General features: G+C 37.0%; 2 protein-coding genes and 1 long non-coding RNA gene across 14 annotated transcripts; 2 read left to right on the forward strand and 1 right to left on the reverse strand.

Moving 5' to 3' along the window:
• Window positions 1–23,596: 23,596 nt before the first annotated feature.
• On the reverse strand, window positions 23,597–127,793 carry MFAP5 (microfibril associated protein 5). Of its 6 annotated transcripts, none has more exons than XM_056799277.1 (11): window positions 127,663–127,793; window positions 45,681–45,764; window positions 44,998–45,057; window positions 43,953–43,988; window positions 36,288–36,323; window positions 35,887–35,922; window positions 35,326–35,361; window positions 34,527–34,556; window positions 29,121–29,208; window positions 28,520–28,593; window positions 23,597–26,045 (listed from the first exon to the last, which is right to left on the reverse strand). In XM_056799277.1, the coding sequence occupies exons 2-11, from the start codon at window positions 45,745–45,747 to the stop codon at window positions 25,933–25,935; spliced, it is 576 nt and encodes a 191-aa protein (XP_056655255.1). In that variant the 5' UTR covers window positions 45,748–45,764; window positions 127,663–127,793; the 3' UTR covers window positions 23,597–25,932. The 6 variants fall into 6 exon arrangements, with proteins under 6 accessions (XP_056655255.1, XP_056655253.1, XP_056655254.1 ...); XM_056799275.1 differs by lacking the exon at window positions 127,663–127,793 and adding an exon at window positions 84,898–85,234; XM_056799276.1 differs by lacking the exons at window positions 35,887–35,922; window positions 127,663–127,793 and adding an exon at window positions 84,898–85,459.
• A 361-nt stretch (window positions 127,794–128,154) lies between these two features.
• Window positions 128,155–219,074, forward strand: RIMKLB (ribosomal modification protein rimK like family member B). Of its 5 annotated transcripts, none has more exons than XM_007503625.3 (6): window positions 128,155–128,420; window positions 140,940–141,167; window positions 197,118–197,348; window positions 202,513–202,599; window positions 207,512–207,715; window positions 214,806–219,074. In XM_007503625.3, exons 2-6 carry the CDS (start codon window positions 140,993–140,995, stop codon window positions 215,267–215,269), a joined length of 1,161 nt encoding a protein of 386 aa, XP_007503687.1. In that variant the 5' UTR covers window positions 128,155–128,420; window positions 140,940–140,992; the 3' UTR covers window positions 215,270–219,074. The 5 variants fall into 5 exon arrangements, with proteins under 5 accessions (XP_007503687.1, XP_007503689.1, XP_007503688.1 ...); XM_007503627.3 differs by lacking the exon at window positions 128,155–128,420 and adding an exon at window positions 128,475–128,593; XM_007503626.3 differs by lacking the exon at window positions 128,155–128,420 and adding an exon at window positions 137,303–137,960.
• Window positions 219,075–219,586: 512 nt separating this feature from the next.
• Window positions 219,587–235,962, forward strand: LOC107650091 (uncharacterized). Of its 3 annotated transcripts, none has more exons than XR_001624849.2 (3): window positions 219,587–220,025; window positions 222,290–222,460; window positions 235,783–235,962. It is a non-coding gene; the product is annotated as an uncharacterized LOC107650091 (long non-coding RNA). The 3 variants fall into 3 exon arrangements; XR_001624850.2 differs by lacking the exon at window positions 219,587–220,025 and adding an exon at window positions 220,032–220,959; XR_001624851.2 differs by lacking the exon at window positions 219,587–220,025 and adding an exon at window positions 220,032–220,902.
• The last annotated feature ends 52,396 nt before the right edge of the window (window positions 235,963–288,358 follow it).

Genomic DNA, 288,358 nt, shown 5'->3' on the forward strand with positions numbered 1-288,358 from the left:
CTTTGTGGAAGAAAAATAAAAATAAGACATGGTGACAAAGGTGAAGCAGTCAAAGACAAAGGAATAATAAGAAAGAAACTAAAATGGAATGCTCACAAGCTTCTCCTTGTCATTGCTATTGAGTCTATCCCTTATTCTACAAACATTGAACTTGCTATGGCAAGAAATAATCAGAGGTGCCTGCTTAACAACAAGACACCAAACAGAAAAGATCTAGCTTTTCCCCCAATACCAAGTCTATATCTCATTCTCTGAGAAGGATGAGTCAAATACCAGGTTCAGATTTTCTGAATCTTCCTCCTCATAAAAGCCCTACTATGTGCAAGATGCATACTATTTGGGAGATATTATATTTTTTGTATTCTTTGGTATATAGGTAGCTTCATAACGCACAGAGAGGTAAATATGGACTTTAAACATTAGCTGCACAACTTTAGGCGAGTCACTCAGTTGTTGTTTGCCTCAGTTTCCTCATCTGTTAAACAGGGAAATCTGCACTTGCCCTGTAGCTTTTAATCTTAGAAGAGTTTCCTAGGGTAACATTGCCTGGGTCATACAGCCAGTATGTGTCAGAGGTAGGATGTAAGCCAAAGCCTTCCAAAATCAAGGTCTACTCTCTATTCAATAACATTTCTACATAACAATAACAAAATCCAAGAGGAAATAATAGAAAGGGAAATACCATTCCAAATCACTACTAAATGCATAAAAAATATTTGGGGCTTAATCTACTAAAGCATGCAAAGTACTTATGTTAAATCAATTATAAAGCTTTACTTAAGAACAAAAATAACTTAAATAGCTGGAGGAATACTTGGTGTTCACGCCAAAGTTAATTTACAGTTTTAATGGTATGCTAATCAAATTATCAAATGGAAATTTTAAATAATTTGATAAAATGACATAATATATTTGGGGAAACAAAAGATCTAGAATACCAAGGTAAATAATGAAAAAATATGGTTAAGTGAATAAGATTTTCACATCCCAAATTATACTTTCCAAATTTCTTCCCTTCCTCTCTCTCTTCTTCCAGTGTGGTATAAAAAGGAATTCTTTATTCTTTTTTTTTTTTTAATTTAAAGGGGGGACCTGGAGGTCCTCTTACCATAGAGATATGTAGGGATTAACCAGCTCACAATGAAAGGAAGTAGAAAGCAGAGAGACAGGAAGTGAGGTAAAAAGGGGATATATAAGGGGCCAGTAGCAGTTGGATGTGGGGGATAGGGGGGAGTCAGTTGTTGACAGTGTGAAGATTGGATTTAGCTATCTCCTGATTGTAACAATGAAGATACTCTCTTTAACAAAATCAGGAATGTCTACACCCATACTTAAGGATTAAGTATCTAGGAGGATGGTCTTTGATAGACATGTGCAGAAACAGCTGACAGACCCCAGGGCTGTCCTAAGTCAAGCGTAAGCTATCATTGGTACAGAGGAGACGCAGTAGAGTGATGTAAAACCATCTATATAGGGCGTGTCACTTCCTCTCTTCAGTCTTTTTCCCCGGAGAGGTGTCTCTGGCTGGTCATTTCCTTTGAGCAGGCCTGGGCGCCAGTTGGATCCTGGAACTCAAACCTGGAGGAGCTCCCTCAGACAGCTTCCTTGAGACGGTCATGTACGTGGTAGGTGATAAGACTGACTCCCTTTACCCTTGGCTCTCAGGGGAGGCCCCTTGGCCAAGGCCTTGAACTCCTGCCTGGCTCAGCCTGAGCTGGAGCAGTTTAAATTAACGCTTTTCCTCTCTCTCTTCTCTTTAATTCCTTCTCACTATATTAATTAAAATCACCATAAATTTCTAGCTGACTTGGATATTTTATTTGGGATATCCCATGGAGACCAATAACTAATTTAGATTTTAAGTCACAATGCTAAAATTATCCTTTACAACAGTTAGGTGCTGGCAGTTGAGGGGAAGTTGGCTGCTTGGAGTGGTTGACATTTAGTTGCTAAAGCCTTCTCAGTAAACTCAGGCTCACCTTTTATATTCCAGCAACTAAATACCAACCACCAACCCAACATACTCCCAGCAGCCAACTTTCCCACAGCTGTCCCTTTAATATCCCCTTCTTACCTCACTTCCTGTCTCTCTAGTTTCTATTTCCTGGCACTGTGGGTTGGTTAATCCCTACACATCTCTGTGGTAAGAGGACCTCCAGGTCTTCCATTAAATTAAAGAAATTAAAGAATTCCTTTTTATAGTGGCAAGGGATATGACACAAGTCATACATGTTTCCATATTCATGTGAAAGAAGACACATATCACACATATAAGAAAATACTCATGAAGGAAAAAAAGTAAAAATGGTATGCTTTAATTTGCATTCAGACTATTATTTCCTTTTATGGTGATGGATAGACTTTTTCATCATAAGACACTTGGAGTAGTCTTGGATCCTTGCATTGCTGATTATAAAATTCATCATTATTCAATATTGATGTTTCTGTATACAGTGTTCTTCTAGTTCTGCTCACTTCATCCTACATCAATTCATACAATTCCTTCCAAATTGCTTTCCAGAATGATTGTATCATCAGTTCACAGCTCCACCAACAGCATATTAGCATCACTGTTTTCCATATCTCCTCTTACATTTATCATTTTTCTTTTTTGTCATATTAACCAAGTTGAGAGGTCTGCAGTGTTTCCTCAGAGTTGTTTAAACTTACGTCTTTAATCAATACTGATTTAGAGCATTTTTTCCTTATGACTATAAATAGTTTTAATTTCTCCACCTGAGAACTACCTGTTAATAACTTTTGATCAGCTAAATCAGTTAAATAAGTACTTGGGGTTTTTATCTACTGTTTGTTTTTTACTACATTAAAAAAATTATTAACCTCCATTTTCTTGAGGTTTGAGTCAAATTTTCACCCTCTGTACCCCCTCTCTGAGTTGGCAAGCAATCTAATGTAGATTTTTAAATATAAATTGTACATGTGTAATAGTGTGAAACGTTTATTCATATTATTTCACTTCACATCATCCTTTCATGAAAGAGAACTCAAAAGAAAAATAAGTGAAGAAATAAAGTAAAATTTAGTATTGTCTCAGTTTGCATTCAGATTCTGTCAGTAATTTTTCTGTAGGCAGATGGCATTTTTCATCAGGATTTTCTTGGATCACTGTAGGGATAGCTAAGTTGTTCATAAATGTTCATCTTATAATATTGTTGTTACTGTGTACAGTGTTCTCCTGGTTCTGCTCATTTCATTTTGCATCAATTCATGTAAGTCTTTCCAGACCTTTCTTAAATTACCCTTTGCCTCCTTTCTTATAGCACAGTAGAATTATATTACAATCATAACCACAATTTGTTTAGCCATTCCCCCAATTGATGAGCATCTCCTCAGTTTCCAATTCTTTGCCACCACAAAAAGAGCTACCATGAATATTCTTGCACAAACATGACCTTCCCCCTTTTTTTAATCTCTTTAGGATACAGATCAAGTAGTGGTATTGCTGCATCAAAAGGTATACAGAGTTTTAAACTCTTTGGGCATAGTTCTTAATTGCTCTCCAGATTTGTTAGATCAATTCATAATTCCACCAGCAGTACATGAGTGTCCAAATTTTGCCATATACCCTCCAACATTTATTATTTTATTTTTCTATCATATTGGAAAATCTGATAGGTGTACGGTGGTATTTCAGAGTGGTTTTAATTTGTATTTTCTAATCAATAGTAATTTAGAACTTTTTTGTATAACCACAGACAGCTATGATTTCCTCAGCTGAAAACTACATATTCATATCCTCTGACCATTTATTGAGAAGTTATTTATATCTTTATAAGGCCTTTATCAGAGATAAAAATTATAAAAAGTTTTTTCCCAACTTTCTTCTTTTCTTCTAATCTTGGTTGCATTGGTTTTATTTGTGCAAAAACTTTTTAGTTTAATATAATCAAAGTTTTCCATTTTCCATCCTATAATCCTCTCTATCTCTTGTTCAGTCATAAATTCTTCCCTTCTCTATAGATTTGAGAGGTGGATTATTCTTTGTTCCTCTAATATGCTAATGGTAGTATCCTTTGTGTCTAAGTCATGTATCCATTTTGACCTTATCTTGGTAAAGAGTATGAGATATATACCCAGTTTCTGCCATGCCTTTTTCCAGTTTTCCCAGTGATTTCTTGACCCAAAAGCTTAGATTTGTGGTTTTATCAAATGCTAAATAACTATGGTCATTCACCTCTATGTATTGGGTGTATGGGGTGTTCAGGGAGGGGTAGTATCTCTGTCAAGGAGGGCTTGTCGTGCCCTCCTAGGGCAGCTCTCCAGCCTCTGACCCCCACCTGACACCCAGCTCTCACTTGTGGCTCCCAGTAGCTGCTAGCATGTGGCAGCGGCCACACCCCGGTCAACAGCTTCGACAGGCCGGCTAAACCTTGTGAGGGTAGCCATCGGGTCGTCGACCCCTGGTGAACCAGGGCTTTGCTCACCCAGCATGTGAAGACTGCTTCAGCTAAACAGACGGAAGAAACCAATAAGAAGGTTCAACGGCTGAGAGGGCGACACAGCAAAGCACTGTGGAGTGCTTAGGGCATGTTGGAGCACAAAAGACAACACAGCCATCCAATGCAGCTGAGGAAGTCTCCAGGTGTAATGACCTTTCATGCCACTGGACCCAGGCTTCCAACGCCGAGAGAGTGGGACTGTCTCTGTGCATCGACTTTTCCATTTAAATCTCCTTCATGCACAAGTGTCTTTGTGCACACTTATCTATCATAGATGAAAATGCACAAAGACAATCGTCATCCTCAGTTACCGAGAGACTACTACTATATACTATTATGTATCTAATCTACTCTATTGTTCTACAATTCTATTTCACATGTTTTTCATTGATTCCCTTGATGATCTTGATTTTTTGTTCCTTCATATGAAATTTTCTAGTTATATAAAATATTTCTGAGGAGTTCAATTGATATGACACTGAATAAGTAGATTAATTTAGGTAGGATTATCATTTTTATTATTTTGGCTTGACCAAACCATGAGCAATTAATATTTTTCCAATTATTTAGATCTGACTTTATTTTTTTTAAACCCTTACCTTCTGTCTTGGCCAATACTGCATAGACTGTGAAGAGTGGCAAGGGCTAGGCAATGGGGGTTAAGTGACTTGCCCAGGGTCACACAGCTGGGAAGTGTCTGAGGCTAGATATGAACCCAGGACCTCCCATTTCTAGGTCTGGTTCTCAATCCACTGAGCTACCCAGTTGTCCCCGTGACTTTATTTTTGTGAAAAGTGCTTTGTAATTGTGTTCATATAATTCCTGGATTTGTCTTGGCACGTAGACACCCAAGTATTTTATATTATCTATAATTACTTTAAGTGGAATTTCTTTTTTCTGTCTCTTGTTACTGGATTTTGTTGATAATAAAAAGAAATGCTGGTGATTTATACAGATTTATATCTGCAACTTTGCTCAAGTTGTTAATTATTTCAACTAGTTTTTAGTTGACTAGTACTTTCTAAGTATATCATCATACTATCAACAAAGAGTGAGAGTTTTGTTTTTTCATTGTCTATTCTAATTCCTTTACTTTATTTTTCTTCTCTTTTTGCTTTAGCTAGATTTTCTAGTACAATATTTAATAATACTGGTGATAATGGGCATCCTTGCTTCACCTCTGATCTCTGATTGGGAAGGCATTTAATTTATCCCCATTACAGATAATGCTTGCTGATGGTTTTATATTACCATTAATTCCTATGTTCTCTAGTGTTTTTAATAGGAATAGGTGTTGTATTTTGTCAAAAGCTTTTTTTCCATCTATTGAGATAATTATACGATTTCTGTTGGTTTTGTTACTGATGGATTCAAGTATCTGATAGTTTTACTAATATTTTTTAAACCAGCATTTCTAGTCATAGTGTATAATCTTCATGATGTATTGCTGTAATCTCTTTGCTAGTATTTTATTTAAAATTTTTGCATCAATATTCATTAGCAAGATTGGTCTATAGTTTTCTTTACTTTTTGTTCTTCCTAATTTAAGTATTGATACAATATTTGTATTGTAAAAAGACTTTCGTAGAATGCCTTCTTCAGCTATTCTTCTAAATAGTTTGTATTGCATTGGGATTAATTGTTTTCTCGATATTTGGTAGAATTCATGGAGAAGATTTTAAAGCATTTCTGATGAAAAGACTAGTCTGAGTAGAAACTTTGAGATACAAATACAACTTTCCAGAAAAATCTAGAAAGGTAAACTTAGAGAAATAAGAAAGAGTCTAATGATTTGTGCAACATTCTAATAGAAGAAGATGAAACAAGGGCTCGTTCATAATTTTAATGTCTTCAAAGAGGACTTAGAGAGTTAAAGAAGAAATCAGAAGACCTAGGAGAAGAAATGAATTGGTTTTGTTTAGAGTTTGGAGAGGTAAAAGAAGGGAGGTTAAAAACAATACATTAGTATCGAACAGAGCACCAGAAAAAGGAGATGAAATTTGCAATTTCTCATAACTAGTGCATGAAAAGAAGCATAAGTATACCTGTGTGTGTATGCAGGAAGAGATACAAGAGTGAGCAACAGGCGAACTTTGCTTTTATTTGATGTAGAAATAGGTAAGGAAGATTGAAAACACATACAATTTGGTGTAAAAAATACATAAACAGCAGCATAATAAACAGGAAAAGGGAGAGAAATCATCACAAACTAAACAAACGTATTGATTCTGAAGAGGGAATAAGAAAGGTTAGGGACATATGAGGATAGAAAAAAAAGATTACCAACCATATCTCTAGAGGACCTTTGATGAAGAGCGTTACCTGCCTCCTAACAAAGAAAATACAATTTGAAAAGACATATTTTTGGACATGACCACTGAGTGAATTTAATTTGATTGACTGTACTTATTTGTTATAAGAAGAGAACAAAAGGAAAAAAGCAAGAGGAAGCACAGATATATTTAACAATTTGAAAAGTATTTTGAAAAAAGAAAAAAATAAGTTGAAGAATTTGTTACACTTTTTTTAAAAAAAGCAAATGCAATGAAATGGAGATTCGCAATTCTCTTTTTGTATTCTGTGAATGAAAAATCTCTTTTTTGGTGTTCAAGTTCCAAATAATTTTGTATTGTTTCATAGAAAACTCATTTTTTAATCCCTAAGATGTTGATTAAGGAAAAGAAATAAAGATAGATGTGAGTCATTTCCCCCACAAGGGATTTAATGTTTGGGTAATAAAGCAAGTAAGGAGAAATGAATATACCTTGAAACCTTTAGACTTCTTATGAAAGTTTTAAAACTAGGGCTTTGGAGAGCTAGGTGGCACAATGGATAGAACACAGACCTGGAGGAGTTGGAAGGATTTGGATTTCAAATCTGGCCTCAGATACTTCCTGCCTGTGTGACCCTAGGCAAGTCACTTAATCCTGTTTACCTAGCCCTTGCCCTTCTGTGTTAGAGTTGTTACTAAGATAGAAAGTAAGAGTTTTTAAGGATGACATCATAATAGATAACAGCTAATTTTTTTACAAGGTGCCCCATGAGATTTAGTGCAGTTTTTAGCTGTTAAAGTTTGAAATGCACTGAGACTTTTGGAACTCTCTTTTATTATTTTAAGCCTTGCAAAATCCTTTACATACATTATTTCATTTGATCCTCACCACAGCATTTGAACAGAAGTATTACAAATATCTTTATTTCCATTTTACAGATGCAAAAATAAAAATGAAGGTTAGAGAAGTTAAGTGATTTACCCATGGAAGTAGCAGCTAGTAAGTGCTAAAAGCAAAATTTAAACCCAAGTCTCTATTGACTCCAAGGACATGATCTTTTTCACATCATATTGCATCCCTAGACTCACAGAGGACAATAATAGAGAAGTTAACAGTTTACAATTTACAAATGTTGTTAGAACTTATGTTTACTCTTTTGCTTCCCTTCCTGCTTAATTTTTGTCTTCTCCCTCTGAATCTTGTTATTAACTAAGTTTTGAGTTCATAGCTATAAAACTGGTTTGTGGGCAAGGTTGCTATTTCCCACCCTTTGAAATTCTATTTCTAAAGCTCTCATTATGGTGTGAGTCTAGGGAATAAGCAAGGAATCTTCTTCCTGTGCCTAACACTTAATTGTCTTCAGATCTTACCATCAATTAATTAACTAAGAACTTAGAAAGTTCATCTTGTTCTTAGACACTAAGTAAGAAAGGACTCCTTTATCTGGACTTCAAAGATGCCTTTCCTCTTGGATTTCTTTCTCATCCTAGTTATTCTTTAAAAACTAACTTGCCTTCTTTACACTACTTTAAGATCCCTATTCTGGGTGGACTTCTTTCTTTTAGCCCTTACCTTCTGTCTTAGTGTCATTTCTAAGACAAAAAAAAAAGTGTCAAGAGCTATGCAATTAGGGATAGGAGATTTGCCCAGGGTCGCATAGCAAGGAAGTATCTGAGGCCATATTTGAACCTAGGTCCTCTTGACTCCAGACCTGGCACTCTATCCACTAGGCTACGTAGCTACCCTCTAAATCAGGGGTCTCCAAACTACAGCCCCCTGAGGCCATTTATCTGGTCCCCACCGGACTTCCGGAAGGGGCACCTCTTTCATTGGTGGTCAGTGAGAGGAGCACAGGATGCATTCAGAACAAGATGCTGTGCAAAGGATTATGTGGCTACACAATGGAAGACGTCAGCACGGTGAGCAGTGATCTGGGGGAAGGGATTCCGCACTGTGTATACTGCTGCCCAGTATAGTGGTGGCAGTGATGGACCTGTGCAAGGTGTGACAAGCCCATCACAGCCAGCACTGCAGCCTCTGCTATCCTAGATAGCAGTATACAGTGTCAAAGGCCCAGCACTGCCTCCAGTACTGTATATAGGCATCAGATAGCAGTGATCTGGCCTGTGACATCAGCAACCACCTTTGGCAGCACTTATGTCTGTGACCAGACTTTTTCCAAAATGAAACATCTGAAATCTAGATCTAGACTAACTGATGCACACTTGCATCACTTGTTACAGCTAAGCAGTGACAAATATGGAACCGGACATTGACCATCTCATTAGCCAAAAGCAGGCCCATAGTTCCTATTGACATACTGGTCAGTTTGTTGAGTTAAATTTACTTGTTCTTTATTTTAAATATTGCATTTGTTCCCATTTTTTTTTAATAAGATATGTGCAGTGGGTGTAGGGATTTGTTCACAGGTTTTTTTTGTTTTGTTTTTTTAGTTTGGCCCTCCAACGGTCTGAGGGACAGTGAACTGGCCCCCTGTGTAAAAATTTTGGGGACCCCTGCTCTAAATGGTACTTCTGAGGTACACTTTCAGAGGTGGATCTTTCATTTTGTTACTTTAGTCCTTGATAGACAAATTGTCTCTCAGTTTTGCCACTCTGACTGGAGCTTAGTAGGGGGTAGTGATGCCAGGACCCTTTGAGTTTGGGCTTCCTGAACCAGAATCACAGAATTTTTTAATTGGAAGGGACTTCAATGGCCATCTACTCCAATTCATGGTACTCCAGCAAAAGGTAAGCATTCACCTTGTGGTCAGAAGTGGTATAAGGATACTCTGAAGATATTTCTGAAGAACTTTAATACTGACTTCCATTCTAAATTTTCTAACGGACTATTTGTGCTGGATATGTGGTATATATGTCTTCTGAACTTGAGAGAGGTAATGAGAGAGACCTGATCAGTCCCAGCCAAATACATCATACTCTGACTCCAATAGGTAATTGGTCTTCTTTGCAAACAGAGGATGAACAACTCCAACACATACCTGATAAAGTATCCCTTCTATAACATACTCAAAAAGTAGTCTCCAGTCCTTGCTTCCAAAGAGAGGGCAAGCCCATTTCTCTTTTCCAGAGTTCTGATTGTCAAGAAATTTTTTTCTAACACCAAATTTTCCTCATTTCAACTGTGACCAAGTTTCTGCTTATAGGTCTTCCCTCTGAAGTTAAACAGGAAAAAAATATAATCCCTACATGACAGCCATTTAAATACTTAAAGGCAGGTACTGGATCTCTCTTCTCTATTTTTACTCTTCTTTTTTCCAATCTATATATCTATCTCAGTTCGGTTAAACTGGTCTTCATATGACATGAACTCAAGCCATTTACGATGCTATGTTTTCCTACCTCTGGACATTCTCTAAGTTCTCTTTCCAAAAATGAGGGACCAAGAACTGAACACAATGTTCCAGATATAGTAAACCAAGATAAAAACTATCACTTCCCAACTTGTGCACACTATTTCTCTTTTAATGGCTGCTTTCCCAATTGCTCATACTCCCAGATGAGCCCACTCCTCTTAGTCATTCTCCCTGTTTGGAGTGAATCCTGATGATTTCACATTGCTGAAATGAAAAAATTACAGTAACAAAAATCTCAGGTATGTAGCACTTCTAGACAATGGGACTTAGTAACATGTTGTATTAGAAAGATCGCTAGATTTTGAATCAGAAGACTTTTGAATCCTGTCTTTGCTAATTATTCCTTTTGTGATCTTGGGTAAATTCCTTAGCCTCTCTATTCCTCAGCTTCCCCATTTCTAAAATGATTGTGTTGGAGTATAGGATCTCTAATGATTCTTTGACCTCTAAATACTATTTATGAAACATGGGCTAATATAGCATGCCTTTTGAAACAATCATGATTTTTAGCATGTAATTCTCAGTCATATAAATATCAGATATTATTTTTATTAATAATAATATTATTACTCTTTTACCCTTCTACCATTTCTAGAACCTGGGAGGGGAAGGGAGGGGAGGAGGAAATGCTGGCCAAGATATCAATGTTTTTCTCTGTAATCTCTTCCAGATCATGGGAATTGAGAGAAAGTGATGGAGCCTCCCACAAGGAATTAAAGAACTTGTTTCTCGAAGTTTAATACTTCCGAGGAGAAATGGGCAGCAGAGAGACTATAGCAGCAGACACTCCAAATAATCATGAAGAGGGACTTCCGGGTAAACATGGCTGCAATCTAGATGCCACACGCTTCCTCTCCCCGGCACCGAACGAAATTGACTGCATCAAAGGAGCATAAAAATCACCTTTGGAGGAACAGAAGGACTCCCCAGCACCCCACAGAGGCAAAAGTATGTGGGGTTTGAACATTTCCACACTATAATAATAAGGAGGAAAAGCTTGCACAGAAATGTGAACTGAGCCACCCTTCCCCCCCCAACTCCCCCACCAAACCAGAGTGAGCTACTGGAGTGCTTACTGGGACAGCGAGTGAGTGAGGAACGTCTGTGTCTGGGGGGGGGGGGGGGGCACTCCAGGGTCCTTGGGATCTGGGGACTGCCAGAAAACAACGTCTCAGGGTGGTTTTACGGGAGAATCCTGTGCTGAGCACAGGGGTCCCACGGAGCTGTACTCAGGGCGGTTGCGCTGAATATCTGGGCGGAGCTGAACACCTGGGCAGTTGGGCTGTGATCAGGGGCCCCATGCTCTAAGAAACCTCAGAGGTGGGGAAGAACTAGTCTGAGGCAACCTAAATACACAGAAAACCCACCCATATCACCCAGACCCCAGACCAAAAAGGAAAGCGGAATAAAACCACCAAAGGGATGGCTCACATGGCCCAAAATCAAGCCTCCAGGAAGAAAGGGAAAAAGATGACTATTGAAAACTTTTATGGTGGGAGTACCCAAGGAAAAGAAGAGAATGAGGATGAAATAAAAAAAAAATCAGAACATGCCTCCCAAAATGGAAACTATCAACAAGCTCTGGAAGATCTCAAACTGGAGCTTACCCAAAAGATGGAAACCTTCTGGAAAGAAAAATGGAAGAAAGAGATCAGCCTTCTGATAGATAAGACTGCTCAATTGGAAAAAGAGCTGGAAGCATCCAATAGAAGGGCAGACAAAGCTGAAAAGCAAAACCAGTTCCTAACGACCAGAATTAAGCAACTAGAAGAAAATGAGATCATAAAACAGCAAGAATCAATAAAGCAAAGCCAAAAAAGTAATGAATTAGAAGAAAACATAAAATATCTCACTGAAAAGGTCACAGACTTGGAAAACAGAGGAAGAAGAGACAGCCTCCGAATTATTGGTCTCCCAGAAAAACCAGAGAAAAACAATAACCTCGATGTTATTCTACAGGAGATTATAGAAGAAAATTGCCCACACGTTCTGGAGCAATGGGGCAAAATAGAAATAGAAAGGGTTCATAGAACACCCTCTATACTAAATCCCCAAAAGACAACCCCCAGGAATGTAATTGCCAAATTCAAGAGCTTCCAAGAAAAGGAGAAAATCCTACAAGAATCCAAGAAGAGGAGCTTCAGATATGGGGGGGCTCCCATAAGGATCACACATGACTTAGCGGCTAACACACTAAGAGACCGCAAAGAATGGAACACGATATTTAGAAAGGCAAGAGAGCTGGGTCTCCAACCAAGAATCAACTACCCAGCAAAACTGACTATATACTTCCAGGGGAAAGTATGGGCATTCAACAAAATAGAAGATTTCCAAGCATTTGCTAAGAAAAGACCAGAACGTAGTGGAAAATTTGATATCCAAGCACAGAAAGCAAGAGAAACATGAAAAGGTAACTATGAAAGAAAGGGAAAAGGAGATAAATCTTATCTTTTTCTTTAAGTCAAACTCTCTTCTATAAGGACTACATTCACATCAAATTATATATATTGATATGTGGATAAAATGTTTTGTGTAACTCTCAAAAATTGTATGCATCATAAGAGTAGTTAGAAGAAACATACATAGGGAAAGATTGGGGCATTAAGAAGATTTGGTGAAAGTGGGGGCAAAGAAAGGAAAAGGGAGGGGGGGAACCATCAATAATACTAAGATTTACTTCAAGAAATGGGGGGGGGGGGCTTAATAGAATAATCTTTCCCATATAAAGATACACATGGGAAGGGGAGGGGAAGAACTCTCATATGAGAAGGAGAGGAAGAGAGCGTGAAGTGGAATTACTTAAACCTTATTCTCAGTGAAATCAAATCTGAAAGGGAAGAACATCTAGATCCAGTGGGATCCTGAATTCTATCTTATCCAACAGGGTAAGAAAGAAAGGATAATTAAGGAGGGGGTGGGGAGAGGGAGTATAAAAAGGGAGGGAAGGAGAGGGGGGAGGGGAAGGGAGCATAAAAAGGGAGGGGCTAGGAAGGGAAGCATATCAAGGGAGGGGACTAGGTGACCTAAAGCAAATCACTGGTTCAAAAGGAGATAGCTAAAGAAGAAAGGTCAGAACTAGGGGAAGGTATCAAAATGCCAGCGAATCCACAAATGACAATCATAACTTTGAATGTGAATGGGATGAACTCACCCATAAAACATAGACAAATAGCAGATTGGATTAGAACCCAAAACCCTACCATTTGTTGTCTTCAAGAAACACATATGAGGCGGGTTGACACTCACAAGGTTAGAATTAAAGGTTGGAGTAAGACCTTTTGGGCCTCAACAGATAGAAAGAAAGCAGGAGTTGCAATCATGATATCTGACAAAGCCAAAGCAAAAACAGACCTGATCAAAAGGGATAGGGAAGGTAAATATATTCTGTTAAAAGGGAGTATAGACAATGAGAAAATATCACTAATCAACATGTATGCACCAAATGGTATAGCATCCAAATTTTTAATGGAGAAACTAGGAGAATTGAAGGAGGAAATAGACAGTAAAACCATATTAGTGGGTGACTTGAACCAACCACTATCAAATTTAGATAAATCAAACCAAAAAATAAAAAAGAAAGAGGTAAAAGAGGTGAATGAAATCTTAGAAAAATTAGAGTTAATAGACATATGCAGAAAAATAAATAGGGACAAAAAGGAATACACCTCCTTTTCAGCACCACATGGCACATTCACAAAAATAGATCATACACTAGGTCACAGAATCATAGCACTCAAATGCAAAAAAGGAGAAATAATAAATGCAGCCTTTTCAGATCACAAGGCAATAAAAATATTGATTGGTAAGGGTACATGGAGAGCCAAATCAAAAATTAATTGGAAATTAAATAATATGATACTCCAAAATCGGTTAGAGAAGAAATCATAGAAACAATTAATAATTTCGTTGAGGAAAATGACAATGGCGAGACATCCTTTTAAACCTTATGGGATGGAGCCAAGGCAGTACTTAGAGGAAAATTCATATCCCTGAGTGCATATATTAACAAATTAGGGAGGATAGAGATCAAGGAATTGGAAATGCAAATCAAAAAACTTGAGAACGAACAAATTAAAAACCCCCAGAAGAAAACCAAACTAGAGATCCTAAAAATTAAGGGAGAAATTAATAAAATCGAAAGTGATAGAACTATTGAGCTAATAAACAAGACTAGAAGCTGGTTCTTTGAAAAAACAGACAAAATAGACAAAGTACTGGTCAATCTAATTAAAAAAAGGAAAGAAGAAAGGCAAATTAACAGCATCAAGGATAAAAAGGGGGAATCTCACCTCCAATGAAGAGGAAATTAAGGCAATCATTAAAAACTACTTTGCCCAACTATATGGCAATAAATATACCAATCTAGGTGATATGGATGAATATTTACAAAAATATAAATTGCCTAGACTAACAGAAGAAGAAATAGATTTCTTAAATAATCCCATATCAGAAAAAGAAATCTAACAGGCCATCAAAGAGCTTCCTAAGAAAAAATCCCCAGGGCCTGATGGATTCACCAGTGAATTCTATCAAACATTCAAAGAACAGCTAACTCCAATACTATACAAACTATTTGACATAATAAGCAAAGAGGGAGTTCTACCAAATTCCTTTTATGACACAAACATGATATTAATTCCAAAGCCAGGCAGGCCAAAAACAGAGAAAGAAAATTATAGACCAATCTCCCTAATGAATATAGATGCAAAAATCTTAAATAGGATACTAGCAAAAAGACTCCAGCAAGTGATCAGAAGGGTCATTCACCATGATCAAGTAGGATTCATACCAGGGATGCAGGGCTGGTTCAAACCATCCACATAATTGACCACATCAACAAGCAAACCAACAAAAATCACATGATTATTTCAATAGACACAGAAAAAGCCTTTGATAAAATACAACACCCATTCCTATTAAAAACACTGGAAAGCATAGGAATAGAAGGGCCGTTCCTAAAAATAATAAACAGTATATATCTAGAACCATCAACTAATATCATCTGCAATGGGGATAAACTAAATCCATTCCCATTAAGATCAGGAGTGAAACAAGGATGCCCATTATCACCTCTATTACTTGACATTGTATTAGAAACACTAGCAGTAGAAATTAGAGAAGAAAAAGAAATTGAAGGCATTAAAATAGGCAAGGAGGAGACCAAATTATCACTCTTTGCAGATGCCATGATGGTCTACTTAAAGAATCCTAGAAATTCAACCAAAAAGCCAATCGAAATAATCAACAACTTTAGCAAAGTTGCAGGATACAAAATAAACCCACATAAGTCATCAGCATTTCTATATAATTCCAACACAGCTCAGCAGCAAGAACTAGAAAGAGAAATCCCATTCAAAATTACCTTAGACAAAAAAAAATACTTAGGAATCTATCTCCCGAGACAAACACAGGAACTATATGAACACAACTATAAAACACTCTCCACACAACTAAAACTAGACTTGAACAATTGGGAAAACATTAACTGCTCATGAGTAGGATGAGCCAATATAATAAAAATGACCATCCTACCCAAACTCATCTATCTATTTAGTGCCATACCCATGGAACTTCCAAAAAAATTTTTTACTGATTTAGAAAAAACCACAACAAAGTTCATTTGGAAGAACAAAAGATCAAGGATATCCAGTGAAATAATGAAAAAAAAATACAAAGGAAGGGGGCCTTGCAGTCCCAGATCTCAGACTATATTATAAAGCAGTGGTCACCAAAACAATCTGTTACTGGCTAAGAGACAGAAAGGAGGATGAGTGGAATAGACTCGGGATAAGTGACCTCAGCAAGACAGTATATGACAAACCCAAAGATCCCAGCTTTGGGGACAAAAATCCACTATTTCATAAAAACTGCTGGGAAAATTGGAGGACAGTGTAGGAAAGATTAGGTTTAGATAAACACCTCACACCCTACACCAAGATAAATTCAAAATGGGTTAATGACTTAAATATAAAGAAGGAAACTCTAAGAAAATTAGGCGAACACAGAATAGTACACATGTCAGACCTTTGGGAAGGGAAAGACTTCAAAACCAAGCAAGACTTAGAAAGAGTTATAAAATGCAAAATAAATAATCTGGAATACATCAAATTAAAAAGTTTATGTAGAAACAAAACCAATGTAACTAAAATCAGAAGGGAAGCAACAAATTGGGAAACAATCTTCATAAAAACCTCTGACAAAGGTTTAATTACTCAAATTTACAAAGAACTAAATCAATTGTACAAAAAAATCAAGCCATTCTCCAATTGATAAATGGGCAAGGGACATGAACAGGCAGTTCTCAGCCAAAGAAATCAAAACTATTAATAAGCACGTGAAAAAGTGCTCTACATCTCTTATAATCAGAGAAATGCAAATCAAAACAACTCTGAGGTATCACCTCACACCTAGCAGATTGGCTAACATGACAGCTATGGAAAGTAATGAATGCTGGAGGGGATGTGGCAAAGCAGGGACACTAATTCATTGCTGGTGGAGTTGTGAATTGATCCAACCATTCTGGAGGGCAATTTGGAACTATGCCCAAAGGGCACTAAAAGACTGTCTGCCCTTTGATCCAGCTATAGCACTGCTGGGTTTGTACCCCAAAGAGATAATAAGGAAAAAGACTTGTACAAGAATATTCATAGCTGCACTCTTTGTAGTGGCCAAAAATTGGAAAACGAGGGGATGCCCATCAATTGGGGAATGGCTGAACAAATTGTGGTATATGTAGGTGATGGAATACTATTGTGCTAAAAGGAATAATAAAGTAGAGGAATTCCATGGAAACTGGAACAACCTCCAAGAAGTGATGCAGAGCGAAAGGAGCAGAACCAGGAAATCATTGTACACAAAGACTGATACATTGTGGTACAATCGAAGGTAATGGACTTCTCCATTAGTGGCAATGCAATGTCCCTGAACAATCTGCAGGGATCTAAAAAATACTATCCACTTACAGAGGATAAACTGTGGGAGTAAAAACCACAAGGAAAAGCAACTGCCTGACTACAGGGGTGGAGGTGATAGGACTGAGGAGAGACTCTAAATGAACACTCTAATGCAAACACCAACAACATGGAAATGGGTTAGAAACAGGAACACATGTGATAACCAGTGGAATTGTACGTCGGCTATGGGAGAGGGAAAAGGGGGGGGGGGGAGGAAAAGAAAATGATCTTTGTTTCCAGTGAATAATGTTTGGAAATGACCAAATAAAATAATGTTAAAAAAATAATCATGAAGAAAAATTTAACAGAGTATAAATCATCTTCTGACATTAGGAAAATGGGAAACAAAAGCAGGTAGTTGCATTTGGAACTAAACTAAACAGGGCTGGGGTGGGACCCAGAAGCAGGCAATGATCTGGAGTATCAATAATGAATCAATGAGAAATTCATTCCAGTGCTCAGCACAAGGGTTTCCAATCGCCACTTCCTATAATTATGAGATGAGAAAGAGGGGAGAAGTTCTGATTTTATTAGTTATGGTTTTGTCTTGCTTTTGCTTTTGCTTTTGTAAGTTATGAGAGAAAGATCTTGACTGAGAAAGTAAGAGGATCTATTGGAAACTCAAGGAAAGGGGCAGCTAGTTAGCTCAATGGATAGAGAACTAGACCTGGAGATGGGGGTCTGGGGTTCAAATATGGCCTCACACACTTCCTAGTTGGGTGACTCGGCAAGTCACTTAATCCCAATTACCTAGCCCTTATTGTTCTTCTGCCTTGGAACCACTACACAGTTTTGATTGATTCTAAGATGGGAGGTAAAGAGAAAGAAAGAAAGAAAAAAAGAGAGAGAGAGTGAGAGAGAGAGAGAGAGAGAGAGAGAGAGAGAGAGAGAGAGAGAGAGAGAGAAAGAAAGAAAGAAAAAGAAAGATGATAGAAAGAAAGAAAGATGATAGAAAGAAAGGAGAGAGCAACTTAAGGAGAAAAAAATAGAAAAGCCACATATGAATAAGCAGTTTTGAGGAAAATACTCGATTATATTTATTGATAGATATGTGAAAACTGCTCTAAATCACTCATAATTAGAGACATACAAATTTTAAAAACTCTGAAGTATCACTTCATTATCATTAGATTAGCAAAGATGACAAAAAGAGAAAAATGACAAATGCTAAATGAACTGTGGGAAAACAGATATATGAATCCACTGTAGTCAGAGCTATGAATTGGGCCAGCCATGCTAGAAAGCAATTTGGAACTAAACCAAGAGGAAATGATCCATATTGCCATATATATATATATACACATATGTATATATATATACATATCAGGTCTTTTCATGATGGCAAAGAATTGGAAACTAGGTGGGAGATACATTTGGGGAATGGCTAAACAAATCATGGTATATAAACATTATATAATACTATTATGCCTTAAGAAAGGATGAAAGGGATAGTATCAGAAGAAACTGGGAAGACATATGACGTGATGCAGAGTGAAGTGAGCAGAACCAGAAGAATAATTAGTATAATAACAACAATACTGTAAGGACAAACAACTTTGAAAGACTTGGGGGCTCTGATCAATACAATGACCAACCATAATTTTAGAAGAATCATGATGAAACATGCTGCCCATCTCCAAACAGACAGATGATATACTTAAGAGCAGAGATTAAGGCATATACTCTTTTGGACATAACTCATGTGGGGATTTGTTTTGCTTGTTTACATGTTTACAATGGACTTTGTTTTTCTTGCTTTCTTAATGAAGGGAAGGGCAAGATGGAAGAGAAAATTCAGAGCTGCAAATAAGAAAATATTTATTTTTTTAAGCTATTGTGGAAAGTGAGACAGAATCATGGGTGCATTGTTTCAGAAAGAGCCCAGTTGAAATTAAGAGAACAGAAATTTGTAGTAGACCCAGTCAACAAGGTTTTGAAACTTCATCCAACTCCATTTAGTAGCAGATGAGTAGAAATAGAGAAGGTAGATAGATGCCTGCTAGATGGCACAGTGGATAAAGCATCAGGCCTGAAGTCATCTTCCTGAGTTCAAATCTGATCTCAAACACTTACTAACTGTGTGACCCTGAGCAAGTCATTTAACTCTGCCCTAGTTTTCTTGCCTGTAAAATGAGCTGGAGAAGTTCAGGCAAACTATTTGAGTATCTCTGTGAGGATAACTCCAAATGGAGTCACAAAGAGTCAGAGATTACTGATAATGACTGACCAGCAACAGATAGTTGGCCTGATCCCAGTTTAAAGTTGTAAGACATGAGTACACAAAGAAATAAGGGATTTCTGAGTAAATGATAGCAGAGTTGAAGTGGTTCACTAAATCACAAGGCAGGGACTGATATGATCTGACCTGTGTGTTAGGTGATCATAATCAGAGGGTGGAAAAAATGGGTTCCATCCCACCTTCTCCAATCCATCCTTTGGATAACTGTCAAAATGATTTTCCTAAAGTTCTAATCATTTCATTTTCCTACTCCATTAACTCCAGTAGCTCCCTAACAATTCTAGGATCAAATGTCATTTTAATTTGTTATTTTTAGTATAGCAGTACATGCATAAAATTTAAAAATAAATAAATATAAACATATTTTTAAATGCTCAACATTTTTTTAACAAGGGAATTGTATAATCAGAACAAAAATTCAGTGACCACTTCACTAAAGGGAAAAAATTAGGAGATGATAAGTAGGGGTAATGACTTGTTAAAATACTGAGGATGGAAAAATTGTCCCCACCATCTGCAGCCTTCATTTTATTCCCACTCTACTGAAAGAATAAAGGATAGAAGACACACAACTGTATTGAGTGGAGGGACTCACTACAGATTTATTTATCTAATCTTGACTGGTCTTCACTACTTCGGGACAAACCCTTCAATTCATCCCTGCTTGATTCCCTAGTACCAAAAGCATCTTTCTAAAGCTTCTTTCCTTTCCTTTAGTCACCAGCATCTCCCCCAACTTCATGAAGTCTCTTTTCCAATCAAACTGTATTTCTCATTGTTCTCTAAACTCCACAGGCCATCTCCCACTCCCATTCCTTTGTACAAACCATTCCCCATGCCTAGAATGCAATTCCTCTTCATCCATACATTACAGAATCCTTTCATGATTCATCTCAGGTGCCCCTTCCTCTACATAGCCCCATTTTCTTCTACCCTATCATTAATGCTACCTCCTCAAATAGTCCAAGGATTATGTTTATGATCTCTCCCTTACCTCTTTCCCCAATACTCTATATTATTGTTATCTGTATCCCCTAGTATAATGTAAGTTCCTTAACATTAGGAACATTTTTGTCCTTCTATCCCCAATGACTAGCACAGGACCTAGCACATATCTTTAATACATTTTTGTTAAATTTTGTGTTATATCATATATGACAATATAATCTATATGTGTGGATACATAGACAGGGAAAGGGATATATCAAATATATACATAATATATAAATACATAAAATTGCAAATATGGCTAAAAGTTTATAATGAAGTAGAAAAAAAAATCTTTTTTTTTTTTTTTAATGACTGGAGGAGAGGCAATGAAGCCTGGTTTGTCAACAGGAAACTGCGGGCTCTGCATCTCTATTTATATAAACAACGTTTACTTTTTTCCATCTTGGGGCCTACTCAGAAGTTATCATCTGACTATGCTTCTACTGACTTTGCTTGACTGGTTTTAGAGAAGCCTATGGCCACCTGCTCTCTCTGCCCACTTTTACCACAATTGAAACCTCAGTAAGGACTAGTCACTTTCCCCTATTGGCAGGAAAACAAGATGCTGTTGTGAACTGCAGGGAGAATGGTTATCATTGGAACTTGGGCTTATCATCCAAAACTTTATTTTCCCTGGCAATGAAAAATACTGTGAAGATCTAGAAACTTTTACAATATTACTGGTCTCCCTGTGACTTCATATCTCCCTCTGACAATCCCCAATCATGCCAATACGTCTCTGTTTTTTTTTTTTACCATGCCTTTAGCTTTCCTTATTCTTCACAGTTTGAACTCGTTCCATTGATCCCACCCTGTTAGCTCTCAGTTTTCCATAATGCTATCACCCTCCCCTTTGTCATCTTCCCCCCATTCTCACTTTCTCATTCCATGGGGCCAAGGCACTTCTCTCCTTTTCTTCTGATTTTTATTTCCTCAAATTCTGTTTTTTTGGCTGGGCCACAGCCATTCCAGTGAAGAAAGGGGGGTCACAAAGGTAGGAGCAGCTTGTCTGGTCTGTCTAGGTACAGAAAATAAGATTAGAAAACTAATTTTAGCCCTCAGACCCTAGGAGCAAGAGAGTGGGGAGGAGGAGGAACTTGTGGCCAGCATACTCTGCTGCTTGAGGGCATCAAAAGGCAAGCTCAGTGGTGAAGGCAGCTGGAGCTTGTTTATCTGATTCAGATCAAAAGGACTACACTCAGAGCTGTGTACTGGACAGTAGGGGTTTTACAAGATATGGCAACAGGAATTCTCAAAGGCATTCCATTCAGAACTCAGCTGCTTTCAACCAAGATGGGAGACTTCAAGTTTGCATTGCAATGCAGAATGGAGGGGGGTTGGGTTTAGAATAGGAGAATGAGACAGCTGAACTTATATAGGCACAATAGGTGATTTTGGGGAATGATCAAGGATTCTCAGAAAGCAACATTGCTTTCATCTCCCCTCTAAAAAAAAAATCTCTCCCCATTATGCTGATATCTAACATCCCACTACTAAAAATTCATTCGTTTGGCCTCTAAATTGTCTTTTGTTAAAATGTAAATATTCCTGGAGAAATATGGTTTCACCAACTCACACTTTTAACACATTGATGCTAATGAGAATATCAGATCCTTTCTCTGAGTGATAAGAGGGAAAGGAGATGAAAACCTTTAGTCTTAAAGTGGATAGAGCTCTAAGGAGAAATGGAGTCCCAGTAACTGATAGATAAGAATTCATAAAAGAGAAATGAGATAGGAGAAAAGAAGTAATATTTAATCCTTTTCAAAAGTCTGACAAGGATTAAATCTAGAGAACTAAGCAAGGAACTGGAGAGCTTTATAAGGATGAATACATCAATTGAGATTTATTTGCTCCCAAGGAAATCAAGAAGGAGGAGGGAGTGCTGCAGAGGCAGAGGAGATGAGAAATGGAGATAGTACTAAAAACCAGAGTTAAGTTTTTTGTTTTGTTTTTTTAATCTAATCTTAACTGGGTCTTCACTGCTTCAGGACAATCCCTTCAATTCCTCCCTGCTTGATTCCCTAGTACCCAAAGCATCTTTCTAAAGCTTCTTTCCTTTCCTTTAGTCACCAGCATCACTCCTAACTTCATGAAGTCTCTTTTCCAATCAAACTGTATTTCTCACTATTCTCTAAGCTCCACTCAATTCTCTATTCAGCCACCAGTAGTGTTCCTAAAATGCAGGTCCAACTATGTCATGCTCCCTACTCAATAAATTCAAATGACTCCCTATTACTTCCAGAACAAACATAAAATTCTCAGTTTAATATATAAAACCCTTTGTAACCTAACTTCAACACCTCCCCCTCTACTTTCTTTTTTTTTAAAACCCTTTCCTTCCATATTGGAGTCAATACTATGTATTGGCTCCAAGGCAGAAGAGTGGTAAGGGCTAGGCAATGGGGGTTAAGTGACTTGCCCAGGGTCACACAGCTGGGAAGTGTCTGAGGTCAGATTTGAACCTAGGACCTCCCTTCTCTAGGCCTGACTCTCAATCCACTGAGTCACCCAGCTGCCACCCAGCTGCCCCCCCCCACTCTCTATGCTTCTTACACCTTAGAGTCCCATCCTCTTTCCCCAACTTTGCCTTTGATCCAGTGACTCTGATCTCCTGGCTATTCCTCAGACAAGACCTCCATCTCTTGGCTCTAGGAACTTTTCCCTGATGATCCCCTATCATACCTGGAATATTCTCCCTCCTCTACCTCCTAGCTTCCCTGACTTCCTTCAGATCTTAGCTAAAATTCCACCTTCTACAAGAACCCTTTCCCACTCCTTAATTCTAGTACCTTACATCTGTTGTTTATTTCTTATTTATCCTGTATACATAGCTTGTTTGTACATAGTTGTTTGTTGTTATCTTACATTAGAACTTGAGCTCCTTGAGGGCAAGGATTGTCTTTACCTTTGTTTGGATTCCTAGAACTTAACACTGAACCTGGCACATAGTAGGCACTTAATGAATACTTATCAACTAACTGACTGAAATCTTCACCCTGTGAAGTTTAGTGGAGATTATTGGATGGGCCAATAATGAAAAGAAAAGAGGGTCTGATGTGGTCCCGAAAGGGTCAAACGTACAAGAGTAGAAAGATACAGGAGGTAATTGGAGGAGTAATGGCAGAGGTTCAGAAGTGAAAATATGTATCTGGTAGGGAATCATATGGGCCAGGCTAAGGAAAACCATTTAAAATTGGAGAATAGAATCAGATACAACTAAGTTATGGAATCAGAGCACAACAAGGTCTTATATATCAACATAAAGGGGAAAGACAGCAGGAAATAACCAGACAATAGATCACTTTCCAATACAAAGGGAAATGTTTTCTTTTAATAATTTTCTTATCCATTATACATAATGCCAAGATTGAGGCACTTTCCCGAGGGGAATGCCACCTCTCGTCCTCCATACAATAAGAGGTTCAAGTACTAGAAAGGATTCTTAAATGCCTCTCAGAAACTTTGTATCCATAAAGTTCCTGTATAGTGTTTAAAGAATACGGTTTAAATGTATGTCTATATATATGCCTACCTTCAACCTTACAAGCTGAATGGAATTGAGTAAAGGAAAAATAGAACTTCAGGCTCTGTCTAGCATCTCACCAGATAAAATAGTTGTGCAAAATCCCATTAAACTGCCCTTGATAGTTATACTGATTCCCATTCTGCTTTTTTTAAGGGAAAAAGATTTTTAAATGCATTGAAGCATTTAACCCTTAAAGGATGGACATATGTCACAACATGAAAGTGTCTCAGTCTTTGGTGGTCTCCAACAACTTACTGGATGATAGCTCTCTTCCCTAGAAATGAATGAAACCATCTCGTTAGCCAAAAAATTCCTTTAAAAAATAAATTGACCCTTATGATACAGAGTCTGCTCTTTACATAGAGCATTATTTGTCCTAATATAGAGTGAAACAGTTCCCAAATAACAGAAGACAGCTATTTGGGGGGAAGAGGGTGAGCCAGAACAGGGCTGATGTCTAGGCTCCAAGAGAGATTGTTACTAAAATTTCAATCTATAGAATCAAAGAATTGGAAGGAACTTCTAACTCCCTCATTTTGTAAACGACAAAAATGAGTTAGTGATTTGTCTATGATCACAGCTAGGTGTTTGGAGAGACAAAACTAGAAAACAGGTCTTCTAAAATTTAGTTCAGTTCCTTTCCCTATATCACAGTGACTATCCCAAGAAATCTAATATCTATCCAGCAAAATTCAGCTCTAACACCCCTTTTCCAAGCCCAAATACAAATGCTAGTCTATGGAATAGTTGGAGTTTTATGTATCTTGGGAATTAGAGAAGAAAAAGGAAGTAGAATGTCCTGCTGCTAAATCAAAACTCACACCTCTGGCCCAGTGTTACAAATTTAATATGTAAATTATATCCCACTTTGCCCATATCTTACTCCTTGTGCAATACAATGACCTATTTCCTCACTTTTTATAATGAACTATCTTAACACAATAAAAATTGCATTCTTCTCAGGGGGTGTACCTGGTACTTTCTCTGTGGAATTTATCAGTGTCCCAAATGGGAAGCATTGATTTGTATAAAGTCATCAAAATATTCTTCCAAGATTTTCTTTAGGAAACTATTTTTCCACCATAAAACATCAATCTCTACCTTCTTTACTAGAATGAACCTCTTTATTATCTCACTTCAGATCTATTCTTCTGAATTGTACTAACTTCTACTTGTTTCTATTCCAGTATTAATGTTTTGTTTTTCTCTAGGCTAATTGCAGGATTTGATAGGCTGAACATCCCAAATCTTCACCACAAGTTGGAAATCCACATTCCTTCTGTACTTCCTCACAGACTTAGCACAAGTCATGAAAATGGGTCAACAAAGGCAAAGAGCTTGTTTCCTGATCATTAGAAATGGCTCAGCTATCCTAATTAGAGTTCTTTGAATTAATGAGATTCCATGTTATATAAAAAAAAATCAATAAAATAATCACTAAATGCTTGAATGAATGAATGAGTCAATGAATGAGTCAATAAATGCTACCTGATTTTTTCTAGAATTTTCTAGTAGAGAGATCTTTAATCCCTTATTTTGTTTGCTCCTCAGACCTATAACCAAACTTAAGAAAAGTCCTTAAATTTTGTCCTTTATTCTCAGAGGAACTATAGTTCTCTGAGGACCCCAGATGTTGCAAAACACCATCATTCTCCCTACAAAGAAGGTTTAATAGGCAAATGCTAAGACTTTGGCTAGTACAGCAGACAAAAAGAGGACTCAAAAGTGTAAGGAGAGATATATAGATGAAGGAGGGCTAATAGGGGAAACAAAGCTTATAGAGTTCTTTGAAAATGGTATGTTATACAAAAGTCTTTAGCCAAGAATAGTCCCTCCCTATATCTGTCATCTATTTGACACCCCATCTTCCTGGAATCCAGGTCAGCTATATAGTCATTAGGTATCCCTAATACAGTGCTGATACAGATTGGCAGCACCACTTGAAATGCTGAAGAAAGAGTGCAACACTAGCAATCTGGGAAGGAGGCCATGGGAAAGAGCAGAGAAACTATACCAAGATGTCTTGCTATCTCTGGATGAGCTGACCTAGGAAATAAATGGCTCCTTCTCCTCCCCTCTCCCCCTCCCTCCTTTTCTATTCTTCTTTAATGATCACAGGCCATTGGGCCTCTGCAAGTCCACGTCATCACAAAGGGGAAGGCGGAAATAGTTGGAACGTTGGAGACGTCTTGGAGGAAGGCCTGCTATCTGACGGCAAAGTTCATCTGGAAAAGCAAAGAATGAGAGGTTGATAAATATGAGGAATAGAGAGAGACTTGTGTCCAAAAGGGAAAAAAAAGACAACAACAAAAACTCCAGCTTTTACCACCTGGCTCCCAATCATGGGTCTAATAAATGGGCCTTTTTATTCTGGAAACTGAAGGATAGTCAAGCAATCAACAATTATTGATTAAAGTTCTGGCTGTGCAAAAGACTCAAGATAGATACTTGCTTAAAAGAGTCCCCCGAACCAGTGGGAAATGAGACCCAAGAAGTTCCATGCCCCATCTTCAGTCTCTTGCAAGTGGTTTACATAACCCTGAAGGGAACATACAGCAAGTTTCCTTCTGAAAAATTCACTGTCTGGTGCAGAGACTAAGAAGCTAATGAGTCAGAAGAAACCATGTCTGTGGTGCTCACCTTGCCCACAACCACCATACAGAGCTAGACCCAGAGGAGAGGAGAGGTATTTTGCTTCACAGAGTGAATGGTCTTGGGTAAGGATATGCTAGGAAATGTTTAAAAATCAGCTTTTCAGAAATGCCCAACACATATTTCCATTTAATCCACATAATTAACATTTTCTCCATCACTTTCTTAAGTCTATACCATAAACAAAACAAAACAAACAATAAACAAAACAACAAATGAAGCCCTGATTTGAAGCCTTTACCAAGTTCCAAGGGACATGCTCACAATGAAAGTCATACCCTCTGAAATCCTCCAGTCTTTTTAAAATCTCTCTACCCTTCACCCACATCTTTCCACAGAACAAGTGAAAGAGAATGCCAATGTGGAAGCCCAAGACTCCCTTAGGTTCTCTCCTCAGCTCTGTATCTAACTCACTGTGCAGTCGGCTATGGGTTGCATTGTCTGCCTATGCCTCAGTTTCCCTATTTTTTTTAAATAATGACTTTCATTTTAGGTCTTTGACCTAGTTGCTTTTCAGTGATGTCTCCTGACCACAATGACAGATATCCTCTTAATCTGGAACTTCAGTTAATGCTCTTCAAAGGTTAGTGAATCACAGGCAAGCATGGTGTCTACTATAGCACCTTGCACATAATACTTAATAAATATTTGATGAATGAATTAGTATTGTGTACATAGAGCATACTGTCTCAAACAGGGACTAAGGTTCAGGTTCCTGGTACTAGAATCTTTGTGTAGAAGTTTTCAGTCAAGAAATCATGGTCCAAAACAGCATCTCCTCTTTTCCATTCAGTGATCCTAATAGATAAATCCAGATTATGCTAAAATCTTTTCTCCACCATCCATCCATCCATTCCCCAACTGGACAACAAAACAGACAGGACTGAACAACAAAAAATTGGAGATAGTCATACTTGAACTATGTACCTCACTGGGTCATTCTGAGTATTCTGAAAATGTTAAAGCCCTGTAGGAGAAGCAGTGTGGATAGTGGATAGAGAGCTGTTTGGGGAGTCAGGAAAAACTGGCACAAACCAACTATGTGACCCTAAACAAGTTATTTAACTTCTTAGTGCCACAGGCAGCTGTCTAAGTCTCTAAGTTATAGCTAAGTTGTCTATCTGCATGGATGTAGAGTTCCTCAGCTGGATGATATTACAGTTCTGAACTAAAAGAAAGCACTGCATGAATTTTGCATATCCCAAGTATTTGTTCCTTTTCATTCTCTTCTCATTTGAGAAAATGGAAAAAGTAAAATATGTGCCCCAAGGGATAGGCATGGTCATGAATCTGGTATCTAACTATAAAGAGACTGAAGGAGAAAAGAGCAGGAGCAATCAAAACTTTAAGGGGCAGCTGGGTAGCTCAGTAGATTGAGAACCAGGCATAGAGACAGGAGTTCCTGGGTTCAAATCTGGCCTCAGACACTTCCCAGCTGTGTGACCCTGGGCAAGTCACTTAGCCCCCATTGCCTAGCCCTTACCACTCTTCTGCCTTGGAACCAATACAGAATATTATTGATTCCAAGATGGAAGTTAAGGGTTTAAAAAAAAAAAACCAACAAGATTTGCCAGCTTAGTCTAAGAAAGTAGGAGCTCAGTGCCCACTCTTCAGAGGCAAGATCACCAGCAGGAAAGGGAAAAAAGAGAATATCATCCAAAACTCTTGTTTCTCATTTAAGGAACAGGGGGCCTCAGGACAAGAAAGGACAAGTTGGACAAATGCCACTGTTAAAGGAGTCCTTGTGCTCAGGAAATAGGTCTCTGAGGATATATGTATGTATGTATTTAGGATAAATTCCAAGTCCCAAGTTCCCTGAATGAACACTGAGTCATGAGTGATCAAAATTCTCCAAAGTATACTTGAATTCTTTTTGTCATATGAGTTTCTGAAAAAAGGATAACAGAAATGTGAGTCAATATTATTACCTTTGACAGTGTTCTACAGAGGAAATCTATCTCACTGGGTTTTGACAAACCCGTGCTTCCTTTGGTAAGGGCTGAAAATATCTTTATCCCTCTCCTTCAACCCTTGGTCCCTACCTTACCTTTCATAACCTCATGTTCTTTACAGATGAGCCTGGAGCAGATTTCATTATTGATGATATACATCCGGCGAACACTGTCAGCATCCAGAAAAAAAAAAGCAATAAAAGAAAGAGACAAAGACACTGAGTAAGAGGCGAGAACAAGCCCAGACTTAACTTGGAGGGTGTAGTTCCTCCCAAGCCTTAGGTCCCACTCCCACCCAACCCCATTCTCCACATACAACATGCAAGCCTTGGATTTCCCAGAGCTATTCTGCTTCTGTTGCAAATTCCTTCATTAAAAGTCTAACTTGCAAAGTCTAACTGCTCAGGAGCTTCTCCAGATGCCCTCCTTTACCCAGTATTGCATCTTCGACTTCAATCATCCCCCCTAGATAAACCATTTTCACTACCAGAGATCACCGCCATAACCGGGGTGCCTCTTAGTGTCTATTTCTTCCAGGTAAGTGACTCAGTTTTGTCAGCTTCAGAACTAGTTAACCTGAAAGACTGAACTTCAAACATTCTGTTTCCTTAAGGTTTAAAAAAAAAAATCTCTCAGATTCCCAGAGCAGCGAAGATGTTTATACCATTCCAGAAAACTAATTCTGAGCCCCCTTACTTGACGATGCACAGCTGATGGATACACTGTTTCACTGGCCGATGGACTGAGTACAAACGTGTACAGGGAAACTGCTCCTCCCGGCACTCTGCAGAAGGAGACCCCAACACAAAAGAGGGGCTTCAGAAAAGAGGGGTAGTCAAGGGATTAAGTAAACAATTTGGACAGAGGGAAAAATCAGACTAAGCTGTCTGTGCTATATTTTCTTTGGGGATAAAGGAGTGAAATCAGGTTTCCTTTCTCAAATTAAAGTGACTGCAGCTCCTTGGAGGTTCCTTTCCCTATGGATGTCTCAGAATCCCATATTATAGTAGTCCCTGCCTTTTCTTCTAAATTGTGAAAGAGCAAATTAACATTGGGAGAGGGCTCTACTTCATATGCATTCATTCCACTATTAGGCAGGAAGGAAAACATTCTCCATCTCTACTGAGCACAGAGCAAGCAAAAAGCTCATTAAGTTAGCTTAAGAAGCAGGAGTGTGATGACACCCTCAAATATCCTCCAACCTTAGAGACCTGAGAGTTTCTCAGTTGGGAAACTAAATTGTCCAATGGGAAATATTCAAAACTTCATAGAAAATTAGTGAAGGATTGAAAAGTAGGAGGATTTGAAGTTTGGGTTGTTTTTTTTGTTTGTTTTTGTTTTTTTGTTTTTTTGCCTGTGGATCAGGAGCACAGATGTCAATGGAAATACCTAGTCCTAATTGTTATTTGATATTCAACTCTCAAACTGACCAATTACTTACCACTAAGGAAAGCCAATGCTCTAGGGCAAAAGATTCTCACCCAGGGATATGACCTTTTCGGAAGGTAAATAGAATCTTTATTTGATTGTGTTCTGATAAATATTAATAATTTTATGATGCTAAAAATTATGTACCAAATAAAATTGTACTTATTTTTAAATTTTTATGTGCATATAAATGATGGATTCTAGAATATATTTCCTTTTATCTTGAAGAATGAGTATAAAGAAAAGATTTTCTGAAAGAAAAGGAGTAAGAGAACAAAAAGAGGTTGGGAATCTCCACTATAAGAAGATAGGAAAAGGGAATTTCAAGACCATCCAGCTGTTGGCCCTGTTTTTCCCTTAAAATAATCTAAATGTGAATGGAGGGAAGAGGAAAATAAAACAAAAGACAGAAATACCAAAAATTTCAAAATTATAGGATCTCAGACTTGGAAGGGGACTCAAAGTACCTAGATCTAGTCCAATCTCTGTCTAAACAAATATCTCTTCTATATCATACTCAATAAAAATGTGGGTATCCAACTTTTTCTTAAAGACCTACAGTGAGAAGACTACTGCTTCTCCATCTAGCCCATTCCACCTTTCAGTGCTCTAAATGTCAAGAGCATGTTCCTCATATCATCAAGTTAAATTTGTTTCTTTGTCATTTCCACCCATTATCACTAGTTCTGCCCTGTGGAGTTAAACAAAGAAAAAATAATGTGTTTTTTTTTTTTTCTTAATGAAATGAAAGCCTTTCAAATACTTGCTGACAGCTATCATGCAACATATTTTCTTCTCTTCTCTAGGCTAATCATTACCAGTTTCTTCAAATTATTCTCATATATCATAATCCTGAGACCCTTCACCATCCAAATCATCTTCCAAGTGCAGCCTGATCATGATAGACCTCCTTTACCATTGAGATTGAATGATTAATGGCTACTCTTTGAGTATGACCATTCAACCAATCCAAATCCATCTGACTATGTAGACTGTTGTCTACCCAACATCTCTCCATCTTGTCAATGAAAATAGAATGAATGACCTGTCAAATTATTTTTGAGGCTATGTAAACTATATCTACAGAACTATCCTAATCTCTCAAGCTAGCTTATAAATAATGAAAAAATATATCAGTTAGTTGGTGTGGGAAACTACTGACATGGGAATCTGCCTTTAATAATTCCAAGAAGTTAACAAAGACACATAGGAGTGGTGAAGATTTGATATTCAGTGTCAGAGGTGGAATTTGAATTCAAATTTTCCTGACTCCAAGTCTTTCCCTCTATCATGTTATGTTACCTATGTCAGTGAAGCATCCTGACAAAAAAAAAGGAAATGAAATTAATATGACATAACCTACTCTTGAAACATGTTAATTTTTGTGATTACTATTTCCTATCTAGATGTCCTTTAACTATCCCTTTAATTATTAATTTTAGAATTTTTCCCAGAATTGAAGTCAAGATCCCAGACCTTTAAATTCCAGGTTTCATTCTCTTCCCTTTTTTGAAATTTGGACATTTGCCATTTTCCAATCTAGTGGAATAGCCTCCACCTTCTTCAATATTTTCAAAAACTACTGACAGTTTAGCAATAATACTCATCAATTATTCAAAAATACTCTTAAACAGAGTATATCTCTGACTGCACTCAAATTGAAAAAAATAGGTGTCTCCCAATCTCTCACCAATTATTTTTGTCATCTACTCTATGTAAGCAATTCTTTTCTGTCCTTTCCAGTCAAAAAACTTTCTCCTTGTCAGAGAAAACAAAAGCAAAATAATAATTATGCATCTTCTCCCTTCTATCACATTTCATTCATACAAAATAGAAATCTTATTCCTTCTTTAATTATCTTTTCTCTGATGTAGAAAAAAAAGTGTTTCTATCTTTACATTTCCTGAAAGCTTTAGGTCTTTGAGAGCTTTAAAAATTCTAACAATATTTCTTAAAGAATTTTTAATATAATTTTCATTTTTTTAATATTTTTCCATTGTTACATGATTCATGTTCTTTCCTTCTCCTTTTGTCTCCCCCCTCCCCAAGGCTGACAGGCAGTTCCACTAAGTTATACATGTATCATCACTCAAAACCCATTTCCATATTATTCATATTTGTAATAGAGTAATCTTAAAGTAATCTTCCATTACTTTCACTTATTTCCATCTATTGTACATTTTTTAAAATCTAAGTTGGTTAGTGTATTTCTTATGAATTCATATTAATCCTTTAGATAATTCCTACCTTTCCTCCTCATCAAAATTATTTTTCTTTCTGACTCAAGTGTCCTTAAGAACTTCTTGTACACTGTAAAATGACTTTCATTTTAGATTGTAATCCATGGTATACTTTAACCTGTCCCAAAATCTAAGGTTCGTGTCAAAATATGTAGTGTTTTTCTCTCCCTTTTTTTAACCACAAATTCTAAGATGGGGCATGTATACAAGATGTTGTTTGCCTATATTTTAGCATGATACTTTATTCTCCCAGGCAATCCTCATAAACAATATTTAATGGTGTGGGATGGTATAATTACATAGAATTGAAATTGGTTGAATGGCCAAACCATTTTAAGGATTCAATGTCAATGTGGAAGGAGGTCTCCAGTGGACTACTCTTGGAATTTATTTGTCCCTGTGCTTTTCAAACATTATCAATGCCAAGGACAAAGTCATATATTCCATGCCTATCAAATCTGTGACTCAGAGTGATAGTTAACACATCATGTTGCAGATTTTAGGTCCAGAAGGACTTTGGTAGGCTACACATTTAAATTTTTTTAAGATTATTTAATTAATTAATTTAGAATACTATACCATAGTTACATAACTCATGTTCTTTCCCTGCTCTCCTCCCACCAACCTCCCATCAGGCTATTCATTTAAGAGGAATCAAACAGAATCAAGTTTAATGGAATGAATGTAAAATCTTATATCTGGGTTCACAAATATAAGATTTGAATAGTATGAACAGATCATTGTTGGCCAAAGGAGATGTAAGGGTATTAGTGAACTAGAAATTAATTGTAAGTTACCAGTGTGATATGGCAGCCATGAAAGCAAATACAAAATCTGAATAGTTTCCAGGTCAATTCTGTGGTCAACTCTGAGCAGTACATTTTAGAATATGCATTGAGAAGCTAAAAAGCAACTGAAGGAAGATGACTAGAGTATCAAATGTGAAATGAGAACCATTTGAAACAACTGGGAATGTTTAGCCTAAAGAAGAGAAGACTTAGGGGAGGATATGATAGAGGTATCATGAAATATTGGAAAGAACATTGGATTTGGATTCAGGAATAAATGGGTCTGAATACTGCCTCTGTCATCTACCATTTAATCTTCCTGAACCTATTTCCTCATCTCCAAAATGTAGATAATATTCAATCAATAAACATGTATAAAACACCTACTATGTGACAGGCATTGTGTTAAGTATTATAATATCTATAACACTCACCTAGTAAAGTTGTTATGACAAATATTATATACAGATATATAAATATGTATAAAGAGCTTGACAAACCTTAAGGAGCTATATAAATGTCTGTTATTTTTACAAATAAAGTACTTCAAATACTACTGTATGGGAAAAGGATTATTTGTCCTGTTTGACTGCAGAGGGCAGAGCTGGTAGTAGCGGGTGGAAGTTGCAAGAGGCAAATTCAAAACTGATATAAAGAAAAACTCCTCAATAATGAGATATCTCCAAAAGCAGAACAAAATTCTTTAAGGATAAGTGAGTTCTGCTCAGTTGAGCTTTTTAAAACTGGTTGATAATTTGTTTGGGCCACTTCCAAGGAGATTTTTGTGTGTTGTAGGTTAGAGGAGAAGGTCCCAGAGGTCTCTTCCACTTCAGGTTCTAAGACTTCCTTCTTTCCTCCCATTCTCTAAGTTCAATCCATTCCATCTCAGCAATGAGCTCTTCTCCTTTTTTGATGAGAATCAAATCTTAAAGAGAAGCTTCCCTCATTCATTTCTTTACCTTTTGAAGGATTAAATTATTAAAGTAAGTCAAAAAATAGTTACCTGCTCTGCCTTTTGGAGAATGAGAGAACTCCAATAGATGTCTGGATAACTGAAGTCCCCAATTTCTACTCTATCAGACTGTTAAGTCAAGGCTCCTGTTCTCTTTCCTGAACTCCTCATCTATTTCCTCTTTCTATCCAGGTTGTCAGTAGTATATTCCAAGGATAATATCACTACTTCTATAGATCTTCATCTAAATGTTCTCCCTTATATTGGTCTCTCTCACCCAAGGATTTCCCTTTATAAATCTGTTCTCTTATACAATGCTGTTCTGTCTCCACTCTTTTCCTTTATTCTCCTTTCAGAGCCATATTCCCATCATAGATTTCTTGTAATCTATGTAATTATGTAATACTTAATAAAAATAATAATCTATGTAATCAGTAATACTTCTAAAGTCATAGGTGCCTCCTTGACAGCTATGAGGTCTAGCTCATCATGCTCATTATTCCATACTCATTGCATTTGTGTATAAATTCCAGAGGCCTTTGTTTTATTTTCATGTGCCCTACAGGAAGTTGATTAAGGAGAGAACTAAAAACAATGATCTAGAACTTATATCCAAACGTAAGGAGACAAAAAACAAGAACAGCAAAAGAAAGGAAAAAGAGTATGGGGAGAGGCATGCAGGATACAAGCATACCTGCGCTGGCATTTTTGTCACTGGAGTTGGCTAAAAGACAAAATTATAGCAAGTTAGTCCTAGTTTCTGATGTCATCTACTCTGTCCCTGCTATGTGGGTGGGAGTGAGGTTGGAGTTGGGGAGTTTAATGTCATTCATTTTTTTAGTTATCTTTAAAGAGAGCCTATGAAAAATTGGTTTAAAGACAACTCATGTGCCATGGGTCAGAATGAATACCACAGACATGAGATGGAAAAATCTGAATAGATCCTTTCCCTTCCTATCTGGAGGCCTGGGAAATATTATTTGTTGCTTGTATCTTTAAGCAATTAACTAGAAACTTGAACATAGTAAAGCAAAGGTTCTAGTGCCTAGAAAGTCTCTCATCTAAAAATCTGAGTGAGGAGGATAAGAAAAAGGTGGAATCCTGGTAGAACTCTAAATCTTCCCAAGAATATGAAGAAAAAAGTTCCAGGCCAGAGTACCAATAGGAGTACCTGAAAGGGACACCACTGAAGAATTACCAGGCAGTATGCTTGAGAGAGTGCTACTTCTGAGAATAAGCTAAACTTAGCACAATGAGGAAAAACACTACAGAGATTTCTAATCATCCATTTGGGCACTGACTTTCTATATTAACCTTTTTATCAACCAAGCTAGAATGAGATCTTTTTCAAAGGGGAATACCCTTCCACATAGATTGAATGCAGACTATGTATAGTTAGAGAAGGTAGCTATTTTAGCAATAAATACATCTATTTTGATCCCTGTCCCTTCATATTTCTGGGGAATTCCCTTGGTTTCCAAAGCCAAACTTACCCTGATCATCCATGGAAGGCCCAACATCAACAAGAACTGCAAAGAAAAACAAGAATAAGTGTGTTTGAGGAAGGGAGAAAAGGGGATGTGATCTGTAGGACTGGCAGGGTGAAAAGAGGGATGCTAGAGTTAAAGAAATTCTCTGAGAAAATCGGACTAAGTGTAGTAGTCAGGTAGAATCGGTAGAAATTAAACTCACTAAAGAGATAGTCCCACTTACTAATAGAAATGTTCCAAGCAATACATTTTTCAATTTGGCTATCAGGCTTCCTTTTAGTTTACTCTTCCTCATGATAAAGCCTTTCTCTCCTTATCTCTCATTTTGAATTTATGATATTCCATCAACTTCCCTTATCTCAAACAGAAATGTCATAGGAAAATAGATTTAGCCCTAAAAACGATTTTTAATTTGAACCCTTTAATTTTCTAGAGGAAGCACATGAGTCCCAAGAGGCCTATGGTCACACAGGTACTAAGTAATGGGAGTATAAGATTATTCTCAAGATAGAGATAAAACTCTTAGATTCCATATCACCTCTTAGGTACCAGATTAGAACTCACCTGTGTCATCTGTTGGGGGATCATTCACCACCAGATCTGAAATATTCCAAGTCATATTAAAATACAGGGACAGCAGAGGGGAAATTCTAAGAAAGAAGATGGGCAAAAGAAATTTTAAAATGTCTAAAGGGAAGCCCAAAGAATTAAGGAAAAAGAAATAGAATCTTAAGAGCAATTATAAAGTAAAAAGTAAACCCTGGGAATGAATATTTGAGAGGATTGAGAATCGGTATAGAATGGAAAGATGATCAGAACATATCCTCAAATTTAAAGCTTGGATTCATCATCTGACAAAGAAGTTCTGCATGTATTTAGAATAATACCCTCTACTTTCAACTTTTCTTGAGCAGAATTCAGCTATAATTCTACTCCTAGAACAACCTCAGTAGAAAGAAACTTACTAGGATCATCTGTAAATGTCTCTTGAGATGTATCATCTGAAAAAAAAGAAAAAAGAAAAAGAGTTATTTTTTAATTCCTCCAAGTGGTTCCAATATTCTCCATTCCCCACCTCTGTCCTCAATCCTACCCTGAGTCATTTCCCCTGATGACCTAAACTTTGAACTCTACATGTTGTTATTACCATTTCCTCTCTTGAGACTTCAAAAGACAGGAGATCATGAGAACTCATCTAATCTCCCTTATGGAATGGTGAGAATCACTAAGAAATGTTTATAGCATACTTTATGTTTTTCATAAGGGAAAAAAAACAGTTAGGAAAAGTACAAATGTAACTTTTTTCACTTCAACAAGACATTCAACAAACTACTTGCCTACTATGGGGAAAGTTCATGAGGGAGATGAAAAATATCAAATAACTTTAATATAATACAGAAGGAGGCAAGTTCCTCCAAAATTAAAAAGCTACAATGATAATCAAGGCAAAAAGGCAAAAAAAAAAATCAAGTAAGATGAAGACTGAAAATTTGGTGATTAGGAAATCTTTAATTAGGAAAAAATAGGTTGAGAGAAAAGAATGGCATCTGTTCAGTCAATAAACATTTACAAAGCTACTATGTGCTGGGTACTATCTTTAAACACTGGGAAAATAAAAAGAAGCAAAAGATAGTCCCTGCCCTAAAGGAACTCACAGTCTAATGGAGGAGAAAACAAGTAATAAAAAAAGTACAAACAAACTATATAAAGTATAAATAGGAAATAATTAAAGAGATAGAAGGAGCTCGAATTAAGAGGGTTTGGGAAAGGCTTCCTGTGGAAGATGGGATTTTAGTTGAGACTTAAAAGAAACTAGAGAAGCTAGAAGACAGAAAAAAGGAGGGGGGAATATTTCAGGAAGAGGTGACAGACCCAGAAAATGCTTGAAACCAAGATATGGAATGTTCTTGTTCATGGAACATTAAGGAAGTCAGTGTCACTGGATCAAAGTAATAGTGGAGATAAATGTGTAAGAAGACTGATAAGTAGGAGGGGGCTAGATTATAAAGGACCTTGAATGAGAGAAGATCTGGTATTTGATCTTGAATGTGATAGGGATGCAATGGAGTTTATCCAGTTAAGGAGGAGGGAAGCAACATGGTAGACTCAAGTGTGTGGTGATAAGGGCTTGCACCAGAGTGGTGGCAGTGTCAGAAGAAAGAAGGGAACATAATCCAGAGATGTTACAAAGGTAAAATTAACAGGTTTTGGCAACAGTTCAGATATGGAGAGTGAGAGATAACTAGTCAAGAATGACAGCTAGATTGTGAGGCTGAGTGGCTGGGAAGATGGCATTACTTTCTACAGTAATAAGGAAAGTAGGAAGGAGAGGAAGGTTTAGGGAAAACTATACTGAGTTCTGTTTGAACATATTGAGTTTAAGATGTCTCCTGGACATCTAGTTTGAAATGTCTGAAAGATAGGTGTATAGACATGGGATTGAAAGTCAACAGAATTTTAGCCAAGATAAGTAGATTTGAGAATTGTTAGCATCTATCCATGGGACTTATTAGATCACCAAGTAAAGTCAGGTAGAAGAAGAAGAGAAGAGAATCCTTTACAAAACCCTGACTTGACTGCTTTCTAAAATTAAAATAATTTACTCCCAGGCTCCATTATGTCTAACTGAGCTGGATCCTTTTGTCTTTTGTTAGAGGCAAGGTGGAGACTTGTTGTGCAGTAGATAGAGAATGCTGGAGCCAGAGTCAGGAAAACCTGAATTCAAATCTAGCCTCAGACTCTTACTAGCTCTGTGACTTGGGAGAAGTCACTTAACCCTGTTTGCCTTGGTTTCCTTAGCTCTAAAATGAGCTGTAAGAGGAATTGGCAAACTACTTCAGTATCTTTGCCAAGAAAACCCCAAATGAGGTTACATGGAGTCAGACATGTCTGAAACAACTGAGTAACAATAAACTGCAATGATTCAGGAAGCTGGGATGCAGAGGAAGTAATGAAAGTTACTCTCCTTAAGAAACTTGGATTCTATTTGAGAAAACAAGTAAAATATGATTCAAAATATGTACAGAGTAAATAGGATATCATTTAAGGGGATAAGAACTAGCAACTGAGAGGATCAGTTAAAATTTCCTCTGGGAAGTGGCACTTGAGTTGAGTTCTGAAAGAAACTGAGGATTCTTTAAGGCAAAGAAAAAGAGAGACTGCATTCCACGCATAAGGATCAGCCTATGTAAAGGAACAGTGGCCAGAGATAGACTCTTAAATGTGTCTGGAATGTTGAGTATGTGGAGGAGAGTTATTATAATAATCTGGAAAAAAAATAGGCTACACCCAGATGGTTTAGGGTTCTAAATGTCAAAGAGAGGAATCTGTATTTCATCCTAGATGCTAGGGCAATACCAGAGAATCTCAAAAAGAGGAAAAGACCTCAGGAGACGTGTATTTTAGAAATATCAGATAGGCAGTTGTGTGGATGATGAATTGGAGAGGGAGGTTGGAGAGACAAGGAAACTAGTTATGTATGAGACTGTTGCAATGGGCCAAATAAAGTACTTTGAGAAAGTGAATAGGGGGTAGCTATGTGAATGGTGAGGAAGGAATTGTTGCAATTTGTTGTGGAGTTTGTGAAGGGAGAATGATTAGGAAGAATGAAGAGTCAAGGATAACTCTGAGATCTTGATCCTGTGTTACTGGAAAAAGAGTGGTACAATTAATAGATGTAGGAACCTACCTAGAAGTGGATTGAAGGGAAGTCATTCTGTTCTGAACTCCCTGCAGCCATGAGTCTTTACCTTCTCTGTGATCATTTTTAGCTTTGCTATTACATTTAGCTCTCCTTCTACTTTTCACTTCTTTGCTCACAGAATTTTATTCACATCTACACTACTACAGTCTCTGGAAAGGGTGTGTCTGTTATCACTCACCAGCCTTGAATTCCCAAAACAAAACATCCTTCCTTAGCCACTACTCCCCTAATATATGTTGTATACCACTGTTCTCCTGGAAGGTAGGAACTGTTTTATTTTTGTACTGTTTTCCCAGCACTTAACATAGTAATTGGCACAGAGTTCACCTCAAATAAGAACTTTTTTTATCCATTTATTCATTCCACTTAGGAACAGAGGAGAATTTGAGGAGAAAAGTTCTGTTTTGGATATATTGAGGTGAAATTTGGAGAACAAGTACTGTGGGAAATGAAATAGGAAATAGATCATTACAAATATAGAAGAATTGTCAATATATGGTGAAAACCATATAAGTTTATATGCCACAAACTTATAGTAAAAAATGAAATCAGATCAACATTTTAACTTTCCTTAAGGATATTCAGTAGCTCTAGAGTAAGACCAGAAATAAGATACTGAGAGTTAATAAAGGATGGGAGCTCTAGAAGAAAAGAGCTTCTAAAATAATGACTAGTAAATCATTAAAGTGGCAGACTTTAGACTAAAAATTAGAAATATGGGCAAATTAATACAGGGCATGGGGGATGGATTGGTAAAATAGGGATAAGTCAAGAGATGGAGGAAAAGCAGGTTTTATTCAAGTTAGACAATGGGAGACCTAATAAGTATAGGAGATGTGGTAAAAGAAGAATTCTAAAGTCATTTCTTGGAAGTGATGTAGTTAGGGTTGATGATGTCTAAGATTTGCCCATTATGCTATGTAACCAGAATCAGTGACTGGAGTAGAGTACCAATTGTGAGGTCAGGTTATTATAGAGATTGTGAATAAAAATATCAAAGACTCCAAGGCTAATGGCAAGTGGAAATCACATTTGATTTATATTGAGAAAATTGGATTTTTTGATACTGTTTCTCACACTACCCATATAATCTTAGACAAATAATTTAACCTCCCTAAGCCCAGTTCCCTCATCTGTAATATGAAGGGTCTGGACTAGATAGGCTCTGAAGTCTCTTCAAGTTCTAGAACTATATTTCTATGAATATATGAACTGCTAAAACCCTTGAAAAAGATGGAGGTCAGAAACACAAATGGAAAGATGGTTTGACTCTGTAGATACTGATCTGTTTATTAGATTGTGTAATTTGCTCTAAAGTTCTTAAAAAAAAAAAAAAGAAAGATTCTGCTTCTTTGGGAAGTATAAAATGTAGCCATTTCCAAAGACAAAAGAATAGATGCCAATGTTTTAATACCCTTCCACTTTTGAGAATTCTGAATATGGGATTTACATAGTAGATATTCAATAGTAAAAATGCTTTATATATCTGATATCAGATTTTGTTAAATGAAAAATCCTTTTGCTGAGATCCTTGGGGTTTTTTAATATTCAAAATTAGGTTGAATAGAAATTTGAATATTGTGTTTAGATAAGAGTTCAAATCTAGGCAAATCACTTAATTGATTTCTGAGCCTCCTTCTACTCACTTGTAAACTAAGGGAGTTCCACTATATAATCACCTAACCCTAACGAGTTTCAACTCTAAATCCTATAGATCTAAACTTCAATAAGTTTTGGCTAAAGATATTTTTTTTACTGTCTTGGTAGCTGTTGTGAGGGTATTGGTGGTAATGACAGAGAAAGAATACTTCTGTTGCACAAAAATACTTTCCTGCCACAGACTATGGAGCTGTAATTGAAAAAGGAAATAAAAGTACAAATGGGAGTGATCCTAAGATAGTTTCTGTTAGTAAGAGCAGACAAACAAAAAGCCTGTCTGAGATTGAAAGCAATGTTCTCTCTAGCTATGAATTTTTCCTATTTAAAAACTGAAGCAATTTTGTCATCTCACAAACTTATTTAGATCAAATTCTATGCACTTTTCCATCAACATGGGAACACTGAACCCATCTACCACAAGCTATCCATTCCTGCTACTCAAATCTCTTGTGCCACCCTGATTTCTCTGTGTTCATAATCACATTTTAAGTTTTATTATAGTTATTTGTATACACATCTAACCCCTCACTTGTCTATAATGTTTTATCTTTGATTTGTACTTGAGTCCATAACATATGTTACCCACTAGGTGTCAGCAAACTCACACCATTTAACTGCCATTTGCAAGCCCTTTGGCTCCATGCGTTTGCTTCTAGTTCAACTGATCCTAGCCAGATAGGTAGGACAGTTGTGGGAAAAAGAGATGGGAAATACAAATAAAATACTAACGAGGGAGCCAAGATTTTTTTCTCTGACTGTTACTAACACTACAGAAGGAAGTAGACTGAGATCCGATCTAATCTAATTCAATCCAATCCAACTAGGATTTATTTATTAAACCCTTGCTCTATGCAGGATGAGAATATAGACAGAATTGACCAGTCAGTGGTCCAAATCTTGCCTTATACAAAAACCAGCTGGAAGCTCTTTAAGACTCTAAATTATAGATAAACTGTTCATCTGCCCTGAGCAGAGTGTTTCCATACCAGAAGTTCTCCACATCAATGAAAGTATACATTAGTCAAATATATATATATATATATACATATATATATATATGTATATATATATATATAGTACCAAAGCACTGGGGACACAAATATAGAGCAAAAGGAGGTCAAAAATAAACAGACTGAAGTTCATTCTATGTGAATAGCTAATTGTCCAATGAGTTTTAGACCTATTAGGAATATAATAAAAGTTATACACCACTGAGATGTATATGGATTCCATAAAGACATAGTTCACTCATAAAACAGAGGCATGGATTAAATGGAACTCAAAGGTACTCCTAATTCAAACTTTCCAATAGACACAAGTGTGTGGTTTCAGGGAATATCTCCTTATCTTTCAATATATGAGTTTACCTACTTTTTAAAATCAGTTCTCAAAAGGGTCAAGAAAGACAAATAGCTACATGAATACAATGTCCAGATTTTTCAGACCTTCTCTGCCAAAAAACTCATTTTCAGTCTCCAATCTTTTGGATACTTTTTCTCATCATTTTTTAAAATTCTGATACTAATGCTGTGAAGAGCCTACCTTTAAGGAGCACAAACAGAAATTCTTGTTTTTTTTTGTTTCCTTTTTAACATCTGATTTGCTGTTGACTGATTTGTACTCATTAAATAAAGAGAGTCAAAAATCTTCTTTAATATCAACAAAAGGATTCTTGTCCTAATTTTTCTCTGGTCCCCTAGCCTAATTGGTAGATCAGAGAATGAAGAAAGTAAGACATTATAGAATGTTTGAAGTACTTTGGGACATTTGGGCAAGTCACCTGATCCCTCAGTCCTTCAATTTCCTCACTGGTTGGACTAGGTGACTTCTAAGTTCTAAGTTCAACAGTACATCAATGATCTTATTTCATGATTGTGTTGAGTATCCTAAGGGAGGGGAGCAGGCCATAGAGGGGAAAAGGAGAAAGAGTTAACCAGTGTTAGCTTTACCAGTTGTAAAGGAGAGAAATTTACCTTCCAGTGCCATTTTCAGATGCACTACTTTATTGTTAAACCCAAAAGAACTTTTATTTTTGAAAAATTGAAATTCTATTGACATATTTTGGATTTATGTCACCTATTATTTCCCAGTATATCTCAGAGTATTTCCAAATGTATTTCTCCCTCTCAGAAAATTATTTCTTATAATTTAGATTTTTTTAAAAAGAAAAAGAAATTCAATAAAATTAACCAACACATTGAAAATGCTAATATTCCCTACAATGTTCCACACTTATAGTCCCTAACTTCCTCAAAAAGGGAAGGAGATGGAGCAGCTAGATGTCTCAGTGGATAGAGCCAAGCCTAGGGACAGAAAATCCAGAGTTTAAATCTGGCCTTCTGACTCTTCCTTACTTTGTTCCCTGAGGCAAGTCACTTAACCCAATTATCTAGCCCTTACAGCTATTCTACCTTGGAACCCACACTACTAAGTATAGTTGTTAATTGATTTTAAGATGAAAGATAAGAGTTTTAAAGGAAAAAAAAAGGGGGGGAGAGGAGATGCCTCTGAGGAAACTTTCTACTCTATCATTGTAGCTCAATTTCTCTATCTGTTAAATTTATGTAATAACCCAATGGTTTCTGTCCAGAATAGTTGGCCAGTCAGTTTTTCTTGGGAAATCAATCCATCAATTTATTAAGTACTTTGTATATACCAGACACTGTGCTCAGCACTGTAAATACAGGACCAAAGCAAAAAGTAATGCTTTATTTGCAAGGAGTTTACACGCAAAGGGAATGTAAGAAAAATTAATAAGGGCAGGAGGAAAAGAGTCAAGGAGATGTTCCTGAGAAAAGGGTCTTCATATATGAGAAAGAACAAGAGAAGGCAAGATGAGATAACATGAACTAAGGAGTCACTTAACTCTATTTGTCTCAGTTCCTGAAGAAGGAAATAGGAAACCAATGGAATATGAAAGAAAGAAAGAAAGAAAGAAAGAAAGAAAGAAAGAAAGAAAGAAAGAAAGAAAGAAAGAAAGAAAGAAAGAAAGAAAGAAAGAAAGAAAGAAAGAAAGAAAGAAAGAAAGAAAGAAAGAAAGAAAGAAAGAAAGAAAGAAAGAAAATAAAAGAAAACTCCAATGGGATCACAAAGAATGGGACATAACTGAAAAACAACTAAACTGAAAGAGATATTTCGGTCTTTGAGGAATCCTCTCTTCCACTTCTCACCACCAATTTATCTGTTCGCCCATGATACAATCTGTCAAACTCCTATCAACTCACTCTATCATTTCCAAATAGAATCCAGAAAAAGATGAGACATTTACCTCCTCGCTGACCATTGACCCCTAATAGAATCCAATCTGAAGAAAAAAGAAAGGATTTAGATAATTACAACCAACAACATCAAGTTTCTTCCTTCTTAGTGAGATAGCAGGTGATAGTAGGAAGATTATTTCCTAACTATCTGTACTTCTAACCTTCTGATCCTGATTTCCCCAACAGAATCCACTCAAACTTGTCCTGACTTTCTTGACATTCTTTATTAGTGAGTGTTCTAACAATACAGAACTACTTAGGGAATTAATAGAAATCTTTGCATGCAGAAAATTACTCTGCTACTCATGCCTTGCCATCCAATTCATCCTCACTCTTCAGGACTATGGCCCTGCCCTACAATAAAAGATAAGATAACTTCTTGCCCATCTTCACCATTTTCCCCTCCCTTCTCTCACCACTGAAGAATTTACAGCCATAGAAATTCTTCCTTAGTGAACCTCACTTGGCAGAAAAGTCAGGAAACTTGCCCTTGTTTTACAAGTCTGAGGTCCACACCCAGTTGTTCATCTTTACACTGACCTCCTATGAAGAGTTTTTCCTTCTGTGTACATATTATGCATGTGTTCATGCATACTATATATGTATGTGCATGAGCTTCATGAGTATACATGTGTCATTCAGGAAGGTTTGTGTTTTGTATTGTGTACATATATGCTTCTTGCTCTTAAATGGTTTGTTTCTACACATATGCATCTCTGCTTACATGGGTATGTGTTTATGTCATTCTTCCAGCTTTCTTTCCTCCAGTGTACATAAATGGGAGGAGATGATTTTCTTTGGTTTATGGACATTTATTTGTCCTAATAACACTATACACAGCCTTTGGTGGACCTTTTTGCCAGGCTAGGGTCATGCCTATTCACATTCCTGACTTTTCCTACCAGACTTATCCCTTTCTTGCTCATCTAGCAGAAAAGGAACTGATTTTTTTACCAGCCCCTAATAATACTACTCTCCTCACTCCCATCCCACCAAAAGAAGTCCTGAAAATAAGCACTTTAGGGAGAATATGAAAAAAAGAGAATGACTTACCAGAGGGGATGAAGAGTACAATGAGGCACAGCAGAAGCTTGGGTCCCAAAGGCAGCATGTCTGTGGGAGGAGAGAGAAAAAGAGGTGATGGAGTAGAGGGCAATAGGAAAGAGAAAGGAGAGAAGAGAGAAATGAAGCAGATAGTAGCATCTAATTCTGGAACAGAACATTCTGAGGTCCTTTTCTCTTTTGCTGGCTGCTCTCTTCTCAACGATTTCCTACGTTGTCCTTAAACTCCCAGTCTTTCTTTTCTCCTCATATTTCATCTATCTCTTCTGATTCTTCATTCTTGTTTCTCCTGTATCTGTCTTTTGTTTACTCCTCTTTTGTTCTTTTTTATCTTTCCTCTTTTTCTATAAAGAGGGCTTTCAGTAACCCCATCAATCTATACTTGCTCCCACCTATAGCCACTTGCCACATCCTGCAGTTTCCTCCACCCCTTAACATCTGGTTCTCCTTGATTTCTTGTATTTGTCTCCTTTCCTCTGCTTCCCTTGGTGTCTCTTCCTCTCCTGGCCCTTGGATAATAGAACAAAATTTGCCATCCCACAACTTAAAACTTAGTGATCATCACCACCCCCATTCTCTCTCCCTTTTCAGGGCCCCGGACAACTGGACAACTCACTAGGTTCAGTGATCTGTCTTTTCCTACCGTCTCCTTTAGCAGTTGAGTATGTCTTTACCCTTTTTCAGGCAGTCCCCCACTTTGGCTGAGGAATAAGACGAGCAGGGCCACTCCCCAGGAAGCATTCCAAGTTTGGCTGTGTCTGAAAGAATGAAGTGGAGAGAGGGAGGAGAAAGGGAGGAGAGAAAGAAAGAGAGAGAAGCAGGATGGAGTGTCATAATGAGTATGGAATGAGAAAAAGGGAGGGAGGGAAGAGGGGAGTTTATGCTCTCGATGCAAAGGTTAGGACCATAATGATCCTAGAATCCAGAGCACACATGTATCATTCACAGTCTATGGTCCAATCCTTCCTTTTGTCCATGAGGCTGTCTTACTTAGTTACTTCTCCCTCACTCTTTTAAATGATTTGTTCACATTCACTAAATAACATCTATATCTCTCTGTTTAAAAAAAAATCCCCATTTTTCTGCCCTCTTTGTCCCTTCTATCAAACCTCCCCTCTGCCAACATCATTCCTTTCTTCCCTCACCCCTTTTATTTCTATCTTCTTCAGTCTCATAATTCTTTCCTGATTTTAAGCCGTCAGGCTTTTAGAATCTCCCCAGTTCTCTTGCTGAGAATTACCATGCTTCTCTAGGAAATGATTGGCTGACTCAGGCTTAGGCAAAAAGTTGAGAAACAGGCAATCCCAGAAATCTGGCCAAACACCATGATATGGATCTATGGAAAGGCATAGTGATCCTATGTCAGGATCAGTCTTTGTTCCAACTTAAACTAAACATCTTGGACTGTGGAACCCTGTAGGTACAACATCAGGAGCAACCTGGAGATCATGTACATTCTGTCATGTGCTTTATCAAACATACAAACAAAAGTGAGTTGGAGTTGAAATCAAGAAAACCCACAAATACTGCCTCTGGCATTTACTAGCAGGGTGACCCTAAGTAAATTACAATTTCTTTGAGCTTGAATTTCCATTTCTGTATAATGAAGAATCTGATAATGTATCTGTAGTATCAGGGTTTCTATGTCAGTTAAATGAGATGGTGTATGAAAAGTTCTTTACAAATGTTTTTGATAGATAGATAGATAGATAGATAGATAGGGAAGCTGAGGTTTCCACCAGCCAAAATTCAACTTGAGTGCATTCAGGATTTGCTACTCACTGAAAGGCATTATAAAAGCCAGGAATTTAGACTAGAAACACTGGCCTTCTCTCCTTGGTCTGCCTTTCCTTTTGACCTAGATTCATTTGACTCTATTAAGCTAAAGAGGTTCTTGGTAGTGTCAACATAGTTGAACCCTAAGCTAGGTTGTTATCTGTAAAAGAAGGCTTTGATAGCCATCCTGAGACAAATGGAAAGTAATAGCCTGGAAGCATTCTGTATGACTTTTGTTGGCGAGATGTTTTGGCTATAATTAAAGAGCTACCAGTTTGATCTTAGGAGGGTTAGGTTTTAGTCACTCTCCTCTAACAGGCTGAAGCTAAGATTGTTGAGTTGACTTTGAAGAAAGGAGTGCCCTGTAGTCATGTTCCTAGTCAGGAACAGGCAGTCCAGCAAAGTGATGTTTTCAATAGAGTTGACATGCCCAGTGAGCAGAAAACCAAGCAAGCCCAACAGGACAATAGGTATATAGCAAAGATGTTGCATTTAGCAAGGAGAATTGTCCCTCTTTCTGTATTATATACTCATCAAGATAAGCTTCTAGTAAATGATGCCTATTTGTGTGTCAACCTGAAAAATCACAGAACCACCAAAGCAGTTACAAAAAATCATATTTTTAATCAGGACAAAGGAGACAAGGCTATTATGGCTACCACATAGGATCCAAGCTTGGAGATTCTGAAAGGAAAATACCAGGAATGGGAATTTTCCTTCAAACTAGAGAACTTGGAGTCTTATGTATACTTTAGGGAATACAGGAAAGAAATGGCAACTGATTGACTTACCTGGGCAATAGGGGAAAAGGTTTCAGAGCTACCTCAAAGCAATAAGATAAACTTAGAAGATAAAAGGATTCTTAATGCTTTGCTACATCCCCCACTCCTGTCCAAGGTTGTTTCATTTGGGACAGGGTCCAATCTGAGAGTTTCTTGAAAGCAAGTTCCAAATCTGGGGTTCCATAAAACAAAGTTGTCATTTGGGAATGCACACATATTTATGAAGAGAATGTTATATTGTAAATCCTCTTCCTTTGTTATTTGATCAGATGTCCTTGCTTTATATTAATGTGCCAAGGGAAAAAAAGTTACATCTACAGATACTCTTTTGAGTACATATCAGGTATAAGATTACTAGGTGGTGCAATAGATAAAGTATGAGACCTGGAGTCAGGAAGACTCCTCTTCTTTAATTCAAATCTGGCCTCAGACAATTACTAGCTGTGTGACCCTGGGCAAGTCACTTAACTCGGTTTGCCTCAGTTTCCTCATCTGTAAAATGAGTTGGAGAAGATAATGGCAAATCACTCTAGTATCTTTGCCAAGAAAACCCCAAATGGGGTCACAAAGTCAAACACAACTAAAAATGACTAAACAACTGTTTTGAGAGAAGAGTGTCACAGGTAGTATGGATAAATATCACTTGTTTGGTGTGGTATGGATATAGTAGTTTCTTTCTACAAGGAACTTAATCATAACATTGGATTTTTCTTCACTGCATTTCTAGGAGTCTGATGTCTGTATACCCTTATTTTGGCGAAAGTAAACCTAAAGTACAGCAACATTAGTGCCAGGCCTGGAATCAAGAGATCCTGGGTTTAAATCAGACCTCAGATATTTCCTAACTCTGTGACTCTGGACAAGTCACTTGGGCACAATATCTTAGCTTTTCTGTCTTAAAATTGATACTAAGATAGATAATTAAGGATTTTAAAAATATATAGCAATGCTAACCAGAATATTAGTGAGTCTGACAAATGATCTGCAATAGAATTTGCAATAATTTCTTTCTAAAGGGAGAGATCTTAAGGAAAAGTCCAAATTGGTAAATGAAATCATAGGTTGATAATGTAAAATTCCAAAGCTAAAAATTATTTTTTAAAATCTCCTCACTTTTTATAGAGAAATAGCAGACTGAAGACTAATAAATTATGGATTAGAAAAAAAATTAAGAGGGTAACAGTAAGAAAAAGAAAAGAGAAATGGGAAAAACACAGAAAATTAAATAAGTTTGCCTTCTTTCTTTAATGATAAGCACTCTCAACTCAGTGACTGATTTACTGATTTTGGTCAGTCCTCAAGACAAATATGAATAGACATCCTATTTTCTACCAACACCTGATCACTTCTGTCCCTCCCAAACCTCGCCTTTTCTATCCACAGAGAGTGCTCATCGCCTGGAAAACAGATGTGATTCTAGGAATGGAGTTTGGGAAAAAGAGGAAGTAGTGAAGGGGGCAGGTAGGAGAGAATATGAAGGAGAGAAAGCAAACTTAGGATAAGAGATAGTATGGAAAGCCTGCAAGCACTTGTGTTTTCCATGAAGCTCAGACAGATGGAGAGACTGGCTACTTACCAATCAGTTGGCAGGGAGAACAGTGACCTCAACTATGATGACCAAGCCAGAGGCTACAGAAAATTAGGGCCTCCCCAGGCAGTGGGAGTGGGACTTTCTCTTGGGAAGAGGATCTGGGGGTGGGGAGAGGGTGGAGAGAATAGGAACAGAATGTTCAGAGTAAGCACCAGAGAAAGAAAGGAAGGAATGCCTTAGGAGCAAAGGAGAAGTAGTAAATCTGACTGGCATAAGGACATAATCCACAATATACTGCTGGGCATTACAGTTTTTGTCCCACTTGTAAAGAATGTAATGTGTTTCAAAGATTTTTCCTCAAGAAAGCCCACAAGGACCCATGCTCCTTAGAGGCTTCTCTATTTGTTCTCAGAAAAATTCCTTTCTCCTCTTTCATTCCACTTCTAGGACCTCCATAATTTGACCAAGTGCTACTCAACACAAAGGTTTATAAATTATCAGATGCAATTCCCCTTAATTCTAGTGTTTTTCTTATGTTGATTGTCTTCCATTTATTCTGAGTATATCTTATTGTAATATTGTCTGATTATTGTTTTCCCAATTAGTCTTGAAAGCAGGGACTATCTTTGCCTTTCTTCATAGCCCCAGTGTTCAGCACAGTGCTTTGAATGTTGTAGACCCAAAATTAATGCCAGTTGATCCACAGCCTAACTGAATTTTGAGATCTGAAAATGCTTCCTGCCTTTAAAATTTCTCCTTTGAGTTAAAAGGTTTCTCTCTGGTACTGGGGATAGATCTAAAGTACAATTTTTTATTCATACTTCCATTCCAAATGGTTTAGATTTCCTTACAGATTTTGCTAACTAGTACACGGGTGGTAATTCCTCATGGAACTAGTTTGTATTTCATGGGTCAAAATGACTTCCTGTGAATGAATGAGGGACCTTTGGGTCACCCAGAGAAGCTTGGATACTTTTTTTTAAGGACCTCTAAACCCTGAGATGGAAACTGGAGTGAAAAGCATGAGAGAAGGAAGAAAGGGAAGTGGAGAATTTTACTCTTCTGTGATTTTATTCAGCTGTTTATTGGCCTGGAAAGAAGGTCTCTATTAGCTAGCTGAAGGCCTCTGGGCAAAAGTACAAAAACAATTAGTGCAAGCCAATCCAAGCAAATTTAATCCAAGTTCTAAACAAACAAACAAACAAACAAATAAAACCATTTAAAAAAAAGAAGAAAGAGAATTTAGGGAATTTAGTGCAAATTGAAGGGGGAAGAAAATTAAACCAGAACAATGGTCTTGCAGTTGGATTGTAAACTCAGCAGATCAGGTTTCTAAAACAAGCAAGACAAGGTGGACTTACTGGCTAAGATAAGGACATGAACTTGCTACCTAACTGCCTCCTGAGATTTAAGTATTCAGAACAACAGTTGTGCACAAGGGCTTCTGCCATAAATTGTTTGAAAGAAATTCAGGGAGTGCCCATAATGAGACTAGAAAGGACTCACTAAGTTATTTCATCCAATAAACCAAATTGGAGAATCTGGGCCATAAGCTTCCAAATGGTTTGGTATTAGAAGAGAGGCAAAGGAAAAGAAAACCATCTTCAATACAGTAACAAAGAAATTTAGCAACAACAATCTTAGGAGCAAAGAACCTAGTTGTATAGGTCCCAGAGTCAGTGAATATGAAAATGTTATTTGCCATATACAAAAATAATGCCTCTGACACATTATCAGAACAACATGTGCTTTGAGTTATTTTGTGTTGGTGGTGCCAATGGAATTGCCTTGATTAGGTTATAAACAAAACCATGCATTTGTGAAATGGCAGGCCAAGATTTGAGGTGCAATATGTGGCTCATAGAGAATCTACCCAATTTTTTTCCTCCAAAACCAACTGGCTTATGTGGAAAGAAAACTAAAAAATTGAGATTCATCACCATCACATTCTAAAAAATGGAATTAATTGATCATGGGCAAATAAGATGAAGCTCAACAGCAAAATAATACTGTGAAATACAATGATGGTATGCCTAGATCATAAAGGAGGTTAGAAGGAAACAATCAATTATTAAGCACCAACTATGCCAGGTACTGCCAAGGACTTTACACAAATTATCTTATTTGATCCTCACAACAATCTTGGGAAGCAGATGAAATTATGATATCCATCTTATAGTTGAAGAAAGTGAGACAGACAGAGGTTAAGGGACTTGCCCATACTCTCACAAATAGGATATGTTTAAGGACAAATTTGATCTGGTCTTCCTAATGCTAGTAGGATCATCAGTCTTTCCACTATCCCACCTAACTGCCAACCCATCCATGCCTTCTAATCTTATGTAATTCTTGTCAATGTGATTCTAGAAATTCTTTTTTTATTATTTTCTTTCTTTTTTATTATTTTTTCTTTTTCTCTTTTTTTAAACCCTTACCTTCCACCTTAGAATCAATACTGTGCATAGGTTCCAAGGTAGAATAGTGATAAGGGCTAGGCAATGGAGGGGTCCAGGGTCACACAACTGGGAAGTGTCTGAGGTCAAATATGAACCTAGGACCTTCCATCTCTAGGCCTGGCTCTCAATCCACTGACCTACCTAGCTACTCCCTTTTAATTATTATTAATAGCATTTATCTACAAGTGTCCTAGCTTCTGCTCCCATTCTGGCATCATCCAGGAGACAGACATGTTCATACAAATTATGTCTTTCATGTTTCCACCTTTTAGTTCACTCTCTGAAAATACCATATATTTTTCATAGAGAATCTACCCAATATATTGAAGGTCTTCCTCTATAATTTTTAAATTAAATTTTTTTCAATTATCCAATATTTTTCCCCTTCCCCCAGTAGAAAAAGGATAGAAGGGGGCAGCTGGGTAGCTCAGTGGATTGAGAGCCAGGTCTAGAAATGGGAGGTCCTAGGTTCAAATCTGGCCTCAGACACTTCCCAGGTATATGACCCTGGGCAAGTTACTTAACCCCCATTGCCTAGCCCTTACCACTCTTCTGCCTTGGAATCAATACTGTGTATTGATTCCAAGACAGTATTGATTCCAAGACAGAAGGTAAGGGTTTAAAAAAAAGAAAAGAAAAAGAAAATCATATCAAATGCACATGGTTAAGCAAAACAAATTTCCACATTGGCCATATCCAAGAAAAAAAAGTATATCTCAGTCTGCATATTTAGTCCAATATTCTAATTCAGGAGGTAAGTAGAACTTTTGATCATAATTCATCTGACCACATAATTGATCAGGGTCCTTAAGTCTTTCAAAAGAGTTTGCTTTTACAATGTTGTTTTTACAATAAAAATTGTTCTTCTGCATCATTTCACAAGTCTCCCCAGATTTCTCTAAAACTCCTTCTCTCATTATTTCTTATAGCCAATAGTATTCTATTTATTCATATTTAATAATTTATTCAGCCATCCCCCAAATGACAGATAGCCCCTTAATTTCTAGTTCTTTACCACCACAAAAAGAACAACTATAAATATTTTTGTATATGTAAGATCTTTTTTTCTCTTTCTTTCATCTATTTAAGATATGGGCCACTGTGAATTTCAAAACTACTCAACCCTGTTCAAACCATTCTTTAGAGGATGGGATTTGGCTATTTCCTGATCAATAACAATAGAGATACTTGGAATGACAGAATCAGGTCTTGGAAACTACAATCTCCACCCTACTCAAGGTAACAGGATTTAGGAAAGGCTGCAGCAAAGCTCAAGATTTAATTATTTGAGAATGTGGCCTTCAACAGACATGCAAAGGGGACAGACCTCTGGGCGGTCCTGGGTGAAGCTAGAGCCATCATTGGCACAGGTGAGACACAGGAAGTGAGGTAGAGGACAGCTGAGGAGTCTGGGGACTTCCTGTGTGGAGGAAAGGAGGTTGTTGGAGCCCAGTGCTTGCAGGGGAGGCCCTCAGACTGTTTCTCCATTTTGGTCACTTGAGTGATAGGGACTGATCTCTTTTCTTTGCCTCAACTATCCAAGGCCTTGGGCCTTTGGCCCAGCCTAAGCAGAGTGGGTATTTAAGCCCTATTCCCTTCTCTCCCCTTTCTCTCTCTCTCTCTCTCTCTCTCTCTCTCTCTCTCTCTCTCTCTCTCTCTCTCTCTCTCTCTCTCTCTCTCTCTCTCTTTAATACCTTTCTTCCTACTGTTGGTAATTAAAAACTCCATAAAAGGTTAACTGCTGACTTGAGTTTTCATTTAGGAATTACATAGCTGAATTCCTTGGCGACCTTAAATTAATATATATCAGTCTTTTAAAGTGATTTCCATATCACACCACCTAATAGTGACATTGCTAGATAAAAAACACTTTAGTGATTTTATGGGCATAGTTCCCAATTGCTTTCCAGAATAACTACCAAATCATAGCTCCAACAACAACAGTATATCAATGTGTCTGTTTTCCTACTTCTTCTCCAACATTGGTCATTTTCCCTTTTTATCAATTTGCCATTCTGATGCATGTAAAATGGAACCTTAAAGTTGATTTAACTTTGTGTTTCTCTAATTATTAGTAATTTGGTACATTTTTATATATAGTTATTGAGAGCTTGGATATCTTCTCTTGAGAATTACCTATTTACAACCTTTGACCATTTATCAATTGAGAAAAGTCTATTATTCTTATACATTTAAATCAATTTCTCATATATTTTGGAAACTGAAGAAAATTAAAATTGAATTATATTATTTATTAGTAATATTTCTATGTGAAATCATTCAATTTCTCAAGTTCTTTGACCTCCCAAGGTCAAACTAAAAAAAGACTGCTTTCTAAAGCTAAAATAATTTACTCCCAGACTTCATTGTATCTAACTGGGCTGGATCCTTTTGTCTTTTGTTAAAGGCAGGGTGGAGACTTGTTCTCTCTTTATCTATAAATAAGAATAACTTCCCCAAGTAATTTGTAAACTGGGAATTACTAGGTAAACCTTCACCCTTCTGAAGAGAAGCCTGCCCTACTTCTCTATAATAAAGTAATGTGGGAAGAGTTGAGAGTTCTAAGTCTATCTCCTCTTTCAAAATATCCACCAGCTGGGACTACCAGGGGAGGTCCAAAGAACTAACTGTCCGGCCAATCTGAAAGAGAACACACCTTCCTAATAAAAAGAGAATCAGGGCTTAGGGAGTGTCTTTCATAAAAGAAGCAGACACAAAGGACCCATATTTTATTAATAGATTACATGACCCTGTTATTAAATAATATAATTCTAGGGGGAAATGGCCTCCTATTATTTATTGGTTAAAATGTCAGGCACTATGGCACTATAAAAACAAAACTTTTAAAAAAGAACTGTTTTCCTCATATTGAATTTGTTTGTACAAAAACTTTTTAATTTTATCTAATTAAAACTATACACTCCATCTTCTGCCATCCTTTTTCTTGAACCCTTCCCCTACCTATAGATCTAAAAGGTAATACCTCCCTTGTTCCTCTGAATTGTACCAACCTGATAGACATACAGAGATTTGTTGCCTTTCCAGGGCATGTATCCAAGAGAAGGCAGAGGGAATCTTCCAGGACTTGTAAAAGTGAGTAACTACAACTCAAAAGTAATATGATAGAAATCATGCCCAAACAAGGGGTTCTTAACCTGATGTCCATGAACCCCAAGGTCATGAATAGATTTAAGGGTGTTTACAAACATAAGGGAATAATTTTTCACTAGTCTTTGGTTCCTTTCATAATCCTGTAAGTGTTTTTGTTTTGTTTTGTTTTGTTTTGTTTTATGCATTTAAAAACATTATTCTGAGACAAGGTCCATCAAATTCACCAGACTGCCAAAGGCAACTATGACACAAAAAAGGCTAAGAACCCCAGGTCTAAACAAATATCTTATGCCAATTAACCAAAAGTGGATACTTAACCTGAATATTAAAGATTAAATTAATAGTTAGAAAAGAACCAAATGAGATACTTTTCATTTTGGTAAAGGAGTGCATTCTTAATAAACCAAGAGAAAAAGAAAATTATAAAAGATAAAAATAAGTTATTTATATGAAACTAAAAAACTTTTGCATGAACAAAATTAACTCAACTATGATAAAAGGGAAAGTGATTGATTAGGAAAATCTTTGATTCAATTTTTTAAATGAGGATCTGATTTCCAAGATCTATAGGAAACTAACAAAAATTTGTAAGATCAAAAGCCATTCCTCAATAGATCAGATAGATATACTAGAACAAACTGTTCTTGAAAGAATTGAATACTATTATCAAACATGAAAAAATGTTTCAGATCACTAAGAAGTAAAAATTTAAACAATCTACAACGAATACCAGCAAATTAGTAGAGATGACAAAGTTGAGAATAATCAGTATTGAAGAGATTATGTCAATAAAGGTACACTAATTCATTTTTTGATGGAGCTATAAATTTGTTCCAAACATTCTAGAAAGAATATGCAATTTTCCAAAGAAAGTGTCTAAAATATCTATACTTAAGACACAGAGATTCTACTGTTAGGCATATTGAGGTCAATGACAAAAGGCCCCTCAAACACCAAAAATTTATAGTAGCACTCTTTGAAATAGCAAAGAACTAAAAACAAAGTGCCCACTGATGAAAGAATGACTAAATAAATTGTGGTACATGAATGTAATTGAACATAATATGCTATAAGAAATTAGAATATCAAAAGTATGGTAAATGAAGTAGAACCAGGAAAATAATAGATGAGACTACAACAATATATATAGAAAAAATAATAAAAACTCAATGATGCAAAATTATTAATAATAAGCTTGGTCCCAAACAAAAGATATGAGAAGGTACTTCTGAATTCCTTTGGAGACTCTGGGTATGGAATACTATGTATGATTTCAGACTTTTTCTATATTTGGGTTAGTTTTGCTAAACAATTTTTTTCCTTTTTTATTCTCTGATTATGAGATAGCTCTCTGCAAGTAGGAAAAATAAGTACTACATAGAGAAATGTAGGTCACATAAAAACAAAAGATATCAACATAAATTTATTTAATATTGAAAGGTACTAATAGCTGAATAATCAAAAAAAAACAGATCAGAAGCCTATCACAAAGACCTGATATAATAATGAAAGGAGACTTCAATAACTCAACATCTCCTAGAGCTCTCTCTGCCAAAAGCTAAATGAATAGTTTCTTGATTTACCATAGTGACAATTTCATACTTAAAATGCTAGAGGAACCAAAATGGGAAGCTGGTGAAATAAGAGAAATTGGACTGAATATGGATTCATGCAAACTTCAGGTTCATTCCTGCCTTGATTTCTGCTATGACACCCTGGGCAAGTCATTTAACATTTCTGCATTTTAGTAAAATAAGAGAATTGGATTTCAAGAATTTGAAGATCTCTTCCAGGTTTAAATCTACAATCTTATGATTCTAAAGAGAAATATTATTATGGATTTAATTTTCATTAACAGGAAGGAACTAATTGTATTAAAAATGTTAGGAGGATTTAAATATGGCCTTAGACATTTCCTACCTGCATGACCCTTGACAAGTCACTTAATCCCTGTTATGATTAAATTCTCTGGAGAGTATATCTTAATTTATAATTATTTATTAAGCAATAAAAAGCAGGCCTGAGAAAGAAAAGGCAACAGCCATCTATGACCAGCCATTCCCTTATCTTCCTTCCCAAGCAGGCCAGACTTTGGGCATTCAGGAGCTCTTTCAGCCAGCCCTAAAATGGATTTCACCTAGCAGCCTCCCTCCTCCACACCCCAGGAAGCTGAGCCAACTCCCAGCCAGACTTTGAGGATGCAGTCACTCTCTTAGCCACCTTCCCTGTCCATTATTCAAAGGTAAAAAAAAAAATCCTACTTCCTTCCCCCACTCCAATTTATGCTCCTTGTAACTTCCCTTTCCCAAGTCCCTCCTGATATGGAGACTGACTTCAATCAAGACACAAGTCAGGTCTTCCAGATTTCAGGAGTCACTACATGGTCTTTAGAATGACTGTACAACACCTCCTGGCATGGTAGACAAGAAGAGAGAGAACTCTACCCATTGCCTCAGAGAGATACAATTGAAAGGTTCTGTAAATCTAGAGATGTGAACCCTGGAGTTCAATCCCCAGAAGTCCTTGCTCTAGTTCCCAGGATGCCCTCTAATCTCACCTGAGTTCCTACCTGCGTGGGATCAAAATTTCTATTTAACTAGCTGTAAAAGCCTACTGAGCTCTCTTCCTACTTCCACTTACCTTATGATGTCTCTCATGATGTAAGTGAAATTGATTGCGGCACGTGCTTTCTTATTTTTGTATTTCCTTTCATTCTTAATCTTAAATAAACCTCTAAAATATATAATACTTCTAGCAGAGAAACTAATTTTAACCGCTACAGTTTTGGTGTAACCATTTCGGAAACCTAAATACCCTCAATCTTCTGATCCACTGTAACTCAGTTCAGCCTTTAATAGCTAGTGCCTAGTTTGTTTGTTTTTTAAGCCACGTTTCTCCAAGATGCTTTTTTAGAAAATCATCTTGATCAGCTCTGGCCTGCAGCCATCCACTTCGGACTTTCTTGATTCAATATCATTCACCTGCCCATCCTTCCTGCCCAACTGGCTCAGCTCCTGTTCCCAGCATCCAGACCTGTTTGACTCAGATCTCAATCACCTGGTGACCCGCCGACCCCCCCAACACCCCCCCACCCCTGCAAACTCTAGCCTAGAAGCTGACTGCTCATCACCCCAGGCCCAGGACTCATTTCGGTCAGCTGGTAAAAAAATAGGGTAATTTTCCCTTAGGCTACAATTAGCCTCCATGTGGACTGGGGGAGGGGATCACAGGAGGGGAGTAAGAAAGGGAAATAAGGAAGAGACTTTTCCAAACAGGAACTTAAAGCATGGGGTATTTTTTTTAAAGCATTTTATTTGGTCATTTACTAACATTATTCATTGGAAACAAAGATCATTTTCTTTTCCTCCCCCACTCCCACCACTACTCCCATAGTCAACTTGCGATTCCACTGGGTATCACATGTGTCCTTGATTCGAACCCATTTCCATGTTGTTGGTATTTGCATTAGAGTGTTCATTTAGAGTCTCTCCTCAGTCATATCCCTTCAAACCTTATAGTCAAGCAGTTGCTTTTCATCGGTGTTTTTACTCCCACAGTTTATCCTCTGCTTGTGGATAGTGTTTTTTAGATCCCATTGCATTGACACTAATGGAGAAGTCCATCACGTTCGATTGTACCCCAGTGTATCAGTCTCTGTGTACAATGTTTTCCTGGTTCTGCTCCTTTCATTCTGCATGACTTCCTGGAGGTTATTCCAGTCTCCATGGAATTCTTCCACTTTATTATTCCTTTGAGCACAATAGTATTCCATCTCCAACATGTACCACAATTTGTTCAGCCATTCCCCAATTGAAGGGCATCCCCTCATTTTCCAATTTTTGGCCACCACAAAGAGTTCAACTATGAATATTCTTGTACAAATCTTTTTCCTTATTATCTCTTTGGGGTACAAACCCAACAGTGCTATGGCTGGATCAATTGTACAATTGATTTAGCTCTTTGTAAATTTGAGTAATTAAACCTTTGTCAGAGGTTTTTATGAAGATTGTTTCCCAATTTGTTGCTTCCTTTATGATTTTAGTTACATTAGTTTTGTTTGTACAAAAACTTTTTAATTTGATGTAGTCAAAATTATTTATTTTACATTTTGTGACTCTTTCTAAATCTTGCTTGGTTTTAAAATCTTTCCCTTCTCAAAGGTATGACATGTATACTATTCTGTGTTCACCTAATTTACTTACACTTTCCTTCTTTATGTTCAAGTCATTCACCCATTCTGAATTTATCTTGGTGTAGGGTATGAGGTGTTGATCCAAACCTAATCTCTCCCACACTGTCTTCCAATTTTCCCAGCAGTTTTTATCAAATAATGGATTTTTGTCCCAAAAGCTGGGGTCTTTCTGTTTGTCATAAACTGTCTTGCTGAGATCATTTACGACAAGTCTATTCCACTGATCCTCCTTTCTGTCTCTTAGCCAGTACCAAATTTTGATAACCACTGCTTTATAGTATAGTTTGAGCTCTGGGACTGCAAATCCTCCTTCCTTTGCATTTTTTTTCATGATTTCCCTGGATATTCTTGATCTTTTGTCCTTCCAAATTAATTTAGATATGTTTTTTTCTAATTCAGTAAAGAAGTTTTTTGGTAGTTCAATAGGTATGGCACTAAATAAGTAAATTAATTTGGGTAAGATTGTCTTTTTTATTATGTTAGCTCATCCCACCCATGAACAATCAATGTTTTTCCAATTGTTTAGATCTAGTTTTAACTGTGTGGAAAGTGTTTTGTAGTTGTGTTCATATAGTTCCTGTGTTTGTCTTGACAGATAGATTCCTAAGTATTTTATATTGTCTATGGTGATTTTAAATGATATTTCTCTTTCTAATTCTTGCTGCTAAAATGGTTTAGAGATATATAGAAATGCTGATGACTTATGCGAGTTTATTTTGTATCCTGCAACTTTGCTAAAGTTGTTGATTATTTCAAGTAACTTTTTAGTTGATTCTCTAAGATTCTTTAAATATCATCTGCAAAGAGTGATAGCTTGGTCTCCTCATTGCCAATTTTAATACCTTCAATTTCTTTTTCTTCTCTAATTGCTACTGCTAGTGTTTCTAGTACAATGTTAAATAATAGAGGTGATAATGGGCATCCTTCTTTTACTCCTGATCTTATTGGAAGGCTTCTAGTTTATCCCCATTGCAGATGATGTTTGCTGATGGTTTTAGATAGATACTGTTTATTATTATTAGGAAAGGCCCTTCTATTCCTATACTTTCTAGTGTTTTCAATAGGAATGAGTATTGTATTTTGTCAAAGCCTTTTTCTGCATCTATTGAGATAATCATGTGATTTTTGTCAGTTTTCTTGTTAATATGGCCAATTATGTGGATGGTTTTCCTAATATTGAACCATCCTTGCATTCCTGGTATGAATCCTGCCTGGATTCATAGTGGATGACCCTTGTGATGACTTGCTGGAGTCTTTTTGCTAGTATCCTATTTAAGATTTTTGCATCTATATTCATTAGGGAGATTGGTCTATAGTTTTCTTTCTCTGTTTTTGACCTGCCTGGCTTTGGGATCAGTACCATGTTTGTGTCGTAAAATGAATTTGGTAGAACTCCTTCTTGGCTTATTCTTTCAAATAGTTTGTTTAATATTGGGATTAACTGTTCTCTGAATGTTTGATAGAATTCATTTGTGAATCCATCTGGACCTAGGGATTTTTTCTTGGGGAGTTCTTTGATGGCTTATTCAATTTCTTTTTCTGATATGGGGTTGTATAGGTAATTTATTTCTTCCTCTTTTAGTCTAGGCAATTTATAATTTTTTGTAAGTATTCATCCATATCACCTAGATTGCCATATTTGTTGCCATATAATTGGGCACAGTAGTTTTTAATGATTACCTTGATTTCCTCTTCATTAGAGGTGAGGTCTCCTTTTTCATCTTGGATACTGTCAAATTGTTTTATTTCTTTCCTTTTTTTAATTAGACAGACTAGTACTTTGTCTATTTTATTTGTTTTTTCAAAGTAACATCTTCTAGTCTTATTTATTAAATCAATAGTTCTTTGACTTTCAATTTTATTAATTTCTCCTTTGAGTTTTAGGATCTCTAATTTAGTCTTCATCTGAGGATTTTTAATTTGCTCACTTTCTAATTTTTTAATTTGTGTGCCCAATTCATTGACCTCCGCCCTTCTTAATTTGTTAATATATGAACTCAAGGATATAAATTTCCCCCTGAGCACTGCTTTGGCTTCATCCCATAGGTTTTGAAAGGATGTCTCATCATTGTCATTTTCTTCAATGAAGTTATTAATTGTTTCTACAATTTGTTCTTTAACTAACTGGTTTTGGAGAATCGTATTGTTTAATTTCCAATTAATTTTCGATTTACCTCTCCATGTTCCCTTACTAATTATTATTTTCATTGCATTGTGATCTGAGAAAGCTGCATTTATTATTTCTGCTCTTTTGCACTTGTTTGCAATGTTTTTATGCCCTAATACATGGTCAATTTTTGTGAATGTACCATGTGCTGCAGAAAAGAAGGTATATTCCTTTTTGTCCCTATTTATTTTTCTCCACATGTCTACTAACTCTAATTTTTTCAGATTTCATTCACTTCTCTTACCTTGTTCTTATTTATTTTTTGGTTTGGTTTATCTAGTTCTGATAGGGGAAGGTTCAGGTCTCCCACTAGTATAGTTTTTCTCTCTATTTCGTCCTTGAGCTCCTATAGTTTCTCCTTTAGAAATTTGGATGCTATGCCATTTGGTGCATATATGTTGAGTACAGATATTTCCTCACTGTCTATACTGCCTTTTATCAGGATGTAATTACCTTCCCTATCTCTTTTAACTAGATTTATTTTTACTTTGGCTTTGTCAGATATCATGATTGCAACTCCTGCCTTCTTTTTGTCAGTTGATGCCCAATAGATTTGGCTCCACCCTCTTACTTTCACCCTATGTGTATCTACCTTCCTCATGTGTGTTTCTTGTAGACAGCATATGGTAGGGTTTTGGATTTTAATCCACTCTGCTATTTGCTTGCGTTTTATGGGTGAGTTCATTCCATTCACATTCAGAGTTATGATTACTAGGTGTGTATTTCCCAGCATTTTGATTTCTGCTCCTGTTCCTGCCTTTTCTTCTTTCACTATTTCTTTCTAAACCAATGTTTGTTTTTAAACACTCCCCCTTATTCTCACCCTTATTTTACTTCCCTTTCTACCCCCTTCTTATTCCCCCCCTTATTTTCCATGTAATCTTTCTAAAATTAATCCCCTGCCCCCTCCCTCACTTGTACTGCTTCCCTCCCCACCAGTCCTTTTGTTACCCTTCTACTCCCCTATAGGGTGCAAATCTATTCTCTGCCCCCAATGGATTGGATTGTTCTTCCCTCTTTGGGTCAATTTCAAAGCACATAAAAGTTGAGTATTTCCTGTCTCTGATCTCTTTACCCTTCCAGTGTATTGATGTTCTCCCCCCTCCCACCATGAGCTTCTTAGTGACATATAAATTTACCCCTGTTTGTTTCTTTTCCCATTTCTTTTAATAGTAACCTATTTTTAAGCTCTAGATATATATAGGTATATGTGTATATATATATATATATATGTATATATATATATATATATGCGTACTCATGTGTATGTATTTATGCATGCATATATCTATATACCTATTATGTCTTGTCCTTTCATCCTATACAGTTTGTCACTGTTCCCTCTAAGTGTACTTCTTTTTGCTGCCCAGGTAATAACAACAGTTTTTAAGAGTTACCAATGACCTCTTTTCTTATAAGGATACATATCATTTTAACTTATTGAGTCTCAAAAAAATTTTTTTCTTTTGTTTTGTTTTTCTTTTTTCCCTCTTTTTAAAATTACTTTTTGATGATTCTCTTAAGTTCTGTGCTTGGACATCAAATTTTCTGTTCAGGTCTGGTCTTTTCTTTACAAATTCTTTAAATTCTTCTATTTTGTTGAATGTCCATACTTTCCCCTGTAAGAATATAGTCAGTTTTGCTGGGTAATTGATTCTTGGTTGTAGACCTAGTTGCCTTGCTTTCCAGAATATCATATTCCATGCCTTTCTTTTTTTCAGGGTGGATGCAGCCAGATCCTACATTATCCTCACTGTGGTTCTGTGGTATCTGAATGACTTCTTCTTGGCAGCTTATAATATCTTTTCTTTGGTCTGATAGTTCTTGAATTTGGCTATAACATTCCTGGATGTTGTCAGTTGGGGATTAAGTACAGGAGGTAATCTGTTGATTCTTTCAATCTCCACTTTTCCCTCTTGTTCTAGGATATCGGGGAAGTTTTATTTAATAATTTCCTGTAATATAATGTCCAGGCTTTTTCTTTTGTCATGGTCTTCTGGTAGACCAATGATTCTTAAATTGTCTCTCCTTGAACAATTTTCTAAATCCTCTGTTTTGTGAATGAGATAATTCATATTTTCCTCAATTCTTTTCATTCATTTGGTTTTGTTTTATAGTGTCCTGCTGCCTTGTGAGGTCACTTGATTCTAGTTGTTGTATTCTGGTTCTTAAAGACTGGATTTCATCCTTGGCTTTTTGGTTGTCCTTTTCATTTTGGTCTGATTTTCTTTGGAGGTCATCTTTCATCCTCTTTACCTCATCTTTCATCTCCTTTTTCTCATCTTTCATCTTCTTTACCTCATCTTTCATATGCTTTGCCTCATCTTTCCTCTCCTTTGCCTCATTTTCCAGCTGGTTGATTTTGGCTTTCAAGACACTATTTTCTTGTTTTAGTTCAAGTGCCTCTGTTTCCAAATGACTTATCTTAGTTTTTAAGTTCTTTTCCCAATTGTCTTCAGCCTCTCTTAATTGTGTTTTGAATTGCATTTTGAGTTCTTCCAAAGCCTGTATCCAATTGACTGGGATTTATGATTTTTCCTTTGCTGATCCCTCCCACTCTGTTTCATTGCTCTTTGCTCATTACCTGTGCAGAAGCTGTCTATTGTAATTTCTTTCTTCATTTTCTATTGTTTGCTCATGTTTACCCCTTCTTTGCTCCCCGTATTTGTCTGTGTTCTTGCTCCTCTCATTTTTTTTTTTGTTTTTGGGATGTCAGTCTCCCCTCTTGGAGCTTTGTCAGATCTCTTGGTACAGTCTCTAGGGGAGGAATGTTAGATTCCCTGTCCTTTGGAGGCTTTTGATCGAATTAAGTTCAACTGGGTTGGGCTGTATGTGCTCTGAGGCTGAAGACTTCTGGAAGGCTGGGCCGCCCAGGCTCTCTCCAGTTCTCTCCAGCTGCTTCTCCACTGTTCACAAAGTTCCCCAATGCCTTTGCCCACCCTGAGGTTCCTGTCCTGTCAGGACTGAGGAGTCCTGATGGGATTAGGTTCAACTGGATTGGTCTGGATGTGCCCCGAGGCAAAAACCTCCTGGTGAGACTGGAGCCAGATGGAAGGATCCAGCTACGGGCCCTGGTCTCTCCCTGGCTTCTTCCCCACTGTCCACACTGGATGTTCCAAGCCCAGCTCCCCACTGCTCACAAGGCAGACCCTCCAAACCAGCACCTTTGCCCATCCAGAGGTTCCTGCTGCCGCTGGGGGCTCAGCCCTCTGGGTTGGGGGGAGGGGTCCTGGGACCTTCCTTCTGCCTTCCCCTTAGACCCGAGTGTTCTTGGATTCTGGCTTTTGGGGGGGGTGTACCTTTTGATTTGAGTCCAGAAGGAGGGTTTCCCACCTCTGTCCTGTTGTTAAGTTTGAATTTCAGTCCCCTAGGAGCATTCAATTTGTAATTGGTAAGGAAGGGTTTTCAGAGGTCTGAACTTTTGCTGCTTCTAAGCTGCCATTTTGACTCCGCAAGCATGGGGTATTTAAAAGGATATCTTTTAACTATATTAATAATTTCATTTACTTCACATGAGATTCAGGAAAAAAAATTCAGCTCTCTGCAACTCTTTAGCTAACTTTGGGGAGGCATCTGGGTATCTCAGTGGACTGAGAGCCAGGCCTAGAGAAGGGAGGTCCTCAGTTGAAATCTGGCCTCAGATACTTCCCAGCTGTGTGGCCCTGGATGGGTGCCTTAAACCACATTGCTTAACCATTACCAATCTGCCTTCTGACAATAGGCATCTAAATGGATAAAAACCCAAGGAACTTTAAAGAGACTGGAGGTTATATTTTTAAGGCATTTCAGACTCCAGTGAAAATCTCTGTATTCTTTTGCATTTTACTGTTTGTTTTGTTTATGATTAAACTTTGTGATTTTTAAGTTCATATATTACTGTATTCAATGCTATTCTGTTACACTGAATGATTTTAATGTACTGAGTTTTAACTACTGTTATATTCTGTTGCTTTTCCCCTATGACTATACCAAACAAACATTGAATAAGCCCATATAAAAAACAGCTTTTCTATTTTTGACTTTGTAAATTGTCACATAGAGGATAGATGGACTCCATCAGAAAAACTGCTAGAACAAGTTTTGAAAAAATTAATGTACTAAATATCTCAATTCATTATAAGGGTTCTTTAGACATGATTTTTAGAAATTTTCTTAACAATCTCTGGTCATTTTTGCCTGCCCCTAACATGAGGTAAGGCCCATTCTAGCAGCTGAAGTGAAATACAATTTAACCCCCAACTCCCACATTTCTAAAAATGTGAATAGAAGTTGGGCAGTTAATCTCAGGGCATTTGTACCCCTAAAAAGCCTCCAGAAAAGGAGCATCTCTCATTTATACTCTTCAGCTCACTTTACTTCCACCAGAATGATATCTAGATTTCTTGATGATGTTCTAAACCCAAAATAAGTTTTACTTTGTTTAAAATTATGTTTACCAAGGTTGAAAGATTTGCTAAGATTGTAAAAAATTGTGACAAAGGGGGCAGCTGGGTAGCTCAGTGGATTGAGAGCCAGTCCTAGAGACGGGAGGTCCTAGGTTCAAATCTGGCCTCAGCCACTTCCCAGCTGTGTGACCCTGGGCAAGTCACTTGACCCCCATTGCCTAGCCCTTGCCACTCTTCTGCCTTGGAGCCAATACACAGTATTGACTCCAAGACGGAAGGTAAGGGTTTAAAAAAAAAATTGTGACAAATATCCATCAGTTCATAGGCTTTTAAAAAATGCCATACAGCAACTTATGTGAAATATAATAGTGTGTTTGTTTACTACTGTAATTAATTGGGCTATTGAGAATTTGGGGGATATTGACACCTACATATTTGTACTACTGTTCTTTAAAAATGAAAAATGTTACCTTGTTCAATTCATTTGCTCATACTCACAGTGGATCATGGCCAGATATGAAGAGGAAATGGATCTCATTTTTGGTGAGAAAGCCTTGCATTCTATATTTTCTTAGCTGACACAGTGTTTCAATGATTATAAGCTATATTTTTGAATTTTAAAACTCTTGTATTATATTTTTCTTGCATGTGCAATATACTATTTCAATTTTTTTCTCTCCTTTTTATATTTGAAGCATATGTCACCAGTATTAAGGTTTTCTGTAACTTTTTGATTTTGCAGCAATATAAGTTTAAAATACATTTGCTATAATGTCAATGTATGCCCTAAAAGTTTGAGACTATAAAAATGATGCCACTAATTATTTTTTAAAAAATTATGGGACTTTACTTAATAATTCTGTATGATTCCAGGACAAGATATACACCAAAGAGCCATTGCATAGGGCCAAAGATAAACCAATCCAGAATGGATTGATGCACTTCTAAGCCAATACAAAGGTCTTGAGCCTAGTGTGAAGACTCGAGGTTGCTATGTTTAACATTGTTAAGACATAGGCCTTCCTGGTGTCCACACATACTCTGAAAATACTTACAGATGAGTATCCCCAAATTTGGCTCCTACTTGGCTTCTATAATCTGGTCCCTTTTCTGTCTTTCATAGAGTGGTAACTTTCTGTAGTCCTGGCTACTGACTGGGTAAATGCATCATTGCTTAGATCGTTTTAATTGGGCCTAGATTCAAGGACCTGTTATAGATTTATTTATCCTTTACTTAGAATTTTTACACATAAGAATTTGATAGTCTATATTTTCATCTAGAAATTTTCTTTTTTTATTTGGATTTTTGTGATATCTTTTTAATTTCTCTTGCCAATTGATTCATATACCTCATAACTGCATCCCTAAGTGATCCTGTGTTTTTCAATCACCCTTTTAGTGGGGAAATGTAAAAAATATTATTATTTTAAATTCCAAAGTTTAAATTCTTTTTAAGAAGAATTTTAGGTAAAGAAACCTAAACCTCTCCAAATCCAAAAACTGAACTGTTGGAGAAGACACCACAAAGATGCCTTCAGACCATAAGCTGCACAAGAAGATCAAAAATGAACTTTGAGTGTGGTTGATTGAACATTTATTTGTATGTATACTTTCATGTCAAAGGGGGCTTCCCCCTAACTGGCTTTTTGTCAATGCATCTAGCAATTATTGAGTTTGTTCTTTTTTTCCTCTTATCCTCGAATTATTGTAATCTTTAAGTTGATAATGTTTTCGTGATCCTTTGGGGGAAAAAATTTTTTTTCCCAACAAGGATCAAATGGAGGTATGTAAAAATGGAGATTTGAACCCTGGACTTCAATCCCCAGAAGTCCTTGCTCTAGTTCCCAGGATGCCCTCTAATCTCACCTGAGTTCCTACCTGCGTGGGATCAAAATTTCTATTTAACTAGCTGTAAAAGCCTACTGAGCTCTCTTCCTACTTCCACTTACCTTATGATGTCTCTCATGATGTAAGTGAAATTGATTGCGGCACGTGCTTTCTTATTTTTGTATTTCCTTTCATTCTTAATCTTAAATAAACCTCTAAAATATATAATACTTCTAGCAGAGAAACTAATTTTAACTGCTACAGTTCAGAAGTAAGATTTTCTGTTTTAAAATCAAAAAGTATTCTCAGGGTATCAAAAAGGAGCATTGATTATTATTGAATTTATACACCCCAGTTTAGCTTTTTTTTTTGCTTAGCCTTTACTGCTCTTCTGCCTTGGAACCAATACTTAGTATTGATTCTAAGACAAAAGATAAGAAAGAAAAGAAAAGAAAGAAAAGAAAGGAAAGAAAGAAAGAAAGAAAGAAAGAAAGAAAGAAAGAAAGAAAGAAAGAAAGAAAGAAAGAAAGAAAGAAAGAAAGAAAGAAAGAAAGAAAGAAAGAAAGAAAGAAAGAAAGAGAGAGAGAGAGAGAGAGAGAAAGAAAGAAAGAAAGAAAGAAAGAAAGAAAGAAAGAAAGAAGAAAGAAAGAAAGAAAGAAAGAAAGAAAGAAAGAAAGAAAGAAAGAAAGAAAGAAAGAAAGAAAGAAAGAAAGAAAGAAAGAAAGAAAGAAAGAAAGAAAGAAAGGAAGGAAGGAAGGAAGGAAGGAAGGAAGGAAGGAAGGAAGGAAGGAAGGAAGGAAGGAAGGAAGGAAGGAAGGAAGGAAGGAAGGAAGGAAGGAAGGAAGGAAGGAAGGAAGGAAGGAAGGAAGGAAGGAAGGAGGGAGGGAGGGAGGGAGGGAGGGAGGGAGGGAGGGAAGGAAGGAAGGTTTGGAAACATGAAGATAAGTGCCAGAAAAGTCAGGCACAATATGACTCTAAAATTTGAAAGGAGGAGTTAGCTCAAAAGGGATGAGAGAGTGCCCACACACGAATAGTTAAACAATTTTGCTGAAAAGACAAAATGAAAGCCAAGTAAATTGGGATAAATTTAAATAGCCAAATCTTCAATAAAATTTGGGCAAAGCCAAACCACAAGAGAAACCAAAACAGAACCTTCCATGAACCTATCACAAGTCCTGTGTGTGTTAATAAGAATCCTTTGTATGTAGCAGAACCCCAAATATTTTGCAGCCATCTTCAGTATTATTAGAGTTTATTGGGGTCCAGTGACATTCTGGATATGGACAACCTTTAATCACATCAGATGGGATTTAAATAGTATAATATTTTTTCCCAAACAGTGTAATAAATCATTTCCCCCATTATTTTCCTCCATTTGGCTTTAGCTTTACTGAGCACAACATTCTCCAATTAATGAAAATATAATTACTGAAGAAGAAAAGGTGAGTGTAGGTATCAAAGGTAATTCATTAAAATAACTTCAATCAACAGATGTCTTCTTTATTATCCATCTTGTCTAAAGCTTGATATAGTTCATTTAAGGAGGACTAGGGGCCACATTGGTGACAAACTCTTTACAATGTTTCATAGCCAGAAGGATCAATTTGGGTAAGTATTATGGGTTTTAATCAGGCAGCTTAAACTTATACTAGGAAACAAGTGCACTACAGCCATCAGTAAAACTACCACACCATTAGAAAACTTAAGCTGTACTCTTTGGCACTATGCCCAATGCCACTTCTAGGTTCTCCCTCTACTACTAAAACTCTATAACCATTCTTCCCTTTAAGGTTCACTCAATTTATCTACCACCCAATTAAAATTCTGGGTTTTGTTCCCAAACTAGATTTTGTTGCCAACCTAGACAGGAAGTTTCTTCAAAGCAAGAACTGTGTGAGTATCACAGTGGTTCTGGTGGGAAACAGTCAAGTCACCCCAGTCCTAGTCTACATCTTAGTACTGAGGACTCCAGGTGTCCAGAAAACTATGGAGTCTGTGTATAAACCTGACCTGGGAATTATTCAAGAAGTGTTAAAACTATCCAAGAGCTCTTGGGGATAGATCTGCTATTTGTTAATTCAGCTCTCTCTTTTTCTCTCTTTCCTCTTTCTCTTCTTGTACTTCTCTTACCTTCCTGTGACATTAGAAATAAACTGGATACCTGGTCTGTGACTATATACTGGCAATAGCAAATGTAAGGACCATCACACCTTGTTGGCAGATTTCTAAGGAGAAAATGCAATAATCCTTTAAGAATGCTGTTTAAAAAATTGCAATGAATTTAGAGTGCTAAGAAAGTTTAATGAAGTTTCATACTTGAAAATGTCCTCCTAGGTTTCTGGCATCTGATGATAAACTGTCCTAGTAAGCAAGGGATTTACTGCAACTTCAGAATTCAGCAGGAAATAAGGTTTAGTGGGATGGGGTGGGGGAGACATACAAACTCTATCATTTCAACCCTGGCTAGATTGAGGCTACAGAGATAGTCAGACAAGCAAAAAAACAAAAACTTTTTCCAGGTTTGTAGAAATTTCTGGCACTATAGAGACTAAATTTGTAACTGAAACATAATATCTTTATTGTAAATTTCAAATTTATGGTTCGCTGATTTTTTTAAATGCTGAAATATTTTAAAGAAGGAAAATATGAGACTACCACTTTAAGTCTTTGGAATGAAGCTAATTGGAAACAGTGGGCTGTATAATTTGAGGAACTAATGGCCCTTGGGAAAATGGTATTGTGAATGATACCACGTGAGATTATAAATTCAGATTTGATTTGATTGAATTATCTTAAGACAAAATTATAATGTAGTCACATTTAAAATGAGATAATTATGATGTTTGGTCCTCTATAGATATATTAGACTTCAATGAAAAATACACTTAATATTTGGCATTATAGTAATATGAAATTACATGAATAAGAAATAAAAGTGTAAGTAATTTATACTGGTCTTTTGAAAGTGGTTAGTATGGAATGTCAAAGTGATAGAAGTGATTTACTATTTAAAAAAGATTCAGAAATACAGTCAACTAAATCAATGTTATTGGACTGGTAAAAAGTTTTTTGGCAAGTTTTTTGAAGCTCATAACATTATTATGTTCTTTTTAGGTTTCTAGTTTTTCTTGTATTGTGATTTTTGAGAAAATCATTACATAAGAATTGCTGATAATTTGAGAAATGCTATCCAGAGAGTATAATTGTATCATTAGAAAATTAACTCTTTGGGGGCAATTAGGTGACTCAGTAGATAGAAAGCCAAACTTGGAAATGGGAGGTCCTGGTTTCAAATCTGTCCTCAGATACTTCCTAGCTATGTGACCTTGGGCAAGTCATTTGACCCCCATTGCCTACCTGCTCTTCTACCTTAGAACCAATACATAATATTGATTCTAAGACAAAAAATAAGGGCTTTAAAAAAAAGAAAATTAAATCTCCTCTTTGGATAAAGACTGTTGCCCTTATGATTTAAAAAACTGTTAAGAATTTAATTGCAAATTTAATTTAATTGTGCTTTTAAATGACCAATAATATTTACTTTGTGAATATCTGAGAGGTTCTTTAGGAATTTGCCAGATTTTTCAATTCCTTGGAACTTCAGACTTGTCAGTCATAAATCCTATAAATTCTGTTAGAGAAGTTGCTGGAAGAATGTTCTTAAGTTCTAAAATGATGAAGTAGTTTAATGAGAAACTAGGATTTCTCACAGCTGAAGTAAAGAAATTTACAAGTTTATTTTATAAAGAATGATTTTTATCTGGTAGTTTATTTGGCCATTGCTTATGAAAATTATGAAAGTACACTAGGAATAATGTGTTACCCGATTTAGTATTAACAGATCCTAAATTTAAAGATTTAGGATCTTTCTTTAGGAGTTATTATGTAAATTTTTCAGATGTGGATATCTGTCAGCCTCAAAATACAGCCAGTTGAATGAATGGCCTATTAAATTCAGGCAATAAGGAAAAGATGGTGGAGTAGGAAGCTTCCTTGCTTTCTGAAGACTCTCCACAAACAACCAAAAATAACCCCACAGAATAAATACTGAAAGCAGCAAAAACAGGCAGAAGTGAATCAAAAACACCTGGGGGGGGGGGGGGGGGGGAGTTTCTTACTTCCCTAACCTCAATCCCATCTCAGAAGGCCCTGGAGGGCAGAAACTAAATGAACAGCTTGGAATCAATAAAACAGCCCCTGAGGGCAGGACTTTCACTCTCACCTTGTTTGCTGAGCCCAATAACTTACATCCAGAAAGATAACTGCTAGTATCTGTACGTAAAAGGCCCTGGAAGCAGCTGTATTGGTGGCAACCTTGGCTCAGGAGATCCCCACTGGCTGGCAGCTAGGGATTGAAGTGATAGATACCTAAGCGAAAGGACCTCATGTTCACTGCTGACAGGTGAGGGATTTTGAAGACAAAAGGAACATAGAGTGGATGCTGGTTCTATCAGGGGCCATAGCAGTGAGAGAGGAAGAGTGAGGAAGGAGCACACACCAGTGAGTGTGGTTGCTGAGGTATTGGGGCTCTGTCAGCTGTGATCATTCTCAGGAGAGTGGGGTCCCTGGTTGCTGTCACAGGTGATATGGCCTATCTATATAAGGTTGCAGTGGCAGAACTGCCCACAGGCTCTGATTAGAGAACTCAAGGTCAATCAAAGACTGGGTCTTAAGCAGGGAATACATAGAGATTACATCAAATGCTGGATTTTATAAAAAACTGGACTAACTAAATAAGGCCCAGGAAAACACACACACAAAAAATCCTAAAACCTGAGGTAATATATCCAAGCACTATATAACCCTGGGAGTCCAGCAAAAAGCCAATAAAGCCTACTGGCACTAAAATTTAAAGAAAATTTTTTAAATGAGCAACCAAAGGAGAAAGAACCTGACTATTGATAGTGTAAAAAATTAAATTTAAATCTGGATAATAAAAATATTATAATTTAGGAGATTTATTAAATGATCATTATAAATAAAGGAATAAAAGGTCACAAATAAAAAGACCATGTGCCCATGGCTGATCAGCCCATTTAAAATCCCTATGCTTAGCTTACCACCATCACCATGCTCACTTCAAGCCAAAAAAAAAAGAGTGGTCTGCCAATCCACTAGCCTAATATCCCCTGTCTACAGGAAGTATGTAATGACAAGAAGTTAGTGGGCTTCCGGGAGATGTAGTTCTTTTTTCTGGGTAACACATTTTCAATTATACATCCCTCCCTGATGATCAATTTGGGGGGAGAGGAGGCTAATTTCCCCAATTTGATCACTTAACACAATCAACTTTTAAATTAAAGTAATTTGGGGATAAAAAGAAAAGAGAACAAAACCAATGATTGCTAGGTGCACTGACAAAAAGTCAGTTAGGGGGCAGTCCCCTTCAGCATAAGAGTATACATATAAAACAAATGCATTCAACCCCACACAGTTCAAATCACCACATCCCAAAGTTTACTCTGGATCTTCTGGCGCACAGTGTGGTCTGTAGAGGCATCTTCATGGTGCCTTCTCCAAACAGTTCACTTTCTGGATTCAGAGAGGTATCATGTTTCTTAACCTAAAATTACTCTCAAAAAGAATTTAAACTTTGCAATTTTGAATAATAATAATACATTCCCCCTGAAGAGAGTGTTAAAAAAAACACAGGGATCACTTAGGAATGCATGGCTCAGTTATATCAAAAACATCAAAAAAATCCAAATTAAAGAAAAAACATACATTCTCAATGAAATCTGGACTATCAAAGTCTTATGTGTAAAAATTCTAAGTAATGGAAAAATAAACTTATAACAGGTCCTTGAATCAGGGCCCAATTAAAGTAATTTCTATCTAACAAGTCTGTAGGACAAATGCAGTAATATTTCACTTACCCATTTGCAGCCAAGACTACAGGAAGTTGCCATACTATAAGAGAAAAAAAAAAGGATTAGATTTTTGTGTAATAAGGAAGTGTTATTCCCTGGTCTGATTTTACCTTCACTCTCAGGGATAGGGAGAGCCAGGATGATAGCCAAACTTCAGTACTTGTCTATGAGTATTTCACAAAGAGTGTGGATACAAAGCATCCTGCATCTTAACATGTCAAGCACCAGAATCTCAAGTCTCACACTAGGTACGAGTCCTTTTGTATTGGCTTAGAAGTTCATCAATCCTACCTGAATTGGTTTGGTCCCTTTTGACCTTGTGCTCCTTGGCACTGTGCAGATTTTCATCAACCCCATTGGGATTAGTTGGTCTCATTGACCTTGTGCTTCTTTGTACTGTAGAATGGCTCTTTTGTTCCCTTCTCCTGAGATCAGACACAATCATTAATCACAGTTCTATAATATTTATAAATAAATTTCTGGTTTCCATAGTCTAAAGCTTTGGGGTATGTATTAATATTATAAAAATATATATTTTAACTTATATTACTGTAAAATAAAAAAATTAATCTTCTCAATACTGTTAATATGTGCTTTAAATACAAAAAGGAGAGAAAAATTAAACTGAAATAGTATATTGCACATGCAAGCAAAAACAATAATAAAAGAGTTTTAAAAATCAAAAATATATAGCTTACAATCATTGACACACTGCGCCAGCTAAGGAAAGTTAGAATACAAAAGTTTCTCACCAAAAATGAGATCTACTTCCTTTTCAAACTTGGCCATGATCCACTAACAGATTTTTATTAAGAACAGTAGTACAGCATGTAATGTACATTCATGAAGTATCAAAATCTCCAAAGTTATAATAGCCCATTTAATTACAATAGCAAACAAACCCACTATCATTAGAACTCACATGAGTCTGCTATAAGACATTTAAAACTAATGGATACTTGTCAAAATTTTTTCAGGTGTAGCAATGTTTCAACCTTGGCTGACATATTTTTAAAAATCTATTTCTGCCATCATTACAAAAATGTGGCAGAGGAGTCTAGAAAAAAAAACACCTTATGCTATTGATGTTGGGTCTAAAAATGTCACCAAAAATCTAGATCATTCTGGTGGAAGAGTAGAATAAGCAGAAGAGTTACAAATGAGAGATGCTCCCTCTTGGGAGCCATCCAGGAGTACCACTCCCTGGGATCAACTCCCCAGCTCTTTTAGTATGAGACTCTAATGTCTCATCCATTCACATTTTTACAAATGCAGAGGTGGGGATTATAATAGTGCTTCACTTCAGCTACTAAAATGGACTCTTTACCTCTTGTTACAAATAACTCAGAGGTAGGCAAAATGATCAGTCAAAGTTGTTGAAAAAAATCTAAAATTCATGTTTGAAGACCCCTTAAAATCAATTTCAGATATTTAGATCATTAAATTCTTCAAAGGTTGTTAGCCAGATTGAGTCCATCCATCACCTATGTGACAATTAAGAAATGCAAAATGGGAAAAAAACTGTTTATGGGCTTTCAGTAGCCATAGGGGAAAGGTAACAGAATATAACAGTAGTTAAAACACAGTAGATTAAAATGATTCAGTGTAAGAATAGTATTGATCAGATTAATATATGAGCTTAAAATCAACCAAATTAGATCTTAAAGCATACAATCAACAAAATACAATAAGATACAGAGACTTTCATTTTTAAAAAATGGAGTCTGAAAAGGCTTACAATTTCACCTCCAGACTCTTTAAAGTTCCTTTTTCTATCTGTTCAGATTCCTTTTGTCAGAGCTCTTAGATCTCCCATAAAGAGGGAGAACTCCCATAAAGAGGGAGCATAGTGTGAAGGAATCCCAAATTGGATAAATCTTAGAGACTGGGCAGACCCAAATGGCAAAGGGTTGTAATGTAAGGATGATATTAGAAAATAAGTATTGTTTTATTAGTTTAGAGATAACGATGATCAAATCTTTGGCAGCTGTGTTTAAATATTTAAAAGCAAGCATCAAGAAAGCTACTGCAAAGAGTGATCTAATGTTAAAAGTGAACTATCTAGAGACTAAACTAGATAGAATGCAAACTCAATATGAGGAATTACTCAAGGCCATAGGGACAATGGCAGAAACTAAAAAACATCATGCAACTAAATTAGAGGGCGCAATTAAATCAGATAAACCAACTAAATTAAAAACGAAAACTGAAGCACTAGAAAACAAACCAGCTCATATGATCCCTCTAAGGGAGGTACCCATAGTGTCCCCAGAGCATGATATAGTGAATCTCATGTGCCACAGAAAGTTTACTCAAGCTGATATAGACAGTTTTAAGAAAAATATTCCATCATATGAAGAAGAACCCATGGCAGTTGTAAAGTAGTTTAAGCATTTAGTTAAGCTTTACAATCCTTTTTATTTGGACTTTGATATCCTTATGGATGAATTATTAACAAGAAGGGAGAAACAGCAGATTATACAGGACACTAATGATAACCCCCAAATTACCAATTAATCATCTGAGGATCCTGATTGGGAATATAATCTTTTGCAGGGTACAGAGACTTAACTACAGCCAGGGAGGCAATAATTGAAACTATGAGGCAAAATTCCAGACGCCTAGGAACCTGGTCTAAATTTGAGTGCCTAAATCAAGAAGTGGGAGAGACTACCTCCACTTTTCCTCTATAGAATTATTGACTGTGCAGAAAAATGGGTTGGGTTGAATACTTTAACAGATGAACATGTAAATTCCATTCACAGGCAGTTTGCAAAAAAATGCATGCCCTGTGGTCTGAAATTATTTTCAGAGTAACTGTCCAAATTGGTTTGACATGGGTCCTGATGAAATTAGAAGTGATAACTATGTTTTCCAAGATGAGAAAGATAGGCAATCAGAAGAGAAAAACAATATAATTGATAACAACCAAAGAAATCAGAGAGCTTAAACAAAAACTGAAATCCAATGAAGTGCAGGAAAAAACTGTAGCTGTGCTAAGAACTTATAGACAACCCAGAAATGATTACAAGCCCAGACAATACAAACAAACCCCAAGATGTTTTCTTTGTATTAGACCTGGTCATCTCATGAGAGAATGCAGATTTAGGGGACAATACTTTGGACAAACTTCAGAGGAAACTTAGGCAATAGATTTAATCACTTTAATGATTCAGGCAAAATGGATATAGAAATTATGGGTTTAATAATGCATTCCAGTATGGGAGACCAAACTACCCAAATTATTTTGACACTGGATGTTACCATAATTCACAACAAGCCACCGACATGAATATTATGCAAGAATATATCATAGCAGGTGCTTGTCCAAAATATTCCCAAGTAGCTGGTGGGAGTCCCCAAAAACTCGATATGCGAAAAAGTGCAACTTCATTACGAAAGTGTGCCAAAGCTTGTGCAATTAAAAATATACTATAAGGAGGAAATGAACTATAAAGAATGGGCAATGGAATAAAAACTAATGAAAATGACAAGATTTTTAAAACATGGGAAATTAGTACAAGAGAAATCAATGAAGAATTAGAGAATGAGGAACAGGAAAAAGTGTTGTTTTCCTGATCCTTGTGTTAGCTCCTGTGATGCCGGTCCATTCTCCAGAAAATAACACAGAACCCCATGTAATCCTAAAAATAGGAACACAAATTTATGATTGTCTCTTAGACACAGGTGCTCCCAAATCTGTGTTGCAGAAATCCCCTTAGGAGTGCAAAGCAGTGGATTCAATAGAAGTTGTGGGTGAGATAGGTGTCTATTAGATTATGCACTGCATATGATAAAACCTGAAGATTCCATTTACATAAAAACTTTAATAGAACTAGCACAACACAACTATTATGGGTAGGACCATCCCGTGTTATTTTGACAACATCATCAGTTATTCGTTTATTAGAGAAAGAATCATGGCTGCATTGCTCACATGTGAAAAAAGCAGCAGAAGAGATTGCATTAGACAACATGGATGCAGTCAAAAAGATATCAGAAGAAGAAGAATGAAATGGAGAAAGAGATCAAGATCAAGACAAAGGAGAAGACAACATAGAAGAAACATAGATGACAGCAAAAAATATGGTTGAACTGTAACAAAGACATTGAAAAATAACACAGAGAAGAGGAACAAAGACTGATTATGGACATGAACTATAAGATTTTTTGCACCGTTCTAACATTACATACTTTCACTATAGTTGCAAATAAGCACTATATAGTAACAACAAGAAGTCAGAAGACAGTAGCAGAGGAGGTGACTTTAAAGATTTGGTAACTATTCACTACAAAATAAGATACACTTTTAGGATACAGCTCTCACAAACTCTGCAACATCATAACCAGGTGATAAGTATCCTTAGAAAGAAATAAATACAGATAAATCACCTTGGGAAAATAATAATAATTGTACACATTAAAATGATAAGATCTCATCTCACAGGAAGACTTTATGTGTTCCTAGGAGATAAAATCAAGAAAACATACATATCGATCTAAAGAAAATCTTTTAAGTTTTTCTCAGACTATCTTAAGGGGGGGAAGTTTATTTTCCTCCTGCAATATGTAAATAGTTTATATAAAACACATACATAACTGTAGAAATTGTACAGATCTGTATATTTATATAGATGTGTATATAGTTAAATTATTTTAAGGTTTTGATTTTATTAGTTGTAGCCTCTCGCCAGCGAGAAGCCACAAGATAAGAAAGAGAGAAAAAGGATTGTAGTTTAGGATTCCTCAAGGGGCGTGACAGAGCCAAGTTCGAGATAGCAGAAATGAGTCAGAAACCAGGCCATATTGATTCCCATGGAGCCGCAACCATACTCCAACCACTAAACCTCTTTCAAAAAGGCTAATTCCGTCCAGTGATCCAGATTTAACACTACACTGGTCAGAGGATGATATAGCTTAGCTGAGAGAATAAACAGAGTATAATAGGATGAATTAGAGAGTGCTAGGTATTAGCATTGGAAAAGAGAGAAACCTGGCCGAAGGCCAGGCTTCAGGTGAGAGATAGAGAGGAGAGAAAAAGAGAAGAGATAGGGTTAGGCAATCCTGTGAGGTCTCAGGGATCGAGATGGCTGCAAACTCTCCTTTTAATCTCTTTGATATGCAAATGTACTCAATACATATTGATGAGTTACATAGTGTATTGCCATTGGTTAATTGCAAATTACGACAAGGTGAAGGTGGGGTTTTATCCCAGGTGGGTAAGACAAAGGGAAGTAAGTTTTCGCTCCCTAACCTTAGCCATGCTGGGAACAGAGTTCATTGCCATGCGCAGGAATAGCCATGTGCCCACACACAATCCCTGTATCTGGATTATACATGTGGCCTGGACTGCTACATTAGTATAGTAAGTTTATTTTGAGTTTTAATGTGGTTAGTTTTAGTTTTCAGCATTAATGATAGGATAAGGTCTTAGCATAGTAAAAAAGGTTTGTTTAAATTTTTCAAATAGATTTTGTAAAATGAAGTTTGCATGAGTTTTGCATAGTTATTATTTTAGATAGACTTTAGTTTTTGTAAAACATAAGTTAGTTTGAAACTGTATTGTATTTTTTCAAAAGTTTGCATTTTGTATTTTGAATTTCTTTAATTGTATGTTTTGCACTTGCAGGTCTGCAAATATGTCTTCATTGATTATTTGTTTTCATTGAAATTTTCATTTTTTTCATGTATATCCCTAGTACAGGTTAGCATAAATAAAATGTAGCAATAAGAATAGGATAAGGTAATGGTACTGATTCCAAAACCAGACCTGTCAAAAACAGAGAAAGAAAACTATAGACCAATCTCCTTAATGAACATAGTTGCAAAAATCTTAAATAGGATACTAGCAAAAAGACTCCAGTAAGTGATCATGAGGGTTATTCATTATGACCAGGTGGGATTTATACCAGGAATGCAAGAATAGTTCAATATTAGGAAAACCATCCACATAATTGACCATATTAACAAACAAATGAACAAAAATCATATGATTATATCAATAGATGCAGAAAAAGACTTTGACAAAATACAGTACTCATTCCTATTGAAAACACTAGAAAGAATAGGAATAGAAGAGTCTTTCCTAAAAATAATAAACAGTATATATCTAAAACCATTAACAAACATATCTGCAATGGGGATAAACTAGAAGCCTTCCCAATAAGATCAGGAGTGAAACAAGGATGCCCATTATTACTTCTATTATTTAATATTGTACTAGAAACACTAGCAGTAGCAATTAGAGAAGAAAAAGAAATTGAAGGTATTAAAATAGGTAATGAAGAGACCAAGCTATCATTCTTTGCAGATGATATGATGGTGTACTTAAAGAATCTTAGAGAATCAACTAAAAAGCTAGTTGAAATAATCAACAACTTTAGCAAAGTTGCAGGATACAAAATAAACTTTCATAACTCATCAGCATTTCTATATATTTCCAACACATCTCAGCAGCAAGAATTAGAAAGAGAAATTCCATTTAAAATCACCATAGACAATATAAAATACTTAGGAATCTATCTGCCAAGACAAACACAGGAACTATATGAACACAACTGAAAACACTCTTCACACAATTAAAACTAGATCTAAACAATTGGAAAAACATTGATTGCTCATGGGTAGGATGAGCTAAAATAATAAAAATGACAATCCTACCCAAACTAATTTACTTGCAGTACCAGATCTTAAACTGTACTATAAAGCAGAGGTCATCAAAACAATATGGTACTGGCTAAGAGACAGAAAGGAGGACCAGTAGAATAGACTTGGGATAAGTGACCTCAGCAAGACAGTCTACGATAAGCCCAAAGATCCTAGCTTTGGGGACAAAAATCCATTATTTGATAAAAATTTCTGGGGAAATTGGAAGACAATGTGGGAGAGATTGGGTGTGGATCAACATCTCACACCCTACACCAAGATAAACTCAGAATGGGTGAATGATTTTAATATAAAGAAGGAAACTATAAGTAAATTAGGTGAACACAGAAAAGTATGTACGTCAGATCTTTGGGAAACAAAAGATTCTAAGACCAAGCAAGAATTAGAAAAAAATCACAAAATGTAAAATAATTTTGATTACATTAAATTAAAAAGGTTTTGTATAAACAAAGCCAATGCAACTAAAATTAGAAGGGGAGCAACAAATTGGGAAATAATCTTCATAGCAAAAACCTCTGACAAAGGTCTAATTACTCAAATTTATAAAGAATTAAATCAATTATACAAAAAAATCAAGCCATTCCCCAATTGATAAATTGGCAAGGGACATGAATAGGAAATTTTCAGATAAAGAAATCAAAACTATTAATAAGCACATGAAAAAGTGTTCTAAATCTCTTATAATCATAGAGATGCAAATCAAAACAACTCTGAGGTATCACTTCACACTTAGCAGATTGACTAACATGACAGCAAAGGAAAATAATGAATGCTGGAGGGGATTTTGGGACATTAATGCATTGCTGGTGGAGTTGTGAATTGATTCAACCATTCTGGAGGGCAATTTGGAACTATGCCCAAAGGGTGATAAAAGACTGTCTGCCCTTTGATCCAGCCATAGCACTGCTGGGTTTGTACCCCAAAGAGATAATAAGGAAAAAAGACATGGACAAGAATATTCATAGCTGCGCTCTTTGTGGTGGCAAAAAATTGGAAAATGAGGGGATACCCTTCAATTGAGGAATAGCTGAACAAATTGTGGTATATGTTGGTGATGGAATACTATTGCGCTCAAAGGAATAATAAAGTGGAGAAATTCCATGGGGACTGGAACAACCTCCAGGAAGTGATGCAGAGTGAGAGGAGCAGAACCAGGAAAACATTATACACAGAGACTGATACACTGTGGTACAATCGAATGTAATGGACTTCTCCATTAGTGGCAATGCAGTGATCCTGAACAACTAGGAGGAATCTAGGAGAAAAACCACTATCCACATTCAGAGGAAACATTATGGGAGTAAAAACACCAAAGAAAAACAACTGCTTGAATACATGGATCGAAGGGATATGGTTGGGGATGTAGACTAAATGAACATCCTAGTGCAAACATCAACAACATGGAAATAGGTTCTGATCAAAGACACAGTAATAGCCAATGAAATTGTGTGTGGGCTGTGGGAAGGGTGGGTGGAGGGGAGGGGGGGAAATAATGTGATTATTGTAACCAAGGAATAGTGTTCTAAATTGACTAAATAAACTAATTCAAATGGAAAAAAAAAAGAATATTCATAGCTGTGCTCTTTGTGGTGGCAAAAAATTGGAAAATAAGGGGATGCCCTTCAATTGGGGAATGGCTGAACAAATTGTGGTATCTGTTGGTGATGGAATACTATTGTGCTCAAAGGAATGATGAGCTGGAGGAATTCCGTGTGAACTGAAATGACCTCCAGGAATTGATGCAGAGTGAAAGGAGCAGAACCAGGAGAACATTATACACATAGACTGATACACTGTGGTACAATTGAATGTAATGAACTTCTCCATTTGTGGCTATGCAGTCAGTGATCCTGAACAACTCAGAAGGATTTATGAGAAAGAACACTATCCACATTCAGAGGAAAAACTGTGGGACCAGAAACAGAAGAAAAACAAGTGCTTGATTACATGGGTTGAGGGGGATATGATTGAGGGTGTAGACTCCAAATGATCATCCAAGTGCAAACATCAACAACATGAAAACAGGTTTTGATCAAGGACACATGGAAAACCTAGTGGAATTGCACATCACCTATGGGAAGGGGTGGGGGGAGGGGATCAAACAATATGATTCTTATAACCAAGGAATAGTGTTCTAAATTGACTAAATAAATTTTTCGAAAAAATAAAATAAAATAAAAAATTTTCCAACAAAAAAGAATAGGATAAGATAAGCACAAGATTAAGACTATTTAGGAAATATAATAATAGGGTTAGGTATAGCTTTAGAATATATAGAATAGTGAGACTATGGAAGATATTTTTTTTATCTCTCCATATGCTTGAAGGGCGAAATTGTAAGGATGATATGAGAAAATAAGTATTGTTTTATTAGTTTAGAGAGAAGAAGTAAAGTGGCTGGCTTGGAAAGAGAACTGGAGTTTGAAGCAGAGCTGAGAGAGCATGTTGATTTTAGATGTTGACAGTTATAACCGTTTTTCTGTATCAATGACTCTCTCTGGTAGTTGTGGGTTGGTCTCTGGCAGTTGGCAGAGACATGTACTCAGAGACTCTCTCGGGGATAGAGGAGGTAACATCTTTGCCTCTCTCTCTGTCTGTCTGAGGGAATGATGTGAAGGAGCTTGGTGTTTTCCTTTCCCAACTTGGGAAACACTATTGAATATCTATTGTGGTTTTTATAGATTATTTAATTCTGAGAAGACCAAAGAAAAACCTGGTCTTTGGTTTGGACTCTGAGTTTTAACAGACTCAGAGGCCTAACTTGATTCTTGTTGAGACTCAACTAGCTAGACTTTGCTATTTTATAATTTGAAGGCAAAGTTAAGAATTATAAGGATGATAGCAGTAGTTTTTATTTAGATAGTATAAATTTGGGTTAATTAGATCAGATTAGTGTAGCCTATGAATCACAGGAGAAGCAGTTCCTTGCAGAACCAGGGAGTTTATTTGGATGGATTTAGAATCCCTTAGAATTAGAAATCCTTTATTTATCCATATATATTTCAATAAATTTTTTTTATTTTTATAATAAGAGTCTCTTTAGCGTCCTTGTGCCTGGCCCTGAAGGGAAGTTCACATTTGAGCTTCACTTCATCACTGAAGATACTTTTGATTACATATATGAAAATTATCTGAACAATTTTAAGATTTTTCTATCTATATTTATGTAGCTCACCATTATCATTTTTTATTTGTACAACTGGAAGATGAATTTCTCCCCTGAATTTCAAGCAGAATAAGTAAAAGGATCAGTGCACTCATTAAAAAACATCCTAAAGCTGGAAGCTGTTTGAAATAGGTAATGAACTGTTCTTTCAAAGAATGCCCCATGCTTGTAATTTACTTTCTGTTTGGAAGAGTAACTTCCTTCTTCCCTTCCCCTTCCCCCTGAGGTAAAATGCTAGGGAGCATTTTGTTTCCCCAGCCACATGTATAGGGAGTTAGGAGGCTAGTCATTGCCTAAGGAAAATACATCCCAGTTTTTACCAGATGCCTGGAGAGTGACTCCAAGTTTGTGAGTTCCAAAGATACAGCAGCAGCTACCAGCAGCCCAACAGGACCAGCAACAGTGGTCAGGGTTGGGGTCAGGGCAGAGGCAGATTCAGGAGCAGAATTGTTGGGGGTTCAGGGGCCAGGGCCAGGAACAGGAGCAGGAGCAGGAGCAGGCATTATCAGCAACAGCAATACCAGAGGTAGTAGCGAGGATCATGGCTCAGGCAGATGGACCAAGAGACGTGGCTTATCTCTTCTTCGCCAAGAGTCCCCAGGCTAAAAGTTGCCAATTGGGAGAGCAACCAGGCAAAAAGTAGGGAAAGAAAAAGGCAGCAGTTCCAAAGAGAGTTCAGAGTTCTCTCAGAGGTTTCAAGGGTGGGTGGGGGGTGGGTGGGGTAGGGGGTGAAAAACATTGGCAGGATAAAGGTAGCTTTAAAATTTTATCTAGGCTATCTTAAAATTTTGAGAGGTTCTTCTCTGACTAGTGGTTGCCATCAATGTAAAAATTAAAATTAGATCTCAATAATAAAAATATTATATTTTAGGAGATTTATTAAATTACCATTAGAAATAAAGGAATAAAAGGTAACAAATAAAAATACCATGTGCCCATGGCTGATCAGCCCATTTAAAATCCCCGTACTTAGCTTACCACCACCACCATGCTCACATCAAGCCGAAAAAAAGAGAGCAGCCCACCAACCCACTGGCCTAATATCCCCTCTCTACAGGAAGTACAGAATGACAGGGAGTCAATGGACTCCCAGGAGATGTAGTTCTTTTTTTTCTGGGTAACAGGTTTTCAATTATACAATAGTTACTATGAGGACAGAGAAGACCTCAGTTCAAACGCAGAGGATGATGAAGCAAAAATACCTACTTCATAAACAGTAAAGAAATACAATAAATGGTCACAAGCTCAAAAAGAGCTTTTGGAAGTTTTAAAAAGACCTCCAAAATCAAATAAGAGAGGTTGAGGTAAAACTAGGGGGGAAATGAGCAATGCAAGAAAATTATGAAAGATCACCTAACTAGAAAAAGAGATCCAGCAACATATGGAAGAAAATTATCAATTAAGAAGTAAAATTGGACAAGAGGAAACTAATGATTTCCTAAGGCAAAAGAAATAGTAAATCAAAATCAAAAGAATGAAGTAACAGAAGAGAATTTGAAACATCTTTTCACAAAAACAACTGCCCTAGAAAATAGATCAATGAGAGACAACATAAGAATAGTTGGATTCCCAAAAAGTTACCATTAAAAAAAGAGTTTAGATACCACACTCCAAGAAATTATCAAGGAAAATTGCCCAGAAGTTCTAGTCAGAGGTTAAAATAAGAACTAAAAAAATCTACCAATCACCACCCCAAAGAGGCCCAAAGATGAAAAAGCACAGGAATATCATTGCTAAGTTTGTAATTCCCAGGTTAAGGAAAAAATATTACCAGAACAAGATAACAATTTAAATACTTTGAAGTGAAAGAGAGGAATATGCTAGAAGAAGAAGACAAGCAGATCCATCACACTGGGGACCAATTTGAGCTGGGGAAGGACAGGAAGGAGAGAGAGTTCTGAAGACAGAACAGAAGTGAGAGAATCTGGACAGTTGGAGAGGACTTCTTTGTGGGAAACTCACCTGAAAGGTTGACCTGAGCAGATCTCTGAGCCAGTACCATCCTCCTATGACTTCTAACCCATTATCCAGAGAAGACAAGCAGAGTGAATAGGACTTTGCTAAAAGCCATTCACCATAAGAAGATCTCCTCCAAATTCCCTAAAAGTCCTTGAACTTGTTACAATAGCTAGAACAGCTAGAAAGTCAGGACATCTCCACAACTGACCTCAGAGGGTCAAAGCCTGACCCTGTCAGACTTGGGGAGAAGGGGTTCAGTTACTTCTAGGGACCTCCCACTCCCTATTTCTCAGTACCTCATTCCTCAATTCAATTGCCCTACCCTTCAATTGTTCCCTTAGAATAAATAGCTGTTCATAAGATCAAGTGCCTGCTTCTTAGTATCCAAGTAGGGAGACTTGAAGTTTGGGGGGAGGGAAGTTATATTTCTCTCCTCAGAGAGGGAGAAGCTGTCTGTATTATACTTTGTTTCAACAAGTCTCTGAGGGAATAGAAGTTTGTGAGCCTAAAGGCAACCAGAGTGGGGTTTGCCAGGGAGAGGAGAGAGGGAAAACCAATCTATCCCCTTTCTCTCTACCCTTGACTTCATTTTCATCTTCACCTCACTCTGGTCCTGACTCAATAGAGAGAGATACCATACTCTTTCCCTATATTACAGGAGTTACAGTCAGAATAACACAAGACTTAATAGCTACAACATTAAAAGAATGCCAGATATGGAACAGCATTTTGTTGAGCAAATAACTGGGCTTAGAACGAAGAATAGTCTATCCAAGAAAACTGAAAATAATTATAAAAGGTAAAAATAAATATTTAAGTAACTAAAGGAGTGTCGACTATTCCTGGAAAAAAAAATCAAGAATGCTTTAGAAAATTTGATCTACAAGAAACATACAAAGGCAATGATGAAAGGCTAAGCATAAGAGACCTCAAAGGGTCAACATGTTTGACTCTTTTATGGGAAAATGTTCTCTAGAGCCCCTAGGAATGATATAGTTATCTGAGTATTTTGAAGGGGAATGTATCAATGGAAAAGTTGAGGTCAAGGTGAATGCAATGGAATGAGCCAAAATGGGAATGCAGTAGATCAGGACGAGGTAGGGTGGAATGGCTATCTCATATGGAGGAGGAATGAGTGGAGGAACTAACAGGGAGAAGGGAGGAGTGGTGAAGGGCTGGAATTACTAGAACCTGACTCTTAGCAGATCTGGGATAAAGAGAGAACAAAATTCACAATTAGAAGGGTAAAAATATTCTTAATGTACAGAGAAACAGTAGCAAAAAAGGAAGGGTCAAGAGAGGAATTGGAATAGGACAAGGGAGGGATCAAGCAAAGGAAAGCCCTTTAAGGGACTGAAGAACAAAGAGAAAGAATAGATTAAGAGAAAGGAAGGTGAAGGGATAAGAAAAGGGAAGGATACAGAGAATGGAATACATATTAAGAAATAGTGAGAATAGCTGGATGGCTCAATAGATTAAAAGCTAGTCCCAGAGATGGGAGGTCCTGGGTTCAAATCTAGCCTCAGACACTTGCCAGCTGTGTGACCCTGGGTAAGCCACTTTATCACAATTGCTTAGGCCTCACTATTCTACTGCCTTAGAACCGATACCCAATATTGATTCTAAGATGGAAGATAAGGGTTTAAAAAAAATAGTGGGTTACCATGAGAGAATAAAATTGGAACTCAGAATAAAGGGAGGGATTTTTAAATAAATCTCATATCAAGAACTCAAATGGTAAGGGGGATAAGATAGGAATTTTTGGAAAGGCAGATAAGAATAGAAACTAAAAGGTAAGGAAAGGAAAGACAAGGGAGGGACCCTTTGAAAAGTGGACCAATTTGAAACAAGGAGGACAAAGGGAAAGCAAAAGGAAAGGTTTGTTTTCTTTTTAAACATTTAAATTTTAAATTTAAATTTTAAACATTTAAACATTATTTTATTTGGTCAGTTTCAAACATTATTCATTGAATACAAAAATTACTTTCTTTCCCTCCCTCCCCTCCCACCACACTTCCCATAGCCGACAATAGCCAACGCGAAATTCCACTGGGTGTCACATGTGTCCTTGTTCTGAACCCATTTCCATGTTGTTGGTATTTGAGCTAGGATGTTCATTTAGAGTCTCCATCCCCAATCATATCCCCTCGGCACTTGTATTCAAGCAGTTGCCTTTCTTCGGTGTTTCTGTTCTCACAATTTGTCCTCTGCTTGTGGAAAGTGTTTTGTCTCATAGATCCCTGCAGGTTGTTCAGGGGCATTGCATTGACACTAATGGAGAAGTCCATTACATTGGATTGGACCACAGTGTATCAGTATCTGTATACATTATTTTCCTGGTTCTGCTCCTCTCACTCTGCATCACTTCCTGAAGGTTATTCCAGTCCCCATGGAATGCCTCCACTTTATTATTCCTTTGAACACAATCTTATTCTATCACCAACATATACCATAATTTGTTCAGCCATTCTCCAATTGAAGGGCATCCCCTCATTTAAGGAAAGGTTTTTTTAGAAGAGATGAGAATTGAAGAAATAGGAGACAGAAGAAATTGGACATCTGAGGAGGGATACAGCAAAAAGAAAGAGAAGGCCAAATGATAAGGAAAAACAGAATGAAGGGAAATATACAACTAGTAATTATGACATTGAATGTGAATGAGATTAATTTATCCATAAAAGGAAAATGGATAGCAGAATGGCTCAAAAACCCAAACCTGACAATATGCTGTTTACAAGAATCACCCTTAAAAATGAGAGGCACATATTGAATAAAAATAAAGGGGTACAGCAAAATATACTAGCTGATACAAAGAAAGCAAGGGTAGCATTCATGACCTCTGAAAAAGTTGAAATTAAAACAGATATAAACAAAAAAGATAAATAGGAAATCTATATCATGTTAAAAATTGATTACCATAAAAAAGCATTATCAATTTAAAATCTATATGCACCAAGGGTTAAAGCATCCAGATTTTTAAAGGAAAACTTAACTGTTACAAACAGAAATGGATAACAAAACAATAATAGTGGGGTACTTTAATTTCCCCCTAGTCAGAAACAGATAAATCTAACCAAAAAATAAATAAGAAAGAAGTCAAAGAGTTGAATAGAATCTTGGATAAATTAAATATGATAAACATTTGGAGAGAATTAAATAATAAATGGAAACAGTTTACCTTCTCAGTGGTATATTGCACTGTCACCAAAAAAATGACCATTTATTAGTGCACAAAACACTATTGTTACATGTTGAAAAGTATAAATATTTAATGCAACCTTATCAAACCATAACACAATAAAAAATTGTATGTAATAAAGGATCATAGAAACAAAAAGTGAAAACTAATTAGAAACTAAATAACTCAAAGAATGAATGGGTTAAAGAACATATTATTGAAATAATTTCATTAAAGAGAATTATAATAATGAGAAAACATACTAAAACGTCTGGGATACAGTGAAAATAGTTTTTATAGGAATATTTATATCTCTAGATGTTTATGTTAATAAAATAGAGAAAGAAAAGATAAATTGGGAACACAATTAAAAACTAGAAAAAGAATGAATTTAAAATTCCCAACTAAATACCAAATTAGAAATCCTAAAAATTAAATGTGAGATCAATAAAATTAAATGTAAGAAGACCATTGAATTAATAAATCTGGGAGTTAGTTTTATGAAAATACCACCAAAATTGACAAACCATTGGTTAATCTAATTGAAAAGGAGAGACAGAAACCAAATCACTAGCAATAAAGAGGAAAAACATGAATATACCACCAAAGAATATGAAATTATTAGTTGTTTTGCCAGTTATATGAAAACAAATTTAACAATGAAAAGGAAATAGAAGAAAATTATAAAAAATAATATAAAATGCTTAGGCTATGAGGGCAAGAAATAGAATGCCTAAATAAACCTTTTTTAGAAAAAGAAATTGAACAAGCCATAAATTACCTTCCTAATGAAAAAGCATCAAGATCAGATGAATTTACAAGTAAATTCTACCAAACATTTAAGGATTATATAATTCCAAAATTAAACAAATTACTTAAAATAACAGGAAAAGAAGTTTTACCCAACTCCATTTATGAAACAAATATGATACTAATACCTAAACCAGGAAGGGCAAAAAGAGAAAAAGAAAATTATAGATCAATCTCACTAATGAATACAGATGCAAAAATCCTAAATAAATACTAGCTAGGGAGACTACAACAATGGGTCACAAAAATAATACATTTTGACAGAGTGGGATTAATACCAGGAAAGCAGAGATGGCTTAAGAATTATCAACATAATTGACAAATTCATGAACAAAATAATAAAAACCATATGATTATATCAATAGATGCAGAAAATGCCTCTGACAAAATACAACACTCATTCCTGTTAAAATTGCTGGAAAGGGGGGAAGCTGGGTAGCTCAGGAGATTGAGAGCCAGACCTAGAGATGGGAGGTCCTAGGTTCAAATCTGACCTCAGCCACTTCCTAGCTGTGTGACCCTGGGAAAGTCACTTGACCCCCATTGCCTAGCCCTTACCACTCTTCTGCCTTGGAGCCAATACACAGTATTGACTCCAAGATGGAAGGTAACGGTTTAAAAAAAAAATTAAAAAAATTAAATTGCTGGAAAGCATAGGTTAAAGTATATTTGTTCTTAAAATGATAAAAAGTATCTGCCTAAAATCATTAATAAGTCTTATCTATAATAAGGGGAAGTTAGAAGCCTTCCTAATAAAAACAGGAGTGAAATAAGGATGCCTATTATCATGAACATTATTTTATATAGTATTAGAAATGCTGGTAATAGCATAACAGAAGAAAAGGAAATTGAAGAAATCAGAATGGGCAAAGAGGTAATAAAATTATTTCTGTTTGCTGATGACATGACATTCAACTAAAAATTAATTGAGCCTATCAATAACTTTAGCAAAGTAGCAGAATATAAAATAATTTCATATTAATCATCAGCATTTTTATATATTACTGACAAAGTCCTATAGAAGAGATAGAAAGAGATGCTCCATCTAAAGTAACCATAGATAGAATAAAATTTCTGGAACTATACTTGCCAAAACAAACCCAGGCACTACATGGGCATAATTAGAAACCTTTTTGACTCTAATAAAGTCTAAATATTTGGAGAATTATTAATTGTTCATGAATGGGCAGAATTTACATAACTAAAATTACAATCCTACCTAAACTAATCTACATATTTAATGCCATCCCAATTAATTTACCAAAAAAATTATTTTATCAAGTTAGAAAAAATAACAAAATTCATTTGGAAGAATAAAAGTTGAAGAATATCAAAGGAATTAGTTTTTAAAAAAAACGCAAAGGAAGAAAGTCTAGCAATACCAGATTTTAAATTATAAAGCAGTAATTATCAAAACTATCTGGTACTGGCTAAGAAACAAAATCAACAGAACAGAACAGACATAAGGCAAGCAGAAGCAAAAGATTATAATAATCTTGCATTAGAAAAATCATAGATCCAGGTAAAGGTCGTGTAAAAAGACCTGAGGAAGATGATACATCAGTGGAAGATTTAAAGAAAGAAATTGAAATGTTAAAGAGACAATTGAAAAATAAGGGAGAGACTATAGCCCCTTTGAGGGAATTCACAAATAAATCAGTAACTTGCCACTTCTGTGAGAAGAAGGGCCACAAAAATGATGGAATGTAGAACCTTTCTTAAGATGATTGGAAGGAATACGCAGTTTAATAATAGCTTTAGAAATAACTATAGAAATGATGATAATGGTCATAGAAACCAGAACAACTATAATGATGATAATGGTCATAGAAACCAGAATTTTAGAAATTCTAGAAATTATAATGATGATTATGGAAATAACTATAATGAACATAGAAATAAGAACTTTAGAAACCAGAATTACAGAAATAGGAACTGGGAAAATAATGACAATGCTCCAAATGAAGAAAATGATAATGCCCAACAACAAAATATAAGAAATGGAGCTCGTCCAAAAAATAGTCGAGGTGCCCTTCAAGGGGGTGCCCAAGGAATATCCCAAATACAATGATGGTATCTGGGTGGGGGGACTGGGGCACAGAAATCAGAGGATACAACCTTTGATTTTCCGGATCCTGATGTCCTACTACCCGTTGTCCCTATCCACTGCCCTCCCCATACTAATGAACCCCATGTTACCTTAAAGGTGGGTAACACTTATTATGATTGTCTATTAGACACTGGAACTACCAGGTCTGTATTGAAGAGTGTACCAGATTTAAATTGTTATTCCGTTGATTCACAAAGTGTAGTGGGGGTATCAGGAATACCCCAAAGAGTTGAAAAACTTGCCCCTAGAATGGTGTCTGTAGGACCCCTAGAGGTACAATATTCTTTTCTTTTAATCCCTGACTCCCCTTTAAATTTGCTGGGGAGAGACCTTCTATGCAAACTCAGAGCCACAATAACTTGTTCACCAGATGGTTCTTTATCATTGGAAGTACCAGAGGAATCTTTAAATTTACTCCCTGTACTTCTCTCGGAAAACCAGGAGGCAAAAGAGCCTTCCACTTTTGAAATACCTAAGGATATACCAGAGTCTCTTTGGGCCACATCTTCTTCCAATGTAGGCTTACTTAAATCTGCTGTTCCTGTGCAGATAAAAACTAAATCTAGCCCACCTCCTTCCATCCCTCAGTTTCCCCTCTCAAAGGAGGCAATTGAGGGTATTACACCAGTTATTAACTCATTAATAGAACAGGGAATAATAATCCCTTGCAAATCTGAATACAACACGCCCATCCTGCCAGTTAAAAAAACAAAAAGAGGGCCCAATGGCAAGCACATCTATAGATTTGTACAGGATCTGAGGGCAGTGAATAATCATGTTATAAAGAGACACTCCATAGTTTCTAACATAAATACTATTATTTCCTCTATTCCTAGCACAGCTACATACTTTACAGTAGTAGACTTGTGTTCAGCTTTCTTTTCCATACCAATACATGAAAACTCCAGGCATATTTTTGCTTTCACCTGGAAGGGCTCACAATATACCTGGTGTCGGCTGCCACAGGGTTATGTCGAAAGTCCGAGCTTATTTGAGCAAATTTTGAGCCAAGACACAGACAATATAACATTTTAAAATAGCAAATTAATCAAATATGTAGATGATCTACTCTTGGCTTCAACAGATGCAAAAACATGTCAAGAAGATAGCAAACACCTTCTTTTGGAATTGCACAAAAGAGGACATAAAATCTCTAAGGATAAAGTTCAATGGTGTCTCCAAAAAGTAGAATATTTGGGATTCATCTTGACTGCGGGTGCTCGTTATATTTCTCCAAAACGAATTGAGAACATTCAAAAATTGAGTGCTCCTACCACTAAGAAACAGCTGAGAGCAATTTTAGGAGCAACAGGGTTTTGTAGACAATGGATTCCTTGCTATGGGGAAATCACTAAACCCCTTATAGCATTAACAAAGGATTCGGTTCCTGAACCCCTCAAATTAGAGCCTGAACACTTGTCAGCTCTATCAGATCTGAAAAAGGCTATCATGTCTGCCCCTGCTCTAGGCATCCCAGATTACAACAAGCCATTTACTTTATATGTGCATGAGCGAAGAGGAGTAGCCTCTGGTGTGTTAACTCAGACTTTGGGACCTTCTCAGTGCCCAATTGCTTATTATTCTGCCCAACTAGACCCAGTAGCAGCAGGAGCACCACCATGCCTTAGAGGAGTAGCTGCTACAGCCTTACTAGTAACAAAAACTGTTGATTTAGTATTGGGATGTCCATTAACAATAATGTGCCCACATGAGGTAGAAGCATTATTGATAAAACATAGAACACAGGCATTCTCAGATCAGAGAATTACAAGATATGAAATAACCTTATTAAATAGTGAAAACATTACTTTAAAACGTTGTACTACTCTTAACCCTGCCACCTTGCTTCCAGATTTACCAACTTCAGGAGAACCATTATACAATTGTGAAACATTAGTGTCCATGGCAGAAAAGCCTCAAGATAATCTCTTGGACACTCCCTTAGACAATGCAGATCTGATTTTATTTACCGATGGTTCCTCTTTTATGAGCGATGGCATATGTTACACTGGAGCTGCCGTAGTGGAAACTGCATGTTTTTAACACCTACTTCAGGGGGGATTGTATTTTAATTTAAAATCTAAGAATTTTCGAATTTTGAATTTTTTGTTTGAGATTGTATTTTTATAAAAATCCAAGAATTTTGATTTTTTGTTTAAGATTGTACTTTTATAAAAATTCAAGATTTTGATTTGTTTGAGAAAAGATCTTCAAGAAAGAAGCTTGAAACTTTTATAACCAGAGAATGAACTGTTGCAGAAAGATGCCGGAAAACCTACACTTCATCAAAAAGATCAAGAATGAACTTTGAATATGATTGATTGAACTGAACTTTGATTGAACATTTATTGAAAATGCACACATTTATGCCAAAAGAGACTGCCCCTAATTTGGCTTTCTGTCAATGCACCTAGCAAAACATTGGTTTTGCTTTATTTTCTTTTCTATTTCCTCTCTCACTATTCTAATTTCTCTTAGAAAATTGAATGTAGTATATATCTATAGTTAGAAGTGCATTTAGGATTACAAATTGATTATGTTAAATGATCAATGGGGAGACTAGTCTCCCAATGATCATCAGGGGGGATTGTAAACCTTAAAATTTCACAGACTTATGAATGTTAAAAATTTTACTCCACATTGAGGAAACCTCCAATTCCCTACTTGAAATAATTCCCTACCAGATAGTGAGAATTCTACTTAAATGTGAAAACTCCTTGCTATGGGAGGACCTCTATTCCACCCGTACTTAAGAATGCTTTAGGGCAGAAAACTCCTTGCTAAACAATGAAAGTACTTGAAGACCATACTCATAAAGGAAAGGAGTTCTTTGAGCCATGGCTATTTTTGGAATTGATACAATGGGATGCTAAGTGCCTATAAAGGTGGGGCAACTTGTAAACTACTTAGACCTAAAAGGTGAAAACTTACTCAGAGGTTTTCTCTTAATGAAATTAGTCGACACAGCAGCATTTTTTTTTCTGACTTACTAAAGAGATTAATCTACTCACCTGTGAATTCAAAATAGGCTGTCTTTTGGAAAACATCTACAGTGATTGTTAGATGGAAGAACTTAGGGGAGGTGACATAGGAGATTTTGCCCTTAAAAATAACAGCTCAGAGAAGAGCGAGAGATCATTCTGAAACATTCAGATTGAGGAGGACTCATTTTGAGGAAGACTGATTCTGAAACACTCAGATGGAGGAGGGAGCTGGTGAAAGTAGCTGAGATGAAGCTGGCCTGGTGTCACTAGAATCTTTGCTTAGACAGATCTTGTGGTGAGTGTTAAAAAACTGACTGATTTCTCTCTTAAGACTCAGGTCTAGCTGGAACAACCTCCAGGAAGTGATGCAGAGCAAGAGGAGCAGAACCAGGAGAACATTGTACACAGAGACTAATACACTGTGGTATAATCGAACGTAATGGACTTCTCCATTAGTGGCGGTGTAATGTCCCTGAACAACTTGCAGGGATCCAGGAGAAAAAAACACCATTCATAAGCAAAGGATAAACTATGGGAGTGGAAACACCGAGAAAAAGCAACTGCCTGAATACAGAGGTTGAGGGGACATGACAGAGGATAGACTCTAAATGAACACTCTAATGCAAATACTATCAACAAAGCAATGGGTTCAAATCAAGAAAACATCTAATGCCCAGTGGACTTACGCGACGGCTATGGGGGGTGGGGGGGAGGAAAAGAAAATGATCTATGTCTTTAACGAATAATGCTTGGAAATGATCAAATAAAATATATTTAAAAAAAAAAAGACTCAGGTCTAGGCCATATTGGCTTGAGGCCCTTCATACTTATTCCTTTCTTACTCTCTCTCTCTCTTTCTTTGATTACTCATTGTATTATTAATTAAAATTCTCTATAAAACCCAGTTGACTTGGGCATATTCATAATTGGGAATATATTCCCTGGCGACCACTTTATATTTGGTTTAAAACAAGACACTGTAGAAAAACATATTTTGAGCGGTCATAATGCTTTTCCTTGTCTCTCCACTATTTAATCACTACAGTTTAAGACCTCAACCATTTTAAATCTAACAATTATCCTTTTCTTTGCATATGAAAATGCTTGTTTGGACCTATAAAATTAGCATTAAAATTTTAATAAAATACATTCAAGCCATACATTTTAAAAAATATTTATGATCGGTGTTTTTCTTGGTTTTGAGTAAACTTTTATACATTCACTCTATGTGAATGATCATAAAATGTGATTATCTACATTTTTTTAAATACTTACCTTCTGTTTTACAATTGATATAGAGTATTGGTCCTAAGGCAGAAGAGCAGTAAGGGCTAGGCAATTGAGGTTGAGTAATTTGGTCAGAGTCACAGAAGGAAACAGACACTAGTCACAGCCAGGAAGTGTCTGAGTCCAGGTTTGAAACCAGGACCTTCCATCTCCAGGTCTACAACTCTATCCACTAGGCTATTTCATTGCCCCTATTCTTAATTTCTAATGATTACTGTCTATTCCAGCATGATTTGAACAAGAAAAGATGAATAAAGACTTATGTATTTACTGTTAACTGTTATTATAACAGCATAAGCAAAAATAATAATAATAGCTAAGCTGTGGTTAGTAGTATGAGAAAAAATCTCTTTATATTGTAATTAGATATTGCTCTAAGTGTTGATTTCAAGTATGATTGTCTGAATTGTCATTGAACAAATAATCTTACCACTTAAGGAAAATACCAAATGCTGCTCAAAGGGAGTATAGTCTAAAAACTGCTAGAGGTGAGTATCTGTACCTAGAAATGATGAGAGGACAATCTTACAAATGTCATGGTAGGCGCTTATTGACTCAGTTTCCCTATTGTGACATTTTTTTTCTGAATAGAAACTTTCACCACCTGGTTAATTATAAGCCTGGCTATGGCACCCTATGAGTACTGTGGAACTCTGAAGCATGATTAGCTATTCCAAATAAAGACTACTATGACTTACCTAGAATCAAACAGAGTTAAGGATGCTTAACTCAGGTCAGTCTGTGCCCTTAAAGAGAGATCCCTGATATTGTTATAACCATATGCCTTCATTTCTCTTTCATAGAAAATGACAAGGGCAAGTGAACTATAAAGTTTTATATATATTTGAATTTTATTGTTGAAATACTTATCATGCCCGAGTTAATAGGATGTATGAAAGATCTTACCATTTTTAATTTTACTATTCTGAATCTGTGATCATTAAGTTATATACGCACGTATAGGATTAAGTTCCTAAAGTATTTCATTCTTTCTGCATGATTTGGAGAAAATATATCCTCAAAGTGATGAAAAGAAGGACAAAAATAGGATATGACAAAAATCTAAGTTTTAAATTTTAATGGAAGACCCAATATTCACTTTGAGAAAAAGCAACAAGATTACATTATTTTCTCTTAGAACTAAGATATATGTATGTGAGTGTGTGTGTGTGTGTGTGCATAATTGACTTCTAAATGTTTCAGTGACAAAAAGACAAGTATAAAGTTAGCCTCACAAAGTTTGAACTGGTTCTCATCCCATGAACTAGTCATTAGAAAGTCAAATTTAAGTGGAACACTCCTTTACAATTCCCTTGGGAATGAGAATTTCCAAGGGAAAATGTTTCCAGGTATCAGATGACTAAAAAGGACAGCTAAAATCTGAGATAAAATAAACTGATTAAATGTTTAAGTACAGAATCTGTTTGACTAGGTTTGTTTCCTTAAGGGATATATGAGATTATGACTATATGTAGCTAAATTTGTTCCCCTTCTGACACTGATAGAAGCGTAGAATTGAGAATTTTTTTTAAACTTTTTTGTGATATTTGTGGACATATATGCTCTTTCAATGTTTGGGAAATCTCCCTGTATTGTGTAGAACACTTGTATCTTGACACTTGTCTAAATTTCTTGATTTGTCACTCCTGAAGCTTACACAATTTGATACCCCTGATTAAAAGTTTGCCACCAACCTGATCCCAATCACTCCTCAAACGAAATTCTGTCAAGTCATTAGTAAGATTTACAATAGTGAAGGAGATGCCTCCACTGAATCAGGTTATTTTAAATCTTAAATGTCTGCTTCTATAATTGTACTTCTCCTAGTAAAGGAATGCTAGGCTTAAAGTCCAAAAAAGGAAGAAACTGTGGGAAAACTTTATAGTATTGTTTGATCCCAGCCCTGTATAGCTGAGAAACCAAACGTTGCTTAGAAATCAGATTTGTTTAATGCTTAACTCACAGCCTAGGTTATGCTGACCAGAAACCCAATGAGATCTGAAGATTAATGTTAAAAATTTTCTTCCATTATAAACCTCAAGCAACCTGCATGTCTTATCAGAAAACTGCCCCTATGATGGCCAGTCTACTGTTTGTTTGTTCTTTTGTCTGGATTCTATATAATATGTAATTTTTCCGGGGCATCCCCCCTGCTGGACCACAAGTTTCTTCCTAAATTATTTCATACCCACAATATTAGGACCTTCCTGGTATCCCAGCAAGATTCTCTTGTGGAGGAGAGCCTCTCATTTTTTTCTTCCATATTATTTTTCTGGGTGATCTCATCAAGATTAAATTGTCACCAATCTGCTGATCTAATCCATGTTCATATCTACTTATCCAGTCCTAACGTCTCTTTTAACCTCTAGACTCTCACCTTCAGCAGCCAACTAGACATCTAAAACTGGATGCCCTGTACCTATTGTTAGTTACAAGAATACCAAAATCTGAAATAGTTTTTGAAAGAAAATGTATTTGGTCATTTGGTAGAAAGAAAGCTAGAAGACAGGTCCCTCCACAGACTCTGTGAGGTTTATATTATATAGGGTTTCAGAGAAGAGTACTAGCATACTATCTAAGAAAGTAGCAATTAAGCTATTTTATAGAGAAAGCAGTTCCCAAATAAGAATCATTATATCAGTAAGAACAAACATTAAAATGAAAGTTCATTAAGATGTAAGCATAAACATTCAAATTTGGGGAACCCAAAACACAAGCATTGGACAAACCAAGGCCTAGGTCAGATATGGCATTCCCTTCAGATAACTGGCTTCCCTGGGAGTGTCTCAGAGGTCAGTCCATTTCTAGTCACACCAAACTAGGTTCAAACAATATCAATAAGTATATATTTCTGAATAATATATTTCCCTTGACAACATTGTTTTTCAAAGAATCTCCAGAATGACTCTTTACCAAAGTGCAAAAGGAAAGAACCCAAAAGACAGATAATGATTGAGTTGACTATTAATTAGTCTTGCCAGTTTCCCAGGAATCAGAAGACTGAAATGAAGAAAAAGAAAACAAAAAACCTGAGATCCATTTTCATGGAGACCGTAGTCTCTAGCTATTTCATCTTTCATTAACTTCTGTGAACTCAATATAACCCAGCTGTTGCTCCCTCCTTTCCAAAAAATCTGTTTAATCCCTCCCTTTTCTGTAGTCCAGTTGATGTCCCAGTGCTGTCTCTTTGTGGCTTCCCAGATTATAATCTCAATGCTATGGATTTATGTGGTTTCCAAGATTTTAATTTCCTTACCCTGATTAAAGACTCCTTATTTAACTACATTAGTAGCTCTGTATTTTTTTCAAGTTGCCACCCTACAACATGTCCAAAACTGAATTCATTATCTCTTCCCAGAAATCTTCCCTTAGTCCTAACTTCCCTATTAATGTTGAGACAGAAAGATGGCACACAGGAAAGAGCACTGGACCTGAAATCAAGAAGAACTGAGGTCAGATTTGACTTAATAGCTGTATGAAACTGAACAAGTGACTAAACCTATGTCTACCTCAGTTTCCTCAATTATAAAATAGAGATCATACTAAGACCTACCTCCCAGTATTGTTGTGAGAATCAAATGAGATATGGATTATGTATTTAGCACTGTGCTTGGTATATAGTAGTCATTTATTAAATGCTTGTTTTCACTGTCTATCCTCCTTGCTTGAAGCACCCTCACTCATGCTTTGTGCCTCCTGGCATCTGGTTTCCTTCAAATCTCAAGTAAAATTCCAGTTTCTACAAGAAGCTTTATCAGACCTCCCTTAATATGAATGTTTTCCCTGTTAATTATATCCAATGCACCCTGTATATTGTTTGTTGTAAATAGTTGTTTTTCATTTCCTCTTTAGACTTGTTCTTGGAGAATACAGATTGCTATTTTCTGCTTTTCTTTGTATCCCTAATGTTTTAGCACATGTTTAGTAAATGTTTGTTTACTAATAGTGAAGGGAGGAAAGTAAAGGAGCTCATCAGAAGTCTTGTAGGAACTTTTCTATATTCCATATAATGTCTCTCTATTAGAATGTAAGCTAGTTGAGGGCAGGAACCACGTTTTTCTCTTTCTTTATATCCCCAGAACTTAGTGTAGTTCCTCACACATAATAAATGCTCATTTACTGATTGATGTTGACCTCCCAACTGACTATGTTGGTAGTAATATGTGAATCTTATTCCAATCATCCTATAATGCATATAAAGTGTCAGCTTTAGCTTCCTGTGAATGGAAACCTCCTACCCCCTTTTATGATTATAAGAGTATTACCCTTTTTGATTATAACACAAATAATATAGTTTGCTTTATATGACTTATAAGCATTAGCTAAGAAAAATACAGCTTAGGGTGGTATTAAATCTTGCTGACAGGCACTTTTACCTTAAGCCTGTAACCCAAAAATTTCAACCAAGCCTACCATACCTGCTGCATGTAAGCATAAGACAGTCACTTAGGATGTGGAGGGTTGCCTTTGGGGTGCCTGGCTAGGTACAATGACTATGTCAGTCATCCTTAGCTGTCATCTTTAGAAGTAGCTGACTCCTGAACTTAATAGAAATTGTCAGCAAAAACAATCAGACCCTGAACCCTTATTGCAGAGGTCTTGGAAAGTGTGATAGAGATTTTCCATTCAGTTTAATACTTTATTACAAAAGGTCAGACATAATAATAGAAATTAGTTACCACCCATAGTGAGTATTTCTGTACTTTCCAGCTTATTCAGCACTTGTGTCATTAATTAAGACCTGTCCATGTGAAAGATATATGTTCATCCTACTTTAATTTTGGCTGTATTTTCTGTCTTTACTATAACACTATGTCATCAGATTTCTGTGCATAAAAAAGGCTATCTCCTAAGGCTCAGGGGTCTTTGGTCTTGATCTTGACCAGAGTCCAGCTTTATTCTGAGTCCAGCCCTCTCCTAATAAACCTATTTTTTATTGGCTTGGAGACCTTGTTTCTCTTATTAGTGTTTCTCCTAATAAAATTTCACCACATTCCTAATCTTAGACTCATCTCCTATATCCTCTGTAGCAAATCAAAGAGCCTCCTCTTCATCCCATGGCTGTTATTGAATGAGTTAAAGACTATCCATGGATGCTCCAGAAGGTACTTACATCATCACCACTCTCCCAAAAGTAAGGTTCTTTGTATCATCCTCATGAAGAGATACCATCTGAAGCACTCTGGACAAATGCCAAATTACTATTACATAAATATAAGATAATTTACAAAAGAAACCTTTAACAATTGGAAGGGGGTGGGGTGGAAATTAGGGGAAGCTTCACAAAGAAATTGATATCTGACTTGACCTGACTCTTAAAAAAAAGAAAAAGATGTAGAGTTGCAGGTTTACAGAGAAAACTCTCTACCTGTCTGGCTGGCACTGACTCCTGTTGTTATTTAAGCTGAGCACAAAGCACAAGCCCAAGAGTCAACTTGTATCCCCGATGAAGGGTAAGGGTGATGGAGTAAAAGCTGAGTCCTTTAAGTGTCAGTGTTCTCTCCTTTGTTCTATGAATTAAGCTGTAATTGTTCATCTAGCACAAAATTCCTCTTTTTTAGAGGTTTCTAGAGTTACCAAGTTCTGGAAACAGTATCCATTTTGTTTGTCCTATGACTCAGAAGTCCTTCAAATAGGTTTTATATTTGTAAAGTCTACTAGAGTAATTGATAAGCATATTCTAAGACTGGATTCCCTGTGGGTAAAAACAAAGTTCTGAACTCTGGTGGTTGTAATCCACAAAATCTGGAAGATGGTAGATGATCAAACAGTGGGGGTATGAAGAGGAGGAGGAGGGAAATTTCTGCAGTACTAAGAGCTGTGAATTGCTCTCTAACACAGCAGATCATGTCATTCTGCATCAATCTGAGACAGTAGAAAGAGGTCTGGTCTGGTCTGGGAGGCTGAGCTGTGCCAGGGAAAAATAACAACAATGCTATGGCCCTTGAATCTCTGAGGATAACTTGAAATATGTGCTCTGGGACTAGAAGCTAAGAATAGAAAGCTGACTTCAGCAGCCAGACTCAGCTTTATAGAACAAAGCACTCTGATACTCTCTTCAAGAACCAGAGGCTGCAGAAAGGTTTTCCTCTTTCCAACTTCCCCTTATCCCAGGCCTGTCTATTAACAGGCATTCATAGGATTTTTTTTTCACTATTCCATTATAATTTTCCCCCTGATTTTTGTTGCATATAAAAATTAAGTTAGTGCTTTTATCTTAAAACCTTTTCCTTCCTTGCTTCTTCCTTTTTCTGGCACACACTGGGACATTGTTCCTTCCTGATGACACTGAAACACTGGCCATCATTTCCAATATTAGTTGCATTTGTTCATATCCTATTTACTATTTGATTGGGGAGTTGGAATATTCCTTGCTCCCTGTTGCCATTCTACCATCATAATTCAGCAATTTTTCTTACTTGGGGGTTCACAATATTTAAATGTATTACCTAATCCATATGTGTTGGTTATTATTATTTTCTATCAATTCCTATTCCTCAGGGTCTCATTCAGTCTTTCTTTCCACTTAAGTCCTTGCCCTCCTTCTAGAAGACTTCAACATACATATTCTCAGTTCTTCCATCTACTTAGCCCTTTTGAACTATACCTCTTCTCCATCTCATAGAGATCTTGATCTTGCCAGGACTCACAAATACTCCACTTCCTTGTACATGAACTCTGAAACTGCTTCATCTTATATAATCTTTTATCATTCCATCTTTCCATTTGCCTTATGACATCTATTACTATTCTTCTTCCTCACTTTGATCTCTAATCCTTTTACCCCCTCAGTTCTTTCCCAGGTCATTACTCCTGAATCCTGGAGGAGAATATCTTCTCCTCTTTTCACTGTATCAACCCTTAGTGAATCAATTCAACTCTATACTCGAGTCACTTGCCCTTTTTCTTTTTTGCTGATCATACATTGTTAAATACCAATTTTGTATTACTCCCACAATCTGCTTCCTTTACTACCAAATGTGGTTGGAGAAAACTATGAAACTCTGCTAACTGAAACCATGCCAAATTTGTGTTACATCCTCCCTACAGCAGGGCAGTCCTTTTACACTTCCCCAATTGATTTACTCCCTCACTCACGACAGCAGCTATTTGAAATCTTTTAATTTTTCCCAAGACACTCCCTGTCTCCACTCTTTTAGCTAAGGATTTCAACTTGTACTTTAACTGAAAAAAATGAGAATAGTCTGAAAGCTACATTTTTTTTGTCCTCCCTCATTCATATCACTCTGATGTCTTCCTCAGCTATGTCCTTCTTCACCATATCTCACATGAAGAATTGGCCCTTCATATTTACCATTGAATCCTTGGTATTGTTGACTTGAGAAAATACAGAACTACCTAAGTAGGAATCTCTCAAAAGCTTGGGAAAGATTCAGTATTCAGAGGCTAAGGCAATGATGTCAAACCTTTTAGAGACTGTGTGCTGTGCCCCACCATACCTCCACTGAGTGCTGGGCATGCCTGTCCCCTCTTACCCACCATAGGGGAGGGAGGAAATACTCCCATTGGGCTGCTGGGCAGAGGGGAGGGTGAAGTGAGGAATGTCCAGTGAGTGTAGAGATGGAGAGGGAAGTGCCACAAGGGCTCTGCTCCCCACCAGCTCTGCCACCTGTGAACCACCCACCTTACCCCTTGTGCACTCCCATTGAGCTGCTGTGCAGAGAGGCAGGAGATATGAAAAAAATGTCATCAGATTCAGTGGAGAGGGGAAGGGGAAAAGCTCTACCCCAATCCCTCTGCTTTTCTAATAATGAATCCAGGGGGCGGTAGGGGTAGAGCACAGCTTACATGCTACATGCCCACAGAAAGTGCTCTTTGTGGCACCCATGTTATAGGTTCACTATCACTGGGCTAGGGTAATTGAAAAGGTACTTTGGGTTTGGTTGTCTTCTTTAAAGAAGAAGCAATGTGTGGCCCTGGGCAAGTCACTTGACCCCCATTGCCTAGCCCTTACCACTCTTCTGCCTTGGAGCCAATACACTGTATTGACTCCAAGACGGAAGGTAAGGGTTTTTAAAAATAAAAAAAGAAGAAGAAGAAGAAGCAAAACCAATTCATAGTCCATTCAATCATTATCTTTTGAAGTTTGGTTTTTTTTTTGAGGGGGAGACTCTGAGAAGAGTCAATTGGAAGGTTCCTTGAAGACAAGGTTGTCAATTATGTCTTCTTTAGCAGATTTTTGCTTCTAATAACTCCACTCTCCTAATCTTATTCTCTTCCCTATCTAGTTTCCTTTCAAGATACCCACAAATTCCTTCACTTTCAAAAAAAGGTCAAAATGAGCCTGATATTCCAGCAAGCTATTGTCCTACCTAATTTCTCCTTCCCTTTAAAATAAATTTGAGAAATCCATTTGCAACTTTGCCTCACATTAATCCAATTCACCTTCAAGCCAAAACAAAATCCACGAAGTCATTGGTTTTCTTCCAAATGAAGGAGAAACAATACATGTAAATGTATGCCTCTACTTCCTCTTTTCACTGGCTTTCAAAAATCCTCCAAATTCTGGCTTCTGATTTTTTATCATCAATTTTAAATTGATCTTTCCAAAGTTACCAGTGATCTCCTGTCAAATTTTTTTCTTTTCTCAGTCTTCATACTGCTTGACCTGTCTGTAGCTTTTAACACTGTCAATAATTGTCTTCTGAATATTCTTTCCTCTCTAGATTTTTGTGTTATTGCTTTCTCCTTTCTCTCTTCCTTTTTGAACACTTCTTTATAGTCTCCTTTGCTGGGTCTTCATTCAGTTCATTCTGGTATGGGGGAAAAGAGCTTCCCTGGACACCCAAAATATCTAGAGGAATCCCAGGTCAAAGAGAATGTGAAGAATTCACCATTCTTTCACCCCTGTAGTGCTGGCTGAAGGAACCTGCCTTAAACCAACTAAAGGAACAAGAACTGTATGACAAAAGGAGTCTCTGAAAGATACATTCCTTTGCAGCAATGATATGGACCTTCTGTTTGCATGTATCTTCCATTTGCTTCTCAGACATGGATTCATTTCCTGATATGCAATTCACCTTCCTTTGTGATCAAGGACACCTATGCTTTTCACCTCACACCTGTTTATCACTCACCCCACACATACACACACACACTTCCATTTCAGGTTATGTAATCTCTATCCCTGCAAGATATAAAAATACTGGACCCCTTCTCTTCTAGGAGGCAGACTTTAACAGCAAAATGCCTCCTGGGAGGCAGACTTTTACCTGTACCTGCCTCCCAGTCATTCAACTCAACAAATTTCTTTATTTTTAAAGATAGTCATCAGAGCCTAGTCATTCTTGAGAGAGCACCCTTCCCAAACCAGATTAATATTGAGCTCTCCCACAACAATTCCCCCTAACTGTGAATATCCATTAAGAGGGTGTCCTGGATCCTCTTCCCTTCTCTATCTATATTATCTCCCTTTGTGACCTCATCTGCTTTCATAGTTTTTACTATCATCTCTTTATAGATGATTCCTAGAGATATGCATCCAACATTAATCTCTCTCCTGAGCTCCATTCTCACATTAACTTTTTTTTTAATATTTATAGCTATTTTCTATTTTTTTTGGAAGCATAGTAAAAAAATGGTACCCAATGGAAATTCAGTAGTACTTTAGGAAAGTCATACATACAAAAAAAGTTAGATTTTTCTCCCTTTTTAAAATACCACACTACAGGGGCAGCTGGGTGGCTCAGTGGGTTGAGAGCCAGGCCTAGAGATGGGAGGTCCTAGGTTCAAATTTGGCCTCAGACACTTCCTAGCTGTGTAAGCAAGTTACTTCACCCCTAGGGTCAGAAGAAGGGAGTGAATTTGAAACTGTGAGAGGGGAATTTGTTTTAACTTAATCAATCAGAGACTTGGAATTCCCCTTCCTTTTAATTTAATCAATCAGGGACCTGGAGGTCCTTTGAGATATGCAAGAATACATATATACCCACAGTGAAAGGAAGTTGAAACTAAAGAGAGAGGAAATTGATCTCACAAGCACTACCCCCCCACCCCTGTGGTGCCAGGCAAATTAAGGAACTATGATTGGTTCCTGAGGTGTGAAATGGGAGAGCTAATGGGTAGAGAAAACAGTTTATAAAGGCATGACCAAATTGTACAAAAAAATCAAGCCATTCTCCAATTGATAAATGGGAAAGGGAAATGAATAGGCAATTTTCAGTTAAAGAAATCAAAACTATTAATAAGCACATGAAAAAGTGTTCTAAATCTCTTATAATCAGAGAAATGCAAACCAAAACAACTCTGAGGTATCATCTCACACCTAGCAGATTGGTCAACATGACAGCAAAGGAAAGCAATGAATGCTGGAGGGGATGTGACAAAGTAGGGCCATTAATGCATTGCTGGTGGAGTTGTGAATTGATTCAACCATTCTAGAGGGCAATTTGGAACTATGCCCAAAGGGCACTAAAAGACTGTCTTCCCTTTGATCCAGCCATAGCACTGCTGGGTTTGTACCCCAAAGAGATAATAAGGAAAAAGATCTGTACAAAAATATTCATAGCTGCGCTCTTTGTGGTGGCAAAAAACTGGAAAATGAGGGGATGCCCTTCAATTGGGGAATGGCTGAACAAATTGTGGTATATGTTGGTGATGGAATACTATTGCACTCAAAGGAATAATAAAGTGGAGGAATTCCATGGGGACTGGAACAGCCTCCAGGAAGTGATACAGAGTGAGAGGAGCAGAACCAGGAAAACATCATACACAGAGACTGATACACTGTGGTACAATAGAATGCAATGGACTTCTCCTTTAGTGGCAATGTAGTGATCCTGAACAACTAGGAGGAATCTAGGAGAAAAACCGCTATCCACATTCAGAGGAAACACTATGGGAGTAAAAACACTGAAGAAAAAAAACTGCTTGAATACATGGATCTAAGGGATATGGTTGGGGATGTAGACTAAATGAACATCCTAGTGCAAACATCAACAACGTGGAAATAGGTTCTGATCAAAGACACAAGTAATAGCCAATGAAGTTGCGTGTGGGCTGTGAGATGGGTGGGTGGAGGGGAGGGAGGGAGGGAGGGAAATAATGTGATTATTGTAACCAAGGAATAATGTTCTAAATTGACTAAATAAACTAATTCAAATGGAAAAAAAATAAAATAAATTCTATAATTAAAAAACAAATAAATAAAAATAAAGGCATGATCAGAGGTCTAAACACATATTCTTGTGTTGGTGACACTCTTGCTGGAGACACTACTGATAGCTGGTGACTCTTGCTGAAGGGAGATGCTTACTCTGGTGACTCTTCTGAAGAGACTCTCATAGACTTCTGGTTGGAGATTGGACCTAAAGGAGCCTTTGTTGGAGGTGAACTTCATTCCATTAGAATGCAATTATGCAAGATCAGCTGGGTAGCTCAGTGGATTGAGAGCCAGGAGGTCCTTGGTTCAAATCTGGTCTCAGACATTTCCCAGCTGTATGATCCTTGGCAAGTCACATAATCCCATTGCTTAGCCCTTACTGCTTTTCTGCCTTGGATCCAATACATAGTAATGATTCTAAGACAGAAGATAAGGGTTTTTAGAGGGAAAAAAAAAGACAAATTTGCTTTAAAGCCCTCAAATCCCAGATCTTCTCTATAGAAGAGGTCTGCTGAAGTGCCCTCAGGCCTGCAAGGCCCTGAAGCCCAGGTCTAGAAGTCCCCTGAGCCCAGGGGCAGCATAGATGGATCTAGGCTAAGGCAGAAGTGCCCACCATGACCCAGGAGCTACTGCCTGGAGGGAAGTGTGGCCTCAGGAATTCTAGTATGTTGCCCTTATTGCTTCATCAGTGGCTATGCCAGAGGCAGTGGGATGGAAGGATTAGTCTCTGCCTGGATGGCCTGGCTCTAGCTGCCCTCAATCCAGACATTCTGGCACAGGGACATGCTCAGAGCTGGTGAAGGTAGTCAGGCAGCATACCATAACCGCCTTTGACTCCAAAGCCAATCTCAGGACAAAACAGCAAAAGCAAAGAAGTCCCTTGGGAAACATGGAGGCCACCTTGCTAATCAAAAAATGGGGTGGAAAACACAAACCTTCACATTAACTTTCAGAAATCTTTAAAATCCTGGAAGCACCTCAAATTCACGTTATCCAAAACAGAACACTATTTTCCCCCCCAAAACTCGCCAGTCTTTCAAACTTCCTCATTCCTGTCAAGGAAACATCCAATCTCTTAACAGGCTTATGACTTTAATCTTATCTGCCATTCACTTCCTATATCTTTTATCAAATTTTACCATTTTGACCATCATAGTATCTCACATATATGTTCCTTTCTCTCCATTTACAGAGCTGCCACAAAGCTGTAAACTCTAATCATCTTATACCTGGACTATTACAATGACCTTCTGCTTTAAGTGTCACCCCTCCAACCCATCCTCTATTCAACCGCCAGTTATTTTCCTAAAATGAATGTCCAACCATGAACAGGCCTTTGACAACTCCAGTGATTCCCAATTAACTCCTAGATCTAATATAAAATCCTTTGGCATTTAGAGCCCTTCACAACCCCAACCCTATCTACCTTTCCAATCTTCTTACAAGGTTAATCCCTTTGACCTATTCTATAAACCAATAATAGTAAATTTCTTTCTATTCTTCCCACATGACACTCTACCTTCTAACTTTTCTATTCCTAGAATGTTCTCTCTTCACCCAATTTGTCTACTTTCCCTCGTTTCCTTTAAGACAACACAATTACCAAGTTATACAGGATGTTAAGGGAAGACTAGTACCTCAGGTGAGAGTTTTCAGAGCTGCTTTCCTTCTGACAACCTTGTTTCATGAAACTTTAAAGCACCCTGGATTACTCTGATAGGATTAGTAGATTTGTCCTAGATTGAAATATAAACCTTCAAGTATCCATTGATCACCCTAGATAGGATTAGCAGATATAATCAAAGCTTAAGTACCCTTTTTGTCATTTTAGTTTCCCTTTTAGTATCTAGATCTCTCTCAGGTCCTCTTTCCCTAGCCTCCACATAAATCAATCAGTTGTTCTTCCTTTCCTATGCCCCATAAGACCCTAAATTCTTTAGTTAGATGGGAATTCCCATTCTTTTTGTTTTTCCCCCATGACAGTATTCCCCGAGTCTCAGAGATAGGTGTTTCTGTGTGGTGTGAGTGTTGGCTCTGTGTGGTGGCAGGCCATAAGAGCATTGTCTTCCTTGTCCTATTAAAGACTTACTCTTTTATAACTGCTTTGCTGGTTCTGTGTTTTTCCAGATTGACATTCATTTGGTGTTTGCCTATGCCCCAGTTTTCATCCTTCAACTCCAAGAAGCTGTAGTATGTGTAGCAGCCACACCCCTTAAAGGAGTGGCAGAAAAGCTAAACCAGGTTGAGGATAAATAGCACGTCTCAAAACCAGCAATGAGTCGGGGGAGGTCTATGCCCAATATGTGAAAATTTCTTCCAGCAGAAGGAAGAGGAGAACAATTTATTCTTTTTTTTTTTTACATATTGAACTTATATATCTTTTTTAAAAATATTTTTCCATGTTTACAGGATTCATTTTCTTTTCCTCCCCTCGTCCCTCCCAACTCCCAGATCCAATAAGCACTTCCACTGGGTTATACAAATGTTATCACTTATACCTATTTCCATATTATTCATTTTTGCAATACCACAATCTTTTAAAACCAAAACCCCCAATTACATACCCTTATAAACAAATAAGTCACTTGGTTTTCTTCTGTGTTTCTTTCTCTCGATGTGGATAGCATTCTCTCTCATAAGTCTTATAGTAGCAAAATTCATTACATTGGATTGTTCCGCAATGTTTCATTTTCTGTATACAATGTTCTCTTGATTCTGCTCATTTCACTCTGCATCAGTTCCTGGAGGTTCTTCTAGTTCATATAGAAATCCTCCATGAACAATTTATTCTAATAGCCATGAAGGCAACAGAAGGAATGTTACTATGGAAAAATTACTATGGAATGTCTAGCACTTGGTCAGACATCAAAGATGCCATGGTTATTCACTGTCTCTCAAATTATCACCAGTCACCTTGATTTTTGTCCTGCCATTGGGCTTTGATAACTCTGGAAGAAAGAGTGAGGCTGACCAGTTAAATCCAATTCATGGGCAAATTAAAATATCACCTTCCTAATGCCATTGGTCTTCTTCAAACTGAAGGAGGAACAATTTCCCCCATTAGAATATGAACTCTTCCTGGGGGATAGGGACTGTATTTTGGCTTTCTTTGTATCACCAGTGTTTTGCACATTATATGACACACAATAATTTCTTAATAACTCTATTTTTCTATTGTTAGCATTTGGGAGGAGCCAATGTAAGATGACAGTAGCTATCTGGGAATACTCAAAACTAAAAATTAGACCAGAGAACTAAACTCTCCTATAGTCCAGAAATTATCCTGACTGGATATTTGTCAGCTATGAATGTAAGCAGATTTTATAGTGATTTTTTAAAATTAATAACTTCTATTGGGGCAACAAAGTGTGTTGGTGGGTAGAACCCTGGACCAGGAGATGAGAGGACCTGGGTTAAAATTTGTCTTCAGACACTTCCTAGCTATGTAACCCTAGGCAAGTCACTTAACCCAATTGTCTAACTCTTACTGCTCTTCTGCCTTGGAAGTGATACTCTATTTTAAGACAGAAAGTAAGGTAAGGGTTTAAAAAATAATCATAATAAAAATAACTTGTATCTATGAGCTCTCTAAAAGAAGAGAGAGGTCCAGGTGGATCCAGACCAGTTTGTCTCTAGCCAAAAGCTTCTGGGCCTATTGGTAGTAACCAGTCAGGTTCCTGGAGTCTCAGAACCATTAAGGAAGGGAAAATTAGAACTGGTTACCAGAAGGAAGGTCACTCTTCTTTAGGACCCTTCAATAGGAGAAAAAAGGTATGGTTTAAGAAGTATTGAGTTCTTCCCTTCTGAGGGAGAGGGCAGTAAATTGAGCAAATACCAGTCCAAAACTTTGCCTCTACAGCAACATCTGCTGGCTACAAAAAATATATACAACATATAAAATATAGGCTTTCTGTGGTTCTGTAGGGTTCTGTAATGTAGCTGTACTCATGGATACTGAATCTGGGCATCTCAGCAGAATAGCCAAATGAGGATCAAATATTTCCTCTCCTTACAAGACAATAACATTTCCTGAGAATAATGGCAGCTCCCTATAGGGTCTTTTCCATGCAGTTCCCTAAACTAACAATGCTTTCTCTTGATTTGTGCATTTACTATACTGTAACAGTTCCCTAACAACTGAGAAGGCATTTATGTAGCTCAGACTTATACCTTGGCAGACAACAGCACAATGTCCACTGTACTTCAATATTTGAAAGAGTTACTGTCACTAGATGAGCCTGACTGATTCCCCAAAATGCAACCTCTGTGTAATTCTCTAGTGACCTGAAGCATCTGGATATATTCAGTGTATTCTTTCATTCTCTTAGCTCATGGTCCCCATCCAGAGAATCTGAATCATAATAAAAGTGGCTTGCCTTTGGAAGTATGGGGGAGGGGGGTATTCCTGAACACAGAGATCCTAAGAATCTCCTGGAGAATAATTCATCCTACCTAGGTCTATTTGGAGATCAAAAATTAACTGACAAGGCTAGAAGATGAAAAGTTGTTAGCATCGGTTTATGGGGAGTTGCAAAGTGACTAGCAATTCCAAGGAATAAAAGAGAGATATACACATATATATAGGATTTTACACAGATTTGGGGGCAGGTAGGCCTGCTAAGTAGGAAGATTCATCTTCCTGAGTTCAAATCCAGCTTCAAACTCTTACTAGCCATGTGACCTTCAACAAAACTCTTAACCCTGTTTGCCTCAGTTTCTCTTTCTATAAAAAAAAAAGCAGGCGAAGGAAATGGCAAACTGCTCCAGTATCTTTTTTTTTTTTTTAATAAAAAAAAAAATCTTAGAATCAATACTGGGTATTGGTTCTAAGGCAGAAGAGTAGCAAGGGCTAGGCAATGGGGGTTAAGTGACTTGCCTAGAGTCACCCAGCTGGGAAGTGTCTGAGGCCAGATTTGAACCTGGACCTCCCATCTCTGGGCCTGGCTCTCAATCCACTGAGCTACCCAGATGCTCCCTTGCTCTAGCAACTTTGCCAAGGAAACCCTATAGGGGTTATGAAGTGTCAGATACAACTGAAAAAAATGACTAAATGACTGTAATGGAGATGGGAAGGAGGGAAATGGGATGAGAGGGAGTGAAAGGATTGTTTCTCTCCTCTGTTATGTATGGGGAGAGATAAGCCAGTCCTGTCCCTTTGAAAAAGGGTATGGCTCCACAGGGATGTTATCTGGGAGATAGAGGACAAAAGACTACAGTGGGTTTGCCTCAATAAGATGGCAAGACACCTCCCTCAGAGGAGCCCAGGACTCCTGAGGTCAAATCTGTCTTTGAGAGGCAAGTTAATTCTGCTTCCCAAAGCCTTTCAGGGGTTTAGAAATGGTCAACTGCCAAGGAAATGTCAGTTTCCTTGGTCAGACAGGATAGAGTGTTGGCCCTGGAGCTTTCAGGATTTATATTCCTAACTTCAAATCAGAGCTCAAGACACTTTTTAGCTGTGTGATACTAGAAAAGTCACCCTGTCTTCCTCCGTTTCTTCATTTGTAAAATGAGCTGGAAAAGGAAATGGCAAATGACTCCAATAATTTTGCCAAGAAAATCTCACAAGGGTTCCCAAAGAATCCAACAAGACTGAACACTAACAACAAAAATCAAGTTATTTTGGGGAGGGTGTGTTAACCTTGAGGTCTCAGGAGTTGCCAGAGATCAGGTTTGTTCCTTTATAGATATTTTCCTCTATAGTTAATTTGCATCAGAACCTTGGATGAGGGGCCTGGAGTCTCTAACACCATCTTCTGATATTCTTAACCCCTGAGACTCCAGGAAAGGCCCATTGTCTTGAGACTCCGTTCCCCTGGCTGGGGCCTTAGAATTTCTACCTGGATGGGTAGATGGATGGCCTGGCTCTAGGTGCCCTCAATCCAGACATTCTGGCACAGGGACATGCTCAGAGCTGGTGAAGTTAGTCAGGCTGCATACCATAACCGCCTTTGACTCCAAAGCCAATCTCAGGACAAAACAGCAAAAGCAAAGAAGTCCCTTGGGAAACATGGAGGCCACCTTGCTAATCAAAAAATGGTGGAAAACACAAACCTTCACATTAACTTTCAGAAATCTTTAAAATCCTGGAAGCACCTCAAATTCGTTATCCAAAACAGAACACTATTTTCCCCCAAAAACTCTCCAGTCTTTCAAACTTCCTCATTCCTGTCAAGGAAACATCCAATCTCTTAACAGGCTTATGCCATCCAGGACCTGGATGTTACCCTGGCTGGGTAGTAGTCAGAATTAGATATCTTCAAGAAAAAATCAGTAGTCTAATCATGTTTTTTAATAAAATTAACCTGAGGATTTTTCTTTAAATAAACCTGTAACTTTCTTTTTCTAAAGTTACTTCCCACCCCCCACCCCCATTCAGACTATTTCCTCCATGGAAGCATCCAGAGTTTTTACATTGCAAAATATATGTTTTTGTTTTTTAAAGAAGAAAACAAAAGCGAATCCCTTAAATGAGCAGCCATTTGCCCCAAAGATACAAATAAATGCACAATCACTTACAGTCCTAACTATGATGACTTCCAGGTAAAGGTTTTCCCCCACTGTTCCTCTAAGACCTAACTTGGCCCCTTCATCCCTGTCATTTAAAGAACAAGATAGTAGCTCTCTGTTTCTTTCTCTGTCTCTCCCTTTCTATCACCCTCTCCTACATGTCGCCATTCCTAATTTTTTTCTAACTATTTTTCTAGTCTTTTGAGGGAAAATATTAATCATCTAAAAGAAAATCTAGCTTTGGTTAATGTCCCAGTTGATAGCAAGCCTGGAGAAACCATTCAAATGCTCTCCTGAGGTGAATGGAAAAAACATTTTACTGTAACACCTAAATTAAATTGAAATCTGATATTGTTGTCTTTTGTTTTTACTCCCACCATTTTCCCTTAACCATCTTTAAACCCTCCTCCCATCAGCCTAATGTCTAATTGCTATGGAACATGTTAAATTTATGGTTGGACTGAATATTTAATTGGTTGCCAGGGATTTAATTTCTAAATCCCAAAAATGAATTACTAAAGTAAAATGGAATTTAGGGTAGTTTATTTTACAATAGAGAGAAGATATTAAGGATGAGAGAAAAGGAGAGAGAGAGAGAGAGAGAGAGAGAGAGAGAGAGAGAGAGAGCGCTCTGGCTTCCTCTGAGCCAGGTAGAAATTCTAAGGCCCCAGCCAGGGGAAAGGAGTCTCAAGACAATGGGCCTTTCCTGGAGGCTCATGCCTCCAGAAAAGGCAAGAAAGGAAATCAGCCTTTACACTCACCACATTATCAGTTCAATCAGCAGATTCTTTTATCAGCCTCAACTCCAGCAGGCTCCACCCCAAGTGTGTCTCTTTCAAACTCCAAGTGTCTCTCTTCACCCCAAGTGACTCTCTTCACTCCAAGTGTCTCTCTTCACTCCAAGTGACTCCCTTCAAGTGTCTCTCCGCTTTGTGTCTCTGTTTCCACTTTTAAAGACCTTTTTAATCTTGTGTCACTTCCCCTAAATTTTACATCTACCAATCACAGCTGATGCTCCACTCCAGGATTGCCCACTCTTTCACATGTGGGTCACAGACCTCCCACTCAATGTATGAAATTGGTGTTCACACCGTTTTGTGGTTAAAATCCAAAATGGGTAGATCTCCATATTCAACTTTAAGTACTGTTTACACTTTGGTGATTAAAATCTAAAAATAGACAGGGAATTACAATTTAATCTTCACAATCAAGGAAGAGCTAAGTACCTTCATTGTTACAATCAGGGCAGAGCCAAATCCAGTCTTCACAATCCCTTCCTTACATCAAAGAAAAACATTTAAGCAAAACCAAATGCAGTAACCCAGTCAATTTGGTCAACTCATTTTCCATTCCACATCTTTAGTTCGCTACATCTCTACTGAGAAAAAAACTGTTTGCTTATTCCTATAGAACTGAGATTGTTCATTACAATTTATCACATTCTACTTCCTTCTAATGTTTTAATTTTTTGTGTGTCTATTGTTCCTCTGGTTCAACCATCTTTATTCTGTTGCACTTCATACAAATATTTCCATGCTATTTTGAAACTCTTATGTCATCTTTTACAATGACATTTCATTACATTCATATCACATTTCCCAGAAAATGGGTACCTATTTTGCTTCCAGTTTTTTCCTATGAAGAGTTACATTTTATTACATATAGGACCTTTTTTCTCTATCACTGACTGCCACAGTCAGGGTCCAGCCCCCCTTGCAACTCCAGGGTTCCTGACAGGTGGTGAACGATCAGTCAAAATAAATAAAATAAAATAAATAATAAATGGAAGACAACTTAATCATTATGGCCATGGGTTCTAACAGCTACTCCGACATTCCCAGGCTTGGGATTTATTTTTATACCCATTTTCTTGGCAGGCAGATTACATTACCTAATACACATGTTCAAAGAGAGATAATTGGAAAAGTGATACATTAACTTTTAACAAATCACTTGATTAACATTCTATATTTTTGTATTGTGATTACAGACAGAATACAAGATAAATTATTTCATCACAGGTGGCTTACTAGGGAGTTTGAGATACTGATGTGTGTAATTGAGTCACTGAGGCATATTGAAGCTTAGTGTACCTGTACTGTACCTGTACGTATTGTATGGGCCTCTATGATTGATTTGTGTGCTGGCTTCATGAGAAAGTTTTGGGCTTGGCCTACAGCTGCGGGTTTTGCTGGAAATTATGTATCTAAGTAAAAGCTAACCCATGATAGTCTTTTGGGGATTGGATTTAAGGGTCTGATCTTTTGGTGATGTTTTAGAGAATTAGGGTACAGGTGTTTTACTCTTGCATTATTTCATTTGAGTCTAGGGGAAATAATAATCATGCCAATTCATAGGTAAGGGGCATTGATGAAAGAGGTCATGCAAGGGGTATAGAGTGGGCAGTCACATCTCACCAAGGACCACTGTGGTCTCCCCAGCTACCATGCATGACTCTGTTAAGGCATCGTGGTCTAATGGCCCTCAGCAACTGACCTCCTTTGATATACACCTAGTAGTGGTATCTCTAGGTCATTCAGTATGAAGAATTTAATGACTTTTCTCAAATTTCAAATCCTTTTCCAGAATGGATATTTTAATTTTCATATCTCTTATTACTGGTTATTTGAAGCAATTATTCATGTAGTTGCTGATCATTTGCATTTCTTCTGAAAAATTCACATACTTTATTGGAAATGTCTCTGGTCTAATATACTCAAATAAATTCTTTATACATATTGAATATCAAACTCTTAGCAAAGTAATTTATTTATTTATTTTTTTAAACATTATTTTATTTGGTCATTTTCATACATTATTCATTGGGAACAGATTATTTTCTTTTCCTTCCCCCTCCCCCCCCCCCCTGCCACCCCTTCCCTAGCCGATGCGCAATTCCTCTGGGTATCACATGTGTCCTTGCTCTGAACCCATTTCCTTGTTGTTGGTATTTGCATTAGGGTGCTCATTTAGCATCTCTCCTCGATCATGTCCCCTCAACCTCTGTAGTCAAGCAGTTGCTTTTCCTCGGTGTTTTTACTCCCTGTTTGTCCTCTGCTTGAGGATAGGTTTTTTTTTTTTCTCATAGATCCCTCCAGATGGTTCAGGGACATTGTAAAGCCATTAATGGAGAAGTCCATTACATTCTCTTGTACCACAGTGTGTCAGTCTCTGTGTACAATGTTCTCCTGGTTCTACTCCTCTCACTCTGCATCACTTCCTGGAGGTTGTTCCAGTCTCCATGGAATTCCTCCACTTTATTACTCCATTTAGCACAATAGTATTCCATCACCAACATATACCACAATTTGCTCAGCCATTCCCCAATTGAAGGGCATCCCCACATTTTCCAAATTTTGCCACCACAAAGAGTGCTGCTATGAATATTCTTGTACAAGTCTTTTTCCTTATTATCTCTTTGGGGTACAAACCCAGCAGTGCTATGGCTGGATCAAAGGGAAGACAGTCTTTTAGTGCCCTTTGGGCATAGTTCCAAATTGCCCTCTAGAATGGTTGGATCAATTCATAACTCCACCAGCAATGCATTAATGGCCCTACTTTGTCACATCCCTCCAACATTCATTGCTTTCCTTTGCTGTCATGTTGACCAATCTGCTAGGTGTGAGGTGATACCTCAGAGTTGTTTTGATTTGCATCTCTCTGATTATAAGAGATTTAGGACATTTTTTCATGTGTTTATTAATAGTTTTGATTTATTTAACTGAAAATTGCCTATTCATGTCCCTTGCCCATTTTTCAATTGGAGAATGGCTTGATTTTTTGTACAACTGGTTTAGCTCTTTATAGATTTGAGTAATTAGACCTTTGTCAGAGGTTTTTGTTATGAAGATTGTTTCCCAATTTGTTGCTTTCCTTCTAATTTTAGTTACATTGGTTTTGTTTGTACAAAAACTTTTTAATGTGATGTAGTCAAAATTATTTATTTTGCATTTTGTGACTCTTTCTAAGTCTTGCGTGGTTTTAAAATCTTTCCCTTCCCAAAGGTCTGACATGTATACTATTCTGTGTTCACCTAATTTACTTATAGTTTCCTTCTTTATGTTCAAGTCATTCACCCATTCTGACTTTATCTTGGTGTAGGGTGTGGGGTGTTGATCCAAACCTAATCTCTCCCATACTGTCTTCCAATTTTCCCAGCAGTTTTTATTAAATACTGGATTTTTGTCCCAAAAGTTGGGGTCTTTGGGTTTGTCATAGACCATCTTGCTGAGGTCATTTACCCCAAGTCTATTCCATTGATCCTCCTTTCTGTCTCTTAGCCAGTACCAAATTGTTTTGATGACTGCTGCTTTGTAATATAGTTTGAGATCTGGGACTGCAAGGCCACCTTCCTTTGTATTTTTTTTTTCATTAACTCCCTGGATATCCTTGATCCTTTATTCTTCCAAATGAACTTTGTTATGGTTTTCTCTAATTCAGTAAAATAGTTTTTTGGTAGTTCAATGGGTATGGCAATAAATAGATAGATAAGTTTGGGTAGGATGGTCATTTTTATTATGTTAGCTCGTCCCACCCATGAGCAATCAATGTTTTTCCAATTGTTTAGATTTAGTTTTAATTGTGTGGAGAGTGTTTTGTAGTTGTGTTCATATAGTTCCTGTGTTTGTCTTGGCATAAATCAAAAATTAATTGGAAATTAAACAATATGATTCTCCAAAACCAGCTAGTTAAAGAACAAATCATAGAAACAATTAATAACTTCATTGAAGAAAATGACAACGGTGAGACATCCTTTCAAAATCTATGGGATGCAGCCAAAGCAGTACTCAGGGGAAAATTTATATCCTTGAGTTCATATATAAACAAATTAAGAAGGGCAGAGGTCAATGAACTGGGCATGCAAATTAAAAAACTAGAAAGTGAACAAATTAAAAATCCTCAGATGAAGACTAAATTAGCAATCCTAAAAATCAAAGGAGAAATTAATAAAATTGAAAGTCAAAGAACTATTGATTTAATAAATAAGACTAGAAGCTGGTATTTTGAAAAAACAAATAAAATTGACAAAGTACTAGTCAGTCTAATTAAAAAAAGGAAAGAAAAAAACCAAATTGACAGTATCCAAGATGAAAAAGGAGACCTCACCTCTAATGAAGAGGAAATCAAGGCAATCATTAAAAATTTCTATGCCCAATTATATGGCAACAAATATGGCAATCTAAGTGATATGGATGAATAATTACAAAAATATAAATTGCCTAGACTAAAAGAAGAAGAAATAAATTACCTAAACAACCCCATATCAGAAAAAGAAATTGAACAAGCCATCAAAGAACTCCCCAAGAAAAAATCCCCAGGTCCAGACAGATTCACAAATGAATTCTATCAAACATTCAAAGAACAACTAACCCCAATACTATACAAACTATTTGACAGGATAAGCCAAGAAGGGGTTCTACCAAATTCTTTTTACGACACAAACACGGTACTGATCCCAAAGCCAGGCAGGTTAAAAACAGAGAAAGAAAACTATAGGCCAATCTCCTTAATGAATATAGATGCAAAAATCTTAAATAGGATACTAGCAAAAAGACTCCAGCAAGTCATCACAAGGGTTATCCACTACGATCAGGTAGGATTCATACTAGGAATGCAAGGATGGTTCAATATTAGGAAAACCATCCACATAATTGACCATATAAACAGGCAAACTGACAAAAATTACACGATTATCTCAATAGATGCAGAAAAAGCCTTTGATAAAAATACAACACCCATTCCTATTGAAAACACTAGAAAGTATAGGAATAGAAGGGCCTTTCCTAAAAATAATAAACAGTATATACCTAAAACCATCAGCAAACATCATCTGCAATGGGGAAAAACTCAAAGCCTTCCTATAAGATCAGGAGTCAAACAAGGATGCCCATTATCACCTTTATTATTTAATATTGTACTAGAAACACTAGCAATAGCAATTAGAGAAGAAAAAGAAATTGAAGGTATTAAAATTGGCGATGAGGAGACCAAGCTGTCACTCTTTGTGGATGATATGATAATTTACTTAAAGAATCCTAGGGAACCAACCAAAAAGCTAATCAAAATAATCAACAACTTTAGCAAAGTTGCAGGATACAAAATAAACCCACATAAGTCATCAGCATTTCCATATATCTCCAACCCAGTTCAGCAGTAAGAATTAGAAAGAGAAATTCCATTTAAAGTCACCCGAGCAAAGTAATTTAATGCAAAGACTTCTTCCTAGCTCAGTGATTTCTTTTGTACTCTCGCTACAATGATTTTCATTTTTTGCAAAAAGCTTTTTAATATTTCTAACTTCCTCTTCTGATCATCTCTATGCCTTGATTATATTTATATCCCCAATATTTAAACAGTTTCTGACACACATTAAGTGCTTGTTGACAAACTGATTAATAACTTTTCCCTTGATTTTAGTTCTGATTCTTCCTTCCATTTCAACATATAGATATTTATGTGTATATGTGTGTATACGTATGTGAAAGTATATGTATGTATAAGTGCATGGGTCTATATATAGTAATGATATAAGCTTTTTTTTTTTTTGCAAACTTTCTTCCAGTTTTCCCAAAAGTTTTTGTCTTGTAGAGAATCCTTTCCAAAATAGTTTGTGCTTTTGGTTTGCCAAACACTACAGAAATCCCAAACTATAATTTCTTGGTGGGAGAAAGTAGGGCAAAAAAATCATTAGCCTTTTCAGATTTCTCTAATCATTTTGGCCCATATTATTTCAATAGAACAGAGGTGCATGACAGGGAGAAATTTAAAAGTTTCGTTACCAAAACTACATTTAGTTTTTCTTCATTTCAGAAAGTGTAGCCATAGAGATCCAAGTAGGGGGATAAGATATGAAGTGAAATGAATTTCTGATAGTAAGACAGATGAAAATTTAATTGGAGGAATCAGAGAAAAGGGTAGTTTAAAGAGGAGATGTAATATTAGCCCAGGCATTCCCTATCTTCTGTGAGCTGAAGTGAAAACCTTCATAGCTATTGGCTAAGAGAACTTATTGAGAGCTGCAGCCCTCCCCTTCAGGGAATAGACTTATTAATAACACCCTCCCCACCTACCCCTCAACCCTTATGAGACAGAATATCAAGGTACATTGAAAACAGATACATAGTAGGATAGCTAGGTAGCTCTTTGGATTGAGGACCAGGCCTAGAGATGGGAGGTCCTGGGTTCAGATATGACCTCAATATTTCCTAGCTATATAACCCTGGGCAAGTCACTTAACCCCCATTGCCTAGCCCTTATCCCCTCTTCTGCCTTGGAACCAAAACACAGTATTGATTTTAACACAGAAGGTAAGGGTTTAAATAAAAGAAAGAAAAATAATAGATGAATATCAATTGAATATGATATATGACATCCACTGTAAGATTAAAATTAATATCCAATAACTCCAAGTATTATATTTTAAAAGATTTATTAGTAATCATTTGAAGTAGAAGAAATACAAGAACAAAAGTAAGCCTGAGTAAAGCCACATGAGAAAAATTCTATCTATTTAATGGCAATAGTAAACAAACCTACTATCATTAAGATTCACATGAGTTGCTGTGTGACATTTAAAACCTTTGAAGCTCATGGATACTTGTCACAAGTTCTCCAGATGTAGCCAATCTTTCAACCTTGGTGAAGATATTTCTAACAAAGCCTATTACTGCCATCATTCCAAAATATGGCAGGAGAAACCAGGAAAAAACTAACAAACCAAAAAAAAAATCTCTATACTGCTGATGAAACTTTTGGGGCTAAAATGTCACCAAGAATCTAGATCATTCTGGTAGAAAGGTAGAGTAAACTGAAGAGTTACAAATAAATTAAAAACTCCTCCAGGGGTAACCAAGCTTCTTGGGAAATCCTCCCCCATCCCGGATAAAAGGCATGTATTTATATGTTCCATCCATTGCAATGAGGAGGCAAGGAACCCAATAGTGAAAATCACTTCTGATGTCTCATCCATTACATTTTTATAAATGCAGAGATGGGGAATACAATAGCGCTATTGCACTTCACTTCAACTACTAAATGGATCCTTACCTCTTATTACAAACAACTCAAAGGGAGGCAAACTCAGTCAGAGTTAGTGGTGCTACTAGATATCTGACCATCACTTCTGAAGACCCCTTAAAATCAATAGAGATTTTTAGCTTATTAAATTCTGCAAAGGTTTTATACAGGTTATAACCAGTTTGATGGAATCCATCCATGATCATCTATGTGATAATTAACAAAGGCAAAAAGGAACAAAAAGCCATTAAAGCAACATGTAACCTTGATGAATCTGATGACAAACCCAGGGAAGGGTCAAGGGTTTTTTCTGGTTTTTTTCATTCTTTTGATTTTATTATCTCTCGATGTCTCATGAAGTCATTAGCTTTTAGTTGCCCAATTCTAATTTTTAAGAAATTATTTTCTTCTCTGAGCTTTTGAGCCTCCTTTTTCATTTGGCCCATTTCTTCTTGCATTGCTTTCATTTCTCCTCATTTTTCCTCTGCCTCTCTTAATTGATTTTTTAAATCCTTTTTGAGCCCTTCCATAATGAGACCAATTAATATTTTTCTTTGAAGTTTTGCAAGTGTTTGTTTTGCTTGCACTGACCCCCTTCTATGTCTGTGTCTTGCTCTTTTTCACTATAAAATTTTTTTCTATGAGTAGGTGGTTTGGGTGTTTGGGGGTTTTGGGGGTTTTTTATGTTTGCTCATTTCCCCAGTCTTTATCTTGACTTTCACTTGTATCTTAAAGGTGGGCTCTGTTCTCAGGGTAGAGAGAACAGTCTCTTAAACTTTAGTTCTTCCTTGCTACTACCCTTAGCCCCATTTCTGGGTTTTTGAAAGTTTCAGTTCTTCCAAGGTGGTATGATAGCCTATGGATGAGAGTTCTCAAAGCCACTTCCCACTGCTGATTCAATCAATTGTCAATGGCTTACAGAGCTCAGAGCTTCCCTATGCTGGGGCTCAAAGTCTAGCCTCAAACTTGGGCAGGGGCTTTTGTTCCTAGTCTGGGCTTGATCAGGTCAGGCACACTATGAACTTCCTTGTCTTCAGGCTTATAATTCCACTTTTAGCTTTGGGAAGGGCTAGTTCTATCTGGGCTCCTATAGACCAGCACTCTGGGAACTGTGTTGAATGGATGGAGGGGGGTGTCAATAGGGTTGCACCGCTGTTGGCTTGGGATCTCAGGGACTGGATATTAGCTTGGTTCATTAGCTAGAACAGTAGAGGTGGCTGGTGGGAAGCTTGATGTTGGCTTAAGCAATACTCCTTCATAGCCTCCTGAGGGTGTGTGCTCCCCTCTCACCCCAGCAAACTAGATGCTCTCTGCCTGCCTTTTAAGTTGTTCTCCACATGAAAGTTATATCTCTCCATCCCCTTGTTGGTTCTTTCATTCTAGCATTCATTTTGAGGAATTATTTTTAAAGTTGTTTGGAGATGATTCTCATGATGGTTTCAGCTTTCCCTGCTTCTACTCTGCAATCTTAGCTCTACCCCCAAAGCTGGAAAAAATAATAACATTTATCTGGAGGAACATGAAGTCAAGAATATTAAGGCAATCAAAGAAAAAAATTAGAAAGGAAGGGGCCTAGCAGTATATTTTGCAAAGATGTAATTATCAAGCAATTTGGTACTGAGTAAGAAATAGGTTGATCAATAGACTAGATTCAGTACCTAGAACATGAGAGCAGATAAACTAGCATAAACCTAGTGTTTGATAAACCCTAAGAACCTACCTAATGGGGAAAGAATTTGCTGTCCCACCTGCTGAGAACCCCTGGAACCATGAGTGGGGCTGGACCCCAGCCTGTGGCAAGAATTCACTATCCAATAAAAAAAAGTTTGAAAAACTGGAAAGCAGTCTGGCAAAAATATATTTATACTAGGTAGAGATCAACCTCTCACACCGTATACAAAGAGAAGCTCAAAATGGGTACATGACTTGTTAGAGTGATATCATATGCAAATTAGTAGAATATAGACATGTCAGGTCTATGGCTAGGGAAAGAGTTCATGACCAAACAAAAGGCAGAGAGGTACACAGGAGGTAAATTATAAAATTTTAATTAGATGAAATTAAAAAGGTTTTGCAGATGCAAAACCAATGCTGCTAAAATTGAAACAGAAACAAAATACTGGGCAGAGGGAGATCCTTACAGAAAGTTTCTCTAAGAAAGGTCTTATTTCTTAGGTAGACAGAGAACTAAGTCAAATTTACAAAAATAAGAATCATTCACCAAATGATCAATGGTCAAAGAATATTAATAGGCAATTTTCAGAGAAAGAAATTCAAGCTATCAAGCCTATATTAAAAAATGCTCTAAGTCACTAACAATTAGAGAACTAGAAATCAAAACAAATCATGTACCACCTCACATTCATCAGATTGGCTAAGATGACTAAAAAGGAAAACGATAAATGCTGTAGGGGCTATAGAAAAATAGGTACACTACGGTACTATTGATAAATTATGAACTAGTTCTAAATTCCGGAAAGTAATTTGGAACTATGCCCCAAAAAAATACTAAACTAGGTATATCTTCTGATTCAGCAATACCACTAATGGATCTATACTCCAAAGAGAGAAAAGAAAAAAAAGAAAAATATATAGCAAAATATAGCAAGTCTTTCTGTGGTGATAAAATTGGAAACAGATGGGATACCCATCAGTGCAGAATGGCTGAACAAGTTATGGTATATAATGTGATAGAATTCTATTGTGCTATTAAAAATGGAAAAGTGATTTTCTATATGTAATAGCTGGGTAAATATAAACATATGTATGAGAGATAATACAAGTATACAGTATCTAATAATAAACAGAAAGAGAAGAATGTATTTATTTCCTTTGGGAAATTGCAATATCCTTTTAATAATCCCAAACTTCTTCCAGAGAGCACCCCCACTTTTTAAAAAATTCTTACCTTCTTAAAATAAGTAATAAATATCAGTTCCAAGGCAGAAGAAGATCAGTAAGAACTAGGCAAGGCCTTTCTTTTAACACTGATATTCTATTATCTTTGAATGGCTGTAAGTTAAAGAAAACTACCATCTCAGTAGAATTAAAAATTATTTCAGAGGGTACCCAAGGGTATATAGTAGGTATGAGTATATAATATACAAGGAAGTTTGAAGAATTGGAATAAAAATTTCCCAACTTTTGATGATCAAATCTGATACTTCTTTTTCAATACTGATCCTTCATCTAGTATATTTAACACTATTGATCACTCTTTCTTCTTGAATATTCCTTCCTCTCTGTTTTCATGTTATTTTCTCTTGATTTTCCTTCTACTCCATTACTCTTTAGTCTTTTTTTTGGCTCATTATCCATATCATGCTCCCTAATAGTGGGCATTTCCCAAAGCTCTGACCTAGACCTTCTCTTTTGATCACTCTCTCTCTCTCTCTCTCTTTTTTTTTACTCTAGAATATTTTTCCATGGTTACATGATTCATGTTCTTTCCCTCCCCTCCTCCCCCCATAGCCAACACCCAATTCCACTGGGTTTTACTTGTGTCATTGTTTTGATCACTCTCTTGATCACTTCAACAGCTCTGATCTATATGCTGTGTAGAGGAGATATATATGTATATATGTCAATATAATGTGTGTATATATGTGTGTGTGTGTATGTATATATCCAACCCAGTCTTTCTCTTAAACTCCAGTTCCGCATTTTCAAATGCTTATTGAACTTTTCAAACTGTGTTCCAGAGACATTTCAAACTCCATATTCGCCAAAACTGAATTTATTATTTTCCCCTGAAACTGATCCCTAACACCTAGTTTTTTGTTTTGTTTTTTTTATTTCTATGCAGGTTACCACTATTCTTCCAGTCACCTAAGTTCATGCCATTGCAGTTTTCTTTGACTCTTCACTACTCCTCACCTTAAGTATCCTATCAGCTGACAAATCGTGCTCTTTCTACTTCCATGTCACTTATATCTGACCCTTTTCTTCTACTTGTACATCTTCCACTTTAGTTCAGGTCCTTGTTATCTTTTATCTGGGATTATAATTATCTGATTAGTTTCTTCTCTCCCTACTTTAGCCCTAGCTATGGTAGTGATATTTTTTATATGTAGATCTCACCATGTCATTACCCTGCTCAATAAACTCCAGTGGCTATATACAGCCTAAAAAATATAAACTCTTCCATTTAGCTTTTTAAAGCTCTTTACAACCTGGGCCCAACCTATCTAACTGCTTTGTTGTATATTACCCCCCCACACACACACACACTCAGCAATATAGCAAATTTGTACTTTTGGATTTTTTTTACACAGGCTACTGCATCCCCCATTTCCTTGCATTGACCCTGGCCTTCCCTTGTACTTTAAATGTACTTTCTCCACAAATCCATTTCATAGAATCACTTTCTTCCTTCAAGACACAACAGAAACATTACCTTCTACATGAAGTCTTTCTTGATACCCCCAAATGCTAGTGTCCCTCAACACTAACTACCTTGTGTTTATCTACATTGTATTTATTTTTATTCTCTCTCTATATATTTATAATTATTTCTTTTTAATCCTTACCTTCTATCTCAGAATATATACTAAGTATCAATTCTAAGGCAGAAGAGTGGTAAGGGCTAAGCAATGGGAGTTAAATGACTTGCCTAGTCATACAATTAGGATGTATCTGTGGTCAAATTTGAATCCAGGTCCTCCAGATTCCACAGTGCTACCTAGCTGCCTCTTCTCTTTTTATTTCTAACCTTCAAGATTCACTATTTAGCCCATATACTTTAAGATGCTAACCCTACTCCTTGCTTCACTAAAGGGATCTATTGCTTTGGTACTATATAGGTTATCTGGAACATGTTTAATTCTGAGGGAGCTTGTTCTCTAATGAGAAGAGAGCTCATTAAATCCTACTCTGGGAGCCTGAAAAAAAAATGTTTACTTATGCTTAGGTTATGATTTATGTTCCCCAAAAGAAGTATGAGATATCCAATGCACATCATGAATTCAGGTAAGGAATAGATAATTTATTCCCATACCGAAAAGAAATACTAAACGTAAAAGCTTCATAAGTGCTTAACTGACAAAAACAAATTTAAGAAAGAATTTAATAACCTGAAATTAAAATCTCCTGGAAAGCTAAGCTTCCATCTAAGCATAAATAAAATTTTTTATCCTATCTACTTTAAAAGTAATTTACCTTTGTTGGGCATGAAAACTTTGATTCAATCTGACTTTAAATCAAAACCATGGCATTAGGGTGGGATAGGTTCTAAAAGTAAACTAATTCAAAACCAGATAGGGATTCTAAACATTAGAAGCATAGTGGAACAAGCCTGAGGTTTAAGCACACCTTTGAAAGTGGGAGGACTGAGTTGAAAAGGGAGATATAGAAGAGGATTACTGACTTGTACAAGCTTCTCAATCAGAAAACCCTGAATGAGATAAATCACAAGAAAAAGGTTTCCGTCTTTTCCCCAACTTTTCCTGGGTAATCTTGTCTATCCAGGGACACTATATGGTTTGCTGTTTTGTTATCCAAATGTTTACAGTAAACTGAATTTTGCTTTAACTACAAAGAAGCCAGGAATTTACTAGAAATAGATATAAATGTAGAGGTAGGGAGAAAGCCTAGTTTCTGCCTAAATGTTAAAACATTCTCCTAAATAGAGGTTCATAATGATTTTGGCTGGACTGGGAACTTTTTCTGAAAATCTACAATAAACTTCTAAAACCTGAAGAGGAAGGAAACCTCTTCTTTAGGAGATCATTACTGTTACCCCTTTTACTTAAAACTGAACTAATTATCATGAGTATGCTATAATTCATTGTACTTTTTAGATAATAAGCATTTTTTTGGTCTAGATTATTTTTAAGGTGGTTTCTTTAAACATGGTCAAGAACTATACTTGCTTGAGATATTGCAGCATTAAAAACAGGAGCATTTTGTCCAGGCTTATCATTTTATCAGTGGGAGGGAACTGGAGTATAAAGAACTCAAACTTGAGTTGCCCGGGGCACTGAGGGATGGAGTCACTAGGTCAAATTTACAAAAGGAGTAAACTTGGGAGGCTGGATTTGAACCTGAAGCGGTTGAGCCTCCCTAGTCAAGCTTTCTAGCTTATACAAGGAAACTCAGGGAGGGCCATTGAGCTTTAAGAAACTTGCCAGTAAACGGGAGTTGGAATTAGAACCCAGATCTTTCCAAACTCCTGGTCCAGCCTTCCTACCACGTCGAGTAGCTAACCCCCAAATCCTCTTTTTCTAGTGGGCAGAATCATGATGTCATACTTTCTGCTTAGGGATAAAGATGGAGGGGAGGTAGGGGGTCGGTAAGCAATTCTATAGGAGATGCTCAGAGTATCGTGGAGGAGTACGTGGAGATGGTCCGGGACAGTGGGGTAATCAGAGGGCAGAGCTTTGTGTCTGTGAGGGACAGAGGGATGGCTGGATGGCTGAGGGGGTGGGAGCGGTAGGAAAAGGAGAGAAGCCCCCAGTGTCTTTTCCCCCTCCCCCCTCCCCTCGTCGTCTTTCTAGAGAGGAACGGTTTAAGGGGCGGAGGAAGAAGCTCGCACTCGGGGAACTCTCGAGCTCCCATTCTCTCCCTCCAGGGGCGCGCGCTCCTTCCCTACTCTGCTGCGGAGTGGAGGGGGGGGGGGGGTGACGCGCGGAGGGCTCGACGACTGGCGCGCAGAGACCGGAAGGAGGGGTCTCGAGAGCGCAGAAGCCATCGTAGCCGCATCACCCCCCTCCTGTCCTCCTCAGTTCAGTTTGCTTGTTCTCCCGCCGCCTCTGACCTTTCCGCAAGCCCCCTCACGTCTCCCCCTCACGCGTGCGGTGCGCGAAAAGGCTCGGCTCTCGAGCTCACTGCCGAGCAGGCCTCGATCTTTGGAGGCTACGGGGCGGTCTCCGCTGGCGTCGCGAGCTCCGTGTGTGAGCAGGGCTGCGCGCGCGCCTCTGTATGTGTGTATGTATGTATGTATGTAAGTGTGTGCGCGCGCGTGTGCGCGCTGTGGCGGAGTGACGGGGAGGAGGGCTTGTAGACTGTGAGAAGAACGCGCGTGTGTGAAAAGGGGAGGGACCGTGTGTGAAAGGGGGAGGGGTTCGTATGTGAGTGAAAGAACGTGCTAGAGACGGTGTGTGTGAAAGGGGGAGGGGGACTGTAAGGGACCTCGTGTGTGAACAAGACCGTGTGTGTCTGTGTGTGTGTGTGTGTGTGTGTGTGAGCGAGAGCGCGCGCGCAGCGCCAGAGTGTGTGTGTGAGAGGGCCGGGGACTCTGGCTGCCGGAGCCGCCGTTGCGGGAGGAGGAGGAGGAGGAGGAGGAGGAGGAGGAGGAGGAGAAGGAGGCGGCTCCCACTGCGTCCAGCATCCCAAGATCCCCCTCCTTCTTCCCTTCAGTTCCCTACCCTCCTACTTCCCTTCCCTTTCCCCTTCCCTTTCCCGACATACTGCCTGCCCGATCGTCCGCGCCCCTCGCGGTGTGGTGACCCCCCAGGCCCGGCCCCGGCCCGGCCCCCGCTGGCTGGGAAGGGAGGGAGGAGCTGCCCGAGCCAGGTGGGTGATCCCCGCCACCCTATCCCACCCCACCCCCCACCGCCGCCCCCGCCCCCGCCCCCAAAGGTGTGTAAGGGAGAGGGAGAGCTCGAGCAGACAACTGATCGCCCCAGTGAATGAAAGGGTGGGGGAGAAGATGTTGACCCCCTATGTTCGTGGGCACATGTAATGAGGTTTGATACACCCGTGTCTGATAAAGAGGGAGCCGAGTGGTAACCTTGAGTGGGAAAGGCGATGGGTCGTCATCCCTTCCTGTATTTGTAGGGGGGTGTGGTAACGCGGTAAGGGGAAATGTGGATTTAGTACTCCCACCCCTGCCCAATGGTGGACCATTCTCAACTGTTCTGTACCCCTCGAACAAATTCTTTTTATAAAGTGTGACCGAGGGATTCTGAAATTGTGCTGGGCTCCCTGCAGTTATTTCTTCCAGACCCCATGCTTTCCACCATGTACATGTCTTTTAGAGCGTATTTCCTTGTCTATCGATGAACCTAACCCTTGTTGGATTTTGACATAGTCTACCAATAGCACTTAGACCCTCTTCTTCATTCTCCCTCTTGGAAACAGAAGTAGTGTTAGGAAAATACTCAGGTTTTTTTGTTGTTGTTGTTGTTCTGTTTTGTTTTCTGTAAATTAGTTCCCTTTGCTCGTATATAAAATGGATTGGTATGGTCTACTCGATTTTTTTTTTCCATTTGTGTATGTGAATACAAATAAGATTATTTTTCCTTTGTAATAGTATCTTTGGGGATATGATACTCTTCCTGCTGTGATTATAACTTTGATGTGAATTCCTCTGCATTCTCTCCTAATTCCACAAAGTATTCCCACTTTGGTGGAGTTGATCTTTTGACAGGATTTTTCTTATTTGGAGGCCTGAATTACTTTCTTATGTTTCTGTTAGATTTTTATTGTGAAAGCTGACTTAAAGGATACATTTTATAATTAAAATTTTACTGACACAATGTAATGCCATATATTTTCTTTTGTCATGACTTTAAGACGCTTAAAGGCCTTCTCTTACATTCAGATATGACTTAAAAGTCATTCTTAAGTAGTACACTTAAGCACAGTGGGCCTCAGTTTTATCATCTACAAAATTAAGAAGTAGCTGTACTAGACTTTGAGGTACTTTTCACCTTGATATCTAAATCTGTGGTATCTCTTTGTATGTCACATCAGTTTGTAAATCTGCAATTAAAATAATAAATAGACATACTTTACACCATTTTCTTGATCTTTAATTCGTGCTACTTCAGTGTATTAAATGGAAGATAACTAGTCCAGTGGGGGGGGGGGGTCATGGATGTGTTTTTTGCTTTCTACTTTGATTAGTTCAGTAAATAATATTCTTTCTTTGATGGAGTTGTTGATCTAGCAATATGGCTGTTGATGTTTTTATCTTTCTTTGTTTCTCTTTTTCTCATCCTTTTTGCATCCCCATTAGGTACCTCCCTGTTATGTGTGGGGGCAGTTCGATTCTGAAGAAAGGGCCAAGTAGGGGAACTGCTTAGTCAATCACACACAAATGTGCATACAGTCTACTAGAGCCTCATTTCTCTTTCTGCCTTTCTCCCTGCAGGAAGGGAGGAGCTGAGCCTGTAACTACTAGGTTGTGGGGTGCAGGGCAAGCATCCACCCATTTTAATTTCTAAGTGGACAGTGCCTTCCCTGGGTTACTTACCTCTGTGAGAACTTCAGTGTGAACATGAAGACGCCATCCCTTTTTTTTGTTCTTTGAATCATCTTTTTTTTTTCTTTCCAGAGGGGACTCAAATTTTCCATATCTTCACAGTCTCATTGTATAGAAAGATATAAAGCTGGTCATCATCTTTTCCCTAGTAGAATGAACACCCAGAGTAAAACACCAAGTATTCTGGTACTCTTAGAAATAATGAGCTTTTAAAATTCTCTCTATTCTCTTTTTCTCCAGCTCCCATCCCTCTGGAACTTGCTGCTGGGCTAAATCACTAGATTCATTCATCTAAATATTTCCCCTCCCCCCTGGGCTGAAAGACAGAAAGACTTGCATACAAGAAAGCAGTGGGGGAGGGGAACAGAATGGAACAGAACAGAGGGTTGTCACACTGTTTGGGAAGCTGGAAGTAGATTGTATCATTTGCCCCTAGGGATCAAGCATAAAGATCTAATCTGTGAAAATAGGTGGAGGTAGAACTTCTGAATACATCATGTGAAGAATAAGAGGGAATCAAGCTTAAAGTAAGGAAGATCTCTTATGTTTTAAGATAATTCTTTTGGGGAAACTTTAGTTATGAGAATTTGCTATGTATATAGCACGTCATTTTACATAGAATTTTGAAAAATTGTCAGAATGCTAAAAGACAGGTCCTGAAATTCATATTGTATTACACATTAGAAATCTGATCTGAGGAGAATAGAAACAATTGAAGTACAGTATTGTCTTAAATAGTGAACTAGAGTACAAAGAATAGGGTTTGGTTTTTTAATCATTACTTTGTGTCTGAGTCACAACTCTTTAAGACTCAAGGGCAAAGGCTAGGCAAATGGGGTTAAGTGACTTAACCAGGGTCACACAGCTAGGAAGCCTCTGAGGCCAGATTTGAACTAGATTTTAATCTATATATAGCCTTTACCCAGTACATTAAAACAGCCAAATTTACTTCTTTCTGAAGGTGCTGAAAGTCATAGGATAGTTAGAAGAGATCATAGAGCTTATAGAAGTTGTGACTTTTTAAAAATAAACAGATTGTTTACTGAATTTTAAGATTAGAAGTCTATTTTGTAATTTTTGCAAATTTTTTCTTACTAAAATAGTTATGAAAGAATACAGGACATCATAAATATATCACACAAAAAGCTTTGTGTTCATAAACTTTATGTGACTAGGCACATATTATATATATTTGGAGGGCAGAGGGAAAAATTGATTTCAGGTCTAACAACTATTACTACTGTTATTTTTTGCACATTTTTTTTAAACCTTATCTTCCGTCTTAGACTCAATATTGTGTTTTGATTCCAAGGCAGAAGAGTGGTAAGGGCTAGGTAATGGGGGCTAAGTGAAACTTGCCCAGGGTCGCACAGTTAGGGAGTAATCTGAAGCAAGATTTGAACCTAGGACCTCCCATCTCTGGGCCTGGCCCTCGATCCGCTGAGTCATCCATCTGCCCCTTTTATAAACATATTTTGCAATGACTTTTGTCCCACTTGAACCTTATTTATGGGTCATAGCATCAGCTAGGTCTGCTCAGAACCTGTTTCTATATATTTTTTCCTCTTACCAGAATTATTATGGCTGTTTATATCCTTCATTCTTTATGATTGCCATTTGACTTACCTTCTTCCGATCTTAAAAAAAGAAGAAATAAGGACCAAAAGAAAAAACACCAAGCCCTTTGGTATCACTGATAATTGGCAAAGCCATATATAAATTTTAAGGAGACACATTATTTGCCTCTGTTCAAAAATTTGGAATAACCGTTTTTTAAAAAGATAAGTACTTATAATTAATTCAGCAGCTTCCTTCTTAACTGATCCTTTTACCCTGTAGCTTTTATCACCTAAAGTTGGAGAATTCTACCCCATTCTGAAGTAACTTGTTCTAGTGTGAGTTAAGTACCATATTGTCATAGACTATTGTTCATATTACAAAGATCTGTTGAAATATATGTTTAGTAGCAAACAGTACTGTTCTTCCAGAAAATGTTCTAGGCATGTTGACAAAAATACTGTTTTTAACCCAAAATTACCATCTTTGCAAAATCGCCAATATCTTTCTATCCTCTGTATTTAGCCCCCCCTCAGTTTCATTCCTAAGGTTATCCTCCCCAAGTAATAAATATATGCTCATTTATTTTATGCAAGCAATATTATCTTCAAAGTAGTTATTAAGATATTATCTACAAGGCACAACTCAGGTGCTACTTCTTAAAGGATCCTTTTCTGATTTCCCCTAAGTTATGGAAATTACTTTTATATACTTTGTATTTCCTTAGTTGTGTACATCTTTTTATGCACCTGCTTCCAAACATAAGCTTTTTGAGAGCATGGCCTTTGTAATTTGCCTTTGTTTCCCCAGAGTTTAGTGTATTGCCCTTATGTATTATGAGTTTAGAATTATGATTTCATTAGTCTCTGGAACTACAGGTTAGGAAACTCTTTTTACCAATTGAGAATAACAACTTGTCAGCAAGTTTGTAGTCTTAGAGACAGTGGTCTGGACCACCGAGTGGTTAAGATGATTTGCCCAGTGTCACATAGCTGGCTTGTTTCAGAGGCAGGTCTTGAGTTTAGGTCTTTCTAATTATGAAGTTGACTTTTCATCCATCAAACCATACTGCCTTTCTTGTAATTTTTCTATTAAAGATTTGTTAGGATCGTTAAATACTATAACCCTTCAAATGTGTATAATAGTAAATTTTATGCTTATGAACCTGTATGTATATTATCCTAGGTACTAAGATGAAAGGATAAAAGGAACTAGTATTAGATTTAATATGTTGTTTTAAAAAAAAGTTCTCTGAGCATAGTAGATTTCTAATAGAGGTTTGTAGAATTGAATTGAAAATAGGAATGTGGGAGTTGCTATAGCAGATCAAACTACATGTGTTCTTATTACACTGGTGTTTTGCTTTTGGCAGCATTTCAGACCTTGATGCTTTATTGGAAAGCCAGACTGTATCTTGCCAAATTGTTCATTTGCCCATAACAGTCTTGGATTTCTTCCCTTGTGCTTCCTGGTCCTTAGTTGTCAGCTTATTCCTTTGACATATGATTAGGTTAGCAGTATTCTATAAAACCTGGGGCACCAGCTTAAAGGGCAAGGCCAGACATCTTCCATGTACAGAGTAATGTTTATTGAGCACTTCCAGTTTGTTAGGTATTAACAACTCTAGGAGCATGTTTCAAACTTTGCCATATAGTAGAGAAACAGTTTCTTTGTACCAAACGTTTCCCACTAAGTAGTTGAAAACATCTTAAATTTCAGTCAGGTTTTAGAGGCAGAAACTTTGTCTTAGTTGTGTGCAATTCTACCTATTTTTTTGTTTGTTTGGGAAAATTACCTGTTTATTTCTCAAATGGGAATGAGTAAGAGTTATTTGTCCATAATATTTTTATGTCCTTAGTCCATTTAACAATTCCTTATAATAATAATTTATCAAAAGTCGACCATGTGAAAGACTCCTAGGCTCTGGGAGAGTAAAAATAAAAATACATTTAAAAACTTACATTATATTTAATTTTTCCCTTGTTTTTGTACTTCAGACTACTTTGAGAGTTAGTTGTCTTACATTCTTAGTCTTCTCTTTCTGTGAGTAGCTTTTGACTGAAAATGCTGCTTGACTTCTATATGAAGCTCAAGTATTTATTAATCTTACTAGGGGTTAATGGGTTGTATTGTGAAGGGAGTATATTGTAAAAAGCAACTATTAATTACAAAAAAGAGGAGGATTAATGTTAATCAGTATTTCCTAAAGTGTCTTGATATTCTTAAATATAAAATATTCTTTACGTGAAAGTCATTAGTTATAGTAACAATGAAAATATTAAAAGAAAAAATTTGTCTTAAAATTTTTTTCTAAGACTGCTGTTGCAAAAATCTCATTTCTCTACTTGTTGGAACTTGTAAGCCTTGGTGTCAAGTTTTCTTTGATCTGGCTTTCCTTTGATGTTATCTTTATCTTCCTGTTTTCTACCTTGGCCTCCTGTTGTGAACCTGGGCCTACATCTGTATCTTAAGGTGAGAAATCTTTTTAAAAAGTATTTTATTGATGCTTTTTGTACATGCATCCCAATTATTTCACACTGGCCTCAAAAAAATTTTGAGATACACATAAACCCCTCCGGATTGAACTTGTGAGAAAGAAAAATTATTAAGTAATAAGTAACATTCAATATAATGACTGCCATCTGACAAATACATACCATATTCTAACCTACTAGTTCTCTACCTCTTTACCAAGATGGGAGTGTTAAAAATATTCTTTTGTTTCTACTTAATTTCCTTCTGCATCAGTCCATACAGCTCTTATTGTGTTTCTCAGAGTTCTTCAAGTCCTCAATTTGTCATTTCTTACTCCCTATTGAAGTGATTCTGTGAAGATTTTGGTATGTATAAAATCTTTTTTTTCATGTTTGATTTCCTTGGGTTATATTCCCAGTAGTGGTATTGTTAGGTCAAAGGATGTGAATAATTTAGTTGCTTTTCTTGCATAATATATATTAATATAAAAATAGTTATTGTAGTTATTTTTCATCTTGAATTTCTGCCTAAGAAGTTCCCCTTTCTTCTACCCCCCCATCCCCTTCACTTTTAGAATCATGATCCAATCAACCATCCTGTTGCTTCTAGTAGAGAGGTTTATCAGACTTTACTGGTCCATGGCCCCTCTAACAATCCAGATTGTAACTCTTCAGATCAAAGTGTCCCTTACTGACCACCACTCTCCCATATTTGTGGTCTCTCTCTTATTTGAAAGTAATCATTAAGGAAATAGTGTGAAAATAATTATGATACCCTTACTCAAATTAATCAGTATTTACTTAGTTCATTGTGATTTAGTGAGTATCAGTAATTATTATAGTGAGTTAAGCAGAATAGGATTGTTTGAGATAGTTATGTTGGCTAATGCTGTAAAAATAAGGTTATAATGTAGGTTAAAATCAACCCATCATGTATGTATTGGTGATACTTACATGTATCAATGGCTATATTCATTGTACTTAATCTATTAGATTCATACTGTTAGACTTGTAAGAATTTCTCCTAGCTTGTGTCTCTGTATTAGCACTACCTCCCACTCCTAAATATGATGCTTGAAATAAGGTTCATATGCCTTAGCAATACTACTCATACCTATGAATTATTATCTTTACTCCTTAGTGACCTTTAACACTATAGCTTCTTAAGGACCTTGTCACAGTTCTCTTGAATCCCAGAATGTTGTTGATGAACCCTTGCTGAGAGAACTGGATGGCCTTGTAGAAGGCCCAAATCTTGTTGACAGGGTCTTATGACCTGTGGAAAGTCTTATGACAGGTTATTAGTAATTGATGACCTGTGAAAAGACCTGCTGACAAAATGGTTATGACTGATATACATGTCTCTTAGTTAATCATAGAGTGTGGTCCCTCCCATCTGAAGATGAGTACTACCACATTCTATTTTTGATAACCTTGGATAGGAGTCCTTAAGCAGGAGGGGAGTCTTGGACCCAATTGATTAAGTTTCATTGAAATCCCTAATAAGTTGATGGATCATGCTCTGTCTCAGTGAATATTGTTACAAATGTGGATATTTTGGATCCAACAATGTTCTGTCTTTGTTTTTGTATTTGTATTCCCAGAGCTTGTGTTTGGCAGATATTAAAACAAATACTTTTTCATTCATTAATTCATTCTTTTACTTGGCAAGCATCTTAGTGCCTATCATATCAGGTTCCTTGCTAAGTGTAGGGAATACAAAGGAAAGCAAAAATAGTACCTGCCTTCAAGAAGCTTACAGTTTAATGGAGATATATATTTACAAAATTATATGAAGTACCTTCTAGAGGGCAAAGTACTAGCTGTTGGAAAGAAGAGGAAAGATTTCATGTAGGAGGTTGCATTTGAAGGGAGCTAAGGATTTTTTTTTTAAACTTGTATCTTCTTACCAATTCTGTCATATTGATTCAAGGCAGAAGAATGCTAAGAGCTAGAAGTGGGGGTTAAGTAACTTGTCCAGGTGTCACGCAGCTAGGAAGTGTCAGACCAGATTTGAACCCAGGACTTCTCATCTTTGGGCTTAGCTCTCAATCCACAGAGCCACCTAGCTACCCCTGGGAACTAAAGATTTTAATGGGTAGAGGTAAGGAGAATATATTACAGGTATAGTGAAAGTTCAAAGGCACAGAGAGCGGTGATAGAATTTATTTGAGGTACAGTGTAAACCTCAAAATTCCTTAGACTTATAAATGTTGGAAATTTCACCATTGGGATATTTCATACTTGGAAAATTTCTTACTGATAGTCTATTGGAATGGGAACCCCATTGGCATGGGAGGTTCCTTCTCTTCCCTTCTTCAGATTACTTTAGGACAGAAACCTTTTGCTGAACAATGGAAAGGACTTTGACCTATGCTTAAGCATAGAACAGGAATTTCTTTGAATCATGATTGATTTTAGAATTGATACAATGGAGATACTTGGAATAAATCTCCACCCTATTCAGTCCTAACAGGATTGAGTAAGGGCTGCAGCCTAGATCAAAGATTTAATCATTTGAAAATATGACCTTCAACAGACATGTGCAAAAGCCAGAAACCTCTGGGCGGTCCTGGGTTAAGCTAGAGCCTCCATTGGCACAGGGAAATTGATGAACAGTGATTGGTAGATGGGAGAACTGAGAGGAGGAACTTGGATGGTTTTCCTTAAAGATAGGAGGGTCTGGAGACTGGAGGAGGGGTGGAGGAGTTTGGTCGGGGTGATTGCGGTGGACTCGGAGAAGCTTGCGCTGAAGGAAGCTGAAGGTGGGGGCCTCTGAGACTGTTTCTCCAATTTGGTCACGTGAGTGATAGGGACTGATCTCTTTTCTTTGCCCCAGCTATCTAAGGGCTTGGGCCTTTTGGCCCAGCCTAAACAGAAGGGGTATTTAAGCCCTATTCCCTTCTCTCCCTTTTTCTCTCTCTCTATCTCTAATTCCTTTCTTGCTCCTATTGTAATTAAACTCCAAAAAAGGCTGACGGCTGACTTGAGTTTTTCATTTAGGAATTACATAGCTGAATTCCTTGGCGACCTTAAATTAATATATATCAGTCTTTTAAAGTGATTCCCTTGTAACAACAGCAAAAAGGCCAATTTATCTAGACTATAGATTTTTTGAAGAACATAATTCAAGATAAAGCTAGAAAGATTAGCTGATGCCAGATTCTGAAAGACTTTAAACATCAGATAGAGGCATATGTATTTGTAAAGAGACACAATAGGGAGACACTGGAGTTTATTAAGCAGGAGTAACAAGATCAGACCTGCTGTGGGATATGACTGTCAGCTTTGGAGAGGGCAGAAACTTAAGGCAGACTAACCAATTAGAATGTTATTGCCAGAGGTGATAAAGGTCTGAACTATGGTGGTGGCTATGTAGGTTTAGGAAAAGAGATGGTTGCAAAAAATAATTGTTATGCTTTTGTAATGTAGGTTAAATATTTAAGAATGACTTAAGATGTAAGGATGGTATTGCCCTTGACCACAGTGGGGAATTTCGCAAGGGATGGATTTTGGCAAGAAAATGATTGGTTCTGTTTTGAACATGTTGAATTTGAGATGTCTATGAGATGTCCAGTTTTAAATAACCAATAGACTTTTGGGGGATGGTGGGGCTGGAGCTCAGGAGAAAGACTAGACTTGGATATATAGTTCTGTGAGTCATCTGTGTAGAGATAGTAATTGAATCCATGGCAACCAATGAGGTCACTAAGAGAGTGTATAGAGAGAAGTGAGCCCAGGACAGAGACATCCCAGTACATCCACAGTTAGGGGGTGGGATATGAATGATGATCCAGCAAAGGAACGGTGAGACAGGTAGGAAGAGAGCCAAGAAAGAGCAGTATCACAAAAACTCAGAGAGGAGAGGGTATCCAAGAGGAGAGGGTAGTCAACAGTGCCAAATACATACTGCAGAGAGGTCATGAAGGATGAGGACTGAGAAAAAGCCATTGCTTTTGGCAATTAATTCTCCCCTTAGCCAGAATTGTTGAAAGGTACCTGATTTTGTTCTCTCCTAAATATTTTATGGTGTGAATTTTTATATTCAGGTTGTCACATACCCATTTAAATCTACTATGGCATATTAAGATGTAGGACTAATCCTTATTTCTGCCAAAGTACTTTCCAATTCCCAGCAGTTCTTGTCAAAAAGAGAGGCATATCATCTAAATATAAAGGTGGAATAAGATCTCTTTTTTCTATTCGAGGAAACTTGACTCTCCTGGAAGAGCAAATGACTTGACCAGAGACACCCACTTTTAATTGATATTTTGTATATTATTTAATACTAAGTTACAATTTTTGATAAATTTTGTTTGTTTCTTGCTTATTCAGCTTGTTCCATTTATTTACCTTTTAATCAGTACCAAATAGTTTTGATGACTACTGCTTTATAATAAAATTTGAAATACAGCAGTCAGAAGTGTCAAGCTTTTCTTCACACCATCCCCACTGCACTCTCACAGATAATCTATTGATATAGAGGGCATCTGTCTTGTTCTAACTTCTTTGGTGTCCATCAAGTTAGACTTGCTGATATCTTCCCTTAGAACTCTACCTTTTATATTTTCTCTAATTTCTTTGATTGTTCTTAACCATTCTAGAAGTTCTTGGGAATTGTTCTTTTTCCATTTCAAGTGACTTCACAGAATTTATTATACTATTTTCACCCTCTCCAGGAAATTGATTCATTTTCCTTTGTTATAAAGTACTTACTTGTTCACTAAGATGGTTTTGCTTTTGTTTTTGTTTTTGTTTTTTAATGTTTGCTCATTTTTCCTCAGTAAACTTAGTCTTAGTCAATCATTTGGCTATTTTTCTGTGATATCCTTGGTGAAGCCATACTTACTGCCAATCGCTAGGCCTCTAAATTACCCATAACCCATTGATGTGTAGTCTCTTTCTTTCAACACTTACGAGTCTTTTGTGCTCTCCCTGGGATTGGATGAGGTCTTTTCCCCTCAGAAGTAAGGATGATTATAGTAGGAAGGTGAGAGGGAGTGAGTGCAAAGATTTCTTCAAAGCATTATTGATCTTAAAATCATAGATTTAGACCTAGAAGAGACCTCAAAGATGTCTTGTTCAAACTCCTCATTTTATAGGTGAGGAAACTGACCTCTTCTTGACCTCTCTTTCAGGGCAGTGTCTTCTTTTTCTTTTTTCATAATTTTGATTTTGTCCCAATATTTCTTGCTGTCTCAGAGTATTGATTTCTCTTTAGCCCATTCTAGTTTTCAGAGATTTCATGTTCTAGATAAGGTTTATCATTTTCTTTTCTCCTTTTACTTTCAGAGCTTATATTTCACTATTATCTCTTCATTCTTCTTGGATATTTATTTAGTTTATAGCAAATTATTTTCCTTTTTGTCTTTGCTTGCAGTTATTATAAAATTACTTTCTCCTAAACTGAATTATTGGGTAGCACTAGAGAATAATTTTTATTCTACTGGTTAAAGTCATCTCTCCAGCTTTAGTTCCTGAATTGGGGCATTGTACCAGGGCTAGACACCATCCCCTGCTGCTCTTTGGGATGAAATGGTTAGTCCACCTTTATTCATAGAAATTTGGGTTTCTGTGCTCTTATTCAGTTTCTGGAGTAAGTCCAACTTAGACTTCTGAGGTCCAGAGTGGTTCTTTAAGACCCTCTATGACATCTCAGGACAGAGCACTGGGGATCTTGGAACTCTGAGTACCCGGAATATCCTGGTCAGAGTGTTGCTGCTATAGTGGTGGTTGTCATTCCTGATAGCTTTCAAGTCCCCTCTCTGGGTTTCTGGCTACTTTGGAATTCCTCAGGTGAGCCCTCCACTCTTCCTACCTTCAAACACAGACCTTTACAAGCTTCATATATCTCTATCTTGTCTTTTATCGGGAGCCTGCTGGCTTTCCCATTACCCTTTGGGTTTATGGCTGACTTTTTTTGTAGTCCCGGAGTGGAAGAAGTCACTACAATTTTTCATTAAATTTCAATATCATCATAATTTGGTCAAGTACAAGTTGCAGATTTTTATTATAGGCATGTGGTATCTAGGCAGTCCACTTCTCTTTAGGCAATCATATTAGCCAGAATTTCTCAATTCAATTTAGCAAACATTCTCCTTTTGATTTTCTAACTTTGCTTTTACTATTATTACTACTATTTATCTTGACTACTGCTTCATTTCCTTTGTTAGTTCATCATACACTTCTGTCACTTATTTCTTGTAAATCTTTATCCTTAGTTCATCCCCACCATTTGCCTTTTCTGTTTTTTCTGAGCCAAGAGGAAGTTATAACTATGCCAACCAAGTCTAGTACAAATTCATGTTATTTGATCTGACTCTTCTACACCAACCCTTTTATTCTTTCTTGATTGACATCCCTTTAGTAATTTTTTCCAAACCTTTTTTCTTGAGCCTCTTATCATTGTCCCTTCATTATCATTAAAAGATTTTCCCTTTTTCTTGAGTGGGAAAAGTACAACTATGTGAGTTCTCTCATTTCATCATATCTAGATCTTAAAACCTTTTCACATCTTCTTGCCTTTCTCCAACCCCTGAGGATGAGGTATTTCTTTTTTTTGTCAGTTAACCCTCTGTTTTTTACCTTGATATAGGACTCCCAGTCCTAAATAAAAACGTAGTAATTCTATTTAAGGAGACATTACCAGCTGATATTAATATTTCTCATCTTTCTGATGATAGAAAAATTTTCTTAACTATTTGTATAACTGTGATCATCAAAACACTATATTTGTATGTATAAAGAGAAACTTCCATCAAAGTTCTTAATTTTTATGTTTTTCTCTTCCTCTAGGTAGCACATAAATTAAAGATAAAATAATTCAGAAGGAGGAAGACCAAATCAAGATGTGTAGCTCTGTTGCTGCCAGATTGTGGTTCTTGACAGATCGTCGAATCAGAGAAGACTACCCTCAGCAGGAGATACTGCGAGCTCTAAAGGCCAAATGTTGTGAGGAGGAACTGGACTTTAGAGCTGTGGTGATGGATGAAGTTGTGTTAACAGTGGAGCAAGGGAATTTGGGTAAGAATTATGCTTAAGGGAAGGAAGTGTGATAGGATTTTATTCCTTTTTTGTGGAGAAAGTCTAAGGATCCTTTAACAGTTTCAAATAGTAGATGTGACTAGAAAACTTTTTAAAAAAGAAAACAAAAAACTTTCAATTCCCCTAATGGTTAAATCTCTCAACCTTTGAAATAGGCCTCTTTTAGTCAATTAGAAATTAGTGAAAATCTGTTTAATGGATATGGCAAAATTATATAAAGCCCTTAAAATAATCTGATAATTTCAGAGGGAAATCTAAAGTAACATCCTAGTTTCTTTTCATTTCTGCTGACTTTTCCTACAGTGAATATTTTGCAGGGAGTCTAATGATTTCCTTTTAACAAAATTATCATAATAGTTCCAGGGTTGGATAGAATCCGCTTATGTATGCATGTGTGACAATATCAATATTTTAATTTGGTCACATTTGTTTCTCATGAGTAAAAATTAGGAATCCTTGAGTTGACTCATAAGCATGTCTTACAGGATCATCTTTATCTTTGTTCTATGTAAGGAGAAAGTGTTTGGAACAGATTTCACACTTTTAATCTCATCACTTAAGCTAATTCTTAGCAGTAGAGTTTGAATCTCTACTTTACAGATATGTGACTTCCTCTTTGGCCTTTTTGCTAACTTGGAGGATTTCACTTGAGTTAGGAGGGATTGTGGATGGATCTGGAATTTCTGATTGACTTTCACAAAACTTTTCTTAGTTTAGTGACTAAGACATTAGATGAAGATTTTTAGGAGACTTAAGATTTTATCTTCCAAGCCACTTATTTGATTTATGACTTTAGATTCACAGTGGGGAGTCATGATTCAATTCTCACTTCTGTAAAATGGGAAGAGAAACACTATAGAGAATTAATAATGTGGAAATTACCATTTTTTTCTATTTTTGAGAATACTTTTTAAACAGGTATTTTCTTTGGGGGCTGTTGTATTATATGATTCACTGATATTGGTATTAAAAGGATAGACTTTGCTTCCATGGAAAGTTCAATATTATCAAAAGACCTTTGCAATTACCTTCCACAAGATATATTCAGCAGTGGAATAAGTCCGTTATTGTTTCATGATGAATTAAAAGATCTCAAGAATGCAAGATCCCACTGTGCTTATTATGTGTTAATTATGAAAAGCATTAATATGATGTGGCAAAGAACAACTTTACTGGGCCTTTTTTAACAAAGTGCCTTTTATTCATATAGCAAAATTATCTAAGATTTCTTGCAGTATATTAGCAAGCTTTCTCTAACGTTTTAAAAAACCTTTATTCTCACTGTTTTATAAAGTATGCTTTTCCTTATAAGATTTAAAGCTAGTTCTTTAAATATTTTTATTGATATATTTTAATATTGATTACATCTCAATAAACAGTACCCTTGTGTTTTACTATCAGAAAAATTTAAACAAAATCATCTACTCTTAACAATTGTGATTAACAGAATTACTACCTTTATAATTTACCTTTAAGAAAAAAACAAAAGGTAATTTATTTTAAATCCAGTCATTTGGAACTCACATTGATAAATTTTATTTGACCTGACTTCTGGTTTTTAGGGTTGTCTTTTATTTGCTCCATTTTGCTGTCATGTATTTTGCTATTTCATTCAGCTTTTTCTCTTTGTATTTCTCATCTCTTTTGGCAAAATAACCTATTACATTTATATAACACAATTTGTTTGACCATTTCCAAATTGATAAACACATTATTGGTTTCCAGCTTCTTGTTATTACAAATAATGCTGATTATAAGTATTTTTGCATATGTAAGAATTTTGAGTGAATTACTTCCTTGGGATATAAAACTCACATATGAGGATTTAGGATTAAAGAACATAAGCAGTTTATTCGCTAAAAAAAAAATTCAGATTGTTTTCCAAAGAGATTAGAAGATTAGCACCAGGAATAGAGTGCCAGATCTATAGTCAACAGCACTGGTTCAAATCTGGCCTCAGATACTTCTAGCTGTGGGACCCTGAGTATGTGACTTAATCCCAATTACCTACTTGCTACTCTTCTTAGAACTGATACTAAGACAAGAAGGTAAGGATTTTTTTTTAATTGGACTAGTAGCTCCAATAATAGTATATTCATGAATTCACTCATCCTTTATATTTGCTCCCAACATTTACTATTTCTGTCTTTACTGTATATTAATGCATATATTATGCTATAGTACATACCATATAATAGTGCACCAAATTATACTAAGAATGGTAATCATTCTTATTAGTAATTTGGAGCTTATTTTCCTCTAATGGGTTGTTAATGGTTTGCATGTCTTTTATTTACTTATATTTATTTCTTTTAAATCCTTCTTTCTTAGAATCGAAATAAGAATTGGTTTCAAAGCAGAAAGAGAATCATAAGGACTAGGCAATTGGTGTCAAATGACTTGCTCAGGGTCCCACCACTAGGAAGTGTTTGAGGCCATATTTGAACCAAGATCCTCCAGATCCCAGACATGGCACTCTATATCCACTTAGCCATCTAGCACTTCCTGCATTTCTTCTTTTTTTTTTTTTAAACCTTACCTTCTGTCTTAGAACCAATACTATGTACAAAATAGAAGATCACTAAGGGCTAGGCAATGGGAGTTAAGTGATTTGCCCAGGGTCATCCAGCGAGGAAGTGTCTGAGGCCAGATTTGAACCTAGGACCTCCCGTCTCTAGGCCTGGCTCTCAAACCACTTAGATACCCAGCTTCCCCTGCTTGTCTTCATTTTAAAATGATTCATGTTTTTATGTCCTTTTACTAATTACCTGAAAAATAATATAGTCCTTTTTATTTGTCTGTTACCTCTACAGATTTTGGATATTTGATGCAAAGATTCTTACTACCTCCCACCCCATTTATATTTATCCAGTTTCATTCTTTCTGTGAAAGCTTTTAAATTTTGTATAATCAAAATTGTGTTTTATCTCTTAACTGTGATTTGTGAAAGAGAGAAACATTTTTTTAATAGTGAGACCTATTATGTTTAATTCATTTGACAAATAAGTTTATATTCTAAATCATTATTGCTCTTAGTCTCCATCCTTTGGCAAGGAGGGTAAATATTTGCTGACTGAAGTGGTTTCTTGATTCTTTTGGTCTCCTTTTTGTGGTGATTCATCTATGTTGGATAAAATTTCCTTAGGAAACAGTTATTATCTGTGTCAATATTTTAAAATCTGTTTACCTTGTTTTTTGGCATTCACCTATTGTTTATATAGGTCAGAATGGATTTATCTCAATTATAAACAGTACCTTTTTCTCAATTTTATTCTGATTAGGTATTAGTTTTAATATTTTCTCAGATACAGGGTTCAAACTGTATACTTACAACTGATTCAGAAATGATTTGCACAAGTAACCAATTGTTTTTTCTCCCTTGGAATATAATCAATTAAAATTTTTGTGGTGTTATTTGGTATTCTCTAATGCTTCTTTACTTTGTAGAGAAGTATTCATGCCATAATAATTGTGAGGATTCCTTTGTTGTCTCTTTATAAGCAATTAACCTTAGTTTTCTTTTTTTGATCTTCCTATTGATTCTAGACAGTCCTAGCCTCCCTAAAACAAATCTATTTCCTGTTCTGCAAAATAGACATTAAGATATTTGAAATTGTCTGTTTATGTCCCTCCCATATCATTGCTTTTTCCCCAATTTCTTTGATCCTTAAACATTCAATCTTATCATCCTCCACTGTCTTGATTTATCATCTCTAGATACTTTCCAGTTTATCAACATCTTTGCTAAAATGTGATTCTGTCTTCAGCAAATTGTCCCCATAATATCATCCCTTCTTTCTATTTTTCCTCATCTCATGGTTCTTTCCCATTGCCTACAAATATGCCCATTTCTCCACTGTCTTTAAGAAACCCTTAAGGAACAGCTAGGTGACTCAGTGGATATTGTACCAGGCCTGGGAATGAGTTCCTGGGTTCATATCTGGCCTCAGACACTTCCTAGCTGTGTGGTCACACAGGCAAATCACTTAACCCCAATTGCTTTGCCCTTACTGCTCTTTGTCTTGGAACCAATTCTAAGACAGAAAGTGGTAAAGGCTTAGAAAAAAGGGGGGGAAACCCTCATTAAAACCTTGCTATCCCCCTCGGGTCAGTATCTCTTCTCTTTTTCATAGTGAACATCCAGAAAAAGTTTTTATGGTCAAATAAAAACTTCTTTAGATTTTTGTATCCTTTCAAACACAGCCCTAATCTACCTTTCCAAGCTTCTTATATGTTACTCTTCTTTCTGTCCTATGTGGCTCGTTCATAGTAATCTTTTTGCTCTTCTTTACTCCATATTTCATTTCTAGGATTTACACTGGCTATTCCCTGTACCAGTGATGCCATTCCTCCTTAACTGTACCTTCAGAGTAAATACCTTGTTTCCTTCTAAACAAAGTTCTAGTCCCCTTTACATGAAAACTTTGATGATCTTCACAACTATCTCATGCCCCTTTCTGCAGTTACCTTGTATATATTTTGTATGTACTTATATATAGTACATATTTTCTCCCCTAGTAGAGTATAAGCTCCTTAAAGGCAATGATCATTTTATTTTTTGTTTTAATTTTTCTCCTTATACTTAGCACAGTGCCTGATATATAGTAGATATTTGTTGATTGATTAGATTCAATGATTCTTCTCATCTTTCTCCTTTTGTGACCTTCTACCCTTTATTCTCTTGACAGAGGTCAAGATTCTTGTCTTTTTTTTGAATCTTTTTTCTTTTTTACCCCAAGTCTTCTTTTATATAAATCCTTCATTTTCAAGATAATTTGGAAATCAGGACATGTTCCTTTATCACCTTTACTTTCTCTTCTAGGAGAGAAACTAATCTTTTAAGCATTGATAAGATTCACTTGGCAGTCAGAAATCAAAGTATTGTAATATTCTAAGCAGGTTACAGTGCTTTCCCTACTTGCTGGATTCAATGTCATACCTTTTCCTGGTCTTCCTAGTATCTCCCTGGGGATAACTACAACAACAAATTATCTATACATTCTTCAGCCCTGCAACCCAGTACCTTGATAGCCACACCCATCACTTGTCTTACTAACATTTTATTTTAGTTTATAAACCTGCCTGATTTCTCTTACCAATTTTATTTTGGAATCTCCTTGATTTGATTTTTTTTTTTTTAAGGATACTTTTCTTTCCTAGTTTTCAGGTTGAGGCCTTCTCTTCCTTCATCTATTTCAGTTGAACCCTTTCTCCTTCAGGTTCTTTTCTAGTCATTCTCTTTGTTTCCTATAGGATAATCTCTTTTCTTTTGTCAGCTTTTACCCCATTTCCTCCTTCATCTCTAGTTTTTCTCTTCCTTCACCTCTAATGCTTCAGTTTTTCCTAAATATTACCAAATTTCTCCAAATTCAATCCTTGGGCTTCTTCACAATTCTAAAGCTTTTGAATTTCCTTTACAATTTTTTGTTTTCCCCTCTCCTGTGCAACCTTCTCATACAAAAATCTGTCAAATAAATCTTCTGACTTAAATGACTCATTAATACTGATCAAGGAAAGACTTGACTTAGATGTTCTTATACTTGGCATAAGGAGAAAGAAGTTAAGTTAGTGAACAAGATGAAGAATGAACAGTTGAAAAAAGAGGAAAATGAGCAAACACCAGTATTATAGAATACATGGAGAAAGGGTCAAGTAAGAGGAGTAGCAGTTTCTGCAGTGCATTAATATAGGGAACTTAGGAGTAGGCATGACATATTTGATAATTCATCAAAGAAGATTAAGATTTGATGAAGTATAGTGTATGGAGGTAGTATAGAGGATAGTGTTACTAAAGTTCAGATAAGAGTTTCCAGAAAAAGATGGTCATTTGTCCAATGCAGCGGATAGGTTGAGATGGATGAGAACGCCCCATCAAATAAGACATTTAAGAGATGATTGGTAATTTTGGAAAGAGTCATTTTAGGTGAGTTATGAAGTTAGAAGCCAGATTGCAAAGAATTGAAGAATTAATGAGTGGAGGAAATGGAATTTTCTAGGAGTTTGGCTGAAAATCTGAGGAAATACATATAGTATGGTAGCTTGAAGACATGATAGCATTTAGAGAAGTCTTCTTAAACATGAAGAGGGAAGCTCATTTATATAAGCAGTGGGAAGGGAGCCAACCTTGAAATCTGGTAGAGAAGAGGGAATGAGTGAAGATGCTGAGTGTGGAATTTTAAGGACACATGTAGAGTGGATGACTTTGGCAAGGCAAAAAGGCCCCCACCTTTTCAGAGCCTGGTAGAGATTGAGTGGCAATAGTTTTGCAATGAATAGGAGGAGAGGAGCTTCTTATAGCCTCATTTTTCCAAGTGTTGCACGTGCTGTTGTTCTTCAGTTTTTGTATCCAACTCTTTGTTACCCTATAAACCATATCACACCAATACTGTGCATGAGGTTTTCTTGGCAAAAATACTGAAATGGTTTGTCATTTCTTTCTTCAGTGGATTAAGGCAAACAAGTGACTTGTCCAAAATCATATACCTAGTAAGTATCTGAAACGAAATTTGAACTCAGGTCTTCCTGACTCCAGGCCCAGCATTTTACCCACCAAGCTACCTAACTTTGCTTTATGCACAAATAGATGATGTAGTAGATAGAGTGCTGGACCTAGAGTCAAAAAGACTCATCTTCCTGAGTTCAGATCTGGCTTCAGACACTGGTGTGTGTCCTTGGGTAAGTCTCTTCACCCTGTTTGCATCAATTCTTCATATGTAAAATGATTATAATAATATAAATGGGAAAGACTAACAAGAAAACCCTAAACATTATCATTTTAATGACCAAACTTGGACCCTAAAGAAATTAGGAGCTAGGGAGATGCAGAAATAGCTGTGGTGGCTCTAGCAATTGGACAAGGGGCAGTGGAGATGCACAGCAACCCACATGTATATATCCATGTAACCCAGGGTCATGGGTGTCAGAGGACAAAGGCCCTGTGGGGCCACTAGGGCAAGATCATGGTCAAATATGACCTCAAGGAGCTCCAGAAGTGACTTAATCTGAAAGGCTAGATTTTTTTTTTAACCCTTACCTTCTGTCTTAGGACCAATATTTTTGGTTGTATTGGTTCTAAGCCAGAATGATAAGGGCTAGGCAATCTGAGGGTTAAGTGACTTGCCCAGGGTCACACAGCTAGGATGTATCTGAGGCCAGATTTGAATCCAGGACCTCCCATCCCTGGGCCTGACTCTCAATCCACTGAGCCACACAGCTGTCTCCTGGAAGACTGGATACTGACCTCAAAGACTGTCAGTCCCTTCTCCCTCCCCTACCCCTCAGGAAGAAAAAATCCCTGAGCTGGAGAAAAATGGAGATGAGCTTTTGGACATATTGGACATAAAGAGTGATAGCACCTGTACTGCCCAAGTCAAGTAGCTATTGGTTGCCTGCTACAAATCTACAGAGGCCTTCATTTCTGACTTCCTAGACAGGATTTGAAGGATACAAAAACAGAACACATTCCAGAAGAAGTGAAACCCTTTGACTTGGGTGAGAAGTGGGGGTTATCCACCAATACAATCACTCCCCACCAGGACAATTGCTACACACCCTCTTACCCCAGACCTCCTATCAACAGTAGTACTTGGGTTGGAGCTGGACCTGCTGCTCTGCTCACTGGGACCTTTCTCCCTGCCCACCACCCCCTGAATTTCCATTTGGAATTTCTTTAAATTGTTATTAAGCTGACAAGACTTTTTGAATTTTTATATTGATGACCATGCAGGCCCTTGAATAAAGCCAGGACCAACTTTTGTACCAAAAGAAAAGAAATGAGAAAATGCACCATAATAAGAGTAATAATAAAGATAACTAACATATAATTGTTCCTATGTACCAAGTAGATACTGCTAAATGCTTTAAAATTATGATCTTGATCCCCACAGCAATTCTGGGAGGTAGGTACTATTATTATCCCTATTTTAAATATGAGGATATTGAGGCAGGCAGAAGGTAAGTGACTTGCCCAGGGTCACATTGCTAGTAAATGTCTGAGATCAGATGAACTCTCATCTTTTTGATTCTAGGCTTGATCTACTATATGCTACACCACCTAAAATGCCCTGCCTTTCTTTCCTAGCAAAGTTGGGGGAATGTGGGTGTAGAAAAATTGGTGGTTATATTGGTTAATTTTGCTAAACAGCTTTTTTTCTGTGGGTTTCTTTTTTTCCTTTTCAGTTCTTATAAGAGATGGGCCGTTTGGAAGGGGAGAAGAAAGGTTACATTAGTCAATTGAAGGTGATAATAAAAACAAAAAAAAATTTTTTTTAAGTTAAAAAATCATTGATTACTTTGGAGAGAGCATGAAAATAGTCAAGTTGAAAAGAGTTGTATTGACATGAGAGGAGAAAGTATAAAAAATTATTTGAAAAGAGCTTTTTCTTGAGGTAGATTCTGTTTGAGCAATAACATAGTAACATAGATCCTGTTTAAGAGCAGTAATATAATCATGTTCACAATGTAATAATAAAAATAATAGCTGTTTTATGGCACTTGAATTTTTACAAAGCACTTTACATATATTATCTTATTTTGTCCTCATCACAGCCCAGTGCAATAAGTACTCTGATTTTATAGATTGGTAATTCAGGCTTAAGAAAATAAAGCACTTTTTCATGGTTATACAATTTATAGATGCCTGAAACAGGATTTGAATGAAGGCTTTTCTTGATTTCAAATTTAGCAGTTTTTTAATGCCTTCAAATTGCATTTTCAGGTAAACAATCAACAAGTAATCATTTAATAAGCACTTATTATGTGCCAGGCACTCTGCTAAGTGCTGGGGATACAAAAAGAGCTAAAAGTCAATACCTGCTCTCAAGAAGTTTACAATCTAATGTGAGAAACAAAACATATAAGCTATAGATAGGATAAATGGGAAGTAATTAAAAGAGGCAAGGCACCAGAATTAAGGATTAGAAAGGTAAAATTTTAGTTGGGACTTAAAGCAAACCAGGGAGATCAGTAGTAAGAGGAGAGGAGGGAGCATGTTGTTCTAGGCATGGAAACAACCAGAGAAAATGCCTGGAGCAGAGAGAGATAGAGTGTCTTGTTCAAGAAATTGCCAAGAAGTCAGTGTCACTGTATTGACAAGTACTTGTTGGAGAATAAGGTGTAAGAAGCCTGGAGAGGTAAGAGGAGACTAGATTATGAAGGGCTTTGAATGCCAAACAGAGCATTTTGTATTTGTTCCTAGAAGCAATAGGAAGCCACTGGAGTTTATTAAGTAGGGAGGTGAATGATCCAACCTGCACTTTAGGAAAATCACTTTATGGCTGAATGAAGGATGGATTGGAGAAGAGAGGGAGACAGACCCAGCATCCAGCTATTGCAATAATCCAGGCATGAGGTGAAGATGGCCTATATTAAAGTGGTAACTGTGTCAGAAGAGTAAAAGGGGTGTCTCCCCCACTGACCCCCCTCTGCAGAGATATTTGCAAAGGTGGGGTTGACAGGCCTTGGCCACAGCTTGCATAGGGAACTGAGGGATATTGAGGAATCAAGGATGACTCAATAGGTATGGAGCCAATAAGTCTGGGAAGATGTTGTTGCTCTCTATAGTAATAGGGAAAGGGAGAGAGTTTAGGAGGAAAAATGAGTTCCACTTTGGACACAATGAGTTTAAGATGTTTATTGGGCATTCGATCAATAAATTTACAGAAAATCTACTATACGTCAGGCACTGCACATTGTGGCTAGAAAGGAGCAAAGAAATCTTTAAACTGAGGGTCACCACATCCCCATTGCGTCCTATTTCGGGCACTTCCCTTAAGGGAAAAAAACCTTTTGAATTAGGTAATGGTGAGTCAGCTTGGGGAGGAACACTTTTGTTAGAAGGATGAGATTTCCTCAAGGCTGGAATTGGTCTTGGGATGGGAAAAGGAACAGGAGAAGATGGGATTTCAGGAGAAGGATCAGAAGAAGTAAGATCAGCCAAGGGTTGCAGAGCACGATAGAGGTAGTTCTGCAGCTGAGATATAGGAGAGGGGTCTTCCATCTCTTTCAGGGGAAGAATTTTCCTCTTAGTGGTTCAGGAACAGGCTTGTAAAAATCAGACCTGTTTTGTATGGGGTCAGTATTTGCCATTTGACCATGTAAGAAGTATTTGAAATTGTCCAATTGCATGCCTACCTGAATTTCAGCTTTAATTTTTTTGTATGGTAGCATTTCTTGTCACAATATTTAGGAATAGAAAAATAAAATTACCTAAGAACATAAGAAATAGGAGGGATTCTGAAACCTTTAAGGTTCCTAATTGTTCAAAAGCCAGAAAATTTTCATGTATTGTAGCATCTGTTTTTATTTATTTATTATGTATGTCTTTTATTTGTTAAATTACTTATAATTCTGATTTTAATCAGTATATGGAGATACTGGCTAGGGGTTAAAGTCTGTGTGAAAATTAAAGGTAAGGGTGTGGTCCCTTTAAGAATGTCACTCCTTGGTTGGAGGGTGGGAGAGGATTAACTCCTTTTGTTGTAGGCTAAGTATAGGAGGGGCAACTGAAAGCAGCTGATTTCCCTCTCAGGGTGAAAAGCCTGAACTACCTGTTCTTCCAGGAAGCTACTTCCAGGCCACCTTTTTTTTTTTAATGGCCTGGGTTAAAAAAGTTTTAATAAGTTATTTTTTTTACCTTATTTGGACTGTAAAAGCCTATTGGGATAAAAAGACCAGTTTATTTTTTGTTGTTGTTACTTTAACACTATTCTTCCTTATTGATGTCTCCAGGTTTTACTTATTACTTAAGTTTAACTCTAGAGACGGTGGATTTGGAAAAATAAAGTAGATTTTCTGTTGGGGCAGGTGGAGGATCATTTTCACCCTTTTTAAAAGGGTGTGAAAGCTTTTTCCTCACAGGTTTTTGCCCTCACAGCTAATTAATAATAAACAAGGCAACTGTAGCTCAAGATAGAATCTTTCTCAAGGTGAGAACTTGAGTGTCTGCTAATTGGGTTGTTTGGGGGGAGGGGGAAGGGGGGTTAGTTTCCCCAGGTGAGGCCTTAGGGTCTAGCCACTAAAATTAAAGGCAGTTATGCTATATTTGTTTTTAAGGGGGGAAAAAGGGGGAAAAATTGAACTTGCCTTCCCTGGCTAATTTGTGTAGACTCAAAATAAGCTATTTAAAAGCTGACTTAGGGATAGTCACAAAAGTAAAGGAAAAGTTTAGGAAAGTTAAGAAGATTGAGGGTATTTTATCACAACCTACATGTTCTGCCAATTAAAATGTAAGGGGGAAAAGGAGTTATTTATAAAAGAGTTGGACTTGATTTATTTAAGAGTGTGATCACCAGGAATTTAATTAATTCCAAAGAAATTTTGTTTACAATTTATTTACAAAATGTAGAAAGAGTGAAGTAAGAAATCAGAGAGAGGATAAAGTAAGATATCTAGCCTAAACAGTAAGTAATTTGCTCCCAGCCCCTGAGCAGGGAAAGTTAGTTCTTAACCAGAGGGGCCTCAGCCCTTATGGCCAAGGCCCTGGGGATGCAGGGAATCTCTCTCAAGAGGACAGGTCTCTTCTGAATATCCAGCAGTTAAGAATCAGCTTTTCACTTGCCTTGTGTCAGTCTAAAGGAACAGGGTCTCAGCTCCTATCAGCAGATCCTTCTGCCCCTCTTCACCAGCCTCAACTCGAAAGCATAGAGAATTGAACTCCTTTCAGGAAGTTGTCACTCGCTTTTAAAGATATTTTCTCTTGCATCTCTTCCTGTGCTTTCCCCCAATTCTACATCTACCAATCACAGTTGACGCTCTGCTCTAGGACTGCCTGGGCAATCAGTAGATTCTGATTCATCACCCACTATTGCACACATGGGTCACAGACCTCCCCCACTCAAGTGTGAATAGGATGTTTGTACCTTTGGTGATTAAATCTAAAATGGGCAGATCTTCATACTCAACTTTTAAGTAGGGTATTTACACTTTGGGGGATTAAAATCTAAAAATAGGCCTGGGTTATAATTTAAATCTTCACAATCAGGGGTGAGTTAATGAATTCCATTTTTATAATCAGGGGAAGAGTTAAATTTAATCTTCACAGAGAATCCTGCAGGATGAGCTACTCGTGGTCAGACTTAGAGTAAGAAAGAGACTTTAAAAAATCTATGCTTATCTACCTTTTCTATTTCAAGTGATTATTAATAAACTTTATAGAAAATAAGAACTTGGAGATATTAATTTTATTCTAACATAACTTATTCTATTCACTCCCACACTACTTCCTACCCAAGAGAGTGCAAACTTCCTTAATCTATAATTTGTAACCCCAGTCACATCACTTTTTCTGGATCTTCCCTGGTTAGACAGAATTGACTTTAATCTGAGTCAGAGGCCAGTCTTCTGGAGACCAACAGTCAGGAGGGGCAAAAGGCAAGCATTTTCCAGTACACTAGGAAGCATCAGGCATTCTCCGAGTAATAAGCATGTGTTCCCAATCAAGGAGTAAGACTGAGACTTGAAATGAATTTTCAAAACTTTCCTTTCTAAAAGGAAAGAGGGGTCCAAATATATATTAAATTAACATAATCATGCAAAAGATTTTTATTAGTCATGTTATAAAAGAAAACACAGGACACCCTGCTCCACCTCAAAAAAAAAATCCTCAAAAAAATAAAGTGAAAAATAAAATTTTTTGATCCACCATCAGTTCTCTTTCTGGAAGTGAATAGCATTTTTCATCATAAGTCCTTTGGAATTGTCCTGAATCATTGTATTGCTAAGAATAGTTGTCATTCACAGTTGATCATCGTGTAGTATTGCTGTACAATGTCCACCTCGTTCTGTTCACTTTGCATCAGTTCAAATAAGTCTTTTCAGTTATTTCTGAAAGCACCTTGCTCATTGTTTCTTACAGCAGAATAATATTCCATTAAAATCATATACCACAACTTGTTCTGCCACTCTCCAAGAAAGAGCTCCTATAAATATTTTTGTACAAATACCTTCTCTCTCTCTCTCTCTCTCTCTCTCTCTCTCTCTCTCTCTCTGTCTCTCTCTGTATCTCTCTCTCTGTATCTCTCTCTCTCTCTCTCTCTCTCTCTCTCTCTCTCTCTTTCTCTCTCAGATAAAGACCTAGTAGTGAATGGTTGTATTAGTTCACAACTCCACCAGTAGACCATTATTGTCCCAGTTTTTCCATATGCTCTCCAACATTTACCTTTTTCCTTTTTTTTTTTTAAATTTTTATTTGGTCATTTCACATGTGTTCTTGATTGAAACCCATTTCCATCTTGTTGGTATTTGCATTAGAGTGTTCATTTAGAGTCTCTCCTCAGTCATATCCCCTCCACCCCTGTAGTCAAGCAGTTGCTTTTCATCAGTGTTTTTATTCCCACAGTTTATCTTCTGCTTGTGGATAGTGTTTTTTAGATCCCTGCAGATTGTTCAGGGACATTGCATTGCCACTAATGGAGAAGTCCCATTACCCTTCGATTGTACCACAGTGTATCAGTCTCTGTGTACAATGTTTTCCTGGTTCTGCTCCTTTCGCTCTGCATCACTTCCTGGAGTCTCCTCCAGTCTCCATGGAATTCCTCCACTTTATTATTCCTTTTAGCACAATAGTATTCCATCACCTACATATACCACAATGTGTTCAGCCATTCCCCAATTGAAGGGCATCCCCTCATTTTCCAATTTCTGGCCACCACAAAGAGTGCAGCTATGAATATTCTTGTACAAGTCTTTTTCCTTATTATCTTTTTGGGGTATAGATCCAGCAGTAGTGCTATGGCTGGATCAAAGGGCAGACAGTCTTTTATCGCCCTTTGGGCATAGTTCCAAATTGCCCTCCAGAATGGTTGGATCAATTCACAATTCCACCAGCAATGCATTAATGTCCCCACTTTGCCACATCCCCTCCAGCATTCATTACTTTCCATAGCTGTCATGTTAGCCAATCTGCTAGGTGTGAGGTGATACCTCGGAGTTGTTTTGATTTGCATCTCTCTGATTATAAGAGATGTAGAACACTTTTTCATGTGCTTATTAATAGTTTTGATTTCTTTGGCTGAGAACTGCCTGTTCATGTCCCTTGCCCATTTATCAATTGGAGAATGACTTGATTTTTTGTACAATTGATTTAGCTCTTTATAAATTTGAGTAATTAAACCTTTGTCAGAGGTTTTTATGAATATTGTTTCCCAATTTGTTGCTACTTTTTCCTTTTCTTGTCATATTAGCCAATCTGATAGGTATGAGGTGGTATCTCGGTTGTTTTAATTTTCATTTCTAAAATCAGCATTGAATTTAGAGCATCTTTCATATGACTAGAGATAGTTTTGATTTCTTCATCTGAAAACTTCCTTTTCATATCCATTTAACTAATTTATTAGTTGAAAAATGACTTTTATTCTTATAAATTTGACTGTTCTCTATATTTGAGGAATGAGGCTTTTATCAGAGACATTTATTATAAAAAAATTTCCCCCATGTTTCTGCTTCCCTTTTAATCTTGGCTGAATTAGTTTTATTTGTGCAAAAACTTTTAATATTATCAAAACTATCCATTTTATATCCTGTAATATTCTCCATCTCTTCTTTGGTCATAAATTCTTCTCTTAGCCATAGATCTGACAGAAACTATTCCATCCTCCCCTAATTTGCTTATGGTAATTACTTTTTATGTCTAAATTATTTATCCATTTTGACCTTATCTGGTATGTCCCTTTCCAGTTTTGGAAATATGATCTAGAATTCTCTTAGCATCCTGAGGGCACACAATCTATCTGATTTATTTTTCTATTTCTTTTCAGTGATTAGCATACTAATTTGTATCTTCCAAGTGCTTATAAATGTTGTGTTGAATTGAATTGCAAAAGTGTTAACACTTAAGAACTATTGAGATGAATAGGACTTTTTAATCTTATACTAAATAACTCCATACTGTTTGTTTTTTATAATTTTAGAAAGATAATACAGTACATTTTAACACTAATTCAACACATATGAATTCAGGTATCTGCAATTGGCAATCAAAAAAATCTAGGCAGAAAATTTTGTAAAATAAAAATTCTTAACTAAGAACTAAATTCTTACTGTTTTCCAAAACAAGGTAAAGAGTCAAGCAATTGGCCCAGTCACACTCATTCTTGTTCTGAAAAGCTTTGATGTGAGTCATTACATTGTTTTATAGCAAAAATTAGTTCCTACATCAGCGTTTGTGCAGAATTCTTAAATTCTTCTCTTTGTTTCATTACCACTATTTAGTTATTAATAATAATCCCAAATTACAAAAGTAGTGATGCTGCTGGTTCTAATAATGCTAAGAAAAAGTTGTAACATGCCTAGGTATATTTTTATAAAAAATACTGAGTAATGGGGTTTGCTGTCATGCATGTTTTTCATCTTGAAGGGTCTTGGAACACATTGGTAAAATGAAATAGGCAAATAACTTTCTCTGAGCTTTACTTTTTCACCTGTAAATTAAGTATAGTAATATTTATGTTGCTTACTTCAAAGGATTGTTTTTATAAGGAACAAATCAAATAATGTATGTAAAGATTTTCTTTGTAAATTTCTAAAATTTAAATTTCTTTAAAAAATCTTTTTTTTTTTAAACCCTTACCTTCTGTCATAGTATTAATTCTAAGATAGAAAAGTGGCAAAGGCTAGTTAATTTGAGTTGTGTCTTGTATAGGATCACACAACTAGGAAGTGACTGAGGTCAGATTTGAACCCCAGACTTTCCACTCTAAGCCTAGCACTCTATCCACTGTGCTACCCAGCTGCCATTGTAAAGCATTTTCAAAGTGCAGAGTTCTGTATCATGGCCAAAGAAACTTATCTGGTAGCTAATTTTTGGTGGTGAGCAATGGGCTGTGAACACAAGACATACTCTTCTTTTGGAGGGTGGGGGGATGGTGGGAGGTAAACAGGGTCAAGTGGCTTACCCAGGGTCACACAGCTAGCTAGTAAGTGACTGGGGTTGGATTTGAACTCAGGTCTAATTAGCTGGAGGCCCAGTACTTTTATCTATTGCACCACCTCGCTGCCCTAACACAAGTTCTTTATGGCTGGGCTCATACCTAAAACCTTTCCAGTGTGATGATACAGAAGACCTATTAGGTCTCTTGCTCCACTATAAAGTCTTTGAAAAATACAGAATCATTTTTATGCCAAAATGAATGAGGGGAATTGACCTTTATTGGATTATTATTATTGTTCTTCTTCATTTTGCTGTCACCTCTCACTTCTTCCTGTCTGTGTACTGTTTCTTTGTTGCCTTATTTTATAGTTAAGTGTAAGGATAATTTCATGTTTCCTGGAAGCAAAGAATTTTTTATAACAAATGTTAGCAGAAACTTTTTTTTTTGCTTATTTCTAGGTTCACCTCTGTTGGAGGAGATACTAAATTTAAGTAAATTTTTGTAGCATCCCAAGCATATTCACATCTATGAAATATAAATGACTGTATGGCTACTGTGTCTCCAAGCATAAGGTTATACCAATGAGGTTTGTGAATGTAACCTTGAACTGGCCATGAGGCCCTTGGCTAAGACAAACTCATTAACATGCTGGGACTCAATTCCCCCGGAAAGCGTGGTTTGCAATCTACACGCCCAAAGGTGTTCCCTCTACCTTGCCACCCAATCTTAAGTGTCTATACTTTGTGATGTGGTTACTATGGGCTTGGGAGTACCGCCCAAGCAGGACAGGATTAAATTCAGAGGCAAACCCATGAACTTCCTCTTGCCTCTTGGCCTTTCTCCCTTCCATGGAGCTCCACTGGGCTCCTCAATGACTATGTCTCTCTCTCCTCTTGACCTTCTCCTTCCCCGAGGCAGTAACCATCTCAGCCTGCATTTCCTATCTTAATCTCCTCATCCACCTCATGTTCCTTTGTACTCATACTTTCCTATCAAAGGGAGTATCATAGGGATTGCCTGCCCTATTCAACCACTGACTTGTCCATGTCTTTCATTTCCACCCTGGTTCTTGGTTCCTATCTCTCCTCGGGTCCCATCACAAAGGTGAGCCCCTTCCCTTGTGGGACCCTGCTGGTCAGGGAAGTCCATTAAGGAAAACCCCACAATTTTGTTATAGGATTCTACTTGAAACTTATATGATTGGGATTTTTGGCCTTAATAAGAACCTAAAGAAGTTTGGGGCTGTGGTTGTTGAGACTTGCAAAACCCTTCACGGGTAAAATTTGGTTCATAAAACTTTCCCAGAATTTTACAATTCCCTCTTTTTTTAAGTATTTGGTATTGGGCAGTTATATGAATATATATGCTAGTGAGCAGAATATTATGGTGATTCCAAAAGAAATATTTTACCTAATTAATTTTCAATCTCATGTTTGTATAATTTGTGATAGCCTATTTTTTTCCTAGTCTTACTCCTTCATTTTATAAAGGACAAATTCTACCATAACAAATTAACTGATTTGTTGATCATAGTGCTACTTACATAGTGATAGTAGCTGGTATTACAACCCAAGTTTCCTAACTACTAAGTATTCTTGGTTCTTTTCATAATTCACTCATTTTTACTTTGTCCTGTTTATCATGTGCCATTTCTCTGAGATTGCAAAGTTACTCTCAAGTCTTTTTCTATTTTCTAAACTGTTAGTAACTTTGTTTAGCTTTTGTCTAGTGCTGATGCTCTCAACTTCATTCTCCATTTTATTGGGGGGTGGGGCTAAATATTTGCAATGTACTCTGTATGAAGGCATTACTTCTATTCAAGGTTTTCTCTTGAATTAGGATAATGGGAATAATTGGATTTTACATCTATTTTATTTATTCAGGATTTTAGAATTTTGGGGAAAAGAGACAGACTGCATATTAATTCAGATAATTGGTTAGTAAAATTGGATTGAGTTCTGGACCTAGAATCAGAAAAGATTGAGTTCAAATCTGGCCTCAGATATTTACTAGTTGTGTGACTCCGGGCAAGACATTGACCCAGTTTGCCCCAGTTTCCTCATTTGTAAAATGAACTAAAGAAGGAAATGGCAAACCACTCCAATATCTTTGCCAAAAAAATCCCAAATTGAGTCAAGATTCAGACATTACTGAAACTGCACAACAGTACTGCCACCTAGTAAATTTTATTTTTAAACTTAGTACAAATAAACTACTATTGGAAGTTTATTTTATTAGATAGGTCGGATATATTAGAATCAGCCATGATGTTTTTTTTAAATCCTTTTTTAAAAAATAACAATGTGGTTATAGTATAATATTGTTTGACATTACCCATACTATAATTTTAACCATGCCTGAGACATTCTCCCCAAGGTCATCCATCTACAAGTTGGCTATAGAGCCTTTTTGTTAGCCATCTTAGTTAAGACTCAAGAATGGAATGATTTAAAAATAAAATGTGATTATTTTGTTGGCATTTCTTTTTTTTTAATTTTTTTTATTTTCCCAATAATTAGAAGATTCAAATTGTCTCCCTCCCTAAAGCAGTTTGATCTGGGTTGTACATGTATAATCATTCAAAACATATTTCCATATTGGCCATCATTGTGAAAGAATACTGATGTAAAATCAAAACACCAAAATAAAAATACAAATAAAAAAAAATAATCTGCTTTGATCTGCATTCAGACTCCCAACAGTTCTTTTTCTGGAGATGGATAGCCTTCTTTGTCATAAGTCCTTGAGAATTGTCTTGGATCATTGTCTTACTGAGAATAGCTAAGTCTTTCACAGTTGATTGTTGTACAGTATTGCTAGTTTCATGTAGGTCTTTGCAGTTTTTTAATGAAATCATTCTGTTCATCATTAGCACAATAGCATTCCATCACAATCATGTACCACAGTTTATTCAACCTTTCACCAATTGATGGACATCCCCTTAGTTTCCAATTCTTTGCCACCACAAACAAGAGCTATTATAAATATTTTTCTACATATCAGTTCTTTTCCTTTTGGGGATGTAAACCTAGGAATGGTCTTACTAGATCAAAGGGTATACACAGTTTTATAGCTCTTTGTACATAATTCCAAATTGCCCTCCAGAATGATTCGATCAGTCCACAAATGAAATGTGATTGTTTAAACATTAAATACACACAAGGAGCAATGAGTTGGCTTAGTGGACAGAGACCCAGGCCTATACTTCCTAGCTGTGTGACCCTGAGCAAGTTATTTAACCCCAATTACCTAGCCCTTACTTGAGTATTGAATCTAAGACAGAAGAAATAGTTTTGTTTTGTTTTTTAAATACCAGGTGATGTTCATTGTTTCATTTTTTTCTTTAGTCAGAAAGCTTTCAAAATTTGGGAATAATTTAGTCTGTCACTTCATAAAGAGAGCCTACTGTCTATGTTTATTTATTATAGGTTAAAATAAGAAAAAATATGAGGGGATTATACGTCAGAATAAAAGAGTTATAACTAACGTTTGATAGGTTATGGGGGAAATTCAGTTATTGCTAATACTTTGGCATTTCTTCTGAAATATTTTAAAATTTACTTCTATTCATTAAAATATAATATTCCATACTAATCTACTAATCTTCCTTTTAATCTACATTTTAGCTTATTTTAAAAGAAAAAATTGTTGCAAGGAAGTTTTACCAGCTTTCATTATAAACCATTCCATGAAAGATACTATCAAAGTTCTAATTAGTGTAAAATGGCAGATCTCCATGTCTTTTTTTTTTTTGGCCATGAATGGCTTTGTTTCTTCTTTTGGAAATGAAATTTGGGGTTCAGTTTCTTCAGCTTTTGATGTTTGGTTTAGCTTCAAGGCCCAGTCTATAAGATTGCTAATACCACAAATGAGGAAGGCTAGCAACTGTTGATAGAAGTCCTAATTAAAGTAGTAACAGTGTTTTCCTGTGAGTACTGTAAAGGAGAAAAAGGGGTTTATTTTTAAAAGGGTGGGACTTTATATTTTATGAGTGTGGTTGCCAGGCATTTAATTAATTCCAAAGAGATTTTATTTATAATTTATTTACAAAATGTAGAAAAAGTGAAGCAAGAAATCAGAGAGAGGATAAAGTAAGATATCTAGTCTGAGCACTAAGTAATTTATCTGCAGCCCTTCTCTCAGCCTGGACAGGGAGAATTAGTTCTTAGCCAGAGGAGCCTTAGCCCTTGTAGCCAAGGCCCTGGGGATACAGAGAGCCTCTCTCAAGAGGATAAGTCTTTCTTGAGGCCGGTCTCTTCAGAGAAAAAATCAGCAGTTAAGAGTCAGCTTTTCACTCACTACATGTCAGTCCAGTCAGAAACAGTGTCTCAGGTCCAGTCAGCAGATCAAAGAATGAAGAATTGTCCAGTCTCCACTTCCAAAAAATGAAGAACTATCCCTCACAGGAAGTAATAGCTCCTTTTAAAGACATTTTCTCTTGCGTCACTTCCTGCGCCTGTCCCCAATTCCTTGTCTACCAATCACAGTTGAAGTCCTGCTCTAGGACTGCCCAGGAGGCAGTCAGTCAATTCTGATTCATCATCCACTATCACACATGTGGGTCATAGACCTCCCACTTCATGATTAAGTGGGATGTTTGCACTTTTGGTGATTAGATCCAAAAATGGGTAGATCTCCATACTTAGCTTTAAGTAGGGTGATTATACTTATGGGGATTAAATCTAAAAATAATCAGGGGTTACAATTTAATCTTCACAATCAGGGGATATTTAAGTATTTTGATTGTTATAATCAGAGGAGTGTTAAGTCTTTTCATTTTCACAATTTGGGAGAGTCAGATTTCATCTTCACAGTACTGTCAGAAACATAACATCAGAGAGAGTCCAGGTTTCTGAGTTGGTCTTCAGAACTTTGTGGTTGTGCTAAGGTAGAACTGATTCTCCTTTGGATTGTATGTTTTTTGTGTGTGTAGATTTTGTGATAGGTTGCCTAAGTCTATTGTAAAGAATATACTAGAGGGTTTGTGTGATAACTACCACAGTGACAGCTGTATCCTTAATAACATCACCTGAATTCTCCCTATTATATTTCTCTTGGAAATTGAGAGATTTTGGTAATTAGTTGTCATAGGATCCTGGCAAATGTGTGTATGTGTACTTAATGGATTGCTAGAATCCTAGGATATAAGAAGATAGGAATATTATTGGGTAAATAGATTAAGAAGAATACTATTAATAAAAATTGTAGCTTAAATGCTATCATCTGTTGTAGAAAATAGAAAAATTATATGAAGAATTTCTAAGATCTGCCAAACTAATGAAATTTTGATATTCATTGACTTCAGTGAAAGACATGTGGGAAGAGAATGAAAACCATGCTGGAAAATATAGTTTGGAATCAAGAAATAAGAGACCAAAGACAGCTTATAGATTCTTCAGAAACCTTACCAGTGATAACTTCTCTTAGAAAAAAGATGTAGAAGATGTTGTATGTGGTGAACAATAAAAGACACACCAAAAAAAAATGAAATTGACAGTTTCTTTGAGATAGGAAATGGCTAACTATAGATGTAGCAGTTGTTTCAGAATCAGCTGTTTTTGCACAATCTGATCATTAGTTGTTTAAAGCAAAGGTCAGAATAAGTACCAGTTGGAACAAAGCATAAAGACAATGTAAGAGATAACCCTGTGTCAGCATAAACTTTTTAAACAACAATTGACTCAGAAACATGGTAATTGGTCAAAAATAAAGGCAAAGATTCTATTATTAAGAAATTTAATACTAACAAGTATAGAAAATGTCAGAACCTGTGTTATACATACTGTTTTATGTTTTTTAAGTGTTTTTTTTTAACTTTATTTTTATCTTGGACTTTTCTCTCATAGTAATCCTTGCTCAAGGCCCATATTGAACTTCCCTTGTATCAAAAACAATCTATTAAAAAGAAACAACTGGCAAAGTAACCAAATCTGTTGGTTGTTGATATATACAGTATTCCATAGCTGTAGTTCTCCATCTCTGTACATAAAGGAGAGATGTATATTTTACAAGTTTTATTAATTCATTTTAAAAAATTAATTTGGTTACATTAAAATTCCCAGATATCACACCTGTGAATCTTAAAATATCTCAGACTTGTGAATGTTAAAAATTCTCAGACTCTACCTTAGAACATTTGGTTAAGGCTATTCCCCATTTTAAACAATGGAGGTACTGAGTCAGGAATGTATGTGAGAATTTAACATTACTCCACCCATACTTAGACATGCTTTAGGGGAAGATAAAGTTGTAAACTCCTTACTGAACAATGAAAAAGTACTTACCTCATACTTATAGTGAGGCAAAAGCTCTTAAGCTAGGTCTATTTTTAGATCTAATACAAAAGGGTGCTAAATACATATGAAGGTCAAATTAATCACTAAAAGGTCAGGCAACTTGCAAGGGACAAGCTTAACAAAAGAGGTGTGAAGTTTTAGTTTACTCAGGTGTGAATTACTCAACAGTTTAGTCTACTCAGGTATGAATTAAGAATGGTCAGTCCTTTGGAAAATGTCTACTGTGATTGGTAGATGTGAAAACTTAGGGGAGGTGACATAGGAGAAAATTCTCTTTAAAAGGAGGTCAGAAAGACCTCTGAAGGAGTTGAGCTTGCCAAAGCTGAATTGGAGGGCTCAGTGGCTGAACTTAGTTGAGCTGAGGAGCTGAACTGTGGGTCTCTCTGAACACTAGAATCTTGCTTGGGACAAATCTTGTGGTGAATGGATTAAAGAGTGACTGATCTCTCTCTTAAGGCTTAAGCCTAGGCTGGCCTAGCCCTTTTCTTATTATTTCCTCTTACTCTCTCTCTCCCTTTCATTAATTCCTTAATTTGTATTAATTAAAATCTCTATAAAACCCAGCTGACTTGGGTATATTTAATATTTGGGAATTTTTCCATGGCGACCACTATATTTTTGATTTGAAACCATATTTTCGTGGTCACAGTTTAAGGCAACCACTCTTTTAACTGTAACACACCCCTTTTTTTCTTCCTCACCCTACACCAAGAAGACTCTGCCTGACAAAAAAATGTATATACATTGTTTTATGGAGCCAGGATTGGGCATTAGAGTTAATTAGTTTCACTGCTTTTTAGTAGTGTTATCACTAAAGTGGTATGATGTTCTCCTGATTCTGCTTATTTAGGCCTGTGTCATTTTGTACAAAGTTTTCCAGGTTTCTCTAAATTGCTCATATTTGTTGTTTCTTAAAATACTAATAGCTAGTATTCCTATAATAGTTACAGTGAGTCAGGCACTGTGCTTAAGCACTTTACAAATATTGTCTTATTTGATATTCAGCACAACCCTGTGAGGTAGATGCTGTTATCATCCCCATTTTACAATTGAGGAAACTGAGGCAAAAAGGTTAAGTGACTTGCCCTTCCTTAAGGGTCACACAAGCTATTAAGTGTCTGATGCTAGAGTTGAATTCAGGCCTTCCTAATTCCAAGCCCAGCACTCTGTTCACTGTACTGTAACCTGTTCAATTTTCTTTTTTTAAAAAAGTGGTAACAAGAATTACATGATATTCTGTACAGTTAGCTAGCTGCCTCATTATCTAGTGCCAGCCCAAGGTTAATATAAAAAAGAATAATCAACTGAACTAAAGTAATCTTAGTTGTATGGAAGATAAAGACAGAAAAATAAAAATATCAATGAGAAATGGACTTGGGAACCTAGAAAAGAAAGCATTAAATGATTGTAGGAACAATAGGAACTACACACTTGGGCAACTAGGTGGCATAGTGGACCTAGCTTTGTGACCCTGGGCAAGTCACTTAGCCTCTCTGCCCCAGTTTCCTCATCTGGACAATGGGGATAATAATAGTTATTATTATTATTATTGTTGTTGTTGTGAATATTAAATGAAATAATATCACCTTGCATATAATAGGCACTGTATAAATAAATACTATGTTATTATTGTTGCTATTGTTACTTTAAAATATTTCATTACTTTTGCCTACCACAGTTTCCCAACTAATTGGCATCCAATTTGTTTCTGCATTTTTGTTAACAAAAAAGAAAGATTGCTTGTGTGAATACTTTTGCATATATGAGGCCTTTGTTTTTGTCTCTGACCTTTATAGTTGCATAGTGAAATTACTGCTTCAAAAGATGTCAAATGTTTAACACATTTTCTCCTATAATAGTAAACCAGTCCACAACTCGACCAATTAGCATGCCTCTATTCCCACAGTCATATCTACATTAAATATCATATTGAATTATTTTTAAAATTGTCTTTGTCACTTAAAGAGTTGTGAGATCAGTGTTTTAATTTGCATTTTTCTTATAATTCATTATTTGAAGCAATCTCTTTTCTTTAATATAATTTTCTTTTTTTTAATATTTTTCCATGATTATGTGATTCATGTTCTCTTCCTCCCAGAGCTAACAAGCAATTCCACTGGGTTATACATGTATTATCACTCAAAACCTATTTCAATATTATTCATTTTATAAGATAGTAATTTTATAAAAACAAAACCCAGAATCATGTTTTCTTCTGTATTCCTACTCCCACAATTCTTTCTCTATATATAAATGGCATTCTTTTTCATAGATCCCTTGGGATTGTCCTGGATCATTACATTGCTACTAGTAGCAAAGTCTATCACATTTGATTGTCCCACAATGTTTCAGTTACTGTGTATAATATTCTCCTGGTTCTGTTCCTTTCACTCCATGTCAGTTCATGTAGGTCCTTCCAGTTCTTATAGAAATCAAGGGATTCACCATTCTTATAGCAAAATAGTATTCCATCACCATCATATACCACAATTTGTTCAGCCATTCCCCAATCAAGAGACATCCCCTCATTCCAATATTTTGCCACCCAGAAAAGTATAGCTATACATATTTTCATAAGGACAGGTCCTTTCCTATTTTTAAAAATCTCTTTGGGAGGACTTCCAGGCTAAAATGGCCACAGAGTACATGCAAGGGACTTCTCCTCCTTACCACTTACCGATATAAAGCATCTCAAAAGGACAAAAACCAAAATCAGATGAATGAAGGGGCTCATCTGAAGGGTACAGCCTTGAAGGTAGGCAGGGTTTGGGCATTTCCACACTAATAAGGGGGCAAAATTACTACCACCAAAGCATGAGCTGATTACCTCTCCCCTACTCCACCTAAGGCACCAGAGTCAAAGTGAGCAAAGAGTCAGAGCAAGCTCAGGACAATCGCAAGGTTCGGGGGAGGGGGGCAGGGAAGGGAGCCGCCTGGCTGAGGAAGTCACAGACTTAGCCCAGAGATCAGTGAGACTTGGGACCCTAGGAGGCTGATGAACATGGAGGTTGGGCATGGAGATAGGGCAGAGAAGGTCTGCGTACAGCAGACGCAGAGGAGACTGAAAATTAGCCCCAGGCAAAAACTGCTCCATAGCTGGATACACAGAGAATGTGCCATCCTCACTCAGTCTTCTGACTGGAAAGGGAAGAAAGAACTAGCACATAAATGTCCACCAACACCCAGGAATTACAATCCGCAACTACCAAAAAATAAAGTAAGAAAAGAACCTTGACCCTTGATAATTTCTATAGTGAAAAACCCCAGACTACAGAGAAGACAGCAGAGGATGACAAACAAGCAAATATATCTAAACCTTCCCCCAAAAAATGGAAATTGGGGACAAGCTCTTGAGGAGCTCACATTTGAAATGATAAACCAAGTGAGAAAAATAGAAGAAACATGGCAAGAAAAGTAGGAAATAGTTAAAAAAAAATAGTTTAAAAGACAGATCTCCCACTTGGAAAAAGAAACCCAGAAATCAAAGGAAATGATGAGCAAATTGGAGATCAGAATTAAGCATATGGAAGCCATGAAAAACAGGATAGGCCAAACCAAAAAGGAAAAGCAAATGATCATAGCTGAAAGCCAGTCTTTAAAAAGTAGAACTGGGCAAGTAGAAGCCAATGATCTCACAAGACAGTAAGAATTAATAAAGCAAAGCAAAAGAATGAAAAATTAGAAGGAAACATGAAATATCTTATTGAGAAGATGGTTGACTTGGAAAACAGGTCCTGGAGAGACCAATTTGAGAATCATAGACCTACCTGAAAACCTTGAAATAAACAGAAACCATGACATCGTACTGCAAGAAATTATCCAAGAAAACTGCCCTGATATTCTTGAACAAGAGGGCAAAATAGACATTGAAAACATTAAATCCTCAAAAGACAACCCCCAGAAATGTAATTGCCAAATTAAAGAGCTTCCAAACTAAAGAGAAAATATTGCAAGAAGCCAGAAAGAAACATTCAGATACCAAGGAGCACCAATCAGGATTACAGAGGATCTGGCAACCTACACACTGAAGGACTGCAATGCTTGGAATATGATGTTCATAAAGGCATGGTAAATGGCCATACAACCAAGGATCACCTACCTATCAATACTGACTATTTACTCCCAGGGAAAAGTATGGGCATTTAACAAAATAAAAGATTTCCCAGTATTTTTAAAGAAAATATCAGGACTAAGTGGGAAATTTGATGTCCAAATACAAAACTCAAGAGAAACATCAAAAGGTAAACAAGAAAAAAAGGAAAAATTTTTTATTTTAAGGGCTTCATTAACGTCAAATTGTTTATACTCCTGTGTGGAAAAATAATATTTGTAACTTTCAAAAACTGTATTCACTATCATAGTAGTTAGAAGAATCATTCATCGGCAGCAGTTGGGGTACTAAGTGGTTTAAAATGATATGTAAAAAGGGGGGGGAGGAAATAGAAGACGGCACCAAGAAAAACTTGAAGGGATAAGAAAAATAGGATAAATTATACTACAAAAAGAGGTACATGGGAGGGGAAGAATACTATTATAAGAAGGAGAAGGAGAGAGTACTAATACTTAAATACTTTAACTTTAAGTAATACTTAAACTTTATTCTCAGTGGAATCAACTCTGAGAGGGAAGAGCATCTAGATCCATTGGGGTATCAAATTCTATCTTACCCTTCAGGGAAGTTGGGAGGGGAAAACATAGAGGGGGAAGTGGGGGCAGGGAGTACCAAAAGGGAGGGAAAGAGAGGAGGGGAGGGAATTCAGTTGACCTTATAGAAAACTATAAGAGGAATAAGAAGGGGAGAGGTGGGAAGGGAAGTAAACTAAGGATCGGGATTAGGGGAATTGATTAAAAGAAAAATACTGGTGTAAAAGGAAATAGTGAAAGAAGGAAGGGCAGGATTAGGAGAGGAAATCAAAATGATGGGGAATACACAGGTGGTAATCATAACTCTGAATGTGAATGGGATAAACTCACCCCTAAAACAGAAGCAAATAGCAGAGTGGATCAGAAATCAAAATTCTACCATATGTTGTCTACTTGAAACACATGTGAGGCAGGTAGAGATACTCAGGGTAAAGGTAAGAGGCTGGATCCACCATCATGATATCTGATAAAGCCAAAGTAAAAATAGATCTGATTAAAAGAGATAGGGAAGGTAATTATATCCTGATAAAAGACAGTATAGACAATGAGGAAATAGCAGTACTCAACATATATGTACCAACTGGTATAGCATCCAGATTTTTAAAGGAGAAACTACTGGAGCTTAAGGAGGGAATAGATAGTAAAATTATACTAGTGGGAGACCTGAACCTTCCTATCAGATCTAAATAAATCAAACCAAAAAATAAATAAGAAAGAGGTAAAAGACATGAATGAAATCTTTAAAAAATTAGAGTTAATAGATATGTGGAGAAAAATAAATAGGGACAAAAAGGAATATACCTTATTCTCATCAGCACATGGTACATTAACAAAGATTGAATGCAAAAGACCAGAAATAATAAATGCAACCTTTTTGGATCACAATGCACTAAAAATAATCATTAGTGAGGATACATGGAGAGACAAATAAAAAATTAATTGGAAATTAAATAATATGACTCTCCAAAATTGGTTGGTAAAAAAACATCATAGAAACAATAATTTTATTGAAGAGAATAACAATGAAGAGACATCATATCAAAATCTATGGGATGCAGCCAAAGCAATACTAGTAAAAAGATGCCAGCAAGTGATAACGAGAATTATTCATTATGATCAGGTGGAAGTTAGACCAAGAATGCAAGGATGTTTTAATATTAGGGAAACCATTCACATAATTGACCATATCAACAACCAAACCAACAGAAATCACATGATTATCTCAATAGTTGCAGAAAAAGCCTGTGACAAAATTCAACACTCATTCCTATTGAAAACACTAAAAAGTATAGAAATAGAAGGGCCTTTCCTAAAAATATTAAACAGTACATATTCAAAATTATCAGCAAGCATCATCTACAATAGGGATAAATTAGAAGCCTTCCCAATATGATCAGGAGTGAAACAAGGATGCCCATTATCACTTCTATTATTTAACATTGTACTAGGATCACTAACTAGCAGTAGCAGTCAGAGAAGAAAAAGAAATTGAAGGTATTAAAATCGGCAACAATGAGACTAAACTATCACTCTTTGCAAATGATATGATGTTATACTTAAGGGATCCAAAAGAATCAACTAAAAAGCTAATGGAAATAATCAACAACTTTAGCAAAGTTACAGGATACAAAATAAACCCACATAAATCATGAGCATTTCTCTATATTTCCATCACATATCAGCAGCAAGAGTTAGAGAAATTCCATTTTAAAATCACCCTAGACAATGTAAAATTTTTAGGAATCTTTGCCAAGACAAATACAGATGAACACAACTACAAAACACTTTCCACAGAAAACTAGATCTAAACAATTGGAAAAACATTAATTGCTCATGGGTAGAACCCGAGCTAACATAATAAAAATGACAACCCTACCCAAATTAATTTACTTATTTAGTGCCATACCTATCAAACTACCAAGAAACATCTTTACAGAATTTTTAAAAACCATAACAGTTCATTTAGAAGATCAAGAATATCACAGGAAATAATGGAAAAAAATGTGCAGGATGGGGGCTTAGCAATACCAGATCTTAAACTGCACTATAAAGCAATGGTCATCAAAACAACATGGTACTGGCTAAGAGACAGAAGGGAGGATCAGTGGAATAGACTTGGGATAAATGACCTCAGCAAGATAGTGGTCAATAAATTCAAAGATCCCAGCTTTTAGGACAAGAACTGTTACAGACAAAAGAGTGGTTGCCAATAAACTGTTAGAGACAGAAGAGTGGTTGCCTTAAACTGTGACAGCAAAAATATGGTTTCAAGACTTTGAATTGCCAAAACTATAAAAATAATTTTTAGTGTCTTGATTTTTATTCCCAAATATGAAATATGCCCAAGTCAGCTGGGTTTTATGGAGATTTTAATAATAAATAAAATAAAATAAAAAATAAAAGAATTAGGAAAGGGAGAGAGAGTAAGAGGAAATAATGGGAAAGGGGCTTAGGCCTGAGCTTTAAGAGAGACCAGTCAGTCTTTAATCCACTCACCACAAGATTTTTCCCAAGCAAGATTCTAGTGTTCAGAGAGACCTTCCAGTTTAGCTCAGGAAGCTCAACTAAGTTCAGCCACCGAGAGAGAGAGACCAGCCTCCAATTCAGCTCCAAAGCTGAATTCCCGTTCAGAGGCCTCCTGGCCTCCTTTTAAAGAGAATTTTCTCCTATGCCACCTCCCCTAAGTTTTCACATCTACCAGTCACAGTAGATGTTTTCACAGGACTGACCATTCTTAATTCACACCTTGTTATCACCTTATAGACTGGGTAGACTAAAACCTCATGCCTCTTGCTAAGCTTGCTTGAACTTTTAGTGATTAATTTGACCTTCATAGGTACTTAGCACCTTTTTGTATTAGATCTAAAAATAGACCCAGCTTAAGGGTTTTAGCTTTACTTTAAGTATGGGTTAAGTACTTTTCATTGTTCAGTAAGGAGTTTACAACTTTATCTTCCCCTAAAATATGCCTAAGTATGGGTGGAGTAATGTTAAAGTTCCCACCTTCCTGACCAAAATCCCATTGTTTTAAAATGGGGAATGGTCCTAACCAAATGTTCTAAGGTAGAGTCTGAGAATTTTTAAGATTCACAGAACTCACTATTTGACAAAAACTGCTGGGAAAACTGGAAAACAGTATGGGAGAGATTGTTTAGATCAATATCTCACACCCTACAACAAGATAAATTCAGAGTAGGTGAAGGACTTAAATATAAAGAAGGAAACTGTAAGTAAATTAGGTGAACATAGAATTATATCCCTGTAAGATCTATGGGAAAGGAAAGATTTTTACCATGCAAGAGAGAATATTACAAAATGTAAAATAACTAATTTTGATTACATTAAAAAGTTGTTGTACAAGCAAAACCAATGCAACCAAAATTAGAAGGGAAGCAACAAATTGAGAAAAAATATAACAAAAACCTCTGACAAAGGTCTAATTACTCAAATATATGAGGAGCTAAATCAATAATATAAATATTAAGCCATTCCCCAATTGAGAGATGGGAAAGAGACATGAATAGGCAATTTTTAGGTAAAGAAATCAAAACTATCAATAAGCATATGAAAAAGTGTTCTAAATCTCTTATAATCAGAGAAATGCAGATTAAAACAGCTCTGAGATACCACCTCATACTTAGCAGATTGGCTAATATGATTGCAAAGGAAAGTAATAAATGTTGAAGGGGATGTGGCAAAATTGGAACATTCATGTACTGCTGGTGGCATTGTGAATTGAACCAACCATTCAGGAAGGCAATTTGGAACTATGCCTAAAGGGCATTAAAAGATTGCCTGCCCAACTTCCCGGTCAAGATGGCTGCAATGTAGAAGCAAGGCTTTTTCCCCTCCTCACCACTGACATATAAAGTGCCTCAAAAGGACAAAAAAACAAAATCAGATGAGTGAAGGGGCTCCACTGTAGGTCTCAGCCTTGAAGGTAAATGGGATTGGGCATTTCCACATTATAAGGGGGTTAAATAACTCCCATCAAAATGCCAGCTGATCAACCCCCCTCCAATTAGCACCAGAGACAGAGCCAGTGTGCCAGCATCAGAGTGAGCACAGGGCAAGTCTCTAGGTTCTTGGGAGCTGGTGGAGAACACCACAGACTTACCCCTGAGATCAGCCTAGACTTGGGATTCAAGGAGGCTGAGGAACTCAGACCTTGGGTGCAGAGATAAAGCGGAGAGGGACAACACACAGTAGAAGCCAGGGAGACTCGAAAAATAGCCTCAAGGCAATAACCTCTACCTAACTCTATACACAGAGAGCCTGCCCTCCTCACTCAGACTTCTGGTTGTGAAGGGAAGGAAAAACCAACAAAGCAATGGCCAGCAACACCCAAAAAATACAATCTTCAACCACCAAAAACAACAAGAGGAAGGTATTGATCCTGGATAATTTTTATGGAGAAAAAAATCCAGACTACAGAGAAGACTACTAGCAGAAGACAACAAACAAGGAAACACATCTAGACCTTCCCCCAAAGAATGGAAATGGGTCACAAGTTCTTGAGGAGCTTAAATTTGAGATGATGAACCAAATGAGAAAGATAGAAGAAACTTTGCAAGAAAAGTGGGAAATAGTTCAAAAATAAAATAATAGTTTAAAAGACAGGATCTCCCACTTGGAAAAAGTAGCCCAGAAATCAAAGGAAATGATGAGCAAATTGGAGACCAGAATTAAACAGGTAGAAGCCATGAAAAGCAGGATAGACCAAAACAAAAAGGGAAAGCAAATGATCATTACTGAAAACCAATCTTTAAAGACCAGAATTGGACAAGTAAAAGCTAATGATCTCACAAGACAATAAGAATTAATAAAGCAAAGTTTTAAAAAATGACAAAATTTGAGAATCATAGGCCTACCTGAAAACCTAGAAATAGAAACCATGACATCATTCCACAAAAAAAATTATCCGAGAGGGGGCAGCTGGGTAGCTTTGTGGATTGAGAGCCAGGCCTAGAGATGGGAGGTCCTGGGTTCAAATCTGGACTCAGACATTTCCTAACTCTGGGCACGTCACTTGACCCCCATTGCCTAGTCCTTACTGCTTTTCTGCCTTGGAACTGATACACAGTATTGATTCCAAGACAGAAGGTAAGGGTTTAAAAAAAAATTATCCAAGAAAACTGCCCAAATACTCTTGACCAAGAGGGCAAAATAGACATTGAAAGAGTCCATAGATCGCCCTCTACATTAAATCCTCAAAAGACAACCCCCAGAAATGTAATTGCTAAATTCTAGTGCTTCCAAGTTAAGGAGAAAATATTGCAAGAAGCCGGAAAGAAACAATTCAGATATCAAAGGACCACCAATCAACATTACACAGGATCTGGCAACCTCCACATTGAAAGGTCCACAAAGCTTGGAATATGATATTCAGAAAGTCTGTCTGCCCTTTGATCCAGCTGCTGGGTTTATACCCCAAAGAGATCATAAGAAAAATGACTTGTACAAAAATATTTCTAGCTGCGCTCTTTGTGGTGACAAAAAAAAAATGGAAAAGGAAGGAACGCGCTTTGGTTGGAGAATGACTGAACAAATTGTGGTATCTGTTGGTGATGGAATACTATTGTATAGCTAAAAGGAATAATAAACTGGAGGAATTCCATGTGAACTGGAATGACCCCCAGGAATTGATACAGAGTGAAAGGAGCACAACAAGGAGAACATTATACACAGACCAATAAGCTGTGGCACAATTGAATATAATAGACTTCTCTACTAGCAGAAATGCAGTGATCCAGGACAATTCTGAGGGACTTATGAGAAAGAATGCTATTCATATTCAGAAGAAGAACTGTGGGAGTAGAAATACAGAAGAAAAATAACTTGATCAAATGGTTTGATGGGGATATGTTTGGAGATGTAGACTCTAAATGAGATCACTGTGTTGCAAATACTAATCATATGGAAATAGGTCTTGATCAATGACACATATAAAACCCAGTGGAATTCTTTGTTGGTTATGGGAGGAATGGTAACTATGGAAAAATATCCTAAATTAATTAAATAAATAAACTTTTTAAAAAATCTCTTTGGGATACAAACCTAGTAGTGTTACTGCTGGATTAGAGTGCATGCATTCTTTTAAAACCCTTTGGGCATAATTTCTAAATTGCCTTACAGAATGGTTGGATCACTTCACAATTCCACTAGCAATGCATGTGTCTCAATTTTGCCACATCCCCTCCAAAATTTATTATTTTCCTTTTCTGTCATATTGGCCAATCTAGGTGTAAGGTTGTACCTCAGAGTTGTTTTGATTTGCATTTCTCTAATCAGGAGGGATTTAGAATTTTTTTTTCATATAATTATTGATAGTTTTGACATTCATCAGTTGGGGATGAAGCAATCTTTTATATAATTATTGATCATTTACAATTCTTTTGAAAACTTTATTCTTTAATCACTTACCTATCATTCGGTCATATAACTGTCTAGATATCTTAAATATTAGACTCTTATATGATATTTAATGCAGAGATTTTTTTTCTCACCATCCTGTTTTACCTCTTATTCTAGCTGACTATTTGTGGAAGTGCTTTTTAATTTTATACACTAAAATTTTATGTCGTTTAGAATATTTTTTCTCGACTTGTTATAATATTTTACTACAACCATGTGTACATGTGAATGTACTTTCCTTCATTTATCTACATTTTTTTCCCCTCATGAGATCATGTTTTATATTTTGGTTGCATGTCCATTTGGAACATAATACAATGGTGGCATATATATTAAGGTGCTTTCTAAGCTTAATTTCTGCCAAACTTCAAGTTATTTTACTTATTCTCTGTGATTTTTTAAATAAACCATCATTTCATCTATAAAGTGTAATTTTATTTTATTTTTGCCAGTTTGGGTATGTTTAATTCTTCTCTTGCCTTATTGATAGCATTTTGAGATTTATAAACAGTAATGGGGAAAGTTATCCTTTGCCTTAATCTTTACACATAATGGGAAAATATCTATTTTTTAACCATTTCAGATCATACTAGCTCTTTGTTACATACCAAGGGAAGTCAGATTAAATCCAAACCCCTCATTTCAGAGGTGAGGAAACTGAGGCTAAAAAAAGAGTAAATGACTTGCCCAGGGTCATATATTAGCTAGTAAAAATTGTCTTGAGACAAATTCTTAAGCCTTCTGACCCCAAGTTCAGCACTCTATACACCAAGCTACACAGTTGCCACCTTGCTTTTGAATTAATGGTGGAAGACTGAGAAAAGAAACCATTCAAATTCCAACCATTCTTTTCTTTTTATTCTACAATAGTGACTCCACAGGTCTCTGCTTTGAGCTTTGACTAGTTGGCTCAGAAGTGGTTCAGTATAACCGTCTCTCATGCTCACTCTTTTTCAAGGGGAGAACATAATACTTATACAATCAGATGACTAAAGAAAGTAGACAACTAAAGGAGAGAAAACCCAGAAGTGCAGAGTTATTCTTTTAAGCTAGAGGTGGAAGTTTACAAACACTTCTAAATCTATGATCCTTGTTTGGAGGTATTTCCTATATTCCATATTCCCTTGCTGCAATTTTAATTACTATGTGTTTAATGTGTTTTGTTGATTCAAGTTGATAGGGCTTGGTAATTATGCTTTTTTTTTTAGTAGTAAGAAAGTATTTGACTGAGCAGACCAAAATACAACCTGAAAGGTTCTACCCTGTCTCATTTCTCCCCAAATTGTCCTAATAACTCTATTTCATTACTGCTAAACTGACATTTTTACAACTTAAAATGTGGCTGTTTATTCTAAAGATGGTTAAGCACAAAGCCTGTTGTAGTAATTAGACATGCTCACCAGTGTCAAAGCCTTTAAAGGATCCCTTTCTTATCATGATTTCTGTGAAGTTTTCAATTTTGGCCAACAAAGGAGCCATCTACAGATATGTTGAAGGACAGTTCTCTCATAGAATATAACTGCCTCTGAGTCTGGAAATGTGATCTGGTATTGTTTAATAAAAATCCTTGTGTAGTAGGAAGTATCATTCATCTCTCCAGCATGAGACATTCATTTGGCTTATCCTTCCATGAAGGAAGTTACCATGTTTGCCTGACTTCTCTTATTTAATATTTTAACATACTCAGTTCCTTCAACTAATCTTCATGTGACTTAGACTTAGACTAAAGGGTTGCTATATTCTGGACCCTCCTGCTTCTTTTTGAGATATCCCAGGGTTGGAAGAGAAGGGGGAAAAGAGGCAATGAAATATAGGAAATGATAAAGTGGCATTGTCTCAGGTTTTGTAGTTTTTTACTTCAAGTAATTTGATCCAATTTGAACAAGCAATCTATTGAGATGGTCTATGTGTTTAGTTATGTGTATATATGTGTTGAGTGTCTTTTTAAAAAACCCTTACTGAAGAGGGCATCTGGGGAGCTCAGGGGATTAAGAGCCAGGCCTAGAGATGGGAGATCCTAGGTTCAAATTTGGCCTTAGACACTTCCCAATTGTGTGACCCTGGGCAAGTCACTTAACCCCCATTGCCTAGCCCTTACCACTCTTCTGCCTTGGAACCAATACACAGTATTGATTCCAAGATGGAAGTTAAGGGTTTAAAAAAAAAAAACAACCCTGAGTATCAATTCCAGGACAAAAGAGCAGTAAGGACTAAGCAGTTGGGATTAAGTGACTTGTCCAGAGTCACAGACTTGGGTAATTTTTGAGGCCTGATTGAGGCCCCGTCCTCCCAGATTCAAGCCTGGCTCTATCCACCTAGCTGCCCCCATAGCATGTCTTGAGATAATGTTTTTGGTGAACATTGAACTTACTACCACAAATGCCTATTTTTTTTAACACTAGACTTTTTAGAATTAGCATTCAGTTTTGAATCACAGAATAATGTGTATATCTGGCAAAACAAAATTAAAAGTGTAATGGAAAAACATGTGGGAAAAATAGAAGCTTTACAAGGTCAAAAATTGTTCTTGGCCTCATATCTCCAGCATCAGGTATACCTTGCACATAGTAGACACTGTAAGTTTAGTTGAATTGAATGCCTGAAGCTTGTTACTCATGATGTATGCAATAATTGCCTTGCAAGACATTTTTTTTTACAGTTTTTATTTTTTATTTTTTAAAGTTTATTTAGTCAATCTAGACTATTATTCCCTGGCTACAAGAATCATATTCTTTCCCTCCCTCCCCTCCCCCCAACCCTTCTGCAGCCGACGAGCAATTCCCCTGGGCCCTACATGTGTCCCTGACCAGAACTCATTTCCATGTCACTGATGCTTGCACCAGGATGATAATTTAGAGTCTATATCCTCAATCATATCACCCTTGACCTATGTAGTAATTGAGCAATTGTTTTTCTTCTGTGTTTCTACTTCCAGTTTTTCCTCTGTGTGTGGATAGTGTTCTTCCTCATAGATCCCTCCAACTAGGTCAGGATCACTGCATTGCCACTAATGGAGAAGTTCATTACATTCAATTGTACCACAGTGTATCAGTCTCTGTGTATAATGTTCTCCTGGTTCTGCTCCTCTCACTCTGCATCACTTCTGGAGGTCATTCCAGTTCACATGGAATTCCTCCACTTTATTACTCCTTTTTGCACAATAGTATTCCATCACCAACATATACCACAATTTGTTCAGCCATTCCCCAATTGAAGGGCATCCCCTTATTTTCCAAATTTTGCCACCACAAAGAGTGCAGCTATGAATATTCTTGTACAAGTCTTTTTCCTTATTATCTCTTTGGGGTACAGACCCAGCAGTGCTATAGCTGGATCAAAGGGCAGACAGTCTTTTATCACCCTTTGGGCATAGTTCCAAATTGCCCTCCAGAATGGCTGGATCAATTCACAACTCCACCAGCAATGAATTAGTGTCCCCACTTTGCCACATCCCCTCCAGCATTCATTACTTTCCTTTGCTGTCATGTTAGCCAATCTGCTAGGTGTAAGGTGATACCTCAGAGTTGTTTTTATTCTTATAAGACATTATTAAGAACATATATTACTAGAAAAGGAAGGGGATCAATGAGGTGGTAATGATAAATTTTCTAAAAGATTGTGATCAATTCTGTGATCACAAATTTTACTTAGGCTTTATTGAACTAAAGAATGAATTCATTTTTAAAACCTTCAGTAATCATTTTTAGATTGATTTGAATAGTCATTTGGAAATGATGAATCAAAATGAGAGAAGACAAGTATTTTTAAAAGTATTGGGTCTCAACTTATGGGAATCACTGATATAGATGTATAGCTTTTGCTCTTATTTAAGATTAGATACAAAACCAGAAAATATGCATGATTCAATAGAGTATATATTGATTCTGAAATTTCTTATTTTAACCTCATCTCTTCATTCTTTTTGAAGTGGAGATTGATTTTCCCCCCTTGCAGTTCTCTTCTCTCCAAATGATCACTTTAGAGAATTGGATATGAAACCATAAGACCTTGATTCAAATCTTGGCTCTGCTTCTACTCTTCAGGCCACAGTTAACTTATTTTTTTTTTTTTATAAAACCCTTACCTTCCGTCTTGGAGTCAATACAGTGTATTGGCTCCAAGGCAGAAGAGTGGTAAGGGCTAGGCAATGGGGGTCAAGTGACTTGCCCAGGGTCACACAGCTGGGAAGTGTCTGAGGCCAGATTTGAACCTAGGACCTCCTGTCTCTAGGGCTAGCTCTCAATCCACTGAGCTACCCAGCTGCCCCCAGTTAACTTATTTTTTAAAACTATGGTATTATTATGATGATCTCTGAGGTTCCATCTAGGATAAGATCTAATGATCCTGGGATAGTGAATAAAGATTGGGTTAAGATCAGGGACTTAGGGTTTAGGAGATACTGGCTTCTTCATTCTGTGTGATCATTTTTATTAGATATCTGAATCTCAGATTCTCACTTGGTTTTTAGGTGATTGATAACTATGCTCTAAATAGTTTTTTGTTTATTTTTTTAAAGAGAGATAGCCCTAGAGGTGGGAGATCCTGGGTTCAAATTTGACCTCTTGACATTCCTAGCCGTGTGACCCTGGACAAGTCACTTAATCCCCATTACCTAGAGCACTTATTGTTTTCTACCTTGGAATCAATAGTTGGTATCAATTCTAAGAACAAGAGGTAAGAGTTGGGGGAGGTGAGGGAAGAAATGAACTGATATCACTGAATTAATCAACTGATCCCTGAGTGCGACTATCCTCACATTTGGAATATTGCAGTAAGTAGCCTTCTGCTTGGTTTCCCCTGCCTCAAGTTTCTCCTGACTATAGGCCAACCTCTACTCAGCTTTCCAAGTGATCATTAAACAGTACTAATCTGACTCTGACACTCTCTCCCCTTTCTTTCCTTCCTCATTACCTTGAGGATCAAATAAAATCTCTGACTTCGAAAGCTCTTCGTGATCTGACCTCTCTTCTTCCTGATCTAGTCATACTGGCTGCCTTGTGTTCTTTGCACAAGACAAATCCAAGTCTTTTTCACTGGTTATCCCTTATCCCTAGAATATTCACTCCTTATTTCTACCTCTTTGCTTTCTTGTCCTCCTGTAAGGCTCAGATAAAATCTCACCTTCTGCAAGAAGCTGTTTCTGGTCTCCTTTAATGCTAGTTAGTGCCTTCCTTCTGAGATTACCTCCAATTTTCATGTTATCTCCCCCTGTTTAGAATATGAGAACTTTGGGGTCAGTGACTATTTTTGCCTTTCTTTGGATCCTCAGAGTTTCCTTTTAAAAACTCTTACCTTCTCTCTGATAATCAGTACTAAGTATTGTTTCAAGCCAGAAGGAGCAGTAAAGACTAAGCAGTTAGGGTGAAATGACTTGCCCAGGATCACATAGCTAGGAAATGTCTGTGGCTAGATTTGAACACAGGAATTCCTCTCTCTCTAGGCCTGGCTCTCTATCCACTGAGCTACCTAGATGTCTCACCCCCAGAGTTTTTTATTACAATGCTTTGCACTGAGATAAGTGCTAAATAAATGCTTCTTGACCCATCGTGCTTTGGCAGCTATGCAAGTCACCTTGTTAAGTACTAGGAAGCCAAAAGAACTCTAAGACTTGGACTTTGACCTCAAGGAGTTTATTAAACTGTAATTGTGAATAGTAAGATATAACTATAAACACACATATAGATAAATAATGCATAATAACAGGCTTGTTTATATTGCTCTCTATGGTTTGCAAAAAACATCATAAATTTTATAAAGTTTGCTGCTAAGAAATGGACTCAGATCAAGTGATTTTCCCAGTTTCACTCAACTAATCAGTAAGAAAATCTCTACAGAGACCTAGATCTTTTTGTACCAATTAAATTCAGTATACTTCATTTGTATAAAAAGACATAACTATTTGGCAGGATGTTGTTAAATACTAAATGATATTGCTCCATGGTCTCAAAGGGTTGCCTATAGGGGCAAGAAGGATCCATTGGATGTGTGGCATGAAATTATAACTGTTTTTGCTTTTTTAACAAAAAGCAAGAAATATATTAAATTTTACTAGTATTTATTATGTGTTGAAATTGGCACCTTTACTTACCTATCCATGTGGTTATTAGTCACTGAGTGGGTAGAGGGAATTCTACATTTTGGAGAGATTGACAGCAGTGCCCTTACTCCTTTATTTTCTTTAAGCCTATTACAGTTTACATGAGTCCATTTAAGTGGATTTATGGATGACTATATTGCCTAGTTTTTAACCTTTACAAAATGGGCAAGTATCTTTTGAAAATCCCTGCCCAAAAAAAGCCATAGATTGAGGATAAGTGATGATAATGTGAGGACAAACAAATAACCAGAAAATAGCTTTAACTGATAATTTTCTTAACTTTTCCTCAACCACATTAGGGGGTAAAAACAGTGATTATCTAAATCAGACCTAACAAAAATTAAGCCTCCTAAAGTGTATAGTTTCATCAAGAATGTTATTTAAAAATATGAATTTACATCCACTGTCATTAAAGATCAGAGGCTCACTAAGTGCATATTGTGCCTTGAGGTATTAGTGGTAGTATAAAGTCATTGTGATTTGCAAGACATTTAAAAACTAAGCATCTGTTGCTAAAAATGTTGTCACCTACAAAAAAAACATCGTCTATACAAAATATTTGGAAACAATTTTTTACCATATTTAAAAACTTCTCAGCAAAGAATTTCAATGGATTTTGGAACCATTTGTTAAAAATACAAAAGTCTTAATATGACTAGTTTGCAAGAATATCTGGGAGGAGACAAATTTGCTAATCAGATATAAGCAAAAAACTGTGTAATCAGATGGAATTGAAAATGTTTGTATTATAATTTAGTAAGCATAGAGAATGCTACACTTTTTAATTTCATATTAAGGTACCCTACCTTTGTGAGATCTTTTTAGCCATTAAAAGCCAAGTTTAGGTGGGAAATAACTGAATTTATATTAGAATTTTGAGACACTGTAACACAACCAATGAAATGCATTTTTGTTAAATTGTTATTAATATTTTAGGTGAGAGTAAAACTTTGTACCCTTAAAAATAAAAATTAAATTTTGTTCATTTCATCTTCATCTCATCCTTTTTCAATACGTAAATTTTTGAGTTTTTGTTTGTTTGTTTGTTTTGTCCTTTACATCACCTACATTTCCATTATATTCTCCTTCTAGAAATTCATCTCTTAGGCTGCTCCCTTGGTCTATTGCTATTTGTGCTTTGCTAGAACTCCAATGTTAGTTATCATCCTTCCAGTTCTGTGATTCTCCTAGTGTACTACTACTGAATGCTAATTGAAGAAGTTAGAATCATGCTGACTAAGTCCCTTTCAGATTTATGAAGAATAGGGATAAGTTCTAGATCTTTGATTTCAATGATCATGGGAACTCCTCAGGTAAGGAAAATTTCCTTTCCAGTGTAGGTTGGCACCCTTTCTTCAATTTAGAGTCTTAGAATTGCCTGAAATTCTGAGAGGTTGTGACTTTTTCAGAGCCACAAAGTCAGTATGCATCAATCTAGAACTTGAGCCCTGGTCTTCTAGGTCATAAGGCCAATTTTTTATCTAAGAATAAAAAGAGGGGAAATTGACAGTTCACAAAAATAACTAGCACCTTATTTTTTCAGTGATCAACTTTCACATCTGTCTTTCCTTTTCATTTACTCCTCCAAGATCCATACAAATTAAAAATGTTCAAGTCTTCTTAACCTTAAAAAAGACTTTCAATCTTTCTCATTAGGTTGCCATCTTTTCTCTTCTCATCATCAGTTCTTGAAAGTAGTTTTCATCCAGTTCCTTCTATTTTCTCATTACTTATTCAGCCCTCTATTTTTTTTTTGAAAGTTTTATTTAGTCAATTTAGAACATTATTCCTTGGTTACATGAATCATATTCTTTCCCTCCCCCCAAACCCTTTCCATAGCTGACGCGCAATTCCACTAGGTTTTACATGTGCCCTTGATCAGAACCTATTTCCATGTTGTTGATGTTTGCACTAGGATGATCATTTAGTCTACATCCCCAATCATATCACCCTCGACCCATGTAATCAAGCAATTGTTTTTCTTCGGTGTTTATATTCCCACAGTTTTTCCTCTGAATGTGGATAGTGTTCTTTTTTGTAAATACCCCTGAGTTGTTCAGGATCATTGCATTGCCACTAATGGAGAAGTCCATTACATTTGATTGTACCACAGTGTATCAATCTCTGTGTACAATGTTCTCCTGGTTCTGCTCCTTTCACTCTGCATCAATTCCTGGAGGTCATTCCAGTTCACAAGCAATTCCTCCAGTTTATTATTCCTTTGAGCACAATAGTATTCCATCACCAACATATACCACAATTTGTTCACCCATTCCCCAATTGAAGAGCATCTCCTTATTTTCCAATTTTTTTGCTACCACAAAGAGCACAGCTATGAGTAATGTACAGGTCTTTTTCCTTATTAATCTCTTTGGGGTACAAACCCAGCAGTGCTATGGCTGAATCAAAGGGCAGACAGTCTTTTAGTGCTCTTTGGACATAGTTCCAAATTGCCCTCCAGTGGATCAGTTCACAACTCCACCAGCAGTGCATTAATGTCCCAACTTTGCCACATTTCCTCCAACATTCATTACTTTCCTTTGCTGTCTTGTTAGCCAATCTGCTAGTTGTGAGGGGATACCTCAGAGATGTTTTGATTTGCATCTCTCAGATTATAAGAGATTTAGAACACTTTTTCATGTGCTTATTAATAGTTTTGATTTCTTTACCTGAAAATTGCCTATTCATGTCCCTTGCCCATATATCAATTGGAGAATGGCTTGATTTTTTGTACAATTGAATTTAGCTCTTTATAAATTTGAGTAATTAGACTTTTGTCAGAAGTTTTTGTTATGAAGATTGTTTCCCAATTTGTATCAGTCCTCTACTTTTGATCCCACTCAAGAGCCTAATTATTAACTATTAGCCAAACTAGTCATTCTCCTTAAGAGACATGCTTACCAGCACTAACATCTTTTTTTAATAACATAATCATATTTATTTATTTATTTTTAGAGCATTATTTTATTTGGTCATTTCCGAGCATTATTCATTGGAGACAAAGATCATTTTCTTCTCTCCCTCCCCCCCCCCTTCCCCACCTATCCCATAGCCAACACTCGATTCCACTGGGTATCACGTGTGTTCTTGATTCGAACCCATTTCCGTGTTTTGGGTATTTGCATTAGAGTGTTCATTTAGAGTCTCTCCTCAAACATGTCCCCTCAACCCTTGTAGTCAAACAGTTGCTTTTCCTCTGTGTTTTTACTCCCACAGTTTGTCCTCTGCTTGTGGATAGTGTTTTTTCTCCTAGATCCCTGCAGATTGTTCAGGGACATTGCATTGACACTAATGGAGAAGTCCATTACGTTCGATTGTACCACAGTGTTTCAGTCTCTGTGTACAATGTTTTCTTGGTTCTGCTCCTTTCGCTCTGCATCAATTACTGGAGGTTGTTCCAGTCCCCATGGAATTCCTCCACTTTATTATTCCTTTGGGCACAGTAGTATTCCATCACCAACACACACCACAATTTGTTCAGTCATTCCCCAATTGAAGGGCATCCCCTCCTTTTCCAATTTTTGGCCACCACAAAGAGCGCAGCTATGAATGTTCTTGTGCAAGTCTTTTTCCTTATTATCTCTTTGGGGTATAAACCCAGCGATCCAGCACTAACATCTTAAGGGACACACTTTGCCCATAATGGTCTAGCCTGCCATCCTTGTTGCCTTATAGTCTTCTGCCTGCTCTGTGCTGAATAGCACCCTTTGATAACTCAAAACTCACCATATTTAGTTTGAATGAATAAATAATTTATAAATTTGTGATCTTTTCCTATCAGCAGTAGAGGTTTCAATCTGCAATTATCATAGCAGGTGATTTTTCTCAAAGAAACATAAATAACACATGGGTCATTGATGTTTTAAATGCAGTTTTGTAGTATACTTGAAAATTGTCTGTTCTCCTTGTCTAAAGGTTTTGCTCCTGTCTTCAGTTAGGATTTACAGTTTGAATTATAACTTTAGAATATAGGGATACTTTTTGAAAAATATTGATAGCATTTGTTATACTCTTGATTACCAAAGAATCTTTTTTAATCTTTTCCTGATTGATCATGCCCCTCACATCTACTATTCCAAACCTGCTCTCATGTAGCCACTTAAGCCACCACGTTTATATTCTGTTCCCCAGGCACCAGCAAGGGACTTTACCTCAGAATTCTCCTAAAAGTTATTTAACTCATTTATTATATTTATTTTTATTTTATTTATATATATATATGTGCATATATATATATATATATATATATATGGTTTTTTTTTTTAGTTATTTCCTGCATCAGTTTACATAGGTTCTGGAACTAATATTTTGGAAAGCAATTTGGAACTATGCCCAAAAGACTTTAGAACTGTGCAAATTCTTTGACCCAGCAATATCACTACTAGTTCTGTATCCCAAAGAGATCAAAGAAAAAGGAGAAGGGGGCAGCTTGGGAAGCTTAGTGGATTGAGAACCAGGCTTAGAGATGGAAGGTCCTAGGTTCAAGTTTGGCCTCATAGACACTAGACCCTGGACAAGTCACTTAACTCCCATTGCCTAGCCCTTCTTGCTCTTCTGCTTTGGAAACAATACACAGTATTGATTCCAGGATGGAAGGTAAGGGTTTAAAAAAAAAAAAGAAGGGCCTATAGATACAAACATATTTATAGCTCTTTTTGTGTTGGCAAAGAATTGGGAGGGGATAAGTATGAATTTGTGTATGTGACTTCAATAGAATAATATTGTGCTGTAAGTAATGGTGGGCAAGATGGTTTCAGAAAAACGGGAAGATTTATATGAAAGTCATATAAAATGAAGTTAAAACTAGGTAATGTAAGATTAAAAAATTAATATCCAAATACTTAAAGTATTATATTTTTATAAGAATTTATTAACAATAACTTGGAGCAAAAGGAAAATAATAGCCTAATTAAAAAAAAAGAAGCTTCCCAGGACCACATACGCAGGGCCATGAGAACGCAGAGCACCGTCAACAAGAGAGAGAGAAAAGCCCCATGCAGGCAGAAATTAGCAAGAGAGTAATGTTACAGAACCCATTTATACACATAAGGACGCAAACGTGGGGATGAAGGGAAAGGGATGCTGGGAGATTAAGTCCAAGGGTACAAAATTTCTATTTACACATTTTATACCCTGTGATTCTTTGAGAAAACAGTCTCCCCAAGGGAGCATGTAAACATAACAAACTTAAAACTTTAAAGATTTTTAACTAACAGTATATACAATATTGTAGTTTCTAAAGGGAATTTACAATAATTTGGGGATAAGAGGGAAATAAAAGAGAAAAAAACAAAACAAAACCAGTAATTGCTATGTTGGCAATAGACCAGTTTGGGGGCAGTCCCCTTTGGCATAAGACTATACATTCAAAAAAATGCGTTCAACCCTCCCATAGTTCAAATTCACCATATCTCAAAGTTCACTCTGAATCTTTTAGTGCAGCATGTGGTCTCTACAGGCATTTTCATGGTGCCTTCTCAAAAAAATTCACCTTCTGGATTCTGGGAGGTAATCTCTTGTTCCAAATTAGGCTCAAATTCAAATCAAAGTTCACAATAATAACATAGTTCCCTCCCCCTTCCCAAGGAGGATAATAACACATTTTCCCCTAAGGAGGATACAGGGATGCATATAGGAATCACATAGGGATACATAGTCAAGTCATAAGGTATATGAATCAATTATCAAAAACATCAAAGAATCCAAAGAAATTTAAAATTAACTTCTGAAATCTGGCCTCAGACACTTCCCAGCTGTGTGACTCTGGGCAAGTCACCTGACCCCCATTGCCTAGCCCTTACCACTCTTCTGTCTTGGAGCCAATACATAGTATTGACTCCAAGACGGAAGGTAAGGGTTTAATAAAAATAATAATAATAATAACTTCTGAGTGAAATATAGATACCAAAAACTTGAAAAAATTCTAGGAAGAAAAAAATTTTTTAATCACAAAATGGTATCAAATGCTACAGAGAAGTCAGAAATAATGAAGGTTGAGAAAAGAGATTATAGTTTCAACTGAGTTCTAGGTATAGAAACTAGATGCATAATGGTTGAGAACTATGGAGGAAATAAGTATAAACTGCTTTTTCTGGAAGCCTGAATTGATAGGAGAATACAAATAGCATTAAATGAAGGTTTTTTTAAAATATGGGGTAGATCTAAACATGTTTGGAGGTACCAGAGAAGTCAGTAGATAAGATGCTGAAAATTAGGCTGAGGATATGATTATGGGGCGAACTGCTATAAGAGATGGGTACAAGGAGAGAAGTAGAGAAATTTTCATTGGCCAGAGGACTACCTTTTTCTTTTGAAACTAAAGTAAAGGTTGGATAGAAGTTGATGTTGAAGTGAGTTTGGAAATATGAAATTGGGGAAAAGAGGAATTTCTCCTTTACTCCAACACTGTCATTTTTCTTTTCTGTCTGGTACATCAAAGTTGTTTTAATTTACATGTCTCAGTGATTTAGAGGATTTTGTAGATGATAATGCACAAAGACAATAGTCATTCTCGGTCACCGAGAGACTACCACTATGTCATATGACTATAGATAACTTGATTTCTTCATATGGAAACTGCCTATTCAAATCATTTGACCATTTGTTAATTGATAATTGAGTGACTTATATTATTATAAATTTGATTCAGTTCTATATATTTGAGAAATGAAGCCTTCATAAGAGAAGCTTGCTGAAAAAAAAATTCTGTTTCTTGCCCTCCCTCTAGTCTTGGCTGCATTGATGTTGTTTGTGTAAAACTTTTTTAATTTAATGTAGTCAAAATTGTCCATTTTACATCCTTTTATCCTCTCCATCTCTTGTTTGGTCATAAGTTCTTCCTCTTATACATAGATCTGACAGACAAAACTTTTCATACTCCCCAAATTTGTCCATGATATCACCCTTAATGTTCAAGTCATGCACCCATCTTGACCTTATTTGGGGACATATTGTGAGATGTTAGCCCATAACCAGTCTCTACCAAACTGCCTTCCATTTCTCCCAGTAATTCTTGTCAAACAATGAGTTCTTGTCCCCAAATTTTGGATCTTTTGAGTCTAATCAGATGCTAGATAAATCTACCACTGTGTATTATGTACCCCCATCTACTGATCCACTACTCTACTTCTTAGCTAGTACTTTTGATGATTTGATGATTATTGATTAGTAATACTATTTAAGATCTGGTACTTGTAGGCTACCTTCCTTCATTTTTTCCCCATTTATTTCCTTGATATTCTTGACCTTTTTTTCTTCCAAAAGAACTTTGCTATGGCACCAAATAAGTAAATTAATTTAAGTGAAACTGTCATTTTATCATATAGGCTCAACCTACCAACATACAATTAATATTTCTCCAATTGTTTAGATCTGTCTTTATTTGTGTGAAAAAATGTTTTGTAATCATATTCATGTAGTTCTTAGGTTTGTATTGTCAAGTATAGACTCCCAAGCATTTTATATCGTCTACAGTTATTTTAAGTGATATCTCTCTATTTCTTACTACTGAACTTTGTTGGTAATATATAGAATGCTGGTAATTTGTGTGACTTTTGCTGAAGTTGTTGTTCATCTAGTTTTTTAGTTTGCAAAGCATTTTACATATTTTTTATCTGCAGGTTACAGGTTCTGTTATTATCCTCATTTTATAGATGAGAAAACTAAGACAGAGATTGACTTTGTCCAGGATCACACAGCCAAGTATCTGAGGCTGGACTTGAACTTAGGTCCTCCTGACCTGGCACTGTCTCTATACCAGCTAGTTGACCCTAAGTGCAGTATACTCTTGACTGCTCTCTTCCCTTATCTTTTCCCATTATTCCATTCTTAATTTCCTCTTTTGCAAAGGTAATCTCGAAGGTATTTTCTAGTTCTGGCATTTTATGATTGTCTTGTACTCTAACTAAGATCACATCTGGTTTAGCACCCAATTCTACTTTTTAAGGAGTTCTTCAAGGAATTTTTATACATCTTTTCCCATATCCATAGTCCTCTACCTCTGTAAAGAATGGGAAAATACATATAAATTTTTGAAACTTTTTTCAGACTAAGCTTGGTTATTTTTTTCTAATTTTTTTTGTTCTTCCATTGATATTGGTATCATATTTTCTTGGTTTTACTTCATTGCATCATTTCATAGAAGCCTTCTCAAACTTTTCTGAATTTTTGATCCTCATTTTCTCTTATAGTGTAGTAATTTTCCATCACATCAACATGAGTAAATAAATTGGGATATCTCTTTTGTTCTAGTTCTCTGATAGTAAAAAAAAAAATTGCTGCTGGGAATAAGTTTGCATATAAGATCCTTTTTAGCAAAATCTTTTCCTTTCCTGGAGTATATGCTTAGGAGTAAGATCTTTGGGTTGAAAGATTTAATTTTTTGCTTTTAAGTTTAGAAAGGTCTTCCCATTACATAGTTGAGTTAAACATCCCTTTGTTGGCAAAGCTATTTAACTTAATACATATAAATGTCTTATGGTAACTTGGGGTTGCTACTTTATGAAAACTTAGCCCTTTTCATAATGGTCAGAGTTAGCATTTCCTTACATTAATAGAACAAATGTACCTTCTCCCTCCCTCTCTACTGCATTTTGTTGCTAATTTTCATGACTTACTTTAGTATGTGTCTTAAATTATACTTTTCATAATTTAAAAAAATTAATATCTCAATGAAAAATGTTGGGTGGGGTAGGGAGGAGAGAACAGTTTTTTACTGATGTCTAATTAACTAAAAATAATTTAGATATTTTTAAATATAAAAGCTTTTTCCCCCTCTCTATAATTTAGTTCATACTCTTAAGTCTTCTTGGTGCTCAGTTGTTTCAAGTCATTTTTGACTTCTGTGATTCCATTTGGAGTTTTCTTGTCAAGATAATAGTTTGTCATTTCCTTCCCCAACTCTTTCTACAAATGAGAAAACTAAGGCTAACTATAGGGTTAAATAACTTGCTCAGGATCACAAAACTAGTAAGTGTTCAAGGCTAAATCTAAATGGAGGAAGATGACTCTTCCTGACTCCAGGCCTAGCACTCTATCCACCAGGCCACCTAACTATCCCATTTTAAGTATTAGTAAACTAATATTCCTTAATTTAAGGCCTTTGTATATGTGATATGTTAAATTTGTACACCAAATAGAACTTCTCATCTTTGTTACTTGGCTACATTCTTCCTCACTCAATTTGTTTTATCTGACCCTCTGGCAACCATTTGGAGGTACTGTATATCTGGGATATAGCCTGTGCATTCTTTTTATTTTGGTAATAGCTAGCCTTTCACTTTACTTTGACCTCAACACTGATTTTAAAATGGAGCAGCATTTGCCTGCTTGCTTTTTTTACCAGACACATGACTGTGTCAGCTGCAATGCGGCAGAGCTTCATGATAATGAGGTGAGCTGCCAGAGCGGCCTCCCTCTAGTCCCTAAATTATGAAGAGAAATCAGAGAAAGGAAGGAATTCTAGATTACTCTTCATTATCAAATATGCATACTTTGGGAAATCAAATGTGGCTGTGGGTGATGATGGAGTTAAACGAGAAGAAATTTGGAAATAAGATGAGGCAATTAAAGAAGAGGAATTAGGAAAAATATACAGACATGTCATAAGCTACATTATAGTGTAAAACACTGATGTTATTATGTCCATTGTCAGGCTTGTAGATTGTTGTGCCTTCTTTTGTTGTCCCTTGGTCCTGGGTTAGGTGGATGAATTAACCTATTAATTGTTCACCATTATAACTTCTAGGCCTGCTATCTACCACCATCATTCACCAGTCTTTCCTCCATACATTTTATTTTACCTGTCCAGATCCACCTGGGTACAAGCAACCAGATTCTAAGTCATTCTCCCTTCTTTATCAAGGATTCCAGTATTTAGCTCACTGCATAAGTCTTCATCTGAAATCTTGCCCTCAGGACCTGGAAATTTCAGTGTACATATTAATGTCCCTTAAAACACTCTGACAGCTCAACAATCTCTTTACTTCTCATGAGCCATATCTTTACTCATGAGCTATATATCTTTATTCCTCAAGGCAATTCACATAGATAGGCATACCTTATATTTCATTGTCACCCTTACCACTATCAATATCCTTAATCACCTTCATCTCAAAAGTCCTGATTCTCAACATAATCTCATCTTTTTCTCTCCTTCTGCCTTACTTCTTTTAAATCCTTACTATGACCTTTTTTTTTTAATCCTTACCTTCCTTCTTGGAATCAATACTGTGTATTGGTTACAAAGGCAGAAGAGTGGTAAGGGCTAGGTAATGGGGGTTAAGTGACTTGCCGAGGGTCACACAGCTGGGAAGTGTCTGAGGCCAGATTTGAATCTAGGACCTCCGGTCTCTAGGCCTGACTCTTAATCCACTGAGCTACCCAGCTACCCTCTTCTACAGCTTTCTTTGTTCTTCTAGTCCTCCTTGCTCTAGCTTCACTTTCCTTTTCATAATCATAATCTTGAGTTAGTTAATTCAAATATACTGTCTTCCACCTTTGAATTCCTTGACCCCTTGTTCTGTTGTTCTTCTCCAAACCTTGCTGCCAACTGAAGCTAGAGAAACTCATGTGCCTCTGCTTCATCCTTTACAGGATTTTATTTCAAATGGGTCCTCACTGACACACAGAAATCCTTTTATTTGTCTTTGATTGACTTTACTCTCCTCTGTACTCTTTTCCATGCCACTTTCAACCTGTTAGCAAATAACCTCATCTCCTACAAAATAGAAAATATTCATCATGTGCCTCTACCTTATTCCATATCTTAGAATTAAATTTCTCTGAACAATCTCAGATCTCAAACTATATAATACTGCTTTATCTCTGAACTCCAACACATTTAGTTTAGGAGCCACTAATACAGAAGACTTTCCCTGGTTATCCTTCAAATATTGGTATATTCTCTTTCATGAAATTACTTTATATAACTTTGAATATACTCTATATACTAGTGGTATCCCCACATATAGGATATAAACTCTTTGAAAAGAATATATTGTTTGAATTTTTAATATTCTTAGTGCCTAGTATAGTACCTTCTATAGCAAACTGCCCTATCATTCCTATTTTTTCACTAATGGCTAAAACATACCCATGTCCCATCCTGTACCCCTTACTTGTTCTTCCCATTCCTGCTAGCAATTGTCCTATATCTCTCCTCTGTTATGTATGGCTAAACTCCTAAAGAAAGCCATTTACAATAAATAAGTGGCTCCATTTCCTTTCCTTTTCTTCTCTTTTTTTACTCTTTTAAAGATCTAATTATTCTTCCCCTGGATAGTCTCTTCTCGCTGGGTTTTTGTGGCACTTCTCTCTCCTGGTTCTCCTTACTTACATGTTGAACATTTCCTCTGCTAAATCTTCATCCAAGTCACTTACACTAATGGTGAGTGTCTTTCAAGGTTCTGTCCTAGTCCTTCTCTTCTTCCTCTATACTGTTTTGCTTTGTGATTTTATCTGCTCCTAGTGAATTCAGTTATCATATTTATGCAAATGACTCAGATATACTTGTCCAGCCCTAACCCAAGGTTCAACCTCTTATTGGACATCGTAAACTGAATGTGCTCTATTTACCTTATAATCTTACCATGACTAAAACTGAACTTAACTTTTCCCCTAAACCTACCTCTTTTTCCAATGTCACTCCAGGGGAACCACCATCTTCCCAGTTACCCAGGCTTGCAACCTATGTTCTATTCTTAATCCTCCACTCTCTCCCACCCTTCACTTTGTGCAACTCTGCCTGACATAAATCCGATTCATAAGCAAGGTCCTCTTTGAAAATGAAGGACTAATAATAACTGTAGGTATTCCGTACTTCTCTGAATCTTGCTAAAATCTCACCCTCTCAGGAGCCCTTTCCTAATCTCCTTTAATATTAGTGTTTTCTCTGTGAGATTATCTTCAGTTTGTTTTCTATATATCTTTTTTGAACATAGTTATTTGCATATTGTTTTCTCCAATAAACTGTGAGCACTGCTTCGGAAGCAGGAACTTTTTTGCCTTTCTTTTGGTGTTTTCTCTTTCCCCCTGCCAAGAAAAGTTTTTTTCCATTGAGATTTATTGTAGGTTAGGAGTTCTTATAAGACAAACTACAGCCTACCAGATCTCTGAATAATAAGAAGTAGAAGTATGAATGCTGCCCATCATCCTAGACCTTGGGTACTTCTTAAAGGACAGGCACACACTTCTGGGCCTATGGAATTTCTTTTGGTCTTCTGACAACCTTCTCCATGTTGATGTAAGTGCCAATATGAATTTAAGAATCAAAGGATAAGTCTTTAGCAATAATGGGATTTGAGGCTATCTTGTTCATGCAGTCACATAATGAAAAAGCTCCACTTTTAATTGTGTATTAGTAAAGGCCCATGCTATTCAAACTTTCTTGAAAAATAAGAGCACCCATTGGTCAGAATGCTCATGCTTGAGTGCAGATTGGCCAGGATACATGAGCCTAGTCATAGACACTACACTTGGGTTTGATGGTTGAGGTAATTCAACCTTTACACATATTAAAGACTCTGAGTCCTTAATAGAGGTATCTAAGGGTGGGAGGATGAATGGAAGAATTGATTGATGCTCTGATGTTTATAATTAGCTTAAAGATAGTATATAGTCAGTGGTACTGGGAGGTAGTAATTACCTCAGGATAGGCTATCTCAGATTGGATATCGATATCCTTAGAATGACCTTGACAGAAACCTCCTTGATTTTAAACAGACTGTGGCAAGGCAAGTATTTTATGGAAGTTAGAAGAAAACACTTTAATTCTTGATATCTAGAAACAGGTTTATAATAAGCCATACTTAATTTCAAAATTTCTATGTAGAAAGGGTCTCAAAATGGGGATTTTCAGCTTGCTTTCACAATTAACAATAACAAACAATTGACTTGTTCCATCAGTCATCCTCACTTCTACTGATAGAGATTGACAGATTAGCAGCATCTCGAGTTTTGAGCTGTGTTAAAAGGAATCAACATACTAGTGAAAAAGGAATTAATTTAGCCTTTTGTACTCCAAATATTTTCTCCAGAAGATTATTCCCACCAACCCGCCTTACTTATCTAATATTTAGTCTCTGCCTATTACTAGCTCCTTCCCCGATATTAGAGATATGCTTAAATTTCCCTTTTCTTTTAAAAGAACAAACCCTGACTAGGGTTCTACTCCCCACCCCCAGCTATATTTTTCCCCTTTTCATATAAAAAGTACCCTTTCTGATTAAAAAACAACAAAAAGAAGCCCAACCTTTTATTCATGTGTTTTCTTTTATATTAGCTACTTTTTTATATGCGACCTCTCCTCCATGAGAGATCTCTCATATAAAGTACAACAATTAAACAGAACATAACAAAGTAACCTCATCTTTAAGGGTATTCAACATTTCTCATCTGTAGCACTCCTCTGCAACCAATTTTTGATTATTTTTTTTTAACAAAATACTGTTTCCTTCTAGTACAGCTGGGTAGTAGATAGAGTGCTGAGCCTGGAGTCAGGAAGACATGTGTTTAAATGTGGCCCCAGACTTACTGTCTGACCCTAGGAAGTCACTTAACCCTGTTTGCCTTAGTTTCCTTATCTGTAAAATGAGCTGGAGAAAGAAATAGCAAATCACTCTAGGATCTTTGCCCAAAAATACTCCAAAGGAGATCATGAAGAGTCAGACAATTGGAATGATTCAACAACAAGAGCAAATTTCTCTATAACAAAGATGCATAGTCTGGCCAAACAGATTTTCTCACTGGTTATATACAAAACACATGTGACTTATTTTGCACTGTACATCTGTCAATTCTGTCAAGATATAGATGATATTATGGTTCATTATTAGCCCTCTGGAATAACCATCATAGTGCTTATACCTTTCAATATTGTATTTGTTTATGGTGTGGCTGTTATAAGAATTATTCTTCCAGCTCTATTCATTTCATTATTTATCCATTTATGTGTTCAAATTTGTTCATTTTTATAATATCTGTTTTGTATAAATTCTTCGAATTCTTACTTCACCCTGCCTTAGTCCATATAAGTCTTTATGTGTCTCTTTAAAATCATCTATTTCTTCTGGCATAGTAGCATTCCATCACATTCCTATACGACATTTTATTTAGTCAATCTTCAGTTGATGTGATGTGGATCCCTTTAGTTTCCAGTTTTACCTTTCTTTCTATCTCCAGCTTTTAGCATAGTTTCTGGCACAACATAGGCACTTAATAAATGCTTGTTGATTTGACTCAACTTGTAATAATTTTTATAATAATAATGAACAGTTTTTAAGCATCAATTTAATAGGGTTGTTGCATCTCCTCTTGGTTGTCCTGTCAGCTTTTTAGAATCACACAATCTCAGAATTAGAAGAGATTTTAATCTAACCTATACCCAAAAAAGAATCCCATTTTACAACATACCCCCTTAGCAGTATAGGTAGGTTATCATGTTTTTGTCTTAAAGACCTTTAGTGAAATGGAATCCACTAACTCCCAAGAAATAGTTGTTCCTTCTCTTCTCAAACTCAGAATGTTAAAGCCAGAACTAATTTATCTTACAAATTATGATTTTTTAGCCTGGCATAAAAGACCCTCCACAATCTGTATCTGCTTTCTTTTCTAGCCTCATTTCACACCACTTCACAAATAAACTACATGCCAAGACAAAGTATACTATATGCCAATTTTTCTTTAAACTCAACATACCTTCCTGTACATCCATATCTGAGTAAAATTTTTTGAACCTCCATACCAGAGTAGAAGTCTGAAATTTTTCTTTTTATAATGGAGCATGTACAGTTTAAAAATATGATGATATTATATATATATATACACATATATTTTAGGCATTTCTGATTTTCTTAAGGTTTTTTGGCATGTAGTCTGCTTTCCTTTGCAGGTTGTCTTTGGTTTCCACAAAACTACACCAAAATTCCCATTTAATTTCTTATGCTGACACTCAGTATATCAAAACTGGGACCACACATCACCTCTCTCCCAAAACAAATCTTTGTTATTAGAGATTTTTATTTTTAAAATTCTTATCCTACAGTGTTTTAACACAGACCTTTGCATATATGGAAGGCACTTCAGAAGTATCTTATGCTTATTGTTGATATGTTCATGTCAAATAAAAACAATAGTGAAATGAGTCCATCCCCAGTTTCTAGACCACACTGGATTAGAAAACTTGTTTATCTTAGTTTTTTCCTGCCATTTTCTTCTGTGAAAAAGAATCTGACAAGTGATTGTTTTATTCTTTAAAAATATACATTAACTTCCTCCTTCCTAGTGGGAGGATGCTACTAGAACAAGGTCTACTATAACAAAATATTGTATATACATTCTTAGGCAAGATTTTTGTATCATATTTTTGTCACAAGGGGAGGTTTTGTGGGGGCAGGGAATAGTGAATGATTAGATGACTGTAAAAATAAAATACATCAGTAAAGTAAATTTTAAGATAAATACAAAATACACATTTATAGGAGGTTCTCTTCCATTTCAGCAAACATATTTAAACAAAACCTACAAGGTGCAGGGAATTGTGTAGGTATAGTGACAAAGTCAAAAGGGAAACTTTCCATTCATTGTAGCATTTATTTATTTATTTATTTTAAAAGCCCTTACCTTCTGTCTTGGGATCTATACTATGTATGGGTTCCAAGACAGAAGAGTAGCAAAGGACTAGGCAATAGGGGTTAAGTGACTTGCCCCGGATCACACAGCTAGGAAGTGTCTGAGGCCAGATTTTAACCCAGGAACCCCCCATTTATAGGCCTGGCTCTAAATCCACTGAGCCACCTAGCTACCCCCTAGTGCCCATTTTCATACTATGACAGGGTATATCATATTACTTACTGTATTATAAGTTCCTTCAGAACAGGAACTATTTTATTTATTTTTCTGTACCTATCTAACATATCTATTCACATAGTAAGCATTTAGTAAATACTTTTTAAATTAAATTTAATTGAAAATAAATTGGTTGGTCTTAAGAATTCTCTCTGGCTCCAGAACATAAATAATTACCCATAAAAAGTATAGCTTGAATTCAGTAAAGGAGCCACCTTTAAAAAAAAAAAACCTAGGGGGCAGCTGGGTAGCTCAGTGGATTGAGAGCCAGTCCTAGAGACGGGAGGTCCTAGGTTCAAATCTGGCCTCAGCCACTTCCCAGCTGTGTGACTATGGGCAAGTCACTTGACCCCCATTGCCTAGCCTTTACCACCTCTTCTTCCTTGGAACCAATACACAGTATTGATTCCAAGATAGAAGGTAAGGGTTAAAAAAAAATTCAAGATAAGAGTGGAGATTTTTGTAATAAACCTTTTTAATGGTTTCTTACAAAAAGAATACAATGTTAAGAAAATATCCCTTTCCTTTCCAACATAATATAACCTTTAGCTTGGTGTATTAAAGATAAAAATTTTTATTAACTATGGAGATTGCTATGGTTTTGAAGTTTGCATTGTTAGTCATCATGAAACAGACTCAATAACAATGCAAGGTATTACATGAACTATGTTTTGGAATGTCTTTATTATTATGCTTTATTGTGACTTCTCTAACATCTCTCTTGAATTTTTTAAATTAATGCACTAATTTTTCTTCCCTCTATTTACAGGTCTCCGAATCAATGGGGAGCTGATCACTGCCTATCCCCAGGTGGTGGTAGTAAGAGTACCAACACCTTGGGTGCAAAGTGATAGTGATATCACCGTACTACGTCACCTAGAAAAGATGGGATGCCGGCTGATGAATCGGCCTCAAGCTATCCTGAATTGTGTCAATAAGTTCTGGACCTTCCAAGAGCTAGCTGGCCATGGTGTTCCCCTTCCAGATACCTTCTCTTATGGTGAGGTCATCAGTAGAAAATGTAGCATGACCCTCTGATAGTTTTCAAAGTAATGCTTTGAATGGATGCTTAAGAAAAATCCAATAATGGGGAACTTCATAGAGATATTACTTAAAGACTTGGAATTTTTAACAATTTGAATAGGGTAGTTAGGGAATCCTGGTTTGTAACCTTGAGTAAGTAATTTCACTTTGTAGGCTTTAGTTTTTCATGTGTAAAATAGTGGTGTTTGAGAATTGGTCTAATACAATTATAACAAGTATCTTTGTGCACACTCATCTATTCTAACCCCGTCCACCCTCTTCAAGACCTGCGGTGATAGGGGAGTGGCAACGCAACAGGTGGAGATGACCACTGGCAGTTGTAGTCACGATCCTGCACATAGGCAGCCCACAGACCAGTGGTCACTCGGCCCTGTAGGGCAGCAGGGACATTCGGCAGCATCCTGGGCAGTTGAGAAGCCCTCTCTAGGACAGCACTGCTCACCCTAATCAAGGGAGAGGACTAGAAAAGATGTCCCAAACATTGTCTGCCCTACAAACACCCGGTCAGCACACCGCGGCTGGCGGGTCATCCCTTTAAGCTGTCTAAATCAAAAGAAACAAAATACAAAGAAACTCCTACTAGGAGCATGGAACATCAGGACATTACTTGATAGAGAGAATACCCCAAGACCTGAGAGAAGAACAGCTCTAATCAGTAAAGAACTGGCGCAATATAACATCAACATCGCAGCCTTAAGCGAAACATGATTACCAGAAGAGGGATCACTCAGCGAACCCACCACTGCATACACCTTCTTCTGGAAAGGTAGAGCCACAAATGAAGACAGAATCCATGGTATTGGCCTGGCTATCAAGACCAGTTTGCTCAAACAGATGCCAGACTTGCCTGTGGGCATCAGCGAGAGGCTCATGAAGATCCGTTTACCTCTCAGCAAAGACCGGTATGCCACAATCATCAGCGCATATGCCCCAACACTGACCAGCACAGAGGAGACCATCGAGCAGTTCTATTCTGATCTGAGTGCCTTCCTGCACTCAGTGCCCACAAATGACAAGCTGATACTACTGGGAGACTTCAACGCCCACGTTGGCCAGGACCATGAAAGATGGAAAGGAGTGCTCAGCAAACACGGCGTGGGCAAAATGAACGACAATGGCCTACTGCTACTCAGCAAATGCTCAGAGTTCGAACTCACCATCACGAACACTGTGTTCAGAATGGCAAACAAATATAAAACAATGTGGATGCACCCATGATCAAAACAGTGGCATCTCATTGACTACATCATTGTACGCCGGCGAAACATCCAGGATGTACAGATCACCAGAGCCATGAGAGGAGCTGAATGCTGGACAGACCACTGATTGGTTAGAGCAACTCTTCAAATGCGCATTGCACCTCGCCATCCAAAACGCTCCCAGACAGTTTGCGCATTTTACAACTTGGGTTGTCTTAGAGATCCATCTTATTTGCAAACATTCCAGCCCTGCCTGGACAACAAGCTGTCTGCCAAGGGACCACTCACTGGAAGCTCAACCGAGAAATGGAACCAGTTCAGAGACATAATGAAGGAAACATCAAAGACAGTCCTAGGCCCCAAACAACGCAACCACCAGGACTGGTTCGACAAGAACAACACTGCTATTAAGCAAAAAGAACAAAGCCTTTATGGAGTGGCAAAATAACCCAAACTTCTGCTCCTAAAAAAGACAGATTCAAGTCTCTCCAAGCCACGGCGCAGCGTGAGATCAGGAAGATGCAAGACCGATGGTGGGAAAAAAAGGCAGAAGAAATCCAGTGTTTTGCTGATATGAAAAACTACAAACAATTTTTCAGTGCCCTCAAGACTGTCTATGGGCCATTAAAACCCACCACCACTCCCTTGCTATCCTCTGACAGTGACACTCTCATAAAAGATAAAGGCATCAGCAACAGGTGGAAAGAACACTTCAGTCAGCTTCTCAACCGACCCTCTTCAGTCGACCAAAGCGCTCTTGACCAGATCCCCCAAAACCGCTCCATTGAACAACTTGACATCCCTCCTTCAATAGAGGAAGTCCAAAAAGCCATTAAACAAATGAGTGCAGGCAAGGCACCCGGTAAAGATGGGATCCCAACCGAGGTGTACAAGACCTTAAATGGAAAGGCGCTCCATGCATTCCACATAGTGCTGACCAGCATATGGGAAGAGGAAAACATGCCCCCAGAACTCAGAGATGCCTCCATCATAGCCCTGTACAAGAACAAAGGCTCATGAGCAGCCTATGACAACTACTGAGGCATCTTACTACTCTCCATTGCTGGAAAGATCCTCGCCCGTGTTATACTCAACAGACTCCTGTCATCTGTTTCTGAGCAGAACCTGCCTGAATCACAATGTGGCTTCCAACCAGATCATAGCACCATCGACATGGTCTTCACGGTGAGGCAAATGCAGGAAAAATGCCTTGAGTAGAACCTGAGTCTCTACATTGTCTTCATAGACCTGACAAAGGTGTTCGACACAGTGAACAGGGATGCATTGTGGATGATCCTCAGCAAGCTCGGTTGCTCAGCAAAATTCATCAAACTGATCCATCTCTTTCATGTCGACATGACAGGGGAAGTCCTATCTGGTGGAGAGACTTCTGATCGCTTCAACATCTCCAATGGCGTGAAACAAGGCTGTGTCCTCTCTCCGGTACTATTCAACCTATTTTTCACCCAAGTATTACGACATGCTGTGATGGATCTAGACCTGGGCGTCTACATCAAATACCGACTGGATGGCTCACTATTCGACCTTCGCCGCCTGACTGCAAAAACAAAGACAACAGAGAGACTCATCCTGGAAGCTCTCTTCGCAGATGACTGTGCTCTCATGGCCCACCAAGAAAATCATCTCCAAACCATTGTGGACAGGTTCTCCACCGCAACAAAACTGTTTGGCCTGACGATCAGCCTCAGCAAAACAGAGGTGCTGTTCCAACCTGCACCAGAGAAGCCAACGAACCAGCCGTGCATTACAATCGATGGCACGCAGCTTTCTAACATCAACACTTTCAAGTACCTGGGCAGCACCATCGCCTAGAGGGTCCCTAGACCACGAGATTAATGCCAGGATCCAAAAGGCCAGCCAGGCACTCGGGCGGCTGCACTGCAAAGTCCTCCAACACAGCGGTGTAAGCACTGCGACAAAGCTCAAAGTGTATAATGCAGTGGTCCTCAGCTCACTCCTGTACAGTTGTGAGACATGGACACTGTACCAGAAGCACATGAAACAGCTGGAGCAATTCCACCAACTCTCTCTCCGGTCAATCATGAGGATGCGATGGCAGGACCGAATCACCAACCAGGAAGTCCTCGACAGAGCCAACTCCACCAGCATCGAAGTAATGGTCCTCAAAACCAGCTATGATGGTCTGGACACGTCATCCACATGGACCCACAGCGAATACCAAGACAGGTATTCTATGGTGAACTGTCAGCTGGACTCAGGAAACAAAGCCGACCAAAGAAAGGATTCAAGGATCAGCTAAAGTCAAACTTGAAGTGGGCTGGCATGACACCAAAGCAACTAGAACTTGCTGCCTCTGACAGAAGCAGCTGGCGAACCCACATTCACCATGCCGCCGCCGCCTTTGAAGATGAACGACGTCAACGTCTTGCCGCTGCACATGAATGCCAACACCAGGCCACAACCACACCTCCCGTAACAACTGGCGTTCCATGTCACATGTGCCACAAACTTTGCGCCTCAGTCTTTGGACTTCAAAGCCACATGAGGGTACATCAATAGATGATAATGCACAAAGACAATAGTCATTCTCGGTCACTGAGAGACTACTACTACTAATATAATTACTTTTAGTTTTAAAAGTCTATAAGCATAGGATTACTAACTTCTACCTAGTCTTATCCTCCTCTACGGAACTGTATGTAAAAGAGCTTTGGAAGTTTGGAAGTATATATGAACCTCCATGCTGGATTTATCAAATGTGCATGGGGAGGGGCAGCTAGAAAACACAGTGGTTAGAGCTGCAGACCTAGAGTTGGGAGAATCTAGATTCAAATCTAGCCCTAAATACTTCCTAGCAGCATGACCCAAGTCAGGTTGCTTAACTGCATTTGCCCAAGCCTTGCTTCTCTGTCTTAAGAGTTATTAAAGCAGAAAGTAAGATTTGTTCTTTTTTTTTTAATGTGCATGAGTAGAAAAATATAAGCACCTAGGCTTCAGTAACCACCTCCAATTATATCTGGAAGAAAGACAAAATTAAGACAAAAATATTCTTAATTTAAAGGAATTATTAGAATGAAAGGAATGACCTGATTATGGAAAGCTGGGTTTTCATTTGTAAAAGGAAGAGGTTGCACTAAGCAATATCTAGACTTTCTACCAGCTCTTATATTCTTTGGTTCTTTAGTAGAACTAACCTTTAGAACAACTTCCCTGGCCTACACTCAGAGCCTACCAATAACCTTGCTAAAACCAAGGGCAAATTAAAAATAGCACTTTTGTGATGGACACATTTAACACAATTGATAATCATTCCTTCCTGTAGTATTTGGCAGGAAAGAAAAAAGGATGATAGTAGGGAGATAATCCTGACTCACAGATGGCAAAACTGAATATTTTAGCACAAGGGAGCAAAGAATTCATGAATGGAATAAAGTGTGTAATTGAACTGGTTAACTGTAAGATCAAGGCCAAAGAGAGGAAAGTTAAGCTAGAACAGATTTGGTGATCTAGGAAAAAAGAGAAGAATGAAAATAAGTTTAGGAAGGAGTGAGGAAGCGATGAAATGAGAAGAGGTTATGATAATTCAGAGTTGAAGATCTTGAAAGTATGGATAATGATGAAATTTTGAAAGTATTACTAGTCTTATGAATACCTGAATTAGAGGGAAAATATAGATAAGTACTTAGAGGGTTTTAAGATATCTTATATGTATTCTAAAAAGTACAAGTAGTTTGGAACTATAATTAGTCTCCACTTTTCTAGAGTTTTTTCTTTCTAAAAATTTATTCTAAACTTTAGATCATCATAGCAGGCTTTTTTTCCCTTGACCTTCTGTCCTTCTCTTTTAATCTTTTCCCAGGATATATTTTTTTTTTTTAGTTTTAGAGTAGTCATGGAAACATTTCATGTTTTGTTTTGTTTTTCTTTTCTTCAAACCAGGCGGTCACGAAAATTTCGCTAAGATGATTGATGAAGCAGAAGTATTGGAGTTCCCAATGGTGGTGAAGAATACACGGGGTCATAGAGGTATGTATAGCACACACACACATTTTATATATATATATATATATATATATATATATATATATATATACACACACACACACACACAGTTCATACAGGTAAAGTAATGGGTGAAGATTTATTCATGGATTTAGTTTTTTCTCAGTCAGATAGAAGCAGCTATATATTTTTTGTCTGACCCAGATACTGACTAGATCATAGTAGTAAGTAATGATTTTTGAATCAAGTCAAGAAGGGAGTAATTCTTAAAACAAGAATTCTAAAAGACACCATAAAAAAATTTGGAAAATCCATTAGATAGCCATAATAGCAATAGCTAATATTTATAGAGTATAGTAGAAACCACTTTATTTGTATTATCTCATTTGATAATGAATACAAATGACCATGGAACTAATTTGAAACAGAATTGAGAGATATACAAAGCTCAGGACTAGAAGAAGATGAAAGATTCATTTGTCCTGAGATGTTACATTGCTGATATTAAAATTAAGAGATAGAATAAAAAATTAAATAAGATTAAGATTATATAAATTAGATTATTAAACCTTTACTTGTATCAGGCATTGTGCTAAACCACTGGGGATATAAATTACAAGTAAGACAATCCCTATCTTCAAGTTATTTATACTATTTAAAAGGGAATATAATACATAAAGAAGACCTGAAAAGTAGGCAGTGGGGTGGGAATAGGCATGGTGGTATGGTGTGAAGAGTCCCAAATCCAGCCATTTGCCAAAAAACTAATTTTTTCTCAGAATTATTGCCTTCATTTTTATTTCTAGTACTATTAACCTAATTCATACCTCACCACCACCACCTTCTTTTCTTTCCTGGACTATTCCAGTAGCCTTCTGACTGGTCTTCCTGCTTCTATTTTTATCTCTCCCTGCTTCTGTCTCTTAACATAGGAGTAATCTTTCCTAATGCACAACATTCTTTATATGTTTACCACAAATACAATAAAACTTTTGCCTCCTGTCCCTAAATGTTCCAAATTTAAATTATACAATTTTTATAGGTTTATAATATGAACTTTTATTCTACCTATAATTATAAAAACTCATTAAAAAATTAAAACTATTCCTCTAATAATTATATCATTAAAAAAGAATTAAAAGAAATAATCTAGCAACATCTCTTAATCTATTATCTATTGGACTTCATATTAATTTTTCTACAAATTTTGTTGAATATAAGTTTAACATATGATAATTATAAAGTAACTTTATTTTAATGTTAGACTTTTTTTATTTGAACAAAGATTTGTAATTTTTGGCTCACTGCCTAATAAGCATAATCTTCTGATTTCCCATCAGGTTTATTTCTATATTTTACTTAAAAACTAACAATTAAATGAAAATGCTTGCTCACTCAAACTTGTGGTGGAAAGTAATAGTAGGCTTTTGCAATCTCTTGCAAATGAGAGTATGTGCATGCCAGTCAGTTTGCACTGATTCCTTCTGGTAGTTTGGAAACAATTTGATGACAGATTGATAAACTGCAAGAGTTTGTTCTTAGTCAGAAGCAGAATTTAGTGTAATCAAATTAAAGCACTATGTGCTCATGATCATGACATTTTCAAATCACTGTAGAAATAAATCTATAAGCTTCAAATATGCACATGCTTATTGTCACAAAGACAAATTTTTGTTAACAAAATTCCAAAGTAAGTGCTTAAAGTACCATTAAAGAATTTATAGGGCATATCTCTTGTACCATTGCTACAAACCTTAAGGAATTCATGAGCCACTAAATAAGAATCAGTGTTATAGCCAAATTAGTTGCAATAGCCAGAATTTAGTATTCCATCTCTTGCCTTCAGGTCATTTTAGGAGTTGTCACTCAGGCCTTCTTCCTTCTATTAGTATCTTCACTTTTCTTCAAAACTCAACTCATTAGCTATCACCCATGGTGAGAGTTTACTAAGAGCCTTACTTATCCTTTGGCTTTCAGTAAACTTCCCTGTACTTCCTGTTCATCATGAAAGGAAATAAATTCTAGAGTTTACCATGCATATGCACATGCAGGTAAGAAATAAAATAGATTAACTTTTTTCATAAAGTTAATTCTGTTTAGTAAATGACTCCTCCTATATCCCCTATATAAAGAGGGCCCAGAAGCCCAGCCAATTCTTCATTTCTTACCAGCTACATAGCTTGTTTTATATTCTCTATTATCATGGCTCCACCTTCCACTGTTAACATGTTTCCTTTTGTGTGTTGTCTTTAGCCCACTGGATTTTATATAATATCCTTGGGGGCTGTGACTTGTCTTTCTTATTTGCATCCCCAGCACTTAGCATTGTGCCTGGCACAAAATAAGAGCTAATTATATTGTATTATAATATATAACATTTCTTCATGTCATAAAGTTATTAAGTATCAGAACACAATCTAATAAATTGATGAGACCCTTGATTCTGTTTATTGTCAACCAACAAGTTTTATTCTTGACATAGTTTTAGAAAGTGATATCTGCATAATATGTTCAGCTTCCATTTTGTTCCTTCCTTTGGATTTGTTTGAGAACAGGACAAAGAATCCTAACTTGCAAAGATAAGTTATTATAAATAGAACTTTGACAAAAATAAGTTGTTTTAAATGGAATTGAGGCACATTTAGTAAGAAAGGGATATGTTTCTTCAGTAATGTACCAAAGATTTTGTAACTTACTAGAAATCAATTCAGAGTTTCTAATTAGCTCATCCTTCCCTAAATCTTTTACTGATTTTTTTTAAGTTGGTTATCGAAAGGATTTTGATCAATGAGGAATTAGTTATTCCTTCAAGTATAATTTTTTCAAAATGTTTAGATTTATTATAAAATTCCTATCTTTTTCCACTTCACTCTCTTTTTCCATTTCATAATTTTCTTTTTTTGACAACTACTACTTTTGTAATATTTCGATAGGATACTATAGTTATTTACCAGATATTCTCCATTCAAAAAAAATATACCCGTGTCAAGCTTGTAAACCCCTAACTCATGGGAAACCTATTTAATCCTTCTAAGTTGTTAATATGCTATATCATATCCTCCATTACCATATGTATATTATTTATCATAAACCCAGTTTTGTCTTAATATCCCCAGTGCCTTGCGAATAGTAGGTGATTCACAGATGCTTATTGAATTGGATTGCTCTGCTTTTTATAATGATAATTAGCATGCCGGTCTTTAAGCAAACTGACCCCTTTAGAAATGCTTTTAAGTTACCTTTAGAATGTCAGGAAATTTAAGTGGTAAAAATGTTAAGCCAAAAAAAAATTGGAATTTAATTTTTGTGAAGAGGAGAGGAATCTCTGTCTTGAGTGTTCAGAATGTTCATTGGTTCTAATATAAGTTTTTTGTATGTTTTTCTAATCAGGTTAAGTAAAACTTTCTGATACTCTGTCAGCCCAACTGTTTACATGGAAACAGAGGCTCCTTTTATGTTGTATGGGACCACAAGCTAAATGAGTTAAATAAGATTTCATTAGTTAACCCAGATATTTGTTCACTATTTATTACATAGCTTCTATGGGAATTGTGTTCCTAGTTCAAGACTAGCTATGTGGAATCAGAGCAAGGAAGATTGCTATAAAAATAAACTTGCCTAGCTGGGTAGCTCAGTGGATTGAGAGCTAGGCCTAGAGATAGGAGGTCCTGGGTTCAAATGTGACCTCAGATACTTCCCAACTATGTGATCTTGGGCAACCCTTACCAGTCTTCTGCCTTGGAACCAATATACAATATTGATTCCAAGACGGAAGGTAAGGGTTTAAAAAAAAAAAAGGTGGATTTCCAGATTGCTTTTTTTTTTTGATGTAGATATCTTGAACAATAGACATCAGAGTGAGCAAATCAAATGCTTTCTAGTTTTTTAAGGGAGTGGGAGAGCTAAAAATTGACCATGTTGTTAATAGGAATGTTTACATTAAGACTGGGTAGGAATAAAAGAGTTATACATGCATAAATTTCTAAAGAAATAACATGCCGTGTTATCAAACACAATTACAATCATACCATTATTTGTTCTACTATCACATTGAAACCTTTACTTCAGCTGTCAAAAATAAATAAATAAATTTGCCTAAGCTATTCCAGTATTGTTATCAACTGATCTATACATCCTTTTCTCTGAAGGTCAAGTTTCTCTTCCAGCTTTCAACTTTTAACTACTATAAACTCTCTTATCAGTGTTTTTTGCTATTATTATTATTATTATTATTATTATTATTATTATTATTATTATTGAAGGAATCAAATTGTCCCTTACTGAGAGATTCTGTTATTCCTGATTATTTTTAGTAAAGAAGTCAGGCCTTCTGCTTTTTAAAGACACCAAGGAAAGTAAAATGAAAGTTTTGACAGAAATGCTTTCAAATGGCTTTAGAGCAGTTAGTAGAGGAACAAAAGGGTACAATCCAAAAATAGAAACAAGACTCAATCTATTTTTAGAAGTTAAGTTTTGGAGAAGGAAAATTCTATAAGATCATCTGAAATCTATAGATGATTTTTAAACTAGATTTTAATGATTTTTAATAACAGCTACCCCCCAAGACTTATTGTTGGGGGGTCAAATGATTTGCTGTATGTCAAGTGTTTTGCATACCTTAAAGTGATATATAAATGTAAGCTATTTTTTATCATTGCTGTTCTCAGGAAACATTTTGATATAGTTAGAATGAAGTGGAAATGTATCCTTTATCTTTACCTATTAAGCAGAGTATTACTTAATATCAGACTTTTAATACTTCACTGAGTAAATGAGTGAATACAACAATTCATTGTGAAAAACCAAAATATTACTGATTATCTAAATGTCACAGTGTTTTTGAAACTTAGCTATGGAGGACCAAAAAAGAGATATAAGTAATAATTGCCAATGGTCCATGGTATGATGTATAGCATCCTTTTTCTTTTTACCTAAGGTAAAGCTGTTTTCCTGGCTCGAGATAAGCACCACTTGGCTGACCTAAGCCATCTTATTCGCCATGAAGCGCCATACCTATTCCAGAAGTATGTGAAGGAATCCCATGGCCGAGATGTGCGAGTCATTGTGGTGGGAGGCCGTGTGGTGGGCACTATGCTGCGCTGTTCAACTGATGGAAGGATGCAAAGCAACTGCTCTCTAGGTATATAATCAGTACATTGTCACATTACATAAATAGATACTGTAGCTGTTCTAATGGGCATTTATCCAAAGCAAATAAAACTTTTTATTTAGTAAGTTATAATAATGTTATACATCTATATAGAGCAACATAGTATAATAGAAAGAACACAGGATATAGATTTAGAGGACCTGGGTTCATTTTATGACTCACTAGGTATGTGATCTTGAACAAATCATTCTCTTCATCTGTAAATAAGGGGATTGGACTAGAAACTCTACGGGTTCTTGCAACTGTAAATTCTAGTATCTAAGATCTTAAATATAAAGATAGTACTACAAACCTACTATTAAGTAGAATGTGTTTTCTGAGTTGTTTTTTGAGCAGTGGAAATGTTTCACTGAACTGTCAGCTCCCTTTTTCCATCTCCAATTTGTGAACAATATCATGAATATTTGAGCTGGACCTTTCCCCATTTTCTTCAGGCAGAAGCCTGGAGCAATTATTACAGTGAGTCTGACAGGGGTGTTTTCAATCTCCCTTCTTTAGTCCCAATCTCCAAAGTCCCCAAAACCCTATAATATCTTGTGTTAGATAGGAAGGAAGAAGAGTGAGAGGAGGCAAAAGTAACTTCTCTATTGGGAGCTCTGCGGTTGCGATCTTGGCACTTGGGGGAGGAAGGTATTTTTTCACCCTGTTCTTTTTGTACCCTATATATAGTGAATGTATTGTTTACATTAGAACATGGAATTTATAGCTCACAGAGACCCTAGAAGTCGTATAATCAACACTCTTCATGTTATGGATCTGGAAATTAGGTTCCAGAATTGTGCCATGGTTTATCCAAGTTTACATAAACAGTGAATGACTGAATTAGAACTTTAACCCAGTTCCTCAGATTCTAAATCTAGAGTTCTTTTCACCATACCAGTCTGCAAGTGTGTATGGAAATTATCCTCAAATAGACTGACCATTCTTTTTTTTTTCTTTTTTTAACCCTTACCTTCTGTCTTAGAATCCATACTAAGTATCTGTTCCAAGACAGAAGACCAGTAAGGACTAGGCAATTTGGATTAAGTAACTTGCCTAGGGTCATACAGATAGAGTGTTTGAGGCCAGACTTAAACCCAAAATCTCTCATCTCTAGGCTTGGTTCCCTATCCACAACACCATTTAGCATTCATTTATAATGTCAAAAATGTATATTCCACTGCAAGAATCATTCAATATTAAAATTAGATTATAAACAGCTTGAAGACAGGATCTGTCTTTTGCTTCTTTTTGTATTCCCAACACTAAGTACAGTGCCTGGCATAAAATAGGTGCTTCTTAAATATTGATGGACTAACTGGAAAATTGGCCTCAGAGACAGGAAGACTTGAGTTCAAGTCCTGCCTTTGATACATACTTACAGGGTGTAACTCTGGACAAATCACCGGACCTCTCAGTCCCTCATTCAGTTCTCTAAAACTATAATTTCCAAAGCAGTGGTTGATCTTCATTGGTAGAAGGAATTTCTTCACAGAAAGGTGTCCACACCAGTAAAATCATAGCCCTTACCATAACTTTAAATTATGCCTGGATAATTTCCTGAATAAAAGACATTTAGGCAATACTATATATGTGCATGCTATTAATGTATATATGATGACTCGGTGAAGGTTTGTTTGGAATAGAATCAAAGGCTTTCAAGTTGGAAGGGTCTTTAGTGATTATTTAGCTCAGCCTTCTTATTTTTAGATAAGGAAACTGACTCTCAAATCTACCTATCTAGAATCTGGTTTTCTTTGAGGCTATAATCTCACATCTACCATCTGGCTGCTCCTATGCATTTCCACTTAGATATTTCATAAACATCTCAAGATGAATATATCTAAAATTTAACTCATTTTTTTATTAATTAAATTAAATTTTTTCAACTAGCAAAAAAATTTTTCTCCCTCATACCTTCCTCCAACTCATTTAATTAAGAACTAGCAAAACAAAGTACTGTTTTAACAAATATGCACAGTCAAGCAAAATGAATTCCCACATTGTCCATGTCCAAAAAATATCTCATTCGACACCCTGTATCCATGACCTCTTTCAGGAGGTCTGCTTCATCATTAGTCTTCTGAAATTGTGGTTGATAATTGTTTTAAAGTCTTTCAAAGTTGTTTCTCTTTATAATGTTATGTTATTATGTAAATTGCTTTCTTGATTCTGCTTACTGCATTAGTTCATACAACCCATTCAGGTTTTCCTGAAAGAGTTTTTGTGCATCATTTCTTACAGCATAGTAATATTGTATTTACATTCATATATTTGAATTTACTCAGCCATTCCTCAACTGAGAGCATCCCCTTATTTCCAGGTCTTCCACCAAGAGCTATGATAAATACAGGGTGTATCCCAAAAGTCTTAAGTGAAATTTTAAGCTTCACTAAGCTTGCTTCCTTCCTTCCTTCCTTCCTTTCTCTGTCTCTCTCTTTCTTTCCTCTTAGTAACAGCTCTAAGACAGAAGGACAAAATCTAGGCAAACAGTTAAGTGACTAGCCCAGGATCACATGAGTAGGAAGTAACTGAAGCCAGATTTGGATATCCAACTTCAAGCCCAGTGCAATTCACTCTGCCACCACCTGCCTTATCTTTTTCATTAAACATGTCTCGCTCCAAACTATTTCTGATGCGGGCATCTCATTACTTCTAGTTACCCAGGTTCCCAATTTTGACTTTTCACTGTTACCACATCAAATCAGTCTCCATAATATCCCTTTTATCTGGCCTCTTCTTTCTACTTGCACTGTCACCATCCTACTTTGTGTCCACTCATATCATCTGTATTCTAAGCTTTTAATTGGTTTCTTGTCTTTTCCCCTCTCCAATGCATGTATTACAAAGCTGCCAAATTTGTATAGACAGTTCTTCCATTAGGCAAGTTCAACTTTATGGAAAGAAATCCATATCCCAAAAAACACTTATGTTGATTTTACTGTTAAGTACTTACTTACTTTTACTCTCCACTCCTGCCCCTCTGCTCAGCTCTTTATGACCCCTTATCACCCTCAATACCACCCCATCCTTCCTCCCCCCAAAAATACCACCTTCCAAAGTGAAGGACACATTGAGAGACCTGTGCAGAAAAAGAAGTCTTTTATCCCACTGCCCACCTACCAACTTATCTGTCCCTCCACACTTGTATACTAAGTGTCTGTCCTTGACTTCCACATGTAACCCCTCCTCTGCTGTTGGTGTCCATGTCTGGGCCTAATGTGTTCCCTTGTGTTCTTCTTAGGCCCCCACATGTCCTTGAACTATGTACCAGCCCCTTCCTTCCATGAGTGGCCTCCATCCAGGACTCCATCCCTCCTTCCCTTCCCAATGTCTGCAGGCAAATTTGTATTACGTAAAATCATTTTATGTAGAGTTCATCAGAATTGTCTGCTTATATGAAACAAAACCTGTCTATATTCCAAAACTATAGATTTGCCCATGACATTCCCCGATTGAAAAGCTTTAGTGCCTTCCTATTGTACCACTAAGATAAAACTAAAAACTTTTTTGTTTAAAACCCTGCAAAATCTGGCTCTAACTTTGGTTATACCTAATTATTCTATTTTACAACACTGTATTTCAGTCAGAATGTCCTTTTCTTTCTCATAAATGACATTCCATGTCTGAGACAGCCAGGTGATTCAGTGGATAGTATCAGGAAGTCCTAACCTCAAATCCATCCTCAAGACACTTACTAACTAGGCAAGTCAGTTGACCTTTTCTGTCTCAATTTCCTCATCTGTGAAGTGGAGATAATAATAGGACCCACCTCCCTAAGATCTGTAAAGTGCCTTGCCATCCTTAAAAGTGCTATATAAAAATAATTAGTTTCCTGCCCTCCCTGGAACCTTTGTGCATAGGCTATTCTGCATGTATTGAAATTCTTCCTTTTCACCTCTACCTCATAAAATCCCTACTTACTTTCCTTCAAAGGTCTTACAGGAGGCCTTTTCTGTTATTTTCTCCCCATTATGATTTCTTATTTATTTTGCATGTGTAGGATGTCCCAAAAGTCATAGTGTATTTTTTTATAGACTAAAACCCAAGTATAAAATTACATTAAGACTTTTGGGATACTCTGTGTTTCATACATACTTATCTAGGAACATGTAGTTTCTTCCCAGTAAACTGTAAGTTTCCTAAAAGCAGGGACTATTTCATTTTTGTCTTTGTTCAAAGCCTAATGCCTGGTATACATAGTAAGCATTCAGTAGGTAAATGATTGTTGAATTGAATTTTAAGAGATTCAGAGCTCACTGGCTTGCAAACTTTTTTTTTTTTTGCTGCATATCATACTAAACAGCTTTCTACTACACCCATACAGGGTGTAGTACATGTGTAATACACCTAAGTATATTACTTCTAATTACTATGATGATAAAATTTTAAGAGTTACAAATATCTTTCTATATAGGAATATAAATAATTCAACCTTATTGAGTCACTTATATTTTTCTCTTTCTTATTTACCATTTTATGCTTCTCTTGAATTTTGTATTTAGGTATCATATTTTCTGTTTAGGTCTGGTCTTTTCTTCAGGAATCCTTGGAAATCTTCTATTTTGTTGTTAAATCACCATATTTCCCCTGAAAGAATATGGTCAGTTTTGGTGCATAGGTGATTCTCTGTTGTAAACCTAATCCCTTGGCTTCTAGAATATCATAGTCTAAGCTTTCCGATCCTTCCATGCAGAAGCTACCAGATCCTGTGTAATCCTGACTGGGGTTCCATGATATTTGAATTGTTTCTTTCCGGCTTCTTGTAGTATTTTCTCCTTGGCCTGGGAACTCTTGAATTTTGCTATAACATTCCTGGGAGCTGTCATTTGAGGATTTATTGCAGTTGGTGATCTGTGGATTGTTTTAATTTCTGTTTTACTGCCTTATTCAAGAATATCAGGACAGTTTTCTTTGATTATTTCTTATAATGTCTAGGGTTTTTGTTGTTTGTTTTTTAATCATGACTTTCAGATAGTTCAGTGATTCTTAGATTATCTCTCCTTTAGCTATTTTCAGGGCCAGTTTTTTTTTCAATGAGATATTTCATTTTTTCTCTTCTTTTCATTCTTTTGATTTTGTTTTATTATTTCTTGATGTCTCATAAAGTCATTAGCTTCTATTTGCCCAATTCTAATTTTCAAAGAATGAATTTCTTCTATGACCTTTTTATCTTCCTTTTCCATTTGGTCCAGCCTACTTTTCATGAAACTCTTTTCTTCATTGAATTGTTTTACCTCTTTTTTCCCCATAGGTCTATCCTGTTTTTTATTTACCTTTCCATTTTTTTTGTCATGCAAAACATACTTTCATATTAATTATTGTGGTAATATTGTGGTTTAATACATAACCAAAACCCCAAAATAAAATCAAAGGTACCCTGTTGTGAAAGATGACTCCAATAGTTCTTTCTCTGGAGAATTGTTTTTTAGAAAACTTTTCTTCATTAGGTTTTTGTTCCTCTTTTTATACTTGACCAATTTTGCTTTTTAAGCTGCTATTTTTTTTTTTTGCATTACTTTCATTTCTTTTCCCCATTTTTCTTCCACCTCTTATTTAATTTTTAAAAATTCCTTTTTGAGCTCTTCTAGTGCCTGAGATCAATTCCCATTTTCTTTGAAGTTTTGCATGCAAAGGTTGCTTTGCTCTCACTGTTCCCTACTGAATCAGTGTCTTGCTCTTCTTTGTCTCCATAAAAATTTTCTACAGTTAGGTTTTTCTTTTGCTGTTTGCTCATTTCTCCTGGCCTTTTTATGCCTGTGTATTAGGGATTCTAAAAACTGCTGATTCTATCTCCTCTGCTGATGGCTTGTGGGACTTAAAGCACTGAGCTATTTTGCCCTAGGGCTAGGGGTTTTTACCCAATGCTTGAAAGAACCAAGTGCTACAGAGCTTGGCATTTAAAGGGGTGGGTACTCTGCTGTTGGCTTAGGCAGGGTCCCAAGATCCCTGAGTTGGCATATACCCAGACTCAGAACCTGGTCAGCCCTTACTCTATGTGCAATTTTACTTTTGTTCTCCCTTTGTGAAAATCAACTCTCCCTGCCTACCTTTCAAGTTATTTTTCTGCTGGAGAGCCCCTTCATTCCATCTCCTTGTTGGTTTAATGAGTTCAGTCATTTTGAGGCACTATTTTAAGGTTGGTTTGGGAGGATTCTCAGAACAGTTCCAGCTTTCACTGCTGCTAAGCTCCCTCCCCCACCTTGGCTCCATCCCTCAAATAGAATTTTAAAGACATCTTTCCTTGTATGGTCTGTTGTTCATATTCATGGTAGTAGGAGAATAGTATGATCTGAGAATCTATGAAAAAGTAGTTATTCATTCTGACTTAGTTGGGTAAGAATTAAAGAACATAATGTCTGGGTGTTTTTCCCAAAAGATTTTTTTTTAAATAAGTAGAACTTCTATTAAAATACTATCACTTCCCTTAAAGAGCAGCTAGATGGCACAAGAATTAGAGCCCCAGGACTGGAGACAAGAAGACCTGAGTTAAAATCCAACCTCAGATGACAGTGTGACCCTGAGCAAAGTCACTTTACCTCTGTTTGTCTCTGTTGGGATAGTCAAATGAGATAAGAATTTTAAATTGCACATATATGTATGTGTCACTATAAATAGCCTTATATATAAATTATTTATTTAGTATTATTGAACAAAAATAAAGGTACTTTCAGAATATTTAGAACAGTAGATCTCCCCCAAAATGGATATCCATGGTACAGACAGAACAGTAGCACTTAGAAGATAAAAATATCAATAAAGGTTTCATTGAGCTATCATTTGTGACTTCCTAAGTGGTAAAATGAAGGGTTTAAATGGAATAGAACACAATTATGCCTTTTTGGTGCTTCACTCCTTAGTTCTAGAAGTTTAGGTTAGGGGATAATTTGTGAATAAATGGCTTGAATTTAGGATCCCAGTTTTATCAACTTGGTGCCAGGACCCACTTGGTTTAATTTGACTCAAAAGTAAGGAGACTGCTACTATCAAGAAATATAAAATCTTTGAATGCAATCTGTTCTGTTCATTTGAAAAAATTAAATCATAGTTATATCTACCTGTGTGGTTTTGCCTTTCTTAGGTGGTGTGGGAATGATGTGCTCACTGAGTGAACAAGGAAAACAACTTGCCATCCAGGTGTCAAACATCTTGGGAATGGATGTGTGTGGCATTGACCTACTGATGAAAGATGACGGCTCATTCTGTGTCTGCGAGGCCAATGCAAATGTAGGTTTCATCGCCTTTGATAAGGCTTGTAATCTAGACGTAGCTGGTATGATAGCGGACTATGCCACCTCCCTCCTGCCCCCTGGCCGGCTCACACGGCGCATGTCCCTGCTCTCCGTGGTGTCCACGGCCAGCGAGACTAGTGAGCCAGAGCTGGGCCCCCCAGCCAGCACTGCTGTCGACAACATGAGCGCAAGCTCCAGCTCTGTCGACAGCGACCCCGAAACCACGGAGAGGGAGCTACTCACCAAGCTCCCAGGGGGCCTGTTCAACATGAACCAGCTGCTAGCCAATGAAATCAAACTCCTGGTGGAGTGACTCCACCTGTAAATAATTAACAAACAAAGCCCTTGTAAATCTTTCTCTCTCTCTCTCTTTTTTTTCCCATTTTTTCCTTCCTTTTTTGAAACCAACTTGCAATGCTGTTTATGAGAGAAGCTCAGGGAGCTGGGGGGAAACTGAGCCAAGTTAGATAAGAGAACAAAGAGAGAAAAGGAAAAAAACCTATGTTTTTCAGTCACTGTTGTCCTCCATTTTTTAACACTGCTGAACCATTAAATGGATTTTACCATATGAATTAATAAGGCAGAAGAGTAGGGGTAAGGTCTTCAAGCTCAAGTAGATAATTCCTTCACTATTACCTTTTAAAATACCCTCAAAAAGAATGTGTATTAGGGCCAGAGAAGAAGAGATATTGCACAACTCCTTTTATCTTTTGTGTTTGAAAAGTCAACACTTTACTACAGATCATAATTCCCCTCTCTAGAGATCATTTATTAGAAATGGGTCAGAGGAAACATCTGCTAAAATTAAAGAAGCTTTTTAATTTACAAAACTGAAATTTCTACCATTTCAGTTTTCAATTCTTTGTCCATATATCTTTATAAATTTTCCAGAAAAGTTTTAGTATGGGTGCCTCATATTTTATTGTACATTTTCTTTTTCAAATTAGATGGGAGGGCAAGATAGATGTGATCTATAAAAACATTTCTTAATAATGACAGAAGTGGCATGTTTGCATAACGGAAGATAGATGAACAGCGTTGCAATGTTTGGTGTACAAAGTAACATTTAATCGAATGTGGAAAAACTTACACTAGTTTAAATATGTGCATTGCCTTGTATTTGTTAGTGTTTTAGTCTTTTGGAAGATATAAACTATGTTAATGTTGCATTTTTTTAATACATGCTAGTCCAATATTCCCTGCTCTATGCCTGCATCTTTAACAATGGCCAAAGTGAAGAAAACGCTACCTTTTGTTAACAAGACACTGAATTGAAGCCTGTGCATCTTTTTTATTATCCTTTTTTTCCTTTTCTTTTTTTCCCTTTGTTTTGTCTTTAAATGGTGGTTGGGTAAATTAAGGTGAAGATAGAAAAATAATTTATATTTGGGAAAACTGGAGCTGCTTTAATAAGCTATAGAATCCATCTTGATGCCAGTATTTTCTACTTGAGCATTCACATTTTAGAAAGGTGGGGTGCGTGTGTATTTGGGGTGGTGGTGGTGGGGACTCATGGGTTTCTTTTTTTTTGTTGGGGTTTTTTTTTACCTTGATGTCAAGTGAGATAAAACAACAGATAAAGTCAATGGGATCTCTTGGGAAGAAGTTCTTGACTTCAAGGAAAAGAACATGAGTTATTTTAAGAACTAGACTTCATGAGGAGCTTGGGGGTGGGGAACAACCACTTGAAGGCCCAACGAGGAATAGATACTTCCCAGGTCTGTGTGTATATGCTATTTTGTGTCAGCTGATATCTTTCCTTAGTTATTGACTTTTCAGGGTATGTTTATTTAAGGCCACATGCTTTTTATCCACTTTCTTGGCCAGGCATTTTCCCACTTCTGCTCATGGGGTTTGGAGGGAAGGATGGGAGGGAAGAAGAAAAAAAAGGCAGCAGCATTGGGTCTCGCCATAACATTATCAGCTTTCCCTACTGTTCTTTTTCTCCCTTGCCCACTAAATCTGTAAAGCCATGAAGCTACAAGTGGTGTCAGCACACATAAATACACATATACACAAACAAACAGCAACAACAATGAACAGGGATAAAGGTATCCCACAGAGGTGTTGGAGTATGTATGAGAGAGAAATGGAGATGCTGCCAACCTCCGCAGGATTCTTAAAAGAGCAAGCACCATCTCCCCTACAATCCTCTGCGGTTTTTCTTTGAGCCACTTCTTTGCTTCTCCAGTGCTGTCTGTCTTCATGTGGACCTTAAACATAATCTCGTGGATACTACTAGAAAGACTTCAAGGCAATAAAAAAGAAAGATCAGTATTAACCTGTTGTAACAGAGGTTTGATCATGCATACTTGTATAGGATTTTCTTTCATTTTAAAAAGGAATGTAACAAAAATGGATTTTTAAATAGAATTAAATAATATTAAAATTGAGTAGAAGGTTAATTGTTGATAAATAGAATAGTAACTCTGTGCCAGTGTCTGACTTCATAATAGAAGGTACTCTTTAGAAGGAATTTCTCATGAAACTTAGGATACTCTAAATCACATGCAAATAATTTGGCTTATAATACGCAGTGTGCTCAGTGTATATCTAATATGCTTGAGAGCCATAAACAGAAAAGGATCACATGTCAGATGGTACTCTAATTGAATTCTCTTACTTTGATGGTTCCAGTACATTGTTTGGTCAAGAGAAGTAAAAAAAAAATCAAGAAAGGAGAAAGCATGCTCTTAATTGCATTTACCACGAATGTTTTTTATGTAGAGACCATCTCTATATGATACACTTGGAATATGTCTATACGCATGTGTGTGTGTGTGTGTGTGTGTGTGTGTGTGTGTGTGTGTGTGTGCGCGCGCGCACGCGCGCGCGTGAGTGCACAGATGTGTACAAGTAAACATTTTTTCCTTTGACAATAAAGGAAAAGAACCTTAGGTTTGTGGTGTTGGAAAGGGAGGGGATAGGGGAATTAATTTAATATCATTTGCACTTATACATCCACATGCAAAGTAAGAGGGTCTATTCCAAAATCATTCCATCACTAGTTTACTCATACTTTGATAAAACTATTTTTCAAAATCACACTGTTCTAAACTACATAGACTCACCAACCTTGTTATGATTTGGAAATTCACATGTTAGAATGAAAAGAGCAGTAAAGCCTAGCTATTTTCCTCTATTCCTTCGTTAAATAGAGGCAAAAAAAAAGTTAAGTCTTCCTTAAAAGAGCCAAATGAAACTTTTGCAAATATTTATGTTAAAGTTACAACTAAGTTTATTTTTGTATTTGTTTAATAACTTTTGTATAAACCTCATTATTGTTTGGAGAGGTAGAAATGTATCTGTCAATATTTGTGTAACTATAATCATGTCAAAGTTTGAATTGTTTGTACAGCTTTGTAGCTTGTCACGCTTTGTACTTTTTTTAATACTGTATTTTTTTAAAAATAATTTTCTGGAATTGTTTCCTCATCTTGCCCATGATAGAAGTTGGACTATACACATGCACACATGTTATGGACTATTCCATTTTATTTTTTTCCCCATTTTTAAAAAAAATTTTTTGATGCTCACAAGCTGCTTAGTCATTTCTGCTGGCTTTTCCTCCATCCAACTTTGAAATCTTTGTGTGCATATGCTATCTGCTCAAGAAACAGCTTTGGAACATTTGAGTCTTTGAGGGGGAAAAAATCCAGAGACATGCTTTCATCAAGCACTCCATCAGACTTTGAGAAGGCATCGTGTGAAATCACTGACTTTCCAAATCAACTCCCCTACTCTTCCCAGTGAAAAAAAAGGAAAAAAAAGGGTAAACAAAAAGTTGTTTTACTCATTTGAGAGTAAAACCCCAGTTTGGGAATATGGGAGGGCTTAGGGAGACTGTAAAATCAAATCTCGTGTTACATTATTTTTTTCCTGGCTCACTCTTTTTGAGAAGGTTTATGGGCTATGTGGCTGGTGAGACACGATCCCCTCCTCCCTAAGGAAATGTAGGTGCTCAGACAGGTAACCTCTGCTGCTACTGTTTTTTATTTTATTTAAAATTTGTTTTCATTGTTCTAGGATTTTAAGAAGTAATATATTGCAGGACTTATAACCAGATTCACTCCTTTTTCTTTCTTTCTTTTAAAAAAATAAATGTTTTATTTAAAGTATGTTAAGCGTCTTTGAAGCTTGGATTTTGGAGTGTCTCAGTAGTAGACAAAAATCTGCTGTTGGAATCTCCTAGTCCTCTTCCAGATTTGACTTGAAATGCTTTTAATTTTGTTTGGGGATTTTTTGTGTGGTATTTTATTTCTTTTACCAAAGTTCTATTGGTATACTGTTTTGGGGAGGGTGCCTAACTTAGTGTTAAACCTTCTTATATTAATGAAAACTTGGCTTTTTTATTTCTTTAATGTTTTATTTTTTGTTTCATTTTTAAAGAAACATTCTAACTGCTTCCACTGTTACTGTTCTTTGCCAGCCTTTTCCGGAGCCAAAAAAAAAAAAAAACCCAGAGAAAAAAATTTCCTCCTTCCCCCTTCCTGATGATGAGTGAGAAGTTTTGAGAACTTTCGGGGTCAATGCCTTTTTAAACTTCCCTTCCCCCAATAATGCAGCTCGTATAATGGTAAATGCAGCAGCCTGGATCCATGCAGAGCCCCAGCCTGCTGGCAGGTAATTTGACTCTTTCTGCTTTCTTCTGATCACCAGCCTATAATCTAACTTGCCCTTTTCTCCCTCCCTCTTCTTCCCTTCCCTGTTTTATTTTAAGAAAAAGTTTTCATTTATAGAGACTGACTGATTTTTTAAAAATGATAACACATAAACATCTATAGAATTTCTTATGTAATTTTCGCTTTGGGGAGAGCTTTAGAGATAGTTGGGATGAGTACATGACAATTCTTGGGGGTGGCTGTTTAGAGTCATAGATATATTTTTCTTCTTTGCATATGTGTCTGTATTTGGGTATTTTAGAATGTGGGGGGGTTTTTTGACTTTGTTTTTGTTTTGGGTTTGTTTGTTTCTTCCATTGTGCTACTCTGGCTTAAGCTTTTACAGGGGTTGGTGTTCCAAGTACACAGTGAGCTCACAGTATAAAGACATCAATTAAGAGTTGACAGGTATGGAAAACTAGAGTTTTGAAAAGGTAAAATTTAGGAATTAGGCTAAATGTTAACATTTTTACCATAGCATTTAGCTAGTCCTTATAGCACTTTGATTTTTATGACATTATTATAAAGTTGAGCAGGAATATTGAGAAATAGAAAGATAATAGAAAGTAATTAGTTGCAAAATAATTTTAAGTACTAATCTTTCAGTACCAAGCATTTCTAATGCACTCATGTTGACAAATAAAAAAACTATAATTTCCTATCTACAAATTATCCTATAAAATTAAAGATGAAAAACCATAGCATTTGGGGGAGGTAGCTTGGGGAAGTGGGGAATGGGATGGGACAGATAACATAGTGGTTAAGAAGTTTGACTTAGTTTATACTTGCTAATAAGAAGCAAAACCAGGAACAAAACTCAAGTTTTGATAGACCATTTCCTAGTTTACTGAGTCACCCCCTATTTTTTCTTTTTAAGCTAAATTTGATGAGCCCTATATCACGTAACTGTTTTCAAGATTTTTTTCCTGCATGATTTCACCTCACCCCATAGCCAGAGTCAGTGTGGTTTTAGTAAGCATCAATCAGTCAGGAAAATAAGCCATTTAGCCCTAGCTCTGCATCTTATTTCATGTGTGAAAAGTCACTAATCCTATCTGTGCTTCAGATTCCTCTTATAAAATAGAGGTCATTTCTACCAAGAATTCTGAGGCAGTGATATAACATTTCATTGAATTTCTTAAATGGAGTAGTCCCAAGTTCAGAGTACTGTACTCCTTGGTGATACATTAAGAAGGGATGTGCCCAGAGGACTCTAGCTTGGACTATAGCTGACTGAGATGACCAGCACTGATGATATGAAGTGGATAAGGGGCAGAGAAAAATGGTTTGAGAGACTTTCTACTCCATACCCCATTTTTAATGACCCAAGTATATTTGATAGGTGTGTGATAACTTAAGAGTCCTTGGAGATTTATTTTCAAGTAGGTTCCTCTATTCTTGGTAGAAATGATCTAAATATATAGCATTTAAATCTGCTAGCTACCTCTGAGATTTGAGATGAGGGAATGGGGTGTAGATGGTCAAAATGTTGTTTTAGATTTCAGTCAGAGAGACTTCCCTGTGCCACAGTTCCCCAGAAGCACAGCAGACCCCTGAGAGCAACTATGGGAATGGCGAAACTGATATCACCAACTCTTCTGCCCAGACTCACTCTGCATACTGAGGTCAACGGATGGGGGTTGAGAGTTGGGAAATAAATGAGGAGGAAAATGGAACATCAATTTGGTCCCTCTGTTAAACTGGCATTCAGGGCTTAGATCAGTGTTCATCTTAAATGAATTTTTGTTGGCAGGCTGGCTTCCCTTTTTATTTATTTGTTTATTTTTTGTTTTGAGGGTGGGGAGAGGAAGAAGATAGAGGAAAATTATCTTTAATGATCATTACTTGGTTATTGAATTAAGTGCCTTGATGTAGATAGCATAACAACAATAATGCTTCTAAAATGGCAGTGGGAAGATAAATTAATATCAAATTTTAAAAACAAAACTTTTTACAGGCTTGTTAAAAACTATTCTCTTACCTCTTTAAATGTATATTCTTTTCCCCTCTTTTCATTGTTTTGTGTATGTATGTGTATGTGTGAGGCACACATAATTTGGGGATATGTGTATTAAGAATTTTCTCTAGTTGAAAAACAATGTTATAGGTTTTCTAAATAAAGTGATTAGTAATTTTCAAATAAATCATATTACTTATATTGCACATATAGTTCTATTTTGAATATAGGTGGGGTGTATATGTGTATGTTTGTGATTTTAAGTAACTTCAAAATATTGAAAAATCAGGGAGCCCCACTGGGTTCTAGAAAAAATTTAAGTGTCTATTCTGCTGCTATTTTAGTGGTCTCTGAAATGCAATTTTGCAAGGCTTTTGGAATACCAAATGCAGGCTTTTAAAGTGGACCTTACTATAGATCTTAGCAGTAGAATCAGAACAATAACAATATTTTTTAAAAGAAAGAAAAATATCTCTTACAGATTGTAGTTGCTGAGTGGTTCAGCTTTCTACTTTTCATTATGGAATTTTATCAATTTAGCATCAATCTTTCTTGAAAGTTAACCATAACCTTACTATATGTGTTATGTATATTTGGTAGCACGGGCCATAAAAATAGTAGGAAGACACAAACACGGTATGTTGGACAAGGGAACCCTGTTTGGTTAACTATCTGATACTGAACAGAAACTCTTCTATATACCCTTCTGGTGCAGCAGAGTAATAAACTGGTAGGTGGCTGCAGTAGAAGAAGGACTTCAGAGTGGTGATTGGGACCTGAAAATTCTGCAGAGGGGCAAATGGAACATAAAATAGAAGATGAAAACCTTTAAAGGGGGAAGAGGATGGAAGAGAGATTAAGACTACTGGGATTTACACTCTGGGTGGTAAGTCTACCTTTCTTGGTTTTTGGCTTAGCAGAGTAAAATTATTCATCTGTTAGAACTATTGCATAAGACAATTATCTGTATCTGTGTTTATACTTAGACTCACACACGTATACAAGTACACATAAGTACTCTACCCATCATTAGCATGTCATTAAAATGTTTTTTATCCAGTATAGTTTCACCCTTTAAAATGAATAGACAAAAAAAATACTCTCAAAGTGAAACTGTTATAAATTGTAATGAGACCTAGATTTGGAATCAGTAGGCCTGTGTTCAAAACCAGGCTTTGCCATTTATTCCCCTTTTGACCTTGGGCAAAATCACTCCATTTTTCTGGGATCTCTATCTCCTCATCAATAAAATGAAGGGTGTAGATTAGATGATACCTACAGTTTCTTCTAATCCTATCTCTGTGGTCATAGGTATATTAAATTTCTTAACTGTGTTGTGCAATTCAACATATATTTAATGTTGGAATGTAATATCAGATCAGATACCTATCTGGATTTTTAAGAAAGGACAGCAATATTAATTTCTTTTGAGATTATTTTGTAATTGTGGGCTAGACCAAAGTGATAGTGACAGAAAGTAAATCAGTAAAACTTTAAAAAAATATTTTAGGCAAAAATGTGCTGCCTTTTAAGTTTAATTTTTAAAAATGACTTTTCTCACTCTCCCTTTTTGCCTGATTGTCACTGAGCCTATCATCTTTTCTCTCCCCTTCCATCTGTTTTCATTCTCTCCTTGTATCCATTTCTCATTCTATACTTCTCCATTTCTCTCTCAGTGTTTATTTTCCCAGCTTACTTTTTTTGTGTGTTAATGTGTAACTCATTTCATTCTTGACCATGTTTTTTTCCCTATGTATGCCTGTGTGATGGAGCTTATTCTCTTAATGCTCCTTAGGAGGGAAGGAAACAAGCCTAGAAACTTTGTGCAAATATCTAAAAGCTCATTTATGAGTCAGGAACATGGTATGACAGTCAATTCTGTCAGTGGCTTTATTAAGAGAAACAGTATCCAAGAATGAGAAAGTGATGGTTCTCTGTTTACTCTATCCTGGTTGATCAGTGTCATGTTTTTTAAAGGGTCATTTATTAATGAGTTAAGAAGGTAACTCATTCCAAATAAAGATCACTTGAAAGACCTGGGGATATTTAGCCTGGAAAAAAGTCCAAAGGTAGACATGATAGCTTTCTTCAAGCACTTGAAAGCCTTTCACAGGAAAGACGAATCCTGCTTATTCTATTTGGTCTAAGAGGCAGAACTAGGAGCAGCAAATACAGATGTAAATAATAGGTTTAACAAAAAGAAAAACCACCCTAACAATAAGACCTATCTAAAAGTAGAATATAATGCCCTACAAAGTTAGTGGATTTCCACAAACTTGAGATCTTTAATAAAAAAAACTGGATGACTACTCTGGTGATAATTTCTGAACTCTGAAATTTTGTTCAATGCCCAGGAGACTTCCCTATGGACCTTAGGCCTAGAAGGAACCTGAGGGATCATCTGGTCCAGTTCTCTCATCTTATAAATGGGGAATCTTGAGGCCCAGAGAAGTTGCAACTTTACCCAGGGTTTCAGAGTAGAAAGTGGCAGAGCTTTTGAACCATATTTGACCTCATTTGAACCACATTGGACCTCTGAGTCCAAGTTCACTTCTCTTTCCATGATACCACATTGCTTTGGAAGTTAGAAACTATTTCATAAAACTGCATTTAATCCTTAAGAATCCTGGGAAAGCTGTAAAAATAAAACTGCTTTTCAAAGGCAGGATAAGAGGTCACCTTTTACAATGTCATATCTGTTGATAAGAAAAATCTATGATGTACTTAAAAATGTATTACATTTTCATGTTTACTGGTCTTTGTAAATATATTTTTAAATGCATCAGAACATTCAGAGAATATTAAGCATCAAGTCTTTTGCTAAGATCAAACTCCAAAGGGACACATTATATTCCTTATAAGACATTTGAGGAAAAAAGAGATATTATGGAAAACATATTTAGTTTCAACTAGGTCTCTTACTCAAGTAACTCCTACCCAACTATTACTCCCAAACTGACAAAACTTATTAATTTATCACAAAAGAACCAGCTACATTGTGCTGAAATAAGACTTTTGGGGTGTTTATCTCCAATCCCTTTTATTCTTTTTAAAAAGTCCTTGAGGGACAAGAGCAGATATTTAGGCTAAAGGTAAGAAAACAGGACAAGGAAGAACCTTTCTGTCCTTGGAACAAACAGGGTACACAGGAGAACAGCAGATAACATTAATTGCCTAAGGAGGAACCAATTACAAAATCTCCAAGTTGGAAGAGACCTTGGAAATCCTCATGCCCCACTTGGCATAATCCTGGGAATCTTCTTTCTAGGATTTATAGGACCTCAAACCTTTTTTCTATTGTAAGTGTTGAAGAAAGTTCACAATTACAATGTTTATAAAGTGATATGTATGTAACCCTGATTATTTTAGGGCAGAAAGTATATGTTTAAAAGAACAGTGCTAGCATTATTTTCAAAATTCAACCCTATTCTTAAAAAAGTAAAATTTTCTATATGGTTTTGGAGATGGAAGATTCTCTCAAGGAGCAGAATCAGTTCTATAAGGATAATTTAGGGTTGTGACCTAATCTAAATTTGATTTTTGGTCACCAGGGGATATCCCAAATAAAATACTCAAGTCAGTTTGGAAATGTATGGTGGTTTAATCAATATATAGGGAAGAAATCAAGGAGAAGAGAGAGGAAAAGGTATAGGATTTCTCCCATCTGGCCTGTGCCAGGTGAGTTCAAAGTCCTCTGCCAAGATTAGAGGCTCTAAGAGGCTAGTATTTGGAAGGTAAAGGAGAGAAAAAAATCAGCCTAAACTCTAAGAGATCTCAGAGAAGAGTCTCACCTGAACTAGATTATTAGGCTTCCTCCAGTATGGTATCAAAGAAAACTCGCCACCAAACCTGGACAATAGCAGCCGCCACTCCAAGATGCCAATACACTCAGCAAGCTGCCGCCAGCCACCTCTCTGCCACCAAAGAGGCCAGAGAGAGGAAGTGACACAAAATATATAGACAGTTTTCCATCACTTTCTTGCATCTCACATGTACCGATATCTTAGGCTTGACTTAGGACAGCCCAGGGGTCTGTCAGTTGTTTCTGATTTGTCATTTGCTATCATGTCTATCATAGGCCATCCTCCTAGATACTTAATCCTTAAGTATAGGTGTAGACATTCCTGATTTTGTTAGACTAAGTAGGGTAGAGTAATCTAAAGTTCAAAATTTCCTGATTTTTGTTAGACTAAGTAAGGTGGCGTAATCTAAAGTTCACAGTTCTATTCTAAGAGGCACCACACACAATCTGTCATGTATGTGTGGTTTTACTAAGTGCACAGAAGATACTTAAGATAGTTAATTTCCAAATCATACAAAAAATGTTCTTATGTCTTATAGAAGTGACTTGTATCTTGAGAGTGTCCATTGTTTGGAATAATCTTTTTTACTTGTTACACACTTGCACAATGTTATGGTTTCTATATTTAAAATATCTCTTATATCTGACATCTTTTTATTCCCACTGGAATCACTCCAGTTCAGGCTCTTATCTTCTCCTACCTTGATTGTGGTACCAGCCTCCTAATTGGTCTTTCTGCTTCTGTTCTTATCTCTTCTCCCATCCATCATCTATACTGCTGTCTGAGTAATCTAGCACATCGCTGATTATGTCACTACTCTTCTTAGTGATTCCTCTTTGCCTACCAAATAAACTATCAATTACTGCCTATGGTATTTGGGGCCCTTCAGAAGCTTGATTTAACCTACTTATTCAGCTTAATCTCATTCCCCTTCACACATTCTACATCCTAACTAAAGTTGGGCTACTTTCACTTCTCGATTTTCAGTCTTTACTTGGCTGTCTCTCATATGTTTACCCAGAGCATTCCCATGCTTGGAATTAATTCCCCTCTACAGTTCCACCTGTTGAAGTTCCTTCAAGGAGCAAGTTAGATGCTATTTCTTATTATTTGTCTCCTCCCCCTCCCCTTAACTTCCAACCTCCCAAAATGAAGAGGAATCTCTTCTAGGATTTCACATAACTTTTTTTTTTGCTGTATTTCTCTTTGTTCTCATGTTTTATATCAGTTATTTGTATATTTGTCCTTCTTGAGAGCTAAGTTGGACCTAGAACCATTTTTTTTAACCCTTACCTTCTATCTTGGAATCAATACTGTGTACTGGTTCCAAGGCAGAAGAGTGGTAAGGGCTAGGCAATGGGGGTTAAGTGACTTGCCCAGGGTCACCCAGCTAGGAAGTGTCTGAGGCCAGACTTGAACTTAGGACCTTTCATCTCTAGGCCTGACTCTCAATTCACTCAGCTACCCAGCTGCCCCCACACACACCTCCCCGCCCCGAACCATTTTTAATTGCCAAGATGCAATAATAAAGCCTAAATCCAAAATCCAAATCTTGCTCGTGGTATGGTATATATGAATTAATGAATATTTATCCAGAAAAATATTTCCCAATCTTACTTGGCCATAGAAGAGTTCATAAAATCATAGAATTTGAACTGAAAGAACTTAAAGTTTATGAAGCTCAGCCCCCTCATTGTATATAAGAGGAAACTGAAGTCTAGGCATTCAATAAGAATTTACTAAGTTCTTGTTATGTGCTAGAGAGACAAAGACTAAGGACAGGGTGTCTGTCTTCAAGGAGCTTCTAATGGGAAAACAACTCTGTGTGTATATAAGCATATACAATGTAAACTGAAGGTAATCTCAGAGAGTAGGGATTCCAGAAAGGCTTCCTGCATAAAGTAGGATTTTAACTAGGTCTAGAAGAAAGTCAAGAGACTGAGGTAAGGAGGGAGAAAATTCTAGATATGGGCGATAGCCAGTGAAAAGCTGAAGTCAGGAGATGGAATGTTGTGTGGGGAGAATAGTAAGTTGGCCAGTTTTACCAGATTTTATAGGACATAAAGAGTAAGGTAAAAAGACTTGAATGTTAGGAAGGAACCAGATTGTAAAATCCCATGCCAAATGGGATTTTATATTTGATCATGGAGCTCACATGGAACTTGTGAGTTTGAGTAGGAAGATGAGAATTTGACTTTACTCAATATTAATTGACAGCTAAAGAGATGATGGAGTGGAAGGGGAAGAAACCTGAGATAGGAACAGCAGCCTGTCTGTAGGCTTTGACAATAGTCCAGGCATGAAGTAAAAACAGCCTAAACTAAGGTGGTAGCTGAGTGTGGATATGAATTGTTATGTATAAGATATTGTGAGTGTGAAAACAACTTGGAAAGAAATTGGATTTGTGGGGTGCTTTAGAGGATCTCTGCTCTACTCACCTCTGTAGCAGTTAAAATTAGTTTCTCTGCTAAAAGTATTATATTTTTAGAGGTTTATTTAAGATTAAGAAATAAAAAACAAAATAAGAAAGCACGTGTCTAGGCTCAGAGAGCCTATTCACAACCACTTACATCTTGCCTGCTAGGTAGAGAGCCATGTGTGCTCCGAAGGGGAAGTAGGAAGAGAGACCCAATAGGTTTTACAGCCAGTTTAAATAGCAATTTTGATCCTGAACAGTTGGGAACTCAGGTGAGACTAGAGAGCATCCTGGGAACTAGAGCAAGGACTTCTGGGGATTGAAGTCTGGGGTTCAAATCTCCATTTTTACATACCCCCGTTTGATTGTTATTAGGGAAAGAAGTTTCCCCAAAAAGGATCATGAAAAAAAAAGAAATTTCCCCAAAAAGTATCATGAAAACATAATCAACTTAAACATTACAACAATTAGAGGATACGAGGAAAAAAGAACAAAACCAATAATTGCTAGACACATTGACAAAAAGCCAGTTAGGGGGCAGTCCCCTTTGGCATGAAAGTATACATACAAATAAATGTTCAATCAACCACACCCAAAGTTCATTTTTGATCTTCTTGTGCAGTTTATGGTCTGGAGGCATCTTTGTGGTGTATTCTCCAAGCAGTTCAGTTTCTGGATTTGGAGAGGTTGCATGTTTCTTTACCTAAAATTCTTCTTAAAAGGAATTTAAACTTTGCAATTTAAAATAATAATATTTTTACATTTCCCTTTAAAAGGGTGATTTGTAAACCTTAAAATTTCCCAGACCCTACTTTATAAGATTGGATTAAGACGATTCCCCATTTGGGCAGTGAACTCTACTTAAAACAGGAATGTGAGAATTCTACTTTACCTACTTGGGTCTGCCCTAGGGGAAGATAAAGTTGTAAACTCTTTTCTGAACAATGAAAAGTACTTAAACCCATACTTTTCTTAAGCTAAGTACCTATAAAGGTCAAGCAACTTGTGAATTTACAAGGAACAAAGAACTGGGAAACTTACTCAGAGCTTTCCTGGTGTGAATTACTCAAAAATCCACACCTTCTTAGGTGTGGACTAAGAATGGGCGGTCCTTTAGAAACATCTACAGTGATTGGTAGATGTAAGGACTTAGGGGAGGTGACAGAGGAGATTTTGCCCTTAAAAATAAGAACTCAGGGAAGAGCTTAAAAAGTCATTCTGAAACATTCAGATTGGAGAGACTCATTCTGAGGAGACTGATTCTGAAACATTCAGATGGAGGAGGGAGCTGGTGAAAGTAGCTGAGATGCTGCTGGTCTGGTGTCATTAGAAATCCTTACTTAGACAGATCTTGTGTTGAGTGTTAAAAAACTGATTCTTTTCTTTCTCTCTCCTTCTTTGATTACTCATTGTATTGTTAATTAAAATCTCTATAAAACCCAATTGACTTGGGTATTTGAATAATTGGCGACCACCTTATATTTTATTTTAAACCCAAGACACTGTAGTGAAACATATTTCTGCGGTCAAACTTACTCACCCTCTCTTATATCTATCACAATTTATATCTTCCACTATTTTAACCACTACAGTTTAAGACCTCAACCATTTTAAATCTCACAGATTGAAAGACACAGGATCACTTAGGGATGCATGGCTGAGTTATGAGGTATATGAATCAATTGGCAAGAGAAATTAAAAAGACATCAGAAACATCCAAATAAAAAAGAAAATTTCTGGATGAAAATATAAATCTTATATCAAAATCTTATGTGTAAAAATTCTAAGTAAAGGAAAAGTAAATCTATGACAAGACCTTGAATCAGGGCCCAAGTAAAATGATCTAAGCAATGATGCATTTACCCAGTCAGTAGCCAGGATTACAGAAAGTTACCACACTATGAAAGACAGAAAAAGGGACCAGATTATAGGAGCCAAGTTTGGGGATACTCATCTGTAAGTATTTTCGGAGTGAGTGTAGACACAGGGAAGGCCTATGTCATAACAAATGTTAAACATAGCAACCTCGAGTCTTCATACTAGGTTCAAGACCTTTGTATTGGCTTAGAAGTGCATCAATCCATCCTGGATTGGTTTATCTTTGGCCCCATGCAATGGCTCTTTTGTGTATATCTTGTCCTGGAATCAGTCAGAAGTATTAAGCAAAGTCCCATAGTTTTTTTTAAACAATTAGTGGCATCATTTTTATAGTCTCAAGCTTTTAGGGTATGCATTAGCATTATAGCAAATGTTTTTTAAACTTATATTACTGCTAAATAAAAAAGGTAAAAGAAGATTTTTAATGCTGGTGACATGTGCTTCAAATATAAAAAGGAGAGAAAAAATAAAAAACTGAAATAGTATATTGCACATGCAAGAAAATTATAATAAAAGTTTTAAAAATGTAGATTATAATCATTGACATACTGTGTCAGCTAAGAAAATATAGAATGGGCTTTCTCACCAAAAATGAGATCCATTTCCTTTTCATATCTGACCATGATCCACTGTGAGTGCAAGCAAATGAATTGAACAAGTTAACATTTTTCATTTTTAAAGAACAGTAATACAAATATGTAGTAATCAGTATCCCAAAAATTCTCAATAGCCCAATTAATTACAATAGCAAACAAACACACTATCATATTTCACATAAGTTGCTGTATGACATTTTAAAAAACCTATGAACTGATCAATATTTGTCACAATTTTTACAAACGTAGCAAATCTTTCAACCTTGGTAAACATATTTTTAAACAAAGTAAAACTCATTTTTGATTTAGAACATCATCAAGAAATCTAGATATAATTCTGGTGGAAGTAAAGTAGTGAGCTGAAAAGTTATGAATGAAAGATGCTCCTTTTTTGGAGGCTTTTTAGGGGTACCAAATGCCCTGAGATTAACTGCCCAATTTCCATTCACATTTTTAGAAATGCAGGAGTTGGGGGTTAAATTGTATTTCACTTCAGCTGCTAGAATGGGTCTTACCTCATGTTAGGGGCTGGCAAAAATGACCAGAGATTGTTAAGAAAAAATTCTAAAGATCATGTCTAAAGAACCCTTAAAATCAATTGAGATATTTAGCACAGTAAATTTTCCAAAGGTGGTTATAGCAATTTTTCTGATGGAGTCCATCTGTCCTCTATGTGACAATTTACAAAGTCAAAAATAGAAAAGCTGTTTTTTATATGGGCTTACTCAATATTTGTTCGTTCAGTATGGTTATAGGGGAAAAGCAACAGAATTTAGCAGTAATATAAGTTTAAAAAACATTTGCTATAATGCTAATGCATACCCTAAAAGCTTGAGACTATAAAAATGATGCCACTAATTGTTTAAAAACTCAGTATATTAAAATGATTCAGTGTAACAGAATAATATTGAATGCAGTAATATATGAACTTAAAATCGCAAAGTTAAATCTTAAACAAAACAATCAGTAAAATGCAATAGAATACAGAGATTTTTATAAAACATTGGAGTCTGAAATGCCTTAAAAATATAACCTCCAGTCTCTTTAAAGTTCCTTGGGTTTTTACCCATTTGGATGTCTATTGTCAGAAGGCAGAAAATTGGTAATGGTTAGGCAATGGGGTTTAAATGGCCCCAAGTGACTTGCCCTGGGTCTGGCTCTCAATCCACTGGACTACCCAGTTGCCCCAATAGTGTGGAATCTCAAATTTGGCTAAAGAGGGATCTGAAGTTTTCCCCTGGATCGTATGATCACATGTAAGAGAAAGAATCAATATAGTTAAAATATATCCTTTTAAAGTAGCCATGCTTGTAAGTTCCTGTTTGAAAAAGTCTCTTCTTACCCTTTCTTTCTCCTCTACTGTGATCCCCTGCCCCTAGTCCACGTGGAGGCTAATCATAGACTAAGGGAAAATTACCCCCACCCCTTTTTTACCAGCTGGTTTTTGATCCTGAAGAAATTGGGTCTGCTACCAGCAGCCTGGGTTATGAGCCGTCTGGGTCGGAGGACAGAGGTGTGGGAATCAGCTGGGCCAGGTGAGCGAGAGAAAGACCAGGAGCAGGAGCTGCCAGGGTCTGGATCGCAGAAACAGGCAGGCAGCGCAGGAGTGATTTGAATCAAACAGGTCCAGATTATAGGCAACAATAGCTGGCAGCAGGAGTGAGGCGAGCTGAGCCGAGCCAGGCCAGAGCTGATCAAGATAGTTTTCTAAAAAAGCATCTTGGAGAAACATGGCTTAAAAAACAAACAAACTAGGCACTAGCTATTAAAGGCTGAACTTAGTTACAGTAGATCAGAAGATTGAGGGTATTTCGTTTTCCCGAAGTGGTTACGCCAAAACTATAGCAGTTAAAACTTAGTTTCTCTGCTAAAAGTATTATATTTTTAGAGGTTTATTTTAAGATTAAGAAATAAAGAAAATACAAAATAAGAAAGCACCTGTCTAGGCTCAGAGAGCCCATTCACAACCACTCACATCTTGCCTGCTTGGTAGAGAGCCACGTGTGCTCCAAAGGGGAAGTAGGAAGAGAGACCCAGTAGGTTTTACAGCCAGTTTAAATAGCAGTTTTGGTCCCAAGCAGGTGGGAACTGAGGTGAGATTAGAGGAAATCCTGGGAACTAGAGCAAGGACTTCTGGGGATTGAAGTCCGGGGTTCAAATCTCCATTTTTACACCTCATTTTGTTTTATAGATGGCTTTGATTTTTACATGGCAGATTTTTAAAATTTCTTCTTGTACTAAATCCTCACTGTGACAAGAAATTATAATAAAGGATATACGGAGGCATGTAAGAGAATTGAGGATGACATTCAGAATGGAAGCCTGGGTGCTTGGAAAATCAACAAAAATAGGAAAATTAGGAATAGTGGAAGATTTGAGGTAAAGATATAATGAATTCTACTTTGGACATGTTGAGTTTGAGATATTTATGAGACATTCGGGTTGAAATGTCCAAGAAGCAATTGGTATTATGAAATTGGAACTCAGGAGAGAGATTAAGTATGAATGCATGGACCTGATGATAATTAAATTCATGGAAGCAGCCTAGATCACCAAATGAGATAGTATAGAGGGAGAAAAGTGTCCAAGACAGAGCCCTCTGGGAAAAATACGGTTAGTGGTTGTGACCTGGATGAAGATCCAGCAAAGGCTAAGAAGGAGCAAGTCAGACAGATTGGATAGGAACCAAGAGAGGATTAAGTCATGAATAGGGAAGATAGTGTCAAGAAAGAGTGAGGGATTAGTGTTGGAAGTCAGAGAGGTCAAGATTAAAGATAGAGGAGATATGAGCATTTGTATAAACAGTGGGGAAGGAACCAATAAATAGGAAGATATTGATGATTATAGAGATAGTAAGAATAATAATAGAGGGGTCAGTCTGCAGGAGAAAGGCTATCTCTTCATAAAAGGAAGGGGTGAAAGAGGAGATAGTAGGGTCCATTAAGATCAGGAAGAGGGAAGAAGAGAGATTTAGTAGCTTGCCTGGGGTCATCCATTTTGTAAGTGTTCATGGTGGTGTTTAAACCTAGTTCTTCCTTTTTTTTTTTAATAACCCTTATCTTCCATCTTAGAACCAATACTCTGTATTGGTTCCAAGGCAAAAGAGTGGTAAGGGCTAGGCAATGGGGGTTAAGTGACTTGCCCAGGGTCACACAGCTAGGAAGTGTCTGAAACCAAATTTGAACCTAGGCCTAGCTCTCAATCCACTGAGCCACCCAGCTGCCCCCTAAACCTAGTTCTTCTTGACTTTAAGTCCATCATTATCTGTTACCCCATGCTGAAAGTTAATATAATCTATACATATTTATCTTGTTATATACTATCTACCCAGATGAGGGATGTTTGGGAGCAGATTAGAAAAAATCAGCTTTTTCATTTTTACCACCCAAATGTTTTTATGCCTATGAAATTTCATATTTGATCTTTTAGAAGGAAGTATTAACAATATTGAAATTTTATTATGAAACTCATTCACATTTTTCAAGTCACAGTTTAGGGAATCTTCATTTAACAGCATTAGAAAAAGATCAAGTAGATGATTATTTTACCTTTTAAATCCTGTAAGTAGCCTGTGTGATTCTTATAAAAGTCCAGAAGCTTAGCCTGTGTAGTCCCCAGTAGTGAGAGTAGACCCCAATAAAATCAAAGCTATGGTCTGGCCAGAATCACTCCTCACATGATGCCACAAACTCTCTCCTTCCCATACCTCCCTGATGTACTTGGTAACTAACTGGCTGTTTAGACAAACTCACTGAAGCAAACATTTCCCTGAGAATCTGTACTAGATGGTTACATATTTACTGGTGATTTATCATCTATAGAAAACTGTTTAGAACCATTGAGGTAATCTATATCCATTGTCTCTATCTTGTCAATCATACTAACCACTGTCCTTGCAAAAGGCTTATTACCTAATCCCCTTAGCCTACATCATTTTCCGTATAAAGTATGTACTCCCAAATCATTAAACTTTGTCACTAATCAGCAAGAGAATTCTGCGTGTCTGTCAGCCTGTCAGTAACCCCTGTAACCCCAAAATCACTTCTGTCATCCCAATTCATTGACCCAAGAGTAATTTGTTCAGCATGTCTCATCAAGCCTGCCTTTGTTTCTTTTTTGTTCTATCCATCTCCCTAACAGTAAAATGGAATAAAAGGTACCAGATTTTTGAGTACTAGTCAGAAATTCTGAATCTTGTTTCACTGATTAAATTCCAAATCCAATGCTCCTTCTAACCCTGCTAATCCTTATTATTTAAAATTGTGTTAGTTGTCAAAAATTATTTCTGAAGTGCCATTTAAAAAAAAAAAGGAAAATGGATATTTTATATACTTTAAGAACTGAAAAAGGTATAGCCCCAAATTGGGGGGCAGGAATAAGGAGGGAGGAGAGCAGTAGAATGCTGCACTTGTGTATTCAGAAGCATGTTTTAGGAGGGGTGGGGTAGAATTAAGGCATTTAGAGTTAGGGAGACCTGAGATTGAATCCTGGCTCATCAACTTAACAGCTGAATCACTGGACAAGTCCCTTAATCTCTTCAACCTTCAGTTCTGTTAGCTGCCAATGCAAGATGGCTAAACTTATAAAACTCTCCTTATAAAGTGGGTATGAGCAAAATGCTTTGAGATCATAAGGCTCTATTATGAGTAGTTATTTTGGAGTAAATTCCAAACACCATATATGAAGAACTTAATATTGTGTGAGGCACATGTGGACACATTTCTAGATGAAACACCAAAGGATTAGAGAAGATCCTATTAATCTCATTCCCTACTTCTTATGTAGTATAAAGGTAGTAATGCTAATATTTCTCACACAGTATCATGTTAGCTAGCCACTGTACTTTTCAAAACCTTTCAATAATTTTAAGGAACTTCAGAAATCACATTCAGATATTTAAAATGATAATTGTTGAGAAGTGGCTTTATTTTGAGGTGTATCCCATTAAAAAATATGGGTTTTGGCCATTTATGCAAGTGAAAAGATTTTAGGTCCAACTATAAATTTCAGATATTGAAAAAAGAGAAGTATCTTTAATGTAATGGAATGATTGAAAATATTGTATAACTCAATAAGTCTAATGTATCCTATCCCACTTAAACACATGATAGTAAGTCCTACACTAGCTAGTCCCCATTCTAGGTCTAATTGTACCATATCTCACTTTCAGTTTTATGTTTTTAAATACATAAGATGACAAAGGAAACCAGTTGTTGAAGTACAGTTATCAAAATGTTGGGGAAGGGGAGTAAAAGATCACAGTCACCAAGTCAAGAACTTACTTTAAAAGATTTTTGCTAGTTCTAGACATTGAAAACATAAACCTCTCCAAAGTCATCCCAAAGTTTCCCAATTCCAGTACCTAAAACATACTATTATATCACTAAAGGAATAACTTCTAGATCTTTTGGATCCTGGTAACTTAATTGTGGCATTTTTAAAAATTCCTGCCCTTTCATTATCTGTTACTTTTTCTACCCTCATAATTGAGACTGATTTTAATTTGTGGTTTAAGTTTTCTTTCAGGTTTTCGAAGTAGAAAGTGATCATCCTTCTTTACGCTGTGGTCATCCTGGATGAAGATACATTTGACCAGATGGACCTCAGGTGGGGCAATACACAGAAGAAAGAAGCAGCAGCCTCAACTAGTTTGACTGTAGTCATATTTTCATAATAAAACATTATGAAACTAGAACCTCAGTATTTTTGAAGAATGCCTTGTTATATGCTAATTATAGCTAATCCCTCCTCTTTCCCTCATAAAAATACTCTTGTCCAGAAGTCAGAATTAAAAAGTCTAGTTACATATGAACTGTTCTGTCATTTCAGCAAGAAACTGGGTATTCGTGTCCTGATGCCCTGATTTCTCTTGTCACTTATTTTGAATTTCTACTCTAGTCCCCTTTTTGTTAGTGGGGCAGCTAGGTGGCCCAGTGCTGGGCTTGGAGTCAGGAAGACTCCAGCCATGATATGATCTCTACTATACCTACACAACTAATTATATAATCTCAGACAAGTCACATTTGCTCTGTTCATCTCATTTTCCTGATTTGTCGAGTAGAGATAATAATAGAACCTACCTCCCAGAGATGTTGTGAAGATCAGATGAAACAATATTTGTAAAGCACTTAACATTGTGTCTGGCACATACTAAGTGCTTAATAAATGCATATTTCCTTCCTAGTATAGGTAACTTTTACCCTACCATCATACATGCCTCTCTCTTAAGTAACTATATGGTGCTATGATGTTTTTTCTCTTAAAGAAACCTAAAGTCTCTGCCAATTTCTTGTCTATCACTATAAAGCCCTTAAAAAGTCTGTTACATTTTTTTCCTGGTGCCTTTCATTTTAATATCATTTTTGTGTTTCCCTAAAAAGTAAGTTTAAAGTTTTAGGAACATTCAGGGGAACCCTACTGTGTCCTAAAGTACTTTTAAAGCATTTATTATGGACCCTTAAGTAGCACAGAAAACTAAAACAGTCTATGTCCAATATCAGTCACCAAAACAGCTCTGTTCCTGCCCTGAAGCCAGAGACTAGAGCCCTTTGTGGCATCTGACCTCACAAGATATATAAAGAATCAAATTTCTCTTATACTTTAAGATGAGCATCTTTGGCCATCATGTTCACCAATCCTATTTGCAAAAGGAAAAGCTAAAATAAAGTTCTGATTCAAATTAAGGCAAAAAGAGATCCTTTGGCCATCAACAGCTATTGGGCATCTCTGCTAGACAGTCTAAGATAGTCTACAGTAAATACAATGAGGTACTATTCCCAGTTTAGATTGAAGAAATGTAGAATTCCCCAAAACATTTGAAACCTTCCTAAGTCAGGGAGCTTCCAGTAATTGCAAATCAGCCAATAAATTAGTTCAAGTATACACTAATACTTCTGAAAAAGTACTATGTCTTAAATGATCATAAACCTATTTTTTAACTTGTATTTATTGAACATTACCATATGCATTATAAAATAATCCCTAATCTCATGTATAGTCTGCCTATATATGAAAGCATACATATAAAACAGTTTAGCACTAAATAGCATTGTTATGTAGCAAATTCTAAAGTACCAAAATGAAAATTAAAATAATACTTTAGGAATTCGAAGAAAAGGTAGGTTGAGGTGTACCAGTCCAAGAGAGACTTACTGAATATTTGAACTAGATCTTTGAAAGAGTAGAAGTAAGGGAAAAGATCATTTCAGTTAGCTGACAACATACACAGTAAGCTAAGATGTAGGGATCAAGCCATGATGTGTTTAGGAAAACTGGGAGATACAGCTAAATGTATTGGATGAGACAGATTATGGAGAGAGGATGTCCTATGTTATTAGTGGTTTCTATGAAGCAGAGATGGCATAAAATTGGTATAGGGAAAAAGCATCAGTAGCAATGAAATGGTTTATGAGGCATATGAAGGGTTAGATTAAAGTCGGAACAACAGGAATATGTGTCTGAGACATGAAAAATAATCGCTAATGTTTCTATAGTACTGTAAGGTTTATAAAACACTTTGTGTGTATTATCATTTGAACTTTACAGTAATCTTCTGAGGTCAAACTGGTTGTGTCTTCTACAGATAAAAAGACTCAGAAATGTATCTTAAATGTCAATCCAGATTTGAACTCAAAAGTCTTTCTGATATCAAATCTAGCATACTGTTTCCTGCCTCATACTGCTGACAGGTTTGTGGGTGACACTGATTATAGGTAATAAAATAAAAGGGAAAAGTTGAAGCCAACTCCAAACCTCTACCTCAGGAGAATCATAAGAAACATGTCCAGAGTGATGTCAGATATATAGGAATACATGATTAGAGTTGTTGGGAGAGGTCAGGGCTAGAGATGAACATTTTATAGCCTTCAATGTCAATGTTTTTGTTCAAACTATAAGGTCAAGGATTGAACATTGGGGGGACACCTAATGAGGCAAGAAGCCATAAGAATTGAATTTCCTAGTCAATGTTTTATAGTAAGTTTGGCTTATTCCATTGTGTTATATAGCTCATAATGATGATAATAAGGAAGTGCTAACATAGTCATAACTGGAAAAAAAAATTTGATCTACAGGAAGGGAACCCAAGTTTGAATCCCTGATTTGGCACTTCACATGTCATTTGTCAGGTCACTCACTGTCTCTGGCCTAAGTTCCTTACCTGTTTCATTAGGGAATTGGATTAGATGACCCTGAAGATCACTTTCAATTCTAAATCTGTGATTTTCTATGTGGCTTGCATATTTTTCTTTACATGCTCAATTAATATCTTCCATATAACACCAATTAGAATTTCCCTCAGCTATATGAAGTTTCAGATTGCTTTTTCATCCTCTCTTCCAAAGACCAACACAATCAAATCAACAGAATTATTCCTCTCCCACTTGTAATTTGTGTCCTTGCATTTTGGGACCTTCACCAAATCTTTTAAGTTGTGCCAAGATGAATATAAGCATTTGCAAACAATGCCTGTGAAATGAGACAGTTTGGAAAACATTGGGTTAGAATCTTAAGACTTTTTCCTGTTTCTTTAGTATTACAGTGGAAGAGGAGTTTTTGTGACTAGGTAATTACAATCTATACACTTTACCAGTGTTTTGTTGTTTGTTGGTTTTGTTTGTGCATTTAAAATTTTTACTTTTTAAGGTATTTTTATTTTCTTGATGACCAGGTCATTAAAAAAGTAATAGGAATGGCTATAGCTCCCAATGAGAGGAGAATAATACTATATAGAATATACTATATATATATATACAATCCTATATAGAAGATACTTAAATAAAGATGTTGCTTCTAATTAGCCCCCTCCTTAAGAATGGCATCTTTCTTCCATTATCCCTTTCCCTCCCTTTCCACCTATCTCACACACACACACACACACACACACACACACACACACACACACACATGAGAAGAGGGGTCCAGAGCTAACAGCACTGTGTAGCTGAGTCCATTTGTCTGTCAGAAGATGGAGGAAGTGGGGGATGGAACTAACCTATTTTATCCAATAGCACACTGCCACAGACTGTGAGGTGGCAACAAGGAATAGGAGATGTAGTATGGACATGATAGCTTTTCAAATGGTTGAAGATAAATAGCTATCAGGAGGTATTAGACACATCTTATACTCCTTGACCACTGAAAGCAATGGGTAAAAGAAGCAAATTTTGGTTCTAACTAGAACCATCCTAAAGTGAAATGGGCTACTTCACCAATAGATCTCCAAAGTGTTTCTAATCTGTAATATATAATGGGAATACCTCCTTTGTATATGATAGTATCATACAGATATGTCTGATCAGGGAGGCAGTGCATCCTAGAATCCTGCAGGCACTAGTCTAGTACCTCAACTGTCCTTTGTACCTCTCATAGAGCTACTTAAAAGTTTCTCCCTCCTCCCCCAAATGGAACAAAGTTAATATTTATTCTCCTATTTGTTCCATGTTCCTCTTCAGTTCTTATGTAATAAGCAGCAGGGATCAAGTCCTTGAACAACTTATCTCGAGTATAGCATGACAAAAACCCCATCAACTGTAGGATATAGTGGAGTATGACCATATTTGAAGCAGAGATAGATGTCTAAGGTTTGGTTGCCATACTGGCAATGAAATTATATGCATGGAAGTCAGAATATAGTGGCTGAATATGAAGTAGGAAAAGGTTAAATGAAAGTTTAAAATCTGATGATAGTAATAAAGTTTGGAAATTAGAGAGGATGATAAGTGATGGGATTTCTACCTTGGGGAGTTATAAGTGGCTGAAGAATGAGATCAGGACTAGAAAGATTTTAAAATCATGATAAATGTACAACCAAGACTAAATCTCATATATTTCCAGTTAAAGAGCAGCAAAAACAACTATTCGGTATCCTAATATCTTACAGAGAGAATTAAATAATACAGAGGGTTTGGGATTATTTTCTTCTAATGAGAATGAGGTAGGGGGAAAAAGAGAAAGGTGAGAAGACCAGAACAAATCTTAATTGAGAGGCAGCTAGGTGATGTGGATATAGTATTGGACTTGGAGGCAAGAGATGAGTTCAAATACTTTTCAGACACTAGCTGTGTGATTTCATGCAAGTCACAACCTCTTGACCTCATCTGTAAAATACATGTAATAATGCCTTCACAGGTTGTGAGGATCAAGTGAGGTAATGTATGAAATGTTTTTTAAAACTAAAACCTAGCTTTATTACAATACAAATGCTATATTATAAAATCTGCCTTCACATAACAACTTCAAATAGTTATATACAGTTACTATATCTCCTAAGTGTTCTCCAGGCTTAACATGCCCATTTTCTTCAATACAAGGACATAAAGCCTTTCATCATCATCATTGCTCTCCTATAGATTCCAGCTTATCAACAATGGCATCTAAAACTTAACACAGTACTCCAGATGGTGTCAGATAAGGGCAGAGTACACCTGGATTAGTATCACTTTATTCCTAGAATAAATATGCCTTTCAAGATGGCAGTAGTTTTTTGGCTGCCACATCAAACTATTGATTCATATCTCACATGACCACTAAAAGACCCAGAGCTTTTTAAGAACTGCTGGCCATCATGCCTCTGCCATCTTGCATATGTGAAGTTGATTGAACCTAAGTGTAAGATTTTATGGTATGGGAATTTGTTTTGTAAGATTAAGCAGCTATGTATTGAGCCCTTTATTTTTATTTTTAATTTGCTCTATAGGATGAGGTTAGTGGGAGGTTAGAGTCTTCAGACAACTCTTTTTCCTCATTGGAATTATTTCCCTTCATTCAGAATTTATTCAAAGTGGAATCATCTAAGTTGACTTTACTTGTAATAATTTAATCCATAGGATTTTATCATTCCTCAGAACACATTTAGGTAGATTTAGTACTCGTTGGCTTACCAGATTCAAAGAGTATTGATGAATGGCTTTATGTCAGTCTGGAGTAAGTCCTCCAGTAGAATGCTTCAGGGTTCCATTTTTGACCCTCTACTGTTTTAACATTTTTATCAATGACTTGGATAAAATATTGATGACTCACCAAAGTCATAGATAAAATGAAGCTGTAATAGAGATGTAGACTAGACCTGGGTTTTCACTGGCACAGGTATCTCCAAGGCAAGAAAGTTTCCCTCAATACAGTTTGGCACTTCTCCTAAAACTTTTTTAATTGTCTACTGTATTTTGAGGTTATTTTCCAAGGGTCCCTAACCAGTATGTCCTGTTATCTTTTGTGAACCAAGAGGGAAACCAATATAGAATCAAAAGCCAAAGTAACTTTGACAAGTTAGAATAGCAAGATAAAACTATTAAGATATAAGCCCGGCCAAATTAACCACACAAGTATAGAATGGAGGAGGTCTAGCAAGAAAGTATAGAATAAGCTCTCCTTAACATTCCTTCCCTCAACCCATTACTTTGTTCAAGCAGTAAGTCTTATAACTAAGGACCTGTTCACAGTGAATTAGTCTGTCTACTACCACCACTCAAGTGGCTACAGATGCTGATTCTGCCTAGTCAGGTTAAGAAAGTGGAAAGTGACATTAGGAATAGAGAGATGAACATTTAGGGTACAATGAAGATGAGGGGGTGAAAGGTCAGTACATGATAGAAAAGGATTGAAAACACCAGCTGGGGTGAAACTCCAGCCTAAGAGATAATTTAGGCAGGGACCTAGCACTGCTATTCTACATGTCCCCCAACATGAGGAGAGGATATTTGATAGAGAAAGCCTTAGTAAAAACCTGGGTTACAAGCACAAGCCAAAATAAAGGATCATAAAATGGAAATACAGTGAAAATCTCAGAGAAGTCATAACTTAACCTGGGAATTACAGGATCTGAATTCAAATCTTGTCATGTACACTTAGAGATGTGTGACTGCGGACAAATCACTTGGCATTTTTACCTCAGTTTTCTCATGTGTAAAGTAAGAGGCTAAGGGTGGACCCAGCCACTGAAATTCCTTCTGATTCTAAGTTCGGTATCCTGAGTGTATAAAGACTTTAACAAAAATTACTCAGCTCAGATGAGACTCTTGCAGAATCCCAGAGGTCATGGAATAGCAGCAATAAACTCCAGAATGGATTAAAAGAAAAAAATGTAAAAAAAGAAATTAGGGATAAATTGAGATTAAAAAATTGAGCACTCACTAGAGACCCCCCCCAAAAAAAATGTAATGAATAATGAATAGTATTAACTGACTATAGGAACACAAAAAACACTATGAAAAGATCTTGATAATTGGAAAAGAACTAATTGCTCATGGTAAACCATGCTAATATATTAAAAATGACAATACTACCTAAATTAACTTACTCGTTGCCTTACCAACTAAACTAACAAAGGTTACTAAGCAGTACCAAATCTCAGAAATTTAATTCAAAGCCATAATCATCAGCAAATTGGCATGGGGTGAGATAAAGAAGTTGGTAAGTGAAAGAGCTTTGGCACACAATATATAAGAGCAAGTGACCACAGTAGTCTAGTATTTGATAAATTCAGATCCCAGTTATTGTGGTAAGAACTCACTATCCAGCAAGAATTGTTGAGGGAGGGGGGCAGAATGGAAACTGATCTGACAAAAATTAGACCCAACATCTCTTGGGTTCAATGTACTAAAGGGTCTCCATCATGCTGAGAGGAAAGAGTGTTTACATGATGGTGATGGTGGTGGTAATGGTATGACTTGCCTACTATATGTGCTTGTCTCTCCTGCAGGGTGCCTTGCTGCTTCAGTAGGTAGGCTTGCTTTCCCTGTGTCACAGTTGGTAGGGATGCCTGGTCCTTTCTCCACAGAAGTTGCCTCCCCAATGATGCAAGGAAGTCATTCCCCAATAGATATAAATGAACAGTTCTCAATGATGAATTGAAAATTAATAACAAACATGAAAGAATGCTCCAAATATCTAATGAAATAGAAATTAAAACAACCTGAGTTTTATTTCAAATCCAACAAATTGGCAAGAATTGACAAAAGATGGGAATAGTCATTGTCATAGTATTATGGGAGAAAAAAATCCAAGTTTGTAGCAGGGTCTCACCCTAAGAATGGGAGACTCAAACCAGAAGTAAGAAAAGAATTTTATTTGAAGAGGTTTAGGGTGGCCTAATAGCTGTTAGAATAGTCTGGGGGCTAATTAGATAGCCTAATGGGTGATGGAGTGGCAGCCCCAGGTATAGAGTAGCAGCTCCATAAACCTGAGCTGATGGAATAGCAGTCCTGGAGCTAAACGAGTAGCAACCCCAGGGGTGGATCAGGGTTTGCACATTTATTAGGGTCTGGGAGCTAAACATCTCCCATTCCAGGGAAGTCTTTCCCTTTCCTAAAAAGCCTGGAAAATTGGTCTGGCCAAATTCAGGTGCAAGGATGTTTTGGGGTTTGACAGTGTACATCATAGGGAATAAGGAGCATGTGCAGGTTTGGGAGATTGTTCTGGAATGCCAGAGCCCTTAGTGCACAGGTCCCATGTCCCCCCCCCCCCCCCATTGCCCACATTATTTGTTAATGTGGGAGAGGGCTCACTACCCTTCTGAAATGTTTTCCTCAATGATGGGAGCAGGGAGGAGGTTGCAGTACATTGGAGGGCCACTATAGGTAATTAACTATGACAGTTAGTTCAGAGTTAAAATCAATATAGAATAATATGAGTGAGTAATAAAACAAAGCTGATGCCTAGTATAGAACATTACAGATCCAGTACAAGTGATTGATGCTGCAATTATGCTTGACTAATACTGAAACTACAGATTTTCAATTGATGCTTAACTAATTGTAAGTGGTGAGAAATACAATATTTCAGAACATGACTATTACTGCCCCTCAACGCCCACTACCAGCCTCCATCAATAGGAATTGTGGGAAGATAAACACATTATTAGTACACTGGTAGAGCTCTGAACTGATATGAATATTTTTAAAACAATTTGGCATGCAGGTAATATAGTGAAAGTGTCTATCCCTTGTCTCAGAGATTCTACTATTAGATATATGACCCAAGAGGGCATTGATAAAAAGTAAGCCTCCATATGCATCAAAACATTTACGGTAGCCCCTTTTGTAGTGATAAGTAGATGCTCATTGATTGTGGAATGACTAAAGACATTGTGGCACATAAATGTAATGGAACATGTACTGTGAAAAAGTATACATATGACAAATATGAAGAAGAAATATGGGAAAATCTGCATGAACTACTGCAGAGCTCTACTGTCAGAAGAGCCAAGAAGACAATACATATGACTACAATACTGTACCTGGAAAGAACCATGAAACTATAGAAAATGAATGTTTACATTTTTTAAATATCAAAGAATAAACATAGTTCCAAAGAAAAGAAGTGATAAGGTGCCTTGTCTCAATTCTTTGCATACATGGATGTGGTACGGTGCTTATATTTTCTGACTTTCTATGTATTAATTGATTTTGCTAATTTTCTCCCAATTTTTATTCTTTAATTTTTATGTGAATAGTTTGATAGGAAGGGGGAAGAGATGAAAATACTCCAAGAAATTCTCTGTAAAAAATTTTTTTCAATAAAAACACAAAGGAAAGAAACTAATGAATTAGAACAGTAGAATGAATGTGGAACTAATGAAGTGGAATCATAAATTGGTCCAGCCATTCAGGAAAGTAATTTAGGACTGTGCCACCAAAAACATCACTAGTACTGCCCTTTCACCTAGCAAAGCATTCAATGGACCCACACCCCTAAAGAGTTCAAAAAAGAGGAAAAGGGGTACCTACATACAAAATATGTATAGCAGCTCTTTTTGTAATGTCAAAATAGGAAATTAAAGAGGTGTCCATTGAATGGGAAGTGCCTAAACAAATTATGTTATGAAAATGTAATGGAGTTGCTATTTTGCTGTAAGAAATGAAGAAGGGTATGATTTCAGAGAAACATTGGAAGATTTGTATGAACTAATACAGAGTGAAAAAAAAAAAAGCAAAACAAGCAGAAAATTGTATAGGACATTGTAGTCAGCCAGCTTTGAAAACCTTAGAACTCTGAACAACAGTTCCAAATGACCACTGATGATACCTACCCTCTGAGAAAGAGGTGATGTAATTAAGGTTGAGAATGAGATATAGACAGGATGTCCCAAAAATCTTAACATGGTTTTAAGCAATAAAACTAGTAAAGATTAAAAACCAAAGCAAGATATGTGGGGGCTGTGAGAATTTGCTTTATTTGACTATTTGCTACATGGGTTTTATTTTCCCCCAAAGTAGTGGGTGTGGAAGAGTAAGAGGGTTTATTTTTAAGTGAAAAAAATTTTAATAAACTTCTAAAACAAAATATATAGAAGTAGATTCCAGGGGATGAAGGGAGGAAGACATTACCAGCTGGAGTACCATATTAGCCTGAATGTAATACGACCCTGAATCTAGTGTGATCCCAAGTATTTTGAAGGGTAACTCAGAAAGAGGAAACACCCATTTTATTTTCTCCTTTTAAATTACAACTTTCTTTTAACTCGTGAATAATGCAGCTCTTTATATTCGAAGTTTTGTTTTGTTTTGTTTTGTTTCAAGTAATTTCTACAGCTAACACCTGTAGTTGCGGTGTCATTCCTCCTGGAATAACCACTAGAGGTCTGTGTGCATGTCAGCAATTCTCTTCACAGTCAGGTGACTCTTGAAGCCTCAGAGTAGGCTTTCTTCTCTGACAGTTACCCCCCCCAGACGCCTACCCCAGACCACATCCAACCAATCTAACACAAGTTTTTTATTCATCCGGTCCTTTTCCTGCGCACAAAAGATCACTCCTGGTGGTAGAACTTTTCCTTAGATAATATTAAGGAATCAGTTGGTCCCCTCCCCCCCTCAGCTGTGACTGCAAGCATCACCATCATTCTAGTTTTCTCTTTTCCAGTAGTTTTAATCAACACTAATTTGGCGCCTTTAGTATCCATGGTGATATTAGACAGAATATCAAAGAAAACAGGCATTTGATCGGCATTTCCCAGCTGCCCCAAGAGATAGCCAGCCAGGCTTTTTATGGATGCTGAGGTGCACAACACACAACTTAGGGTTTCAAAGCTAGAAGTTCTGAAATATAGTGCGAAGGCAACTTTCGAAGGTACATGGGGGGGGGGGGCGGGGTGTTACACTAGATTCGGACTAATTCAGTATCAGAAAAGACGTCTTGTACAAAGTTGGAGCTCATGCCGAATCTTGAGGAAAACTTAGGTATTCAAAGAGGCGGAATTACTCTATTCCAGCCTATGGGACAGACATTGCAAAGATATAGGCAGAGGAGCTAGATTGCTGTAAGTTTTCAAAAAGTTTGAAGGTAAATTTCGTTTTGACCTAATGAGTTTTGTTTTTCATTTTTCTTCTTATGGGAGGAGGGAAGAAAAGGAAACTTTTTTTGTTAATTAAAATATAAAAATTAACATGACCAACAAGATAGAGACCTAAAAGCCTGAAATCCAATCTCTCAAATCTCACCAAAAATAGGCATCATTACAAGAAATAAAGCCATTTCAGCTGTCTCCATAATCTAAGGTACTAAGAACTCTAAGGAGGTAAAAGACACAAGGAACTAAACCCAGAGAAGTCTAATCACTAACTCATTAACATGCTCAGCATCCCCTCCCCCACCAGCTACCAAATTCAGGCAGGGATACCCAAGCCAATCTATTGATTTGAACAAGAGTCAATTCTGCCACTCACCTTCCCTGCACCACAGAAAACAAAGACAAAAACTTGCTCTGGCTGGGATGGCAAAGTGACAGAGCTCTATCTATGCTGCACTCAGAGGAAGAAAGGGAATTGGGGCACATTCCCAGCCAGACCTAAAGCAAAAGGAACTGGTATACAGCTGGAGTAGTTTAGTTTCCCCCAGAAATCATGAAGATCAAAGCCAATGAATGTGAAATTGCCCAGAGGAGCCCAAAACAGCTTTGTGGTCCAGCCCCTGGGGAAATGGCCATCAAAGGGAAAGGTGTCAAAAAGTAAACTGGGTAACTCAGTGGATTGAGAGCCAGATCTAGAAATGGGAGGTCCCAGGTTCAAATCTGAGCTCAGACACTTCCTAACTGTGTGACTCTGGACAAGAGTTAAAAAAAAAAAAGCAAGGAGGAAAAATAAAAAGGGAAAAGACTGAAATTAACAAAGATCTCAGGAGGTAGAAACTCATTGAGCATAATAAGCATATAAACCAACAGGAAAGATATTAATGAGAAGAGAGAATATGGATTCTAGATCCATTAAATGAGTTCAAACATCTACGAATAAATAAATATAAGACAAAGGAAAATTAATCAGTCCCCCAGGATGCAGAAGACCCTATGAATTCCTGAGAGAGTACAGAACTGCAAAATGATGTTCCTCAATCGTGTAAAAGAAATATAGGAATTGTGAAAGCAGAACTTATAGCCTTTACAGCTAAAATAATGGGCAAAATAGAAAACAAATCTACTGTGGCAAATATGATAATAATTTTGAAGACAGGATGCATAGAGACAATTTAAGAATTATAAGTCTCCAGAAGATGACAAGTAAAAAAATAATAATTTGAACACCAATAATGCAAGGAAATCATTCAGAAGGAAGCAATCAAGACAGTGGATCAGGGGGCAGCCATGCAGCTGAACTCTCTCAAGCTAAATTCTAATGTGTTGTGAAAATAACACCTTAAATAAAATTTTAGAGCAGCAAAGTCAGCAAAAGGTTGGGATAAGACATTTTTTTGGCCTAAGAAAATTGAAGAGACTGGCAGCAATTTTCTAAGTCTTGTCACTTCTACCTCCACAACATCTCTATCTCTTTTTCTCTCTCTTTCTCTTAATACATAGATTTGAATCTACTTTAGTTCCTCATCACCTCTAATTTGGACTATTTCATTGGGTACCTCATTGGTCTCCCCACTTCCCTTATCTCCTCTTTCTAATCTGTCCTCCACAAAACTGACAAAATTATGTACCTAAAATACAGATTTGACCATTTCATTCCTGTACTCAAAAAAAAAAAGTGGATCCATAATGACTCTAGGACAAAACATAAAATTGTTGATCTTGCATTCATTATTTTTTAAACCTTACCTTCCATCTTAGAGTCAATACTGTGTATTGGCTCCAAGGCAGAAGAGTGGTAAGGGCTAGGCAATGGGGGTCAAGTGACTTGCCCAGGGTCACAGCTGGGAAGTGTCTGAGACCAGATTTGAACCCAGGACCTCCCATCTCTAGACCTGACTCTCAATCCACTGAGCCACCCAGCTGCCCCCATGATCTTGCATTTATTATCTGGCTCTCATCTACCATCCCATTCTTCTCTCTTATTGTACCACTTCTTATACTTACCTTTCCCATTAAATTAACCTGTGAGCTATATATAATAAGCTGTTCACCATGTTTTTTGGACAGCACTCCCTCCTCATTTCTGCTTTTTAGAATACCTCACTTCAAATTCAAAGCACAACTGGGGAACTGTGTCCTAAATGAAATCTTTTCTCTCCACAGTGCTCTGTAACAATTTAAATCATTTTGTACTGCTTTATATTAATTTATCAGTGTATATTAGTATTAGTAGTAGTCTCTCGGTGACCGAGAATGACTACTGTCTTTGTGCATTATCATCTATTGATGTACCCTCATGTGGCTTTGGAGTCCAAAGGCTGAGGCGCACAGTTTGTGGCACATGGGGCCTGGGACGCCAGTTGTTATGGGAGATGTGGTTGTGGCCTGGTGTCGGCGTTCACGCACAGCGGCAAGATGTCGACATCTTCAAAGGTGGTGGCGGCATGGTGAATGTGGGTTCACCAGCTGCTTCTGTCAGAGGCAGTGAATTCTAGTTGCTTTGGTGTCATGCCAGCCCACTTCAAGTTTGACTTTAGCTGATCCTTGAATCTTTTCTTTGGTCAGCCTTGTTTCCTGAGTCCAGCTGACAGTTCACCATAGAATACCTGTCTTGGTATTCGCTGTGGGTCCATGCAGATGACGTGTCCAGACCATCGTAGCTGGGTTTGGAGGACCAGGACTTCGATGCTGGTGGAGTTGGCTCAGTCGAGGACTTCCTGGTTGGTGATTTGGTCCTGCCATCGGATCCTCATGATTGACCGGAGAGAGAGTTGGTGGAATTGCTCCAGCTGTTTCATGTGCTTCCGGTACAGTGTCCATGTCTCACAACTGTACAGGAGTGAGCTGAGGACCACTGCGTTGTACACTTTGAGCTTCGTCGCAGTGCTTACACCGCTGTGTTGGAGGACTTTGGAGTGCAGCCGCCCAAGTGCCTGGCTGGCCTTTTGGATCCTGGCATTAATCTCGTGGTCTGGGGACCCGTCGTTGGCGATGGTGCTGCCCAGGTACTTGAAAGTGTTGACATTAGAAAGCTGTGTGCCGTCGATTGTAATGCATGGCTGGTTAGTTGGCCTCCCTGGTGCAGGTTGGAACAGCACCTCTGTTTGGCTGAGGCTGATAGTCAGGCCAAACAGTTTTGTTGCGGTAGAGAACCTGTCCACAATGGTTTGGAGATGATTTTCTTGGTGGGCCATGAGAGCACAGTCATCTGCGAAGAGAGCTTCCAGGATGAGTCTCTCTGTTGTCTTTGTTTTTGCAGTCAGGCGGCGAAGGTCAAATAGTGAGCCATCCAGTCCAGTCGGTATTTGATGTAGACGCCCAGGTCTAGATCCATCACAGCATGTCATAATACTTGGGTGAAAAATAGGTTGAATAGTACCGGAGAGAGGACACAGCCTTGTTTCACGCCATTGGAGATGTTGAAGCGATCTGAAGTCTCTCCACCAGATAGGATTTCCCCTGTCATGTCGACATGAAAGAGATGGATCAGTTTGATGAATTTTGCTGAGCAACCGAGCTTGCTGAGGATCACCCACAATGCGTCCCTGTTCACTGTGTCGAACGCCTTTGTCAGGTCTATGAAGACAATGTAGAGACTCAGGTTCTACTCAAGGCATTTTTCCTGCATTTGCCTCACGATGAAGCCCATATCGATGGTGCTGTGATCTGGTTGGAAGCCACATTGTGATTCAGGCAGGTTCTGCTCAGAAACAGATGACAGGAGTCTGTTGAGTATAACACGGGCGAGGATCTTTCCAGCAGTGGAGAGTAGTGAAATGCCTCTGGAGCTATCACAGGCTGCTCGTGAACCTTTGTTCTTGTATAGGGCTACAATGGAGGCATCTCTGAGTTCTGGGGGCATGTCTTCCTCTTCCCATATGCTGGTCAGCACTATGTGGAATGCCTGGAGCGCCTTTCCATTTAAGGCTTTGTACACCTCAGTTGGGATCCCGTCCTTACCGGGTGCCTTGCCTGCACTCATTTCTTTGATGGCTTTTTGGACTTCCTCTAATGAAGGAGGGACGTCAAGTTGTTCAATGGTGTGGTTTTGGGGGATCTGGTCAAGAGCGCTTTGGTTGACTGAAGAGGGTCGGTTGAGAAGCTGACTGAAGTGTTCTTTCCACCTGTTGCTGATGCCTTTTTTATCTTTTATGAGAGTGTCACCGTCAGAGGATAGCAAGGGAGTGGTGGTGGGTTTTAATGGCCCATAGACAGTCTTGAGGGCACTGAATAATTGTTTGTAGTTTTTCATATCAGCAAAATGCTGGATTTCTTCTGCCTTTTTTTCCCACCATCGGTCTTGCATTTTCCTGATCTCACACTGCGCTGTGGCTTGGAGAGACTTGAATCTGTCCTTTTTAGGAGCAGAGTTATTAGTGAGATGAATATTGTATATACCATCAGACTTGGTTAATGTGTTGAATAGTTTGACTAAACTATTCCCTTCTCCCTTTCTCTTTTAGTCTTTATTGTTACAAAGAATGGGAAACTGGGAAGGAAAGAGGGGAATATAAGGAAATAAAAGTAATAAAATAACAAAATATAGTAATAAAAATTTTTAATTAAAAAAATGAGATAAGTGATAGTTTCAATAAAGTTACAGAATACAAAAAATTTCATAGATTTCACAAGTTTTTCTACATACTATGACCAAAACTCAAGACAGTTAATTCCCAAATATTTAATGTATTTTTATTATCTGAAATAGAATTTAAGATATAGGAAGAGAAATTCCACTTAAGGTAACAGAACAATACAGATTTGTGGATTAACCTACCAAGACACATAAAGGACTTATAGAAATATAACTCTGAAGCAATGTTTGTAAAAATAACTATGCATTGCGCCATAAAAGTTATCCTACATATAGTTATACCAATAAAATTACCAAAGAGATGCTTGAGAATTAGACAAAATAAAAAACAAAATTCATGTAGAGCTATAAAAGGTCAAGAATATCAAGGGAAGCTTGGGAGAGGTATATCCAAGATAGTGGAGTAGAAAGACACAGAAAGCTCAAACCTCTCTGAATATCCTCTCTAGCCAACTTTAAAATAATGTTTCAAAACAAATACTGAAGTGAGAGAATGGACAAAGGAATGGAATGAAGCAATTATCCTATAGAAAACAACTTGGAAGATATTCAGAGATGGTTTCTTTCACTGGGATAAGAAGGAACATAGCAAGGTCACACAGCCTGCCAAGGAGTACCAACATTGGCCAAGAGCAGGCCCTTCATCCCCATCCCTACTGCTCCTGGTTCTAAACCTGGGCCCAAGCCAACTTCAAGATCCCAAGACCCCGCCTAAAGACAACAGCAGACAATTCACACCCACCCTTTGAAGAGCCAAGCCTTAATGCAAGCCTACAGTGAGGCCCCAAGCCCTAGCGCAAAGTAGTTGATGGTGCACCTGGCTAGTTCAAGCCTTAAAGAGAGACCCAGAGCCTCTGTCCAAGCCTTAAGTGTGGCCCCAAGTCCCTGTCCAAGGCAATTCACAATGTGTCTGGCCATTGTAAACCCAGGGTGAGGCCTCGACCCCTACCGAAGCCAAGGGTAAGAGGCCCCAAGCCCCAGCACAAGGAAGTCCTTGGTGCGCCAGGCTGGTGCAAGCTCCTTGCAAGAGGAGACCCAGAGTCCCCACTCAAGCCTACAATGAGGACCTGCACCCTAGCACAAGGCAGTCCACAGTGCCTGGCCAGTGTAGTCTAGAGTGAGTCCTAGAGCCCTTGCCCAAGATCAAGGTGGGACCCTATGCCCCAGCACAAGGTAACTAACAGTGCTCTGAGCCCTGAAAGTCATTAGCAGACTGTAGGAAGATTGAATCAGCAGTGGGAGGTGGCTTTCAGAGCTCACAGCCCACAGGCCATCATACAACCTTGGAAAAATTAAAGCTTGCAGAAACCCAGAACTCTAGAGCTGAGGAGAGCAACAAGAAAAAACTAAAGTTTAAGAGAGTGCCCTCTCTATCCTGAGAACAAAGCCCACCTTTAAGATAAAAGTAAAAGTCGATAAAAAGGCTGGAAAAATGAGCAAACATTAAAAAAAAGTACTTCATCATAGAAAATAATTATAGAGACAAAGAAGAGCAAGGCACAAGCTCAGAGGGGGAGAAGCTACTGCAAAACTTCAAAGAAAAATGTGAATTGGACTCAGACTCTGGGAAAAAAAATTTCAAAAATAAAAAAAAGAGAGGCAGAGGGAAAATGGAGAAAAGAAAAAGCAATGCAAAACAGAATTGGTCAAATGAAAAAGATAAATAAAAATCCAATAAAGAAAAGAATTCCATAAAAAGTAGGATTGGCCAAATGGAAAAGGAGTATCAAAAGTTCATGGAAAAAATTATTTCTTAAAAATTAGAATTGGACAAGTAGAAGCTAATGACTTTATGGCACATCAAGAAACAATAAAACAAAATCAAAAGAATGAAAAAATAGAAGAAAACATGAAATATCCCATTGGAAAAATAACTGACCTCAAAAATAGATCCAGGAGAAACCATTTAAAAAATATTGGACTACCTGAAAACCATGACCAAAAAAGAAAAATCTAGATATCATATTGCAAGAAATTATCAAAGAAAACTGCCTTGATATTCTTTTTAAAATTAATTTAGTCAATTTAGAACATTATTCCTTGGTTACAAGAATCATATTATTTCCCTCCCTCTCCTCCACCCACCCTTCCTGTAGCTGACCCGAAATTTCACTGGGTATTACATGTGTCCTTGATCAAAACCTATTTCCATGTTGTTGGTGTTTGCATTAGGATGTTCATTTAGAGTCTACATCCCCAACCATATCCACTCGTCCCATGTAATCAAGCAGTTGTTTTACTTTTGTGTTTCTACTCCCATAATTTTTCCTCTGAATGTGAACTGGAGGAATTCCATGGGAACTGGAACGACCTCCAGGAAGTGATGCAGAGTGAGAGGAGCAGAACCAGGAGAACATTATACACAGAGACTGATACACTGTGGCACAATAGAACGTAATGGACTTCTGTACTAGCAGCAATACAAAGATCCAGGACAATTCTGAGAGACTTAAAAGAAAGAACACTATCCACATTCAGAGGAAGAATTGTGGGAGGAGAAACCTAGAAGAAAAACATATGATCTATCACTTGGTTTGATGGGGATATGATTGGGGATATTGACTTTAAATGATCACTCTAGTACAAATATTAATAATATGAAATAAGTTTTGAACAATGATTCATGTAAAACCCAGTGGCCCATCAGCTCAGGGAGGGGGTAGGGAGGAGGGGCGGGAAAGAGCATAAATCCTATAACCATGAAAAAATATTCTAAATTAATTAATTAATAAAAAAGAAGAAGAAAGAAAGAAAGAAAGAAAGAAAGAAAGAAAGAAAGAAAGAAAGAAAGAAAGAAAGAAAGAAAGAAAGAAAGAAAGAAAGAAAGAAAGAAAGAAAGAAAGAAAGAAAGAAAGAAAGAAAGAAAGAAAGAAAGAAAGAAAGGAAAGAAAAGAAAGAAAGAAAAGAAAGAAAGAAAGAAAGAAAGAAAGAAAGAAAGAAAGAAAGAAAGAAAGAAAGAAAGAAAGAAAGAAAGAAAGAAAGAAAGAAAGAAAGAAAGAAAGAAAGAAAGAAAGAAAGAAAGAAAGAAAGAAAGGAAGGAAGAAAGGAAGAAAGAAAGAAAGAAAGAAAGAAAGAAAGAGAAAGAAAGAAAGAAAGAAAGAAAGAAAGAAAGAAAGAAAGAAAGAAAGAAAGAAAGAAAGAAAGAAAGAAAGAAAGAAAGAAAGAAAGAAAGAAAGAAAGAAAGAAAGGAAGAAAGGAAGGAAGGAAGGAAGGAAGGAAGGAAGGAAGGAAGGAAGGAAGGAAGGAAGGAAGGAAGGAAGGAAGGAAGGAAGGAAGGAAGGAAGGAAGGAAGGAAGGAAGGAAGGAATTGCTGAGCAGGATGATTTTAGAAAAAACTGGAAACCCCTAAATGAACTGATGCAGAATGAAACAGAATTAGGAGAACACTGTACATAGTAACAGCAATATCGTCCTATGATCAACTGCAAAAAACTTAAGCTATTCTCAACAAAACAACGATCCAGGACAGTTCTGAAGGACCTGTGACAAAGAATGCTATTCACCTCTAGAGAAAGAACCATTGGAACTGGAATGCAGATTAAAGCATACTATTTTTTACAATAGTTTGACTTTTTATCTGGGAGTTTTGGTTTTATATGAGTATTTGCTTACAACAATGAACAATATGGATGTAAGTTTGGCACTATCATACATGTGTAACCCAGGTCAAATTGCTTAGGGGGAGGGAAAGGAGTGAGACAGACAATTTGAATCTTATAATTTTGGAAATGTATGTTGAAAATTGTGGCATGTAATCGGGAAAATAAAATATATGTTAAAAAAGAATAAAGTTGGTATTATCAGACATCAAACTATTCCATAAAGCAGAAATTATTCAAACTTTGGGTGGAGGGGAGGGAGAGAAATAAAGTGAGTATTGTAACCAAAAATAAAATAAAATAATAAAAATAAAACAAACCAAAAAAAAAAAGAAATTATTCAAACTATTTGGTTCTGGATAAAAAAATCAAAAAATTCATCTGTGAAATAGGTTAGATAATGTACTTAGAAACAAATGTACTTAAGAGTTCAGCATTTCACAACCCCAGGTAACAATGAACAGGAGAAGGTACTCTTTACTTGACAAGGACTAAACAAAAAAGGTCAAATAATTTAGTGAAAACTGGCTTAGATCAGCATCCTGTACCCTGTACCACAATAATGAATAGACAATCTAAATAGCAAAAGTAACCAAAAATTTTTTTTAAAAAGAAAGAAAATTAACCATTCCCCAATTAACAAATGGTCAAGGGACATGAATAGGCAGTTTGCAGATAAAGACATCAAAACTATCAATAAACACATGAAAAAATGTTCTAAATCTCTTATAATCAGAGAAATGAAAATCAAAACAATGTTGAGGTACCACCTCACATCTAGCAGATTGGCCAATATGAAAGCAAAGGAAAATAATAAATGTTGGCAGGGATTTGGCAAAATTGGGACACTAACATACCGCTGATAGAACTGGAAAGACCTCCAAGAATTGATGCAGAATAAAATGAGCAGAACCAAGAGAACATTATACACAGAAAGTGGAACATTGTGAAACTATCCAATGTAATGAATTTTGCTACTACAAGACAATCCCAAGGGACTTATGAGAGAGAATGCTATCCACATCAAGAGAAAGAACTGTGGGAGTAGAAGCACAGAAGAACAAGTGACTTATCATTTGTTTATAAGGGTATATGATTGGGGGTTTTGCTTTTAAAAGATTTCGCTATAGCAAAAATGAATAATATGGAAATAGGTATAAGTGATAACATTTGTATAACCCAGGGAAAGAAAATGAAATATGTAAACATGGAAAAGTATTTTTAAAATAAAAATTTATTTATAAAATAAAAAATATTTTTAAATGGAAGAAAATTGAATGTAATATATTTTACAATCCCGACAGAAAAAAAATCCATAAGTACCTGGGATAGAAGAAAGTATGAAAGACAAAACAGACATACTCATTTATACATGTCCTCCATGCACCTATGGGACTGATTTATTTCCTTGAATTATTTTCTCCTAAGCTTGGAGAAAGGATTCAAGAAAAGAGAGACTAGCAGAACAATTTATGGCAGACCTGTCATCAGAACAAGATCTGAGGTCTGCAATGAGACAGAAGCCACATAGAGGAATGAAGGGATTCATGTTCTTTTCTTCCTTCCTCTGACCTTGCACCTTGGACTTCTAGGAGAGAAGATGAGATGAGAGTGTGCTGGAGGGCAGCAAGGATCCCACAAGGAGCCAGGGACTCCCCCGCGCAATCAGAAGCCATACATACTTCCGACAGGAGTTTTAGATCCTGAGCAAAAACTCTGAGCAGGAACCGGAGGAGGAAAGAGAGCCAGAGATGCTGAGACGACTGCCAGCTATTATGAACCAACCTTTTTTGGCTGGAGCAGTAAGACCCGCTCGGGCAGTGAGTATCAAAGTCATGGTCAACAGCGCCCAGAAGCCGCTGGCCGCCAGCCTACTTCACTGTGCCTGAAGGCCAGCGTGCTGGGGGAGGGACTTCACCTTCCTGGCTTTTCCTTTTCAGTCGTTTATTCTGAGATAAGAGCAAACATTCGTCCTCCTTTCCCCTGTCCACTCGCAATGGTTTGATGTAGTCAGTCAGGATGCCCCCAGTTGGGATTCAAAAATCATAGAAAGCTTCAAGAGGAGGAGTAAGGGGTGGTCGGAAGAGAAACTGCCTAAGAGAAGGCTTGCTCTTGTTTCCTTTTGACTTTATTCTATGTACAACATAGCACACTTCAGTTCTGGGTCTATGAATGCAAGGGGGAATGAACCAAGAGAGTGGGAACCACGGCAAGGTAAAGCCTCTGAGCCAAGTCTGGAGAGATTTCACATTTTCACATTTTGAGCAGCCCCATTAAATGAACTCAGTTAAATCTGGATCTGGTCAAGGAGTCATCTCCACAGGAGCTTGTCAGGGGGCTCAGCCTAGGTAAAGGCACGCTGTACTTCTCCCACACAGTCCTCTTAAGAAGGGGATATATTGCATATGTATGAGAGCTCCTAACAAGGACAGTCAGTCAATCAACAAACATTTAGTTATTTTAAACCCTTACCCTCTGTCTTAATATTAAGAAGATATCTAAGACAGAAGAATGGCAAGGGCAAGGCAATGGGGGTTAAATGACTTGCCCAAGATCACACAGCTAGGAAGTGTCTGAGGATACAATCGAACTCAGGTCCTTCCAACTCCAGGCATGGCACTCTATCCATTGTAGTACCCAGCTGCCCCAACAAACATTTCTTAAGGACTTTCTGCATATGAGACAGTGTGCTAAACAATAGAAGTACAAAGAAAAGCAAAATCAGTCTCTGCTGTCAGAGGTTCAAGTAGACACTTGTCAGAGATCCAATCAGATACTGAACCTGATTATCAGTCACACAGGGAAAGAATCATCACAAAAAAGCCTTTGCCCAAATAACATGAATGCAGCTAGAATCAGAGAAAGAAAGAAAGAAAGAAAGAAAGAAAGAAAGAAAGAAAGAAAGAAAGAAAGAAAGAAAGAAAGAAAGAAAGAAAGAAAGAAAGAAAGAAAGAAAGAAAGAAAGAAAGAAAGAAAGAAAGAAAGAAAGAAAGAAAGAAAGAAAGAAAGAAAGAAAGAAAGAAAGAAAGGAAGGAAGGAAGGAAGGAAGGAAGAAAGAAAGGAAGGAAGAAAGGAAGGAAGAAAGAAAGAAAGAAAGGAAGGAAGGAAGGAAGGAAGGAAGGAAGGAAGGAAGGAAGGAAGGAAGGAAGGAAGGAAGGAAGGAAGGAAGGAAGGAAGGAAGGAGGGAAGGAAGGAAGGAGGGAAGGAGGGAAGGAGGGAAGGAGGGAAGGAGGGAAGGAAAGAAGGAAGGAGGGAAGGAGGGAAGGAGGGAAGGAAGGAAGAAAAAGAAGTGTCTTTGCATTGCATAATTCTGAAAAAGTCTAAAATCCAAAATCTAGAGGAATTGACAAAAATAAATAATTAAGAGCTTATTCCCAACAAACTAATGGTTTAAGTACAAGAAAAGCTTCAAAATAAAAAGCACAAATGATCAATACTCATTTGAAATCATGTTCTAAGTTGATAATAATCCAAAAAAGCAAATTAAAGAGACTACAAGGAATCATCTCATATGCATAAGTGTAACAAAGGTGGGTTTTTTTAATGGTAAAATTCATTACTGGAAGGGCTATGGTAAAACAGTCATGAAATTCATGACTGGCTACTGATGGCCCCCAAAAAAGTCCCATATGTTTAAAAAATATATTCATAGCAGTATTATTTTTTTAGCAGCAATATTTTTGAAAATGAAAAGTTGGAAATAAAATTTCTGCCCAGTGAATAGGAAATGGCTAAATAAATCGTGGTAATGGAAAATTATGTGCCATAAGGAGTGACAAATGTGAATTATTCAGATACACGTGAAAACTGTGAATTGATGCAGAATGAAGAAAGCTGACCAAAAGAACAACATTCATAATGACTACAACAATGCAGATAAAGTCAATTTGGAGAGAAAAATTAAACTCTGGTCAATTAAAATGTTTGTTCATAGTACCATTCTTTTTAAATTAAAGAGTATGAATTTCCTTCCTTTTAACAAAAAAAGGGGGGGGGGTTATAGTTTGACATCCAGAACTACAACTGGTTTTATAACTATTTCAATAGCTAAAACAAATGCAGAAAATTAAGATAGATTGCATTCTTTCTACGAATAACAGTAAGGACAAAATATCAAGAAAAATTATATTTAATATTCATAAAAGAGAATGGTTTAAAGTCTGTGATAAGTTTCAAAATTAAAAAAAAAAGATCAGTATTCATTTGAAATAATGTTCTAAATTGCCCCAAGGAAAATACATGAGAAGCACCTCCCCCTGTTCCTATGCAGAGGTAGGAGGTACAGAGGTGTGGAACATAGCATTTATTTGAGGGTTTTTTTCAATGCATTGACTGGGGGTTTTTTTCTCTTCTTCCTTCTATTTCTTTTAAAAATATTCTCTATTATATGACATAGCTTTCTGGGATGTGGGTAGGGGAAGAATATTGGGAGAAACTTAGAAAATATGAAAATAAAATATATCCATAAAACTTACATTTTAAAATTGTAAAGAAATTTTAAAAAATTAAAAAACACAAAAATCTAAAAAGATATATTAGTTCATGGTAAAGTATATAACAATTAACATATAAACACTTATCCTAGTTTAGGCCTGACTCAGGTCAGTCCTCAGTAGTTAAGATTTGATACTGGAAAAAAACAACAACAATGAAACATTTGAAGTACCTTCAACATTTAATCGAAAGGAGATTTGACTAACTATTGCAGGAGAAGGATATTCTTCCAGGTTAATCACTGAAGTTGATTGAGCTGATTACAACTGTCTTGACCTCATTAGTCATCTGTATCTACCAGGCTAACCTTCTAGAATCAGGGTGCCTCATCCCTTACTAACAAACTTGCCCTTCAGGACTTGGTGGCTTCCTTGTCCTTAGGCAACGAGGAAGCAAAAGTCTGCAGTCAACTTTAGTCCCATGAGGCAACCTACTTTCAAGAAATGTCTCCATACTTTTTAAGGAAAAGTTAGCCTAACCTGAATGGAGAGCACTTAACATAATGCTTCCACTTGTACAAAAATATTCATAGCTGCACTCTTTGTGGTGGCCAAAAATTGGAAAACGAGGGGATGCCCATCAATTAGAGAATGGCTGAACAAATTGTGGTATATGATGGTGATGGAATACTATTTTGCTAAAAGGAATAATAAAGTGGAGGAGTTCCATGGAGACTGGAACAACCTCCAGGAAGTGATGCAGAGCGAGAGGAGCAGAACCAGGAGAACATTGTACACAGAGACTAATACCCTGTGGTATAATCGAACGTAATGGACTTCTCCATTAGTAGCAGTGTAATGTCCCTGAACAATCTGCAGGGATCTAGAAGAAAAAACACTATTCATAAGCAGAGGACAAACTGTGGGAGTAGAAACACCGAGGAAAAGCAACTGCCCAACTACAGTGGTTGAGGGGACATGACAGAGGAGAGACTCTAAAAGAACACTCTAATGCAAATACTAACAACATAACAGTGGGTTCGAATCAAGAACACATGTGATAGCCAGTGGAATCACGCATCAGCTATGGGGGGTGGGGAGGGAGGAAAAGAAAATGATCTTTGTCTTTAATGAATAATGCTTGGAAATGATCAAATAAAATATTATTAAAAAAAAGATAATGCTTCCATGATAGCACCAAACATTGGTATGATTTAAATTCATAAAATTCATAAATTCATGAACATTAATTACAAGGATAAACTGAAAAAATGGGGAAAAGTAAGAATTGAAAAATATGGTCATTCTGAGAAACTTTAAACCTCCATTAAAAAAAATGACCAGTCAAAGAAAAAAATCAACAATAAGTAAATTCCTGGTCTAAAATGAATGAATAAAAATATACATAGCCTCCCTCTTTGTGATGACAAAAAACTGGAAAATGAGGGAGTGTCCCTCAATTTTGGAATGGCTGAACAAATTGTGGTATATGTGGGTGATGGAATGCTATTGTGCTCAAAAGAAAGATGAATAGGATGAATTCAGAAAGAGCTGGAAAGAGGACAATCCTGAGGGACTTATGAGATAATGCTATCCACATCAAGAGAAAGAACTGTGGGAGTAGAAACACAGAAGGAAAACATTTGATTTTTGTTTGTTTATATGGGTATTGGATGTGGGATTTTGGTTTTTAAAATATTATTACAAAAATGACTAACATGGAAATAAGTATTGAATGATAATACATGTATAACCCAGTGGAATTGCTTGTTGGCTCTGGGAGAGGGGGACAGAAAAGGGGAAGAAAAATACATGAATCATGTAACCATGGAAAAATACATAAATAAAAATAAAATTAATAAACTTTTTAAAATGTAAAGAAAGAACTGGAAAGACCTAACTGAACTGATACAGAGTGAAATAAGCAGAATCAGGGGAACACTTTACACAGCAACTACAATATTGTAGAATGATCAAATGTGATAGACTTTGCTACTAACAGCAGTACAGTGATCCAAAACAATTCTGGAGGTCTTATGAAAAAGAATGCTATCCACTACCAGAGAAAGAACTGTTGTAGTAGAAATGCAGATGAAAACATATGGTTTACCACTGATTTATTTGGGTATGTGATTTGAGGTTTTAGTTTTGTAAGATTATTCACTTATAAAAATGAATAATATAGAAATATGTTTTGAGTAATAATGTATGTATAACCCATATTGAATTGCTTTTCAGCTCCAGGAGCGGGGAGGGAGGAAGGGACGGAGACCACATGAATCATATAACTTTGGAAAACTTATGGGGAAATTTGTTATTAAAATAAAATAAAAATAAAATGGATGAATAGGTTAGAAATTAGACATATGAAGAGAACTAAATGGAAAACAAGGGATTCACTTTTTTCTTTGGATCATACCCAAAGTCAAAGAGAAATCTTACCTAAATTCAAAAGATAGAAATTATATGTGCTATATTTCTAGGCCACAATGCAATAAAATTAGAAATGAATAACAATATAAATAAAAAGTGGCATAGAAGATACAGTTACCTTTCAAGTGAAGAAGAGGTAGGCAGCTTGGTAGCATAGAGCATAGGGAGCTTTGGACCTTACTGTCCTGAAGAACTGAGTTCAACCTCAGATGCTTAATAACTATGTGACTAGATAAGCTACTTAACCTTTGTCTGCTCCAGTTTCTTCATCTGTAAAATAGTACCTACTGGGGTGAGGGAAATGAGGATCAAATGAGATGATATTTGTAAAGTGTTTTATAAACTTTAAAGGACTATGTAAATATTCGATTATTAAAGTGGTGGCAGAGGAGTTCTTTTGGCAAAAAATTCTAATTTTTTTTAAAATCCTATCACAGAAATTATTCCAGGTGTAACTAATTCTAGAAATGTGATAAGTTCCAATGACGTTATTCTTTTAAATTTGAAAAATCTTGTCTTGTGAGGGAAGGGAGGAGGGTCTTCTGGTAGAAACAAAAATCTAGATTTTTTAAAATCTCATCAGAGAAACTACTCTATATGCAACTAATCAAGAGATATAGTTTGGAGGAATTCCATGAATGCCAAGGTGGTTTTCCTGAACTTTCCTGAAACTCTGAATTCTTTGATAATGTTGATTAACACTTAGGATACTCCCAACATATCCCAGAATCTAAATGGAGACCCTGAGCCTTTGTACTGTATGTTCAAAAGCTTATGCTTTGACAAGACAGATGTCCCATAAATCTAGTTAAGAAACACCTTATGGTGGATTGCAAATAACTTCACAGAGTTAATGAAAATCATCCCTCAAATGTTTAATGGCATCCCTATTCATACATATTAGCTATAATATACTATAATACCAAAACTGAAGTCTCTCCCAGAAAAAACGAAAACAAAAAAATTCTGTAGAGAGGTCAGATGAGGTCCAAGAGGATATAATTACTGATTGTATAAATCTGACTAGAGATCTTAGTTTCATTTTTTTATGTTGTTTTGTCATTATTTTCATGCAAAACACACTTCTATATTGGTCATTGCTATAAGAGCGCACTCATACAGAACCACAACCCCAAAATAAAACCATGCATACACTGATACAAAAGATAGTATATTTCGATCCTTATCCATCCAATTCCAACAGTTTTCTCTCTGCAGGTAGATAGCATTCTCTATCACAAGTCTTTCATAATTGTCCTAGAACCTATGGCACAAGTGCCAAAGATGGCATGCCAAGTGCTGTCTGGGCATGTAACCACCACCACCTCCAGTTTGTTTCTGGAAAGGCAGAGGGAATTAGATGGAGTTGTTTCCCTCCACTTCTCCCAGCAGCCAATGGGAGCACACAGGGGATGAGGTGGGTGGCTCACAGATGGCAGAGCTAGAGGGGAACAGAGCACTCAGGCCACTTCCCTCCCCCTCTCTATACTCACTAAGGACATTCTTCACTTCACCCACTCCTCTGCCCTACAGCCCAAAAGGAGTGCTTTCTCCTTCCCCTGTTTGAGATAAAGAGGGGACCAGGGAGCACCCAGCATTCAGTGTGGGTCTCTGGAGGGGTAGGGGCACAGTACTAGGGTGGGGTGGAAGCAAGGTCCAACACTCCATCTCCAAAAGGTTCACCATCACTGTCCTAGATTATTGCATTTCTGAGAGTAGCCAAGTTTTCACAGTTGATCTTCAAACAAAATTGTTGTTATTGTGTATGATGTTCTCCCAGTTCTGTTTATTTTACTCTGCATCAATTCATGCAGATCTTTCCAGCTTTTTCTGAGATCACCTTGCTTATTATTTCTTATGATACACTGTGCACCATAATTTGTTCAGCCATTCCCCAACAGATGAATATCCCCTCAATTTCCAATTCTTGAGAGCTGATTTTTGTTATATTTAATTATAAAGTGTATAGTTCAAAGTATTTATATTCAACTCTGTTCTCAAAGACCAAGGGATCTTGAGTTGAGTGCAGGATTTGTTTCTAGATCATGTGGCAAATTGGTACAGGGTACTACAGAGCTTTTTCAGTGATGATCTCTTGAAGCTGATGTTCTTGGAGCTGGTACTTTAGAAGGTTAGAGTCTGTCTTTTATAGACAGGTTATCAACATAAAAAAATCTTATGGATTTGAAATTCACAGATCCTACTTTGTACTCTGCTGTGATATTCTTATATTGTCTCCAAAATAGTCGTAGAAATACCCATCCACAGGAACAGGACTAATGGATTATCACATCCTGGTTTGTTTGCTTTTATTCCAACTTGGAAGATCTGATTTAGGTAGATGGTATTTGTGTGTAGGATGTGTCCTTCCCAAGGGGAGTGTGGAGTGCTGTGTGGGGACACTGGGTAAAGCTCTTAAGACAAGCAGAAATCCTAGCCATCCTGTGTTGAGGAAGATTGGGTCTGGGTCAATACTTGGTGCCACCTTTTGCCTATATGAGCATAAGCAATCCTCCAGCACTGGGCGTTATGTGTCAAAGTGGTCACAGGCATGCATGGTATGGTGCACAGTTCATCGCAGTTCTCATTTACCTCAGCTCACAGTCAGAATGTGGGGAATTTGGGGTTTAGCTATTAAAAATTCTTCCAAATGAGAGCTGACATCTGCCCCAGCAGCTGCAATGCTCATTTCTCAAACATCTTCCTTCATGACGCTTTGTCTCTCCTCTGTAGCTTTCATTAACCTAGGGAGTTTTATTATTAACTGGTTCTTTTTTTCCTGTGAGAACTCATAAAAAGGACTGCTCTCAACCTATCAGCTCCCTCCAAAGTGGTCCTGTATGTCTCTCTCTATCCTCTTTAAAAACCCTTACCTTCTGTCTTGGATTTGGTTTCAAGGTAGAATAATGGTAAAGGGGTAGGCAATGGGGTAGGCTGGGAAGTGTCTGATGCCCGATTTGAACCCAAGATCTCCCCATGTAATACATTCTTTTTTTTTTTTAAACCCTTACCTTCTATCTTGGAATCAGTACTCTGTATTGGTTCCAAGGCAGAAGAGTGGTAAGGGAGGCAATGGTGGGGGTTAAGTGACTTGCCCAGGGTCACACAGCTTGGATGTGTCTGGGACCAAATTTGAACCCAGGACCTCTCATCTCTAGGCCTGGCTCTCTCATCCACTGAGCCACCTAGCTGCCTATCTCTGACCCTGTTTTAAGTTCATGAATCCTGTCTCAATACTTATGTTGATATTTTTATGATTATTTTATTTTCTGTATAGGAATAAAAGACCTGCCCTATACCTAATTCATTATTATGCATTGAGTGTCTCTCTACTCTTTCTTTTTAGAGAGGCCCTAGCCTTGAGCCAAAAAGGAATACTCTTCTTGTGCAAATGGGGTAAGGATTTAATAAGCCAAGAAGTGTAGAAAGCAGAGCGTAAGTCCTCTAACTCAAATTTAAGATCTCTCAGCAATGAATCTAATGCAAACCTCAATGGCTTGGTACAGGACAATTCTCTGAGCCGGTTGCCAGATAATGTATTCCTACCTATAATACTTCTATGCTAAAATAGTTATAATAATAATAATAATAATGATAAATAATTGATGAACTAATCATTCGTAACAAAACAGCTCCCTGAACTGTTTGCCATGGGGAACAGAATCAGCTCCTTCTCCTTAGTTCTGCCTTTTCCAGGGAAGAACTCAAATTCCATAGTTAAAACAGTTAACAGATGCCAATACCCCATGCCAAGGATGGAGGGGAAAGCCACTTGGTACAAGATGCTGGTTTTCAAAAAAATGCAACTTTAAAAAATTGAAATAACTTAAGAATGTATTATATGGGGAGATCCTGGGTGGTTCAGTGGATTGAGAGCCAGGCCTAAAGATGGAAGGTCCTAGGTTCAAATCTGGCCTCAGATACTTCCTAGCTGTGTGACCCTGGGCAAGTCACTTAACCCCCATTTCCTAGCCCATACTACTCTTCTGCCTTTCAACCAATACAAAGTACTGATTCCAAGATGGAAGGTAAGGGTTTAAAAAAAAAAAGAATGTATTATATGGGGAGATCCTAGGTTCAAATTGGGCATCAGACACTTCCCATCTGTGAGACCCTGGGCAAGTCACTTAACCCCCATTGCCTAACCCTTACCCCTCTTCTGCTTTAGAACCAGTACACAGAATTGATTCTAAGATGGAAGGAGAAAGGTTCTTTTTTTTTTTAAATGTGTTATATACAATGTTGTATGTTATACAGCTAAACTTTCTTTTACCTTAAATTTTTGTCACTAATTTTTTTAAGTAAAATTGTATCCATTCATTATGACTAAATGGAAAATTAGTTTGAAGAGACAATCTTTTGGAATGGCTAAAATTAATACAAGTAAAGACAATATAGATAGTTCATGTAGTAGCAGAATATAGAAACACAAAGTTTTAAGCCCAAATCCAAAAAAATATAATCGACTATATTTCTTGAAGGGATTCGCCAGCACTGTTACTGACGGAGAAGAAAGATGGCTGTATTTGCTTTGTGCAAATGCTTTTAGCATGAAGTCTAGTAAACTGAAAGTGTACAAGACAAGATGACTTTAAAAAATAATAGTGGTTCTAAATAAGCCAAAAAAGCTTTTAAAACAAACGTGTCTCTCGTGGTACCTGAGCCCCAAAAGGCTGGGCTAGTTTTTCCACAAGAGATATTGACATCATCCTTGAAATTTAATTGATTTAGGAGACTGAAGTCTCAGACCACTGGCACAGCTTTCTGTTGGCTTTAGTAATAAATGCAGGATGTGAGTGGCTGTTGCCTAACTCCTCCGCCAGCTTTCCAACCAACAGTAACCTAACCCACAGTGACACTAGGAAGCTGGGCTCTACTGAGTGAATGCTTTATCTTTTCTGAATAGCTTTTCCCTCGTCTCAAAATCATTTGCCCAAAATGGCTAAATAATACTTCTTTTGTTACTCTCCAAATATTTTTATTTCATTCCAATTGCAAATCTAAGATATCACACTAGGCTAAGTCAGGCCTGATCTACTTATATTGAACAAAATTGTTACTTAATTATTAAGTACAAAGTCTCATTTGATAGGAGAAACACTAGCACTACCTTCGTATATTAATATATTCAAAACAATCCTTGGATGGGCAGCTAGGTGGCTCAGTGCCTAGAGAGACAGGTCTAGAGAAGAGAGGTTTCTGGCCCAGATCTTACCTCGGACACACTCCCTAACTGTGTGACCCTGGGTAAGTCACTTAACCCCAATTGCCTAGCCCTTCTGCCTTGAAACCAATACTAAGTATTGATTAGTAAAGGTCTAGAAAACAAAACAAAACAAAACAATGTTTGGTGCAACAAATGCAAGGCAACTTTGAATGATTTTAACTGCAGATGATATGAAGAAAAGAACTGCTCCTGTCTGAAGACTTTTGCAGTCAATTAACTAAGAAACTAAAATCTTAATATTTTACATTAAAGTGGATCAAGCAACAAATAAAGGACATCGGATCACCTAGTCAGACCTAGAAGATCCCATAGAGCTGTTATGCCTAATCCCCTCATTTTACAGATGTGACCTGAGTCCATGGCCAATGATGTGGGACTCTGTCCTCTTTGGTAGAGAACAATGCCCTGAGCCTGCATGAAGGGTCAGTGGCTGAGTGTTCTAGAACTGGAGAGAGAAGAGTGTGGTCTCTTCAACCTCGAGAGTTTCTTCAGACTCAGCAGGCTTCAGGTGCTTCTTTCTTCCAGCTTCAAGAGAGAAAATAAATGACACCAACCCCTCATCAGGATGCTGCCCAAGGGAGAAGACTCTAAAAAGGCATCACCATAAAAGGAGCTAGCAGTCTCCATCATGTCTCTGCCTCAACTAGCTCCATTAGAGACTTTAAGAATTTCCCCTTTGAGGGAGTTCTAGGAATCTTTCTTGGTTGAGTAGAATTAACTCATTCCCAATGAGAGGCTACTTAACTCTGTTTTGTCAGGTATATATATTCTCATGCATTCCCTGATTTCTATTTTTGCTGTTGACTTGGAGAAATGGATTTCTTTGCTAATTGCTATACGTATTCATTGTGGAACTAGTATCTAGTGAAAGTCCCCATATGTAACAAAACAGTCTCCCTACATGTAACATAGGGGTATTGTTGTAAGGCTCAAGGGGTGTAAGATTTAAAAGAGTGGGTGCCACATGGGAAATTTTAAGGTTTACAGGGGAGACAGAATAGACACTTCTAGCTTCTTTTCCCCCAACTCTTCTCTAAGAGATTTTAAATCCTGCCAAGAGAACACTGGAGTCAAAAGCTTGGTCACTCTGCTCACAGACAGAGGGGGTACCAGTCTAGAATTAGATCTATTTGCTCCTTCCAATATTATTAGTCTAGGGCAATGATAGCAAACCTCTTAGAGGGGTGGGTAATGTCCTCAGGCATGTGTGGAGAAGAGAAGGAAAGCATGTTGGCCTGGCATCTCTCTACTTTCTAGTAACAAACTCTAGTGAACTCTAGTTTGGAGCAACAGCATGTGTGCCCACAGACAGGGCTCTGAGTGCCATAGGTTCACCACCATTGGTTTAGGGGATATGGTTTTCAGATTCAAGCTAAATCTTTGTTCATTCACAAGTAAAACCCAGTGGAATTGTGTGTCAGCTATGGGATGAGGTGGAGAGGAGGGGAGGGAAAGATCATGAATCATGTAACCTTGGAAAAATATTCTAAATTAATTAATTAAAATTTTTTAATTCAAAAATAAATAAATAGATAAATCTCTGTTCATTAATTGAAGGAAAGGAGCACTCAAGCTTTACCTTCCCACCATATTCTTGGCAAATCTATTGATGGCAATGCCACATCAGGAGAAAAATCTCTATGTAATTGAGAGATTTTTTTAAAATATGAAAATGCGATGTCTGAAAGAATTATGTTGTATACTGTGCTGATAGCTCAATTGAAAAGAAAAAATGTGGGGTTATAAGGATTAGTTAAAAATGTGATCCCTTGGGGCAGCTGGGTATCTCAGTGGATTGAGAGCCAGACCTAAAGATAGGAGGTCCTAGGTTCCAATCTGACCTCAGACACTTCCCAGCTGTGTGACCCTGAGTAAGTCACTTAACCCCAATTGCCTAGCTGTTACCACTCTTCTGCCTTAGAACCAATACACAGTATTGATTCCAAGATGGAAGGTAAGGGTAAAAAAAAAAAGTGATCCCTTGTACAATGTGAATATACTGACTACTACCAACAATCAATTGTTATTAGGAAATACGAATGAGGAGCTGCCTATAAATTTTTGAACTGTTATAAAAGTAATCAGTTTTATTTAAAAATGAAAACAAGACATCTCCTTAAAAATTTGCAAAATTGACTAACAATTTGGGGGCAGAGCATAGGGTACTTCTATATTATTCATGATTATTTACAATAATAAAAGTGATGTAAGATCCCTCTTTGCATAGGGCAGATTATGGAAAGGAGATTGACCAAGGCAATCACAAAGAAAGACGTGGGAAAGGAAATTAAAGGTTTCTCAAGGCAAAATACCTGCTTTGTAATTTTGCTAAGGATTGGTTGGAATCAGCTATAAATATCATTGCCACCCTATACCCATCACCATAAAGCAATCCTTATTCAGCTCTTGAATTTCCATAGTGGTATTCCACATTCCACACCCCCTTAAGTATACACTAAACCAAACAATTTGCTTTCCTAACCATAAATCTGTGCTTCCTTATCCAATATGTCTTAGAAAGTCAATTTCTTCTCAAGGTTTTTGACTTGCCTATGTATTTTTTAAATAGGAACCTTGGGTTTTCTCTCCTTTTTTATTTTTTAAACCCTTACCTTCTGTCTTAGAATCAATACTGGTATTGGTTCTAAGGCAGAAGAGAGGTAAAGGCTAGACAATGACTTGCCCAGAGTCACACAGCTGGAAACTGTCTGAGTCCAAATTTGAACCCAGGACCTCCCATCTCTGGGCCTGACTCTCAATCCACTGAGTCACCCAGCTGCCCCCAGGTTTTCTCTTCTTAAGGAGATTTAGACTCTATTATTATCGTCTTATAATTCTTTGAACCCTTTCTAGATTCATCAGGTAGAATCGCTATTTCTGGCTGTATATGAGTATTGGCGTGGATGTAAGTGACTTGTGAATTTACTTGCAAATCTATTAATGGCAATGCTACATCAAAAGAAATTTTTTATGTAATTGAGAGATTTTTAAAATAAGAAAATGGAAGAATTGTGTTGTATGCTATACTGAAGAGATCTCAATTGAAGTCAAGAAATAATGTAGGGCTTTCCAAGACCTCTTAATCAGCCTTGTTCACTAGGTCCACCTAAGACCCCTACATTAGGTATATCTAGCTCCACCATCTTCCTTTTATCCTTTCCACATCTGGGGACCAAATGACAAATTCTTTTCTCTGCCTTCTGGAAGGGTCGTCTTCAAGAAGAGGGTGACACCTTGTGGTTGATATTGAAAGTACATATTCTAGTTTTGGAAACAGTATCTGGTGTGGTGATGGAGAACCAGAGCCTCGGTTCTATTGGAGATAAATAGGAAAGGATATCTCTAGGGCCAATTGAATTGAAGAGCTAGAAAAATAATAGAAGCATGGAGTAATAATGCTGATGGTGAAGAATTAGGTAGGATGAGACTGATCTTGAAAAAATTCTTCTTTACCACACTACCCAAAGCCTCTTGAGAAAATAAGGAACTGATGAATTCTCGTTTTATACGTGAGATCTTTTCTGCTTGCCCCCCAATACTATAACTTCCCTATGCAAAAAATCACCATGAGTTTATTATATGAAGAGGGGGGTCTGGAAAATTCCCAAACTCCGTCTGCTTGCTCCACATAGAACTGTGGTGACAAGCAAAAGAAAGGCCTTGAAGAGACTCTGGAAAAGGTGTGGATATTCCATTAACCAATCTGGCTGGCTAAGCCACATGGTTGGGAGGAGCTTTTTCAACAGGCTGTATAGCCAGAACTATGGGCATCCTCCAAAATGTCAGCTTCCACTGAGGGCAAATGCACAGTAAAGTTTGCTTCATTCATGTTTTGGGGAACTCGGTGACTCTTTAACACCTGGCAGCATGTGAGAAACCATGTGGTGGGAGCAGCTTCCCTTCTGAGGCCATTTGATCTCCAAGAAATAGGTCTCAGTCACTGGCATTTTCATTAATTTATTCTGTGTTCCGTCTTAGGAGTGCAGTCTCTGACTGGGAGAATGAGACCCAAGAATCTGGGAGCTGGCATCTAGGCTATCTCTTGCATCTAGTCCAAAATAGCTGCACCAAGAAGCAAGGCGTGAACTTCAAGAATGACCTTCTGGTCCCATGCCAAGCCAGAGCTTATTAGGCTGCTTTGGAGAGTAACTTGGTTGGACAATACTATGCAGGAATTGAACCTACAGACTGAGATGATATAGGAGAGTGTATGCCCCAGAAGCACCAGGGGAAATGCCTGTACATTTGTTTTTGTTAGGACTGGTTTGGGAACAGGGACAATGTGTTCAAAATGTACTTATTTGCCAAGGATGGCAAAGCAGCTAGGTGGCACAATGGATGAAGTGCCAGCCCTAGAATTAGGAAGATTTTTCTTCCTGAATTCAAATCTGGCCTCAGACACTCAATAGCTGTGTGACCCTGGACAAGTCACTTTATTCTGTTTACCTCCATTTTCTGTTCTGGGAAATGAGCTGGAGAAGGAAATAAATAGCAAACCATTCCAAAATCTCTGACAAGAAGACCCCAGATGGAATCACAAAGAATCAAGACAATTGAAACAAATCAACAACTATAACCTCAAGAGTGGAAAAGTTTTTAAAGGGAGGGGTGTATAATGAAGGGTGAGACATGCTCAGGTCCTATTTGAAATAAATATCCTTTTGTACAAGCTCTATAATGTTAAATGGTTAGATGGAGCCAGAACACTATCCCTTTATAATGGGAAGGAATACAGCCAATAGGAATCCTCTGGTACCTGGAGTAGGTGATGTAGCTTGCCTGACCCTGAAAAAGAAGGCTAAAGTATATACTTTACATATGGAACCTTGTCTAGGATAAAGTTGGGCTCTTTGCAGAAAGACTCTCCACCTTGATCTTTCCATTTCAGATATCCTACTTTGTAGGAACCTAGAAAAATTGGCCAAAAAAATCCTAAGCTGCAGCTGTACAGTTTTCTGGTGCATGTTTCCTCCCGATTCAATCCCAGTGGGGTTATCTGGTAGGCTACTGAAATTTGTTAATTTGGTGGTGTAGAAATATTGATACTTTCCTATGTAGCTGAATCTTGATATTTCTACTCCATCACTAGAATCCTGGTGCCTATTTGAGGAACATTAATATTTTTCTTTGAATATTTAAGTAGACCTAGATTTTATATTGAGATCCTTACACCCTGCAAGGGTAGAGTTTGCCTGAGTGCCTGGAAATCCTATATAAACATCCTCCAGGGTTTAATTCCTTTCTTGAGAACCTTATCCATCTTCTGGGCTTATTTAACCTTCTATTAGTATTTTCTCTGAGATAACTTATTCCTGTTGGGCAAGTTTGCAATTCCATTTGTGTTGCCTTTACTGTGTTTGGGATCAACTGGAGGAAATTTCAGGTGCCCTTTGAAATAAAAACCCAGTGGAAAGTAGCTTGGAATTCTAATGGGATCACTTAATGGCACAGAAACCACTAGAGAAATTGAGGGTACCTTGTGTAGAAAGGGACACTTGGAAATTTTGTAGAGACTCCAATTAACTGGCTTTATACACTAAGAGAATCATGAAAAAGAAAAATCATGAAAAAGCACTTTTATCTTCTCAACAATGAGTGAGGGCTTGATTTCCACTCCACCCAAAATCCCACATGCTCTGAGATTGGAAAAGGACTCAGCTTTTCTGAGATGAAGAAGCCTCAATTTCTTTTCCATTAAAAGGTATTCAATAATTACACTTACTTTGTGTGAATCCAGAGTGGAGACGGGGTCTTTAGTGGAATGGGAGGGGGTATTATATCTTTCCCACCTCTACCTAGAGCAATTTGACTTGGTTTCTCTCTTAGAATGAGAGGGTAACACCTCATTGATTCTAGGTCCTTAACCTCTTTGGTGAGAGCTCTTTCTGATCTGGAAAATGCTATATGGAGAGAGAATGGAAGATGAATTTTCCCCCTTTTTTTTTGCTTTTGGGTGAGAAAAGGCATTCACTAAGTCAAGCACTTACTGAGTACTGTAAGTTAAAATTTAGGGAAACTGAGGCAGGTAGAAATTAGTTTCTCTCTGCAAGGAGTATTATATTTTTATGAAGTTTATTAAAGATTAAGGATTAAAGAAAATACAGGATAAGAAAACACGTGCCTAGGCCAGAGAGGCCTAGACAAGATAATCTCACATCATGGAAGAGATGCGTCTGCTCCAAAATGGAAGTCCAAAAGACCCCTCAATAGGCGGAGAACTCCTTTAAATAATCATTTGTGTTCTCACCTAGGAGAGAATTCAGTGTGATTACAAAGCACTCTGGGGAAGTGGAGCAAAGGATTCTGGGGATTGGAGTCCTGGATTCGAGTCCATTTTTACAGTACTTAGCAAGCAGTAATCTTTTGTAAACTTTGTAAAATGTTTCTTGTTTGTTGGATCTAAAAAAAATATGAAAGGCACTATTTTAGAAAGGGAGGAGAGTGTAAAGAAGGTCCGACACCTGCTCAGACCCTATTTATCAGCCTGCTCAGTTGACATAATCTCTCAACATGGGGATATAGACATGGGTTCTGGGAGAATTGTGATGCCATATAAGAGAATTGTCTTGTGGAGAATATAGAGCATATGTAGATATTCTATAACTGCTTCCAGCTGGCTCATCATGTGTTTTGGAACAGACTTTCTCAATTGGCTTTATAAACAACAGTGTTCATGTCTTCAAAAACTGAGTCACCTTCAGCTGCCCCTTCTTTTATTCCAGCTCATCTGGAGAAGCTCTATAGTTCTTTCTCTCACATCATCCAGGGAGAGATCAGACAGGAAGAAAAAAGGTCTTAGGGCTTCTTCTATGTGGCCCCAAAGAAACAAGCCTCCTTCCTTGGACTTTTCACTTGTTCTTTTCTTTTTTCTTTTTCTTTTCTTTTTCTTTTTTTTCCTCTTAAACATTATTTTATTTGGTCATTTTCAAACATTATTCATTGGAAACAGAGATCATTTTCTTTTCCTCTCCCCCTCCCACCACCCCTCCCATAGCCAACGGTGGTGCAATTCCACTGGGTATCACATGTGTCCTTGTTTCGAACCCATTTCCATGTTGTCGGTATTTGCATTAGGGTGTTCATTTAGATTCTCTCCTCAATTATGTTCCTTCAACCCCTGTAGTCAAGCAGTTGCTTTTCTTCGGTGTTTTTACTCCCACAGTTTGTCCTCTGCTTGTGGATAGTGTTTTTTCTCCTAGATCCCTGCAGATTGTTCAGAGACATTGCATTAACACTAATAGAGAAGTCCGTTACGTTCAATTATACCGCAGTGTATCAGTCTCTGTGTACAATGTTCTCCTGGTTCTGCTCCTCTCACTCTGCATTAATTCCTAGTGGTTGTTCCAGTCTCCATGGAATTCCTCCACTTTATTACTCCTTTTAGCACAATAGTATTCCATCACCAACATATACCACAATTTGTTCAGCCATTCTCCAATTGAAGGGCAGCCCCTCATTTTCCAAATTTTGCCACCACAAAGAGTGCAGCTATGAATATTCTTGTACAAGTCTTTTTCCTTATTATCTCTTTGGGGTACAGACCCAGCAGTGCTATGGCTGGATCAAAGGGCAGACAGTCCTTTAGTGCCCTTTGGGCATAGTTCCAAATTGTCCTCCAGAATGGCTGGATCAATTCACAACTCCACCAGCAATGCATTAATGTCCCTACTTTGCCACATTCCCTCCAACATTCATTACTTTCCTTTGCTGTCATGTTAGCCAATCTGCTAGGTGTGAGGTGATACCTCGAAGTTGTTTTGATTTGCATCTCTCTGATTATAAGAGATTTAGAACACTTTTTCATGTGCTTGTTAATAGTTTTGATTTCTTTATCTGAAAACTGCCTATTTATGTCCCTTGCCCATTTATCAATTGGAGAATGGCTTGATTTTTTGTACAATTGATTTAGCTCTTTGTAAATTTGAATAATTAAAGCTTTGTCAGAGGTTTTTAGGAAGATTGTTTCCCAATTTGTTTCTTCCCGTTTGGTTTTAGTTACATTGGTTTTGTTTGTACAAAAACTTTTTAATTTGATGTAGTCCAAATTATTTATTTTGCATTTTGTGACTCTTTCTAAGTCTTACTTGGTTTTAAAATCTTTCCCTTCCCAAAGGTCTGACATGTATACTATTCTGTGTTCACCTAATTTACTTATAGTTTCCTTCTTTATGTTCAAGTCATTCACCCATTCTGAATTTATCTTGGTATAGGGTGTGAGGTGTTGATCTAAACCTAATCTCTCCCACACTGTCTTCCAATTTTCCCAACAGTTTTTATCAAATACTGGATTTTGGTCCTAAAAACTGGGATCTTTGGATTTGTCATAGACTGTCTTGCTGAGGTCATTAACTCCAAGTCTATTCCACTGATCCTCCTTTCTGTCTCTTAGCCAGTACCAAATTGTTTTGATGACCACTGCTTTGTAGTATAGTTTGAGATCTGGGACTGCAAGTCCTCCTTCCTTTGCATTTTTTTTCATGATTTCCCTGGATATCCTCGATCTTTTGTTTTTCCAAATGAACTTAGTTATTTTTTTTCTAATTCGGTAAAGAAGTTTTTTGGTAGTTCAATGGGTATGGCACTAAATAATTAAATTAATTTGGGTAGGATTGTCATTTTTATTATGTTAGCTTGTCCCACCCATGAGCAATCAATGTTTTTCCAATTGTTTAGATCTAATTTTAACTGTGTGGAGAGTGTTTTGTAGTTGTGTTCATATAGTTCCTGTGTTTGTCTCGGCAGATAGATTCCTAAGTATTTTATATTGTCTAGGGTAATTTTAAATGGTATTTCTCTTTCTAATTCTTGCTGCTGATAAGGGTTAGAGATATATAGAAATGCTGATGACTTATACGGGTTTATTTTGTATCCTGCAACTTTGCCAAAATTGTTGATTATTTTGAGTAACTTTTTGGTTGATTCTCTAGGATTCTTTAAATATCATCCACAAAGAGCGATAGTTTGATCTCCTCATTGCCAATTATAATACTTTCATTTTCTTTTTCTTCTCTAATTGCTACTGCTAGTGTTTCTAGTACAATGTTAAATAATAGAGGTGATAATGGGCATCCTTCTTTTACTCATGATCTTATTGGGAAGGCTTCTAGTTTATCCCCATTGCAGATGATGTTTGCTGATGGTTTTAGATATATACTGTTTATTATTATTAGGAAGGGCCCTTCTATTCCTATACTTTCTAGTGTTTTCAATAGGAATGAGTATTGTATTTTGTCAAAGCCTTTTTCTGCATCTATTGAGATAATCGTGTGATTTTTGTCAGTTTGCTTGTTAATATGGTCAATTATGTGGATGGTTTTCCTAATACTGAACCATCCTTGCATTCCTGGTATGAATCCTGCCTGGTCATAGTGGATAACCCTTGTGATGACTTGCTGGAGTCTTTTTGCTAGTATCCTATTTAAGATTTTTGCTTCTATATTCATTAGGGAGATTGGTCTATAGTTTTCTTTCTCTGTTTTTGACCTGCCTGGCTATGGGATCAGTACCATGTTTGTGTCGTAAAATGAATTTGGTAGAACTCCTTCTTGGCTTATTCTGTCAAATAGTTTGTTTAATATTGGGATTAGTTGTTCTTTGAATGTTTGATAGAATTCATTTGTGAATCCATCTGGACCTGGGGATTTTTTCTTAGGGAGTTCTTTGATGACTTGTTCAATTTCTTTTTCTGATATGGGTTTATTTAGGTAATTTATTTCTTCCTCTTTTAGTCTAGGCAATTTATATTTTTGTAAGTATTCATCCATATCACCTAGATTGCCATATTTGTTGCCATATAATTGGGCATAGTAGTTTTTAATGATTGCCTTAATTTCCTCTTCATTAGAGGTGAGGTCTCCTTTTTCATCTTGGATATTGTCAATTTTTTTTCTTTCCTTTTTTTAATTAAACTGACTAGTACTTTGCCTATTTTATTTGTTTTTTTTCCAAAGTACCAGCTTCTAGTCTTATTTATTAAATCAATAGTTCTTTGATTTTCAATTTTATTAATTTCTCCTTTGAGTTTTAGGATCTCTAATATAGTCTTCATCTGAGGATTTTTAATTTGTTCGCTTTCTAATTTTTTAATTTGCATGCCCAATTCATTGACCTCTGCCCTTCTTAATTTGTTAATATATGAACTCAAGGATATAAATTTCCCCCTGAGTACTGCTTTGGCTTCATCCCATAGGTTTTGAAAGGATGTTTCATCATTGTCATTTTCTTCAATGTAGTTATTAATTGTTTCTATGATTTGTTCTTTAACTATGTGAAAGTGAAATCACTTTTAAAGATTGATATAATATTAATTTAAGGTCGCCAAGGAATTCACTTATGAAATTCCTAAATGAGCACTCAAGTCAGTATGGAGTTTTATTGTGGTTTAATTATAATGGGAGTAAGAAAGAAGGAGAGGGAGAGAAGGAAAGAAGGGGGAAAGGGAAAAGGTTAACTCAGCCTTCTGGCAGAGCCAGAGGGAGTTCAGGCCTGGAAGGCCAAGGTAGAGAAGGGAATCAGTCCTTGATTCACATGACCAATCTAAAGGAAAGCTGTCTACGGGTCTCCTCCCTGCTCGAGCTCCTAGAATGAACTGGCGCCTCGCCCTGTCCCGAGGAAGTGAGTGAACTCCAGAGGCTGTTCTCTACCTCACTTTCTGTGCCTCACCAGTGCCAATGGTGGCTCAAGCTTGGCTTAGGACAGCCCAGGTGGGCAGTCAGTTATTTCTGATTTGTCATTGACTAGCACATGCCCGTGTAGTGAGGGTGTGCACAATTTTGGGTGCTAGACCAAGCAAGATGGAGATTTTAAAATTTACAATACATGGTCAATTTTTGTGAATGTACCATGTGCTGCAGAAAAGAAGGTATATTCCTTTTTTTCCCTATTTATTTTTCTCCACATGTCTATTAACTCTAATTTTTCTAAGATTTCATTCACTTCTCTTACCTCTTTCTTATTTATTTTTTGGTTTGATTTATCTAGTTCCGATAGAGGAAGGTTCAGGTCTCCCACTAGTATAGTTTTTCTATCTATTTCATCCTTGAGCTCCTCTAGTTTCTCCTTTAGAAATTTGGATGCTATGCCATTTGATGCATACATGTTGAGTACATATATTTCCTCATTGTCTATACTATCTTTTATCAGGATGTAATTACCTTCCCTATCTCTTTTAACTAGATTTATTTTTACTTTGGCTTTGTTGGATATCATTTGCGACCCCTGCCTTCTTTTTATCAGTTGGTACCCAATAGATTTGGCTTCACCCTCTTACTTTTACCCTATGCGTATCTACCTTCCTCATGTGTGTTTCTTGTAGACAGCATATGGTAGGGTTTTGGATTCTAATTCACTCTGCTATTCGCTTGCATTTTATGGGTGAGTTCATTCCATTCACATTCAGAGTTATGATTACTAGCTTTTTACCCAGCATTTTGATTTCTACTCCTGTTCCTACCTTTTCTTCTTTCACTATTTCCTTCTACACCAATGTTTGTTTTTAATCAGTCCCCCTAGTTCTCAGCCTTATTTTACTTCCCTTTTTACCTCCCTCCCTTCTTATTCCCCCCTTATTTTCCCTGTAGTCTTTCTAAAATTAACCCCTCGCCCTCTCCCTCCCTTGTACTGCTTCCTCCCTTGAACTGCTTCCCTCCCCACCAGTCCATTTGTTACCCTTCTACTCCCCTATAGGGTGCAAATCTATTCTCCTCCCCAATGGATTGAATTGTTCTTCCCTCTTTGGGTCAATTTCAAAGCACGTAAGAGTTGAGTATTTCCTATCTCTGACCTCTTTATCCTTACAGTGTATTGATGTTCTCCCCCTTCCCACCATGAGCTTCTTTGTGACATATAAGTTTATCCCACTTGTTTCTTTTCCCATTTCTTTTAATATTAATCTATTTTAGCTCTAGTTATATATACACACACACACACATATATATATGCATACATGTGTATGTATTTATGCATGCATATATCTCTATACCTATTTATGTCTTATCCTTTCATCCTATACAGTTTGTCACTGTTCCCTCTAAGTGTACTTATTTTTGCTGCCCAGGTAATAACAACAGTTTTTAAGAGTTACCAATGACCTCTTTTCTTATAGGGATACATATAATTTTAACTTATTGAGTCTCTTAAATTTTTTTTCTTTTTCCCCTCTTTTTTAATTACCTTTTGATGATTCTCTTGAGTTCTGTACTTGGACATCAAATTTTCTGGTCAGGTCTGGTCTTTTCTTTATGAATTCTTGGAATTCTTCTATTTTGTTGAATGACCATACTTTCCCCTGTAAGAATATAGTCAGTTTTGCTGGGTAGTTGATTCTTGGTTGTAGACCTAGTTCCCTTGCTTTCCAGAATATCATATTCCATGCCTTTCTTTTTTTCAGGGTGGATGCAGCCAGATCCTGCATTATCCTCACTGTGGTTCCGTGATATCTGAATGACTTCTTCTTGGCAGCTTGTAATATCTTTTCTTTGGTCTGATAGTTCTTGAATTTGGCTATAACATTCTTGGATGTTGTCAGTTGGGGATTAAGTACAGGAGGTGATCTGTGGATTCTTTCAATCTCCACTTTTCCCTCTTGTTCTAGGATATTGGGGCAGTTTTCTTTAATAATTTCCTGTAATATAATGTCCAAGCTTTTTCTTTTGTCATGGTCTTCTGGTAGAGCAATGATTCTTAAATTGTCTCTCCTTGAACGATTCTCTAAATCCTCTGTTTTGTGAATGAGATGCTTCATATTTTCCTCAATTTTTTCATTCCTTTGGTTTTGTTTTATAGTGTCCTGCTGCCTTGTGAGGTCACTTAATTCTAGTTGTTGTATTCTGGTTCTAAAGACTGGATTTCATCCCTGACTTTTTGGTCATCCTTTTCCTTCTGGTCTGATTTTCGTTGGAGGTCATCTTTCATCCTCTTTACCTCGTCTTTCATCTCCTTTTTATCATCTTTCATCTTCTTCACCTCATCTTTCATCTCCTTTGCCTTATTTTCCAGCTGGTTGATTTTGGCTTTCAAGACACTATTTTCTGTTTCCAGATGACTTATCTTAGTTTTTAAGTTCTTTTCCCAATTGTCTTTAATGACTCTCTTAATTGTGTTTCAAATTGCATTTTGAATTCTTCCAAAGCCTATATCCAATTTGCTGGGATTTCTGATTTTTCCTTTGCTGATTCCTCCCCCTCTGTTTCATTTGCTCTTTGCTCGTTATCTGTACAGAAGCTGTCTATTGTAATTTCTTTCTTTTTTTTCTGTTGTTTGCTTGTGTTTACCCCTTCTTTGCTCCCCATATTTGTCTGTGCTCTTGCTCCTCTCAGTTTTTTTTTTTTTGGTTTTGGGGCTGTCAGTCTCCCCTCTTAGAACTTTGTCAAATCTTTTGTTACAGTCTCTGGGGGAGGAAAGTTGGCTTCCCTGTCCTCTGGAGGTTTTTGCTCTGATTAAGTACAACTGGGTTGGGCTGTATGTGCTCTGAGGCCAAAGACTCCTGAAAGGCTGGAGCCGCCCAGGCTGTCTCCACTTCTCTCCAGCTGCTTCTCCACTGCCTGCGTTGCATTCTCTGAGCCTGGCACAGCACTGTCCACAAAGTATACCAGTGTCTTTTCCCACCCAGAGTTTCCTGTCCTTGTGGGAGGCCTTGCACTCTAGGGGGGGAAGGGTTCCTGATCTCCCTGATCTCTGAGGACTCCTGATGGGATTGTGTTCAACTGGGTTGGTCTGGATGTGCCCTGAGGCAAAAGCCTCTGGTGAGACTTGAGCCAGATGGAGAACCCAGCCACGGGGCTGCAGGCTCTTCGGTCTCTCTTTGGCTGCTTCCCTGCCACCTGTGTTGGATGCTCTGAGCTTGGCCCAGGTTGCTCTCAAGGTACACCCTCTAGACCAGCACCTTTGCCCACCCAGAGGTTCCTGCTGCCACTGGGGGCTCAGTGCTCTGGATTGGGGGTGAGGGGCCCTGGGACCTTCCTTCTGCCTTCCCCTTAGACCCAAGTGTTCTCAGATTCTGTCTTTTGGGGGGCATGCCTTTTGAATTGAGTCCAGAAGGAGAGTTCCCGCCTCTGTCCTGTTGTTAAGTTTGATTTTCAGTCCCCTAGTAGCATTCAGTTTGTGATCGGTAAGGAAGGGTTTTCAGAGGTCTGAACTTTTGCTGCTTCTAAGCTGCCATCTTGACTGGAAGCCTCACTTGTTCTTTTCAATGTTACAATGTTCAGTCATGGGACAGCTAACCACAGGAATCTCAGAACTGGAAAACAGACTGATTACTAAAGCTATTGATGCCCCAAGGAGGAAGGAACAGTCTTTGGGGTAATCTTCAAGATTCCAGACCAATGGAACGACCAATGAACCCTCAGGGAAAAAAAAATTAAAAACATTCCCCTGAGGGTCCCCCACTCAGTCTGAAACTGTTAGCCTGGGATTCCTTTCAGGGTAGATTCCCATGGGAACAAGGAAAAAAGACAAGCTTTGGGGTCTCTAGCCTACAAGCTAGTCCTGAAACTTGGGGTTCATCAGATCCCACCAGACCACAAGTTTTGGATTTCTAGATTCCATGTTGACACAAGGGAAATCTTTACACATTTGTTGGCCAGTGTTAAGTGGTTAAATGAAATTGATTGTAGGTCATTGTCTTTCTAACAATAAGGAGAACACAGTCATTCATGGGAATCAAGCTGATGGCAATAGAAAAAAGACATTCCTAGTCCCTCAAGGTGGCAACCTGGAAACTTTAGAGTATATAATTAGAATTTGAACCCCAGGACTCTCTCTCCCAGCATCCCACTTTTGTTCTTACTTTACATCCCTATGTTTGGAGATAAAAAATTTTTGTGTAACCCCACCTCTCACTCTCTTTTCCCCTGATTGTGACTAGGAAAACTGGCTTTACTCAGGCTTTTACTTTTGTCCTTTCATTTCTTTTACTTCAAGTGATTATTAATCAATCTTATAAAATATAATACTTGGAGCTTTTGGATATTAATTTTAATCTTACAATATACACATACATGTGTGTATATACAAGCAGATCCCACTTGGTCTAAGGTGATTGAAGATTGAGTCAGGAAGGATTTTCTTAGTAAAAGTAGAAAAATTCCATCTTCACCTATTTTCAATCTTGCCTGTTTTGAGATGCTTCTCTCCCCTGGGCTTCCCTCTGTAGGGAAAAATTTCTCTCCATTCCCTGATACCTTCCCTTTTCCATAAGCAGGCACAATGGCCCTTGGTGGCCCCATTAAGAACAGTGGTGATTAGTATGAGCTTGCCTAGGTGGGCCTGAGAATGGACCTCAAAACCCCGACTACCTCTTTGGTCTTGTTTTTCCTTCCATGACTCATGGTCACAGTTATCAATTGTGAGATAAGCCCTGGTAACCTATAAGTTCAAGAATTTGGAGTTTTCAATTGTAAAATTTAAATTAATATCCAATACTTCAAATATTATATTTTTAAAGTCTATTATCTGACAAAATAGAACCACATGACTAAGTTTTCTGCTCAAAATGCCCACCGAAGCCACCATAGGAAGGAAGGAGAGCTAGACCCAGAACTCCACCCAATTTATATCCTGTCTATGCACGTAATGACAGGAAGTAAGTGGGATTCTGGGAATCATAGTTTTTCTGGGAATCATGGTCTTTAGGGTAACAGATCCTAATTTCACACAATTAGTTCTGGCTGCCCAAAAGAAGGTGCTTCCTGCAACTCTACTGTTTCTCAAAGAAGAAAATTTCATCACCAGAAGAAACTACCAATAAGACAAGGCTGTTGAAAAGATTGAAAAAGCCCAACTTGGGGCATGGCTTGCCAAGAGAGCTGAATGTGTAACTTAAACAAAGAAAGTCCCAATAAAGTGAAGTAAACTGTTCAATAGTCCACAAAATGCCTTTACTTTTCAGGAAAATATAATAGGTATTACTTTTTCATGTGTAGTATGGGATCGAACGAGAGCACATGTGGAGATGGGGCGCAAGAAGAGCTGAATCTGTACCCTAGAAATGTCTATCAACATATATGTTCTGACCTCCTGCTAAATGGTATACATACCTAGAAGGTCCTGGTTGATCCCTTCATCCCCATGGCAGTATATATACACATGTTGGAGCCAGTAGGCACCACCTCAGTGGATTTCTAAGTGAAATAATTCTGCTCTTCTCTATCTTCTTATCTATAGAGCATTTTAGAACTTTTTAAAGTTCTAAAATTTTAGAACTTAGGTCTTTTTCTCCTCTCTTCCTACAACAATGATAGCTGCTCTACCAACTGGGTTTTAGAGTTTGGGAACCCCTAGATACAGGCAATGGGTTATCCAGCAAAAGGTGACCTTCAAAACAACTTCTCAGGAGATAAGGTGACCTTCGCCAGGAAGATACTCCAGATGCAAGGACTGTGAAAGCCCAGGTGTGTCTTGAGTTACTTAGACAGTACATATCCAAGATGAAAGTAAACTGTCTACTCAGCAATCCCACAAATGTCCCAAGAGAAGATGATAGGAGTAATGGGTTCTTGTTTCATGTCATTTTGTCAGTGTGGCCTTATGAGTCTTTAGTGTTTTAAACATTTCTTTTGTGGCAGAGGAGATAAATAGTTGTCCATTCCATTCTAGATACAACTCTGTAAATCCTTTTAAAGAGAGCCTGGACATGGGCCATTCTGAAACTTTGTTTTAGAGGTTTTCCCCAGAGTTGAACTCTTTCGAGAATAGGATGAATGCAAGAATGAAAGAGAGTATAAGAAAAGCCTCACTCCCATATTAGAGGTTAGAGAGGACATAAACCAGATATATGTATGCTCAGAATCATAGCCCTGTAAAGGTAAAAGAAGGCACCCTGCCCTGGGACCAAGGATCATTAATTATTTTTAAAGTATTTTAAGAAACGTTTTTGAATCCTTGGGGTATTAAGTATTTATGAAATAAATATCTTTCATATCTGATATCTACATTGCATATTAAGCAAAAAAGCCAGAAAGTAGTTAGTTTTTAAAAATCCTTTTAGGAAGGAAGAGATTTTATCCAGAACTCAAATTTGAAGGTAAGGAGCTAGAAAGTACAAGAAAAGCCTGGTCCCCTCTTTTTGTAGTCAGGCTTCCCCAGGGCTGAACCTAGTTCATATAAGTTAAGAGTCCTCTTCCTAGAAAGGGCTTTTCTCCACCTGATTTCATAAATACATATAGAGTAAGTACAAGGGATTTAAGATTATTGTATATACTCATAGAATCTATACAGTACTTTTCACAAAGCAAGCATTCAGATTTTGAAATGAACTAAATCTTTGGTGTCCATTGAAATAGACATATATGGATTCTATGAATATGAGTCATTAATCAAAAGAGCAATGTTAATTTATTGTAGATTTATTAAGTGATTGTGCCTAATACTCAATCTACCCATATTCTTTTCCCAGCTACTCTCTTGCCTTTCACAAAACAATTGTAGGGATAAAGTGAGTAGGGGAGAGCACTCTACTCCTTAGGCATTGAATTGAAGTGCCATGATTCCAAGTTCACCTCTCCCCTAAGTTCAACCTGCAGTGTAGCCATGTAAGGCATCCTAGTTTCATTATTAATTGCAGATGAGGTTCCATTTCTTTACTCTGTAATTACAGCCTGGCTACCCATCTATTCTACAGTTATTCTATTATGACAGCACTTTGATCTTTGTTCTAATCTTTCTTTGAAGTCTCTCCTCACTTTTTAAAAGCTAAAATGGGCCTCAGAAGGCCTTCCTAGTTATTCCACATACAATTAACCTCTCTAGAAAGAAGAGACTCTCAAAGACCTCAGGGGCCTGTACCTGAACAAAAATTCTCTCTACTATGTCCTCAATAAGTAGTCATCCAATCTTTGCTTGAAGATTTTAAGGAAGAGGAGACCATTCCATTGCTTCTGAGGTAGCCAATTCTGCTCTTTGACAGCTCTAAGTAGGACCACAGGTTCAAAGACCAAGAGCTGGCTAGGGCCTTAGAGGCCATCCTGAGAGAACAACCAATGTCCTAATAATGGGGCTTTGGCATATGCTTAGACCACCTACGATGGCATCATCTATCTGAAAGATGCTAAGAGCCCTGCTTCCAAGTGACTGAAGAACAAGGGCAGATGTAGACATTCTGAAGTTGTCTTATGTGGTTGAGCCAGCCAGTTTCCATTGACTGCATAGCTGAAACTATTTTAAAACCACCTGATAGAGCATACTTGGGGATTTTCATGCATTCAAGTTGTATAAATGGAATTATCCTCCTTTGTTTCTTTTTAACTTGATCAATCAGGGACTTGAACTTCTCCCTCTGTTTTAATTTAATTAATCAGGGACCTGGAGGCCTTTTTACCATTGAGATGCTTAGTGAGAGACCTGCAGTGAAAGGAAGTAAAAACCAGAGAGACTGGAAGTGATGTGGAAAAAGGGCTTATAAATGGCAAGACTGGTAAGAATGGCAAAACATTCATTCATTCTGCTTTGGGAGACATTCTGCGTTGGATATTTTACATTGGAGATTCTGCATTGGTAGCTCTTGCCAAACGAGGAGTTCAGCTTTGGTGACTCACTTGAGTTGAAGAGACCCTGGCCAGAGACACTGGCTTTTTGGCTCTTCTCCTGTCTTTAGTTAGATGCTCTCTTCAGTGAGACTCTCTTTGGCTGCTCAGTCTTTGTGGCAATAGACTCTCTTTTGGTTGGTGAAATGCTTGGCTGGAGACCCTCTCATGGGCTGGTGAGATTCGCATTCAGGTTCACACTCGCAATCTGGAGGCACTCGGATCTGGACTTAGAGTATTTAGCTAGGCAATATTTTCTACCTCCTTCCTACATTTCCCTCTCTTTACTATCTCTACTTTGCTGTAATAAAGCTACTAAAGCTACTAACATACTCATAGTTTAATTTTAATTATTATAAATGGCAACCACAACTTTTCAACGCTTACAATTTGGCACAACACCCATTTTAATTATTACAAAGTCCAGCATTGATGTATATTCAGGTGATGAGGCCTTTCTTGGGTCACATGGCTTATAATGGGGAGGGAGGAGAAGTCAGTAGGCCTCAGGACCTTTCCTACTTACTGTATGGTTTCACCTTAACCTTTAGACTTTCAGAAATTCAGAAAAACCCCAAATGCGCTCAGGGAAGCAGGTTTTGTGATACAACTGCATTTTTTATACAGCTAACAGAAAAAGGCTGCTTTTAGTCATAGGGTAGGCTATCTGCAGAATGTTCTCTAGTATCCTAGAAGCAACTCTCCTAGTGTTTTCCACATGGGCAATACCATCTTAAGTAGTGTGAATTTTAGAACTATTCCACCCTAATCAGACCATTCTTTAGAAGATCTGATTTAGCTATTTCCTGATGAATAACAATGGACATACTTGGAATAACAGAATCAGGTCTTGGAAACTCCACATTCTCCACCCTACTCAGTTTAACAAGATTTTGAAAGGTCTGCATCAAACTCAAGATTTAATTATCTGAGGTGATAGCCTTCAACAGACATATGCAAAAAAAAGACAGACCTCTGGGCTGACCTAAGTCAAGCTAAGTCTTCATTGGTACAGATGAGATGCAGAAAAGTGATGTAAAAACATCCATATAAGGCACATCAGTTTCTGCCTCTTTCTCTTTCCCTGGAGAGACAAGGCTGGCTGGCAATGTGCTAAGCGTTCTTGGAGTGTTGGGTGGTGAATTTTGCCCTAGAGCTGATTTCAGGTTCGGGCATCTTAGCTAAGCCTCTTTGGAGGTCGGGCTAATTCTTTCCTCCTTCACACTCAAAACCTTACTTTCTAGATCTCCTATCTTCCTGCATGGTACTAGCCCCTTCCTTCCTCCTTCTTCTTAAGATCTTCTCTACTATATCAATTAAATCACCATAAAATTTGGCAGCTGACTTGGGTATTTTATTATTTGGGATTTCTCTTGGCAACCACTTAAATTTAGATTATTTTTTTTTAGTTTTAACCATAATTTCACCCTTTACAGTAGGTAGTCTAGGTATGCTTACAAATCCCTATTATACTTTCATTTTACAAACCAAGAAACTGAAACCCAAAGAAGTTGAGACTTGCCCAATGTCCTATACCACTTCTCTCTGCAAACTTATACACTTTCCTACATAATTTAATTTTTCCTTATAACAAAAGGAACAGGGCTAAAATTCAAACTCAGTTCTCCTAACTCTTTCTACTGCAAAAACAATTGTTATAAAGTAATGTTCTGCCATCAAGTCCAAATCTACAACTTCTGCCTATTGATTCTACCCTTTGGGCCAAATAAAAGTCCCCTATAACACAGGAACACTTCTAATACCTGGAAAAAATATTCCTTCTAAGCCAGTCATTTCCAGATTTTAGATAGTGACACCACACCATTTTTATTTTTAAAAAAAGTCATGATCTCTCATGCTCTTCATTAAAAAATAGTACAATGATTATCTTAGCTTCTATGTTATACCAACAAATAAAAATTTTATTGGATGATAAAATAATGGTAATATATTTATTGATATATAAAATCCTTTATAATTTTTAAATTTATAAGAAAATAATATTCATAATATTAATGTGATAAGTGGACTTATATGCAGAATTCATGTAAAAGGAGTAAAGCAGGAAGGAAGCTTTAGGCCAAGTTGCCTCAATATTCTTCGATATCATTGCAGGTAGGGCTGGTCAAGGGGAAGTTGTTTCAGGACAGTACTCTCATTTTGTGTTCTTATTTGCTTTAAGGGTTTATCTACCTTAATTTTAAAAGCATCCAAATTATAGTACATGCAATCTTATTGGTAGTAAACTTGAATCTACTTAGGGCTTATGATTATAATATATTTCTCTTTTTGTGGGTAATCTAAAGAGATTGACTGGCCTCTGCAGTATAATTTATAATGAAGGAGGGATAATATCTTTTATCTCTTTAAAGAGGCTAAAATTCTCCTGAAATCTCCATCTATGCCTGCATTAATCATACAAACAAGTGTAACATCCTGTCAAAATAATTAGCTCATTTTAAGTCTGGGGAAATGTAATGGCCCCTAAGGTCCACAGGGCTCCCTCTGCTGCAGCTTTAGGGAGTTTATTTTAGTTGAAAAGTTATAAGTACAACGACAATCACTCTAAGCCCCCAATTAGGAAAATTCCTAATATTTAGGCAAGATTTGACTCTCTGCCTTAAATTATACTTTTAACTACCTCTAGTTAACCCCTGGTGTCTTTGTGGTTGGGACAATACTGAAATTACTGATGATGATGATGAAGTTACTGAATTTTAGATTCATTCCATCCTTCTTAGTCTTTAGAATTCTATCAACCAGGAATGTATACACTCCCATTTAAGGATTAACTGTGAGGAGGATGGCCTATGACCGACATGTGCTAGCAAGTGACAAATAAAAAACAATTCACTGACCCCCTGGGCTGTCCTAAGCCAAGCTTAAGCTACAATTGGTACATGTGAGACACAGAAAGTGATGTAAAGAACTGTCTATATATTTTGCATCACTTCCACTCTGCTTGCGCTTTCTCAGAAACTTTGGGCTCAATGACATTGGGCTCG

This window comes from Monodelphis domestica, chromosome 5, assembly GCF_027887165.1.
Source record: "Monodelphis domestica isolate mMonDom1 chromosome 5, mMonDom1.pri, whole genome shotgun sequence".
Classification (NCBI taxonomy): domain Eukaryota; kingdom Metazoa; phylum Chordata; class Mammalia; order Didelphimorphia; family Didelphidae; genus Monodelphis; species Monodelphis domestica.

Excerpts from the sequence above, each read along its gene's own strand:
- MFAP5 (XM_056799275.1), bottom strand. The coding sequence starts at position 84,937 with ATGGTACTGGCTCAGAGATCTGCTCAGGTCAACCTTTCAG. Across the intron at positions 35,923-36,287 it reads GACATTTACAGATGATCCTA|ATCTGGTGGTGAATGATCCC; the intron begins GTAAGTTTCTTT and ends GGAATATTTCAG. Across the intron at positions 34,557-35,325 it reads GCCTTCCATGGATGATCAGG|CCAACTCCAGTGACAAAAAT; the intron begins GTAAGTTTGGCT and ends TTTGTCTTTTAG.
- RIMKLB (XM_007503625.3), top strand. The coding sequence starts at position 140,993 with ATGTGTAGCTCTGTTGCTGCCAGATTGTGGTTCTTGACAGATCGTCGA. Across the intron at positions 141,168-197,117 it reads AGTGGAGCAAGGGAATTTGG|GTCTCCGAATCAATGGGGAG; the intron begins GTAAGAATTATG and ends CTCTATTTACAG. Across the intron at positions 197,349-202,512 it reads TCCAGATACCTTCTCTTATG|GCGGTCACGAAAATTTCGCT; the intron begins GTGAGGTCATCA and ends TCTTCAAACCAG.